Source organism: Tachypleus tridentatus, chromosome 6 (assembly GCF_004210375.1).
Source record: "Tachypleus tridentatus isolate NWPU-2018 chromosome 6, ASM421037v1, whole genome shotgun sequence".
NCBI lineage: Eukaryota > Metazoa > Arthropoda > Merostomata > Xiphosura > Limulidae > Tachypleus > Tachypleus tridentatus.
Genome location: NC_134830.1, coordinates 65,832,709 through 66,096,175, shown reverse-complemented (window position 1 = coordinate 66,096,175; position 263,467 = coordinate 65,832,709). Strand labels below are relative to the sequence as shown.

Sequence of the window (263,467 nt, the reverse complement as noted above, 5' to 3'; positions counted from 1 at the left end):
CTAGGAAAACAAAAGAAAGAAAACTTTTTGAATGATAACCTGGATATTTAATTACGATTGATGGCATAAAAGGTGATTCAACATACATCTTTACAAATAGCGTCAGTTTTTCTTCCACGTACCAAAACAAACAAAAATGGACCAAAAAATATGTTTATGGGGTGTTTTCTTATAGCAAAGCCACATCGAGCAATCTGCCGAGTCCACCGAGGACTATTTTTATGAAGGTGAAACTATTCGTTATTCTCAGAATGCTTCTCTCATTGAGATAAATGTTTCGAAATCTCAAATTGTATCACAAAAAATATCCTTCCAAAGTGTTAAACAAAACTTGATATCTTAAACTGAAATATTTACAAAAATATATTCTATATCTGTTATGTGAAGTTATATTATTTCGGGCAGCGAACACATACTGTTCACGTTCAGTACTTTACTAGGAAGAAATTGAAAATTTTAAAATTCCTGACATATTATAGCTCGATTAACATAAAAGTAATTTAGGATTTTGAGAAAAATTAGGAAATAAACGAAAAAAATTGGAAGCGGAAAATTCGTTTAATTTTTATTTGTAGTTAACAAAAATAAACTAGGGTCATAATTACAAATTATTATTAAAAGTATGATTCAGTACCTTAATTTAAATTTTCAATTAAATGAAATACAGGAATAAGTAATTACCTATTTTATCTCCGCCCCCCTTATTACGAAACAAAAATTTCTCGGTAATTGCGTATTTTGGTTTTTAAACTTATCACCAAGAAAGAAATGTGCCTCAAAGTGATAATAAAATATCAAATACTTACAAGCATGTTCCAGTCAGCTACGTGTCATATGGTACGACAAAACTCCATCATCGAGTATACACGGGCTAGGGCAACGCTAACATTATGAGAAAATCCTTCTTTACGAAACCAATAGTAGTTAATCGTTTTTTGTTGTTTTACACACAAAGTAAAAAAGTAAATTTCAGAAGAAATTACGAAATAAAGAAGGTCACTGAACATTTTTTCTCTTCAGAAAACACTTTTCTCGTTGAAAATTGATTCACCACGCGAATACTCGAACTTGCATTTAATTTTCGACCATGCCACCTTTTGTGCACTATAATAGTAACAAAATATTACTACACTGTACATGAAACGTTCGGAAATTGCTGAATATATCTAATTGATTGTCAATCACACGTGGTGGACAGAACACAGTACCTCCCAGTTGCACAGCTTATGTATGCGGACATACAACGCTAGAAACCACGATTCGATATCTCTGGTGGGCAAAGTACAAATAGCCCATTGCGTAGCTCCGTGCTTAACTTCAAACAAACAAAAAGACAGGCATTCAAACTTCGTACTATTTCAAACTTGTTACCACCAGAGGGCGCTGGGGATAAGTCTTTATACCCCTGTTATTTAAATGAGCTAGTCCGAAACATTAATTTCGTCACTTCATACTATTTAATCAAAATAGGAATGTTTTACGGTTGTGTTTTTTACGGAGTGTCGTGACAGGGGACTTTATCTGAACTATAAACGGAGAAACATAACTATAAGCTTGTGACCAAGCATTTTACATTCTAAATTAGACATTGAACCTCATGCTGTACAAAAGAACAGTAAAATACACTTAAAAGACACCATTCGAAATTTTCTACATTTACCAATTCTATTATGGGAGTTTCTCGCTGGTACAGCAGTAAGTCTACGGATTTGCCACATTAAAATCAGCGGTTTGATTCCCTCGGTGGACTCGGCAGATAGTCCAATGCGGCTTTGCTACATAAAAATACACAGCCGTTCTGGCAGTATGGTAGCTTGTTCACGTTTCTCAACGATTTATTTGAGATGTAAATTCTATTTACACTAACAACTAGTGTATCCTCAAACATAAAAAACTCATAGATGTATTTAGATCTTATTTTACATTTATAACAAAATTGGAACCAAAGCAAAGATAGCTACGTAAATAAACTTAGCCATTAACTTGATTCAGCAAGGAGACTCTACAATACAAAATTGATCAGTACAACTTTTCAATACGTAATACACGTAGCTATTTTGTTATAATAAACACCTTTTACTTTTAGTTATGGCTCGTTCAATCAGGATCAAAAGAGAAGTCACCATTGAATATCTTCACCTTCTTCAACTGTTAGAAGTTGATACAATAGTTTACATTAGGTTAGCTACCTCAGGAAACTAGTTTGCTGCTAATTTTCCCTCTGCGCACAAACAAAATGTTACGTTATAATTTTCCTTTTGCGCAGTGAGATATAATTTTGTTTTCATTCGTTTTGTTCACAATATTTCAGAAGTGAAGATCTTGTAATAACATAAAAACAAAATATTTCTTATAAAATTCGATACTTATAGTTAATTGTAAGAAACGTTAACCAAGTCATTTTTAAACTGCATCATAACTTTTGTTTGTTTGCTTCAAAATTTGATCACAAAGAATACAAAGGACGTTTTATTCATAGCTGTCCTTACTTGCGTACTGATATATCAGAAGGAATGCAGCTACGGAATAACACTCATCAAAAGAGTGGGATTTGACTGTCACCCTTATAGCGCATCAGCGGCCCAGAAGCTTTGAAGTGTGTTTTTATGGCATCTTATAGTTAATATTTTATACACTCTATTTTGCTGGGGAAAAAAAACAGCTTTATGCTTCCATATAAGTTCTAAAGTAAATAATATTGTCAACGCCTGTTATGCCACGCATTGTACCCCAATGGAACAGTGATAAATATATGGACAAAACTAAATTCCGGCATTCGGTTCTCCAAAGTTGACACAGAAAATAGTTCAGTATGGCTTTGCTCGAAAACATACAGACAATACTAGGGCTTATCTCTCTATATATAAACTACTAGACTTAAAACAATTTCAAGAATATAATGCATAACACAACAGAAACTGACATTTCTCAACATTTTAGGAACTTTTCTTTATAATATATCAACTACAGTATATAGAATTTCAGAAGAGTTTATTGAAATCAAATTTGCTAAATATAAATACCTAACAACTCTATTTTAATTTACTGATTCTATTTACAATATCCTTATCGTTTAGAAGTAAGATTAAAAGATTGTATAATCGTCAAGAGAGTACAATAATTTGTATACTATCGAATTATTCAAGTATTAACATAGGATGCTATAACTCAACTATCTATTCGATTAATACTCGAAAGATACTACAAGATAAGCTCCATATAGTTTTGAACACATGTACACGTAAAGAAGATTCTCTAAAAACACGTGAGTTAAAGAACAGCGCATTCATTGAACACACGTATTAGAACTACAAAGTATTCAGCCTAATTTCTAGCATCGTCACAAGGTATTCCAGACATTCTACTTCTAATTGTTGGTCTTTGTTTTGGTTTTTAAATAAATTAAACAGACGTGAATATATAGCTACCGAGAATACTACTCTAATAAAGAGCATTCCTGTAAAATATCTCTTTGGAAGCGTCTATCAAATTAATGTTCCTACAGTAAACCCGAGAAACAGAAGAAAGAAAATGTTTTTAACTATGTCGATAAAGATTGACACAAACCACATTTCTTAAGTCTTAGAAATGTTACCCATGACCAAAAATACCAAACAAAAGTTTTTCTTTATCCATCTTTACCAAAGCAACTTCTTGTTAACATTAAATAAACAATAATATGTTCATGCAGTCGTAACATTTACAAATGTTCAGGTTTTTAAGTCGGGTTTAAAAATTTAATTGCATAAACAGTATTTGAAAAAATGAGCAAAACAATCACTCAATTCTGGTGAACTTAGTTTGAAGAAAATTTATTACATTTTTTAAACACTGAAATTCTTGGTTTTCAAAGATAAATGTTTTCCATAAAAACTTAGTGTTAGACTGATTATAGTTATGGGTTATATTAAAAAGAGCCGTCGCTATGTATAAGGCTATACAGAACAAGCTAATATACATGATGTTCTATTTCAGTGCAAGCAAAACAAATATTGCCCTTAACATGATAATACTTCCTTACCTTTAATTCTGTTTGTTTGTTTTGGAATTTCGCACAAAGCTACTCGAGGGCTATCTGTGCTAGCCGTCCCTAATTTAGCAGTGTAAGACTAGAGGGAAGGCAGCTAGTCATCACCACCCACCACCAACTCTTGGGCTACTCTTTTACCAACGAATAGTGGGATTGACTGTCACATTATATCGCCCCCACGGCTGGGAGGGCGAGCATGTTTCAGCGCGACGCGGGCGCGAACCCGCGACCCTCGGATTACGAGTCGCACGCCTTACGCGCTTGGCCATGCCAGGCCTCCTTTTATTATAAACTTCTTTTTTGTTGTTGTTGTTGGCAGAGCTTTCTGAAAAAAACGAACATCGCCTCAGTTTCTATCTATGAAACTCTTCTAATTCTATGCATTATTTTATATTTATAAATGTATGTGAAGTAATGTATATATTTAATTTGAGGGATTGTACCATTTACTTAAATTCATGTTGCAATAATACTTGTTTTTGTTTGTTTTTTTCAAAGGTAAGGAAATGTTTAGTTTCAACAAATTTCATTGCTACGAAAAAAAGTGAATCACATGAACGTTTATGAGTAAAATGTATGTTAGTCCTAAGATAATATAAGTACATCAGAAAAACGTAGTATAGCATTGTTATAAAGAAAAATCAATGTTTAAAATGATTATATATTTAAAAACTATATTTTCTGTTATGGGAAACAAAATTTTGGCAGAGGCGCGAGGAGGATCATGAGAATTATTATGTAATGTTTGAAGTTGTTAAATGATATTTTAACAGTGTTAAATCTGCTTTTCATAATTTCAATCAGAATATGAAGCTTATCCCTAAATGACGGCTGACTTTCTATTGATTCATCTGTGTTCACTTCGATTTTCTCTCTATAAAAATTGTATATTGATTTGCTTTTATTTTGTTGCCAAGTGACGTAATACCGCTCTTAATATCATCATGGTTTTGTTTCGTTATTAGATTTTTAGATTGCATCCACCTGACGATGTTAGGTAAACTCAGCGAAACGTAGTCTTTAAAACAACAACAACAACAAAAACAGCATCATGTTGTTTTATTTGTCAATAAACTAATTTTCATGTAATGAGTTCTTCCTTTAACTTGATTATCTCAATGGAACTGTGTTCTAAAGAAAATTATGTTTTCGTCGTACTTGAGGCTTCTTTTTTATTTCACAATCTTCATATGTTGTACTTTAGGCTTTTTAATTTGTCTAAAACCATGTAAACTTAAATTACTTTTATTGAAACTTATGTATTATTTATCTCAGCCAAATGCATATTCAAAATTTTCAAAGATCCATATTACAGCTTTCATAACGTAATGTTTAGAGACAACAAAGTACCTGCTGGTCCATTTCGGTTATCCCATCCTTTAAGTCAAACTAAAACTATTAAATAGATAAATAAGAAATCTTAAAGCCAGCTCTTACTATTCACATATATATATCAAGCTTTCTTTTAAACTCATTATACAACATATAAAAAGTGTCGACTAGAAATATTCTATAGCTTCAATTGTCCTGATAAACATACCGCAGAAATTGCATATTTATTAGGTCTATTAAAGCTCTAGAACTTATGACTCTATAATTTAGCACTCAATTCCTGCGAAGGACAAACCTCTGGTAGCTTAAAGCTGTAGCTTTGTGTTAAAAAAGTTAACAAAAATTACTCCAGTGTCTTAAAAATACTCCACGTTTAGAACTTTTCTATTGTTCATACACTTACAATCAAGTTCTCCTCTAAATGTAATGCTTAAATGAAACTTACTCGGTGATGACTAATTCCTACCACACCCTGCAACTAACGAGGTAACTCATGGGTGATCATGCTTGCAACCTTATAAAATAGTGAAACTTAGCTCGAGAATAATGTGTAGGCTTAACAAGAAGAAAATGTGCTATTTAAAAACATCTTAAAATAAAGATTTCATTCAAATGAAAACAAAGAGGGATATGTTTAAGAAATAAACTAAATAATACGATGAAACCAGAAAAATAAAACCAGTCAGCGCACACGTAATAATGATCGTTATAATTGATATACATGAGCTCTTAGATATTACCTTGGAATGGACCATCACGTAACTTTTTTCTTAACGTCCATTATTTCTGAATTTTAGAAAAACCCTTATAGCAAACATTTCAATGTAATTCTCGTCAATAAAACTTGCTGACAATTAATTATTAATGGCATAATGTTAAATTAACGTTGTCAAGAGAAAATATAACTAATGTTTTAGAATAATACATAATTAATAAATGAAAACCGCACTTTCCTAACGTTTCTTAATATAAAAATAATTGTAACAAAACTATTTGTTCACGTACATGTTCGTTGGAACGTTAGTTAAACAACTTATATACCCCTGTAACAAAAACCGATATACTGATAACACAACTATAATATTTATATCTGAATAATTCTCCGTTATTGCAGGTGTTGTAGATTCACTTTGTCAAACTACTTCCAATATAGACTACCTCCATGAACATTTCACCAATAAATGTTCACTTTCTTTGTTTTTATTTTAATTCTTTACTTTATTCGCTGCATGGATGTTTGTTTTGTTTATTACAACCTGTCTTTCACAGAAATTCTACCTGCACAAGTTATATCACACCCTCTTTGTATGTCGTGTCATAGTTACCAGTTTTTGTTTTATTTCAATTGTTACAAGAAAGATATGTTATTGTCCTGAACTCGTGGTTTCTGATAAGCTATCGTAAATTCGCACTATATCGAATAGACAACATGCAAAACACGTTAAGAAGAAAAACTGTTGGAAGTCGTTTCAGTGCAACCAGCGGATCAATTTCCACTAACTTATACATTTATTCCCCATTGTATTTGTATATATATATATATCTCATATTTGTAAAACGGTAAAAAAAAATTCAAATGTATATCTTGCATTTAAAATAGCTTCATGTGTTATAGTTTGCGTTCCATTCTCTCAAAAATTAAAATATTATTTTAGGAAAACACTCCAAAATCATTTGATTTTCCTACTAACCCTTCAAAGCTTCGATTCCAATTTCTAATCCTAGTTAGCGTAGAATATATTCCGTACTATTTGCGCTTAAGATGAATTAATCTTTTTTTCTTAATAAATCAGTTGGAGACGTCAGAAACCTCAGTTACTCTACTAAGTTAATTAACTAATTTGTTGTATCAAAAAGTATGCATAAGTACATAGATAGAAAGATAGACGGAAAGATAAACAGGTAGATAGATAGTCGTTCCATTAGTGCTATTCTACACGTGTATCTGACTAAAAATGAATTGACATTGAAATACATACTCTATTATTCGCATTCTTGTTTCACAGGGCTAGGGCGGTAAATGTCCTGCCTCTTCGTGCGGGTTGTATATCGTGTATCATTCACTGGCTGCCACGACCGATTGTGATTCCTAGTCGCATGGGCCCGACATGGCCAGTTGGTTAGGGCGCTTGATTCGCAATATGAGAGTCGCGGGTTCGAATCCCCGCCACACCAAACATGCTCGCCATTTCAACCGTGGAGGCGTTATAATGTTACAGTCAATATCACTATTCGTTGGTAAAAGAGTAACCCCAGAGTTGGCGGTGGGTGGTTATGACTAGCTGCCTCCCCTTTAGCCTTACACTGCTAAACTTGTTTTTGTTTCCACATCATTAAGGAACGGCATATAAAGAGAGGTTATTATTGGGATCTGTATATTCACATTATATGGATATAATAATGATGTAACTAGAATTTTAAATCAACAGCAGGGTTGTTAAGAGGGACCAGGGGCGAAGTTCTCAGAAGGGGTGTAGAGGCAGAGCGTCAGGTGGAACAAACTCTTTGCATATTATGTACATTATTTTATGCCTATTACTTTCTATGAAAATAGAAATAGGTGAAAATAGTGGCGACAAATTGAAAGCCACCTGATCAGAAGTCATAAAAAATGTTAGTTAGGTGCAATCGAAAACTAAGTGAATAATTAAACAATACGTGTGGCATTAAACAATATCTGATTTAGTGTAACACAAGATAATTTTTCAAAATATAATAATTTTTTAAAACATTTCAATATGAAACCAGTAAAAAAAGTGTCTATTTAAAGAAAAATGTCTTTAATAAATCATAACTCCAAAACTTTAACCTGATCGGTCGACTTTGTCTGTCCACGCCAATGACATGTTCCAAACTGCTAAGCCTATTTCTGTATTAAAACAAAACAAACTAACAGAGACAGACAGGTTTTTACCTGTTTATCTGTTGTTAAAACGCAAAACAACACAAAAGCTATCTCTGTTGTGCCTACAACGGGTAATCAAAACTTAATTTGTATTTAGCTTTATAAGTTCTCATATATTCCACTGAGCTACTGGGGGAACCAGAAAGGGACAGGGATGCAAATGAATTTGCAGTAGAACTCTGTTGCATTACAGTAAACCTCATTATTTTAAGTTCGTTAACGAAATCGGATTAAGATAACGTTTTTATTATAAATAACTTTTAAACATGGCATTTCGTAATGGTTTGCTTGTTCGAACTTAAGCACAAAGCTGCACAATGGGTTATCTGTCCTGTGTCCACCATTGGTATCAAAACTTGGTTTCTAGCGTTACGGAGAGACTCATACTAAACCACAACAATATAAAAACATCATTTGCAGTTTCACATAAGAAGAAACAGGTTAAGTTTTTATTTTACTAGTAAGTTTCCGGTCCTATCCTCAGAATTGCCTTCAGAACAACCAAGTTCTGTACATAATAAATAATTTTAAAAAATGTAACATTTGAGAACATTATGTATAACACCTTTATTAAAAAAATGCTCAGTTAGCCTGAGTCCTAACGATAACACAGAAATCGTTTGAATAAAAGTACTTTTTACGAGGTGTAAAACCGTTTTATGTATCTCATAGTATTGTACATCCAAATGCTCAAGGATGACATTTAACGATTAAATTGAAAGCATAATACTCTCCGAAAATAAATATATATGAAATAAAAGCTGTGGAATAGCAATTATTTGACTACTTTTAATTCTTCAGCAGGTAAGCTACTTAATATAAATGCATATTGTAAGCATGGAGATATATTTATATCAAATATGTAGGATGTGCTGTTGTACAGTGGTATAAGATGAATGTCAAACAGTCAGCCATTACTAACTTCTGAGTACAAACTTTGATACTGACTTTCAGTCACAGACATTGTTTATCCTTCTCTGTTACCATCTTTGTTTTTCGGATATCCTGTTTTTCCAAGCCTATTTATTACTAAGTTGCTTATTTATTTAACAACCATATAAAATAAATAATTTTTACGTTATATATTCAATAACGTAAAGTGTTTCATCATCGAGATAAAATTGTACCAAATAGGTGAAACAGACAACACATTTTTTTTTCCATTGTAAATAAGATTTCTTGCACTACAATACATAATCATCCGTAAGACTAATTTTTCTTAGTTTGATAATTTATTAAAGCAACTGAAGTTACTAGCCTTTACGAGACAGACAACAGTGAGAAATTGCGTTGAGCCCTTGAAACTTTACAGGAAAGTGAAGTGGAAGAAAAAAGGTGCTTATTGCATAGTGTAAACTAATACAGAATTTTTACATTTATATTATTTGTTTGTTTGTTTTTGAGTTTCGCGCAAAGTTACATGATTGTTATCTGCACTAGCCGTTCCTAATTTAGCAGTGGAAGAATAAAAGGAAGGCAACTAGTCATCGCCATCCACCGCCAACTCTTGGGATACTCTTTTATCAACGAATAGTGGGATTCCCCCACGGGCAAACACGTTTGGTTGGACGGAGATTTGAACCCGTGATCCTCACACTGTGAGTCCAGCGCCCTAATCACCTGGCGTTGATGGGCAAATTTAGCTTTGTAAATCACATTGCAGTTTACCACGTCTTCTGTATCATCTTATATGTATATACACAGAGGTCTAAGAATAATATAACTCATTCTTTAGGCTTTATAATGTTTATTTTAACTGGAAAACTTTATTTGTTCCAACAATTGGCTCAAACTGTTATTTTTGTGTTTTTCTCATATTTTCGCCTTAGTTCCAACAGAAATTCACGCATCATACTGATGAAAATCGATCTTCGTGATCTACTGATGATAATCAAAATTAACGAGTATTAAACCAGGAACTAATTCGTTTCTTTCTTCTTTAACTTAGAGAGAGATAGAAAAGGCTCGTTGTAGTTAATTTAATGGAACCACAGATCTGCGACTGGTTCTTCTCTGTGAAACTCTTTATTTAATTTTAAGAAATGTTTCATCCAACTACTTCTCACGGGCAAAATTTAAATATTTCATTTTTCTACAAAGTACTTAGTTTAACAGTATGTACTAATCAGTTTTTACGCTCTGTAACTGAACGAAATAACGAATTAAAATAAAAACAGTTGAAAACTTCATCGTATTCCACAGTTACATAATTAGGCTCATTTACCTTGTTTAATAACTGTAACCTTAATGATAACAGTATGGCTTCCTGTTTAAAAAGAGCTACACGCAGTATGAGTGTATATATATTAAAGATGTGATACAGCGATAACGGTTATTGTACGTGAAGTCGTGATACGATCGTATCGATATATCGTTCGATACAATATGATTTACGTATCTTCACGAAATTTGACAAGTTTTCAGTAAACATCACAAGCCTTTTTAAAAGCAAAATCAGAGGTTCTAATAAAGTGTTTTTGCTAAACATTAATGATTTAATAAAGAAAGATGAATATCGAGTGATACATGTTGACTTTATTTCTTTAATCAGAAACATTAAACGTAAACTAATAAAACAAAGTAATAGTAACAAAATAGATAAACAGATATTAATTTGATTTTACTTCTTTTGCCAGATGTCATTTATTTGATCAAATTTGAAAATCTGAAAATGCACTTTCAATGTAAAGTACTTAAATAAGACAATGTTAGCAAACACTGAAACAAATCTTTGGTGAAACTTGATACATCTGGATACACATCGTATCGTCTACTATGATAAGATACGTACTTCTAAAAAATATATATATATATATATGTATATTGATGTGTATATGAGTGCATATATATTACAAATATATCGCTCGTTCAATAGAGTACTCTAGTTTTGAAATATAAGTTTGAGGGATGCGGTAAACACTCAGGTCTCTCTATATAAATATAATAGAATTATAAGTTATGGTTTCTTCACTTTCTGACGAATGTGTGATCATCAAAGAAATTGTGATTTAACTGAAGCTCAAAGATCTGGATCATCACTACTGAATTTAATAACATTCTTGTTAGAAATTTTTGGAAACAAGAGAAAAGACAGACATAAGAAGAAAAATTCGAAAAAAATGCAATTTAGGATTAAGATTGAGCCACCCTGTTTTGTCTTGGAAGTTTATGCAGTCTACATTTAGTTCAAATTGATTATAACAACGAATGCAATGACATCTCCCAGAAGAACAAGATATTATTATTCAATAAATCATGTACTTATATTTTGAATGACTTATTTAACATACATATATTTTATACACAGGTATAGATACGCCAGAACGTTCGAGCATAAAAAAATGTGTTAGTCTCTTCACATAGAACAATCTACTTGTATTTAATTAATTAACCATTTGGATTGTATATATACCTTACGACGAGAGATTTTAGTAACTACTTTTAGCGATATCAAAACATTTTGTGGTTCAATTCAATGCGTTGTAAAACTGACGTAAAAATCGTAAACGATATAATAAGAGATGACAATAAATAATAATAATTTAATTTCATTTATAATAAAGTAATGACAGTTCTGTAGTAAAGAGTACATTTTGAATTTGTGTCATGGTTCCGAAGACAAAAGTACTTAGCACTGACACTGTGTCTAATCTGGGACGTTTTTGTGGACAGTTACGTTTCGAAGATACTGTTTTAAAGTTGAGTTTCGTAACTGTAAATCGATAACATCTAATCTCTTAAAGTACATATTTATATCACCAAATTTCATAGATAAAAATTGTGTGAAAAAGAGTTTCGCTCAATATCTTTGACATAAATTTTCTATTCTGCTATTTAAAGTTATTTGCTTTTTACGTACACAGAATAAGCTAACTGATTTAGAAAGTTTTGCTTTCCAAACACAAGAGTGTTTTTGGGAATTCCAAGAAAGAAACACATTGGATAACTAAAAATTAACTTGTTAACGAAGATGTATTTTTAGTCATCGAATGTCGTAATAAATATCAACATAAACAAGATTTCTGTTTGTTTTTTTTAGCATTTAACGCCTCGCAAAACACTCCGCAGTTTGAAATTTCTTCTAAACTTTTGCATTAAGCTTAAACTATGGTGAGTAAATTTGAGATAGATATTTTTAAGTGCACTTTTAACACGAGTTCAACAAAAGCTTAAGAGTTAAAGCTAATTCTAACTAATCACGGATATTTTGTTTTTATTTAACCGGTTAACTAAGCATTTTGGACCAACGGTCATTTTCTTACTCATTATTCACTGAACCAGCGAAATGAATCATTTATACCACAGAGCAGTAGAATGAATCAGTTGTACACCAAAGCAGTGAAATGAATCTGTTATAACTGGAGTTTGAAATAAGCTATTTATACACTAAAGAAGTGAAATGAATAATTTATATCCCAGAGCAGTAGAATGAATCGATTGTATACAGGTCGGGTGTTTAAGGCGTTCGACTCGTAATCCGAGGGTCGCGAGTTGGAATCCCCGTCACAACAAACATATTCTTTCTTTCAGCCTTGGGGGCGTTATAATGTAATTGCTAATCCCACTATTCATTGGTAAAAGAGTAGCCCAAGAGTTGGAGCTGTGTGGTGATGACTAGTTCTAGTCGTACACTGCCAACTTAGGGACGACTAGTTCAGGTAGCCCTCGTGTAGCTTTGCGCGAAATTTAAAAACAAACAAACAAACATATCGTTGTAACAAAAACGTATTACCAGACCACTTACTTACAGATAGTCTCTGTTATTCATACACACACAAGAACATACAGTTACAATTTTTATTTAATTCACTATTATTATCGTTATTTAAATTAACGTGTTAACTTGATATTATAGGAAGCAAAGTTTTAGCTGCTTTTCATTATTACTATTGAATATTACCACAGTCCATGTAAGTGGATCTTTCGTGCTAAGTTCATTTCTTTACCTTTAGCTAAAGGTATACTTTTTCTCGAGAACAGCCAACATATGGTCTCAGAAATGTATAAACCGACCTGTAAAATTTTGTGTTACAATAAAACTTCCAGCATTACGAAAGTAAGTGATTAACACTCGCTGAATCTCTATACATTTCACGTAATCTGAATACATCTGTTACAAAAAAAACAATATTGGATATAGCTTCCTGAGTACAAAGAGGTTATGTTGGTGTCATGTAGTCAGTAAAATAGTAATTTAATAAGAGGCGGCTCTTATCTTGTTTTCTTCATTCTGCTGCAAAAGGCAAAAGTTAATTGAATGTAGGAGTTACCCTGACTTCACGGCTTCAAAAACAACCTTGACATTCAACATTTAAATAAATAAATAAATCAAACCATAAAAAATATTTTTTGGCTCATGTCCAAATTCGTCCCTCTACCTAGATCCTGTCTCGATTTTCTACATATCTAAACCTTTCTCAAAAACAAGCTCGAGTAACTTTAAAGACGGAACCTAACATACACGTGAAACAATTATTCCGCGACGCTTACCAGCCTTTACATTGTCGTATTAGCGGACTTTGATTAGATAATGAAAGAATAACTATGTACGATTTTGTTAATGCTACTAATCCATAGCACAGATGTTATTTATTTGGTACAGGTCCGACTTATTAAATCTTTGCACGTTGTGGCGTTTGAAGAATTTTACGTCCAATTTCGTTCACTCGTGGAGAAGTCACATGTCAAATGTGCTCACCTCATTCCTCTTCTAGTGCGGATAATGTAACAAATGAATAACAGACACTAACTCAAAATCTAATTTGTCAACACTGGTAGTAAGCAACACGACTTTTTTAATTATCCTAGCTATACAAAACCTTCGACCTTTAAAGGAATCTCCAATCAAAAAGATAATTTGATTTAATTTTATACACTAGAATAACAAAATGTTTGGGTAATATTTTAATAATTGAGAGATCATTTATAACATTTATTTCACTGCTTTGGTGTATAATTATTTGTTTCTTTAATTTCGAGCAAAGCTACACGAGGGCTCTCTGCACCAGCCATTCCTAATTTAGGAGTCTAAGAATAGAGGGAAGGCAGTTAGTCATCACCACACACTGCCAACTCTAGGGCTACACTTTTATCAACGAATAGTGGGATTGACCGGAACATTATGAAGCTCCCACGCCTGAAAGGGCGAGCATGTTTGGTGTGACCGCGATTCAAACCCGCGACTCTCATATTGCGAATTAAGCGCCTTAACCAGCTGGCCATGCCGGGTTTCTACACTTTGTCAAGAGATACATGCTTTGTTGTCGGAATGGGTTTCGATGTTTTATGGAAGATATACACTGTAAATAAAATGTATAAACAGGATTGAACTGTGTTTGGTGTCTTTCAAAAATTACAATAATTTGTTATAATATCCCCCCCCCCCGATGCTAGAAATCCGAATTACGATTTTTCTCGTTGTGGATTTGGCAAGTTTAATTTATTTGAAGGATTATTGAAATTTGATAATGAAATCTCTAACTAAACACATCCCTATACATAAATCCATGTTTGAAAATACGCTAAGATGACAGTCAAATGTATTTAAGTTACATATAAATATTAAGCGCATTTTTAGGCTCTGTCTTTAAACCATATCTTTGTATGTTAAATGTTTGATCTGCTTACCTATACCAAATCGAACGTACTTACTTCATAATTCCACGCACCATATCTAAGGTCCATCATTTGAAAAAAATACTCCCTGTAGACCAAGTTTGCAGCTAATTATTACAAAGAGCAATCAACAATTATATATATGCAAAAACGGCTCGTTTGGGTTGAGAAAATATTTTACGTAGGAGAGCGAACAACGTTTCGACCTTCTTCGGTCATCGTCAAGTTCACAAAGAAAGAGAGAGGTAACTGACCGGAATTATGTTATAATACAATACACATAAAAAATATAACTATACAATTAAAAAAAAAACTATTAGCTTAGCCGAAAATTTGATGTTTGTGTGTAGGATGGTGTAAAGATCAATGAGGTCTCGTGCATGGTTAACTTTTACTATTTAATCAAATCTCTCCATAAAGTTGAATCCCTTAGAAGAATTTTCACAATCATTGTACTTTATAGTTCTTTTATTTATATGGATCTTATCTTCAGTTCCTAGTTTCTTCAGGTTCGTGGTCCTGATTCCTGGTAAACTAATCTGTACTGATGCTTTGATCTGTTTCTTTGTCCTACTCTTAACTCTTCAAGTTATTTAATTGAATATCTCTCTATGAAGAATATTAAGGCCAGGGTAACTTATTGTTTTACAAGTTTTATTCATGAAAGTTTGAACGTGTTGCAGAGAGTTTCAAAAGTATATTACACTCATACTCAAGTCGATGCAGTATTACTTTAAATCCTGTTTCTTTCAACAATACAAGACTAATGAGCATAACAAACTGGGTGTCTATGTGCAGAATGGTGGAAAGCTAAACAAACGCTGTCCCGGACAGATGTTTGAAAGTAGCTTACTTTATGGGGAAAAGCTAAATAATAGCGATGGAAGATATGTTGATCACGTGCAGTGGCAGTTTTTGAAACACCCTGCATGTATCTTATCCAAACTTTCCTGAACAACTAATTATCATATGATTGTTAATGCGCTACTGGTGAGACAAAATTCTCTTATGTAAAATAAGTAGGTTTTAAGGTATAATAATTTTTATATGGGGTTTGCTCTTTAATCACCTAATTATTTTCATATATGGTATTCTTTGTAGTCACATAATTATTTTCATATAGAGTCTTTTTTGTAATCTTCTAATTACTTTCATTATAGGCTATTATTTGTAATCATCTAATTATTTTCATATAGGGTCTTTTTTGTAATCTTCTAATTATTTTCATATAGGGCATTCTTTGTAATAATCTTTTAATTCTCTTCATATCGGATCTTTTTTGTAATCATTTGGTAATTCTTTGTAATTCTATTGCCCCTAAATGTTGATTTCCCCCACACACATGTACACGATCAACTGTATCATTTTACTATTCTACACGAAGAAGAACAAAAAGTTACTTTTATGGTTTTCTTCATTCTCAAGAATGTTATACTTTAGAAGTCTACTTCAGTTGCATCTGTGATGCACGTATTAGATTTTGACTGCAGTTTTTTGCTCCTTTTTTATCAAACTAGTTCATCTCGGTGTCAAACAGTCTTTATCTGCACTCACTGTCTTTTCTTATATTATACAAATTTGTTCTTCCATATTTACTTGTGATAACCTTGTTATCCACTTCTTTCCGTATTATTTTGGTTCTTACGTTTTGGAGAAAAAATGTGAGCTTAAATACCAATGATCTCAGTAGAATTCTATAAGTTAAGCTAACAACGCAAATTATTCACAGCAGTTTCAACAACTGTTTTGTAAATAGAACTTTGTATCCAAGGTTACTTCTAAAGCTATATTTATATTTATGTAAGTATCCTGTTAAATTCTCGAACTGTCTTAAATAGGTGGTAACGCTCTTTCGAATATCGTGTTTTCCTGTAATACGAAAATTCATCACCTGATATTTGTAATTACATATTCAACTTTAGTGGATTAAAGAGACCCTGCTTTCTTGAACGCAAAAAAAAAAAAAGTTAGTACTGGTACATGTTACACTGAATATTACAATAAATTCGAAAAGAAGAAGCTATATCTTTGCTTGAATGTCGTTAGATAAATTATGATACCTAAAATTCAAAAGGATGGCAGAAAAGTCAAGATAGATATATTGAACCAAGGGCGTCATTTAAGAACTCAGGTCTCAGGTGATGAATAACCTAACGTTCAGTTCTCGTTTAGGCTTAACAGAGTCAAATATAGAGCACATCTCTGGGAAATGATGAGAGCTATTTTTCTTTATAATTTTGAAACGTGCAGCAAGTGAATTATTTTGTTTTGTTTTGTTTTGTTTTGTTAAAATGTTACTTCTAGGATATCATGTTTACCGTACGAGTTGTTATTTTCGTAAAGCAAAGCTACACAATGGACTACTTAGGCTCTATCTACTGCATGGCATCGAACGTTAGATTTAAGTGTTGAAAACCCGTAAACTTACAGCTGACTCATCGGGGGCTATGCTTAAGATTAATAATATTCAATGGTATAGGCTTGGTATAAAATTACACGCTTTCTTACGCTAACGCATGGGGTTGAGAACAGTACCCTATTTTTTGTGCCATTCTGCGATGCATAGCCCCTACCACAACACCAACATATCTATTGTCACTGTGGTTACACAAAATTTAAAAAAAAATAATAACTATAAAAATTAATTAATCACCTGGCACAACGTTAACCTCATAGTTTCCACAACAACGTGATTCCGTTAAGTTGTTCTATTTGTTGTGCAATTGTACCATCGTCTTGAGAACCGTAATTTTTTTAAGTTGAAAGAGATAAGTTTGCAATAGAGTGATTGATTTTTCAATTTCTTTATCCAAGCGAATAATCGAGGTAATGAAAACAAATATTGCAATTTCAAACTTATCTTTCTATACATGGGCAAATTTCTCTTACAAACATGTAGAGGTCTGTTCCATATGTGCACGTTTTATTACTTACAAAATCAGTATTAGAAATTATCACCGAGAACCGGATAAGTTAAATACATATATGTTTAATTAAACCTAGTTATCTATACAGGATGGAATGTTAGCAAGTTTACCGAAGAATTTTTCAACCGATTTATTTTCCATTGTGGGAAATAATCAAAGAACGAGTTTATACACACATGTCTACTGACAGTAATGAGGTTGTGCTCGTAAGTCTACTGACAGTAATGAGGTTGTGCACTCAAGTCTACCGACAGTAATGAGTTTATGCATACATGTCTACTGACAGTAATGAAGTTGTGCACTCAAGTCTATCGACAGTAATGAGCTTGTACACGAATGTTTACTAACAGTAATGAGTTTGTGCACGCAAGTCTACTTATAGTAATAAGTTTTTGTTTGTTTGTTTGGAATTAAACACAAAGCTAAACAATGGGCTATCTGTGCTCTGCCCACCACAGGTATCGAAATCCGGTTTCTAGCGGTGGGAGTCTGCAGACATTCCGCTGTGCCATTGGGGGGTATACGAACGAGTTTGTGCACTGAAGTATACTGACACTAACGAGTTTGTGCACGCACGTCTACTGATAATTATGAAATGCGAACTTACATTCAAATTGCAATCCTGATGAACCACTCAATAAAAAAAAATATGTCACGTTCTCATCGAGAGTTATGATATCTCTGCAAATCAAAAAATCAAACATTCTGAATAAACCATCAGTTCGTTAATTGAATGAACTTGCTTGTGGTCTATGCTGTATACTGAGTTTTCAATAATATATATGTATGTGTGTGTGTGTGTGTAACTAAACAAGTGACGTGTGTGCATGAGTATGGAGCTTTTTAAACTGTATTAAAGTATGCAGACATGAAAGCAAGAGTAGAGATGTACAGATGACATCACCATAAATGTAAGGGGGATGGGAGGGGTGTAGATTGTACTATGTATCGCAATGGGAAAGGCATTGGAGGGAATAAATCTGTTATCCTTGAGAGTCTCATCTCAGACAGCAGTGTTTATGTGTTAAGGTGTAGTGTGTGCGAGTGTCTTCATTTGTTTTTAGACACTTAGAGTATCGGTTGCTCTCACCATGTTGAGTTTTATTTCTTGCTCCCGATAATCGCATGTTGAAAGAGTCGCTAGACCTGATGCTTCTTACTACACACTAGATTTTGATCAGACAATTCGGTTCAAAGGGTCTTTTTGTACTAGAGTTCTTTGGTAGATGTCATGGATGGTGGAATATGTTTAACCCCTTAGTCTTTGAGACGCCCTGCACGGCCATAAGATTTGTACAAAACTCTATGTACTTAACCTCATACGCGAGTAGTGAAGGCAGTCGCCACCTAACTGTTTAACTACTCAAACCACACAGCACTAACTTTACATTTTATAAACTTTTTACATTCAAAAACAACATATCACATTAAAAAAACATGCTCCCACCCAGTGGAACAACAGTTCATCTGCAAATTCATACTGTTACAATCCGGATTTTGATGTCCGTGGTTGGCAGAGTACAGATAGTCCACTGTGTTGCTTTGTACTTAACTTAAAACAAACAAACAAACAAAATAAAAAAACGTTTCCTCAGGCAAATACATACATATATATATATATATAAATAAAAACTGCGAGTCTATGGACATATTTAAAAAACGTCATGGTATATGACGTCAAAGACGACATTTAGTGACATTGCTACTTAACTTTTCTATTTGCTGGATATTATATTAATGTACAGCTGTTGAAAGTCAGTCAAGCAAAGGTAATTACATTTTGTAGCTATCGTACGCTAAGCTGCAAGGATATTTTACTTTTTTTGTTTTTAGTAGCGAATGACGTTTGGCAGTTTTCGCGAAACGTAAGTGAAAACACTCTGAAGGGGAACGTGAATGAAACAATCTATCAAGATAATAGTAGCTGACATCATATCACGACTTATCGGTTGACTTGTAATAAGTAGTCCAAGAAAACAATTCGTGTAATGTAAGATACAAGAGACACACACGTTGTGCATTGCACGTTTTCGTGGTAAACTGAAACGAATCATTAGAAACTATAATCCCATGTTGATGAGTATCCGAGCTGCAATTGCTGACAGAAACGACATGTCATAGAGAACTTACCTTAGAATATATTTCGATCACTTCCCTTACAGCATCTGTCTATATATCATTGTATCCTGTCTTATTGAATATTTTATTTATCTGATATTAACTAGTGTGCTTTCAATTTATTGGTAATAATGAACTTTATCAAGTTTCACAAAAAAAATCTTCTTACAGGTATAGTCAGTAAATATTTAGAGATAAATGGAAGTTTAAAAATAACATTTCCAAATGTTATTTCTGTGGTCTATACATAAAGACCATCATTTGATGCAACCATAACATCATTAAATTGATTACACATTTCAATACCATCCCAAGTTCAATAACCGATTGCGGTACGGAAGCATGTGTTTCTTTATGGTTTTACGATTCTTCAAGATATTATTCAGTATTCTGAACGCATCTTGAACTTCACGTTGCTGTCTAATAACCTTCTCCTTTACAAAATAACGTGAATACTATTCAAGTATATACTAAAAATTTCTACACAGTTTGCATTGAAAATACGTATATTCGTTATTAAAAGTGTACTAAAGACCGTAAAGTTTTTATATTGTTACTCCTTTATGACATTTTCCGCGTATATAACTAAAATATCGTATTTGAAAAAATAACTTGCGACAAAGCGTTCGTTAACACTAAGTGGTATTGATTCTACTTTTCATTCTCATTTTAAGTTTATACCTGATTAAAATATAAAGGGACGGGTGTTGTTTATAAATTGCTCACAGGACAGCTGATATCTTTTACAATACTATGTAGTAGAGACATTTGCTGTAATCGATGCCTGACCAGAAAAACAGGATACTGCATATATTTGCACAAGCAAGACGGCCAGTTCTACTGCATGAGGTTAGTCTTCATAAGATACTCCAGATCTATTTCTTCGACAACACATCTTAAACTTCCCACAGACCCTTACTTTTACGTGGACATTTAAGTACATTAATGATATAAATGTCCATCGTAGCTGCATCTGGAGACTTAATAAGTATATGGCCAAATAGGATTATCATATGATTCCATTTTCTTCGGTCATGAAAACTACCTCTGAATTCAAGGAGTGGTTGAAAGCTTGTAAATTTTCAAATTCTTAGCATTTGTTAATAGTAATTTTTTTTCATCTTGTTAACCTCACAAAGGGATATGTTCAACTTTATCTCAACAGTATTTTGGGAATCATAGGGTTCTCTTTCATAAATACATCCTTTAATTGACGAATAAACGTCTTGCTTCGGTTTCGATTGTCGTATGATTTCCAAGGCTGTTGCTATGATGTGAAATCTTTCCAGGTTTCATGAAAGAAATAAGGGTTCTCATTTTTGACATTTTGTGTTGCTGGACTATGCATAGTTTAACAATTTTGTTATTAATCTTCTTTCTCACAAAAGACTGTGACAATCACTCGTAACTCTAGCCATGGCGATTAACCCTCCGTTCTTGATTACTACCAAATTATTATTACTTAGAGAACTTTCAATTCGATTCTTTTTGGAGCAAGAGATGATATACGAACATGTTGCAAAAACAAATTTAATTGTTATTGAACAATTTTTTAGTATTCTACATATAATTGCACAATAACCCCTGTATCAAATATTACAATATGTAAAGGTTTTATTTCATTAAGAGCTGGTGGTGTAGCTTAAAACAATAATAACCCCAGATAAGTTTGTTTCTCGCGTTAACTAAACAACGTAGCATAAAAATACGCGAAACTGAGATAATGTCTATAATTATAGCTATCTTACAGATTTAGCCTTTTTTCATAGGATATGTAATACGAAACTTTTTAGTATCGTAATATACCATTTACAAGGTTAATTAGATAGTTTAATCATACACGAAATATCTACTTTACGAGAGTTGTTTTTACGAATGCTAATCAATACATTTATTTGCTCTGAAAAAACACAACAGGTTATTAAATTGTTTGTTTGTTTTTTATTTCGCGCAAAGCTACACGAGGGCTATCTGCGCTAGCCGTCCCTAATTTAGCAGTGCAAGACTAGAGGGAAGGCAGATAGTAATCACCGCCCACCGCCAACTATTCGGCTATTCTTTTACCAACGAATAGTGGGATTAATCGTAACGTTATATAACGTCCCCACTGCTAAAAGGGATTGTGTTTTTTTTTTATTTCGCGCAAAGCTTCTCGAGGGTTAACTGCGCAAGCTGTGCCTAATTTAGCAGTGTAAGGCTAGAGGGAAGACAGCTAGTCATTATCACCCATCAACAACTTTTGGGTTACTCTTTTACCAACGAATAGTGGAATCGTGTGTCACATTATAACGTCCCCAGGGCTGAAAGGACAAGCATGTTTGGTGCGATGGGAATTATCTGCGCTAGCCGTCCCTAATTTAACAGTGTAAGACTAGAGGGAAGGCGGCTAGTCATTGCCACCCACCGCCAACTCTTGGGCTACTCTTTTAATCAACGAATAGTGGGATTGACCGTCACATTATATAACGTCCACATGACTAAAAGGGCGAACATTTGGCTATTAAATTGTAAAAAAACAATCATTTTCCCATAAAGATGGTATCATATCTTACACTTTTACTGTGTTTGTGCTGTAAAATTGCTACAGAGTCGAATGCCGAATCACGTTTTATTGTATATTCACATTAAAAATATTAACATTTTCAGTGATTGCATTTCCCGGATTTCGTAAGAATTTGACTCCACAAATAAATCTCAAATGGTGTTGCTGACGATATCTGATAAAAAATTTCACAAAAAAAGAACATTTTGCAAAATAAAGAGAATATTATGAATTATTATTCTTTTTAAACAATAACTGTTGCAAATGAAACCGCAGACCTACATTACATCCAAAACCAAATACAAATTTTCATGCCAATCTATACTACAAATTGTTTCAATATCTGTTAAGTTTCGTTCGTTCTCTTCTTGTAATGAGCTGTAGCGAATCTTGTTTCCAAATGTTATTTTATGTATTTTTTGCTAAAACGATGTTTCAAACGGCTGTTAATCATTTTTAACAATATTAAACATAATGATTTTTTTACAACGCAGGATAAACAGAACCGGTGGTTTCAAGCATTTATTAACACATTTTTCAGTTTCATAACTTACTATCGCATCGTGTAGCTTCATCGATCAGTGTTTAGTCACTGATCAGTTGACGGCCTCACAACCTCCCCTTCTTTTTTATTCAACACCTCCCTTTTCCAGCCCTCCTTTCCCTCCTCCAGTAAAATTAGTGCACTGTTCTATTCTTCGGCACGCAGTTGACAGATAAACGCCTCTTGAACGACGATATATATTTTCCGTGTGCTCCACACATTATTTGGTGTAGGGGGGGGACAGGGGTTGTCCAAACCTATATTAGTTGCAGCGTTGAGAAGCAGGATTGACATTGATGAATGAGCTTTCCCCTCCTTTCCACCCAGCCTCGCTCTCTGGAACATCGTTTTGGAATTCAAACCGTGCTCGAGACTGTGTAATAGCAGCACGCACGTAATATAAGTAATAATAGACTTAATAACAAAAACTCGCTTCTTTGTACACTTTTCTTATACACGCTGTGTCCTTTGTGATAGTTACGACATTATTTGACCACCAGAGAAGATGAGAAACTTGCATGTACAAAGCCCCGTATCTGCAAGTATACGAATAAAGAATATTACTTAATTTTGAAGTTTAAAATACCTGTTTCAGTTTTTTTTACACTCCGTAACATTTTCTTTAAGTATTCAGCTATCATGCTACAAAATCCTCTAACTTCCTTTGGAATAAACACAGTAGTGTGAAATTAACTCTGTTAAAGCGAGATGTATTCAGTTTACACTTGTATTTTATCAAGCATTCAAGGATAATGAAATAATAAATAAAACATTAAAATAATAATTAAATGTAAGCACGCCCCAAAAATTAATAATTGTAAAAAGCTGCTTTTACGTTTTAGGTATTTCTAATTAAATGAATAGAAAGACCTGAAGTCACATAAGCCTGCGATGGTTTTATTGTCTTGAATTTTTTACAAGTTCTACAGTAATTCTTGTACACTGAATCCGAAAATGATATCCATTTTTATCCATCACAAAACGTCATATGTAATTTTACATAAGTGAATCATTTTCACGAAAATCAGGTTTCTCTTTGTTATGCTTAAAATGTTGACAACCATTGGCTGTAGATTTCTCTAGACTAATCGCGACGTGAGAGTTTTATCGATCGTTCCAGAACCCAAACATAATAATAAAAAATGTCCATTATGGTAAACGGAATAATAATTTCATCTAAGCAAAACTTTTTTCCTCCCAATTAGTAAAAAACAATTCTTACGTGATAAAAGAAAACAAATTTTCGAAACCTGCGTAGCTGAATGATGGAAAATCTATTTATAAAACCGAAACAATTTTTATGAAGTTTAAATTCGCAGGCCTGTGTTATACATTACATTATTTAAAGATATCTACAGGGCTTTTATATTTTATTTAAATAACTGGAACATTTGTTAAAAATGATAAATGATACTTCTCATAACACACATATAATGCTAGAATTAATCTGAAGTGTGTCAAAAACACTTTCCATACGTTATCACTGTTAACTCACTTCGTTCAGGCGTTTCGTTAAAGTGAGGACTATAATAATTTGTAAGTACTTACGATAACGTCGCTTCGAATAGACATCAGGCAATTTGTGACTTATACAATCAATTAATTTTAATTATTAATTAGTTACTAACCATTTAATTCTTAAATAATAACTAGTTGTTTTTTATCATATGTTTTGACTGCTAATCTGTCCTATGAGAGGGAGATCCAGTTTTGTGGTGGACAGACTTAGATCCTGGGTTTCCTCGATGGTGAAATTGGTGCGTTATTATTTTGTCTGGAGATTCCACCTTTTACGACTTCAATCGACTAACTCATTTATATAGTACTTCAATGTAAGTAGTCCTTTTGAGGGTTCCCCTAAAGACTGCAGCAGATAAGTAGGATAAAAACTAGTTACTAACTAGTGTCCAGAAAATAAATAATAATAAAGAATTAGTAATTACACTTAGGTAAACGTATAGGGTACTAACGATGCCAAAAAAGTTTTTATTTTGTTATAAAAGCTTTAGGTGGAGATTTTCTTCAGGGAAAACAGCACAAACTCAGTTGACTATAACACGATAATCAAGGTACTCTCTTCAATTTGTCTCCCCCTTCAGTGACGCAGCGGCATGTCTGCTGACTTACAATTCTAGACACCATCACTTGTGTCACTTTGTGCTTGATTAAAGCAAACATAACTTTTTGATTTTCTGCCATAAAGTTACAGACATATTTTTCGAATTGGCAAATGCTGAGATTTTCAGGTTACGGCAATAATAATAAAACAGACCAATAAAGGTCTTGCTGGGTAAGTTATTATTTCGTGGCATAAATAAACTGAATGAAATATGTTCAGCTTCCACATGCACTAGATGATAGACGAATGGCAACTTATGACGTGACGTTGATCTCATGGTGGCTAGACGATACGCTCTTTCAATACACTGCACACCCACAGATGAAAAAAAAAACAAACAATTATCAGTTCCATCTGTGATAGCCGTCCCTAATTTAAAGCCGTTAGACTAGAGTTAAGAAAAGTAGTCACGAACACTCACCGCCAACGCTTGGACTAATGTAGTTGCACAGTGGAATTAGATCGTCACTCTTATAACGTACTCACGTAGGCCAAGAAGGTGAAGTATAGGTTTGTTTTTTGTGGCATCTTCAGATCGACAGTACAGCATGCTAACTTCTACGCTACGTCCAGTCCTTGAATAGAAAAGAGAAAGAAAGCATTACATTTTGCAATAAAAGATAATAAATCTTATTTTCCCAGACTTTGCAACTTATTACTACATTTAAATAAGAAATTCTTTCATATTTTACATCAGAATATATATATATATTATGCATTGTTTCAAACAATCCAGTTCAATAATTTGAAAAATAACAAACGAAAAAGTAAATGACATATCGTATAAATGTTTATTTTTGACATCTTTATTAACATACATAACATGAAATATTCATATTTCAGCTTTGAAGTATGTTTGTACTACAATGTTATTAGTATGATTAATGATAAACGTAACTGTTTTCTAGGATATACTTAATTAAGTAGCGATAATAGTACGATGACTAATATATCCTAGAAAACAGTTACGTTTATCATAAATCATACTAAAAACATTACAGTACAAACATAAGTGTAGCTGCGTAAATTTACACTTACGTGTATAAGAAAATAGTTTAAACAGGCACAGAAACAACTGGCGACAAATAAACATCACATAAATCTATATATATATATATATGAGCATATTTAACGGATGTAAGTTTCTGACTATTACTGATCGATTACTTACATAAAGAAATGCTTACTGATTCAGAATATTTAAATAAAATATACTTAAATCTCAATATGACAATGCTCGTATTTAGTGATGCAATTATTGTTTGGGGTTTCTTGCATTTAATTAGCACTGAAAATATAGATTTAGTTAAAATACATCTTCCACGTGTTAAATGTTAAAACTAGACTAGAAAATAGATTCGAAATCCATTAGTGTTTATTTTTAAATTATGTACCTGGAATTTTGTAACGCTATGCACTATGTATTACAAGTCGAAATGTTATCTTCAAACAGTTCGTTACGACTGAACAGAAGTATTGTGATGAATTTTTTTACGAGTGAAAGTAAAGATCGACTTGTCTTTCGCACTATGTTTATGCTAACCATTGCCGCTGAGACTTTCGTCCAATCACACGTTTCATCATGTCGTCTGGAATACGACAAACATAGAAACGGTCTAGACGCTATTTGCATTATTGGTGCTCATGACAACAACTAATGTTTTAGTGTAAAATTGCACAACTGGCTATTTGCATTGTGCAAACTGTAGGGATTTAAGAGCCAATTTTAGCATTACAAACCCTCAAGCTTACCAACGAATCACTGTGGTGGTGGTGGTTAAGAACTAAAAATTGCAATTAAAAAATTAAAATTAAAAAAGCATTTTTAACACCAATTTACTGAAAATTGCAGAACAAAGCGTTGGGCTTGTAACTGTTTTAACATTGCATGAGTCAAAGTCAGCTTAGTAACGAACGTATTGTATTATCATTAGCGTCTGATCAAAATAAATTACTTACATGAGGAAGATTAGAAATTAATGCAGTAATAAAGACAGTAAATCTAGTGTACTGCTCTCACTTAAAACAGTTGTAATTTATTGGTTCATTAGTTGGTTATCTTTATTGTTAATAACATTTTCGGGCGTAATATCAATAGTATCTAAAGGGATTTCTCCTAGCTTAGGTTCAGGTTAGGTTTAAATCCGTATAAGAAGCTAATATGTAAAACAAAACTCCTCATAATAAATAATTGATAATAGAAAATGATATATATATATAAATTACACAAATTAAGGAAACCGTCATTAAAACGTGATAGAGAAATGGATGAGCGGTTACTAAATGATTATACGTATGCCATTAAACTTGGATGATTTATTTTAATGTGTAAGACTCCAGACTATTTAACTGTCAAAGTAAACATGTTCTTGTAATGAGCTTTAATAATTTAAACATTTATCATACACTAATGGGTGTTGGCATGAAAGATCATGAGAAAACGGGTAGGTAGTGGCTTTTTTTTATCTTTATTCATAAACACAATAGACAGCTAAATAGAAATCAACTAAGGTGTGGACCCAAGACTACACCCGACAAACGACTATGGCCATTGGCTCTGGATTTTCAAGGTGACCTATTTTCCAGAACATATTCAAAATAAATTTACTGTATGAAAAGGTTGAGAGTGAAAAAAGGAGAAAAAAATCTGTCTTTATCCTTTGGTGGATGATTAAACTGCTGACATGACGAAATTCGTACTTAGAGTTTTGTCTTATTTCAGTTTTTGTAGTTTTTAAAGAAAATGAAACCTGTCATGCTTGATACGTTTATGAAAAGTGACACAAAGAAAAGCCAATGAAATCTATTCCCTGAAACCTTACTATGTTAATCTACATCTTATTTCTCCTGCAACTACTACATTGCCACTCACTGCACACGTACTTCGGTTTGAGAACTATCTTTCGTTTTGTTTTGCTTTCTGCACAGCATGGATTCACCTCTCTCTAGAAAAAAGCACTAGATTTCATACTGAGCCTAAGTGAGTGTGATTATTCTTAAACGATAGTTTAAGAATGTCTGAACCTTCAACTATGGAACGTTCTCGTGGAACCAAAGATAATACGAGTTCGTGCATTAACTTGATCTCTAGTTTGTTTGCTTTCTTATAGCAAAGCCACATCGAGCTACCTGCCGAGTTCGGCGAGGGGAATCGAACCCCTGATTTTAGTGCTGTAAATCCGTAGACTTACCGCTGTGCCAGCGGGGGACCTCTAGTTAGTAGAAGCAACAAACATTTGCATGTATCCAACATTTTTAAAAGAGCGATAAAAATCTGTGCTTATTTTATACTATTTTGAATGTTTTGTTTCTCTTCATATTTCTCAATATTTATTGATCTATATAAGAGATGTCTGCGAAAGCAAGAAACCGGGTTCCGATACCAGTGTTTAACTTCAAACAAACAAATTCTGCGGCAAACATAGTGATTATTTGAAAAACACGCGTAAACTTAAGTACTGCAAATTAAAAAAAAAGATCATCTCCACCATTTTGCAACCAGTTACTGAAACCGTTTTAGTCTGTGAAGTTTGATAATTAACAGGTTCCCAAAGAACTGTTATGGATAGAAAGAAAGGCAGAAAAAATATTAGAGGTTTGGCCAAAAGTTAAAAATTCCGGACTCTTAAAAATATTTAACGTAACTCGTCATTTTCTATTTCGCGTTGAACAGAAAAAACACTGAAGTGTTTTGCTGTTTACTATGCAAATGTGTTTTTTTACAAATGCGCTTTGGAGTAAATGTAATATAACTTCGATAAATATTATTAAACGTTACAAGAAATTTGCTTTAAACAGGGAAAATAAGTTAAAGTTTTGAAATTAAATACATTTGGTATCGAACTTTATTTCATGCTTATAAAAGAAACTGAAAACTTAAAAAAAACACGAAGAAAAATCCACGTTTCATGTGTGATGTTCAAAAATTACCGGTTCAGTGGTCAGCATACCGAACCGTGGACATGCGGGTTCCACAGCTCGTGCCCTGTCATCGTCCTCTCAAAATATTACGCTCCACACTTTGAGCCGTGGGTGCATGATAAGAATGGTGTTCAAATTTCATTATTCGGTTGGAGAGGCCTGAAAGATAGTGGTGGTTATTTTTTACTATGGCTATCTATATCTGCAGCTTATCTCTTCAAATTTTAGAACAACTAACGTAGTTAACCCTTAAATAGCTTTTCGAGCGATTGGAATAAAAGTAATTGCCATTTCTTTATAACAGCAGAAATAAAAGTGAATGTGTGGATGGCTAATATCAATGCTTCAAAAACAAGATAGTTTGGATGGCATTTTTATCATACCTACATTTACTTTCTTGTTGGAAGCATTTTTTCTTTACTTGTTTTTCTAATGCAATATTTCAATAAGCACAGGAATGTTGTATCTCTAAACAAGTTCTAAATACAATGAGGCTCCAAGTGTAAAATTTATCATTTCTCTATTATTGGCTGATAATTTATGTTTCTACCTGCACTTGAATTTTTTATATCAAATTTCTGTAAAAAACTAATTTCAAGAAGTAATGATGGCATCGTTTTAGACCAGAACTATGATTTTTTTAAATATATTATTAGTTATTTAAAATAATAAAAGTGGATATTGTGTTTGAAACTATGTCCTGTAAGTGAAATTGGTGACGCCATTGTTTGGGTTTTTTAGTTATCATGTAATAAAAACGAAGCAGAGGAAAAAGGAACAAAGATATTCAAACTTTTTGCGATGATATTTTCCGAACATTCTCAGAACTTGTGACTCAGTCATTACATTGATATTATTTATAAATGGAAGCACAACATGGTGTTGTTAAGTTCTGGTAACCTACTGAGGATATGTTTAAACCAGTATTTTGATGGACAATCCGATCCATGCCACGGACGGCCTGATATTAAGTGTATTTTTTTAAATAAACTATTGATGTGGTATGTGACAAGGTTTGGTTTGGTTTGAATTTTGCGCAAAGCTACTCGAGGGCTATCTGCGCTTAGGTGACAATACATATATGGTTGGGTAGGACAAAACTTTAAAAAATACAATACTTAAACCCTTCAAGCCTTCGGTTTCTTCTTAGGAAAGTCGGTCCAGCAAGGCCATATGGCTAGGCCGCTCGACTCGTCACTGAGGGTCCGGGTTCGAATCTCCGTCACACTGAACATGCTTGGTCCTTCAGCCGTAGGAGGCGTTACTTTGTGACGGTCAATCCAACTATTCGTTGGTAAAAGAGTAACCGAAGAGATGGCGGTAGGTGGTGATGACTAGCTGCCTTCCTTTTGGTCTCACACTGCTAAATTAGGGACGGCTTGTGCACATAGCCCTCGTGTAGCTTTGCGCGAAATTCAAAACAAACAAATCATAGTTAAAGCTGTGTTTACGAAAGAGAAACGTTTGATCCCAAGAAGCCCGGCATGGCCAGGTGGTTAGGACACTCGACTCGTAATCCGAGGATCGCGAGTTCGAATCCCCGTCACACCAAACATGCTTGCCTTTTCAGCCGTGAGGGCGTTATAATGTGACGGCCAATCCCACTGTTCGTTGGCAAAAGAGTAGCCCAAGAGTTGGCCCAGACTAACTGCCTTTCCTCTAGTCTTACATTGCTAAATTAGGGACGTGTAGCGCAGATAGCCCTCGTGTAGCTTTGCTCGAAATTCAAAACAAACAAACATTTACAAGTATTAACATTTCTGGGTTTACTGAAGTAAGTAAGTACTTACACAAATTAAAATAAAAATTATGCAGTTGCTTAGCATATTAACATATAAAATCACGTAGTATTTGTTTATAGCAAACTAGAGGGAAGACATTCGACCAGACGTACTAGTTGCTAACTCTTTATTAACGAATAGTGGGACTTACCATTACATTTCACGTCCCTACGACTGAATGGGTGAAAATATTCGGCGTTAGGTTTTGATATCGTGACTCACAGGTTCAAGTCGAGTGCCCTAACCACTAAGCTACATGTTTGGAATCAGAAACTTACTCTTTCTGTCGAAACTTTCAAAATGCAATTTTTAGATGATATAAACAAATTAAATTAACTTACGTTCATAGCAGACAAACTACCTAGGTAAAAACTAAGAATAAACTGGTAATGAGTACAGTTACGAAAAGGTAATTTTCTTAGTTACAACAATTAGATTGCATGTTTCATCAACTGAATACCATCGATGTTAAAGATGTTTTCGGGCGTAAACACAAGGTTTGACCACATCAAGATATTTAGTTTAGTTCTAAATCAAGCTAGTAAAATAAAAGAAATGGAGCATGATTTGTAAAAAATTAATGCAGCATCTAACAGGAACAATTCTGGTAGTTTGAATATCAACAAAGGGAACTAACCTTTCTTTGCGAATATTTTAATACAAACGCATGGCACTAGTAATATATATAGAATATTAACAATCCCTCTTACTTAAGAGCTTATGTTCACTGAATTTGTCTTTTTATCCAGATGAGATTGGCAAGTCCTGCAAACTTAGCATTATTCCAGCTTCTAAGTATATCGGAATTTTAATTTTCACTAAAGATATGTCTTTTACACCTGGAAGACAACAAACGCACGGCGTGGCTTTGCTGTGTTAAGGCGTAATTAAAAAGCGCTATTAAAGAAAATGCATTACTCAACAGGCTGTAGAAGCTTTGTTATATGTAATTTTTTTAAATCTATCTATGTAAATATATTCATGATTTTACTTATAGGTTCAGCATTGTTAAGCTTTAATTAAACGAAATTTTTTTTTACCTGAAAACTTTTGCAGCTTTCAAAATCATATGCGTTTCTTATTAGGAATGAAAACCTAATACATGAAGACGTTAATGAGAAGTGTGTTACATATTCATGTTTAGAGGCAAAGTTAACTACGATATTTAACAAAAATTTTGTAACTAAGCGCATTTATTTTATACATCAGTCGAAGTGTAAACCTCTCTAATCGTAATGTGTTAAATTATTTCTGATAATGGACTAAAATTAATAACATAAAATAATTTATTCGATCAATGTTTTTTCGTCTCTAGCAGATAGCTAGGAATATTATAACTTGTATAGTGTGTGAACTAAAGTAATTTTAAAAACGTTTAAAACATCATAGATTTTGTTTTGATTTCTTATATTGCTAAATTAGAAACGGCTAGCTCAGATAGCCTTCGTTTAGTTTTGAGCGAAATTCAAAAACAAACACTTGAGCGAGCAGCAGAGACTTACAAAGTACCCCGTAGTACTTCATCCACTTTTATGCACAAGTATGCAAACATAGAGACAGTATCCGATAGACTCTTGCATAATGCACTAAATTATTATAATAAAAATTGGCATAAAAATGATTTATTGTGTGATATACATACATGATGAACATAGTTCTAAGTACCTCTCTCCTATGAATATATATTTAAGAAATAGAAATCAAACTGGTCACCAGGCACTAGACGATTAGAACTGGTATAATAATCATAGTTATTTTTAAATAAATAACTAGATTTAAGGAAAGAAAAAGGATAATAAGAGTAAAAAAAAAAAATAATAATAATAAAAAGGTAACTCAAGACAATATATGGACATTGCCCTGAAAAGGACCTGAGCACTGTGGGTTACTCTGGCCCCAAAACAGTACAACAACAGCATAGTAGTAGCTGAAATGTAAGTTAGGGATGGAGGAAGAGGTCTTGTGCGTCTGGTCATCTTGGTTATTTAAAAATTCAACATACTCAAATACCCACAAAGAAGAAGCGAAGCAGAGACTTTGCCATCCACTTTACCATTCTCTTAATGTCTTTACAAGCATCTTACAGCAAGGTAACAAGATGATATATATAGTAAACTTTTTAAAGAAAAAGAGCACTTTAATTAACATTTTAACTGTAAGATACTTTCATTTACTTCATTTTAACTGTAAGATACTTTCATTTACTTCATTTTACAGGAAACTCTTTAAACGAAAAGAGTACGTTTATCACAATGAAGGCCAAATTCATATACTTTTACTTTCGGCTCAGCGTTTAAAATCTTTTACTTTATTATTTCGCACACAAGAAATTTTCACTGGTAAAAACTGTAAAATATTTTGTTTATTTTCTTTCTTTGTGTGTATGTATTTCAAGTTTGACGCATCTTCATTCTGCTATTCTGAAATCACGATAAGATGAATATCAATATATATGTGTATGTGTGTTGCATTTAAGATAGCTTTGTACCGACATACACTACAATACTGAACGTTTGTCCAGTATCTTAAATAAGCTGAAAATTGGATCATTAATTATAAAAACGACTTTCAACTTTGGTGTCGTTGTAGTAAAAATTGATCGCGAAACCTAAATTAAAAAAAAAAAAAAGGATGGGGATTCTGATACGTTATTATAGTAGTCAGGTTTTCGTTTGATAAGTTCGGGAAGACGAACCAGAAAGATCGAACAGGAGCTGAAATGAAGCTTATCAGTCACACACACGTTAGTTTTAATGCATCAAGAGAATCAGGGAGCCTCGTGCGGTTGTAAAAAAAAAAAGACTACTTTGTAAATTGTTACACGAAATGAATATTGAGGGAGATAAAATTGCTAAAACAAAATGTGTCTAGTAAATAAAATGAATTTTCTACTAAAGCTAAAATGGGATGAAAAGAGAAGAACACAGAAACCGGCGGTGCAAGAAATGAATTGTTTGTGACATCCGAGCGTGTGGCACTGTGATGTAGTTTTTATTCGATTTCGCCGCGAGACGCCAACAAGCAGTGCAGGACTAGGGATTAGACAACCTTAACTTCCATTGGCCTTCTGATGAAACCTAGCATATACCACCCACGCTCACTGGGACTCTGTTCATTAATCAGCCTTAAACCTGGCATAAGGCGATAAGGCAGGAAGTTGGAGGAAGGGCAAATGGTCCTTTCAGAAATTCTTGCATGTAGTTACGAAGAGAAATGGCTCTTAGTATCTACATATATGTATGTATGGGAGTGTGGATGCAGAAATATTAATACAAAGGTAGTAATACTCAAAATAAGACAACAAGATTTGTAAGAACGTATCATAAGTTTGAAAGATGCCTAATCACGAAACAATGCATTATAGTCATTATAACAGAGGACGTGAGGAAAGCATATTTAATTAGTTATATTTATTATACATTTTTTATTTCGCTCAAACTTGGTAGCGCTGGCTCTGATTGGAAGGTAATGTTAATTCTAGAATGTAAATTATCACTAAATATACATATATGTGTTTTGATTATAAGAGAAAAATAAAGAAAAACAATAACGTATTTGAATGGTAAATAGAAAAGGCCCAAATTGGTGCACTTAATATGTATCCAGTTGTTAAAAAAGGAGAAATGATATCAAAAAGAGGTGTGTGTGAAATAGAACGAACAACGTGTAATTACATTGGTGTGTTTTTAGTAGTGATTCAGAGTAATCGAATCATAATTTTTATTTATTTACTTACATTTCTGTGTAGTAAGGCATGTCACGATCACAACCTGTCTCCAACGAATTTATAATTAGTAATATTTTAACCCGTAATACAGCACTAAACTACCTGCGTTATTTTGGTGTTCTTAAAAAGTACTATTGAACTAACTAATTTAATTCATTTTGTTATTATCAGAGTATTTGATTAATTTACACACACACACACACACATATATATATATATATATTTGCAGGCAGAATTATACATTTAAACATATGTAAATTTTAATATAATGGAATTTTCTATAGGTAGATAAATAAATAGTGTTATGAAGCATAAATTATAAAATAAAAGATTACTGAAGACATATATAGTTGATTCTACCGATAGTTGTTTTACATTCCAGCACCAGTCGAAGAAAGAAACTACAAAAAATGTATAAAAGCTATCCCAAATTTATTTACACGGAAGACATGTGCCATTTTTCCTATGTCACTGGAGTAAGTTATACCACTACTGAACTATTTAGTCATTATCCTTTCAGTCTGGCCTGATAGTCCCCGTCGCACCAAAACATGCTCGCCCTTTCAACCATTGGGGGTGTTATAAGTGACGGTCAATCGCACTGTTCGTTAGTAAAAGAGTAGCTCAAGAGTTGGCCGTAGGTGGTGATGACTAACTGCCTTTCCTCTTGTCTTACATTGCCAAATTAGGGACGGGCAGCGCTGATAGCCCTCATGTAGCTTTGCGCAAAATTCCAAACAAAGAAACAAACTGACCTGATAGCACAGAAACAACGTTGCCTAAAGGGTGATGTCGTATCCTCTTTGGTGGAACAGAAAGTAGTAGCATTAAAAAATCTGATTGGCTACTAGATTATTCGTAGAACTAATAATACATTTAATTATTGAGTTGTATTACTTTTTCTAAATGCGATATCAGCAGATAATGATACTAAATGACTGTAACGTATGGTGAAAAAGTAAAACTTTCGAACCCACGTAAAACTGTTTTGTTAATATAAAAGTCATCAAAGGTTTCAACAAGCATGCTGTATTTGCTTGAACACGATCGGTAAGCCATTATCGTCATATTATTATGATATATTTGTGCGAAAGCTACATAGTGCTTAGACGTGTATGATACTATCCACTAGCTGTAATAGGACGTATTACATGCTGGGAACGATTTTATGAATGCTTTATAACCATAAATCTAAATGAATTGTCTCGATCAAGGAAAATCCCCCATTACATATATATGTGTTATTTTTAAACGATTAAAAACGTTTAACTGAGTGTTGAAGTAAAATTGTCTTTGTTGTTTCTTAGAAACTCATCCTTTACTAGTACTTAGTGAAATACATAAATTGCAGCGGGTTTACACTGTCGTTAATAAGTAAATGTATATTATTTAAGTACTCAGTGTTTATTAACTTTAGTTCTAAAAATAGTAAGTTTTATCTCCATGACCAACACTAAAATAATTTGTGGTTTGCAATTCATAACGAAAAGAAGAGAAGCGGTGATTCACCCTAGTGGCTCAGTGGTGAGTTTGAAGGTTTGAACCTCTAAAAACCAGGTTTTGATACCTGTGGTGAGAATAGCATCGCACAAATACCCCATTGTGTAACTTTGCGCTTACCAACAAAGCAAGCCAAAGAGAAGTGTTGTGTAATCACTGACACCTCTTCACAAACTGACATTTTTCATCAATATATAATAATGAACCTGTTTTACGATATGTCCACCTCTTAATTTGAAGTCACACACAAATTGCTTTCACAGTTTGGTTACCATCTAGATCAGTTTTAAAATAGCAGTCATAAGTTTTGCAACCCAGATTACGTGGAACTCAGAACTCACAGGAAGTTAAAATCAGAAAGTGCAGAAAAATGTGAATCTAAATATTGTATATACATATTAATGTTCTTACAAGATACGGTGTCTACTAAATTCCTTTGTTTTCAAAGCATTAATTTAAGTCTAAGGTATTTATAATAATTAAAATAACTACTTTACATGTACTTCTTGGATTACCGATTTAAATCCATGGGTTATTATGAAACTCTTTTTCTTTAAAAATAAGAAATAAGGAACAAAAACTAATCATTTTTTACTTATTTTAGGCGAATTAAGTGATACATTTGTTCTAATATGAGGAATATAATTTAATAATGAAGTTTCAATAGGCATGAAAAGTCACGATAATAAAGTTTGTTTGTTTATATACAAGCACAAAGCTACACAATGGGTTGTCTTTGTTGTGCCACCAGTTATAAATAGGCAGACTTACTGTTGCCACTGGCATGTGTTTGACAATAAGGATTGCATAAGAGCAAAAATGGTTAATAAATCATAGTAAGAAAGAAAGCTATAGAAACCATACAGCGTTTTGAAAAGTTGCATCCGTCTTCTTAATCCATAACTATTGTCCGAATGTTATGTCATACTTTAATCAATTAAGAAGTCTCATGAAATGTTGCGTTAATTCAGAGAGAGAAAAAAAATTTAAGTAACTTGGTAATATTATGCGAAAAATTTGTTAGTTTGAAGTTAGACACAAAGCTACACAATTGGCTATCTGTGCTCTGACAATTACGGGTATAGAAAGTCGGTTGTTGTAAATCTGCACTGAGGGACTATTTGTATGACAACAGACTAAAATATATCAAGAGATTAGTTTACAATCCTTTGCAAATTTTATTATGAGAATAATAATAATTTACAAACTTAAATTATAATTTATTTAGAAATAACTAATGACATAGGAAATAGAAAAGGAAAATTGATTTTTATATTACACAGCTGTTCAACTGTGAGTGTTCATATGTTTATGCGTCCAGTTTGTAAAGATTTTATATCCATAAACTGAAAGTCTCATATAAAGACTATATCTTCAAAAACCATATTAACAGCTTCCTTAATATGTTCTAAGAATTACTAAAAATCTATCGAAAAATGCTTTATATAACCCTTTATTTCCTTTTTAGAAATGCAAAACCAGTTTAGGGACATTTTATTAGAATTTAGAAAAAATTATAACTTAAAATTTGGGTTTTAGGTCTTAACTTTAGTTAATTCATATATTTAGTTAAATTATGAGTTGTCTTTATTTCTCTGTATATTAATTTTAATTGCATAAAATTCACATAAATTATTTATTTCAAGTTGGTTAATTTGTTTTCTTTACAGTCTGTGTTAGTCGATGCTAAACTTTAACAGTGTGAAAGCGCTGCCGACTGAAATTGTTAACTTACATACACATTTCAGTAGGTTTTAAGAGAGAGTTCAGATATATATTTCTGGACATCAATTCAGTTAGTTTGGATCTTTTTTCTTCTTTTAATGTTATTGGACCGCTTGTGACTGGTTTTACAACAGAAATATCAAATTACTAACATAATGTCGTTTAGTAAACTTGTTTTAATTGGCATTTTAAACTGTAAACAATTCTGAGTGATAAGAAAGACATACACGTGTCCGAAATATAAAATTCTGGCAGATGAAGTATCATCAGAATACTAAACTGATTAGATAGAAATGCTTCATATTATCGCCTTGTATAAATTCCAACAGTTCCTGTCAGTTATAATTCAAGTAAATAAACAACTTAGAACATATTGTTATTTTACACCAGTTCATATTTTTAAAACTGGATTTTCCTAATGATTTGTTTGTTTGTTTTTGAGTTTTGCACAAAGCCACACGAGAGCTATCTGCATTAGCCGTCCCTAATTTAGCAGTGTATGGCGAGAAGGAAGGCAGCTAGTCATTACCAGCAACAGCCTACTCTTGGAATAGAGATATTGAACGAAACATTATAAACACCAACGACTAAAAGGATGAGCATCTTTGGTATGACAGGGATTCGAACCCACGACCCTCTGATTACAAATCGAGCACCCTAACCATCTGGCCATGCCCGGTCTTTCTCAACAAAATCATGAAAGTACAACTGTGGGTAAAACTCTGTTCTTTAGATAATTTTTGTTTTAAAAGTGTGAAATAAAGATTTTGAAAAATTACTAATAATTATCTATTACTAATAATTAGGCAGAAATGGATTTTAATAATTTTAAATGGGATTGTGAAAAATGATTGATGGTGGAACAGGTCTTTGGATATTTAATTTTACACGAAATTATGATTGCTTTATAATACTAGTCAACAACGATTTTGTTTCCCTGTTAAAAAAAAGCTACATTTATTGGGCATGAGAAAGCTATGAAGAACATATGTCTGTTTTCTTTGTGTTGCATGTATTTTTTTAAGAAACATGTAAACTGTTGTAGGGGTTTATATCTTACACGATGGCGCAAAAGTCACGATCCATAAGGAAGCAAAATAACAATATAAAAAAACTTAATATTTTTTTTGTTTATTAACGTAATTTGCCAGTATCTTGCTTATTTAGTATACCTGATTCATATATAATAATGACATTAAGGCCAATAAAGAAATGAAAATAAAATATCGTATACATTTGTAAAACAGTGAAATTTTTGTTTTAATTTGTACATTTACGAAGTTCGTTCGATTTAAATCACCGTAGACCATAAAAGTAATCAAACTGCTTCGTTTGTATGTTGCTTTTAACATATTCAATAAATTGCCTGTAAAGAAAGTTTTTTAGTTGTAATTTTGTTTCTGTGTAATCATGATAGCCCAACCAAATGACTTTCTACATAGACAAAACTAAATGTTTGGTCTCTGGGGACTTAAATGTGAGAAAAATTTCAAATAAGTTTTTAGATCCAGGTTGGTAGATGCAATAAACTTCATGATATCTTTTGTAAAACATAGAACAATTTTTTTTTTAAATTGTTACTCACTGTAATTTTATCACGTACATTTCGAAACGTTTAGACAGTTTTTACTTTTCTTAGGAATAAATGTTTCAAATTAACTATTCGATTTTTTTGTTGTTATATTTTCGACTTATAGATACTGTTTATACAGGTATATTGGTGGCAAATTTTTCTTTCTAGTTTAAGAAATTCCTAAAAAAAGTCAGAAAGTGATTAGCACTTACTACCAAATATCCAGTAGCCTTAAAAAACAAAACAATTAACGAGCATTTTTCCTCTCTCTCTCTTATCGTTGAAGCTTGTTTATAGTTCAGCAAACACAATGGGCTATATTTGCTTTGCCCAATCACTGAAGTAAGCAACAAGAAGTGAAAAAGCAGCTCTTATTCCAAAATTAAAAATCAACAGATGACAGATTGATTTGTTTGTCTGTGTTTAAGTACAAAGCTGCACTCTGAGCTATATATGATCTGTCCATCAAGGATATTAAGTCCCTGTTTTTAACATCATTAGTTTACTGCTAAGACACCGAAAAGCTGCTATCTCTTACCTTTGCGAAATTACCTTAAACGGTAATAATTTATCAATTCCATTAAAGTATATTACATTTTTATGGTAACCGTTGTAAGGTATTATATGTATTTCACAGAGATCTTTGATAAAACATTGGAAAATAAATGATGAATGAGCCACGAGTCTTACAATTGTTTTTAACGATCATTTAGTATTATGTTTTATAAATAGGCGTCTGAGCCCCTGGGGTGCTTAAACAAGGTGTTTCATTCAAGGACATATAGTAACGAATCATCCAATCTCTGAAATTAAAGGTGATTTGGAAATAAAACTTTTTTATATATATACTTTTGTTTGTGTGTATTAGGAGTAGTAATGTTAATATGTTTCTTATTTCGATTATATCGCTTCAGGTAGATTTATTAAGTAGCTTACTCGTAAGTATACAAATCATGTGCTTAACCTTACATTTGGAATTGGAATTCGAAAGACGTGTAGAGAGAAAAATCATGTCATGTTACTGCTGTAGTTTTGAATGTTGACATATTTCAACACACCTGACTTTTATGACATTCTGTTTACAAACTACAAAACAAGGAAACAATTAACCAAAGTGGGTTTTACTACTTCTAGGTCGACTCTGTGCACAACCGACCACTCATACAATTAATAATCACCGGCTCTAATAAAGTAGGTTTTTATAGATGTAGCCGCAAGCCATACATATTAGCCTTTTAAAGTGGATTTGGTATAGATAGACGAAAGCTTTGCAGGCCTAATACCTGTAATTTGTAGCAGGTTAGTTCTGTGCCTTAAAAAAGAAACACGTGTCCGTGGAGCTAATGAATCTTATTTTCAACAGGAATTTTTAATTCTGTGCAGACGTAAGACTTATCTAACACACAGTATCGGTTATAACAGCAGATCCATTCTATACGCATTGTTATATGTGATCAATATTATCTTGAGTCTATATATAAAACACTGTCTGGAACACTAGAAGAGCGATTCTGTCTACAGCTTCATGTACAACATTTCACATCTGTATTTAGACAAGATCGATTACTTGTCTCTATTCAGAATTAACTTGTGAGTATTGAAAATGTGAAACTAAAGTGTTGTACAAAAAGAAATCATTCATAAACAGTTAAAAATTCCAGAGGGGTAAAGAGTTTTATACAAAAAATTGTAGGAATGAAAATTGAGTCTTTCAAGAGTAAACGTGTTTAAAATAGACGACCAGCATTTTTCAAAGAATGTGCAACTTGCAGCTAAAGTACGCTTCTGCTAATTTAAAAATGTGCTTCGGATGACTTTCAAATATTCTACGTTTAATAAATACAGAAACAAAAGCATCAGTGTTAGATCTAGGTAGGTTGCTAAAATAGCTTCGAAGTAAAAATAATTCGAAAGGTACGATAGTTTCAACGAAAAATTAGTATAGTTGAGGTTTAAGTTCCTCACACAGCATTAACTGTTTTGTTTTCCATTTAGATTCGTTTCCTAAGCACGGCTTGATCTAATGGCCGCGTGCGTGACAGGAGACATTGTTCGCTTCTGCCGTCTCAAAAATGTTTTCAGTATAATGATGGCGTGAACGCGCTATAAAAGTAACAGTCATATCGTACTGTTCAATTAAATAGATTTGGTTTGTTTTCAATTTTGCCCAAAGCTACACGAGGGCTATCTGCGTTAGACGTCCTTAATTTAGCAGTGTAAGACTAGAGGGAAGGCAACTAGTCATGGCTGAAAGAGCGGGCATGTTTGGTGTGACGGAGATGGATTCGAACCCGCGACCCTGAGATTACGAGTCTAGTTTAGGAACAGACCGTGTTTAGAATTAGGACACTTATGTGCGAAAAGCTCTCGTTAAATTCTAAAGCAAACAAACAAACCCTACCCTTCTCTTCAAATTCATAATATACATGTGATGTACATTTTGTAGATGTTTATGAATTTTTTTTATCAAACGCACAACTCATCATTTTTCCTCCTTATTCGCTTGATTTACTGACGTAACAAAAAACAATAATGTAGCTCAACAAACTTATTTGACAAAAAGCACGTGAAACAAAAATAAAAAGAATCCATAATTGATTTCTAACATTAAGAAAAAAGGGTGACAATTAAACGCGTTCTAATAACCAGAAAATTACTCTACAGTAAAAAGTAATAAGCATGTTCACAATTCAACCATAACTACAAAAACTACACATTAGAAGGAATCTAAATATAGTTTTTGATATCAAGATTCAATAATATATACAAAAAGAAAACGAATACGTGACTTGCAGAAGTACTTGATAATATCTCATATCACATAAATTAAACATATAACTCTTGCTTTTAATAGCTAGTTAATGATTACTATTGCGATTTTATTATCGTAAGCATTTGTCCATTGAATATCTTAACGTTACTACATACTAAAGATAAGTGATTCCTTCTGGATTGTACGTTAGTTTAACATAATCAGAAAACCTTTTGAAACTTGCATTTTAGCAATCAAATTATTCAAAAAGCACTCGTTTCCGTTTTATTGCTGAAACCATTTAGATTTTTAGATATGTGTTTGAATACACGTTTGTTTGTTTAATGTTTTATGATTATCAACATAAAAGAAATTATCTATTAATCTCGTTCATGCCGAAATCAATAGTTTATTACTAAAGGTAAAAACTAAATTATTGATCGTCTTTCAAGTGCATACCTGCAGTATTTACACATTTTGATAATAAAGAGAGAGAAAAAAACGACTTTTACTCTACAGAGAATTATAACAGAAAGTTTATTTTAACCAACGTTTCCCTTCTGCTCCTTCTTCAAGGCTAGTTTTATGTACTAGCCCCGAAGCCGCCCACAAAGGCAAAACGTCTGTTAAAATAAAAGTTATCTTATAATTATTTCGAGTGCAAAAGTCATTTTTTGTCTAATTTTATTTCAAAAATTTCCGTATTAATATATGGAAATAAAAAATAAATAAATAAATAAAATAGGACCAAGACAAGAGCAAATATGAGAGAGCATTCAGAGTGAAATTTATGGACCCAGAGGTATCCTTAGATGTAAACACTTTAAGAATAGTTTAAATTCGCTTTTTAGATCATATTCACATCACTATATTGTTTCGCCTTATTAAACTGACATGCGTTTCTTAACTTTTTATCTTGTATTTCAACTTTGTTTTAACTTGTATTGCTTATATTTTTTAAACGTTTTAAGTTTCTGTATAAAGCTGTGTTTTTGTTTAAAACTAGTTTCAACACTCAAACTGCGGGTTTGACGTCATCTTAGAAGAATAAAAAGGTCTGACACTTGTTTTACTTTTTATTACCAATAGGTTTCATTTCTTGTTTTTTATCAAACTGGTACCGTAGAAAATGAAAATATTTAAGCAGAATCATAATTTACACGAATTTTTGTTACAGATAGTGATCAGATATAAAAATGAATTTTTATAATAATCTTATTTATATATGCAAAAATATGTTTTCTATACAACCATCTCTAAACAAAATGTATATGCCAGCCATTTTGTTTCAGCTGACCCCGTTGACCTGAATGAAATTGGTGTAAAAAAAGACCATTTTTCTCTGCATTGCAGAGATACACTACTTGATATTAACTTTATGTCACAGTTTTCTTTAAAATAACTCAAAGCGTTTTTTTAAATTTTATCCAGTAAGCCTGAACTTTTTTTTACTGCTCCTGAACTAATTTTTATTTAAAACATTAATACCATATCAATTTCTGTTCTAAAGTCTTTTCTTCACTACGTATTCCAATGAAGGCCAGCCAGTTGCACGACTTTAATACTTTATATTACTACGAGTAGATAAACTAATTGCTCAAATCCATATATGGTAACATAACAACGTACGATTAACATTGTAATCACACTTTACAGACTTTTGGATCGAATATCTTTTCCACGTATTATTACAATATTAGTAATATGTGAATTTTCTTCAGATTAATAACATTTTGAAATTATTTACCTGTTTACATAAATTCTGAACATTCATTGTTACCTATACATTTAATAGCTGATATAGAATCTAATCCCTACAAAATATATGTTGCAACAATATAGACAAGCCTATTTTATTGTAAAGTGTCCGTGTTGAAACATTATAAACAAGCCAACTGTTCTTTTAATGTTTAAAAAAGAGCGAACCGTCTTATGAAATATGCTATAGCCCATTTAGGTTTATAGTTAGATAAAGTGATGAAACTAGAAAAATAAATGGAAAGCTTTTGAACAGTAAAATGTATCATAAGGTTAACCATAGATAAATTTGTTTATAATAAAGCTCATTCCGTTTGGGCAATAACTGTTCCTGGCGGCTGGAATGAAAATACATTCATAACTTTCATTCGTACTTGTTATTTTAAATATTATCTGGGTTTAAAATCTATATAGGACAACGTGAAGTACGACACACCCTAAAACTGGAATATCAAATATAAATCTCATGTACAGTGTTCACAATAAATAAAATAATAGTTTAACTATAGATTTATCTAGGAAAAAAAAGTTGTCGAATTCAGTTTTTTATATCCCTCTTTCGAAGTAAGGTTACACGAGTAAATCCATTTCCTGATTATGCTTGCTTAAATCGAATAGGGTTACACATATATATATATATCTGATTTATAAATTTGTATTCTTATATGTTTTTTATACGTGCTCTCTTTCCTTTTTGGATATTGTTTTCATTTTTATAGATTTGTATTTGGTTTAAATTATTGATATATATTACACAATTACTAAAATATTGAAAATATCAGAATCATTTATTCGTTGTTATATTTATAGTACTGTAATTTTATTATAAACATTTAATGTTATCGTTCAAGTTTTTCCTACACAAGTACAATGTGTTCTCCTGAAATACAAACGATATTAAATGATTAATTGCGTATTATTTCAATTTGTTATTATTTAATTTTCAGTGTTCACCAATTCTTGTCATTTTATCTATCAAATAATTTTAGTATACACACAGATTGTACGTCCCTGGGCATACACTGTTTCACCAATCAACTTGCGAAACATTAGCTTTGTAACTGCATGTCTCATAGTTCACATTAATAAATAATTGCACATCACGTAAATTATATTTTCTCATATAACATTGTCTCGAAAAGGTCTAGGTGTGGTAGCACATGTAAGGGTATTTGAAATACTTTTTTTTTTCTAAGACCAGGTACATTAAACGTATGCACATTAAGCACATTTTCCAATAATTACTTTAATGTGAAGTTGGAAAAAAAGATGTATTATAATACAAATTTCCAAAATGCTAAGGTATATCATGTTATCCACTCCGTAAAGAAGGCGTTTCCTTTAAATTTTGTCTCCAAGGCTTGAAAGAACAGCACGAACCTGTCGGCATTATAACGTAAAGGTATTCTATACCTATACATAGATAAGAGTTATTTTGTAAGTAGATAAATATCCCTTGTTAGAATGTTTTAACCTGTTTTTCAGGTCCTTTATTTTTTACTTAGTGACGCATAAAATGTAAAAGTATATTTTTAAATATACGCAATTATGAAAAAAATGTAAATATTTTAATATGATATTTGTTTTAATATTGTTCATCCAGTTCATAATCGTATTCTGCTGACAAACGTAATAAACGATTTTTTCATGCAATTATAGCATATTAAACTGCAAAACCTAAGATATAAAGAAACACAAAGGAAAACCGTATTTTCTACCTGCAAAATCTTTAATATGCAATTTATTTGTTATGAAAAATTATTAACTTAACCTTTTCAAGCTCAACTAAAAACTATCCTTGAACATTTGAGATCTATGGGTTTCACCTCAAATGATTTATTCCTGCCAAAAAACCCAAGTAGAGGTGATTTTTTTTCAAGCTTCTCAGACGTAGCATTCGCGCTCAAAATACATGCACTAATAAAACTCAAGATAACTTATATGATTAAACAATTCATAGGCATATGAACGTGAGGAGTCTTTATAGATAATGCATTTCAGACTATACCCTTAATGTATTGACATTAATGTTGATGGGTTCTAAAAGTTCCTAACAATAAAATGTTAATATCACGTCGATAAAAACTGCTCGCCTGGGGACTCACGGAACAGTTCATTACGCGGTCACTAGGACGTTACCCATCGCTTACCCTACAAATCCGCGGTCCGCAATCACGTGACGGCATCATTCCCTCCTGCATTGCCCTGGGCAGCAGCACGCTTTCATTCAATCTGCCAAAAGAGATGACGAGACTTGACCTTCTTTGCTTGCCGCATGGCTACATATTTATTACAAGTGTTTAAAGCTCCATCTTTTGATACAAATATTTCACTGAGATATCTGTACCATCCAATACTTTTGAATTTTCAATACCCTTTAATCACAGAGAAAACGGATTGTTCGATTTAGTCAGTCTAAAGACGGCTGGTATGAGAATTAAAACTTTACTTAAAATAAAGTAATTTTAAATTAAAGTATTAATACCCATGCCAGTCGTCTCTAGAATACATTTTTGCTTAAAGTGAGTTTTTCGTCAACATGATTTATATATATATATACTGGAAAACCTGAACAAGCCATCTCAAAATGTTTTATATTAGACATTATACTAACTTATTTCGGATAAATATACTAAATGTATCTTTATTAATTTTTTTTAGAAAAAAATTAACAAAAATGAAATAAAATGCTTGAAAAAAGCTATGTGGAATTTTGTTATCAGAAGAAATACTTGAAATACCTTTTTATTTTCATCACATTTGCGCTGCCCTCCAAAAATATAATTATTATCGTCATCAAAATATAAACAAAAGTAAGATATCCACATAGATCAGACCTACAAATCGAACGACTAAATAATACAGTTAATTTAATACATAATTGCTACATAATTATAATTAAAATGCAATGATTCTTCACTGAAGTTCACTTTTTCATGGCCAGATGGTTAGAGCGCTCGACTCGCAATCTGAGGGTGGCGGGTTCTAATCCTCCTTATACCAAAGACGCTCGCTCTTTCAGTCGTTGGGAACATTTTAATGTCACTATCAAACCCACTATTCGTTTGTAAAAACGTAGGCCAAGAACTGACGGTGGGTGGTGTTGACTAGACACCTTCCCTCTAGTCTTATACTGTTAAATTACAGACGACTAGCGCAGAGAGCCCTCGTGGAGTTCTGCGCGATATTCGAAAACAGACAAACAAAACCCTTGTTCTTAACGATATTTTTGGCCGATATCTCAATATTTAACAAGTTTCAGCCACGTTAGGAGATTTATTTTAGTCCGAAATCCATGTACTAAGGGAGCAATGCAAAGTAATCCTTATAGTAAAAACATTTAAAATTAAGCAGATGACACCCCAGTGGCACAGTGGTATGTTTGCGGACTTACCATGCTAAAGCCCGAGTCTCCATACCCTTAATGAGCAGATCGCAGTTAGCCCATTGCGTAGTTTTGTGTTTAATTCAAAACAACAAAATTAAACAGATGATACAATATTTTGACAGGCAACTGCATACCCGGTTTTGCCCTTGATGAAAGCCCGACAGATTCTGTGACAGTTTTCAAGCAGAAGCAAACTCTTTGCCTAAATTGGATTTTGTTTCTCTGAAACTCTTGTTATGCATTTTGAATGTTTTACCTTTAAAAGTTTTCAGATTATTTATTGTACGGAGACCTTTTTCTATTGAAACCGTGGAAAACACGAACAAATCGGAAGTGAGAAGGTGTAACAGTCGGGTAAAGAGACTTGGCAGAAATAACAAAGAAGTTACGTTGCTTCTTGTTCAAAGCAGCCCAATTTACAGTGGAAATGTGATTAAGATTTCTACTATCTGAATGTGGTAAATTTAATGAATTAAATTTAATAATAATCATTAATTTTGCTTCTACGAAAATTACATATTACGGCCATAAGTAAAAATATATCTTAGATATTCTCTAACATTATGACATTTCCTAAAATATTTTAATTACAGGGTCGTATGCAAAAATGTTTAAACGATGATTTCTAATTTGTTGGATCAAAGCCCAAATAGTATTGTGTGAAGCACAATCAACATACTAATGCTTCTGGTATTTGGAGACAAGTCCTTCAAAAACTTTGTACAAAAAAAGTGTTATAAGATTATGTGATGAAATTTGGAATCTAATTTGCAAGAAATATAGCTTAAACAATTGGTTGGCTGTTCACGTAAAACGTGTAGTTCTTAAATAAACACGACTGTTGAAACTTAATTTTAATCATAACATTATGATTTGGAGTGTTTATTTAGCGCTGATATCATATTTAGTTATTTTTAGAAGTAAATGCTTATGGAAAATGCGTTTACGTAATTATTTACGAACCATAGTTACATTGCATTTATTGTTATGAGTTAGCGATTGTTATATTGTTGCGTAATGTTACTGGAACTTTCTGATTTTTTCTCGTTATTTCATTTGAGTATTATTTCATTAGAATATCTAGTATTGCGTATTATGTTCTAAACTTCTTTGGTGGTATAAATACGCGTCGAAAAATTATTATTTAAATCAAGTTTGTTTGTTTGTTTGTTTGTTTTGGAATTTCGCACAAAGCTACTCGAGGGCTATCTGTGCTAGCCGTCCCTAATTTAGCAGTGTAAGACTAGAGGGAAGGCAGCTAGTCATCACCACCCACCGCCAACTCTTGGGCTACTCTTTTACCAACGAATAGTGGGATTGACCATCACATTATACACCCCCACGGCTGGAAGGTCGAGCATGTTTAGCGCGATGCGGGCGCGAACCCGCGACCCTCGGATTACGAGTCGCACGCCTTACGCGCTTGGGCATGCAAGCCCTTGAAATCAAGACTGCGAGATTGTGAATTTAGCAACAAAAAGCATATAGTGGCAATTTTTAGAGTGAAATTGTCAACTGCATTGTAATAACAGAGCAGAGAATAATAGTTCGTCTTTTCGAATGTGTTATAATTTAAATAAACCATACTGTGTAGACTTTGGCGGAAAAAGAGACAATTATTTAAAATTTTGTATAGAACTGTGATAACCAACAGTGTAACGAGTATTTGAACATACGTTTGACTTGTTTTTTTTAAAAACAAGTGAACTGTGTTGCTGTTTGTTTATTGTTGAAACGTATCGCCAACAAATCAGAGACACCTTCTGTAAAGAATCCGGACGACAAAACCGAACAATGACAATAAAGCTTCGGCTTCCAATTACAAAGTATCAACAGAAGCCATTGCATGAAACTGTTTCAAACAGCACAAATAACTGCGCTATAACTTTATAAGCATAATTGTTTTACATCACAAAAATAAGAAATTCAGTCTAAACCCCTCGAATTATGAAATACTTCGTTAATATAGGCTTAAGCGCTTATTCTAACCCCAGTATAAACCAGAAGATAAATTATGTGAATTAGAAAAGCGCGGGAAACTTAAACAGTAGCGACATCTTTATTCTCCGCATTGTAGAGCCAGTGAATAAGCCAGAAAGCAACAGACCAATCAGACAAAGAAGCTCTATAAGCAAAATTTTAGAAAAAAGAATTAATAATAGAATTTCAACATTTTTAGAGATAACATCAAGATTACGTGAAGTGCAAAACGGTTTCAAAAATTTCGGCAAACAAAAGACTATATAGTAAAACTGACTGAAACCATAATAGAGAGTTGTAACCAAAACAACTACTATGTCACCTGCTTTCTTTCTCGATATAAAAACATTAGATATTGTACAGCATAACAGAGTATGGTAAAGAATGAAACAAATGAAATTACCAATAAATGTTATTCGGTGACTATCTAACTTTTTTAGGTAATAGAAAATGTACATTGTCACATTTGGCGTGAAGTTTTCAAATGCCATCAACACATATGTCAGTATTGTGAGTAATATTTAATATTTTCAGTCTGAACGAGATGCACAAACTAAACGGCCAAGTTATAGATTCCTTGGGTTCATATATAGCCGTCCATAATTTAGAAGTGATGAGAGTGACGTTCTTAATTTAGAAATAGCAAAGCCATATCGGGCTGTCTGCTGTATCCATCGAGGGGAATCGAACTCCTCATTTTAGCATTTCAAATCCGTAGGCTTATCGCTGTCCCAGCGGGGAACTGAAAATAAGTAAAAGTCCGAAGTCATCATTATATGCTATACATTAGAGTATAATATAATCTTTAATGTTTAAGGCCGTCATATGGGATGAATAAAAATATTAGTCAAATTATATATATAGATATATATATAATGTAATATCTTGCTGATTTTTTTAATATAATAACAATAATAATGAAGATTTAAATATGCTAAATAACTTGTTAGTTTGATCTTAAATGATCAATTTTAAAAATAAAACTAAACAAAATAATACCTACAATACTTAGAAAGTGAAATACAAAATAAAATTATTCATTAAATCAGAAGTAGTCACGAAAATTTAAAATTATATCTTCCCAGAAATTTGTTCTTTCTCACATCACATGAAGGTTGACCAATAAGATTATATATCATAGTATATACTTCTGTACAAGTTGATATTTAAATTTTGATAACACACGTACTATGATCTGTATGTAGCTGTATGTGCCAAATAGAAATAACGAATAGATTTACTGAATTCTAAATAAAGATTTGACATAATCGAGTATGTCATAATTAAAGAGTTGTTAACCTTACTTTGTCTTACAATTCATTAACTTTCTGCCCAAGTAAATCAGCGTGTGTCAAAACTCTTCGACTCTTCGACCTAAATAAATCATTCTCTATAAGTGGGTGTAGCTAAACAAAGCAAAAAACAAAATCAGTTGTTTCAAAATGTTTTATATTCTCAGTATATACTCTAGAAGTGATTTTTGTGATTCAGTTCACGAAACTCGTGTACGGTCTAGAAGTGGTTTTGTGATTCAGTTCATGAAACTAGTGTATAGCCTGGAGATGGTTTTGTGATACAGTTCATGAAACTAGTATATAGCATATAGATGGTTTTGTGATTCAGTTTATGAAACTAGTGTATAGTCTAGAAACAGTTTTGTGATTTAGTTCATGAAACTAGTGTATAGCATAGAGATAGCTCTGTGATTCAGTTTAAGAAACTAGTGTATGGTCAAGACATAGTTTTGTGATGCAGTTCATGAATCTAGTGTATATTCTGGAGATAGTTTTGTGATGCAGTTCATGAATCTAGTGTATATTCTGGAGATAGTTTTGTGATTCAGTTCATAAAACTAGTGTATAGTCTAAACATAGTTTTGTGATTCATTTCATGAAACTTAACCTATTTCCAAATTTAAGTTTTCATTAATTTAGACAGGGTAACACATTATGTATATTATTAACTGTTATTAATTACAGTACGGTTCACAGTGTCGCGTAAGTTAAACAATACTATTTACATTTAACATGTGTTCACATGCATATATATACATTTCTACACCTAATGTTTGGCGTGTTATTTTCTGGTTGCTGTTTGAAAATAAATTTGCATTGAAACACATGAAGCAGAAGAACAAATCTATAATCATCCATCCGTATACATACCTATCCATCAATACTTGTACCTTTCTATGTATTTGTTCACTTACCCATCCATCTACATACGTATCAATAAACATAGTTTCCTCTGAATCAACGCATCAATCTATATATATGTATCTCGTAATATATCTTTCTATATATTTTTCCAACTACCCATCCATCTACATATCTATCTATCTTTCAATTAGAATTAATAATGAACTGTTATTTTGAATCAAGTTCGTAACAAGTTGGATTTAAAATATCTTTAAAATCACATTAGTTTTAATTCTAAGTTTTTGGAAGCATGTTGATACGGTTCTCACGGCCGAACATGAATTCATCCTTTTCATTAACATACTGTTCGCACATTGTTAACTTGTTGAATTTTCGGATTATGTGATTTCTCATATAGTAATGACGTCTGTGTTCAGATTTGATTTGTGAAAATGAACGACTCAATTTTGACAGGCTAATAAAGTACTTTAACACTTCGTCGGAAATCACTGAACATTCTATGTAAAAAATATCTTTGAGTCGTCATTCAGTTCTTGTAATAGCAGCTATATTTATAAAAAAATGTCTTCTGATCATGATTTAGGAGTTATTTCAAGCACAGAAATTGAAACGTTGTAGAACGCATGTTAATAATTTTTTTTTATAATAGCAAACTATTAATCAAAATTCGTATGATGACCCGAAACTTTCAATATTAACTGCAAAACTTGGCCAGTATGTTAGACTTGTAAAAATAAACTATTTTGTTTTCTCACGTAAGATTCTCTGTAAATAGAGACAATGATGTTTCTGTTCCGGCGTATAAGCACTTAGGTCCATATAGAGACTGGATTAGACATGTACTCACTTTTCAGTAATCGTAATAAAAATCAATATTTTATTCATATAAATTTAACCATAAAGCTAAATACAGATAGAAGCACTAAAACTGAATGAAACAGTGAAAAGATTACATGATTGAGTTTCGATAATTTCCAAAAAGTTGTATGTTGTTGGTCGACTTCTGACATCGCTTTGTTGTAGACCGCTTTAGACACCATTTTATTAAGACTGTTTCACCACCACTTTGCTGTAGACCGCTTCAGGCACCATTTTGTTAAGATTGTTTCACCACCACTTTGCTGTAGACCGCTTCAGGCAATATTTTGTTAAGATTGTGTCTTGTTTGTTGTTTTTTGAAATTTTGCACAAAGCTACTCGAGGACTATCTGTGCTAGCCGTCCCTAATTTAGCAGTGTAAGACTAGAGGGAAGGCAGCTAGTCATCACCACCCACCGCCAACTCTTGGGCTACTCTTTTACCAACGAATAGTGGGATTGACCGTCACATTATAACGCCCCCACGACTGGGAGGGCGAACATGTTTGGCGCGACGGGGATGCGAACCCGCGACACTCAGATTACGTGTCGCACGCCTTAACACGCTTGGCCATGCCGGGGCCCAAGATTGTGTCACCACCACTTTGTTGTAGAACGCTTCAGGAACCATTTTGTTAAGACTGTTTCATCACCACTTTGTTGTAGAACACTTCAGGAACCATTTTGTTAAGATTGTGTCACCACCACATTGTTGTAGAACGCTTCAGGCACCATTTTGTTAAGATTGTGTCACCACCACTTTGTTGTAGAACGCTTCAGACACCATTTTGTTATTTTTTTTCACCACCACTTTGTTGTATATCGTGTTAGTTAGACATCACTTTCTCTTTAACATTACTAAGTGCGTTTGCGTGTTAATTCGTACAGCAAAGCCTCATCGGGCTATCCGGTATGTCTATCGATGTGAATTGAATTCTTAATTTTAAGTTTGTAAGTCACGAGACTTACCACTGTCTCAACAGGGGACTAAATTTTACTAATGTTGTATTTTAATATAAACTTAATTGCACCAAATTTATACATTACAAATAATACATAAGAAAATTAGGTATAGAACAAGTTGTGGTTGTTACTGGCACCGTATCTTTCTTCGCCTATCTCTCTCCGTTTATTCCCCAGTTCTTACATCTTCAGGCTTATCTTGTTTTTGTCGGCCCGGCATGGCCAAATGGTTAAGGCGTTCGACTCGCAATCTGAAGGTCGTAAGTTTGAATTCCCGTTACACCAAACATGCTTGGTCTTTCAAGGTGGGTTGTTTTAACGTTACTATCAATCCCACTATTCGCTAGCGAAAAAGTAGCTCAAGAATTGGGTGGTGATTACTAGTTGCCTTCTCGCTTGTCTTACACTGCTAAATTAAGGACGGCTAGTGCAGGTAGCCCTCGTGTAGCTTTGTGCGAAATTCAAAAACAATAACAAACAAATCTTCTTTTTTACTTTCGTTAATCGCATTGTCTTTTATATATCCATCTTCAAACTACGTTCATTTCTTCTGTTTTCTTTACGTCCGATTAAAATGTTGCATAATCATATAGGCTCTCGTATCTTCAAAATCTTCCGAACGTTGAAGGGCTGCCGTTCTATCAGTAGGGCCCGGCATGGCCAAGTGTGTTAAGGCGTTCGACTCGTAATCTGAGGGTCGCAGGTTCAAATCCCTGTCGCACCAAACATGCTCGCCCTTTCAGACGTGGAAGTGTTATAATGTGATGATCAATCCCACTAGTCGTTGGTACAAGAGTAGTCCAAGAGTTGGCGGTGGGTGGTGATAACTAGCTGCTTTCCCCCTAGTCTCACACTGCTAAATTAGGGACGGCTAGCGCAGATATCCCTCGGGTAGCTTTGAGCGAAATTCAAAAACAAAACAAACAAACAGCTTTAATATATATGTTAAAGTTGTCAAGCTTTACTTCAAATTGATATTCATTAGTGTAATTTGTTTTATGCAGGTCTTCAATGTTTTTTTGTGTTTTTAAGAAGAAAAATGAATAATTTTATACTATACTGAATGTTTGTTCTTTCAATTTAAAATATAAACGAAGTTGCCGTGAACGATATGATCTAAGACTGTTTATGACTTTTCAGTAACGTAAGTCTAATGGCATTCTATTTATTTAGAACAGCTGTGGCAGTGCCTCAGACTTAGCCAAAAGTTCGATCTTGTACACAGAGAGTCATGGCACGTCACTCCATCCTTTTAGCCTGGCTGGGATGAACACCACATTTCTAGATAAGTAATAATTAATATGAAATTCTGTAGTGTAGTAAAATTATAATAAGCAGCTGCCGTGTGTTCCTTCCTCTTATTAGTTAGTTTATAATGAGAAGCTGTCGTGTGTTCCTTCCTCTTATTAGTCAGTTTATAATGAGAAGCTGCCGTTTGTTGCTTCCTCTTATTAGTTAGTTTATAATAAGAAACTGCTGTGTGTTCCTTCCTCTTGTTAGTTAATTTATAATGAGAAGGTGACGTGTGTTCCTTCCTCTTGTTAGTTAGTTTATAATGAGAAACTGCCGTGTGTTCTATTTTCTTGTTAGTTTATAATAAGAAGCTGCCGTGTTTTCCTTCTTGTTGTTAATTAGTTTATAATGAGAAGCTGGCGTGTGTTTCTTCCTCTTGGTAGTTAGTTTATAATGAGGAGCTGCCGTGTGTTCCTTCCTCTTGTTAGTTAATTTATAATGAGGAGCTGCCGTGTGTTCCTTCCTCTTGTTAGTTAATTTATAATGAGAAGCTGCCGTGTGTTGCTTCCTCTTGCGAATTAGTTTATAATGATAAGCTATCGTGTTTTCTTTCCCCTTGCCCTTTCAGCCTAGGGGGCGTTATTATGTGACAGTCAATCCCATTATTCGTTGGTAACAGAGTAGCTCAAGAGTTGGCGGTGGGTGGTGATGACTAGCTGCCTTCCCTCTAGTCTTACACTGCTAAATTAGGGACGGCTAGCACAGATAGACCTCGAGTAGCTTTGTGCGAAATTCAAAAAGAAAAGAAACTATTTCCCCTTGTTAGTTAGATTGTAATGAGAAGCTGTCGTGTGTTCCTTCCTCTTATTAGTTAGTTTATAATGAGAAGCAATCGTGTGTTTTTTCCTCTTGTGAGGTAGTTCATAATGAGAAGCTGTCGTGTGTTTTTCCTCTTGTTAGTTTATAACGAAAAGTAGCCGTGTGTTGCTTCCTTCTCTAGCTTGTTTGTATTAGTCAACTCTTTATTTAACGGTTCTTCCTTTAGTTATATGTGGCTTCTTTTTATGGTAAGAAAACAGTATTGGCTACAACATCAGCCTGAAACGTAAATATGTTGTTCGTTCAGAGAATACATTGTTTTAAAACTAACTAACTAATCTTATTAGGGCGGAGAGTACACATCTTCGCTGAATGATATATTTCTATTAGTTTAATATCCTGTTTCATGATATGATTTATTCTTGTAGCATCGTAACATGTAATAAATCAAAGTGATAGATCAATCCATTCTAATCACTATACGTTTTTACGTTATGACACTGAGCTCTTCTAATCATACCTGTATCTATATATTAAGTTAACTAAATTATTCACTAAATTAATTTTCAATTTGATATATGTAGTAGTTTTCATCGATCTTAACTTATTGATAATTAGATAATGACAAACTTCTGTTTTCTATAAATTAGTTAAATTATACACGTAAAATATATTAGCTATTCAGACGTTTTCTGTACATGTAGGTATTGTTTGATAAAACATAAATTTTACTTGATGTTAATGTATCATTTACTGAGGCGTAGTTTCTTCTTACTAAGATAGTTTTAGATAAATTTGACCATGTGTATTTTTTTGTTACCACCTGTTTATTATCTAATTAGGTACAGTTTCTGGTTACTCGTGGTATATCATCTTATCTGACGTAGTTTCTGTAATTACTACCTGTGTGTCATCTGTTTAGGTTTGATTTCTATAGTTATTAGTTACGTATCATCTACTCAGATCTAGTTTCTGTACTTAGTAGCTATGTACCATTTGATCAGGAATAGTTATATAGCTACTACCTGCGCGTCATCTGATCATATCTGGTTTCTATAGTTACTAGCTGCATATCATCTAATCAGGTCTAGTTTATACTTAGTAATGCCGAGAAATTGATAGAAAACATTGTATTTAGAGGTTGAAGAAAAATATACTTCATTGTTATAAATAAAATGAATGTGATTTAGTTTAAATTAATAAAAAATAATTATATTTGGAAAAATCGGGATTTTATTGTTGATCTTGTGAAGCGTAAAACTTAAAACAGTAATTACTTGTTAACGAAACTCTTTCCAGCACTGCTGATTTTAGAAATTCAAACATTATACAGTTTATTTTAACAAGTTATGTATACAGTAAACTAATGAATGATACAGCAAGAATTATTTAAAATAAAAACAGCCAAAAACATTGTTTGTGATGAAGCTATTTAACTTGCAGTAAAACATTGTTTGTGACGAAGCTATTTAACTTGTAGTTATAAACATTGTTTGTGACGAAGCTATTCAATTTGCAGTTATAAACATTGTTTGTGACGAAACTATTTAACTTGTAGTTATAAACATTGTTTGTGACGAAACTATTTAACTTGTAGTTATAAACATTGTTTGCGACGTTTGCGAATGTACTCCACTGATGATGAAATTCTTATAGTTTATCAAATACGACTTTCTCAATTTCACTCCTTGAAGATTCTACAGCTAAGGTTTATACATATATTTTAAATGTAATATAAAAGCAGGATTTACAAGGCTTTTGAATTCACATCACTACTAAAGCCTTTTGATTTTTTTATTATACATTGCTGAAAACAATTTGGTGAGTTTTGATTATCATAATAACAATTAAATACTACAATCTTTATTACTCTTTAAATCTTGCCGCAAGGACGGGGTTCAAAGAACACACGCTACGACCATTCATAAAGTGACCTTCAACACGGTATTATCTATTTGATACCAGAGTTAACGAACTACTCATTTGACCCTACATTGATTATTTAGTGACAGTTCGTGATAGGTGCGGGTGATTACCAGATATGATATGCAAACTATATGATGGACAAAAGTATGTTTATTCTTTGCATGAACAATATCTTGCATGCCTGTTTGTCAGTGTCCGAGTCACATTGGCGTCAGCAACTCGCGAATATGTCTTGAGTACAAATATGTTAGTAACACTTCTGATTTCTTGTGTACAACAGACTAGAGCATTTGACTGAAAGCTTCCCATACTTCAACACCAAATTGGAATTACAGTCAGTAGGGGATCGGTTTGAATTAAGCTCATGCAACGCAATCTTGAAAACAAGAACTGACGTCGTTTGTTGGAAAACAAGAACTGACGTCATTTGTTATCACATTCTTATACATAAGCGAACGCACCAGTTCAATATGCTGGTTGTCCATTTCAATAACAACTTTTAAGTGTTATCTTTTGTAGTTAAAAAACGTTCAAGCGCAAAAGGAAATGCAAGTTATGACTTCTTTATATAATTTACTACTTTACTAATTTACTACTACTATACTACTATACTACTAATTATACTACTATATAATTAACCACGTATAAAGTAGTTTGTTGTTGTTTGTTTCAAAACTGAGTCCCATATGTAAATTAAATAATTAATGTGGGTAGTCTGGAATAATGGACTTCATAGTAAGAAATTCACACTTTTTCGAACTATTCCTATTATTTAAATTACAATGACAAAAAGCTTTTCATCGATTGAAAGAATAATAAAGAATATTGTAATATATTTGAATACTTACAAAACTAGTCTCTTGTGATCTTGACGTGAAACACCCATTGATGCTCTTAATTATATTTTAGAAACATAAAATATGAAAGATTTTAAAAACTTAAAACTGGGTTTAACTCCAACATCTGTCTTATCAACCTGCTCCAGTATTCGTGAATTATCTTCACGTTATTTGAAGTATAATAGAAGCATACACCTAATTAAGTAAATAAATAAGAAAGTATCTTGAGGGAAATTTTAATGAGGTCGACGACGACGCCCGAACATTATTTTCGTGACCCGAATGACGTCATTAGTTAACGATGATTACATAGATGACGTTCATGAGGCCGCTTTGACGAAAACGCCCTCTCTTCTGTAACCTATCATTTATTTGTTGAAGATTTCATGTTCTTGTCTTTATATGTACTTTGTATGAAAGAACGTTTTTTCTCGATGTCTGTCTATAAGCGTAAAAATAATATGTACAGCAAGGTCTTAAAGCTAGAACACAAATTTGTAAACACGAAACTACGATGTATTATTATACGAAAATGCAAAAATAGTGCTAGAACATATAAAAAAGAGAAATGTTATTACTGTAACCTCTTTACCCCCCTCCTTTATAGGAAAATAGGAGATGTGAGAAACAGTTTTTGAAGTGTAAAATTTTTGTATTTTCTTAAAATTCATGTTTCTCTAAGTAATATTTGAAATAGGATTTCAGAATTTTATATGCAAAAACGGCTCGTTTGGGCTGAGAAAACACTTTACATAGAAGAGCGAACAACGTTTCGACCTTCTTCGATGACCGAAGCCTCAAGATGGCCGAAGCCCAAACGAGCCGTTTTTGCATATAAATTTCTCAACAAGTGGGTTTCTCGTCATCACTGATGAGGATTTCAGAATGGAGTACACAAACCTGTAGAGTGCTTTTTAAGTCTGACCAGATCCGTGAATCTAAAAACAAACCTAATAGAATATAACGTGAAAATACAAGACTCATTAAGTTACATCTTGCTGATTCATATGTTGTTTTCTTACCTCTCAAAACTGTTTGGAAGCGGCTTAAACGAAATATAGGTTATTGCATTAAACGCTCCTATTAGTGAAACAATTAGTATATATAACTCAGTGCAACCTTTGCACAAGCAAAATGTTCTTGGAATAAATAATTTAAAAATGATAATTAATGTTAGTAATAAAAATAGGACTAAAAGCACACTGGTATTTAGACTAAACATAATAATAATAATCGAGTTTGATGTCTTTTAAATATAAAGGTACACAGAAAGACTTCATGTTTTCTCTAGGTTCTAGGTCAAACTTCTGAGCTTTAAGCTTTATGTAAATATTTTTTTTTTTTTGTAAATCCTTGATAGATGTAGACAGCAAATACTTTACTAATCTAGATTAAAACGACATCCTATTGCAAAATGTGAAAATATAAACTATGTCATATGCACTTAATGAACATGTCATTAACTTCTAAATACAGGTTCATGTTTCATATGCTCTAGAAAAGTTCGTGAATAAGATATTATATCACATTTCCATTTTGAATATAAGCTTACGCTTTCGTAAAATGCGCTAAAATTCTGACAAGCAGTTAAGAATTGCTGAATACGTGAAAATGTTTAAAGTTATCACTACAAATACACAATGACAATTGGCGTTATTTTAAGGTAATACAGAGAAGTTTCATTTGATGTCTTGTGTGTCACTGTACCTACACATTAATAATAAATGTTACCGTCAAGTAATACACAGAGGTTTTACTTAATGTTTTGTGTGTCATTGTACCTACACAACAATAATATCTGTAACCGTCAAGTGTCACGGTGCCTTAGTTATCTTCATTTGTCACACAGAGGCTTCATTTATTGTCTTTTGTATAACTATACCTGTACACTAATAACTTCCATACATCAGTAGCCTTTCTTGTCTTCACGTGAATTATATTTACTGTCTTTTGCATCATTCCATCTGCACATCAATAACTCCTGATGTTTCTAATAAAATTAAATCTGTGCGTTTATTTGCTTGGTGCTGAGCCAATAATATAACAACCTTGCGACGATTCTTTACCCTTAAATAAATGTATACACGTTTGGGGTTCGGATTATCGACTAATGAAAAAACACACATCTTTTTAACGTCATTAAAATCATCAGATATACACATGAAGGAATTCAAGTACATTTTTAATGTTCTTCTTGTTTATTTATTGACGAAATATAATTTTAAGTTGGAACGTGTTTATCAGTAGTCCGTTATGTATAACTAACATGTATGACTATATACTTATATGAAAAACATCTTTAATAGATTTGTAAACCATTTTTAGACGAACCTCATATTTTTGCGATAATTAACTACGCATTTATCCGTGTAACTATATGTCTGTATATCTGTCAGTTTCTTTATTTGGGTTACCCGATGGAAAAGCGGTAAGTTTACGGAATTACAATACAAAAATCCGGGGTTCGATTCTCAGCGGTGAACATAAATGATGGCTCAATGTGGCTCTGCTCTAAAACAAACATGGGGAGTATCTAATTATAAATCCATCTAGTTATACATATATATAGCTTGTTATCGATCGAACTTGTACGCAGTATTTAACTAAATTTCAAGGAGTAACTGTTACCTGGTACATTGGCTAAATGTATGATTTTGGATGACAAATGGTTACGCTGAACACAATATATTCCTACAATATCTTTACCTTATAGTTTGAACTCCATTATACCATAGAAAACAACAAAAGGTAATATACTGATTTCTGTACGCCCAACGATACATTTTCTTTGAATTGTTGCTTGTCAGTATACATTACCTATACGCTTTTCATTCAGTTCGTCAGTAAAGAAATTAAAATAAACAGTGTTTTATGTAACACATCTGGAAGCATTTTCAACATCTGAAAAAAAATATATTTGAAGTCAGAGCTGATAGTTTTATAGTCTGTACGTAGTTTTGAATCGATATCTTTAAAAAATTCACTGACATGTTTGGCAAAGAGGTTTCGTTTTTTGCTGTTAAGTACAAAGATACAGTGACATTGAAATGAATTGGCTTGGATGAACTTGGTCACAGTGAATATTTTGCCAGTGTATTTAGTTTCAACGTCTATACTGTATAAAATATAACTTGTAGGCCAGATATAAACTTAGCTATTGATGATATTTTACAGAACACTACATGATTTAATGGTTTTATATTTTCAATCGCTGTTCCTCTGTATCCTTTCCATCCGAATTTTCGAGACGCCCCCGTCGTCGTGTGCTTTACTCCAAGCTAATTCTGCAGCCTATATGGAAGCAGACCATCAGTAAAACTGATTATCGGGATCTGATTATTGGGTGGGCGAGGAGATTCATCACTCTCTCGTGCACTCGAGCTCCCGTCTCCATGACAACACCATTGATTTCTGAAAATCGTTAGAATATCATCGGGAAGCAATCGATAGTGTCTAACACAGTAGTGGTGCTTGTGTCCTTCCTATAAGACTGAGTTACTAACAGGTATGTAGACTAACATCACAGAGACAAAGAAGTTACAGTTTTAATAAAATAAGAAAATAAATATCTGTTAAAACGTCGGTAAGTTCTAGTGCCGCTTGAGGCTTAAAGGAGTTCAAAAGAAAAGAACTAACGTTTTTGTGTCATATCTTACATTTCAAAATTTGAACATGCATTCTAAATTAAAAGTTACTTATGTCTGAAAATCTGCCTTTATCTATCGCAAAAATCTGCTTTCATCTATCGCAACAACGGTTTTGTACCTTTATTACAATGAAGTATTTTTACTCTTTGTAAAATAAATGTAAATTCATCGTTTGTTTTTTTCCATAATATTATTCCTCAAATAGAATGTTTTACAGTATGTTGACTACATTGTTTTTGTAGCAACTGTTTTGTTGATAACACTCAAACCCATAGCAAGTCTTGAAAGAAAGGGAATTAGCACAGAGTTTTAAAGTGAAATATGTTAGACTTCTGAATCAGGTTGATTTTGTGCTATAGAATGTCTGAGCTTGTACAGAAAACTTTAATATCGACACTACATATTAATCATTTCAGTTTTTTTCGTGTGTTTTTTTTTTTACTTTAGAATATGCGCTTACAGCTACACAAAAGTCTGTCTGCTCGTAGCCACCCCTACTTTTGTACTGATAAACCCCAACTTGTATTACTCTTGTTTTACCGAATAGTGTGATTTTTATTTGTTTGTTTGTTTTTAATATCGCGCAAAGCTACACGAGGACTATCTGCGCTAGCTATTCCTAATTTAGCAGTGTAAGACTAGAGGGAAGGCAACTAGCCATCACCATCCACGGCCACCTCTTGGGCTACTCTTTTACCAACGAATAGTGGGATTGACCGTCACATTATAACGCCCCATGGCTGAAAGGACGAGCATGTTTGGTGCGACCGGGATTCGAACCCGCGATCTTCGAATTACGAGTCGAACGCCTTAACCCACCTGGCCATGCCAGTCCTTGTGTGAATTTTTACCACTAGTTTTATGGCATACTCGAGACCACAAAGCGCATACTATGTTTTTGAAACAAATAGAAGCGAACCATTAATTCTCTGTTTAACAGTCTAGGATTTTGTTTTTATTATGCAACTACCAACTTGTTCAATTGCTTTGTACGTTGCTGTGTCTTTTTTAAAATAATTATTTATGTTGTTTGTGTTTTCTGGAGTGGTGTTGACATCTCTATACATTTACACATTTGGTTTACTGAACATTCCTGCAGCGCTTCAAATGTTCAAAACAAAAACATGTGGTCATGTTAAAACAGTCTTTATTTGATCTCATTTACAATATTATATATGAAATGTGTCAGAGCTGTTAACATTAATAATACAACAGTAATTACTCTTATAATTCATCGCAAAATACCTGTTTTTCTTACTCAGTTCCACGCAAAATATTATTGTAAAAATGGGGCGGATGTGAAGTAGCAATATCATTGAAGTTCCAGAAAATAGTATATTCTTGCGCACTAACGCCACCTTTAAAGAATGATTAAAACAAGTTGAAAACTTTGATTTATTATAACGCACACTTGACTTGTTGATTTTGTCTTGTTAACAGTTTTTCTGTTATATTGTATTAGCTTCGTCAAATATTGATCAATACAATAAACACGAACGGCAATATAAAACATACAGCAGACAAATAAACAGTGTAACAGATACTGGCAATAAAAGTCTCCTAGACATGAGCAGCATTTATTTCGGTGGCTTCACGAAGATGGCGGGATGGTGTGAGTGAGGGCCTTTCACATGTAGTCATATTGGGATTACCATTTCTAGAAATTCATGTGTATTAGGTGTCGTGGAAATATGGGTCATGCTCAAGAATCCCAGAAAAGGTAATAGTGACTAGGGATATAAAAGTAGTAATCAAGGCAGTAGCAAGGGGAAAAATTAAAATGGCTATCAAACTCGTAAAAATAGAAAGCGAATATAAATTAAGACGTTTCAGAGTTCCTATGGGGCATAACAAAAAAAAACTCATGAAAGCTTATTGGTTGTCAAAGGTCGGGAATTGAACTATAAGTTTAAAATTAAGGACGACTTTGCGAAACTATCCCTGTGTAGCCTTGCGTGAAAATTCTAAAACAAACAAATTATCTTCAACTTGGGTAAAACTCATTGGGACGTTTCACTGCTGCCGTTATAAAGAAGAATAAAGTTGATAATTTATGTTAAAAACCAAAGTTAGGACGAGATATAGGTTAATTGGGGATCACGAATTGAAATTTAGCCATGTGTAGAATCAGTTAATCGATATATTGTAACTACTGTAACTAATAATAGTATTGTACCTATTTCAATACATTTTATTAACAGCAATCTCCGTTACTATAGCTAAATACGGTAGCATTATAACGTTTTACTAACTTGTGCACTTTGTAAGACATATGTGCATTGGCAATACTATTACAAAAACATTACTATGTGTATATAATTGTCATTGTTTATCATATCTCTTGTTTTGTTGACTGAAGTAAATGACTATGAAACACTTGTTAGACGTTTTTTTTAAAGTTCTACTGTTTCTTTGATAGATTACAATCTTGTCAATGAAGTTTTATGAATGACGAAACGAAACGCATATATGTACTTCATCTTTGCTAAAGATAAGATGGAAATGTTTATCATTAGTTTCAACTGCTAAATATTTTCTACGACAAACAAAGCAGATCATGCACACAGAAATTGACGTCAGTGTTAGCGTAATCATAATGAATGTTACAAAATAAATACTTGTTTATTTGTTGAAAGCTTTGAGTTCTGATTAAATTCAAGCGCATCGGCAAGAAGTTGTTCGATGAAGCAAAATAAGTTTCTGTAACCTCTTTACTGTAATATTGTGTTAATTTCTCCTGAACCGTTGTGTTGTAGAGTATAAATGTATCCTTACTATAACCTTGTACTCTTTTTTCTTTTCTTTTTTTGAAGCGCTCGGTTCCCTTTCAGAGAAACTGACTGACTGACAGACATTATACACTAAAATGACGTCACATAAGAACGTTTAATAATTATCAATGACAAGAATGGCTCGAAGTAAGCTCTGGAGTTAAACAGGGATGTATAGTCCTGCCCCCAGTTACACAAAGGAAAATATAAAGGTTTATAACGCAAGAAAACTGGTTTTGAACCCGTGGTGGGCATAGTACAGATAGCTCATTTTGTAACTTTGCGCTTAACTAGAAGCAAATAAGTTCTCCCAGTGACTTATCTGCGGACTCACACCACTAGAAACCTGGTTTCGATACCAGTGATAGGCAGAGTGCAAATATCCCATGCTTTGTGGTTAATTCCAAACAAACAAAAAGATGCAATCAAACAAAAAATAATGTGTGGTGTTCAGTTTCCTATTTCTGTTAGTAACAGGCTACAAAATAATGAAAACAACAGAAAAATACAATACCGGGATAAAGCTGAAGTTCACAACTGAGAATTTCCAACATACAAACGACATAATTACAAGTTCAGTTGAATATTCACCTGACGTTGGTTTGAAAGTAAATGACAATAAGATTAAAAGACGAATAATCAAGAGAAGAAAGATCATTTTAAAGTTAGGGAAGAGGAAATTGACTAGGCAGAGCCATTTGTAAATCTTTAAGAAATAATTGGCAAACAGGGGGTAATAGAAGAAGACATCTAAGTGAGGATATATAAAGCAGAGACAGAATTCACAAAATTATAGGAAACTAAGAGCAGTAGCATTTGTACACTGAAAACAAAATGAATGTTTTCAGTAGTAATGTAAAACTCACCTCAAAATCATGAAGAATGATTGTAAAGAACAATCATAAATTGGACCGATTTCAACATGGATGTCGGAGAAGAATATTGAAAGTACAATAGCTTACGAACACTTACGAAGGGGAAATTCGGAAAGATAAATGAGCGTGATTAGTAGATAGAAATGGATAATAAACATTGTAAGGATGAGCTCAAAATAACATCTTAATATAAACAATTGAAGGAAAAATAAAAATTGCTAAACATTAAAGCACTTGGAAGATCGCTGTTGAAAAAGAGAGAACCCAATTTGATAGTCTTCATGGAAAATAGCCGAGGTGTATTATCATCAAGGTTAAAGACCCAAACTGGTCCTAAAAGAATAGACACAAACCGTTTTCGAATAACTATTAGTAAAAGATGTGAATCAAGTCTTTGAAACCGGTCGTGACTCAATGAGTACCGGTTGAGAACCATGGTTAATGGGACGCTATCTTCCTAGATAGCATTGCTTATGTAACCGTTGAACTCTGGTGAACTTTGGGGCAGACGTGTACCAGAATAAGTGAACAGTAACAGAGACTTAAAGAATATGAAGACATAATATTATTTTGGTAAATGAAGGTAAAATACAAAACTATGAATGTTATGATTTGGAAAAGTTAGCGCGATATTTTGGGAGTCAGAATTTACGAAGTGTTAAATAACTAATCATAAAATAAAGTAAAAAAAAAAACTTTAGCTTTATGTATAGTATTTAAAATTTAGACACTCTGCAGTTAAGAATTATTAATTAAGAAACATGAATTATAACAAATTTGTTCAATAATGGTATTCACTCTCGTGTTATGGTTGATTGCATCGTACTTAAATTGTATAAAGAGAAAGTATTTGAACTTTTAGTGACTCAAAAGGAAACACCTCTTTTAAAGGCTTAAGATTACAGTAAAATAGTGATAAATCACCTGTAGATATAAATATTATATACAAAATGGGTAAATAAACTTTTATCAATTTCCTACGTATAATTAACTTGATAATATAAATAGGTAAAATACTTGTGTATGTTTTATCAATTATCAGACTTCCTTATGCATTATTGATAAATACATGTTGCTACAAACTAAAACTTGTAATTAAGAATGTTTAGTAGGAGGCTGTGTTGCTGTTATATGGAGTAAAAGTTGTGTTTTAGATCATCACTAGCAAGCATGTGGTAAACGTATGAAAACCATAAATGAAAGCTTACCACTGGAAATCCAATTTAAATGAATGGTTATTATAAATAGTTGTTTTAATTTTAAAATTACTAATAGGGTGTGAACCCTAAACTGTTTTTTAAACACATTTTCGCAACTTATATTTATGAATCAAACTGCTTGTGTGACCATTACCTTTGTATTGCAGGAACTTCTATTAACACATAAATCATCCAAACGCATGCAAACAAAATTATCCTTAATATTTACTTAATTCCACTAATTGGTGCTCGAGTTTTCTGTGTATTGTACCTAGAACATGCCTAATTTCACACTATTTGTGTTTGTAAAAGGCAGAAACATAAAAACTACTTAACAGGATCCAATTTGTAGACCCCCTCGTCACATATCATGTGTATCCGTGGAGAAATATTTCAGTAAGAGTAGTTAATATTGCTTTAATATATACAAAAGTTAATCAAGGAGGGCGAACTTAAATGCTCTCTACAGTGCTACGAAAGTCGCAGGTTTTATCACCCAGTTTCCGCTTCAAGTGAAAATATCGAATTAGTTAAAGGTTTGTCCTTCTTTGAGATAACCATTGCAAACGACTTCTTAGAATGTGTATGTGTTTTCTTATAGCAAAGCCACATCGGGCTATTTGTTGAGTCCACCGAGGGGAATCGATCCCCTGATTGTAGCGTTGTAACAGCGGGAGAACGAGTTCTTAGAAATAGAGAGCTGTATAATACAAACTATTATACAGCTATGTTCGAACTGTTATTTTATCAACACCAGAACTGAAATTTCAGAGTATTTGATTTTCAACATTTTTGTACGTCATTATTTCTTTTAAAGTAAAGGTACTTTGGTTTGTTTGCTGTGTCCACCCTGTATTTTAGCATTATAAGTTCAAAGAATTACCGCTGTTCCATCGAAGGGACCCGGCATGGCCAGGTGGCTAAGGTATTCGACTAGTAATCCGACGGTCGTGGATTCGAATCTTCGTCACACCAAACATGCTCGCCCATTCAGCTGTGGTACGTTATAATGTGACGGTTAATTCCACTATTCGTTGGTAAAAGAGTAGCCCAGCAGTTGGCTGTGAGTGGTGATGATTGGTTGCCTTCCTCCTAGTCCTACACTGCTAAATTAGAGACGGCTAGCTCAGATAGCCCTCGTGTAGCTTTACGCGAAATTCAAAAGTGCCTTTTCTGAAATGTAGCGTTTTGATATCTATTCTTGATGACGAGAAACCCACATGAAATAAAAATGTATCTCAGAACGATTGGTGTGGGTATTAACACTTTTATTGATAAGCAGAGAACAACGTTTCGACATTCCTAGGTGAAGCTGAAGATGACCTAGGAAGGTCGAAAAGCTGTTCTCTGCTTATTAGTAAAAGTGTTAATACCCACACCAGACGTTCTGAGATACGGTTTGGTATCTAGTTATCTGTAGATACTCCTGTGTATCCTGTAAGGCATTTTAGAGTTCTAAACCACGAATTTAACAAACCTGTAGTGTCTACGTCGAATGCAAGTAACTCAAAGTGAAACGTTTTTAGCATAGTATGTAATGTCACAATGTTAAACGGGGTTCAAAATGTTCTGTGTTAAATTATTATCAGCAGCTAGAGGTTGTGAAAGCCTGGTATTTAAAGAGAGCCATTCCACTGTTTGCTAGAAAAAAACAACCGAAAAAACCAGAGTAGGACTCTATGTATATGGTTACGACTTCATTTTGTTCATAGTCACTTTGAGTGCAGTGTATTAAATTTAATTTTCTCTCATCTTTGCTAAAGATTCGCTGACTAGATACCGCTTACATCCCACCTGGCTGGAAAGGACATCAGTCAACAGTTTATGTCAGTCAACGTTTGACCCCCCTCTGCTCTGCTTATGGTGCGCTTGCTACGCTTAGGGCGAGGCACAGTTTAGGCGACGCCGTCTGTTTACCGCCCCCTGTCGAGTATGTTCGGAAATGCCCCTTCATGTCTTTCTTGTGCATTTTCACTTCGGTTTTATTTTTGCATCATGTATTCTTATTTCATGCTAGTGAGGAATAGTGAATCAGTTGAGCATCCATGAATTTTGTAAGTTAAACTCTTCTCTCTTATTAGCAATTATCACCAACATTGTTTGGAGGAACTTTTTTATAAGAATGCTAACCGCGCAATGCGTCCAATCACCGTAGCAGTTGAACTGTATAGGAAATTAACATTATTGTGTTAAATGTCTTTCTTTTGTTTTAGTTTAGCACAAATTTTCACAATGGGCTGTCTGTGTTGTGTCCACCGCAGTTACCAAAATCCGGTTTTTAGCATTATGTGTCTTCAGACTTACCACGGACCTATTGAAAGACTTGATGCATCGGGAAATAAACGGTTTTTAAACATTTCGAAGAAAAAGTGTTATTGGATAAAACATCACTGGAGTGCTTATAACAACTGATTTAAATGTTTTGGTGAACTGGCTAAAGAATGAACAAGGTCTTTATAGAAAATAACAATATAGCAATTTTTTTTATAACCTCAACTTTAACTGCAACGCCTCCTGGACTTGTGTGTAAGTATATATGTGTGTGTGTGTGTGTGTACTCGTGATGTTAGAAAAATACGTAGTTTCAAAAATCAGTTCAATACAAAAATATAAGTTCCAATTACCCGAGAGTTTTCGAAAGGTAAACTTTCTTTATTATAGGTAAATAGTTATATATACATATATTTATTACTAAAGGTTAACCATGCGTTACAAGAAGACTGTTTATGGTCTCATGTTGCTCTTGAAATTATAATTATTCTGGTGTTGAACATGTTCAATATGATATGCCATTATTACGCACTATTACCCGACAAATGGCAAGATAAGTATTAGAGTACACAAAATTTGATAAACTTTCCACAGATAACCAGCATACGCAAATGTCGGCTTCTGAAGCTAAGTTAAGATATTAAAAAAGGCGCAAAAGTCCAATGTACCTGGTTCAGGAGACTTGGCAAATCTTTGGTCGAATGAGGTTACTGTCATTCCAGTTCCTTCAGCCATCTTTATGAAAACAGCCATTGATTTTGAGATGTTAGTGAAATTTTGTTAATGGAGCGAGAAGGTGCTCCCATCCTCACTATAATGGTTTTTTTAAAATCGGAAGGTTTTCTTTCGTAACCATAACATTTATTTTTAGGTCAAAAATGTTGTTCTGAATTGGTTTCTGGCTTCGGAGCCAACTCTGTCATAGGAGCTTCCCCAGTCGAGATGTTTGTCGTTTGGTTCCACGTTGTTTACTGGTGTCGCTATATAAACGTATTTTCTCCACACGCACTGCGACCCCCACTAGTACAGCGGTAAGTCTACGAATTTACAAGGTTAAAATCAGCGGTTCGATTCCCCTCGGTGGGCTCAGCAGATAACCTGATGTGGCTTTACTATAAGACAAACACACACTCACAAGGACTGTAGCACTATCGAAAGACTGAAAATTTGTAGAGTACCAAAAAATAAGATGCTATATGTTAGGTCAGTGACGTCAGAGGTTACAGACTGTTTCTATAAAGTGTGATAAACTGTTTGTAAAAATTTGTGTGTAGTTTAATAGATAGGGATTTTCACAAACTATGCAAAAATGAAATATAACATGAATTTTCTAATGTAAAAAATATTAATTCTAAGCTCCATTACCAAATATGTAGTAACATCTACAACATACAGAAAAATGTTTGGTGAAACACGAATAAAATGTACAAAGGCTTTAAAAAAACCTTAATATATAAATGTAATTTGCAGTAAAAATGCTCTGCTGTCTTATTCACACGTGTTTGGTCTCGTCGTATCTTCTGGATGTCCCCGTGATATACGTAATACATAGTGTTTTCTTTTTCCCCATCCTCAAATATTAGATTACGTTTAGGCACATACTATGAAAACGCCATATTTCATAGTTAATTACACTTACTGTTTTTTGTTAGTACTTTAATTATGATAATTAAGTTTGATGAAAACACTGTGTTTATAGCTAAAGCTTTTATTTCCTACTCGTGCATGTGTTTTAATTTACTGGTCATTTTTTTAAAAAATATACAATATTCTTAATTGATATTTTACATCAAATTGTTCTTTTGTTTAACTTAATTTTTACAAACCGCATTTTTATTTTATAAACCTAAATATTTTTCTTGGTGTATAATTTTTTTAACCACTTTATGATTTCCCATTAGAAATTATTACAGTTTCACTGAAAACTAATTGAATAATAATTTATTATAGCTCAACCAAAGTAGAACGTTGAGTAAACTGGGCGGTATGGCGCCATATTAGCTTAGAGTAAAAATAAAATACAAAAATCACCTACTTTAAGATATTGCCCCCAAAAATAAAAATTAAATTATTGAGATATAAATATTTTGCTTAAATTCTTTGTTACATGATTTAGATTTTCAGTGAGAATGTATACAACTTTTATTTTTCTATTTTATTAACTATCATAAGTACAGTAGTAATTATAGAAGGAACGAAGCAGATACACAATACATGCAATACAAATTAGTAACTGATATACGCCTTTAACAACCAATCAACAAATCGCCAAAAGTATTTGAGAGACACTCTTAGGTGACAAGCAATCACATACAAAACTTCAAGTCATAGAACCATTTGATAAAGCGAGCAAAGCAAATACAAAAATTCACAAAATCACAAATTTTTCAATAACACTGATTGTTTGACATTGTTAAATGATTCTAGCTGTGCAACAAACAGACTTATCATAGTTATAAGTAAACCAATTAGAGTAGTAGCACATGGATCACATGTTAGTGCTGGCGTGAAGTAATTAAGTACATTAATTAACTTACTTACCAACCGCTGTTATATGAACACAACTATAACTCACACTATGTCACCCAAATGACACTGCATACTATAGTATGTGTTATTAGATGTACAGCACACATGCACACTACCAAAGCGTACACACACCATAAGTAAAGAGAATGCACACAACACACATACACCATTACTTACACATACCTTAATATCATGGTACACGTCCACACTGATGATATATTTAGAGGATATCAACACAAATTAATTACTGATATATAAAATCACGTTACAGTACAGTAAAGTAAATGAGGATCTATTTGCTGACTTTTTAACTCTCCAAACAAGAGCCGGGCAAGATCAGCAGAAGAAGTGTAAAACTATTTGCTTATTAATATTAGATGAAGTGGCCATAAAGAAACACATTGAGTTTATTAATAACAGGTATTAGAGTTTTGTAGATGTTGGCAGTGGACAATGTGATAATGATTCTCCAGTTGCCAAATATGTTTTTGCAATCATGACTGTTTCAACTGACGATTGTTAGAAATACCTATGGAATGTTTCGTGGTAGATGGATTTGCTGGTAAAAGTGTTTAGCATGTGTCTTATGACCTTGTGGGAGGTTCAATTGCACGTACAGCTATTTATTGAACTCCAAAATGAATAAGAATCACACTGAGTTGTTCTTTTCAGCTATCTATACTAAAAGTGATTTCAATAACAAACCACACTGCTAATCATTTCATGGATGTGTATAAAAGGTTATTTGTGCATCACATAATAGTAACAGACACAGACAGTTGTATCCCAGACAACACAAAGATTCTTACTATACTACCAGATGTTGATGCTGTATCTGAATGTTCAGATATCTTCTAATGAGAAAATATGACCTCTTATATTTTATATCAAAAGTCAGCCCTAAATAGACATGATTATGCTGAGGTACCAAACTTAATTAGTTTGTTTCTTAGAGGGAAGCAGCAATGTCCTGAATTGCAAGGTATGTAGTTCAAATGGCTAGCAGAAATACTAGATATCTTGTGTCGTGTGGAGGTATTATCTGACAAAGAAGGAAAAGCTCATGGTTTCATGATTTGGAAGGACAAAGGAGGCTTAGAAAAGCCATCTTCAAGTGTTTTAAAATATCTGAAGAGACTGAAAAATGTTTACAGCATTTGTTAAGTCTACATCGGTAACTTCTACATTCAGATTGTATTTTGTTTTTGATTTCATCAGACGTTCTCTGCAATCTCTCAAATATATCACGTGTGAATTTACTTCTAACACTTAATGATCGGATGTTTGATACAAATGTTATCATTAAACATTTGTATCTACTGGTTAAAGCTACTTTCTGAATTCTTTGCTAAGATAAGACTACACAATCTAGATAAACAGTTCAATGAGAAATAACAGGACAAAAGATGAGGAGAGAATAGTCCAAACCGATTCTTTTCATACATCAGTAGCAACAAAGTTAATCTATAGATATACTGTAAGTGTTAGAAATTAATAACGTTTATCTTGAGACATGCTGTGGGTGTTTAAAATAAATAAAGTTAACCTTGAGATACATGTCCAAATCATATAAAGTTAATCTTGACACATACAGTGACAGTCAATCCCACTAATGCAGGTAGTCCTCGTGAAGCTTTTCGCGAAATTCAAAACAAACAATAGTTCAGGTTTAGACAAGATAGAATCAAAATTGTTTCCATACAGAATAAAACTGCGTTCTTGTAAAAAATAAAAATAGTATTTTGTATTATTCTACGGCTTTTTGCTTTATGAGGGGGCAAAATGGTAGCACTTTTTCTTCATTCAATGGTACTAAGCAGCCAATTCGTTTATAGAGAGATTAGTGTCCAACATCCGGTCTATGCATACATGTTTTTCTATGTTAATGAATAATACAACTCATGGGTGCATACAAAAAATGTGTCTATAATTCTTCTACATTTGTATAGACAGTATATGAATACATGACGTCGATACACAGAAACCTCTCAGAATGTTTTATCTTTGTATTTTAATCCACTTATACAACTAATGTGCGAGATCCTGTTGCCTTCTCATACAGTTGAGAAAGGAAGGATAAGTTGTAAATAATAAAACATACAAGTTATGGGTCCACAGGAATATTTGATTCTTCTGGTACTGCAGAAACATATTACAATAGAAGTATTGCCACTAATAATTCGTTCCACAGAAACATCTAGTTATTGTATGATAAGCATAAGTTTGATAACTTGAGTTAATCTGGTTTATTCTATAAACTATAGAAACAAATAAACGAAGTAAGTATGAAGAGGTTTTGGACATGTTCCATTGTGAGGTTGTACAGTGGAAGTTTTATCACACCATGCTCATTCCTACCTTGTTTCCTCGCTTTTTTGGTGCACCCGTTCTTACACTTCAATTTTAAAAAAAAAACAACTATTTTCCCACTTGCATATTTTAAGGATATTACAATATAGAAATTCATATATACTATCACGAAACTAAAATAATTGGCATTATAAGCATTAACCAGAGAGCTTTCAAACTTCAGACTTTTATAGATAAAAATATTTTCGCCAGAGATATTAACAAATCTTGATGTTTTTACTTAAAATACTTAATTAAGATCTAATATCTGTATTACAACTTTAAAATATAATGTTTCAAAACAATAACATAAGTAGTTAACCTAATCCCAAAGGATGCAGGTGCCTGAAGGCTTAAAAAAAGAAAAAGATCAAAGGTTACCTCCCAGTGGAAGTTGTCATCGCCCGAAGAGATTACCTGAGCCAAAGTTCCAGAAAGTGATCCTAGAGAGTTCAAAGGTCCAAAGTCTGCCACTAGGGTATGTGTGTGTATGTGTATTTGTGTGTTTTTCTCACAGCAAAGCCACTTCGGGCTATCTGCTGTGTCCACCGAGGGGAATGGAACCCCTGATTTTAGCTTTGTAAATCCGAAGACTTAGCGCTGTCCCAGCGGGGGACCTGCCATTAGGGTAGGTAATTCCAAGTTGTATTAGAAAGGGTAAATATTTCCAAAATCTACTACTAGGAGAGATGAGATAATTTACAGAACTTGAGCATATATATCATGTGGTTCCCTCATGATCCACCAGATGGCACTGTCAAACTTGTATGAACATGAATATCATTCTTTTATTGTGCAGAACGACACGAGATAACATGTCCCCCAACCAGCTTTGTTTTGACTGTGATTTCAAAATTCTCAGGCTCAAAGGAACACGATCGTTGGTACGATGACCAACTAAAGTTATAAACTTGTAACAAATGACGCTTTTTTCAACTATAACTACCTTGCTTCGATCCTCACTATTCAGCATAATCATCATTCTGATGCTGTCATATTACATTATGAATCTGCATGCAAAAGGTAAGTATATCATATTACTTTTTACTTATAAATTCATGTATTTTTCTGTCTTCTTTCATATAGTACAATAAAGTTGGTTTTTGTTACTGCTGTTACCTTCCGTTGTCATAGTGCTATAACTTTCTCTTGTTATATCTATCAATTTTATTTAGATTGTACTTATTCCTATAATTAATGTGCTCATACAAGTGAACCATAATAATAAAAAAAGTAATAAAATAAATAATATAAAATTATATATTCAAACATCTAAGCACGCCCTCTACATTCCGACACTCAGTTACACAACCCCTTTCAAACATGTGTTCAACTTCGGGTCAGTTACCTCTTTCTTTCTTTGTGAACATGACGATGACCAAAGAAGGTCGAAACGTTCTTCGCTCCTGTACGTAAAAAATTTTCTCAACCCAAACGAGCCGTTTTTACATAGATAATACGTTTTGTTTTTCACTGGCGGCACATTACTTTCTTCTTTTGCTTCTATCTGTTTATTTGTTCCCTTTCACATCTTCCGTTCTTCCTCTCTTTAGGCCCGGCATGGCCAGATGGTTAAGGCATTCGTCTTGTAATCCGAGGATCGCGGGTTCGAATCTCCGTCACACCAAACATGCAGGCTCTTTCAGCCGTAGAGGCGTTATATTGTGATGGTCAATCCCACTATTTATTGGTAAAAGAGTAGCCCAAGAGTTGGCGGTGGGTGGTGATGACTAGTTGCCTTCCTTCTAGTCTTACACTGCTAAATTAGGGACAGTTAGCACAAATAGCCCTTGTGTAGCTTTGCGCGAAATTCAAAACAAAACAAACCAAATTCTTCTCTTTCTTTTCGTTAAACTCCTGACTTTTATATTCCTTTCTCACACTCACGCTAAATCAGCCCTTTTCTTTTGGCCTTGCACGTGTTTTCCGTAAATCGTGTTATAAGGTTTCATAACCACAACAGAGTCCCAGGATCTCAACACCGGCTGATTGTAGAAAGGCGACCGCTACACCCGCTCACTCCAGTCATTTTCTAATGAATTAGAGTTCTGTAGTCTCCAAATTCCTTAGATACTGACTGCCCCTTTCCCACACTATCAACTTCATAGAGTGTTGCTTTACACTTAATAACATCTTCATAAATAATGCTGTTGCTTTTTTACTAATTACTATACACGTTAAAATTCTATTTTACTTCCGCTGAAAAGAAAAAAAAATGTCGCTGTAAATCATATGACGAAACAAGACCAAAACTAGTAGTCAACCTCAAATAGCAAAAATAGAAGCAACGACAACCAAGTTCGCCGACCATTATATGAATATTTATCTCATGCTATCCTGTTGGAAATGGTCGTTATATCTATGAGAATTGGTTCAGTATTCATATTTATTAGTTCAAGGACAAGGAAAACGATACTACTCCAATGAAGGCAACGTTTTATCTTTAAATTTCAGTAAAAGAATGGCAGGAATTTAAACAGTGGACTGTAACCACAATGTAGCTGTACAGTGTCAAACTGAACACGATTTTCTCCTAAAATCGGATCAATAGTGCTGTTTAAAAATGTATATCATAACGGCTGGCATGAATATTAACACTTTTATTAATAAAGCAGAGAACAACGTTTCGACCTTCCTAGGTCATCTTCATGTTAACCTTTATTGGTAAACGTGTTAATACCCATACCAGCCGTTCTGAGATATATTTTTAGTTCAAGTGGGTTTCTCGCCATCAAGAATTATTGCTGTTTGTGTTAGTAAAATCACTTCCATTTTGTTTGCTTATAATTTTAGACATATCGATTAATTTTCTAATTGTTTTTATATCAACATCCGAGTAAAAGAACAAACAGTGTGAAGAATGTGACATCAATGATACTAGTCTAGTTATGTCGTGTTAAACCAGAAGGTTTACCGTGGAGGTTTGTTGCATTTTTCTTAAACCTTGCTTCTCGTTTTCATTTACGGAATCTTTTAAAGAAACCGATTCTCACTAAATAGACGGAAATGCAATTACCTAAATGGATGTCTTCCTTTTAGTACAATGTTCTCAGAATGCATATGATTTTGATCTTCAAAATGCAAGTAGCTGAAAAATGTATTAGCATGAATCATATTTAAAAACAACTCAGTATACTTTTTCTGAAAATTCAACTGAAGTTATGTAACTAAGATTCGCACCGACACAGCATTGTAAAAAGTGTGAAGGTGAGATGTGACTCCGATTTTTCTTGAACCTTCATTAACACAATTAAATAATTATTTAAGTGCAGTCTACTACTTGTAATTTCTATTATCTGTAATTACAGAGCGACTTCATTTAGACTAATTTAAACTCGAATTAAGAAAAACACTTTGCAATTAGTTGCTCTTATTATGTCTGATTTACAACGCTAAAATCTTCGATTCCCCTCGGTGGGCTGAGCTAGCCTTCCGTTCCTGCCTTCCGTTCCGGTGGACTCAGCAGATAGCTCAATGTGGCTTTACTATAAGAAAACCAGACGTACAAACCAATGCCTTCCGTTCAAAGCAGGTTTATTTCTTATGGCAAATTCTTTGATTACTTAGTTGTCTGATTTCTCGTAATCTCGTATTAACTGGAGTAGAAGTTTAAACATTATAAATATTTCTCAGTCAAATTTGCATTAAAAGCGAGAGGCAAATATATCTTTCTGATATTTATCTTTTTATGTCTCAAAATGTGAATGAATAATACATTAAAAAATCACATTAGGTTTCGTCTGTTACTAATAGAACCGTATATCGAAAAGTTACTGAAAATTTAACTGAATCACTAGTAATGTATTTGTTACGGATATTTAAGGATTAGTACCGTTTTTGTACATTGTGTGCTTTATCTTACTTTTGGTACATTTCTATATATGATAGTTCGATAAATATCGGAGATTCAAATTCGCGACACGTAACTGGATGAAAACAAACAATTGTCGCTATAAGTAGAGGAAAAGTGATAGAATTTCGTTTAAAATGTTCACTAAAGTTATCTTAGTTACACAAACGAATGTGTCTTTAGCACAGCCACATAGGGGAATTACGCAAACGAATATCACTTTGTTGCTTTAATATTTCGTCTTATTATTTGGAGTTTTTTTTAAATTTCTGTCTAAGCTTGGTTATCTTGAATAAACTTGGTACAATATTACTGACAACATTTGTTAATTTATGTATGAGACATACAATAAGGTTACCGTATATCATAGTTAATTATGTGGTCGATACGTTTATTTTTTGCTGAGCACAAAATTGCACAATGGACAATAAATGCTCTGCCCACCATAGGTATCGAAACCCGATTTTTAGCGTTATGAGTCGTTGTAACTCCGCTAAACCACGGTAGAATTACTTTTTATGAAATAGCAACTTCGTCGATGTTCATAATAGTTATCTGTTTGTGATAACACAATCTAATAAACAGTTTCTTTCTCTAGCAAACAAATCAACATAAAATTTCTTAAATTAATTATCTCATAATAAAAACTTATAATGCTCAAGAAAAAATTTGGAGGAAAATGTGTTTTACAATATTATTGAAAACTATTTTGGTGTAGAAAAGCTATGCTTATTTATAAAAGAAAAGGGAATATCAAACTACTGAAAATTCATAATTTTAAAATTCTGTCAGTTAGACGTTTGCGAAACTACCAGATGTCAGTCTATGATTAAAAAAAGATTTAAAAAACCAGCTGTGAGTGTGTCAATCACCGCCAGAGTTCGTTCTGCTTGTTACTAGAGAAACTGAATTAATGTTAGATTTCTCCTAATATCTTGAAGATGTAAATAACCATGCTAATCAAAAACTTTAATTTTATTTTATACTTTGGTTAGTAAAATTTAATGAAAAGTTATATTAATTTGCCAAAATATACAATAAATATTAGTTGATATTACAGTAGAAGCCATTGTTAATAGCTTGAATGTGCGACTATTAATCTGTTGCAGTTTAATCGCTATCAGTCTATCACTGCTCTTACAACCATGACCAAGTGGTTAAACCACCTAACTTGCAATCTGAGGGTCGCGAGTTCGAATCCCCTTCCCACTAAACATACTCGCCTTTCCACTCCAGGAGTTCCATTTGAACAGTAATTACCAATGCTTAAGAATAAGTTTTGTTGATATTATTAAAAATTATACTTGCTGTGACGTGTATTTCAACATTGTTTGATAACAGTGTTTGACTTAACTGTACTCAGAAGTTTATTATAGTTGCATAGCACGGGGACAACTATTTTGGATCACACGTAAGTACTAAAATCTACTTAAATACCCCCACGTTTTGTCCTAGGAAATTACATTTATAAATAAAAAAGGTCGAATTATTCTTTGTAGCTCGTTTTACGTGAATTATTTTAAAATTCAATCGTGAAAAAGAGACAAAACTTGTAAAGACAATAAAGTAAAATTCTCACAATGAAGAAGCTTGCAAAATAAATTATTGGTTGTAACATTGTGCGCAAGATCTACAATACGTATATTTTACCTTAATAATTTTAATTTGAGTTGATATAAGAGAGAAAAGACAGTTAATCAACAATAAACTAACCGAGACTGCCAGCTCTCTGTCTACTCTGATAGAATAACGTGACTTGACTGACACTGTTATAATAAGACATAATGCCAAAGTTCTCAGGATGACCTTGCAACAATGGGATATGAACGTGGATTCTTTAGATTCATAGTCCAACACGCTAACCAAGAGTCCAATGGATTAATGCTGCTGTTTTTTAATTTATTCAATTTAGATTTTATAAAGCTCTCGATATGTTTGTAATATTTTAACAGATTGAATGTTTATATATGCAAAAACGGCTCGTTTGGGTTGAGAAAATATTTTACATAGCCGTTTTTGCATATATATTTCTCTACAAGTGGGTTTTCTCGACATCACTGAGATTGAATGTTAGTTTCATATATATCATGATTTCCGGAACTGGTTGAACTTGTTGAGGTCGCTTGCTAATTGAATGATGTTTCGTTGGAAACACATAAAAAAAGTTAAGTTATTCATATATTTAGGTATTTTGACAGAAAGAAACATTTATTTCATCAGATGACACCACAGCAAAACAAGTGTTGAGAAATTTGGAAACATTCCATGTTTATCAACGTATCGTTCCCATGTTCAATGATGTTCTAATATTTAAACTTGACAGACTGAGCCTTTACTAGTCTTTTACATACAGTGTACTTTAGTCTCGATTGTGATGTTAGAAATATATATATACAATTATTAAGCAGCCATCACATGGTGTAGGGCTAAAGAAAATATTTTATTAAAAGTCGCTTTTTTTTTAAATAAATATTTTTGGTTTTGTTTCTTCGCAACTCGTATGTAACCAATACTGTCAAACACGAGTAATGTGATATTGTAATTTCGTACATCCAATGCTCAAGATGAGAAAGCATTTTTCCTTTTCAATGAGTGTTTCAAAACTTTTTTTTTTGAGGGAGTGGACATATACTTTACATTGCTATGGTACTTGTAGCATTATATATATTAAACAATAAAGACCCACAGTGGCTCAGCGATGAGTCTTGAAAGCTTATAAGTCTGCAAAACAAATTTTGGTACTCATAATGGGCACAACACAGATAGCATATGTGTAGCTTTGCGCCTAACAGCAAACAAACAATAAACAACCGGTTACTTCTTTCTTTTAGGATTGAGGGTAAAGCTTAAATAATACAAAATTTCCGCATTATATCTTTAGTTGAATTTTTATCCCCAGATAATGAAGGTTCAATGCGTTTACTAACATTTACATTTAGCTCTATTATAAATACGCCGAAGTAACTTCGAAGTATTGTGAAAATTTTGAGAAGTTTGCTACCTTTCCTTCAGTATGTAACATCATGAAAATCTGACACATCATATATTATATAAGTATTAACCGCCGTTTCTTTCATATTTCGTACTTAGAAGGTGTGTACATGATTAAACGTAATGAAATGTAAGGAAACCTATTTGTTTCTATTTGAACAGAAACAAGATTTACCTGCATCTGTTTGTGTTATAAATCATAGTTAATTTTATGTAAAGAAATTTGTGTAACGCACTTATAATTAATGTTTTCCCTACATAAGATTTGGACGAAGTAATATAGACTGATAGGGACATATTCGACTGCAAAATTAGTTCTAGAAAATCATGATACAAACTAACGAGTTTTATTCCAAGTAAATTTGTTGTTACACTGTCAAGTACAACTTGTCGTAATATTTCGTCTTTTGTGTTAATATACAAAAAACCAAAAAAGACTTGAATTTACTCACATTACAGCTCTCACAATGATTTATGATAGTTGAACTCAAAATCACTAATTACGGTGATGGACGATATTTGCTATCGAACAGATATTAAAATTATAACTTAGTTTATTTGCTCCAGAATTTCAAGCAAAGCTACTTAAGGGACTATTTGCACATAACTTTCCATACTTGTGGACTGACAGACCAAATAATTAATAGCTAGTCAACAGCATTCGCCGTCAATTCTCAAGTTGCTCTTGTTTGAGCGAATAGTGTAATTTGACACCCTTATATGTATAATGCAACTACAAATCCATCTGATTCACAATCAGTGTTCGTTAACTACTTGGCCACACCCAGTCCTGAAAACGCATGTGGTTAGTCCTGTTATATCTTACACTTACACTTTAATTATTGTTTCAACGTCATTTTACACAATGTAGACAAAGTAGGAATTTGGTTTAAATGTGAAATAAAACATAGAGATAACACTAAGTCAAAGACGCATCAAAAGGTCGCGTGTGCGTCTCTGTGTGATATTTTTTCTTGCGTAGCTGGAACAACTTCTCCAGAATAAAGAGGTATAGACTATTGTTTATAAATTAATTAAAAGGAGCTGAAAATAGTAAAGGTAGTTTCGATATGTGAGGAAAACTGTCTACGTTGTTTAAGGATATGCAGTATAAACACAACACGTAAATTAAACAAGTATTGGGAACCAGATGTACAGATTGAAAGCTCAGTGAAAATACGAAATACTGTTTAAAAATGTAGTTCAAACATGACATACAAACGAACACAGTTGGAAGGGAAGTGAAAATACGAAATGTAGTTTGAAGGTCTAGCGGAAACATGATATACAGTGCTCTATCGCATTCATATTGATCAATATATATATTACACGTACAAAAGGCATTATGCATATATAAATACTACGTATTTTGTTTCAAATTATACAGTTTTACCTCTTTTTATTCATACAAGTCTTTTGTCCTTACGTTGAAAATAATTTGATACTTACGACGTTAGATTGTAGTACAAACGTAAAAGGTGTGATATTCTGATTTAATTAATGGACACCCTGCAATACGAACAGGCCCTCAGGTTTCAAATGACGAGCAATGTACTGAATTGTAGGACCTGAGTGAAACACAACACAAAATAAAAACTTTACTTTTGTTCGTATGAATCACTGTGGTAGAAGATCCATGTGCAATATTTCAACCAGAATGTTCACTTTATCATAAGCTTAATAAAGAAACGACAGAGCTACACATTGATGTTGGAACTAAAATGTTCTCTACTAAAAGCGGTACGAGGCTGAATCCTTTGGGGCTCTAATTGCTCATGCTTAACCATGACAACCTGAAAATCAAGACGAAGACGCAAATATAGCCACAGAAAGAAAACAACACGCTCTTAACTTCCTCCAGCAGATAGCCCGATGTGGCTTTGCTATAAGAAAACGCATACTTAACTTCCTTAAATGACGTTACATAGTAGTCACTCTCTATTATCGTGAGAGTATCGTGCTAAAAATCCAACTTTTGGCTTAGTTCCTCTGAACAAGAAAAACTAATAAGAACTGAGAAGTAGTTTAAAATTGGTGGTGACCAGAGAAGTGAGATGTTTTTTTAATTATTGGTTTAAAACTGTCAATGGTGCAGACAGCTCGAGCTTTAAACTTTGGATGTTATAGAATTAAAATTATATAAGGGAAAGTTTGAAATTTAAGAGCACTAAAATACTGGAAGAAAAAGATTATTTATGCTAAGAGGTTAAATACCACGAATTCAATAATTCACACAAATCTATGTGTCGATGAAAAACTTTCTTGGTTTAGTGTGTTTGTGTTTTTTCTTCTAGCAAGGACACATCGGGCTATCTGCTGCGCCCGCCGAGGGGAATCGAACCCCCTGATTTTAGCGTTGTAAATCCGTAGACATACCGCTGTACTAGCGGGGGGCTGCTTGGTTTAGAGAATAAGTGTTTAGGAGTCTTCTAGTGCAAAGTAGCTAATGGCGTTGGCATATTAAAATTTTAAAAAAAGGGAAAATTCAAGTGCATTTCAAAAGACAATTTCTGTATACAAACATTGCTTTTCAAAACTTCAGGATTATAAACATTAAAATATTAATTAACATGAATAAAGAAAATATAAGAAACTCGAAAATTATATCAGAAGTTAGATAAAAGAAGTGCAAATATAGGATATATTGTCCTACTCTGTCTGCTGTGGCCCGTCATGGCCAAGTATGTTAAGGCGTGCGACTCGTAATCTGAGGGTCGGGGTTCGCATCCCCGTCGGGCTGAACATGCTCGCCCATTCAGCTGTGGGTACGTTATAATGTTACTGTCAATCCCACTATTCGTTGGTAAAAGAGCAGCCCAAGAGTTGGCGGAGGGTGGTAATGACTAGCTGCCTTCCCTCTAGTCTGACACTGCTAAATTTTGAATGGTTAGCGCAGATAGCCCTCGTGTAGCTTTGCGCAAAATAAAATAAATAACAGAAAGTAAAGTTGAGTTTTACCCGAATAGAATAGATACCTGATAATGTATATTATCGTGTACAGCTACACAAGGGTTATCTGCACCGAGTGTTCCTAACTTTTAATTGATAGACTGGAGGGAAGCTGGTAGTCAACAGCACCTTGTGCCTACTCTTGGGCTCCTTTAATTGAGCAGTGGGATTGACCGTTATTCTTTTAATTAAAGCAGCAACGTCCCCAGAGTGCGACTGTGTGACAACAGTACGCGAACTACATGCTTGATCTAGCCACAGAAATCTAGAAAATAAAGTAGAAGGGAAACATTCCAGTAAAGTAGCAACAATTTATTTTACTGTAGCTATTAAAAATAACAATCTATATATATTAAAATTTCATTTCAAAGCATTCGTGAAATTATTTATTGTATGATTAAATTTTAAAATTCAAAATTATATCAAAATACCAATTTTTTCTATTATTACAGACATAGTAGGCCCGGCATGGCCAAGTGGTTAAGGCACTCGACTCTGAATCTGAGGGTCGCGGTTTCGAATCTCTTCCCCACAAAACATGCTCGCCCTTTCAGCTGTCGGGCGTTACAATTGACGGTCAGTTTACTCGTTGGTAAAAGAGTAGCCCAAGAGTTAGCGGTGGATGGTGATGACTAGATGCATTCCCTCTAGTCTCACACTGCAAAATTAGGGACGGCTAGTGCAGATAACCCTCTTGTAGCTTTGCGCGAAACTCTAAAACAAACAAACAAACAAACAGAGATAGTGCCGACGATAAATGTTCATGCTTAGATACAAATATTTGTCATGTATCATTATTATAATAACTTCGTAATTTATATGACTGCACTTCGCAAGTTTTAAACGTAGTTCATGTGGTCATTGAAACTCTCAATAGGACAAATTAAAGTATGAGGACTTATAATACTAAAAATTGCGTTTCGATAATTGTAGTGGGTACAACACACATAGCCCATTATGTAGTTTGCGCTTGGTAATAGAAATAACAGCAGACAGTTTGTCTTGTTTGTTTGTTTTTAAATTTCGCACAAAGCTGCTCGAGAGCTATCTGTGCTAGCCGTCCCTAATTTAGCAGTGTAAGACTAGAGGGAAGGTAGCTAGTCAACACCACCCACCGCAAACTCTTGAGCTAATATTTTACCAACGAATAGTGAGACTGACCGCCACATTATAACGTCCCATGGCTGAAAGGGTGAGCACAGTTAGCGTAACGCGGATGGGAACCCACGACCCTCTTATTACAAGTCGCGTGCTCTAACCACCTACCAATGCCAGGCTTTCTGATACTCTTCTGCATTCTACATGTTAGAAAAAGTACACTAAATATAAAGAAACTTATTTTGAATTTCTTATTAGATCATTTTATTGAACAGAAATGGTGAATTACTAACTTAGTTTATATTCAATCAAGTAAGAAAACGATTTCAGATATAATCGTTATCCAAGTTGTGTTTTCTATTTTCTCGTTAATTATATTCGTCTTATAGCTTTTGTCCAAACGTGTAATACAGTGTTTGCCCAGAATGTACTGTGTGCAGTTTATTGTTGCGAAACGTACTTTGTTTCATTGTGAGAAATTTCCTGACATTATGCATTTCTAGAAGTTGACAATTACGTTTTAAACTCAATAAATATCTACAGGAATGATACTAGAGGAGATTATTTGTAAGCTGCAGGAGAAATTTGCTCACAAAGTTTATCGCATTCAAAAGATGTTTTTTTTTTTTCACGGTGTAGTTGTAATTTCATAACACTGTGAATTTGTGCTTAAAGAGAGTCTCTACATTTTCCACCCTAACAGCTTTACCTCAATCAGTTGTCATCCTGTTCGTCCATTTCTTCGTCTCTTACTGCTCAAACTGTCTAATCAAATCATTTAGATCAAGAGTGACTTCATTTAAAAGTAACTTTTCAATGAATACATATAAGTAGTTGTATAGGTTGTTTTAGTCTCTTGTGAATTCAACCATTCTGTTACGTTCAACCAGCTCCATCTGGGAGATTAAATTTAATCCTATAGCCACTGAGTCAACGATCCCATCGGCTCATAGAACTTAAATTCGAAAGCTTGTAGCTGGAATGTGAAAATCAATATATGCTCAGGATAATGGCAGGGTATATTGCCGGTCATTTAGGAAGCGAGTAAATATAAAATAGAATTATTTCCGCTGTTTCTTTTACTATATACAGAAAAGGATTGTGCTTAGCTATTAGAACCTCTTCACTTGAGATAAAGCAGTAAGAGCCATCAAGTAATAGTGCTTACGTGTTGTGTTCAAATGTGTTCATGTGATAGCTGAAGAGGACTTCAATGTTTATCTTACCACTCGCAAATAACAGAGTGGTTGTCTGAAAGTAATGTGCAGATTAACAACGGGACCATTCTGAAAATGATTGAAGGCAATTTGACATTGTCAAAACGGTTCTAATATCGTACATAATTGACACGAACACTTATATAAGCTCGTAAACGTCTTAGAATCGATCATTTTTGAAGATCCAGATGCTATTGTGGGATGTTATGTCATTCTTCCGGCAGGACCTCTTCCAACCAATCACGAGGTTGTAGGCGGACCATCAACAAGTCTTAGTAGGACGTTCCATACATGTTCAGTTGGATTTGAGTCCGGAGATATCGTAAACTTGAATCACAGCATTGGCAACATATGCACGGCGTGGACGGATGTTGTCATCTACAAACATAAAGTTGAAACTTGGCTGTTGGACTAAATGGATGGCTACAGCTATAATGATCCAATCCCTACATCGACACTCGTCATTATTCTAATGACGATAAGATTATTTCTTCAGGTGAACTTGAATACCGGGTGTCTCAACAAAGTGATGATGTTGACTAATTGTGCAATTCGCCAATCATTCCCCACCCCGTCTTCAGATTCCAGTTGAAATTCTAGAGGGTGAATCGTTGGCGTCACTTTATTTTCACCGGCGTTTTGAGATTTCTCATTGCAACATATCTCACTATCACAGTAACGTCGACAGCTGCAATGATCCTATGGACAGCATACCACTGGCCTGAAACCTGTTGTGAGAAGCCTGGGTTGAACTCAATGGCTTGTTGTTTTAAGGGTGTCATTCTGCAAAGATCATGCTGTTGAAAAGCAGTTCTTCTAGCAAGGACGACAAGATAACAATCATCGCGATAGTTTGTAACCTTTGGACGGTCTTAACGGGACCTCTTGTGGCATGGGTAACAATAATAGGTTTTTAAATAATGTCTATCCATTCTATTACTGGATGTTAAGTTTATAAAGGTAATTGAAATGGGTTATGTGAAAAGATACGTGTAGAGTAAAACGAAAAATCAATTTGAACCTATCTTTTCAAGGCCTCTCTTCACTCTAAAAGATTACTATAACATTGTATGTTCTACGTTCACTTTTATGTTCGTTTTCCTTTACTGATTAACCATGGTTTTCACACATACACTAATAAGATTTTTATGATCCCATGACCTACGTGTCAATACTTCGATTTTACATTTTCGATGCTGATTTTTGTGTGTGTGTTTGTATGATATCTGAATGGATATCATTTAAGAACTGGACCACTCAAAATCGTTGACGTTACACTAATGAAATGGCAAAAACCGATTCTGTGGAAAATCTTTCACCATATATGTATTCGATTTTTCTAAATGAAACTAAACATTTCCTTCATTAATAAACACTGAATGAGTTAGGTAAGTGTACATACACTAATCACAGTTTTGAAACCTCATTTTCCTGTAAAGAGACAATTTGTGTGAGATACTAAATATGGGCAGAATCATTGTAAATATGATATTTGGAATGAATTCACAAAGTCCTATACTTTAATAAGGGTGTTAAACAAACTGCATCACAGTAGTTCACAACTACACCGACTAATGATCTTAGCTTCAACTATATATACTGTTCATAGAACTCTGATCTCCAAAGGAACAGAATGCCAGTTTTATTTATCACTTCCAAGTTGTCTGTTACTTTCTCGCAGTATTTTAAGTCCAAGCTCTAAGATCATTTCACGTGGGAAACTTGTAAATAAAGGATCCACACAATACACAGTATATCTCTACCTTTGTGTGTGTTTATTAAGTTAATAGGTGTAGATAAAATGCATTTAGAATTATATATCAGTGTCTTATTCATGTAAAAATATTATAAAGTATACATTCCAACCAGTCCAAAAACACTTGTATATTTGTCAAGGTAACTGTAGTCTTGTTTTCTTCTTTTGTCCTATATGTACGATGCCCTATTTATTGTTTGAAGCATAGAACAGTTTCTTTGTGAAATTTACACAGCTTTTTTAGATTTTGTTATGGTATCTTTTACACTTTCTTTAAATACTAAATATTAACATAGCAGTTTTCTCCTTCTAAAAAAAAAAACAAGACGTCCACCAAAAGAAAGAACTTGTTTTGAATTTCGTGCAAAGCTACACAAGGGCTATCTGCGCTAGGCGTCCCTAATTTAGCAGTGTAAGACTAGAGGAAAGACAGCTAGTCATTGCCACCCACCGTAAATTCTTGACTATTCTTTCACCAACGTATAGTGAAATTGACAGTCACATTATAACGCCCCTTCGACTGAAATGGCAAATATGATTTTGTGACACGGGATGTAAACCCGCGACCGGCAGATTACGAGTCGAACGCCCTAACCATCTGGCCATGCCAGGCCTGCTAAAGAGAGAAATTATAGAGAGAATGAGACACTTCCAATCTTATTTTACCACGAACGTACTTTGCTAGCCGCTCACTGTTTGTAATTAGGCATAATTTTCTAAATAAATAGGTCTCTCGTTTTACGAAAATTAGAATTAAAATACTTAGTGAATGAAGAAGCAGTTATGCTAGCTTTTCACAAACTTGCCGAGTTAAACATTATCATAATTCCCCAGTATTTCACGTAAATCAACTAATAATTTCTTATGCCCTCGAAAATCCTTCTCTTGATCACTAGCTGTATTATGTACCCCTGAATCTTTTCTCCCTTTTTATACACCTCTGAAAATATGCGAGAATCTTCCAGAATATGAGAGATACTACATGTGATGATATTAGATACCTAATGTATATAAAGTGAATAAAACGTAATATACTGTAAGTAGGGCCAATTAGAGGGCGGAGGTGGGACATGTGGGCGATTTGACTAGAGCCTCGTGCTCAAAGGCAGCCTCATATTTAGGCTTTTTTTAACATTTGTTAAGCTTCGCGACTTGTTTTTATACAAAGAAAAATGCTAGGAAAGCATTATTTAATGTTAAATAATGCTAATAAATATATAAGAAATAAAAAATACCAAAATCACGTTTCACTTTTCTTATGGGCCAATGAAATTTTTATTTCGTTTTCATGTGGCACCATTCTTTTATTATAACCAGGGGCCTTAAAAGATTAGAAGTGACGTGGGCTTCTCTGAACCTCTGAAAGGACCCTGGTTATAACATGTGTGATAATAATAGTATGTTTTATTACGTGTATTAAAAATTGTTTTAATTTGAAAAACAGTTTTCAACATTAATGCCAGGAATTCAAGGAAAATAACTAACCCTTCGTTTGTTTGTTTTTGAATTTCGCGCAAAGCTACACGAGGGCTATCTGCGCTAGGTGTTCCTAATTTAGCGGTGTAAGACTAGAGGGAAGGCAGCTGGTCATTTCCACCCACCACCAACTCTTGGGCTACTCTTTTGCTAATGAATAGTGGAATTGACTGTAACATTATAATACCTCTACAACTTAAAGGGGAACATGTTTGGTGATACATGAATTCGAAACCGCGACCCTCAGATTACGAGTCGAACGCCTTAATCCACCCGGCCGTGCCGGGCCTGCTCTTTCGTACCTTACGAATTAATTCCCTCGTATATATATGTATATATAAATAATTTATCAACAAGCGTAACCTCTGGTTTCTGTTATGATATATCTAATTATTTTCGGCGTGTCTCGAACTGTCAGTAGTAGGAAGTCTCGCCAGATCTCATAATTCAAGCGACGACTAAAAAGTATTTATGTAATTAAAGCTGGTTTTCTGGAATGCCTCGGCATATAACATTTTTTTTTTTATATCATTCAAATCGACTAATGAATTTACCTAACGACGTACTTAAATGTCAGCTTACAACTGCATATGGATAGTTGACACAGTATGATTATCTTAGAAATGGTCTTCTATGATTTTTTCTTTCGTTTTATATCCTTATTACTATTACTCAGTCATCCTTTCTTTCTGCCATATTGAACAGCTACTTGAAGGACACAACGACCATACATCAACTTACTGACACACAAATAATTTATGTTTTTCTCTGTCCGTTTTATTGACGAACCACACTTGGCAACAGCACATCTCTCAAGACGAAGCACCGCGGAGAATAACTTCCGGCATAAAGCTGGGTGGTAATGGAGACAGCAGTTCCGTGAGCTGCAGCGATGTTTCAACACTCCATGGCTTTCATCAGGCAGGCCCGCCCAGAAAAGGGAACAAAGTTTCTCGTTTTTTTTTTGCTGCTGTTTTTGTGAATGTTTCTTCAGGCATGCGCTAAACTGGTATAAAGCGTGACAGATGATGTAGCTATTATGATAAATAGAAAGGAAAATATAAGTCATTGATTTTTTATGTGTATATAGAATTTTAATTGTTATAAATCTTACAAAATCTATTAATCAGTTTACGTGATTTAAAAGTATTGTTTGTTTTGTTTGTTTTTTGAATTTTGCACAAAGCTACTCGAGGGCTATCTGTGCTAGCCGTCCCTAATTTATTAGGTTGAGAAATAATTCGTGAGCGTTTTTAAATAATTTCATTCAAGCATTACATGCAAGACTATACAATACTTCAATGCATGAACACATTACACCCAAAACATTTATTATGATACTATATTTCATATAATACCTAGGTATATAGTATGCATTGTTGTAAACGAAATTGCAAGAAACTAAATGCGAAAAGCAGATGGTGTCAAAAATGCTCGATTTTGTCCACTTGACATTCCATTTAATGAGCTGAAAATGAAAGCAAAAATTAAAGACATATGAAAATCAAACACACCATCTATTAGAGCAAAAAATTATCTACCAAATGACATGAAATATTTTGCGAAAGCGTTTCATTTATGAATATATTTTGTTAACTTGAAAAAACGCTCACGAATTATTCCTCAACCTAATAGTAGTGTAAGACTAGAGGGAAGGCAGCTAGTCATCACCACCCACCGCCAACTCTTGGGCTACTCTTTTACCAACGAATAGTGGGATTGAACGTAACATTATAACGCCCCTACGGCTGAAAGGGCGAGCATGTTTGGCGCGACGGGGATGCGAACCCGCGATCCTCAGATTACGAGTCGCACGCCATGCCGGGCCGCCAATTTAAAAGTAATTGGTGACTTCTAAAATTTATATGAGAAAGATGTACATATAGATGTATGTGATTACTTGTTGAAAGTATGATAAAACACAAGCATTAATAAACTCAGTTCACCAAAGTGGTGAACTTACTATAATAACATCTCCTCATAATGAATAGGCGGCAAAGTCTGAGGGCTTTTAAGAATAAAAATTCACTTTCGATACCCACGGTGGGCACAGCACAGATAGCCCTAATAATAAATAAACAAATCATTTTAATTCTAATATAAAATGATTGATAAAAATTATGAACCTTAGAAATAAGTGTTGGAGCACAAATCTTAACCACTGGAATGTTTAAAATAAAATCAGTGTTCAAGTCGAAATTTCTGGAGTGTTTACATTTAAAAAAAAAAAGTTACTTTAACTGTGAATAAAATAATCCATTGATCTTACCGGTCTATTGAATTGCAGAATGTATGACGTGTAAACATACTGCAATGACAACGTGGTAATACAGCATACGTAAAAATAATTAACAGTAGATATATGCGCACGATAATGAACACAACGATCATATTTAGAAGAAAAAATAACAAATTAAGAAAGTTAATCCAGTCCAGATTACGTACAAATCCTTGAAAATTACTGATATCTTTAAACGTACTTTGGGAAAATATATTAAATCACCTACGATGTTGTAGTTGATATTTAAAAATAGAGTTTGGAATCTAATCACATGTGCACGTAAAAATGTTTGTTCTCAAAATCTCGTGGGTATATTTTAAAAAGTACGCAGCGTTAAATAAGTTTGTTCTTAAGGGCACTGTTTTTTTCTTCCAAGGTGTTTACTTAATAAAGTGCCTTTTTCAAAGAGTTGCAGGAATACTTTTATCATTTCATAGATATACAGAATAATAAGTTACGTTCTTGTTAACGCTGGAAGGTCAAAGTGGCACTACTTATATTTTCCTCAAACATTTTAAAAAGATTTACACAGTATAAAAAAATATGATTTACCGTGTAACTTGCCCGAAGAGCAGATTACGGGAAAATATCACCAGGACAGTAGGTATATAAATCCCTGGATCAAAGATTTTGTAAATGACCGAGTAGTAAACCACTTGTATAAGTTGTCGAAATAGACATATATTTTAAACTGTTGTATGTACCCAGCAGCAAGTTACCATAGTAATATGTCATAAAGTACAATAAACAAATTGTTGAAAAAATGTGACTAGCTCGCTAGCTGTATACACCGCAGCAGTAAGTCACCATGATAATATGTGATAATGCAAAATAAACAAATTGTTGAAAAAAATGTGACTAGCTCGCTAGCTGTATACACCGCAGCAGTAAGTCACCATGATAATATGTGATAATGTACAATAAACAAATTGTTGAAAAAAAGGTGATTAGCAAGCTAGCTGTATACTTCTCAGCAGTAAGTCATCATGGTAATATGTGATAATGTGCAATAAACAAATTGTTGAAAACTAGGGATTAGCTAGCTAGTTGTATACACCGCAGCAGTAAGTTACCAGATAATTAGATATGTAAGTTGTCGGCAGACATTTTCTACAAGTTTCCAAAGTTATAAGTGACAAATAAGTAACATAAATAACATTAGTCAAATGGAGCAATCCATCGACAGCCCCTTATATTAGGGACCCTCAAAGTAATGCAAAGAAAATACAAATATTTATACCTGTAGCTGATCAGTACGGACGAGCCACTAAGAAAATTGCACAGAATAGTTTGTAGTGTTAAAAACGTTTCTGATTTACTGAATTCGCCAGCGTCTAAATTCTAGTCACATTCAGGTCTCCCGAAACAAATGTAATTATATACAGGATGAAGCAAAAGTTACAGTCCAATAGGTTTTGTAATAAAGAACGTTTACGGATACAACTGAAACCAATTTAATTACTGTTTGTTTCAGAGTAATAGTTATAGATTAAATTATGTTCCAAATGAAACAACTAAACGGTCACTTTTTCTCCATTTTGGGTATTTCGGACATACTACGTACTGTAAAAAAAACTATATATTTTCCACACACATTTACTATGCTATACTTGTTAAAAAACCACTAGGGTTTGAAAAAGAATCTGCGGTCAGTAGATAATCAATGTGTACTTGATATAAAGTAACAGTTTCTACATAGTAAAGTGTTCGAAGGGGTTTCGAAACTGTGAATGAATGTTATATCTTTCTACAAGAATATCAAACATAAATGTTGATTGAAAATGTATATAATAAGCATTGCTTATCTCCGACTTGAATAACTCTTAAATTTTTAATTTTGTAGTTATAGACTAGAGGGAAGGCAGCTAACGAACTCTACCGATGACCAGCTCTTGTCAGACCGAATAGTGAGATGTTACCATCACTTTCATAACGCACTCAGGGTCCAAAACCGTGGAGTATTATTATTATTATAATTGTGTGTGTGTATGGTAGTAGGACATGAGCTACAGAACCTCAGCTCCACAATCCAGCAAGTTAATTATTGATCCGAGCTAGGTCGTTCATTGTGAGAAAGGCCCCTAAATGTATAAGGCTGAGTTTTGATTGGATCACGTACGCCACCAAAATTTGTGAAAAACGTACTCACGTATGAAGTTGTGAGACACCAAGATATGACATTAAGCCCTGCTAGAAAACGTCCAATTAGTTCGTAAACTAAATGTTTGTTGATATTATTCAACAAAGTAGCAACTGTTCAGCTCTTGAAAACTAGTGAGGATCGCGAGGAGGTGCAAAGTTAAAAAACAAAATATACTTGAAGAACAGCAAACTCTGGGTATTGATAGGAAGCTCACGCTGTCATATCAACAATTTTTGAACGACATCTAGTGCAGTTACCAAAATGAAACTGTGTCCTTCTTGTTGAGAAACTTTTATATCGTGTGTTCGTTTGAAATTCAAGTCAATAAAACGTTTACAACACTTATTGTACGTGTTGGACTCCGTTCATGTCGTCTTTAATCTGGTAATATTGTAAAATATCACAATAACTAAACTGTCTTTGAAGCTATAGTATGCCTGACAATGACAACCTAGTGCGTGCTGACTAGGGTTTTATCACTTACAGTTCATGTAACAAGTGCTTCTTGTTAAGATACTTTTAACCAGATTAAGCAAATTAAAATTGAAATTCTCAGACGAAGTTTCGGAAAAACAGCACCGTCATAAGAAAATAATAATAATAAGGGTATATTTTCGAATATTACCATGATGGCATAGCTAAACTAACGCAGTTTGCAATTTATATTTTGTGTTACGAAACTATGTTATTTAGGCAAATTGCTGCAAATAAACTATTATAAAGAGTATTTCATTGTTTGGCTTCACCTTTAAATAAACTTTCTATAGTTTCTGTTTCTTTGTTGTAGAAGTTTTACTTTGTTTCATCATGACTAATCTCATTCTATACGTTCGGATCAATATATCTAAATAAAACAAAAATCAATTCTATTAGTACTTGAGGTTTGATTTTGAATGTTCGATTCATGCTGTCTCTCTAATAATTCTTTTTATCAGCCTGATATGGCCGAGCTGTGACCCTGCTGGGCTACTATTCCAAGGGTTTTACAGTTTCTGTCCCGTTGCGACAAAATCGTATACCGCAATTTGGAACCGTTGTGTGTAAGAAGAGTGGCTGTCAAATACCTCAAATCGATTAGAGTAACCCAAGAGTTGGAGGGGTTGCTGTTCACTATGGACTACTAAGTCCAGATATCTATGCCTAACTTTTTGTGTCCAAAACAACATATCCGTTCTATCTGTTTATCAAAATTCTGATATAAAAGAAAGTTTTGCCTTCAGTTTCGTAACACGACTTTTAATCCTCTGTTTCCAATTTTGACATTGATTTATAAACGCAGACATAATATTTGAATTAACGAAAGCACAAATTACGTGAAAAACTTGTGTAATTCGTCCAAACCCATTGGGCTTTTTTCATTATTTTTGAACTGGTAAAGCAAATTTTGAAGTATTCTGATCATAGAAACAGGTTTGTTGTTTGTTTTTTCTTTCTAGTTTACATCATTTAAGCTGTTTTCACAGGAAAACACAAAATATTATGTGAATTTTGATAACTATGTGGCAAGTGGTGAGTGACAAAATATAACGAGAATAATTAATTTAAATGTGCAGAACGTTACTCTGATGTTGTTTTTGATTTCGTGATATTTTGTAAAATATATAAAACTATTATCGAAATTACTTTTTAAATAATTTCTTATATTGGCAATTTAACATTACATATGGCTATAATAGAATCCAAGTTATTAACTTGTTTCAGTACAAAAAAAAAAAAAAAGACGTTTAGGACATAAAATATTGCATTCGTGATGTCCTGATGTATGATTTATCGTAAGGAATAACCCCTAATAACCTGCAGATTACAACAAAGGTCCGTTAAAAATGAAAATAAATGATGCAACGCAATGCAGTAACCTTTATTTGTTTAAGAGTATACGCTTAGGAAGGAAAGGATAAAATTCATATTAAATCCCTGACAATAAGAAAGTGAATATGTTGTATTCAGAAACTCATCAAACGAATAACGAAACACAGCTTGTGATGCTCACAGCTCCATCATCCAAGTTGTAGCATATCCATTAGCTGCAACGAAACACAGGCTACTTACTCCATGAGTAACATGTAAGTACAACAGATTTTTATGACGTATATTGTTACGTTGTAAAGAAATTCCGTTTTCAATTGCGTGAGCTCTAAGTTCGAATCTAACATCACAGTCGCTAAAATATTTATTTAATGGAACATGCATTAAACAGCTTCTACGTTAACGCATACGATATAACTTGTAAAAACCGTTAAAAATTCATGTTCCGAGCCGAATATTTTCTGTCATTTACTAGCAGCCAGCTTTAAATTTAGCGTATAAAAATGTACTTGGATACTACCAGCAAGATTTGAAATGGCTAAAGTCAGTTTTAATTTGTTTAAAATTAAGCACAAAGCTACACAATGGGCTATCTGTGCTTTGCTCACCGCGGGTATCGAAACCTGGTTTCTAGCATTGTTAGTCCGTAGATGCCGCTGTGATACTGGAGGACTTCAGCTTGCATGGATAAAAGTGTAGTCAGCTTGAGTGGATAAAAGTATACAAGCAATATTAGCAGACAATAAGTTAAGTAAATAAAGGTGTGTGTGCGGTATTTTTAGCTGACGAAAAGATGTAAAAAGATGTACGTGTGATACTATAAACCAGTTTTGAAATAATGCTGGCTAGAGGTTGTCACAAACACATCTTTATCAACTTAAACGGGTTAACAATATTTCACGTGTACCTATACTTAAGTAACTATAGATTTACGTAACAAGTGCACGAGCATATTATATATTCTTGGTATGTAAAGGTAACGCTTCATTCAAGCAATCGTTTCGTAAACCAATAAAACTAAATTACTTTTCCACATAAACATTACCGAATGTATTTTTATGTATAGAACTTATATTGAAAGTTATTTAGATATAAAAATTATTATTTTTGTTAATTAGCCAAACATCAGACTGGGGGTATGAACAGAGAAACGATTAAAGCGAATTCAAAATGAAATCAAAGATCGTTCAGTACATATCTTGTCCTTCCAAACAACGGTTTTTTCTTAATACAAGCCCGCTGACGAATGCTTAAATTTTTACACAACTCAAGATAGTAAATATCTATATAATTAACTATCTGTATGAGAATGTGTATCTAAGAAAATTAACCAACTTGAATTATAAGATAAAGGTTAATTATGGCCAAATAGAATGCGAGAAGACTAATCACTTCAGTCTCGAGCTCACGATTAAAATAATGTTAATTATTATCATTATTAATTTTCACAATTAGGAGAATTAGTTTACACTATTAACATGTGGATGTAACACAGAATTAAACCTTAACTGATCGAACCTTGTAAGATATGATAAATGAACAAATTTTATTTAATACTGATTTTAATTATATCTGAATTATTACATTTTAGTCCTTTTGAAATTCTGATGTATAGTGTTTGCTTGGTCTTAACCAGAAATTATCAGTAAGCTATTAGCATGTTTTATGGTTTAATCTGTAGATAAATTCTACAAAAACAACAACAAACAAACGAACAACATACAAAAAAACACTAAATTTAAAACATTAAACAGACTGTGTGTCCATATTTCAATTTTTTTTATTAATAGATAAATATAAATAGCACTTCAGATATACTCTGGGAAAATGTAGAATTCACCTCTCGAACACAAATGATATATATAACAAGATTCTACTGAGTTGCATAAATAGCGGTCGCACTTCACATTCTTCGTAATCTCGATGACAGCTCACACTTTAATAGTTTGTTTATTTATCACAAAGCTACACAGTGAGCCAGTTATACGTGCTGAGCTCACTGCGAGTATCGAATCTCATTTCTTGAACGGTAAAAGCCTGCAGGCTTATCGCTTAGCACAATAACTAAGTTCTTTTTGTAGCTATAATATGCCTAACAATGACAATCTAGTGCGTGCTGACTAGAATTTCATCACTTACAGTTAATGTTTCGAAACCCATGGCGGGCACAGCGCAGTTTTGATAGCCCATTGTTTGGCTTTGGGCAAAAATACGAGTATCGAATCTCGTTTTTTGAACGATAAAAGCCCCTAGGCTTGTCGCTTAGCTAAGAGGGAAGGGATCACTCTTTAACAAGTTAAACCATATAAACTCAGTTTTATATAAAAGTAATTTATATTTTCGGTAAACTTATTCGCACTTTTTAAACTTTTTAAAAAGAAACATTTGCAATCTAATGTGGTTTTAATTACAAATCTTAGATTCTTCACTACTTTTGTCCTTTGTCAATGAACAAGTAGATAAATGTGTTTAAAACACCTTAAAAAAACCGCCATTAACCAGGCTTACCCAGCACCAACAGTTCTTATGTAAACCTAACAAAAGGTTCAGCGGTAGGTTTACAGACTTGTAGGGTAAAAAGCCAAGCTTCGATATTCGCAGTGAATAGAACACAGATAACGAATTTTGTGGCTTTGCGTTAAAACGACGTAGTATTTCAAAAGGTGTTTTTAACATACTTCTTTTTCCATAAATAAAGATATTTTCTGACAGGCACGTTCTTTTCAGAGTTATCTATATGTCTTTTCATTATCTACTTAATGCTCTGAAATGCATCAAGCAGCCTTCGTCATGATTTATTGTTCTCTTGCCCATCAAACGCTTACCAAGAAACATAGATAAAGTGTTTGGATAAGAATGGGTGTGTTTATGTTTTTAACTTTCTTTGCATTATATCTAAACTTGTTAATCTGCTACTGTTGTAGAAGGTTGAACCTTATGATAGATAACGAACAGACAGGCTTTGTTGTGCAGTATCTTCTCAAATCTTAGAAGACAATTAGAACAGTAGAAAATGCAGAATGAATATTAAATGATTTATTACCATGTATACACAGGTTTTTAAATACTTTTTTATTTTGTGCAACTTCAGAATAGTATGATAAATCATATTTCTTTTCCCGACAAAATAAAATTTCCAGAAATATAATTTGGTGCACATAGTGATTGATTTCTGATTATTTCAAAGTTTTGCCCAAAGTTACACAAAAACTTTCTACGTTTCTCGAACTTAACATTGAGTTGATAAAGTAGAGGGAAGGCAGACAGTCAAAAACACCCACCATCAACCCTTATGCTACTCTAATGGAACAAGGAAATTTAATTTGGCTGGCACTCATATAATGTGCATATGGTGCAGAGCACATTTTGTGTGTAAATGAGACAGGAGTCGTGAATTCTGGGATTCATAGTCCAACACTAACACAACCTACGTACTGATTGAAATCTCAGTAACAAAAAAAACTAAACTAACTAAATCGCAATAAAAACATCACAATTGCAGAATTCTAAGTTTAAACTATATACTGTAGTCGTAGAATAGTTTATTGGAATTCTTAAAAATATAACCTTTACATGCAGAACTAAAAACAATGAACGTATACTCCGAAAGTTTGACAAAATAATAAAAGTTAATTGTTTAAAGTACTTGATAGTTAAACAATAATATAAGCTGTCGCATGAACAACTATAGTTACTTAAACCCAGTATGATATAAAGCAAACTTAATTATTACGATAAAACATTTTACACATCCTATTTGTCTGGCTCCCAGGGGCACAGAGAGGAGTTAGAACACTAAAAACTGATGGTGGGCTCGATTATCCCCAGTTGTCAGAACAAGCAGTCCATAGTGTAGCTTGGCGCTAGAAAATAACCAAAAAACACTTCGTGTAAGGTAATTTGGGTTTAGCTAATGTTAGAGTCATTAGTTTTCTATAGCATATGAAACATATTCCCGAAACATTTATATTCTGATTAATGAGTTACTTGTATATATTTATATAAAAAGCCAAACAGTCTAAAAATGTATATTTAAATAATCATTTATCTCTCTACCTAAATAAATAATTTTATTTTTTTTTGTCTAGTAAATCTATCTAAAGCATGAAAACAACGTTATACTGCACGAATTAAAATATTATTTTTAATATAACTACCTTACACGTTTCGGAAATTCATGGTTACCTTCTTAAAAAGTACATACATAGTCTGTAAGAGTATTTTTCTGCAGTCATATCCATCCTCAGTTTTTAACTGATTTTACAACAACCATTTCCTATCCACCAACATTATTTTAACAAATGTTCAGCATTTATTTATTTATTGTTGTTAGTAACCACGTTTTAATTTAATAACACTTGTAGATCTTAATTAGACGTCAAACTAAATTCTTTGTTAGATAATGTAACTTCGAAACTAAAGACACTTTTAGTCTTAACGGACATCAAACTAAATTCATTGGTTAATAATGTACGTTTTAATTTAATAACACTTTTAAACTGAAACTTACATTAAACTAGGTTCTATGTTTGATAATGTAATTTTTAATTAATAATATGCTTATACCTCCGTAACGTCATACTAACATTTTTTGTTGTGTATCTTCTAGGCTAAATTAGAGATGCTCTAATTTATACTGTCAAAGTGAATTTTGTAATTTTGAGATGAGTTGATGAACGTATCATCTTAAGTCGCAACGAAATATTTTTAGCGCTAATAGGTCTGGTTTGTTTTTTTGTTTGTTTTTGAATTTCTCGTAAAGCTAAACGAAGGCTATCTGCGCCCCTAATTTAGTAGTGTAAAACTAGAGGAAAGACAGCTAATCATCACCACCACCGCCAACTCTTGGGCTATTCTTTTACCAACGAATAGTGGGATTGATAGGAATTTTATTAGGCCCTCCGCAGTTGAAAGGTCGAGCACATTTTGTGAGACAAGGACTCGAACTCACACCTTTAGATTGCGAGTCAAACGCCCTAACCATCTGGCCATGCCGAGCGTCTAGCTCTAATAAACGACGTAGGTTAAGCAACACAGATATTTTATACAACAAATATGTCGAAAGGGTTCAATTCCTTATTTTTATCTATTAAAGACATTGAATGACTAAAACATACACGACCTCCCACAGTGACACAGCGGAATGTCTGCAAAGTAACACCACTAGAAACCGGGTTTCGATACCCGTGGTGGACAGAGCACAGAGAGCCAGTTGTATAGGTTTGTGCTTAATTCGTAACAAACAAAAACGTGCAAAAATGTTTAACAACTCAAAAAAAATCTAACAATAATATTTTTCTTTTCTTCTTACCAAGCGTTGCACCTAATTAAAGAAAAATATGCACTTTTATATATTATTATGGCATATAATATAACCTAGCTTCATCTGTGTGTACAATTTTTTGTTGTATTTATACAGCGCAACGAATTCTACTCCACTTATTCGCTTCCTGCTCTTTCACTGCAGAGGTAGCAGTCGTCAGCTTGGCGGTGACCTTCATTTATTCTTGGAATGTGCGCACTTTACTGAATCAATACATACAAGCACTACTCTTGTTGCTCGTGCTGCCACCCCTTGATAAAATGTCTAACTATTCTTACAGTCATTTTAAACAATATTATGATGGATTTGAAATCTGTGACACAAATCCATTTCTAGTTTCATTTCTTAAGATTTCTTTCTCACAAAATACAAACCATGAATTGATAATATAAAATGATCAAAAATCCAAAGATATATTGAGAAAGTTTACCGCTTTTGAAATTCTTTTCAATTGTAGTTCAGAGTTTTTTCAAAATAGCCTTAAAATAATATACAATGTAATTATACAGTTTACTTTCACGTAATTGATACAATCACTATATGAAAGGAGTTAATTAGATAAACACACCAGAGCAATGGTTGTATTCAAAACTTTCAGCAATAACAATAAAAAACAAGATGTTTCATAGAACATTGTATTCTAGTAGATGTTTTGATGTTAAATTGCAATAAAACACTAAAGAGAATAGTTTAAACTACAGTTTCTTCGTAGGTGATACAGAGTTTCTAACACGTTTTCCAAAAAGTGCTACTTCTCTGATATTTCAATGATTTCCTGCGAATAACTTTTAGAGATATACGTTTCTTGTAGCTTAAACGTTCTTTTCAAAATACCTATAATAGATTTAATATCTTACGAAAGTAATGATAATCTTTAACAAGAAGAGGATTGTGTTGAAACAATACTCCAAACCTAGATTGTAGATAGTACATAGAATTTCAGTGAAATCGAAGAATGAATGATAGCTATACACGTAGTTGCTTTTTGTGTAACAGTTCTACTGAATTCATTTTTCATCCAGTAGCCAAATATATTCAATACAACTAAATAAACAATCAATAATAGTTTTATAAAAAATCATAAAAAGGCTAACCCTACACAATATCAAATGTTTACTGAAGAACTCCATAGAGTTAATCGTACTTTACGAGAATGATTTGCGTGTTGTAACGCAGTAGAACGTCGAGCTCAGGTGCTTCAGTGCTGCCACGGTCGAGATATTTAGCACGTATATATTTGGTTTACGGCGAATTCCTCACTATTCAACAGCGGGTGGTCTTATGACTTGAGAATATGTCAAAGCCCTTTCCGATGAAATATTATTCTTATAAGGACAGAGTAAAGAGGTGTAAGGCCCAAGGCACAACACAGTGAATAGTATTGACAACGGAGGCTCAGTGCACCAATATGATGGTGTAAAAACAGCATTCCACCACTGGCAAGACTACCACTGCTACTATCGTAATTCTAAAATTAGATGCTCATAAAGTGACTGTGTTATTCCAGTCAACTGTGCATAAAGTAATTTGGGACAAATCACGAGAGCCAAGCAGCTCTCCTCACATTGGTAAGATGAAGACTAATTACAGAAGAAAAACCCTTAGAAAAATACTCTGCACGTGAGAGACGAAAGATATATAATCAGCGATTCAGGAAGCAGTTCCACGAGACCTGAAACATCGTTCTTATAAGGCGCAATTAACCCACGATAAAAGTATTAAAGTGTCTAGACCCTCAGAATAACTTCAAAAAATATTACGTAGAAACTGACAACTTCAAGAGCCCCATGACGCATACTGTGACGTTTTATTATTCTACTTTCAGAACCCAAACAAACCCAAATCGAAAAATTACAATTCAGTTCAGATCAACTACATAAAAACTCTGTTTCTGCAACAGTTATACAACCTTAAAGTTGGTTGTTGTTTTTCTTTTATGTATGTGTTACATATTAAAGCAATTAATTTTCACATGTATATCTGTAGTAGGAAAAACCTGTAAGTTCGGTACGTGTAAATAATATATATTTATATACTTTTATTGTTATTTTTTTTTTTTTAAACTACAAATAACGTCAAGTTATAGAAAGGAAACATGGTCGCGTTTTGACTTTAATAACCTGTTAAAGGTGCATGATTTATGAGGTTAGAGAAGGCGGGGGTGGGTAAGCCAGTTTTTTTTAATTAGCCACAAAATGGGAATTTATTTGTTTGTTATCAAACTTAATGCTACACAAGAAGTTAGCTGGGCTGTGACAGCGGGTATCGAAACTCGATTTTTGGCGTTATGAATCTTCATTTTTAATGTGAATAAAAGCTGTAGATATCTTAAATAGATTCACACATTGTTTTAAAATCTCTAAATGCATGACTTATATTATATTTAGTACTTCAGCGTTACACGTACTTATAGTTTAATTGTGTTTTTGTACATGTTAAACATGCATATTTTAGCTAAGAATAAGCAAATCTAAGCTGTTTACAATATGAATACAAATACACCTTTATTTACTGTTATATATAAATCTATCATGTATGTGACTTGAAAGTTTGGTCAAGCGTTTTGTACAAGTTGTTTTGATTTGATAAGTGGATTTGATTTGTGCATTACGATATAGATAATGTTTTTAATGTATATATATATATATATATCTGCAAGGTGAAGGTATTCACGTGCATCTCTTTTTAATGTTGTGATTAAATCATTTCTGTAAATCACATGTAGCTCGACTAATTTTTCATAGAATACGTGAACGACATATATTACCTAACCTAATATCGTTGATTGGCATAACTCAATATTAGATGAGTATAGTAAATTAGGTATGTATAACAATACACATAATTTATATATATATATATATAGGAAGCAGTTGTTTCAAAAACTAAATATTTAATATAATTGGAAACTAAATTATCTAAATCTATTTTAACCCCAATAAATTTTATGCCGTAAAAATTTTAAGGCAGAACTAACAATTTAGAAAAAAAAATGTGTCGGTCATTTTCGTGTTGTTATCGTAGTCGACAATTTTTCGTCTCGTTAACCTGATTTCTGATAAAAATACAAAGTCTTAAAGAGGAGACCTCACCAGTTTGAGGGGTACACAGGTAGGTAAGGATAATAACGTAATGAGCTACGAAATACAATATCGTAAACATAAAAAATCAAACTGTAACAAACCCGTGAAAAAACATGCGTGTGGTCTTTCTACAACAGGCAGCACCGCCCATTTCATTGTACTCATTATGAATTCCCTGCGTAAATAATCTATCAGAGGATTCGTATTTTCTATTATAATGTCCCTAGATATACTTTGTCATATTTTATATTATTATCTGGTTTTCAAATATCTTTAAATTGACGACTATTATCTAAATTTCTTCAGTTTTTCTAATTACCAGGTCACAACATTATTTTCACACAGTGGCTCAGCGGTGAGACTGCAGACTTACAACACTAAAATTCGGTGTAAACTGCCCGCTGGGCAGAGCGCAGATAGCCCATTATGAAACTTTGTGCTCAGCAAAATCAAACTTAGATCCCTATTCATAATTTTACTTCTAATCCTCTGCCTTTCTAAGTTTGATATTGATCTGTTTTTCTTTTTTTTATATACACTCCACTATATCAGACATTTCCATATCTTGTTCTACTAATCTCCAGTAATCCAAATTTTCTCTCTGCAGATACATTTATTGAACGCGACTCAATGTACTGAGAGACGAATATGTATTTGTTTGTTTATCGTCGTTATCACTTTACTATTTGAAATACCTTATTATCTAGTTATTAATACTAATTACTAACACTTACACAACCGAATTAAAAATGTAAAAAATAATTGTTCTTACGGTAATGTCATAATTACGTATTATCTTAAGAATAATTATGTATTACATTTTTTATTCGATTGTGTAAGTGTTAATAATTAGTATTAGTAACTAGATAAGGTATTTAAAACAATAAAATTTGATAAACATTACAAGAACAAATTCCTGAAATGCATGAAAAAAGCGTTAATTGATAAAACATATATTTTAAAAATGAAAGAAAATCAGAATTCTAAACTGAGAGAAAAAATCATTAATCTTCTATTCTTTGTTTGTCAAGCGTGATTTCCTCTAAATACGCGCAGATAGCCCTTGAGTAGCTTTGCGCAAAATTCAAAAACTTAAAAGACTTAAACAAAGGAGAACCAATATTACAAACTTAGTAGAACTGAATAAAAGTTAGTCGATAATGCACCATCAGTAAAGATAAGGAAGGTAAAATCCAATACTACACGATTTCTTGAGCAAACGCAAGTTAATAGATAATACCTATTCACTCTAATTAAACATATTTCGGTAAATAATACACGAATTCGGGCTCAAGAAAGATCAAACAGTAAAGTACATAATTGTTTATATATTAATGAAGGTTAATAAATTATACATAATAACTTGACAAGGCCGAAAACTGGCTAAACAATATACGCTTGTTGAAGTTAAACATGAGTCCGTTACTAACACACAATTAGTTGAAAAATATAAAGATGGATCAATTATAGTCAATCAGTATACATTATCATCCAACCTGTATTACACATTTGTTGCAAAATTAATCAATAAGTAATACATAATAAATTGACTTGAATACAGGTTGAATAATAATTTCTCATTTAGGACGGCCAAACAATAATAAAAAAAAGTTGACAGGATATAAATGTTTAATTAATAAAGATGTGCAGATGGAAATTTTGTATTTGGGTCACCTTTTAGAAAACCGCCTTTAGCCAGAACTGCGGAACAAATTAATGAGAATATTCCAACTCATACAGTCGCTTTCTAAGGGCCCGGCATGGCCAAGCGTGTTAAGGCGTTCGACTCTCGGTCGCACCAAACATGCTTGCCCTTTCAGCCGTGGAGGCATTATAATGTGACGATCAATCCCACTATTCGTTGGTAAAAGAGTAGCCCAAGAGTTGTCGGTGGGTGGTGATGACTAGCTGCCTTCCCTCTAGTCTTACACTGCTAAATTAGAGACGGCTAACGCAGATAGCCCTCGAGTAGCTTTGCGCGAAATTCAAAACAAACAAACTCACGATTTCTAAGACAACTAACATTCGCAACATTCTTTTTACACACTTGGAATATTCTTGAGAAACTGTTTGGCATCAGAATGATTTCAACTTAATAAACGAATCACTGAATTTACATTTAAAAATGTAAATATGTAAATGTGTGTGTGTGTTTTCTTATAGCAAAGCCACATCGGGCTATCTGCTGAGCCCACCGAGAGAATCGAACCCCTGATTTTAGCGTTTTAAATCCGTAGACTTACCGCTGTATCAGGTGATATGTGAGCAATCAAAATGCAGCTGGTATTGAAAGATAAATGGATTAGCATGAACTTCAACGGTTTCAGTACCACATCACACATAACGTGATGCCTGTATTAGCATCTTTGCTAATCGCTCTTTTAACAGAGGGTTTCTCTTTCTTTGAAACAAATCTACAAAATAAGAACCTAACATATGTCAAAACATGAAGTAAAACAGAATATTAAGTTATAATCCACTGTATCATATCATCATACTAGCTTCAAGCGATTTCCCCCGTTAAAATCTGGCATAGGCTACACATTATTGTATAGTCTCGTTAGAAAATGCGTGGGTCACGGATTGAGCCTGTGGTAGACCTTCTGATTTCAAAACTGTGCGATATCATAAAATATTTCCCGCACTTTAAGCTGTGGTTACGTTATAACAGTAGCAATCAGTTCCTTTCGTTGGTGGAGAGTTGTGGAGAAATGCCGGCTGCTTGGTTGCCTTCAATATAGTCAGTAGTTCAAAATTATGAAAGGTTACAACCATGCTTTGCCATTGACACAGAATCATAAAATAAGTAAATATTTGCTGTGATTCACAGAGCAATTATTTCTTAACAGATTAAAAAATTAATTATATTGTTAATTGATTTTTAAACCAAATATAGTATATTTTCAAGCTGATATGTTGTAATACAAAGCTTTTGCTACTTCAAGCTTGATAGCTATTCTTTTCTCATTCATGAAAATCAATCCATCGTTTGAAACACCCGTTTTCTAGAATACATGGTGTCTACAAATTGTCGTTCTAAGTCGCTTTTAGAGAAAGGCGGATACAGAAATGTGATATACATACACGGTAGTTTATGTACTCTCATGTTTTACGCCACCTTGGCGTGACCTTCGTGGACCTCAAAGCTTTTCTGCAGGCGTTTCCGCCATTCGTGAAACACAGTGACAAGCGTACTTTATAGAATGACAACTACTGTTTTCCTGCTACGACTCTAAATATGTTAGAAGTTATAGCTACAATCATATTTTCTACCATCTTTCTACGATCCTTGAATTGATAAGTATAGCTGGACGTGGGGTGTAACCTAAAGAACTGATGTGCCACACAACAAAAGGTTAAGCAGTGGTACAGGTCTTTAGTCAAGAGTCCTACAGGCTAATCCACCGTTTCGGTAGGACATTGTTCATTCGTTAAGAACACAAACTTAAATTGAATAGTGTTACGTGTTTCTGCGAAAAACAAAGCCAACAACGCTATCAGCTTCCAACTAAACGAAGAAAAGCTCTCTACTATGGTCAATTATGTGAAACTTTTGATCTTTGAAAAATAAAATAAAAGGACAGTAGATCTTTCGTCACTAAACAACATATGAAACGTGTTTTGAGGCGAGTCTCACATGCACTATTGAGTGAAATGTTGCTTATAATCTCACCAAATTAAACAGTTACTTCGGCTTACTGTTCCACAAAGATGGAAAGTTGTCTTGGAGAATATGAGAAGACAGCTTTAAAAAAAATCAACGTGATTCACCCACCTTAATAGCACAGTACTGGTTAACAGTCAAGGTTCTTAGTTCTTCGAGCAGCTTTACATGTTTGATTGTTGTACACTCAAATATCTTGAACTCTGTGTCTCTCGATATTTCAAGTCTTGTCACCGACATTCTTGTGCTTTACTTAGGCTGATCAATGTAATGTTCTTCTTAGAACTGACGGATCCTGCAACATTAAATTATTTATCATATTACTTAGCTTTTAATACTGTTTGCAGATTACTTTTGCTGAAACTGATAATGATCGAGGCTAAAAATATTGAGTATACGGTAACTTCATATTTCATTGCTGCCAAATTTAAAGGAAGTTGAGTTGCGTGTTTGTAATCAGTGATATATATATATATATATAATTTAGTAACAATGTAAAGAGTCTCAAATAATTAGTGCGGCATATGCTTTCTTTACTTAAAATGGACACACAAGAATGGAAATTAGTCATTTCGCTTAAAGATGACGTCATGCGTTTGACAAATGTTGGCAAAGATGTGATAATCTGGTATAAAGCAATACAATACTACTTAATGACACTGTTTGATGACATTAATGCATGATAAATTTGCTTGGATTGGTGTTGTACAAGAATTCGGTGCACCACAGAATGGTTTATGTTTTTGTTGAACAACTACCATTTTACCACAAATAATTTTTCGATAAAATCTCGCAGCTTGATTTAGACCAAAAATGTCAAGATGGAGTACAACTTGAAGGCCTTTAGATTTATTTGTAACAGCCGAATACCCGTGGCGCTAGTGCTCACTGGGGTTTCCAGCAGTTGATAGCGATGACATGGTGTCTATGAGCGATTTGCAACCCCTGTTGAATTATTTTGTTTTCTCTTGTCCCAAAACAAATACATGCCAAAGACAAAGTCATTTATTTAGCTACTGGTGAGCAACGTGCTAATTAGTGATAATGACGCTATTATTCGCTTTGCAACTCTGTAATTCATGACGTCATATCTGCACCCTGCCTGTTTGTAAACAAATAGCACCGTTTCGAGAACATTTTTTTTTCAATTTCTGGCCACAAATAAATACTCTTGAATACTCTGTAGATACTTGAAGAACTGATAAAACAGAACTGTTTTTGACGCTATTCATAAACTTTATAACTCCGTAAATGTGGAATCTGCAGGTAACATCTTCGCTTTCGTTTTGTTCCACTACGCGCAACAAATTCAGCTGCCCAGTTTTTCTGCATATTCAATTGAAGAAAAATAAAGTTCTCCGTGACGGGAAACGGAGACGAAATGTCCCCTATTGCAAATCTACATACTCACAGAATAACAATTTCGCAAAGTTGTGGGTTGCACATTATGTAATAAAAAAAGTGTTTCCATATTATATAAGCAAGTGTTTCATTATTGTATGATGATTAAATCCAATGTCTTATGTCATTAGGATGTAAAAAACTATTTGTAGACATCCTCTATATTGTAGATTTTAGTTAGTTAGTTGTCACCATTAGATTCCATCTAGGAACATAGGGCCGCAATCGCTTGCGGATTCTTCAACACGTATTTAAGTGAGCAGGTTATTAGCCCACTGCACCGAGCCGTCCCTAATTTAGCAGTGTAAGACGAGAGGGAAGACAGTTAATCATCACCACCCACCGCCAACTCTTGGGCTACTCTTGTATCAACGAATAGTGGGATTGATCGTAACATTATAACGCCCCCACGGCTGGGAGGGCGAGCATGTTTGGCGCGACGCGGGCGCGAACCCGCGACCCTCGGATTACGAGTCGCACGCCTTATGCGCTTGGCCATCCCAGGCTCATTGTAGATTTTAGACCACTCTAATCATTTTGTAAGCTTGTTTGATTCTTGATGCTTCCTGGGTTAAGAATACTTATTTTTCATATTTTAAGTTACATCAGAAAAGCACTTTAGTTTCCATTCACTTGTATTTAGCACATCTCAATTATGTATCAAAAATGTCTGGATAATGAAACCTGCATATCTTAGAATCAAATGCAAATATCACGAGCTAACTTTGCAGCCACGTTGGACGTTTTTCATTTGTGTTTGTTATATTTAGTCTGGGGGCAAATGGATGGCGGTATGGTAGTGGGATCCAGGGGTCATATTTCCCCTTAAATTTTTGGAAATCAGGTATCTCCTTGGTGCGTTTTTATTTATATTTTGACTAGTTTATGTTACGTTTCTTTTTTTAATCCGATTTTACATTGTTTTCGAAGTTAAAAATAAGTAACGTTTCAATTAATTTCACAACCGTTTCAGCTCAGGATTCATCGTAAAAATATGTTGGCTTGGCTTTTGAATTTCGCGCAAAGCTACACGAGGACTACCTGCGCTAGCCATTCTTAATTTATCAGTGTAGTCATCATCACCCACCGCCAACTCTTGGGCTACTCTTTTACCAACAAATAGTGAGATTGACCGTCACATTATAACGAGCATGTTTGGTGTGACGTGGATTCTAACCCGCGAAGAATGCTTTAACCACCTGGCTATGCTCGGCCTGAAAATATGTTGACTCAACCTATTTATAATGTTAATGATTGTACTTATAAAGTAAAAATATAACTACACTATTGGATGTATTCCCCCTTCCTATAAATGTCGTGGATTACAACAGATGTGTACAAGAGATTTGTTTTTATTTAAAAGCGAAAGTGGCCAAGCGATATCCAAATGTTTTATCTCTAATAAAAAAAAAATTTTTTATTAAATTATTTTTAATATAGGTATAAAGGTGTTCCTTTACCAATACAATAATAATAATAGAATAAATAATATAAAGTTATATATTCAAACATCTAAGCACGCCCTCTACATTCCGACACTCAGTTACACAACCCCTTTCAAACATGTGGTCAGCTTCCGGTCAGCTTCCTCTTTCTTTCTTTGTGAACCTGACGATGACCGAAGAAGGTTGAAACGTTGTTTGCTCCTCTACGTAGAAAACCTTCTCAACCCAAACGAGCCGTTTTAGCATATATATTATTCCCTATATCACAGATTTTCTAAATTAAGTTGGTCAAGTCTTTCATCATAAACACTCCAAAAATTCAAAAGTAGCTTTTGGTGTATGGTAGTTTTAAACACGTTTTTACTTTCTTCGGCGTAGAAAACTGTCTTATCACTGGTAAATTTTTGGCAACAAAACTAAACCTGCCAGTGTTACAAAATCTGAAACAAGTTGATTTTGTACCGTGGACAATGCTCTGAATCTGTCAATAAAATGTGCACTTGTAGGTGTGGTGTTGACAGGAAAACTGAGGGTTTCTTTAAATGTTGAGACTAGTGAGTTACATCCCTAACATTGATATCAGCTGAGCCTTCTCTTCCCTGCATATTCTAACTGAGGAAGCCATGTTGGTGGATTTGCGGTTTGTTCTTTTATACTGCTGCTTACAAAATTATATTTATCTGGAAGTGCAACTAGATCTTTCTGACTGATCATTCTGTTAAATTCAATTCCATATAGTTTCCCGACCTACTGAATTTATTTCGTAGTCTTGTTTCATTGCGTCTTTGATCAGCAAGTTTTCCAGGTTCGTGTATATCATATAACATGGCTGCACAAACCTGCCTTTGACAAAAACCATAACATTGTCATAGACTACACAGAATCTTTACCAGTAATTGTCTTCAACTGTGAATGGGTCCAAGTGAATCGCCCACTTCAAGCTATCTTTTCACTCTACTTTTTTTTTTTTTTTTAAATTGTGGTTTACCAATGTTGCAAATCTTAACTTTCTTTTTGGCTCCTTCTTACAGATCATTAAACTAATATCTCATCTAGAGGAGTTTTTGCACAATGAACTTTGCAAGATCCTGACCAACAGTTGCAAAGCCTTGTTAAAAATGTCACACGGTCTCATGAACTAACCTGTGACGTAAACAACATACAAAACATACAAGAAGTCAAATTCCTGCACGTGATCCTCAGCTATTTGAGCTCTCATTTTAATTTCCGTGTCTATAAAACTTATTGATGGATAATGCGACCAATGCAACCATCTCTTTCAGTCCATCTTGTGGGACGTATAATCCTGATGCCAGATCCACCTTTTTTTATCTCTTTGAAGTGGCTGTATTTTACCAATTTTTTTATTTCATATGCTGTGTCCAGAGCATTTCTCATGATGTGAACTTGTTTAAAGTTATCATGGCACGTAAGATTTATAACGTGGCCATAGAAATTTGTGTATGTGGAATTTATCCAATCTTCAATACTTCCGTTTCCTGATCATCTAAACAACACGATCGTAGCAATGGCCTCACAAAGAAAAGATCTCATAGAATAAAATGAGACGAATTGATGAAGATCATGCGTAAACGTAGAAAAGCTTCTTGGGCCTGAAACGTTCGATCTACATACCGTACAGTGATGACATTTGTTCCATACTGGGTTTGTCATGTTTGTTTTTGAATTTCTCGCAAAGCTACATGAGGGCTACCTCTGCTAGCCGTCTCTAATTTAACAGTGTAAGACTAGAGGGAAGGAAGCTAGTCATAACTACCAACGAGTAGTGGGATTAATCGTAACATTATAACGCCCCCATGGCTGAAAGGGCGAGCATATTTGATGCGACGGGGATTCGAACCCGCGACTCTCGGATTACGACAAGAGCACCTTAACCACTTGGCCATGCCGGGCCGTCATCTATCAAGCCTGATACTCTAATATTATAAATAAAAAAACCTTAAAATGCCAAATTTTATTGTTATTTCTTTAGCGGACAATTAATAGTTCGCTTTACAGTTTCTTCAAAAACGTTTCACTAAAATACGTATTATAATAGCAACAGGTTTTGGTGTTTTGAGGTCATTTATTTCTAGTATTAAAATGTCTTTTGTGCTTTATTGTGCACTACAGAAATTAAACAATGATTTATACTCTACCAGGTGAATGTTTCATGTCCGTCGAAGAGTAAGTCACGAAGAACTTGATGATCCAAGGTTTGTAGGAATTCCTTCTGAATGTCTGAACTTGTATTTTTCTTCTTTTTTTTCAAGTTGTACGTCCTGATGCCCAATAATTTATTTGAAGCACTAATGATTTTTTTCATGTTCTTCGACAACCGGCATCTCGCTCACTGCACTACAATCAAGCAAAGTGATAGCGAATTCGTATAAGATACTCTCCTAATGGCTTTTTAAGTAAACCCTTTGATGCTTTTAATAACTGAAGCCAGTGCTAGTTCAGTTGTTGAGGTTTTCAGAAACTTGTTCTTTTCAGACGCACCGTAGCAGAGATGGTAGAGTATGGTATCATTACAAGACACATAGTGCAACCAGCGACTGTTTGCAAAGAACTTCTTTTGCAAGCACTATTTTTGTTTCTTCTTAACAATTTTACTTTGTGGTGAATTTATGTGTGGTGGTCTTACACAGCGCTCATTAATTAAACATTGGCTCAGGCTACCCTCTGTTACAGCTGATGGATTCTTGACTCTTGTGGGTGATGACTCCTGCATCTTTTCTCGTGACTCTTCCGTTTGTCTGTTCTGCACTGGAGTGTCATAACTTTCTTCAACTGACCTATCATCAATAAAAAGTTTTAATGTGTTTAAAGTTTCTATGAAAAGTTTTAATAATGTTTGCATAATTTATGTACTCTTCTAGACTAATATGTTCATTAAATGATTTGAGTAGGCCTATTTATCAATACTATCGTGTGGTCAAAGATTAAACAAAATATGGCAGACAGTGACAGTGAATTTATCGATAGTGTTTGTGTTTCTGTACACAGTATTTGCTGTCACTACGATCTGGAGTATAGGTATTTTACTAACTTACCCCATGTTAAAATAAATACGGTAATATAAGAACCTATAATGATAAATGTTAAGAAAAAATTATCTTTACACTCCAGATAAATATAAAATAATATTTTTTTATTCAAAACAACGTTTTACCTTGTGGATCTTCAGGGTTAATATAATATATCATGCCTATTAACCCTGAAGAAGAAGCAAAGGTGAAACGAAACATTGGTTCATATAAAAATATATTATTTTACATTTATCTGGAGTAAAAAGGTCGCTTTTTCATATCTTTTATCACAATGTGTAAATCCCTTCAGTGTGCGCTACAAGTTTTGAAAGGAACTATAATAATTAAATACGAATTATTATCAATTAACCATACTCTTCATTTAGTAGTAATTAATGAATCATTAACACTTGAAGTAATTTGATTATTATGATTATTTGCCTAGCTATGCTACATAAAGTACCTTTTTTAATTACCTTGTTTTTACTTCTCACTTTGAATTTTCCCATATTATTGATCAACTATCAGTTAATAGCAAAAAATACCCTGAACAATACACATTCGTCTTCAGAAGAACCTGTACAATAATAGCGCAATATACACACGAATCCAAGAGCTTCGCAGCTACAATAATTACATTTTACGTCTTCGTTTTTGAAATAATAAAATTCCAAATACTTACACGCTTTAAGTGTGAAGAAACTTGTCAGACTAGTCTGAGTTCATTTCGGTCTGATTGATCTTTCCCCATCCCTTCAATCCACTCCTGAATTACAAGTGCGAGATAAGTTATTTCACGACGATTCGCACAGACACTGTAAGCATCAGTACCGAATAGGTTCATTATTTCAGTTCTTAATCTTTGAAAAAAATAGCTCCAGATGATAAGAAGAAACGAAGGAAATATATAGTTGTTGTTTTTATAACAAAGCTTCACAGTGGGTATCTTGGCTGTCTACTACTGTCAATTGAGTCCTGGATTTTAGCGTTGTAAGTCCGTAAAGCTACTGTCGACTCACCGGAAGGCCCCCAGTGGCTAAAAACCGGATTTCGATACCCGTGGAGGGCAGAGCACAGACAGCCCATTGTGTGGCTTTGTGCTTAATTACGAACAAACAAACAAACAGAAGACAAAAATATTTAACAGTCACTTCTGTTTTAAAAAAAATAAAAGTCGAAGTTGTAGTCCTACGTGTCATAAAAGTTTACTTTTTTTTAAGCTGGAAAAATATTTGCATCAATTAATTTCTAATGTTGCGTTATTCAAGTATAACAACACAAACGTCTTCTAACAAAGAAACAAAGAGGACATAATACGTTATATAATATTTTACAAAGAGTGAAGGCTTCTTTACACTATTGTCTCCTTGAGATATAAAATGTATTTTTGTTAAACTTTGGTAAAATAAATAATATATTATCCAAATTCAGAATAATATTATATGTTTCTTGGCAACTGATTTTAAAACTATGAATGTATTATGACTTAGCTACATTCATATTTCTCATAATTTCTGCATAATTTATGAAATAGTTTTCTCTGCCAGTTTTGCTTCAGCTTTTTATGAAGAATGTGATTTCCATGACATATTTAAGTTTGATAAGTAGTGTAAGTTATTCAGCAGTGAATCATTTCGATGATATTTCTTGGGTATTGAGTTCGTTCTAATTTACCATATGGTAACCTAAATTAATATAGGTATGTAGATAATATTATTTCGCCGGATTCATTATTTGATATTATACAGCGGATAAATTATTTAAGAAAAACCGAAAAGAAAACTTATGACGAAAAAGCCCAATACATTCTCTGATTGGTCATACCATCTGTTATGGATTATCGCTGTTAAAATTTAATTGTTTACTCTACACATGGCTTTGATACTTGTTGCATTACGTGAGTTCGGTTTTCTCAGCCTGACTGCCAAGATGCCTTATCTTTGATATCGTATATAGTTGTGCATATTTACAGAAAAAAATCAGTATCGACGATCTCATAAACACATGTAAAACTATTTTATTTTAACTACCCGTTATCTACTTCAGAGCGATATCACATTTGTTTTGGTCAATTTCATTCTTCAGCGTTTCAGTAACACTTTCAATAGCACGAGGGTTATGTGTAGCTGGATGTAATGGATTATGGGAGTAATGGTTCTCGGTAGCAACACGTGGTAAAACAAATCTTTTGGTGAATGATGCTAGGACTTACCATCTCGTGCTTTGACAGTTAGCATATACATAAATATACTGTTTGCGTAATATATGCATACATATATCATTTTAAGAATTCCTAAATGTGTTTTTCTTTTACGTCATATTTTATTTCACGCTTATAAATGATTCGAAGGAAGTATTATGATTTACGTGATATATATACATTTTTTTTTTATTTTGAGATATCAGAGCAGCTAAAGGGGTTACAATAACTCACGATATTTAACTTTGATAGCCGATTTAAGTGTACTGCACATTTCTTTCCATTTATCATACGTGTACTTCTTTTCAGAAAATTCGACCATTATAATGATGGCAGATTGGTATAACAATCACAAATACGAGAGGTGTCCAACAAGTTCGTAAACCTATCTATAAAGAAAAGAAACACTGGTTCAGCCATGATTTATTTTTCATCATAACTTCTTGTTGGGTCTACACACCTACATCATCGGTGCTCTAAGGTGATTATGCTCTTCTTAAAGAACTCTTCTTCTTGGTTCTCAATCTACAACCAGACGGTATGTACGATATAATTATCACCACTCCGAATTCTTGACCTTTCAGAAAGATTTTAAGGTTAGGAAAAAAAAATCGCTTGGAGCTAAATCCTAGAGTAAAGGTGTAATTGCGTAATTCGAAGCCGGCATCAAAGACAGGAAGCATTCAACGATACACACGGTTTGCGAAACGGACATTGTCCTGATGAAAGAACACACGTTTCTTCAAGAATTCTCTTCTGTTTTCTTTGATTTCTTGACCAAAACTGTTGATTAAGGATACATAGTAATCTCTTGTAACGATATGAACCCTTTCCAAATAGTCAAATAGTAAAACTCCCTTGGCATATAAAAGCATTTATACCTCGACTTTCCCAGCAGATGATTCTGACTTGGACGTTTTTTAAGTGAGTGAATTTGGGTGTTTCCATTGCCATTTTGGGTTTTATCTCTGAGTCGAAGTGGTGATTGAACCCACGTCTCATTCATACTTACGAATCCATTTACCACTTTGGAGTAGGTATTGACTTTCTGCAACTCAAATCCGTTTCTGCTCAGGTGACAACATTTTTGGAACCCACCTGGTTTTAATCTTACTCATGGTCAAACTATCACTCAAAATTCTTGCTACTGTGGTTTTACCGATTCACACTAACTTTGCAAACTTTCAAGGGGTAATTTTATTATATCTAACCAGCTCACGAACTTGATCTACATTTTCTTTCGTGGTCAATGTCGATAGCTGACCTGACCCTCACATGATTGTCTAGCGCTTAAACTCACCTTACCACTGTTGAATATGCCGGAATGCCTTCTCCTAATGTTGCTTCTATGTCCTGGCGGATTTCTTGCGGTATCGTTTTTTTTTTGTAACCTAGGTCTGGCATAGTCAGGTGGGTTAAGGCGTTCGACTCGTAAGCTGAGGGTCGCGGGTTTGAATCCCGGTCGCACCAAAAATGTTCGCCCTTTCAGCCGCGGGAGCATTATAAAGTTACGGTCAATCCCCCTATTCGTTGGTAAAAGTGTAGCCCAAGAGTTGGCGGCGGGTGGTGATGACTAGCTGCCTTCCCTCTAGTCTTACACTGCTAAATTAGGGACGGCTAGTGCAGATAGCTCTCAAGTAGATCTGAGCGAAATTCATAAAACAGACAAACAAAACATCTTTTTAACCAAATATTTTATCATGACACGAAGTGTCTCCTCCATAACTTTAAACACTTCTCACTTCTTTCCTTCCAAATTCAGCAAAACACAAACTAAGCTCGTTAAGTTAAATGTATTATTAAATTTAATATTTATCATAAAAAATCAAACTTTCCCGTTTTATTTTCAGGTACGGCTGCGAAATAATCGGACAACCCTCGTTTAATTCAGTGTTGTTTCTTTGAAATTTTTAATGACCTTTTTTCAAAAACAAGTTAAATGTTATTCCTATTCCTTGTTTAAGATTTAAGATTGACATTAATTTAATGTCTTACAGTCAATAAACATGATTTTTGTAGAAAATCAAAACTCCTCTCTTTCTCAATAAACTGTTTCCCTTTGGTACAGCGGTAAGTTTATGGATTTAAGATAGTAAAATGAGGGGTTCGATTCGGTGAACTCAACAGATAGCCCGATGTGGCTTTGCTATAAAAATACACGCTCATTAAACCATCTTTGTTCTCGCGCCTGAGTCGCGCCAAACATGCTCGCCCTCCCAGCCGTGTGGGCGTTATAATGTGATGGTCAATCCCACTATTAGTTGGTAAAAGAGTAGCCCAAGCGTTGACGGTGAGTGGTGATGACTAGCTGCCTTCCCTCTAGTCTTACACTGCTAAATTAGGGACGGGTAGCACAGATAGCCCTCGAGTAGCTTTGTGCGAAATTCCAAAACAAACAAACAAACAAACCATCTTTGTTCAAAGATGGTAAGGAGCGGCTTTGGATCTTTTGTAGAACGTCATCTATAGATAATTATAATTATGATCGCTCGCTTCCATCCAGTAAGTGCATTTATATTTATATTAGTTTCACACTTATATATATAAGAAGTTTCATCTTGTAGAACATGAAACTTATTGATACTGAAGTACACAAGTACAGATTACTTAATACAAAGCTGCTCAAACAAATGACCGAAATACTGTACAATTAAAATATTTTGTTTCCTTCGTTTTAATATACTTTTTATTTCAAAATTAATATACTGAACGCTAATATTTACGAATTATTTAACCACAGTTCTGCTGAAATTACCCTCCCTAGTGGTTCAGCTGTAAGTCAGAAGGCTTACAACGCCTAAAACCGGGTTTTGATACGTGTGGCAGAAGTAGCATAGATAGCCAATTCACGTAATTTTGTACCAAACGGATGAAGCTCGAATTACAAACTTCAGTTGTTCAGCCGAAGAGAGCGTAATAAACAAATCATTTATGAGTAATTTTTCGTATAAAATAGTAGAGAGAACTTTGTGTGCTTTTGGATATTCCAGAGCTACTAAAATGCTATTTGCAGTAACCGTTCATAATTTATAACTGACAGATTAAAGGTAAAACAGCTGGTCAACAGCACCCATCGCCAACTTTTGTTACAACATTCACGATACCAAAGCGCGGAGTAGGAGTTATTGTTTTTTTGTGTGTGTGTGATAACAGGACACGTGCTTCCCCTTCCGTGGCTTAGCAATAACTTTGAGGATTTATAGAGCATTAATTCTGGTTTCGAGATCCGCAGAGGCCACAGCACAAACACTTATTCCCCTTAACAACAATCAAATTCTCAAGCATTGGCAACAAAGATTTTAGCTGCGGCAAAACGGTTCACAGAATGGCTCTGAGTTGTGTTTTTTTTTTTTCTCAATTATGGCATTTTAGCTCATAGCTCCGTCATATTTTGACATATTTGAGATCTATTGCAGTTTTTGACTCAAAGAAGTTCAAATTCCTTCAACTGATATATTTGACCACGCCCAAATTATCATAGAGTATTTTATTCTAATCCTGCCAAAAATAATTTCAATTTGAGAGTAAGTTGGTAGAGATACTGATGACTAATAAAATCGAATCGGGTATACACAAAAATATGGTTAATAGAAAATGTTTGTTTGATTTTTAATTTCGCACGAAGCTACACAAGGGCTTTCTGCGCTAGCCGTCCCTAATTTAGCAGGGTAAGACTGGAGGGAAAGCAGCTAGTCATCACCACCCACCGCCAACTCTTGGGCTACTCTTTTACCAACGAAAAGTGGGATTGACCGTCACATTATAACGCCCCACGGCTGGGAGGGCGAGCATGTTTTGGTGCGACTCGGGCGCAAACCCGCGACCCTCGGATTACGAAGTGCACGCCTTAACGCGCTAGGCCATGCCAGGCCCAGTTTCATCGAACACAGATAAATTAAAATACTGTTTAAAATGGGTAAGATAAAATATCAGTTTATATGGAATAATGAGGTGTAATTAATTTCAACGTACAAAGATAGGATTTAAGTATTATTTTATATACACGCTATTCAAATATATTTCACTAGTAGGTAAGTTATAACTTGCAAACTATTAACAAAAATGTAATTTATTATCTTACTGAGGCAAAAGCCTAACACCGCAAACTATGAATACTAAACGGCTCCACAACAGACACTTAAAATACCAACAGTAGTCAAATAAATAAAGTCATTTAAGATACCAGTAGAGTCAAACAGGTATGTTTGAAGTAGCACCTTGTCTTAATTGCACTAAATATTTATGTTTTTCACAACAATTATGCAACCTTTATAGGAAACGACGCACGTAGCATTGCAACGTCGATTGCGAATACGTGCACGAGACCCTGACTAAAGCTGTGGGAAATGTTTGACGTTTCTCTGTTGATCCACGTATCAGGCTGGCTTGAAACCTAGAGCCAAAGCTGGTTAAATATATTCTGTAAGGTTACAGTACGGTGAAATTATTGACTATACCATTTTCTTACCTAATGTGGATACTGATACACGCACTGAGGGAAGGGCATCGTAATATCTTAAAATTAAATCAAGTTCATTGACACCATCAAAAGACCAAGACCCCTAAAAACTAGAGCATTCACGTCACTATTACCTAATGACACTCCAAACCTTCAACGTGTTAAGTTCGGCTGCTGACTAGAACTAATACTCTCTGGACTGTCTCCACGTGCTTCAATGGTGATCATAAACTCATTCAGTGTTGTAACAGACAAATCATAAAATCACTCAATAACATGCATCATTTGGGATTCCCCTCTTCCTTCGTTGTCGAAACGGATCCAGAACGAAAGAAAAGTGTTTGTTATCTAAGATTTGACAGACATTGCCGGACTCGTGGAAGTTGTTGACGTGGTAATTATTCTGGTCGTAATAACGTCCTAGATTAAATCTATTTCTAGCCATACAAACTACAGTGTAACAGTTTCAGAAAATGTCTTCTTCGGGTCATATTATTGAGATATCGGTTCTGTCTTTGCGGTGAGAGGCATGGCCTGATACTTCTTGAGTAATCTCTATAAATATTGGTAATCCAGCGTCTTGTTCACGACTTGGATATCCAAAACTATACCGCCAAGCACACTACAGCTCTGTTGACTACGGTTGGCCGTAAATGACGTCAATGACCCACTTCCTTAATGAACGAATAATTTAGGATCCTAACTGAACACAAATACACACATTGCAACTGTTTACGAAAAATTTACCAAATTTACAATTATTTGTGTCAGTTTGAAATTCTAACAAGATTTTTTTCCTGACACACTGACATATAGATTTAAACATATAAACAGTACTGCAGTTGAAAATTGTCAGTGTACTTTTTGCTTCAAACAAATTGCTGTTACTTTTTTAAATAAAAAAAAAGAGATTTCTAATACAGCACAATTATAACACTCGATTATTCCGTGAATAATCTAATATTTTGCTAGAAAAGAAAGAGGCTTCCTTGAAATGTTTGATCGCATGTATTTTACATATTATAGTGTTGATATTCGGTATCAGACGTTAGAACAAACACATATAGTAGCGGTTTTACAGAACTGTTTCGCACTTGTTTTGATAAAATAATCCTGGATTAAAGAGCTAGGTTAAATATGGCTATCAAGCTACAGGTTAAATTCAAAAACATGCCACAGACTAGATTCTCCAGGTCAGGGATTCCGAAACTTTCTCAGCTCAATGTCCCCCAAAATATAAAGTATCCTAACGAATTTATAAATACTGAGTAGCTGTAAGTACTCTATATCTTGTATTTTTGCTACGGCCTTCATGTGATAGTCATGTAATCACCTAGTCAACGAATATAGAAGTTGTTTTTTTTTTTAATTTAGTTACGTTTTACAAGAGGATAACAAGGATTGAACAGACGGTTAGAATATACTTTTAGTGAATCATAAAAGAATAAACATAAGCGATATTTGATATAAACTTTCACACTGTCACCTCGTTTTCATATTATTTACCACGAGGGAAGAGAGGGCTTCTAAATGATGCACGTTATTGAGTTATTTTATGATTTGTCTGTTACAACACTGGGCGTAAAGAACTGAATTAGCTCACTCCTTTAAAAAGTAAAACACGAAGCTTATCAGAGCAGAAGTTACCAGGATTAATTATAGTATCGGTGAAACTTCTGTTTACTTTTCTTGTAACACGTTATTAGAAAGTCTTCAACAAACAATTCCATGACTTCACAAGTAACTTGCTGCATAGTTTACAAACACGTTCAAAACTCTGAAGTGATTCAGATTCTAATGGTAATTCTACAGTTAAGCACCAAAATATCAAATACCAAAAATATTGCTTATCAAAAGAGAGGGAGCGATTCTGAAAGTACAGCCTCAAAAAAATATGTTTTGGGAGAGGAGCAAATTTATCTTATTTGGGGGTACCAAAGTTGGGAACAGTTGCAAGAAAAAGGCCGAAAGAGAGTTATTTTCGTTGTTGAAAACACATGTACACAGTGCGGGGAACATAACCAAATTAGGTAAAATTTCTAAACATTAAGTATAAAAAGAATAAGTCAGGCAGAAAATATTGATGTCGTAGAAAATGTGTTTCGTGTTTACTGCCATATATACTCATGCTACACCGTGGGGTGAGGGCTCTTGAAAGTTAACAAACCATTTATACCATTCATTTATTGATTTTATAGCAATTGTAGAATTACTGTTTTACCAGTTATGAATCTAAACAGTCTTACTACATATGCTGGTAATTATTAAAAGTACATAGACTGTATGCATTCTAAAGGTTTAGCGATACAGCAATATGTTTTTCAGGATAAAGCCACATTTAGCTCTCTGTTGTATCTACTGTGTGGAATTGAACCCCATATTTTGGCGTTGTCTGTAAAGATATCGTTGTCCCAGCGGGAGATACAGTGATACGATTTATGAATCTTCACGAAATTCAGCAAACTTTCAGTAAAACATTATAAGTTTTTGTACAAAAAAATCAGAATTTCTAACAAAGTGTTTCTACCAACAATTAATCATTCAATAAAGGAAGACAAGTACTAAGTAGTACTTGTCTTTATGTCTTTATCAAAATCATTAAATTCCAAATAATATAACAAAATAGATACATATTAACTTTATTTGATTTTTCTTGCCACTTGTTATTTAGTTGATCAAATCCGAGAACTTGGAAACCACTGTAAACTATGAAGTACTTAAATACGAAAATATTAGTAAAATAAATAATAAATTATAGACAAAACTGCCAAACGTAGAAACTAACCGTTGGTAAAACTTCTGTATCTAGATGCTTATCACATTGATTACCATGATAAGACACGCCCCTAACGTACATCATGTGATGAAAGAGGAACGTGACGAAATCCTAACGCGACCTATAGTGGTTATTGAATTATCTATATTTAGAGCTAGGAAATTATGCATTTTAAGAGAAAAAAGAACTATTCCTAGATGATTAAACCATGCCTGATAGATCTGAATTCAAAATCACGGAAGAAGATCGAGGACTAACAAACACATCTACTTTAAATTATTGAATAATGCATTATCACTTCCAAGTGATAATTCTGAACTTTTAACTTATTTTGCCAGTCTTCGTAGAGTTAAAATAAAAAAATACATCTTTCTTTACCCTAGTTATGAATTACGATTCCACCACTCTTAGAATACTTTTTTCCCCAAATATAAACACATAACACAATCACAACAGAGTACACGGGAATCCATGACCAATGGTTTTCTTGAGATAAACCCTTTCGTATCTACACATTTAAGTTTGATGTGAACAAATAACACAATATATAAATTTTAACATCGACAAACAACAAATGTGCATCACATTAGGTACAGTTTGTTTGTTTGTTTTTTAATTTCGCGCAAAGGTACTCGAGGGCTATCTGCGCTAGCCGTCCCTAATTTTGCAGTGTAAGACTAGAGGGAAGGCAGCTAGTCATCACCACCCACCTCCAACTTTTGGGCTACTCTTTTACTAACGAATAGTGGGATTGACCGTCACTTTATAACACCCCCACGGCTGAAAGGGCGAGCATGTTTGGCGCGATAGGGACATGAACCTGCGACCCTCAGATTACGAGTCGCACGCCTTAACCCACCTGGCCATGCTGGGCCTTACATCAGGTACAGTTTAAAACGTCAGTTGACCTTTCTTATGTGACATGGATTCCATTCTTCCCTTAAAAGACGAAACAGAAACATATTTCGTAACATACTACTGATAATTCAAATGTAATTTATCAATGTTTTCCTGCCTTGAATGTAATGATATACTGTTGTTTTTCTCTTTTTCAGAACAAATAAACATCATTCCAATGTTCCCTCAAAATATTCGTGTATTAATTGTTTTCACCCGCGAAGCGATACAAGTCTTTACCGAATCATTATTAGAAATAGCATATTTCATCAGTGTATTAGATGCTATTAAGCACGAGATATTTTTACCATTATTTTTCAACTAGTTCACATGTTGAATCCATTGAATATTTCAGAAAGGGAGGGTTCGTTAGGAATACAACACTTTGCTCTTCCCCCGGGGTTTCGTTTGTTTTGTAAAAAAACCAAAAACCCATATATAATAAGATGTATAAAATCCGCATGTGCAGAGAAAACTGCCTTGTTTAATCATGTTACTTTAACTACTTCCAAAGTTCAATAATTGTACACTAATATTTTCCTAATAGCGGGATAATAGTTGACAATCTAGTGGTATATATATATATACACACACACACACACACACACTAAATTGGAGTTTTAAGTTTTCTTTTTATTTAGTTAAAGATTACCAGTTACATCTGAGTAATATATATTGATTTGATGCAACAGAGTTGAGAAATGCATATTCAATAATCCTAATCAGCAATTATTGGGTTAACTGAATTAAATAATGGGATTTTATCATCACTTTTATGATCCATCTACCGTCCCAATGTACAGATATTTTTTTGCCACTAATAAATGCGGTTTGGTTTGAATTTTGCAAAGCTACTCGAGGGCTATCTGTCCCTAATTCAGCAGTGAAAGACTAGACCGAAGAAAGCTAGTCCTCACCACCCACCACGAACTCTTAAGCTACTCTTTTACCAAAGAACAATCGGATTGAACATAATATTATAACGCTCGCATGGTAGAAAAAGAGAGCATCTTTGGTGTAACGAGGCCCTAGAATTGCAGGTGAAGCGCTCTTACCACTTGGCCATACCGGGCCTAATAGATGTGGATCATTCTACGAACATGTACACAACAAACTCTTGAAAATCTCTGGAAATCAGTAATGAAAATCATCAACTGATAAAACAAACTTAAAAATCAGAAAAACTTGTACAGCATTATAGCCGTACACTGTTTAATTACACAGCAAGCAAATAGTAATGTAGGTGTCAAAGTTCGTAATCGTAGCTTGTCTACATACAACTAAAAGGTGAAGTATGGTTTTGTCTTAAAGGCTGAATTAATGAATACTGATAATAGCATTTAGATATTGAAAAATTATGTTAGGCCATAGGACGGTCTGTGAATTAAAAAAAATACACTGGTATACCATGTGACAGCTTGGGAATTAAAAACAAAACAGTGATGTAACACTTGTTAGTCAGTGAGTTAAAAATACCCCGAGGTACCATGTGATAGTTTGTTCATTCATTTGCTTGTAATATTAAGTTCTAAGCTGTACAATGGGTCTATCTGTGCTGTGCCCACCACAGGTATCAAAACCTGGTTTCTAGCGTTGTAAAACTCTAAACTTACTGTTGTGCCACTGCAGGATGCGAGTTAAAAATACACTAGTGTCCCATATGATGGTCAGTGAATCAAAAAATATATTGTTCCACGTAATAATCAGTGAATTAAAAAGCACAATGTGTTGTGATGAGCGAACCAAAAAAAATAACGTGATATTCAATGAATAAAAAAAAACGTGCATATTTTTAAAAACTATTTAGTTAATCATCAATTTATCATTTTCCTTGTTCCAGACCAATAAAATATTGAATATATGAAATAACGTACTACCTTTCGTTTCTCAGTTTTTGTTTTTTATATGGTAATAAATTCCTTTATTTATGCTCATCAGTTCACAACAAACATTTCCTTCGTTGTTCCATACACTGAAGTCATTTAAACACCTTTCATAACTTAAAAAAAAGTAACTGAATCACACCACAACTCAATTTTTATATATAAATATATCATTAATTGCTAAACGTGATACACTATAATACAACAAAGACACATAACTTCAACTTTGATTTTACACTCAAAATTTGAGCATCCACGTTTTATCCTGAAAGTATCTCGCATAACATAACAGTAATCCACACAACTTGAAACTAAATACAAAAAAGTCACTACAGATATATACCAAAATTAAAACCATCTTAAAGCAATACCAGAAGAAACATCTCTCAACAAATGTTTATTTTGCATTTGCACTGTTTCATGGTAGTTACAGTTACATCATTTTCTGTTTACTTCAACATCACAGACATTTCTAAACTGAAACTTTAGATCTTGAACTTATGTTTCACCTTCACACTTTAACCTTGTGATAATTCACAATGAACTCACTGCACATAATAATACCTGCACATACACCCTGATTGTTTTTGTAAGTCCACACATTTCGCTTACCAAGGTTATCCTGAAAGCCTTGCTAAGACCACTTTCTGATCATTACTATGCTTGATTAAGCTGCAATACATATACAGTAGGTGTTTATAAACATAACTTTTAATAATCCTTAAACTTGGTCAGTTTATTGTTTTAAATTATTCTGATCAATCCCGACACATCACTAACATACTTTTTTTAAACATAATACACAGATGTATTTTTAATTTTGTTCTAAAAGTGAATGTTGAACTACTTTATATTTCTTTAATATAGTGATCTGGCAAGCCTAGTTTTGTACTGATTAACAAAAAAGGGTTTTAGTTTCTTCAAAATCAGTTTATCATCACTTCAGATTGTTTGTAAATTCAAGAATGAATTATGCCACAATTCCTAATATCATAAGTCTAACGTATGATTTCATCCACAGTTTTAAATGTATTTGTACTTTTAACATTAATTTTTTACACATATTCCAAGTTTCAAAAGCTTTAATAGAAAATAATAAAAGTACGATAAGTTACAGTATTACACTTGCCACCCAGGACTTTTTGTTCCATTTTAACAGGTTTTATTTGAGTATTGTTCATTCCAGTTCACATGCCAAATGAGTAAGGTAAAAAGAAAATCATACAAAAACTCATGAGTTATATATGCTTGATTGCATACACTGAGAATTAAAAAAATTACACATTATTAAACTATTGCAGTGTTTTTTATTTCCATTGTATGGAGCTTGCACTGCAACTTAAGCAAGCATATGGAAGTTCAATGAATCTATCGCTAAGTAAAGCAGTTTCATATTAATAACAATATATCAGTTCTATCATTTATGTTGCTCATTTGTCACACAATGGTTAAAGTTAGGAAAAGTACTTACAGTAATAGAAAACAAGAGAAATTAAAATATGCTTGTCCACAAAGCTTACTGAGTCTTCCAGATTCAACAAATATGTTTTCATTCATTTTAATTCTATCAGTTATAGCTGAGTTTTAGTTTTCTGTCTTATTAAACACAATAAAACATTAAAAATTTAATAACATAAAATTTGATACTATCCTTACTACAATAATTTTTCTTTCAAATAAGTGAAACATACAACAAAAACAATTACTTTTCTGCAACATTTTTGCTTCTTTAAAAAATGTGTGCAAAGTTACATGAAAGCTATATATATTATGTATCCCTAATTTTAAACTGACAGACTAAAGAAAAGGCAGTTAGTAAATAGCAAACATTACCTACTCTTAGGCTACTCTAGTAAAAAAAAGTTGGAATTGACTGTCGCTTTTGTAATGCACCCAAGATGTCAAAGTGTAGAGCTCGATAGAATGAAAACCATTAACCTTTAGACTAAGAGTCTGGCATGTTTATCACTAGGCCACACCCTGCCCACCACAACCTCAAGAAGATAGGAAACACGCAAAGGAATTACATGGTGTATTTCTTGCCCATGTGCCACTCCCCTATCCATGGAAGAGTTTAGGAAAAATAATTATTTAGTAACTGTTAGTCAGCCTATTAGAAAAACTGATTACACTATAAATTTGGTAAATATACTAACTGTAATATTACAGAATTATATATTATACATATAATCCACAGTTGTATAGACAGAAGAAAACTGAACGTTATTGCTCATTAACTTGAATATTTCATACTATGTGTACAACTTTACTTGTTTTTTTTCTCAGATGCCATGACAATGCAAGCTTTTACTCACTCACATATTTAATAAGATACATACATAAGAACAATGGGGGTTTTCAAGTTCCTAACAAGCTCACTCTAGAGAATACTAGCATGCCACATTACCTTTCTTAACAATTTATAATACTTTTTTAGTGCTTAACCATGGTATGCTATGACTTCAAGGATGTAGTGAGTACTTTTTTAAATGTTTGTGCCTGTAACCTTGGAACAAACTAATCAAAATAATTGTGAACAACCAACGATGTATCAATCTCCAATTAGTCTTAAAAGCAATTCTAATTTCAGCCTGTAAACTCAGCAAAATGATAGTTACCACAGATTCTGCTTTTAAATAGCGTTTTTATTTATATTAATCTTGTACAAAGAAGACACAACTGGAAATTATTTTTTATAACGAATAAAGGAGACTGTTTGCCTTTTACATAACTGATTAGTATGTGTTAGTTATCCACAAAAGGTACTTTGAATCATGAGATTTTAATAAAATGTTGCTTGAAAACTTTTAAAATGTCCACTTAAGTTATTTACTGTCTCCTTGCATAGGGTGTTCGTAAAGTCAATGCACACTTAGATTTGTATATGATTACAAAACTGCACAGTGACTTTCCAAACACCCTGTATAATATAATCATTGAGAATATAACTGTAATAAGGTATTAGAAACCCAGAAAAATGTATCAGACTATTATAATTATTGCTGTACCCAATATTTTCAGAAATTTTCATTGTTTTTACTTTATTTGATAACATTTTTGATCTTTAACAACTGTTTAACAGAATATTACCAATTTCCATTTTGAAGAAAATGCTTTCATTAAATGTACACAAAGAACAGTTCAAAAAAATTTTACAAATACAAAGAATGTACAAATTTCTGTTCACAGAAAAATTACAATGAATTTTTCTCCTTAAATTACTTTGAATTATTATTATATCCATATGCAATGGAAAAAACAAATTCTCATCCTTTAACTTAAAAATTTATATCTTAACCAAAATTAAGTTAGAATGTTGTAACAGCAACTATGATAGTTATTACATCAAATAGACTAACTGTTATTGTTTAACCACACTTCTATATACCATAAGCATCTTTAGTTTAAATGGCATACTTTAAATAGTGTATGAAAAAATAAAGGTTTATTTACATTAAATCATCCAGGGATTGAATGAATTAAAATAGCTGTTACATAAAAAAAATCTTGCATATTGCCAAAGGTAACTTTCATCTTTCAAGATTTCATATTAACACATCAAGGTTTTTCAGAAGACTTTGCCACCTAAGATTTTCTGTAATTAAAGTTTCTAAACCTAAGTCATGAAAATGCACATGCTTATGAACAGCGTAGTTGGAAAGAACTTATTTTCAAATGCTTTAATTCAGCTCTTATAAAACATATAAACGTTCATCCTAAAAGTCTGTCCATTTCAGTGTATAACAGATGAAGTAAACTAAAGGATTGTACAACAGTTACACAACTGATCAGAAGTCCTGTGGAAAAGCAACTGGAACAATGTACATATATATATATATGTACCTATATATATGTTTATATATAATACTTCTTTATATATATATATATTCTGTGCCTTATTGTAGGACTAGACCAATCTGGAAGAAAAAAAAACAATTAAAAAGTGTTAAAAATCAGAATTTAATTCTGTCTTAATAAATACATGTGCTTAGAAAAAAATTACTTGCATTATTTATATAACAATTACACTTTAATACACACAAGAACAGGATGAATGTGTAAAAATTGTGCATTTTACAAACTAATAAAATAAAAGGCACCCACACTGGACCTGGCACAACCTGCTGTGCACCTTTCATTTTCATGCAGAAAACTAATCAGTTAAGCATTAAATTTGACTTCTTTTCAACTCTGAAAGAAAAACACTCCAAAAAACATAAACATGTTTAATATTGGTCTTGTCCCCTATTTCATAAAGACCTAATAAAAATACATTACAAACTTACTGTTTTTACAACTGAAATACAGACATAAGTGAATCTTGTATTAAACAATGACAAAAATTATACCGTTCAAATTGAGAAATAGTAGCATAATAGGTTTCATGAAAAAAAAAAAAAAAGTAGAAAATGATAGATCCCAAGAGTGAACATTTAATAGGCCCATTGTCTGTCAATTAATTTGTTTGATTTTGGATATTCAAGCAAAAACACTCAAAGGCTTTTGAAGTGAGAGACCATAGGAAAGGCAATAGTCATGAGCACCTTCTACCAAATCAAAGGTTATTCTCGCCTGAATGAACAGTGCAATTTCATTGTCACTCTTATAATGCCCTTGCAATCCCATGGTATGGCACATTGACCACTGGTACATGCTTGCCCACTGCCTTTAGGATGCATATAATATGGTCTCTGAATGCTTTATGTTTTCTCTTTAATCATTTTTGCTAGCAATGTGATTATGAACAATTATTTGAATAATTTAAACCCACTAGTCTATATTTAGTATTATAACACTGTGTAAATGATAAATCACACTATTAAACTTTATATCTGGTAAATAACTTGGTATCATAAATATCGTTATCTTTAGCTCCACTCTTGTTACAAACTAGATCTGTAAGTAAAAACAGGAACTAATGTTATAATCTTTTATAAAGTTATATTTCACAATACATATTGTTCCAAATTGCCAGGACTAACACTTTTCTCCCCTTAACACTTGTTACAATAAAGCCAAAATACAATAACTTCTGTATCATATTTTACACTACAAATATGTTTTATATGTCATTTCAGCAGAGAAATGTAACTTCTGTAGGCTTCGCAAAACACATTTCTGTTAAAATTTGTGAGAGACGGTACATTAAGTAACACTTCATTCATTGTAAATACTGAATTGGCAAATTGAATTGTATTTTTGTTGATTAAAATACCAGAATGCCTCATTAAAGGCTTCATGCAGTTATTTCACATTCTTGTTTAACATTAGATTTAAGCAGAGGAAGACACACAAGAATGAAAATGTCTATGGCTACACCTGCCTATTAACTTCATAATATTTTGAACTGATGAAAGTTTGCACAGAAGTTCAAAATGTTGTCCTAGCTTAACAGGTAAATACAGTCTATAAAAGTTTCCAGTCCAATAATTTCATACTGAAACAACCAGATTTTTCACCACCACACTTCTAACTAGAGAAAAAAAATTAAGTGAACAGTTTAAAAAATATTATAAAGTGTAAAAAAAAATTTAAATTAAAAATGTTTGTAATTGGCATTATTACTTGAGAGAAGTTTATAACAAAAATAAAGTATGTTCAAAGACCCATCTGTTTTTTATGATGCTTTGAGCTGATAGATTCATGAAGACCTGCGCTGGCAACTTATAATGTTGTTCAAAAGATATTTTCCAGAAAGATGCAGTCCAATAACAACCACCTCCCAATTATTAGCATTATATACACACAAAACAAAATACTATTTTAAACAATGCATCTACAAGATTAAAATTAATTATGTACTAGAAAAGGCAAAACTATCAAATAAACATTTTCCCTTCAATTTTGCCTTGCTATATCTATGAAGTTCAAACTAAAGTAATCATATCTTTAGTTCAATTTAATATTAAGAAACAGTATATTAAGATCTGATGAAGTTTATTTAAACCTAATTAAGTTTTGTTAGTTTGTTCTAAATGAAATTATTAAAACTAACCTAAATGTTGAACCTTAAAGATTTTAAATAAAATACCTTTTCTGGAGACATGGGTTGACAGCGCCAGTTATACAAGTAATATTGTAAGTTTCCATCTCCAATTCCAAACTTAAGTTTTTCAAGAAATACTTTATTGTCCATGAGATCTAAGGCATTAAAAACATCAAATCCTGCCTAAAAAAATTAAAAATAGATATTAAACATGAAAATATAACCCATCTGTACATCTTGAATTAACATAAAAAATAGCTTCATTTTTCAAACACACTACAAACATTACAAATATATGTGTTTATTTTGGAAATAAAGTATTATTGGCATAATTTTTTAAAAAATGAATTCAATTCTTAACATTCTAAGTTTTCATCATGCATTAGGCAGTCAAACATTTTTCCACTAATAATATGAAGTATTACCCTAAACAAGGTAAACAAGTGACAATATTTTGAAGTTTAATTCTACTTTATGACAGTATGAACTTATTTTTCATGCCATGTGTATCAGAGAAACTAGTTAACCATTTCATATGTTTAAGAGCACATATGAAACATCTTTATAAAGTCCATATAGTGAAGAATGTATTTGCAGGTCACTGTGTGTCACAACATTTATGTCAACTTTGAATAATCCAAGAAACCTAGTCTTGCAAACACTGGTACCTTTCTAAACAGAAAATATGAGAAATGTTTACTCATCAAATATCACAACAAAAACAAATAAAAGAATAAAAAAATTAACTAGCCTGTAATTAATTACACTATAACAGTGCTTGCAACAATATAATTCCATGTTTAACTTCTGTTTCTTGAAAATTTGTATATTTTTTATTAAAAATTACATCTTCAACATGTCCTTTTTCAATGCTTGTTTTTTTATATGCATAAAGCTACACACTTCCTAGTTACATTGTTTAACAATAAAAGTACTTCTTTTTAAGAGATATAATGTAGGTAAATTAATATTTAGAATTATACATGAACTGTTCTCTACATTAAAATTCTTTTATTTTGTTTGCAAAACTTTGGCCTTATTACTGAAGCCTTCATCAGGTAACATCTGTATTTTTGGAAGCAAACACTGGATGCACATTTTTTGAAGACAAAGATAAAAAACTATGATGCAAAGATTTCTTCAAAATAATGAAGGCTAAGTATTAAGTTATATCACTGCCTAATGAAGGTTCCAGTGAGATGGCCAAAAGCTTGCAAATAAACAAAAATGATTTTATTGTAGAGGGCAGTCTGAGCATAATACATCAATAAAAATTAATAACTCATAAATGTAACCATACATGAAGCACATACACTTTAAACACATGGCATGATACTTATAGAACATTTTAAAAGATAAATTTGATGCAGTTAACCAAGATATGATTTATAATGCAGAAAATCACAACAGAGTAATATAGCTATTTACTTTGCCATTACACATAACCCAAATACAGTCAACATGAAAAACCAATTTTTGTACATAATGCTACACTTGCTATAAAGACACAATGGGATAGGCCACTTCACTGAAGATATTCCAATAAAAGTCACTGAGATCCTTAAAAATATTACAAATATAATATTTATCTCACTCTAACACTAAAAATACAATTTATTTCTATTATCCTACTAATTTATGTACATGTTCAAAACAAACCTCACAATATTTAGCACTGCTTAAGGGCAAAAATAATGAAGCTTGCATTCACAAAGACCTCAAACCATAAAAATCTTGATTGTTTACAAACTGTAAATTAACTACCAATGAATAAATGAGAAAATAATCAAATTATTACTTTTTAATGGCATAAAAATAGCAGAAAATAATTACTAAATTGCAAAAAACAAATTTGGATTGTCCTGCAGGCGCTTCAAGATATTGCAAAGAAATTTTTCAATTTTACAAATTGTGTAACTGTGCAAGGAAGAAAAGTAACTGTGCCAAGAAGGATTAAAAAAATAATAATAATAATTGCAGATTTTAGACAACATACTTCTGACTTTGTTAACCTCAGAAACTTGAAAATTGTAAATTAAAACATAAAAGATAGTTGAATTACAAATTACCAACTTTAAAAATTCTTCACTTTGAACTATTTGAGCTAAAAAATAAGTGAATGTGGAATTATCAGATTTGTGGTTTAGTTTTATCTACTGATATGTTGTATCTGAATAGATGGAAGATTTAATTACTTCCACTATCTTCAAAATAATTACACAAAAGGGGGAAAAAATAAATAATTAGGGCTAGCAGCTTCAAAAAATTAAAATCTCAAAACATTAACTTATAATTTTATTCTAGAGATAATTTGAGAGGATAAATCACACCTAATTTATCAAAACATGATGTCATTATATTGCCCCTGTGATAAAACACTTACATGCCTGGTAGGAAGGAGTTATGGAACAATATAAAGAGATACTTTCCAAGCCCACTCACATAAACTTATTCTAATTTAAAACTAAATAATGCACAAAATGTTATAATTATAGAGGACATTTCATTATTCAAGTTATTTTATCAGTTTATGTAAAATTATGCCTCAGTGTTTATAGAAAGTGCAGTTTAGTAGGTTCCACAATAACAAAAACTGCTTTCTGTTCTGCTAGCCTATTCTCCTCGATTACCAACATTCTGTAACATTAGTTACTGACAAAATAAAATCCTTTGTAACTATAGGTTACTGTCCTGATAACACTTACATTTTTGGCTACCACCAAAACATCATGAAGAAGCTCACAAATGCCAGTTTGGCTAACATTATAGAAAGAATAAGCAGCTTTCAGACTCTTATGAATAGGATGATGCATCACTGTGGAAGGGAGGCAGTAGAAACTGGCAAATTCAATTACTTTCCCATTTTTCTGAAATAAAATAAGAATACAAATTACTATTTCTATTATTTAGTTTCTTACTCATAAAAAATTTTAATGTCAACATTATGCTCTCAAATACAAACAATGTAAAATGTATCATAGCCATACATAAGATTCTGACTAATAATGCATTGGTAATATGTCATTTGAAAGAAATAACATTAAAGAATCAAAATATTCTATCAAGTAATATTGCTGGGAATTACATTTTCTGTAAAAAAGTACAATTTCTAAAAACATAGGATTTAAATTAGAAATATGCTGGCAAATATTTGACAATATAAGAGATTCAGATAACTAGCAGGAGTGAGCTTTCCAACAGAAACAGGGCAATGTTGGGATGACAAGTCAGCTCACAGACAAGATTCATAAAACTTACTTTTTACACCACATAATCAATGGTTTGCATTCCTCTAACCCATCATCATAAAATAACCTGTCTTCAGTGGTGTCTAAAAGAAATGTATGTATTGGTCAAATAACATGTGGGCAAATGTTTTGTTACAGATGAATCATGCTTCACAATGAAGTCAGATACACGTTTATTTGGAGAATTGCTGGGACTAGAATCAATCAATCTTTTATGAAAGAAAGACACTCATGTAGCAAGTATGGTAAAAATGGCCTATGCAGAATCAGTACCAATTACCACAGTGAACTTTAACTGCTGCAGCATGGCATTATGAAAGCCATAGAATGTAAGAATACAGCCTCACAACCATAAGTGTTGTCATATGCAAGTGTAGTTGGTCAAAAACGACAATACACATCCTTACCATGCTCAACCAGTTAGAAACTTCTTGGAAGAAAATAATTTTAAGAGAATGGACTAAACAGCATGCTCACTGGATATGAATCTGACTGCATATGTAGGGGATGCTATAAACACACACTGACAGAACAAAATTCACCTCTAAGCAGTGATAAATTGGAAGCATTTATGAGGGCTATTTTACTCTCAGCAGCTCATTCATTTAAATAAACAGCATAATGGACAACTTCCATTAGAGTCCACAATGGACGTTTGCTATATTAACAAAGTTTTGTGATCACTGATTGCAAAATCCATAGTATCAAGTATCAAGTGATGTTTTATGAATAGGGATTCCAATAATAGCATTTGGATATCAGATTACATGACTGTTCAGCTGAAACTTATTTTGCATAAAATATAAATTCAAGGATGAAACTAACCTTATTAAATAACAATAACTGTAACTTGAAAAAAAAACTAGAATACAGAAAAGTCCAATTCTCCTTGATTGTTTTTGACAATGTAATACAGGTTTATCTGAAGAAATAACTTGAAACTGATGTTACATTTGTTTTGCTAACTAAAATACAAGAAACAAACCTCAACTACATAACTGTCTACAATACCAGGTCGTGGAATGAACCAGTGATGGAATTCTTCTTCTGTAAATACTGGACATAACTCAAACTTCTTGAGATACTAGAAATAAGAAGTATTTTACAAAACTTCTAATAAACTGCAAATTTAAATATAATTATTACATATTCATAAAAATTATATTTAACTATTTTTTGTGTCTAACCTATTAAGAGACTACCAAATCAGTAGACTTATTCAGTTATTTATAGATACAAAGACAGTTGTATGTTGAACTATTATTTTACAAAAACAATGTATATTCTAACTATTATCACTTACAAAATTTGTAAAAGAGCTACTATTTTCTATAAATCATGATGAAACATATAATGCATGTGAATTCATTACTTCATGTAGTAGCTTACTTCAACTAGTATTTACAATAATTATGTTACTTGTTGGTTTTATTCATTTAGGTTTGTTGAAAGGTATAGCAGCAAATCAAATGTTAAAAAGTTTTGTGAGCATAATTATTAAGAAACAAAAAAGTAAATAAAGCATTTGATAGGTACTCCTACTGTAACAAGTAAAAATGAACACAACAAATGACATTAAAATTCCTTTTCTTACTTTTACATGACAAATTTTTCTCATACAGAAAATTTTAGTTGCAAGATAATATTAAGACGATGCATAGGTTTGCTCCTGGTGAATGAGTCTCATACAGATATTTGGTATGTGTCCAAGAATGTTATGAGTCAACAATGAAGAACCTTATATAGAGATTTGTCTAATAATGTTATGTGAGTCAACAATGATAAACTTTATAGAGATTTAGTAGGTGTCTGTCCAATATTGTAAAACAAGTCAACAAAGAACAACCTCATACAGAGATTTGGTGAGTGTCCAACAGCGTTATGCGAGTTAACAATGAACAACCTCATACAGAGATTTGGTGAGTGTCCAACAATGTTATGTGAGTCAACAATGAACAATCTTATACACAAATATGGTAAGTATCCAGTGTTATGTAAGTCAACAACGAACAACCTCATAGAAATTTGGTAAGTGTCCAACAGTGTTATGTGAGTCAATAGTGATCAATTTTAAGTTTATTAATGCTAGTGCACAACAATACTCTATAATGATTCTGGAAAGCAACCTCCATTACACAAAGTTGCATAGAATTTTATTTACACAATTTTAAACATCTTTTACAGAGATATGAATGTCATTCAGGAACAAAAATCTGGAAGCTTCTAATAGATGCCAAGTTACTATACAACATGGTTTACTTTTGCCAAGTTAATGCACAATAGATCAGTTAAGAGCTAAACTCTCAAGTCCATGAGTGCTGTGACAGAATACAAAACTTCAGACAACTATATACCAACTAAACTAAACATGTAAAACAAAGAATTCCTGATGAACTCTACAGTAAATTTGAAACTTTGTTAATAAATCTACATGAAAAAGAACATGAAAAAATAACATACTATACAACTTCAACAACAAGGAAATCAGATCAGCATTGAATAAATGGGTTACAAACCTTTTTATAACCATTTTAAATAAACCTAAAACCCAACTTTTAGCTTTTCAAATGCCTCAAGATAAACTAATGCATCAATCTCAGAATCAAAAACTGTACATATTGCTATTACCAATGGCCTCCATTTTTTAAATTTAACTAAAGATCGTCAAGCTATCAGTAAACTGAAAAAACAACAAAGACATGTAAATATTGTACATGAAAAGTAACAGTAATTAGGCAAAAATACATTATGATATTAAATGAGCTATAAAGTGCTACCCCTATTTACAAAAATTACTAAGAATCCAACATTGTATTGTTGGACTTAAAATGAAAAAAAATATTTTCAACTAATCCATATTTCCATCTGGGACCAATAAATTATTTCTCTCTCCATCTATGTGCTGTTTTGTAAATCAGCAAAAAGAACATATGCTTTAATATGGCCAACCATTAGTTTTATCTCTTAACCCAAATTTGACTATAAACATCTGATTAATTATGCTTCTTTGTGGTTAACAGTTAGTACCAAACAAAAAAACATAATTTCAAATTGAATATATTAAGTAAAAGGAAAAAAATACCCAACAACAGAGATACTAACATGAAGTTATGTAACAAACTGACAACTGTGTATTTGATGACTTATTTAAAACTGATACATGCTTCCAGATGTATTTTACTGATTTATGAATAATACCACAACACTTTTTTTTGTACAACCATACAGTCTTATGTCTTCCAAACTACTCAAAAATAAAACTCTTGAAGTCAAGTGTGATGAGCTCATAATGCCATTTGTACTTAAAAGAAACATCAAAAGATTTGTCAATTAAAAAAAAACAAATTAATAGAAGCATTTTTGTAACTTCAGAGGTACACTTTAGTTTCAGTTACTGGATGATAGAAATAAAAAGTAAAAGGGGGGGGAACCTAAAATAAATGCACGTCATAAGAAAAAATGTAGAAACAGAAGACAGCAATTACTTTGTTTAATGCAATTTTACTTTCTATTTTCCAAAATGAAAACTAAACAACAGGCATTTAGTTAACTTTACTTTCTACTTGTACAGGTATTGAAACATTTAGAAATAATGTTTATTTTTAATTTTGAATGTAGTAGTGCAAGTGTTATGATATTTCACATCATTTCAATTATTTATTGATAAAAGCCCTGGAAAATTTATTTAAAATTCTTAATAGTAATTTCACAATGCTGTAAAATTAGCAATGAGAATAAATGTTCTTGCTCATTTAATTAAAGTGTCAATACTGATTTTTCAAAAAAAATACTCATTATTGAACTATTAAAAAAAATACTTCATTCAAAAGTTTCTTTGCTTGATGGGTATCATTTGGAGCAAGCTGGCGAAATCCTTCTATCTTTGGGTTCTGAGAAAGAAAAGATATACATTATATTGAATATGTTTGAGATGTTTTATGACACACAATTTATATAAAATGTAGTAACCATTTATATGACACCTTATGTGAACATTAAATTTTCCTATGACTGTAGGAGAAGATTATTTCCTTGCATTCTTATTTACTTACATAAAATATTATAATATTGCAATTCTATTTACTTTGTGATGTATTGATTGGAAAACAACATATAAGCAATCTATTTCACAAAAACTGTCAGCTAAAACTTTCTTTGATGGAACCCAGCTAGCCTGTAAAGATGTGGTATTGAGTTAAAAGTCTCAGCGAAGAAATAGCAAACTGTACATGAAATACCACTACAGATTCTTCTTAAAAAAACACGTACTGGATTATTTATGAATACAATTGTTTTCAATGTTATTATGATACTTTATTGTACTACTCACTTAAAAATATATTATGCTTACACAATTCAAAATATTACACTTATGGTGTCATTGTATATGTACTTATGTAATTTTGAGCATAAAATTAGTAACAAAACCACATGTATCGATTCACTTCTACTGAAGAAAAACTAATCCATGATGATGAGAAACCCATTTGAAGTAAACATGTATTTCAAGACAGTTTATTAAAATAAAGTTTTAATACCCATACCAGCAGTCATCTTGAGACACAAAAACTCATCATTATCAGGTATAAATTTAATCTGGATTTTTACAAACCGTTATCATGCAATTAAAGTATTCGTATATTATTCTTAGGTTACAACAATAAAGGAAGAATATAGAAAAATATAAGGTATTAAATTATTAGATACTATGCACTTACATATACAGATTCCTTGACAATAATGTTTTATGGAATATAAAAATACATACTGTACACCACAACTAATTACAATGTACATGTATTTCTATACAGAAAGCCAGAAATAAGCTGTTTATTTAATGAAAATAATTTTTTTAGGAGCCTTTTTCAACACTAAGAGAAATATCAGTTTTAAAAATACCTCAGGAAGCTTGTACAATTTCAATGTCCTCTGCATAGTCATATTTCTACTCAAGTGGGAAAATTTAACATCAATAAGTTTTCGAGGATTTAAGGAGCGATGCCAATACCTATGTTATAAACAAGATTATAAGGCAACTCCAACAATTAAATAAATGTAAAATGAAATTCTTTATAAAAAAATAGCAATTCTCTGACAGAAAACTACAACATTCATATAAAAGAAAAATTATTTATCATTAATATTTGTTACAACTTAAAAACAAAAAAAAATCATGACAAATTTTTTAACATTACTTACCTACATGTTCCTACAGGTTTTGGTAATACCACCCCAGCAGTATAAACTGCTTGAAATATTCCCTGTAAATTCACTCTTCTTGTGATCTCTCGAATAAGCACTGGAGCCATCCGTTTAGACCGAAGCTTTTTGTGAACACATAAGAAGTTTATTTCAACCATTTTCTGAACACTAAAATAAAATAAAATAAGCAGACTTACAATGTATTTTATGAACATTTAATACATCAGATTACGACTTTCATATTTCTTAAAATTTTGAGCTCAATAAATTAAAAAGATCATATTTTGTTTTAGTAAAATTAATTGCAGTTTTCATTTTTATTTCTCATGCTCTATAAACTAGAAAAAAGAAAGAAAACATACTGATCATAAACACGAATTGTGGCAGGAACAGCACAGATGAAACCCACAAGTTTGTTGCTCTTCACAACCCGAACACCACAATGCCAGTCTTGCAGCCAACCTGGTGGCTTGAGTGCCCTGGAAAGTAAAAAAAATTTAGTTTTACCAAATCCACCTTATGAACTTACTCTAAAAAAATAATGGTAAAATCACAGTTACCAATAATAACTTTGATAAAAAGTCTATCCTCAGTATACTGGTGAGGCTGAAATAAAATTTCCAATGCAAGTTATCTGTCCTTTATAACTTTAAAGTAGTTTCAAAAATGCAATCTCCTGTAGCTTACACAAAAGAAAATGGCATGTGTCTTCTCACAAGAGAGGGAAATTGGTTATTTTCTACAAAAACCTGCAATTTTAAAATTAATTCAAACCAGAACCATTAATCTACCACTTCAAACCAAAGCACTGAATTAATAATATGACAAAAATTCCTGTAAAAGAAACTAAATCATCACCTCTGTAACATATGTCCCAAAATTTTGTAAACTGATTAACCCTAGAAATATGGTTCAGGATCAAAATATGCATGTCATGACCTTTTAGGGCTACATTCAAAATTTACTGAAGCAACTTTTTTATTAATGTTAGTCAATACACGTACTTCATAATTCAAATATTTGTACTAACTAAGTTCAGATTTCTTAATTTCACGTGGAAAAGTTTAAAAATGATTAATCTTCACTTGAATGTGTCATATGATTTGTCAGCACTCTGAAATTTTACATTTAAATTTCATAACACTTAATAATAAACTTCTATAGGTTCCAACCAATTAAAAACACAAAATACAACATCCTTAAGCAAGAATATAAAATTTAAACCTCCTACCTACTTGATTTGCTGATATATCAATAAATTTATCAAATCCACCATTTCTATCTTTTGAGATTGATTCTTGGTCACCTTTCCCAAGCCAATGAACATGTTTATAACCGACAAAAAGAGAATATTTTCTTCTACATAAATCTCACTTCTTTCATTCTCCTTGCTAAAGCCACAATCAACAGAATTCACTGCTTGTGGATGATCCTATTCTAGTACTCAAGTAATTAAGGACTTCTTTCAATGTATTTATAGCTTACTTAAAAAGCTGGATAAATTATAGCAGTTTTGGGACATTCTACCCTAATGACTGATATTTTATGTGTTCTAAAATACACATTTGAATATATATATACATACTCTTCAAAAAAAGAAACGCAAAAGGCAAAATTTGAGACATATTGTTAACAAGTTTATTCCAGGTAGTTCTGTATGACATGTGTGAAACTTTGCACATTCACTGCTGAACATCCAAAGTCTGGAAAAGCAAAGTCCACGCTCACTAGTTGAAGTTTAACGTCACTCAATGTCAATAACAAGTATGCCCCCCATGAGCATCAATAACTGCTTGGCATCTCCTGCCCATGGAAGCGATGAGATGACGAATCACATCCTGTGGAATGACTGTCCACTCAGCCTGCAAAGCTGCTGCAAGCTGAGGTAGAGTCTGCAGTTGAGGTTGTCGCCGTCACAAACGTCAGTCCAACTCGTCCCAAAGTTGTTCGATGGGGTTTAAATCTGGTAATCTGGAGGGCCAGAGAAGAACGTGGTGTGGTGTCTCAAGAAGACAGTGGTGAGTCGGGCTGTGTGAGGACGGGCATTGTCATGTTGAAAAACGTCGTTGACATTCATCATGATGGGTTGCACATGGGGCCTAAGAATCTCGTCGACGGTTGCATACGGTCTGATCAGAAATCCTACGCAGCCCTGGTATGGTTGAGGCAGTAGACATCGCAGTGGTGGTCCTTTCTTGAAGGTGACGTAACCAGATGTTGCGATCTTGTGCGGGCGTGGTCACACAAGGTCTGCCAGATCGTGGACGGTCACAAGTTGATCCATGTTGTTGGTAACGATTCCATAGCCTTGTGATGGTGCTTGGGTGGACATTCACAGCTCTGGCAACATCTGATCGAGATTCGCCTGCTTCCAAGCAACCAATGGCGTTGTTGCGTCGTGCTTCAGTCAGTCTTGGCGTAACTATTGCATGTCGGTGGCTTAACACTGAGCTATGGAAACCGAGAACCCATCACTTTTATAAGGATTTTGCACATGTTGCACTTGCAGAACATGCAGATCTCTCAAACAAATTTATTAGACACGAATGCGTTTTGGCGAAAAATCCGATGTTTTCCTCCAATTTCAAAGTGCACAACTTTTATTGTCATTTTGGTCTGACAATCAGTGCCTTAACACGTGTAACATCACATACTCTGAGCTTGTAACGTTATTACATATATTTTTTTAAAATAACAAAAATATCCCTTTTGCGTTTCTTTTTTTGAAGAGTATATAAATTATTTTTATACACCAGTTTGATCATCTCAGTTAAGTTTACCAATAACATTTAATAGAGTATTGAAACTGACCTGATTTTCTGTGTGTGTTTCTCACATGTTTTCCTTTACTGTTATTTTGTTTTATTTACTAAGGTTAGGTATCTAAAATAATAAAAGGTTTCAAAATTTGATGTCTCAATTGATAGGGAAGGTGAACTCATTACATAAACATGACTGTAACCTAATCATTTGCTTACCTTCAGCTTTGCCAGAAATATAGTATGTATAATCTCATAGTTACAAAGTTGTGACAAGGTCAGACAAACTGACAAAACCCATATACCCAGTTAAGGAAAGAAATCATATAAATGTAAAAGAAGGTAATTTGTGTAAAAAGCTGTAATTAAAATTTTAAAAATTTGTATATTCCCAACTCAAAATCAAGTAAATAAACATAAGAAAGATACTTCATATATTAACAGTAATAAGCACAAACGTTCCATGGTGAAAAAAAGTAATACAAAAGAATTACTGCAGAGCTTTTGGTTTACACATTAAGGATATGTCACTTTCCTGTTGATGATAAACTATAGTCTAATGCTGATTACATAAAGACTGGCACAGTACACATTATTATGTGTATGGGTGGAAATTTCATTCAAACTTTTCAACAGTGAAGTAACAGCATTGTCTGTGGAGAGGTAAAATTTATTAACAATGAGCACTAAGTTTAATATATTACTTCACTTCCGTCAGTAGCTGTTTTATCCTACTTACAATAAGAGTTATCTGCACTTTTGAATTACACAGGATATCTTAAGCAACAAAACAATTTATAATTTGTACTCAATGGCCATTCCACCAATTACAATTTGTACAGAATGAACATACCACCAATTTCAGTTGTTAAGCATCTACACGCATAACAGATTTGAACTTAACAGAGTATGCACACAAATGGATAAGAGCAGAAAATAAACTTTTTTTACATTTAATCATTAGAGGAGACTCAGAAAAAACAGAGAGAAAAACATAAATCATGGCTGTACCCTAGCCCCTACATGTGAAGCCTGAATGCAATTGCATCTCATGCATCTCTTCTTTTGCACTTGCATTGATTATCAAAATGCTAACCATGTGCAAGTTGTAGCCATGTCCACTGAATATTAGAGTCAAAGATAAATCTGAAAAAGGGTGAAAATATCACACCAGGCAGTGCATTCTTTACAGCAGAAATACAAACCAAGAATGCAAACTATCTGAAAGGAAGAGGAAGAAAATGAATCACCACAGGTTAACAGATTCTTCAATTACTGATGTAGAAATAGTTGAAGATTATGTCATTAAAGTATCAGCTCAAACAGTAAGAAACAAAATAACATGGAAGAGATTTAATGGTTAGAGTCTGCTAGAAAAAAGCACTTTATCAATCAACAAGAGATTACCATTTGTCAAAACATACCTAAAAAAACAAACAAAAGTTTTCTTTCAACAAGGTCATTTCATCAGATGAGTGGATATTTAAATTAATCAGCTCAGATGACTGAGTGTTTGTATGAATAAAAAAGCCATTTGAAAAATTTAACACCCTGCATTTGCTGCATTGACCTCAATTTTGTGAAGAAAAACAGTAATGTTTACTATAACTTTAAATTAATTAAATGTATCTTCATGAAATTTGGTAAGGTTTTAGTAAACATCATAAGCCACAGTGTTAGACAAAAAGCACACTTTTAATAAAATATTTATACTATTACTTTACCCAAACATTAAAGTTTAATAACTTTTCTCTAAAGTTTCTTTTGAAATAAAGGAATTAAAACTCAGATGATATAAAACTTTGAGGCATAATGTACATTTTAATTATAATTTCACTGATAAACATTCATTATAAATTACTTAACTAAATTTTTAATATTTCTATGTGAAAATCTTGTGACATGTGCAGGAAAGGGTACTTGTTTTCACAAGGTTAAGATGCATTTTGCCCAAACATTCTATAAGGGTTTTGTGCAATTCCTTACACTCCATATTATGAATCACTATCATGGTTTAAAATGGAACTTTAGAATAGATCACAATTTTTTAAAACTGAAATTTTAAAATGGAGAGGAATATTTTTAATGTCATTTTTGTGAAAACAGTGTCTAATGAGTACATGCTATTGTAATATATTTGTTTTAAATTTCATACAATATGGTTGAGTGTTTATACTGTGAAGATGAAAACATCAATGGATGTCACATAATTTCCCCCACCCAGTCCACAAAGAGTTAATTGTGGTAATACCTGCCAGGAACATGGAACAGCACTGAATTAGTTTTGGAAAAAAAAAATTGATGAGAAAATAGGTTGCAAGCTGCTTTTAAAGCAAAAAAGATATCTCACTAAATATTGAAAATACAAACAATTCACAAAATAAGTTACCAATGAATGTTTACTTGCTCTAATACTAGAATTGTCTGAATAACTGTTCGACTGTATCTGGTACAGAAATCTTTGTATAAGAAAAATGTATGAGAAGTTTCTGAAGTTTATTTTCAAGTTGCCTGAAAATGTACTAGATGCAATAAGCAGTATTAGTTCTCTTTCTGTGCAACATTTAAACTCCATATAAAAGATTTGAATAAAAACACAAAGAAACATGATACATCCTGTGTAGTTGTTGTACACTTGTCTTTTAGAAATTTACCCTTCAACATATTCAGAAAGAAATAATGTTTACAGCATTTAACAAAATAAACTGATTAGGTGTAGCATAACAAAGGTTATGAAAAATTTTTTCTTCTCTGTGTTGGAATTTCTTTCTTGTCTGAAAGAAAAACCTTTTGAAGTCCAACTTTAAAATTAATCCAGATTACTTTATACTGTCACATGACTATTTATAGATAAAATACTTAAACATCACTTGAGTTACTTACCATTCAAGAAAATCAGGAGAGTAGTCAAATCGAAATAAATTATCATCATCCTCAACATAATTTTCATTGAGAAGGAGGTAGAGCTCTTTCAACTACAAATATACAGAGTAAGTTTAAATCTCTATTGCACTTTCTTAGTAAATAGTTAAAATGACAGCAACCAAGTAAAAGCTCTGTATCTAGTACACAATACTAGTGTATACAAATTAATATTTTCCTAAACTGAAACTGTATTTCCAATAATAGTTACCTCTACAGTCAATTTAGATGTTTGTCAATCCTTGATTTTGCCCTTCTAAGAATTAATCTCGCTTGCTCCGGTCTTTTACATCCAACATAAATGCCTTTAGCATTATGACACTCTCTGCCAAGCCAATGTACCCTCTCTCCTGGTACTGTACATAAGCACCTCACCCAGGTACTATAATCACTTTGTTTTAAGACTTACACCATCCTTATCATTAACACTGGTTTGTAATAGGGAAGAAAGGTAGGAGAGTGTTGGTGGAAGTATTATTGGAAATATATTTTCAATTCAAGAAAATGTTAACTTACAAAACACACCATCCAATGACACTTTATCTATGATCTCACACTGAGAAAGTGGATGTGCTGGTGAGGGCATGGTTCATACATAAAGCATCTGCACAGATCAGGGATATACCAAGATAAGAGTGGTACACAAATGAAGGAACTGCACAATATTCAGAACAGGTATGCTCTTCACTCAGAACCTAGCTCCTGTATTAAGGGTGGAATAGTACAAGAGTAAATACAATTATCTCACTATCACTTCTGTAAATAATTCTCTTATAGCCTTGGAACGAAAATCGATACTTCATGTATCAGTTGGAGATGCAAATACCACGAAAATCAAATGTCCATCATTTGTAACCACACTCCTACAGATCCCACCCACCTAGTGGAGACACTGAAGCCACTGGTGACAGTTGATTAGAGTGGAGAAGTCATGAGACTAAGAATGGAATCTATTCTGTGTATCCATAGAATGAGAAACAAGAGCTGGTGGTCAAAGAAATACAAGAAAGACTAATATCTTCAAGATAAACACAGGATCCAGTCTAAAACTCCACACATCCTGAAGTGGATATAGTCCAAGGAAACAAAATATACGTCCAACTGGTAATGGTAAGCCAAAGCATGCAAACAGGGAAACAAAGTTACAGGGTACATCTATCCTTCCACAAAATAAAGCAATAAATCCATCAGCATGAACCAGCAATATCAAGGGAAGAATGAAAATCTAAGCAGTTCCCCCAACCTTTCTGCCATCAAGGAAAAACTAGACTCAAAAGTCACAAAATCTCACAAACCCAAGTGACTAACTGAAGGAGCAGGAGATGGTTGATCCAAATTGACCTTGTGAGAAGCTGACTTAGTGAAGAGAAACCAAGTCTAAATTCATTCCAGAATCTCCTAGATCATCAAGAAAAGAAGTCTCAGAACCCTCTTGAGAAACACCCTCACCAAATCATGGTTGCCCCCAACTGATAATGACCCCCTTCAACCTCAGAGAGACACAAGATTATAGAAGAGGAATAAGAGAGGTCTCATCAGCTTTTGTACTGAAAACAGTCAGGCCCAAAAACAGCATGTTGAAAGTTATTAATTTTTTTTAAAAGAAATTGTAGCAGCAAGGAAATCTACAAAGCAACACAGAGAAAACCATGGCCAATACTTTGTCGAGAAAAAGTGATTACACTATTTAAATGAGGGGGCTTATATACAGTACCAGGATAGTGTGCAATGATATGGGTGGAGAGAGTCACAAGACCAGAGGCATTTGAGGGAAAAGTATAAAAAACTGGAGCACGAAAGACCAATACTTAGATGAGAAAAGTCAAAATTGAGAAATAGCTAAAGTCTCAGAAGATGGAAAGTACATTTTTAAACTGTAACCTGAAGGTAACAATAACATGTAGAAAGGCTTAGTTCACAATGTTACTAATCTTTTGTGCTGCTTGTGTAAGTAAACTATACACTTAAGTGAGAGAAACTAAACTATTATGGGCAATTATTATTTTGATCCCTTCGTAAGAATAACCAATGGTCTTTATAGTTGTATTCAACTGACACTGATCATAGATGAATCCTGTTAAGAAAAAATTAAGAAAGAAAAGAATTATGTTACTGATTTATTGTAAATGTTTAATATTTTGTATGATGGGTCATGTATATACATTAATTATAAATAAAATGCATAATTTCATTTTATGGCAATTTTATTATAATTTGAACAGTTAGATGCTTTCACAAATTACTCTTAATTAATTTTTAATTCAATTATCATGATGTCATTAATGTTTGAGTTACTTTTGAAGTTATCCTGATAAGTTCATCAAGTTAAAAAAGCAATTTTGCAATTAGTGTACTTATTACATCACTAATGTACAATTTTGTTTTTCAGTGTGTGACACTGTTGTTGGTTTATTAAAGAAAACAGATTTATTGAAAATGAATACTGGCAGAAATTTTTTGAGTATTCCTCTCCCCAGTTCAAATCTTAGATCCATCAGTGCTACTATATAAAAATAATAAAACAAGAGCCTATTAGATCATACAAATAAAGCCTACATATATTGCATGGTTCACTTACAAAATCAACCCTATTCATGTTTTTGACACAACAATGATTAAAGGTGTCTGTGTGTATGTCCACATGTACATAAGGCACGTAATTTATGTCTCAAATTTAACCATGGTCACTAAAGTACTTTATTCTACTGATATTAATTATAATCCTTTTAAAGTTTCTGAAATGAAAAGATGTCAGTCACACCTGTTGATTTTTTCTTCTCAAAGTGGACATACTTAACAATATTGCATGAAACTCAGAAAACTGATTAAATAGTATCTAGTTTCAGTTTAAAAATAAAACATAAAACTTCTTGCCTTAGAATTTCATTGATTTTATTGTTGTTAAGAAGTTTCATTTTACATATCCAGTACATCTGAACTTGACTGATTTTCTTTAATACATTTTTTTAATATTGCATTTTACTGAATACAACAGTAACCTTTTCTTTGTAATAACACATTAAAACTACCCTGAAAACTAATAACATATGTGTTATTATTAATAAAAACAACATCAGGTTAGGTTAGATAATTACATTTTTTGCTAATAATATTCATGGTCAAATTCCAGCAATTTTTTTGTGAATCCATAACAAGATTTTTAAATTTATTTATATGCGTTGTCTGAAAAACGACAATGTTTATTGAACAAGAGTTTGAGTTACTTGAATATCATGCTGTCACTTATTGTATTCACTAAATCTAACTAAGCATACATGATGTCAGAAGAAAATTTACACAGTCTTGAATCAAATACAATTTAATAAGAAAAACATTCTGGAATGACAAGAACATATAAAGAAACTATAAACAATTTCAAGGTCCTTTGTTTGCTCCTAAGTTTTCTGATATGTTAGGTTCCATTATTTTTCTCAGCATATGCTATGAGTTGTTCCACAAGACCATAATTTACTTTTCTCATCACTTTATTCATAAATATTTTATAATCTGGTCAACCCAATGGTATTCAAATCTTGCTTGTACTAATTTTGAAAGTTGAGCTGCATTAATAGTTGTTTAGATCACATGATGTGACATTATAAGGAACATAAATGGTGCATGTAGTAATAAAAGCACAGAAACAGAAAAAACATGACAAATGGATAACTATTTTCAAAGAATGACATTTGCTTAGCAACAATAAATCTATGCTTTGGCATGACATAAAAATTCTAAAAAAATTTCTATAAGTGCATTAATTTCAGATTAGACTTTTTGAAGCTGTGCAGAAAAATAAATTTAATATTTTTTAACATTTTTGTTTGGGTATTTAATACATTAAATATATGGTATAAAATGACAAAATATCACTTATAAAACCTTTTTTAATTAATAAGTATTGAAATAAAGTCAGGATTAATATTTCTACTTATATTTTGATTGTTAATTTTTTTAAAGTATGCATTTATATTTATGTAAAAGTTGAAACGTGAATCTCATGAGTGAAAAATACTTTACAGAACAAAAAATCTCAACCTACATACCACCCCTTTTTAAAGATATAACTGTAACCAAATATTTTTTCTTAGGCTTCAGATTTACTTAAGACTATAACTACTTCTGAATAAGTATAACATTTATTCCTCTTAGCTTGAATTCCAAGAAATAGAATGTAATTGTGTCAGAACAACTAGACCTTTCTTATGCAAAATAAAAACAAATTTTAAGTTTCCTCTGAAAAAAAAAAATTATATCTAATCTGGGTGAACTAGTATAATCATATGAAAAAATATTTTAATACTCACAATCAAAGGGTCAGTGATATCAAGAGTATCCCACTTAAACCCCTGAGGAAGTGAATAAGGCGTTTTTCTGATATCATCTTCATTTTTGGGGGATTCAATAGGCCCAAAATCTACAACCTTTTCATCTGAAACAGAAATTAGGCTGCAATGTCAAACACTTTTTCTTGGAAACAAGTATACTCTTATGTGAAGCACCACAAAGTACAATGTAATAAAAGCAGATATAAAAGGGAAAAATTCATATAAGAAACAAAAGATAGAGAATTCTATCCTCTAGGTACAGTTACATCAGAAAGTGTTCATACCCCTGCCTCCCGAGTGGTTTTTTGCTCATAACTTAAAAAGTATCACAAGTAGGCTAATAGAAGTATAATATATTATAAATATTATACTAACACATATACATAATTTTTTTTGTAAATTAAACGACAAATAAACTGTTTATAAACAAATAACCAAAAAAAAGGAGGAACAAAAAGTGTTCCTACCTTTCAGAATGTGTGAAAAAACTACATTATACCATTCCAGAACTAGACACTGGGTTCATAATTATTGGAATTTAGCCAGCAAAAAATATACTTCCAGCAATTTAGCGCTGTCTCCGTCATTATCTGCTTGGTCATCATGGTGAACAGGAAACAACTGTCCAGTGATTTAAAAAACTAAATTATTATAAAATACAAGTCTCGTGTGTCTCTTTCTGGTATTGCTACACAACTTAATGTGCTGAAATCTACTGTTCAAAGTATAATTGTCAAGTTCAAGCTTACAGGATCAACTGCTAACCTCCCTCGTTCCGGACGCCCCAACAAAATTCCAGAGAGAAACAAGAGAAAGGTTCTCAGTGAAGTTAGTAGAAACCCTAGTTTAACATGTAATGACATACAGAAACTAGTAAGGGAAACTGGGGTTGAAGTTAGCACCTCTACAGTTATGAACACGTTACACTCTTCTGGGTTCAAAGCATGCTGTCCTTGTAGAACTCCATATTTAAAGCTTGTTCATTTAGAAGCACGATTGAGATATGCAAGAAAGCATGTAGATAAACCCTTTACCTATTGGAAGAGAATTCTTTGGTCAGACAAGACTAAACTCGAGCTTTTCGGCCACAATGATGTTCGCTATATCTTCCGTAAGAATGGGGAACGAAATCTTCCAAAGAACACCATCCCTACAGTTAAATACGAAGATGACTCGATCATGCTATGGGGTTCCTTCAGCTCTTCTGGCATAAACAGCCTTCACCGCATCAACAGAATCATGAAAAAAGAAGAGTACGTTGAAATATTAGATACTTATATCAAGAATGATGCTCGGAACTTGCGGCTTGGGTGTCATTGAATCTTCCAGCACAACGACCCTAAGCACACATCGAAATATGTGCAATCCTGGTTGCAGAGGAACCATATAAGCGTTCTGGAGTGGCCATCGCAGTCATCCGATCTCAACCCAATTGAAAAAACGTATGGCATGAGTTGAAGACCAGGGTTCATCAGCATCATCCAAAAAACTTGCAAGAGTTGGAGGCCTTCTGTAAAGTAAAATGGAAGAAAATACCAGTCGAGTACTGTCAAACGATCATGGAGGGCTATGAGGAGAGATTGCACCAAGTAATTCACCTGAGAGGCTACACAACTGATCATTAAAGTAGATGCACGAACACTTTCTGCCCTTTCTATGTTTGGTTATTTGTTTATAAACAGTTTATTTGTCATTCAATATTCATAAATATTTATGTAGATGTGTGTTAGTATAATATTTATAATATACTTTACTTTCATTATCCTAATCATGATACTTTTTATTTTATGAGAAAACTACTCATGACACAGGGGTACGAACACTTTCTGTCGTAACTGTATATATTTTCTTAGCAAATATAAACCTGTGCTTTGATATCCCATAAATATTCAAAATATATCTACAATTGCATTGTTTATAGGTGAAACTCTTTATAGCTGTGCAGAAATGTAAGTTTAAACATTTTCCTTTGGGAATTTCATACATTAAATATATATTTTTTAAAATAATAAAATTCTAATCAATTTTTCGAAGTAACAACTTTTTAAAATTCTAAAATCTAAGTACGTTGCAAATACTGTACAAACATTTTAACATCTTGAGAAATGATTGGAAAAAAAAAAGAGCCACACATATGTAATATTATACTGGCAATACTGAAATATAATAGTAATAAAGGACTTAGAACATTATTTAGCTGACTTTCAATAATATTAATTCATGTAATAAATAGCTGTCTATGGTTTTTGCTAACATAAGTTTTTCACAACACTTTCATTTCATTTCAAATTTTATGCACTTCTAAAGAAGACTAGAATTGATAGTTTATCATAACTGTTATTAACTACTTTGAAAATAGCATAAAAGATAAGAGACCATGACTTTAACTCTTCCAATAAAACTGTACTTAAAAACACAAATCTGAGCAAAAATCATATAATTTTTTTAGATATTTTTCTATGATAGTAATGTGACTGGTTAGTTTTTAAACTTATTCAATTTTTTTTTTTTACGTTCCACTACATAAATCATTACATGAGCAATAAACATATTCAAAAGTGCACATCACTCAGGAATAGTTAAAAACAAATGTGATGTCTGGCTTTGAAGTAGCTGATGTGAGTGCCAATTTCAGCATCAGATATGATGTGAATACACTATCAATAGCATATACACTTTGACTTGTTTAAATGTATTTTATGGCCAACAGGTTGAAGCTCGTCTTATAGGACAACTTTAAAACAGCAGTCCATGTCCTGATATCTATCCACCTGTTCTACAAAAATGATAGATTATCTCAGAAATGTCAACAGAATAAGATGGATATATAATAAGCAAATTCCTCTTTCTAAACTTCTGAAAAACTTGCAAAGCATAACTATGAACATGGAAATCTTTTTCAATGAGATGAGGTCTGGAAAAGACAGAGCAAAAGTTTATAGAATTTCAATTAGTTTTTTATATATTTCTACTTCACAATACTTTTGGACAAATCAAAAGTCTCCTTGTTGTTTCAACATGATGACTTCATTATGCCCATTGCCATGGGTAAACTGAAAAGACCAAAAACTAACTTCTTTGCATCCAGATTGAAAAAAGCCACATGCAAAGTTAGTTCCAGTCTAGATATCAAAATAAAAATTGAATGGGTACTCACTAAACATAATATAAACTAAAGTAGATCTAACAGAAGACAAAATACAGACTGTTGTTACCCCTCAATGATGCATGAAACAAATACTTTGAGAAGAAATTAAATTGAAATTAAATGTGATTAGTACTAGTGTTTTATGAAGATTGCTATCAACAGGAAAGTAAAATGCTGTCAACACATGGTGGTTATTTGGTTAATGATTCAGCAGACCAGATTTTGTCCTCACAGGAAATAAACATTTTATGAGAGATGTAATGAATTTGAAAGATATAAAAATGTACACAGTTTGCAACATTTGTTCTAAAGTAAATGGTAATGATGTTCAAGTAATAGATGCATTTCTTTCTCTGTCATTAATTTTTAAAGTCGATGATAAACATTTGCCACTGACCAAAAAAAAGATTTAGTTCCTGATGCATTTTTTTTTAAATCCTACATCTCATGGGTTCAAAATGATTTTACTGTTTTATCAGGTTGAGGAAAAAAACCACAATAACCCTGTTTTTAATGGTCTATAAAAATTACAAGTACAAAGTAAAAAAGATACAAGTTCATGTTACTTCTCACCTTACAAGGCTCAAATCTTGTTTTTGTGTTTGATCAGTATAAGTTGTCAGTCACGTTCAATGTCGACCAGCAAGTTTGAAAAATGACCAGTAAACGTTTGATTGAGTACAAATGACCTTGAAACTTGCTCATACCTCTTCTTACATATGTATTTTGTTTAGCAATGTTATCTTTAGAGAATAAGCAACAACACTAACACTTAGGTAAAAAACAAACAAACAACACTATATACTTTTAAACAAATGAAGTTTCTCTTTTTTCAACAAGATGACAACAACATTAAAAAATGGCCAGACCAAGTTGATCTTTCTCTTCCATCATTTTCATTTACCAATGACTCATTGTATCAAAATGGATATTAATAAAACAAGCTTCATTTTAAGTTTTAATTTTCATCGTTACATATTTGCAGAAAAGAACTTGGAGAAATTGTAATGGAAAAACATCACCAGTGCTAAATCACATTCTCAGAATAGATAACTGCAATAAGAGGTGTGTAATCAAGTAAACTCCTCAAAAAAAACCAAATGAATAGAGAATGACCAAGTAGAACTAACAGATTATCATGTATAAGGACCTTAAAATCTCCAGTATCACATAGCACAATGTATATCAGACAGTCACAAATCAATTTGTATGAAGGTACTAACCTATTGAAGTATCAAAATGTCTAAGGAGTCTTATGGGCTAATCCTACCTTTTGTAAATAATGGTTAAACTTTCTACCGGTAAACAGATGAACCACAGATCAAAGGAGCATCTATTATACATTAACTATGACAACCAAGTGTCAAAGTGTAAAACTTTAAAAATACATTGTAGCACCATAGTAATTTCAATACCATATTACCAATAGTACAACTTCCAACTACACACCAAGATAGTATATCAAATTTATATGGGATCTTTTCTCTGGCAGATATGCACAGAGAACACAAAAGAACAGACACATCAAATTGTTACTTTTTCTTGAGTCAGCTGTATATTTGAAACCACTGAATCTGTATTTTTTCAGACTCCTTGAACTTTATCAGTGCACACTTTTTGTGGAAAGGATATTTGATCTGGTTGATTATCAATATTTTTTCCAAATTATGAATTTATTTGGATATCACCATTTAACCCTAATGCTACAGGTATCCTTTTATTGATTATGACACAAAGTTTAGTGTCTTACATTCAAAATTTTATTTAACTACTTTTTCTTTATGTTATACCAACTAAGACAGTATGAAATTTGAGCTAATAATTCACATTTTAATTGTATATAAATTTCAAATTCTTAATTCTATAAGGAAATGTTTTAAAAAATCCTGAATTTCCCCTAGTGTGACATATATTACAAATTTTCTTTAAGCAAATTCTATTCTCTATTTCATCCATCCCTCCTTCAAAAACTATGAAATTAAATGTAAATTACTTAATATAAAATCATTATTACTCAGATAAACCATCATTTTCATAGCCTTCAATTCTGTTGGTTACTGAGATATCAAATAAAAAATCAGACCCCTCCCAATATACCCACTTGTCACATCCTCTCCTTCAAAATTTATTAATAGTTCTCTCTTATATTTAATTATACATTATCTATAACTAATTCCTTGTCTCCCATCAAAATTTATGGGATTTATGTAATCTCAGTTTTGGAGTTTTATGGTTATTTGGCAGTGAAGAAGTAGCATGTAACACATATTAAGCGATTTCAAATTTACTGGATTTTAAAAAGAGGTAGAACAATTGGCAAGTAAAGGAAAAATACTACTAGGATGTAGCATCAGTCTTTTGTGACAATGCAGTGCACAAGCAGTATGTTTACACACAAAAACCATATTTTATATTTTGTATATGACACTTTTCCTCCACAGTTATTAATAGCAAATACGAATTAATATATGTTTGCCAAGACATATTTTAATTACTTCTGGCAATCCATGGCTCACAAATTACAGCTCTAAGAACACTAGTTCACAAGAAGCTACATTCAGCTTCAAAGTGTGTAACTGCTAAAATTGGAAAATTAGCCATTGCAAGTTATATTCTAATTCTAACAATTAAACCAAACAAGTGATAAAGAATTGTACAATATTAAGCATGTTCACTTACATATATCCTTGGAAACATTAGTTGGGCTTTTATAAAAAATTCACCAAAAATATCAATGAAGGTGAATAAAAACAAAATTTTTTGGAAGAGAATTACTATTAACACAAACGTAACAGTGTTATAATAACCCAAGAGCCACCTCAAAGAAAACTCTTACCAGTTGCACTGAAGATCTTTAAAAAAAAAATGAAGGGTAAGTAATCAAACAAGTATGTCAAGGAAATATAACTATTTTCAACACAGATACTAAATATGAAATGCTACATAAAATCTTTAATGTGCATCTTGACCTTTGGTCTAACGAGCTATGAAAATAATCAAAAAATATTTCACATAAAATAAAAAAATTATATTCTTACCAATTTTGGGAACAGGCTGAGTTTCCCAAAATTCATAACGTTTGTGCAAAGCTTCTTCTGCAGTTTTTGCAGGCCCTTCCTGCCCAACATTAAGAGTTAGTACTTCCATAGCTTTTTTCAAATCTTGAAGTTTGGCAAGTGGCATTCTCTAACAAAGAAGAAATATTCAATGGATATAAAAAGTATATACTTATACACAGCCAAGTATTAAATATCCACTCAAAAGAAGATGTAATTTTAGTAAATAAATAAATAAGTGGAAAAAAAATAGAGGTACAAGATTGCCATTACTATTTTGTTAATCTGCCATTTGCAACATTTAATCAATTGCAATTATATGCTTTGAAACACGAGCCTATAAGATGGCACCCACTTTAGCAAAGAACTTAGATAAGGTTATCTCTAGAATCTGATTGTTTTGGATTACATGTAGGGAACTATCAAGAACAGACCACGCATATTTAGTAGATAAGTGGACTGTTCACAGAAAAACATCAAGCTATCATTTTGTGATTTAAGCTATGTAAACAGAGCTCTTGCATAAAAAACTTGCCTTTTCTGGTAAGTTGGTCACTGATGCAGACAGGTAGAAGACCTTGTTAAAAAACTGTGATGCACTGATAGCAGTGAAATATTCCTTTACATAACATTAGTTGTGATTGTCCAGCTGCCCAAATTGCATAACATAAGTTATTGTAGTATTTTGTTCTAGCTTTCAGAGGTTTCCTTACAAATGTTCTTAAGATGAGCTTTGCTAACGTAATGTGTATACACTATTTGAAAAGTATACAAATTTACACTTTAGAAAAAAAACACTGTCTCAACAGGCAGTACAGTGTGGTAGTAATTTTCATGCCCCACTACTGCCTAGTGGAGAGTGGCTTTAATTTACTTGCTCTGCCATTGTAGCCCAGACTATAAAGCTAACTTGTATTGAAGCACACTTGCAACTGTATAGCAACAACAGTGGAGCAAACTTTTAATACAAGTCATCTACTATCACACTTTCACCATCCAGCTAAGTAACCTTCTGAAAAAACTGATTGTTTCTTTCATAGTGTGGTGATACTTGTACATGACATCAAGAAAATAGGCAAGTTGTGTTCACTGGTGGTATCAGTTTAGAATTGTAATTTCACAAACTAATTGTTTTATTTGTTTTGCAGTGATTTATGGATAACTTGACAAAGGAAACAGCACTATCATTATGAATAAGACTGATTACATCAACAAATAATGACATTTTAAAGGACATAAAAAGAACTTTTCATCCAATCTATGCACGCATAGAGAAACTACCCATGCATTCTCTTTGAATGTTTCTTGGTTCATTTATATACTTGTTTTTTACTCTGATGAAAATGCATCCTTTTTGTAGCCTGACATGTGTGTGATTTTTACTAAGATGAGTTTGGAAGCTAAACACATAACATTAGTGTATATATAGTATATACACTAGGGATGTCGATGTGTGAAACACACAAATGTCAAAATATGATCCTGATCATGGCTGACCTTGGGCATATTAGCACTAATCTGATATTTCACTCAGGTTACAAGTTTACATACTTCACAACTTCTAGCTACAAGTGATACAAAATTTGGTAAAAAATTAACAAAGATTTCTTGGTAACTGAATATTCTGATGCCAAAAATTGCATCACTAAACCTGACTAAGCTTACTTACATTTTGTCATAGAAAAGAACTTTAGTAGCTTTCAAACAGGTACAGTTCTACACAAAATCATTTCAGGAGTGAAATAAAAAAAAAAAAAAAAAAAAAAAAACTATGAAAAAGTTTCCAGATTTGTGATTTGTTCCTACGTCTTCTAACCTACCCATTATATTCCACTATTCATTTTTAAGTTAGTAATTAATCAGAACACATGCTGGAACATCATAAAACTAATGAAACTACTAAAAGAAAATGAAAAAGAATATTCTTATGGAATATTAATGTTTTAGAAAATATAAATTATTAAATGCATTGTTCACAAACAAGACTCAATAGAACTGTGCAAAAATGAATGTTGGACAATTTTCTTCTTGTAAAATACCTATATAAATCTAAAAAAATTACAAACTGCTAGTTTTAAATATTTTCAATTAAAATAATGACCCAATTATTATATACAGTTAAAATTTGAAATTTACTATACAGGTGTGAACTCCACATCAGAAAGGTGCACTGTGGTTCTGATATGGTTAATGTAATTACTTTTAAACAAATTATGAGGCATTAAAGCCCACACATTTCTTTTAATATATAGTCTTCCTAAATCCCATAAAGAAATTACTGTAACAGATCTACACTTTCAAACAGAGAAATATGTGATTTAAAATTTGGAAAGATTTTACACACTTTTGTGACTTGCTTCATTTCCTCAGAGCACACTTTTAATGACAGCTTAGCATTCTCTTAGCTAGTTCTAATGTTACCTCAATGTACACTAACATATCATCAATTAAAAACAGACCTAGCCATGGATTTAGTTTTCCAAAAGTAAAAAATGTTCAGTCTTACCAGATTAGCTTTTATAAAGCTTCTAGATTTTGCAACAAAGTCTTACATTTTTGCTTTACTATAGAAACCTACAACCAAAGTCATAGTCTAGGTAAAAGCAGTTTTCTTGTACCCTCTTTCTCAAATATATTGACGACATATTTTTGATGTTATAAAATCATGCACAGGTACATCTATTTTCTTTCTTGAATTCAGAACATCCAAACACTAAATTCACATGTGAATTTGAAAAACCAAAACACCCTTTCCTTCCTAATTACAATATTTGATATTGAGTTATACCATTAATTACTTATTTATTTAGATTACAGTTACTAGCTTATAGTTTTATTATCAGAGTTTGGTTCCTGAAATATTCAAAGAAAATTTGATAACCAACATAATTAAGAGCTTTTTAATGCAATTTCTGCTTTTAGTATTCCATGCAAGCCTAGTATTAGCAGCAACCAGCATCTCTTCCATTGTATTTTCATTACAAATTACAATTAGTCATCAAACATTTTGACGTGTTTTTACATACATTCAGTCAGATTCATCTGCCGAATACTAAAACTGCTTTGTTAAAACCACTTACTTTCTCCAATAACTTACTAGAAACTTTCAATATTTGTGAGACCAAATCAAAACAACAAAATGCAAAAGGACAAGGCAAGGCATATGACACACTTATCACTTTTAAAATGAACAGGAGTAACATTAGTAACTCTTCAATCCTCTAAACATGCCTACAACCTAATGAATCATCAAAAATGAGAGAGAGAAAGGTTCATACATCTGATCTTTAACCTCTTTTAAAACCACATGGAAAACACTGTCTGACCCTGCTACATTATATATTCTTATTTTTTTCTTCTTACCACTATGGTTTTGATATTTACATAATTCCATTATTACCCACAGCATGTCCATTACCTTCATGTCATCTTTAGAATCATGTTCCTCTAGGTCTTTATGTCTTTTCTTTTTTGGCTTTTTTCTTGTTTCACCTTCATCTTTTCTGCATATAAAAAGGAAAAAATAAAACCCAATATATAAGCACATATGTAACTGCTACTTCAAACAACTTTTTGACTAAGTTACACTTACAAGTTAGCTTTAAGTTTAATCTAATACGAAAACAGTACACATAAATAATAGGCCAGTAAATACTTAAATTATGTCTTAAGCAATAATTTTCACAGGAAAAATTGTTTATTGTCATGGCAACAAAAAAAAAGTCATATTTCGTAAAATTTTCAGTTACAAAGATGTCAACATTTTATGCTATGTTGTTACACTTGTGGAAAGCAAGACTCATCTTCTTCTAAATAACGACAAGAACTGGAATATGTTTATCATCTGAAAGCGTCACTTTTCACGTTTATCACCTAGATAGCGAGTAAGTACTGTGCGGCAGTATTGCTATTAGTATTACTACTACAGTTCTGAACAATAAAATAAATGTGTGTAGCACCTACTTTTCCGGAGACTTGTTTTCCCCATTTTGGTTCTTCTGCAATTCTGAGTTCTCATTTGTTTCGAGAGTTTGATCTTTGTTTTCAAGTTCCTCAAAAGTTTGCCGATTATCAGCTTTCATCTCATTTCTTACCAATTCCTGCTCTTCCGCCATTATACAGATGTTACAAGCCGGGTTCATAGCGTCACGTAGTGTTGAAAGATATAATTTATTTCGAAAAATGTATTGTAAAAAATATTCATTATTGTTGTTAATATTGTTTGTTTTGTTTTTGAAATTTCGCACAAAGCTACTCGAGAGCTATCTGTGCTAGCCGTCCCTAATTTAGCAGTGTAAGACTAGAGGGAAGGCAGCTAGTCATCACCACCCACCGCCAACTCTTGGGCTACTCTTTTACCAACGAAAAGTGGGATTGACCGTAACATTATATGCCCCCACGGCTGGGAGGGCGAGCATGTTTATCGCGACGCGGGCGCGAAACCGCGACCCTCGAATTACGAGTCGCACGCCTTACGCGCTTGGCCATGCCAGGCCTGTTGTTAATAACTATATGTAAATCTCGAAATAGGCATAGTTTAAATTGATGAATAGCACATCTAATTGAAAAATGAGTATTGAAATAAATTAAAAAGCCATTCTTTTTGTTTATAATTTCCGTGTAGTGTAAGTAACATTATCGAAGGATAAATTATTTGTTTTTCAAAACATTATGCATTTGAACAGACTTCATGATTAATTGAAAATAAAAACAAACAAAAAAATAGCAATGATATTCAAGACTGGGACTTTGTTGTTGGACCACTTGGCTTACAGTCTGTGGGTTGTGGGAGCGAAATTTGTCACCTTAAATGTTCACCCTTTCAGCAGTGAGGACGTTATAAACTATCACTCAATCACACTTCGATGGAAAAGAGCAGCCTATGAGTTGGTGGTAGATGGGGTCGACGAGGTAGTAACTTCCCTCTAGTCAGTCATTTGAAAGTTAGGGGCAATTAGCATGTATAACCCTTTAGCATCCTAGTGCGAAATTTAACAATAGTACATTCAAGATTAAAATAGATTGATAACATGGTATAAGTACTAACATTTTTAAAGGAAGTAAAGTTGGCGTACAATAGGGGAAGGTATTAAAGTAAATCGAAAACAGTAGGATTGTAGGTAAGTACAGTTTTGGTTATTTGTATTTTTGGGTGTAGGGCTACTTAATTATTATTGTTTCTCTGCGTTGTAAATTTACTTTTCTGATGGTTTTTTTTCTCCGTTATTCTCCCAAATGCTACATTTATTATGATAAAGGAATTAATAAAATTGGTAAGAGAACACTATATTAATTTTATAGTATATAGTAATTAGCATATTGTCTTATGTCTTAAATGATTACTCTATAAAATATTTACAGAGCAAAAGCATTTATCCATTGCTTTTATCGTTTCAAAAATTCGTGTTATATTGAATAGTTTATGTTAATAATACTATCTATCATTGTGTACAAATAGATGGCAACATAAGGTGGTGAATAACCAGATTGATAGTCTGGCAGTGAAAATACTTAACATTTTAACTGCTCTCTTATTCTACTTAAATCTCCTGCTAAACCAAATGTGTGTATGTATTGCACACTGGTAAGAACATGATGCTAAGGTTAACCTTCAGAAAATCACATTAGTTAAAATGCACAAGTTAAATGAAGCACTTACATGCAAGAGAATAAAAAACTTGAAACTTAAAAGAAAATATTATGATATAATAGTTGAATAATTCAATGAAAAAATGTGTAACTTGTATGACTATTTTGCCTATATGATAGGAAGTCAGCCTGAAATACTCGAATTTAGTGGTTGCAGTGTACAAAAGAGAAGATAGGCAAAGTTGAATTGTAATGTTTCAATTTTAAACGAAGTTTAAAAAGTTGAGAATATGTTCAAATGAAAAACATATTATTGTGCAATACACTGTCTGACAAAAAGAAGCAGCGTTTATATTAGTTCAATATTCCATCTTTCTTTTCTTATTGCAAACACATAGAGATGTGAAACCATCAGAGTCAACTTGAGCTTTGATCATTGCCGTGACTCCAAGGAACAGAAGGGAATTTGTATCTTTTATCGTTTCATACAGGCTAAATAACAGTATAGCTAGTAATCTAATCCATATACAGTATGAGCCTTGTAGGAAACTGTTATATTTAGTTATACAGTGATAATTTAGTAAAATTTCAGTTTATGGATAGGATATAAATTTCTCTACTCATTACCTTTTCTTGAGACGTAATCTCTTGATCTATAGCTGGAGAGATTATCTAGTACTAAAATCACTGCTTTTATAAATTCTGATTTGACACAGAACAGCAGTTAGAATATCATTCTTGCTCTAACTGTTGATCTTTACAGGCATTTTAAGATTGTTTGTTTTAAACTTCAATTATCATACCAAAAGGTGGTGTTAAAATTAATTCTTCTTACTGTCAAGGTTGTTGATGTTAATACTTTTTTTAGTTTTCATGCCAATGGACATAAATTGTGTCTTCTCTGTCACTGTCTTCCAAATTATACTGCAAACAGAGGAAGAAGGTGAGAATGAGATGTTAGAAGAGGTTATTTGCCAATTGCATCCTGACTTCCAAAGGCATATTGATATCAACCTTCAGTGGTTAATGTGTATCATTTTCTACTGTTATTCAACACTTAATACTGTTCATGCTATACCTTCATGCTATAAAGTAGATTTACAGGATAAAAATTGTGAAAATATATCTTCTACTCATTGGAGAGATGTCAGGAGATAAGAAATCACTGAAAGGAAATTTGGTTTCACTCCAATTAGATAGAGATAAAACAATTTAAAAAGACTTTGATAAGCTACTGAGTTTGAATATGACCTTTTAAGTTCACTGAAAAATTAATTTAAGACACTTAGTCCAACAATTAATGTTATTGCTGGAAATATTTTGATTTGAAACCATGTCATGGTATCAATCAAATGGCATCTGGTAGCTACTGCAGCCACTACAGTATCATTAATGGAATGGAGAAGTTGGTGTTGAAATTTTTAAACCACATTCCAGAAGGCTATGACTCATGAGTGGTAATGCAATGAAGAAACTATTTCTAAGCCCAGGCAACACATTGGAAGACCATTATAGGTTTCATGTTCCACAAGGAGGTCCATTGATATTATGAACAGAGCATAAGGGCGACTAAGTGCAAGCTAGCCAAAAGGATGAAACCACTTGCAAGCTATTTATGAGAAAATCACCAGTCAACAGCTACCATGGAGGATCATTTATTACCTTAAGTAGACCCACTTATTTATACTGAATTAATCTTTTCTTGCTTTGATTACTTCATTTTTATTTCAAATTATTTTGTAAACTTGTATTTCTAAACTTTTGGTATAAATACAGTTTTTTAGTGACTCCTAGGAGGTATGTTCTAACACATCTATTGTAAATCAGTTGCACATGAAGAGTTTTATTTATGTGCAGATGTACTTTTAATATCTCATGTAAACATTTTACTCAGTGATTTGTGGGTTTTTTGCATTACCAATGCTTATCTTTAAAATTTAGGTTCCAGTTTCATATTATTGATTCATTTTAAATCTATACATTGTGTTTTTCTCAAACTGCAAGATAAACACATCAATATTTATCCATTTTTTGTTTCCTTTGTTGTATATTTCCTATCATTTTCTATTCTCAAATTTTGGTATTATGTTTTTTCATGTAGGTATTTAATAAATAGTTTTAGTTTTGGTAGTTGAAAGTTTTTTTAATTTTTTGGAAGTGTAGTTCTGTGTATGTATGTATGTCTAGACACACATGCATACATATATCTGTGTATTGTATTTTTTCTCTTTTGCCTCTCATTCACAGGTTTATTTTTATTGATTTGCATTTTGATATATATGTGTATATATTAGTTTGTTATAACCAAAAACCAGCCAAAACAAAAATAAAATATAAAATGCTGCACTAATTAAACATATCCCAGGGTACAATCTATAATGTGAGACATAAAATGTACCCCAGGTTTTGAAGGTGGCTAAGAAAATAGAACCCACATTGCAGCAGAGATACACCATCTATCAGTATTGATCTTCATTCACTAGTCTCATATAAAGAAATAAAATATAGGAATAGCAATAAAAATTACAATAATAGATATAGAAACAGAAATTAGGAGAGTGAGGTGTGGGTTTCCAAGCCCACATCTAATCATCCTTCACTACTTTCAGACAATCATGGGAACATGACTGCTCTCCAAAGTAAATAAAAATATATATACATATGTATAAAGAGATTTATTGTATGTAACTTAGTTAGCAGTATGGGTTGTTTTACCTGTAAGTCTGCTGTATCCATAGATTCTTTTGTGCATTCTATGCCATTCTGTCTCATTTGCATTCAATTTAACTGAAGATTATGATTGTCTTGCAATTTCACAGAATCATGTGATAAAAATTAAATGAGTATTACTTCTTTGAAATTAGCTAGAGGATAAAGCCTTATATAAGAGATATAGGGGCTGTAATATACAAATAATACATATCTCACTTTCTTATGTATAAAATTTTCAAGTTTCTCCAAGTTCTTATTTGAGCATACTAAATATGTTCCTGGTTGTGCACTAAATTAAGCCTGAGGTGCTACTTCCTGTAGTATGATCTCATTACAGAAGTTATCTTCTGTTTCATGAAATAGTTGCATTGTATCATCTTATCTTGGACATAAGACTGATCTGCGAGTGTTAAATAGAGCAGAAATTCTAACTTGTTAGTTACAGGCAACCACTATATTTGGTAAAATTTATTTTGTGTGTCATTAAATGCAGTTTTCCATATTGTTTTACTTAAAAGCTGATTTGTTTGTTGCTCTCTCACTTCATTAGAATGTAATAATATACCACTTCAATGATTATTTATTAACATACTGTTAATAAAGTGTTTTTTTTTACTTCAGCTAAGTCTTTGATATCTAGTTGTTGCAGAGGACCTGACAATTATGACAGTGGAAAGAAAATAAACATATGGACTGCTGGTTAGTTTTACAGGGACACTAAATAAAGCAATGATCACCAAACCTTTTTTTTTTTTTAAATGGTGAGTGTTTTAATATTTATGATGTATGAAACACTAGTGTGTACATAATCAAGGAGTAACAACATTCTGAAGATGCTGATGTTGAATTTATGACTACGAGATACCTGTAAGACCACCAATCAGTGGTTTTCTTTAGCTTTTTTCTGCATTGTTTCAAATGTTTCTAATTTCAGCCATGAGTTGGTGCCTTGATACTTTACTATTATCAAGTTCACAAGTTATGAAAATGGATGACAACAACTTTCTTGGTAAAAGAAGGAAACATTTGCAGTTACACTGAAGTATTTTCTCATATCAGAAATTTAGGTAAAATTTATGAACATGGTTAAAATTATTTGTTTTATTTTTCTTTGAACATGAACTTCATTGCAGCTGAAAACACGATGTGAGGTATTAGAGGCGTTTCTTTTTTTATTTTTGTTAGAACAGTAAAAGGTGCTTCATTTTGAACTGAAAGAAGTGACAACTTGAAAACTAATGAAACAGTCATAGTACCAGAAAATAACAACTAAATTTTCATGAACTATCGTAACATATCTGATACAATATTTTCATTGTTAAGTCTTCAGCACAGTTCTACTGTGATTTTGTTGACAAGTTTTGTAATGATTACTAATTGCAAGCCTTAAAAGTTCTTTGAAATTACTCAGGAATTCAGTTCTCAGATTTATATGATTTTTAGAAAAATTACAGGTAAGAGTGATGTACAGTTTTCTACACATTACAAGGTAGTTTTTTGTAATACAAATATTCTCCTCTCTTTGTTTTTAAACCTTATATTTTAATCATCAGTTGCTTTTTCTCTATTCTTTCTCTCCCTGTTATTTTCTTCTATTCCACTTCAACACAGAAGGTGGTAGGCAGCAGGGTCATATTGTGGGTAGTGCAAGTAGTGCATTTGTACAAACACCAATTTAAAGAGAGGCACTGATTGCCAGTTGACTAACAAAGCAAAATAATAAGTTTGGAGGCACCAAATGTATATGTCACACAGGATGCCAACAACCATCAGTACAGCAATGGTAAGTAGTTAAAAATAAATAACATTTGCTTTGTCTTTTAATTAAAACACAACAAATGTATAACTACAAAATAATTTGGAATGTTTGAATAGTGGATAAATGTTCATAGCTGTTACATTAAAACTGTAACATTTTTCTCTTTAGGTCCAATATTTCTTATTGGTGTTGTTTTCCAACAGATTGTTGGTACATAACATATAGTTTAAAAAGTCTGCATTTGATAGGGTTTCTTAAAGATAGAAAGACACAGAAAAAGATAGAAATAACTTGGGATAAGTGTGTGGGAATATACTACCTCTCAAACTCCAAATGTTTCTTACGTAATTAAATCTTTCAAGTAGACTCTAACATATTTTTTTCCCCTTTCTGTCAAGTAATCCACATGAATACGTTTTCTTTTAAATTTCCCCCAAATGTTAAATGTACAGGAAAAAAAAGAAAGTAAAACTCTAGGTGTAACAACTTACAATATATTAGGTAAAAAAAAAGCATTTGGATAACCAACTAAAGACTACAGTTTAAATACAAATTACAAAAACAGAGTAATTTGTTGTTTCAATTAATATTAGAAAATAAGCAAACAAGTTCCATTCAGTCATTATGAACAAAGTGATAGAGAAGCAAACTGATTATGTGATCTTGCTCTTCAAAATTATGTTTAATTAAGATTCTTTTAAGTTGGCAAGAGTAACTTTACCATAAGGAAAAATCCAGGAGGAGAATGAACATTCCTATATTTATTATATTTCACAGAAACAAATAAAAATTATTAGACAGTAAATAAACTAGTTCGATAATTTAGTTAATTGTGCTAGTTTTGATCTAGCCTCTTTTTATGCTGTCTTTAAGGGAAGTGACTAAGTAGCTGAGTTTTGATTTAGTTAATTATTATGATACAAATTATATTTGGGTTTTTCTGAAAACCTATGTGTTATAAAAATAACTTGTGAACCTTATCATCAAAGAATAAAATCATACTGGTGAAACAGTAGTCCATAGGACTTTGAAATCCACCCTACTACTGAAAATAAGTTTTTAGTTAAAACACACATCAAGGAAAGAAAACTGGTTATTCTATTTAGCTATGACATTCTACACAAATGCTGTTGACCAGGTTTGATATAAGAATGAATGACTTTTGTATGATTACAGATCCTTTCATCCCATGACTTGAAATGTTTATCCCTAAAGGCCATTTTTTTTTTTTTTTTCACTTTTAGATGTTTGTGCTCTAAGGATTAAGATTTGTAACTGAAGTTATTCAGTTAATGCTACTGATGCATCAGAGATTTCATATACAGATTCTTTAAAATTCTCCTCTAAGCCTATAACAAACAGAATTCCTTTTATTTTTACCTTACCATTTTCACAGCATACATATCAGAATTATACAGAATAACTTCACACTTATCATCTCCTTCCATCAGTTTAAGAAAAAAAACTACTTGATACACTCAAAAATACAAACAACTGACATATGGCTACCACCTATACAAAGTACTCCAACATACAAAAATGTAAGACTGATATCAACTTGTTCCTTGATGTCCCCTAATAAAATTTTGCATTATTATCTCAGGTTATGTGATAAATCTATCTCAAATTGGCTGTATCATCTTGGCATCTCTTGTACTTAGTAAAACAAATAGTATTTAAATACTTTTATGATTGGACCTCAACTTGCTTTCTAAATGTACTAAACACAAATTTCTGTTTTTCATTTTAATGACAAAATTGTACCCTTTATGCTAGTTGAATACAATACTTTACATAGAAAATTTAGAGTTGTCCCTTTGAAAACTTTAGTGCCACTTCAGAGCATTGTGGTACCACTATTATTGTGTTTATGTTAAAGAATGTTACCCTTCCACTAATTGATGTTGCTTGTTGGTTTCATAGAATGCATTTATCCCCCAACACCAAAAATGTGATGACAGAAGCCAACAACTTGCAAATTCTAAGGGTTCAGAGCACCATCAGATAAAGATACCAATTCCACTTTTGCAGAAATTTGTGCCACTCTTAGCTAAAAAACAATACTTATTTAATTTCTGTGTAAACATATTTATAAACATATATTAAGTGCAGAAGCTTGTTAATCATTCAGAGTGCAAGATCTATCTTGCAGGTGTGTACACAAGGGGGAAATAAACGTTTGTGTGTCTGCACAAGGCACAGAACCTATCTTATAACTATTCCCATCACATGAGAAGTCAGATACAAGAATGATATTCCATGTTGTGCAAGTAGACGTGCACTTTAAAGTACAAAATGTTGGGGAGACAGTAACAGTAAAGTCATTAGACACAAATGTGTTTGTGTTACTCATACACTACTTCCCATATATTATGAGTACAAATAGGAAAAGTGACAGCAACAGTTGACCTTGGGTGTGTATGTTTTCTTATAGTAAAGCTACATTGAGCTATCTTCTGAGTCCACCAAGGGGAATTAAACACCTGATTTTGACATTGTAAATCCATAGACTTACTAATGTACCAGTAGGGGATCTTGACTTTAGGAGGCATGTTCCTGTACATGGCATTTGTCTTTAAATGATGATTTGTCAGTGCTACTTCCCACAATTCATGCCTTAATGGACTTAATACAGTATTTGCCTCATAATGGTGTGGATGGCCAAAGTAGTACAGACTTTGAAAAGTGAATGTTCCTTACATGCACTCAATATCCTAGCCATTGAAGATACTGCAAATGTTGTAAAAGCATAAGTACAACTTATTGTGTCCTTTTATGATCCACAGAGAAACTACAAATGTGGGCACATGGATATCTGAATGAGCTGTGAATGCAACTAATAGAAAATATTATGACAAAAACTACTTCCATAAGAACTCAGCTTTTGTCAATATGAAAAGTGTGCATGTTATCAAATCAAAATTTGGATGTCTGCACACAAAGGCAAAACTAGACATTTGATTAACAAAGGGTAATGGATGGTATAATAATAACTATAAATGGGAGCCCAAGTTCTTTTGAAATAAAGAAATTGCTGAAATGCTTGGAAGATCTATTTTCATGCCATGGCTGTTTTTATGTAAAACTAACTGTACCTGTGTTGAAAATGAACTCACTCAGGCTAGGCAGTAAGCATTAAGCAGGATCATGATAAAAAATGTCCATAGCTGTGTTAAAATCACTGTTGTTCAACAAACATTGAACTTTTAAAAGTTTGTATTGTATGTGTATTTCTTTTTTATACTATGTATGTTTAAGTAACATACATTTAAACTTATGGACTATAAAAGTTAGGAAAAAGTAATTTTATTTATATTACAATATGTACAGAAAACATAACAGAAACTAATGGGTGAAAGTAATGCCATAAGTTGTGCATTGTTACTAGAAAATTTTTTCTGGCACATGGTAGTTTCAATAAGATACACAAACAAACAAAAACAGCCAAAGGAAGGAAGGGAATAATTACATATACATATTTTTACACATTTAACAATATTTATTTAGAATTGAGATTGCTATTTCTATTTAACAAAGTAAACCAAATATGCTCACTTGAGTTTTTAATGTCACAATTATTTGCATTTTGATTTTTATAAAATGACATCCCTGTAAAGTCTAGGATAGTACAATGGGTTATTTTAAATAATACAAGGGAGTTTACCAACAAAATATACAAAAGTCTTAAAACAAAGGTTTATCAACAAGTGAGGAAATTCAGGCAAAATATGATGAAGGAATGCTGAATTTAGAACAGGTTCAACATTTTTGTATGGTGGGTGGGTCATGTAATTCATCTCCAAAATGAAAATACTTTTTTAGATTTGCTACTTGTCTATTAGGTTTTACACTTTACTGAAATATTTTCACATGCAAAGAAGTCATTAATTTGTCATACAATATAAAAAACACAAATTCAAATATTAAAATTAAAGTTTTATTTCTGAAAACATCATATCAAAATAGGCATTCTATCCCTTACCCAGATTTCTCTCAAAAACTATTCTGAACTGGTTTAAAGAAACTTATGAAATCACAAGATACTGAAGTTGTAAAACCTTCTATTTAAAAGTAAACAGAATAAGTTTGTGTTCCAATACTTTTTATAAAATGATATATTTTAGCTGCATTAACTTTTTATAAGCAGAAATTCCTTAAACACCAAAATTTCTGTAAAACATCTTGCAAAATTACACATTTATTAAACTATCTTAATTTTTTTAAAAAAGGAACATCTACTCAATTCGCTTACTAATTAACATTTTTTTATTCTGAAAATGTGATTTTGTGTTACAGCAAATAAATCTCAAATAGATAACAGTTCATTATTTACAAAATCTCAAAACTCTTTTCCACAACATTTAAAACTTTACCTTTGTATAAATATGAAATATGTAGAACAAAAAATTGAGACACAACTTGAAATCTGTTCAACTCTCACAACATAGTTATGTCTTGGGAAAAACTGTGTTCATTTTCTCATTTATCAAAAACATAATCAGTTAATATACTACATTAATATGGAATTCAACAGTGTGAAGCTGAAGAGGTGCTGCCAGCATCTGGCCAAAAATCCCAATTTACGCATTAGTCAGTGAGAGTGTCCAATAACATTTATGTCTCTTTGGCTGAAAACTAATCCAAAATAAATTTTATAAGGTATGGTGATAATTATTAGGAAGTCAGAAAATAATTCCTGGCATAACATGCATAAAATTTCAAGCTTAAAATTCATGTTCATAGAATACCACTATAATTACACATACACATTTGTTTTTATTTAAAACAATTTTCAGTTCAATATAACAAACAAGAAAAATAATTTCAATTCAAAGTTTTCAGTAAACTTTAATGATTAGCAATTCTTATGTACAGAAGTAGAAGTTGGTTAACTACTAAGCTATACAACAGGCTATTTCTGCTGTGCCCACAATGAGTATAAAAACCAAATTTTTAGTATAATAAGCCCATAAATTTACCATTGAACAATCAGGGCCAAAAATGTTAGAACTGGAAAACTGAAAGTTCCCAATTGTTTTCTCACCCTCATAATTATAATGAATTATGTGCATTAAATATTGACATGGAAGTCTTTTTGAAGGAACTTGTTAATTACAGAACAGCTGTTTTCTTATTTCTTCACTTTATTGTAACACATTACAAATCTTGTATTTATGAAAAACCTTCATGTTAGAACCCAGGTGTATTTTAGTTATTATACTTCTGTTCAAGTATTGAAAGATGCATTTATACACTTTTCACACAATTCGTTTTATGGCTAATTAATAGTCAACTAAACCACTGATGTGCCCTATAGTGCACAAGTAATATATTTAAAATTTCTTAAATTACTTCAACTGTAGTCTGAGGAGGGAGATAAAAAATTATATAGCCCACATTTAACTTATACAAGGAAGAAAACCAAACCAGATTGGAACTTCACTCAGCTAACTGCACCCATGAAGTTCTCATTAATACAAAAACAACCAAATAAACTGTGATTAATTTCAATGGAATACATACAACTGTGGACAGAAAGAGCTAATATTTAATAGTCCAACAGTCTGGGTTAGTGAACACAGTTTTGTTTTTAACAATCAATAACTTTATGAATTTCTGTGTTAGGAATTACAAACCCTTTTTTTGTTAAGGCACACCACATGAATAAGTTTTATTTCTTATATAGACGTTTTTCACACTCATTTTTTATAAACAGATACAAGAATGAGTACATTATTACAACAGCAACACTAAGTTCACTGTAAATAAAACCTGATGAAGTTACTACACTTTAAAAAAATATATATTTTATCACATTCTATATTCGATCTTTTGTCACTGTCGATTTTTCAAGTTCAGTATGATAACTATTACACAGACAAAAATCAAATTAATTTATAATAGTCTTAAGGAAATGCTATTTTTATCTGCTGAACAAGTAGTTTTAACATTGGTGGACTGAGTGCAAACCAGCATCATATTAAGTATCACACATTACAAGTACAGACATAATAATTTACTAACTCAATAACAAAAGAATTTGATGAACACTAAATTGGAGGATGATATTAGATGCAAATTTAATAGGACCTACTAATAATCTGAAGCTCATTTTACGTAAAGGCTTTTCTGGCCAATTAAAACTTTAATAGGCTTTTATATAATTTATAAAAATTATATGTACTTCTGTAGGGTCCCCAAAAGTGTTATGCTTCAAGAGTAAATGAAACCAAAATTAAGAGTAATAAATACTTTTTATTTCTTGCTTATGAAATTCATATGTCTTACTGTGTTGTAGCCTATAGAGTGCATAATTCTTCTTGTGATTCATGACATGCGCATGTCTTACTGATATAATCATAGTGAAAATTGCAACGTTAAGTATCCTTTAAGTGAAACCAGTTTAGTGTTTACTTACTGAGAACAGACAGACAGACTGTTACAACAAGTTGCCTTCAGCTCCCTTTTGTGGAAATTAAACTTGATGAAAACTGTCAAAACAGTGACTATTATAAACTGTGGCCAATATAGTACACAAGATTTTGAAAATTAAGAGAAAAGAAATGAATCTTTTAAATTGTTAACAACATTTAAAATATATTCCTTTAAAATTTTAATAAGTCCTGATAAAACACTGTGTTAAGTATTAGTATAACACAATACAAGTGACAGTATAATTAATACTTAATACACTATGAGCTTATTAAGAAGGGCAGAATTATTCAAGATTTTAAGTGACAATTAAAAAAAATTCATTCATCCAATAGCATAAACCTTTGACATTATGGACTCGACATTTATCTCACGTTATCTAACATGTAAATGGGATATGCTGGATGTTTTATTGTAGTATTAATAAATTGTATACATTGTGCAATATTTTTTAATGTTTTAAAAGTAACATGGGTATAGATACACAGTATCATAGTAATACTACTGTATATGTATATTCAAATCTTATAATTCATAATGTGCAATATCCTTCTGAGCACATTTAATTCATATACAATTTTCTCACTATAAGTTATTTTTACCACACTAATAAGATACAGGTAAACAGACTAGGTTATAAATACATACATTTTTGAGCAATAGCAAAAATTTTGCTCTAATATGGAAATGTACAAAATCCTTTTCTAAAAGTAAACATACATAAAATTAATTGCCAATATTCTGCTATTAGCCAGTTTGTGTATTATATATATATATTCTTTACCACATATCAAAATTTATGTAACACAGTGTAAACTAAAAAAGAAAGCAAATACATAAAGCATTAACTGTCTATGTCACAGTAAACTGAAACCACACAAAATCTTGCTTCCATGTTTTTGAATAAAATACAATAAATATAAATCATGAAAAACAATGTTAAAACTACAATTTCACATTGTTTAGCAGTAAAATAATCATTCAGTTTTCAGGCTTTTTAAGTTTGCAAAACAATACTGTTAGAGTGAAAATTAGAAAAAATGTCTTTGAAATATTTAGACACACATGAATATCAATGAACAATCTCATGTCAAGTTATTTTTCAAGATACAGCTACAAACATTTATTAAAGATATTTCAAAAACAATGGATCAATTATGTATTGCAAATTGACAATATAAAATGAAGTTGTTAAGACTACTACACACTGATATACCATGGTGTTGCATTTAATAATTGATGTCTCAATGGCATCATTATTGCATCAAATATTAAGTTCAAAACCTAACTGTTGAAGTTTTCCACATAAAAAGAGCAAGTACTAAAGTTCATGGGGTATAAACTGTAATATATTAAAAATATAGTAACTGTTCATAATTTTCTTTTTTATTTTAACAATGTGCTGTAATGGTGCATTTTGTAGCATTGTACAATGTAGTACATTTGATAACACTCAAAACCAAGATCATTCACATGATTTAGCTTGCATGCTGTTATAAGTCAAGTATTTTTATTGAACAAAAAGTTGAAAACACATATAGCTGCCAATCTTTGTGGGTTTTATAGAAATGACTGTTACTGTATGCAGCTCTTGTTTATGGATATTTGGAAGAAAACTCAAATGCAGACACATCACTTCTGTGCTTTGACTAACTTGCTCTGGGCTGTGCAATACTTGATACAATTTAAAATCTGTGATGCATTTATTGAGCATGCTAACATTTACCCAATCAATAACCATTACTCAACAACAACAACAACAAAAATTTAACTACTAGTTTAATGAAGGCTTTATTAAGTTTAGATGTTATTTATTTCACTTAACATCAACTGATTGTAAACATAAAAAATATTTAATAATTAGGCCTAACAGTTAGGCTGCCTAAGTATATACAGTACTGTATATATCAATTTCAGTTAACAGGTTTATTGAATTTTTTTCTTCAATAAACATTAGAAAAATTACAGTCCTATTACTTTTACAGAGCTACCTCTATAAAATGACACTGCTTATGGTTAGACAATAATTCTATTGTTTGCAAGCATGGCTTAAGAACTTAAATATATATACCTCACAGAATATATTCAAGAAGAAACATATTTAAATACTGAAAGATATGGTAAAGTACATAAAAATACTGTCTTACATGTTTTCAGCTAAATTGCCAAAATATTGTCTTTTTTTTATGTGAAGACACTCTAAAGCTACAAGTACGATAGATTATTATTTTTCTGCTATATTACAACCTAAATGACATGTATATAAAACTTTTTTGAGCTTTTTCAACCAGTGTTAGTTTTATATCTTATTTACACAAGTTAACATTTTTCTTTTCTCATCCATTTCACCTACATTTGAAGTAAGAATTTCCATTGAAATATTTAAATTTTAACAAGACACCATTTTTCAGTATACAATTAAATTGTACTTTAAATATTGTGGATGAGCCTTTTAAAGAAAGAACATTTGCATTTAACAGCACACTCCATTAATATTCACTTCACTTCAAGAATATCCAATAATAAGATATTTGTTAAAAAGATAACCATTATAATGCTGAACAGGTGAACAGAATCAGTTCTCCTTGAAATCCTGGATATCAAGTGACACATACTAAAGTATAATAATGCTAATTCTTTTTATACATACAAGAATAAAAAATATCTTCTACCATAACAACGACATTTTTTAAATACATTATTTTCAAAATGTTTAAAAATCTTTCAGCACTTTTAGTGCAAATTTTTATGAAAATTATTGCAGTTTTACATGTGTATGTAATACATCCAGAATTTAGACACTATTGTGTATACATATATACACAATGTGTTAAACTTTACTGGGTACTATAAGAGCAAAGGTCACAAATACACAAAAGTACAATTTCTTTTCATTCCTGCATCATCTCAATGATTTTTTAATTGTTTACAATGTGCATAAAACATTTCTTTCATCCATTACCAACAATACTGTAAAAGTGCTTACCTGAAAATTATTTACTGAACTTCAATTGCATTTATTTGTATAAACTAGAGATAAGAAAAAACAATTCTCAGTATACTTTCTGTCACATTAATGATATCAGTATACGTTGGAATAAAATCAACACAAAAAATGGTTACTTTTGATAACTGATTAGCCAAAAGCTAAATCAAATGAATTATTTTATTCTCAAATATAGTAAACTTTTGTGGTTAGTCTAGCTTAATACAGAATTTATGGCTTTAAAAGAGAAAACTTGTAAACTGTATGAAAACATGTGTTCCAATTTGACATTTATGTTTTTTCTTGTAAAAACATAGAACAAAAGAATGCTGAAAAGCTAAATGCCAATATTCTGTAATTTATCTGATGTACAAGTTTTCTAATTGGAATAAGATGCAGCTGTAAAAATTAACAAGTATTGTATTCACTTAAAACATTTTTCAATAGAAGGTACTTAAACTTCAGCTGCCTTCTTAAGAATTTCATCCAAGATTATTATTTGCAACATTTCTAGTATATAAATATATATTTATATGAAAAAAAAGCATTAATAATTCTTCACAAAAAATACTTCTTAGTGATGTAATAGGTGAATTAAGGTAAGTAAGCTGAAATGTGAGAAATTTGAAAATTTATTTGACTTTAATTTCATGAACAGAAACAGTATATATTCTGTTAAATGTAAATGGAGAATCTTAGGCACAGCTGGAAAATGTCTAATATTAGAACTAATAGTTAGGTTGAAAATTTGTTGTTCACTTTTATTTTTAAAACCTATAAGGCATATTTTTGTACCAATAACAACCATAATAAATATACATGCAATATATAATAAAATTAATTATTCAAATAATGCATTTGATATGATGTGCAAGTCAATGGTAATAAACAGTAGTTTTGCTTGGTTGAACAAATCTGAAATAACTTTTCCAATATGCATTAAATACATTGTATACATGTATGTACATGTATGCATATCTCACTGGGGCCCCAAAGTAATTGGGCTATTAAATAATGTACAAAAAACAAAGTTTTCTCCTCATAATAGTTTTTGTCCAAATAGTACACTGTAACTATAAATGAAAATATACAAGCTCAATTTGATTTATTTCACTGTGAGATTACTGTATTGATTAACAAAAAACAAAAAACAACATTTATCTTATCCTTTCTGGTGGTACCCTGTGTTATCTTCAATATCAAAATATGTGATATAAATGATATTTTAACAAAATACTTTGATTATAAAGTTATTCATTAGCTTGCTCTTTGGAGTTTTTAAAATGACAAAATATTTTAATTGATACTATTTCATCCAGTCTGATTAGTAATTATTAAATACTTTTTTAACTTAATACTGTAGTTAAATATATTTCTAAAAAGACAGTATTAAAGTTTCAACAGAGTAATACGCTTATGATAAATATCACTAAAACATAGGCCAAATAGCAGCAGCTACTTCAGGTACAAGAAGAGCCGTGATCAGTGTGGAAACAAGGTTGACAGAATGGTTATCTAGAATCCCAATTCCACTGATGTGTTTAATTTCTGCTCCTTTGGTTTCCACAATTTTTCCACTTTTCTGATTTATACCTAACAAAAAAAATATTTTTCCTTCAAAAAAACCTCAGACATGCATTTAAATTCAAATTTATAAAACAACAAAGTACAGAATGAAACTGTTACTTGTTTGGCAGTAACAAAAATTATTGTAAACATGCAAGATTATGAAAAGTTGTTATAGCTAGAGTTAGAACCAATGTCATTGGGCAGTTAAAATTTAAAAAAAAACAAAATGTTTTAAACACGACCTGACTACCTCCCATTTCATGTTACAATAGAAATTTCTTTATTTAAATCACATTTGTTAAGCTTGTACACATACTTGTAAATGTAAATATAAGGGTAAATTTATCAACAATGATTTAAAGGTAGAATGAAAATTATATTTTCATAGAAAACATACTACACTTTTCAATGGAGGATGATCTCTCTTTTTCAAATACATGAATACAGATAGAGCAATTTTCTGTTGAAATACATAGTGTGTTCTTTATGTAAAAACATAAACTTAAATTTACATGTTGCTCATCTACCCTCAACATAAATGTATATCCATTTGAAGCCAAAAAAGATTATCTCAAAAATGAACACAAATATTATCTAAAGCAATAACCAAACCAAAAGCACAGTGAATACATGGAATTCTACACACTTATCATGCATATTTAAAAATTCTTCATGAATAAAAGAGGAAGGTTTTAAAATGTTTACTACTATATAAATATAAACATTAGAACTATGATATAAGGAACAGAAGGGCATGTTAACAAACCTGAATACTGAATAGTGGCACCCAACAATGAGTCCACCAATGATCCAAAAAAGCCAGCAAAAGTAGCTATAATGATAACTGGCCACTGTGGTGAACTTACAAGAAGATGTTCTTGCTTGATGAAAAACAGATGTGATATGTAATAAGATATTCCAATTAATGTTCCACCTAAGGCACTGAAGAGAAGACCAGGTAATGACACACCACCATTTGTTCCTGAACATTTGAAAAACCATTCATGTAGTTCAGTAATTAGTACAAAAACCTTGTACAACATTGAAAACTATGATTAAAAATCAAGGCCATTATATAAATTTAGTTAATAAGCAACAGAGGGGATCTTGTGAATCTTAAGTTAACACCTTAAAGTCATTGATGGTTATAAACTTGTTAAACATAACATTATTTGACACACCAGTGAGGCTATGTGAAAAAAAAACAAAAAAAAACAACAAGTTATTTATACAGTTGAAAAATGGCGAGTGATGAAAATAGCTATATGAAAAATAAATCAAAAATGGAATTCTATGAACAGAAGAAATGGACTCAACAAGTAGTATTATAATATCCAGACTGACACAATTTTTTTTAATAATCTTGCTTAATTAAAAAAAAGTTGAAGAATACTAGAAATATAATAATCAATGTATACTGAGAAAAAGATTTAGTACAATTATATTCCAATGAAAGATGACCTGATAAATGAGAACTGGAAAACCACCACTTGAAGTAAAAATATACTCAAATGATGTCTGGTATGGGTATTAAAACTTTAATTAAAGTACAGAGCAATAATAGAAACCAGATTCAAAGAATAGAAAAAAGAAAAACACCTTCAGATGTTTTTGAATACTACAAATCAAGTAATCATAACCACAGAAAACACTAACATACTAAGTAGGGAAACAAAAACAAACACAAAAGTAATAAAAGTCCTACTTATATAGGAACTGAAAACAAAATTAAACTGATATAAATAAACATCTTTATACCTATATTAATTAATAATCTGACATCTAACTGCAACACCCCCTACAATCACTTATCCATTCACACACTCATCCCTAAGACATAACCAACAACAGCCAGTCGCAAACTCTGTTTACCTAAAGATGACCACAGAAGGTTGAAATATTGTTCTGTACTCTATTTCCATTAAAGTTTTAATACCCATACCAGATGTCTTTTGATATATTTTAACTACTAGTTATTAGTATAAGGGAAATATTTTATAGCAATAACTCTCCTGCGAGTCCCATTTAATTGCTAAAACAATCATTGCAACAGTTCTATTGTTGGCTTGCATCTTTTGGATTATTTGGTAACAAGAAAAAAAAAGAAATCAATGGTCGGTCCACTTAATGAATGACAATAGAAGCATTTTATTTCTTACACTTTTAAGTTCTGCAGGGTGTTTGGAAAGTCACTGTGCACTTATTTATTTATTAACAGACAAAACTACTGTGCAGTTGCACAGTGACTTTCCAAACACCCTGTATACGTAAGCCATACCTAATGTTTATTAAGAGGCACTAGTACTACAATTTCACTTCCTTGCTAAATTTATTGCACTCTCCACAGCATACTGCACTACTTCATCAAAAAAAATAACTTAAATAATTAAATGACCAATAAACTAAATCAAATAATAACTCACGATAAACTCAGTGTAAGTTACTAACCAGCTCAAAAATATTCAACCATTCTAGCCTTACTCTAATTTTATACTGATCAAACTGTGCTATTACTATAAAAGAATAAAGCATTAAACCAAACTTATCACACTACGCATCATACCTACTTCTGTTACAAACCTTTAAAAACGTTTAGCTTAAAAATAGCCAGTGAAGTCCCTTAAATCACCTGATTACACAAAAAAAACTACACAAACAAAACATTTGACAAACAATATTAATATTCATAAATCCAAACACTATAGTCATTAAATCACCACTGAAATTTGAAACAATTTTGTACAATTTTAAGTAGCAAAAATCGTTTTTCTTTCTCATTTACTGTTCCTAAATTGCCATGTCACCAAATATTTTGGGTGAATGTTTTCAATGGCTTATGGGACAAAGACATGAGAAACTTCTTTTCCTTTATAATCACTTGCCATCCTGTAACAGTGAAGTTCTTTTCAGACAAATATTTAAGGAAATCCACTGGGACACTATCTTTGGTGATAATCTGGGAAGTGGTCTATAGAAGAGCCTTGAGCTCTACAGTTGGTTGACTTTTTTCTAAGGAAATATTTTCTGAAGCTCATCAGTTGGCCCTTTTCTTGTTGATACAACTCCAAAGATGATCAAGATGACCTTCTCCAGTTTGGATCACCTGTCTTTCTGGATTCTGCTCGCTGCACTTTAAGATCATTGTCTTCATTATCTTGTGCTTTTATCCTTTAAGTTAAATCCTCCATACGTCCTTACTTGTTTATCTATGACTTCACTTTATTCAAGTTCTATTGCTAACTAAAGAGCTTCCCACCAAAATGTACATCTAATTTGCTCTGGTCTATTTTGCATATCCTCATCTATTATGGTATCCATGCATTAATCTCGCATCAATGAATCAGTCATTTCACATGGAGAATCTAGAAAAGATAACTGGGCAAGTCTTTACACATCTTCAGCAAGTTTAGCAGATATATCTTCCCTCCTTTTCACTATGTTCCTGAACTTTAGTTTAAAATCTTTCTTAAAATCTAACTGATAACACTGCTAATGTCTGGTAGCTTTCATGGATCTCTATAGAAATATTGCATAACACTGTTAATGCTGCACTTTTTAATGTGCAGCAAGATGAATGACTTGTTTAGTTACTCAAAGTTATACTGTAAATTATTTCAAAATGTGTCTGACATGCTTCCCATGGTACCAACTTCTCAACTGGGCAATGTTGTTGTACTGGCTTACTAAATTATGTAATTTGATGAAGAAACAGTGTAGCTATAACATATTAGTTAAGGTCCTGCATTCACATCTAGCAAAACAATGGTATTAACAGATATGGAGAAGATAGGTTCTCCTAGTCCATATGGCACATTTAATGATGCTTGAGATTGAAAGTTTGTGCAAAATCATGTAGAGAGAAGTGTAACTGACTTATTCCTTGCATTTGTCAATTGAGTTTCTTCACATTTTAACTTGGTGTCAATATCCTTTTGTACTTCTTGCAATTTGTTGTTATAATTTTTCTCTATTTCACTGGTCCATTTGTATTTCATTTTTTTACTTTGTTGATGTGGTTTTGTACTTTATATTATAAATCACTCACACCCTCCATTGTACTTTTTTATTTTTATGATCATTTTCTACATTTTTATGGCTTCCTCACATTTGCTTTCAATCAAACTGATTTCTTTTTCAGAATTCTTATGCAAATCTCATGTCCTGTTCATGTAATTCCTTCTTTAAAATTCTCCCTTTCTATTCCTGATCCTTTAATTTTTGTTGTTGTTTCATTATTTTCGTTAAATTTTCAATGTTGTTTGAAGCACATCATAATTTGAAAGTGAGTTTTAATTTATTTTATATCAAAATAATACAACTCCTGATATCCCTGTTGTAAAGGTTGCTACTATTTGATGCATTTTTTGGATTATTTACTAAAACGAAAAATACAAAGAACAGTCCAATTGTTAGATTTTTCTATACATAAGGGCAGATTTATTTACAGTGGGTGTCTATGATTTATTGGCAATAAATTTCAACAAAAAACAAATATCAAACAATCTCCGTATTTTAAAATAACATATTAAAACAAGTCAAAGATATATAAATATACATGTTTATTAAATTGTTGATTCTCAATAGTATCTAGAGTTTTAAATAACTGTCTCTTTTTTGTCAAAGTCCACACATGCTAATTCAGTTATTACTTTAAAACACACTTTGACAAGACAAATTACCAGCGTTTCCTATTCCATTATTATAATAAAGTCTGTGATAATTTCACTTTAGAAACTGTCACTATATTCTTTTTATGGCTAAACTCACAATTATGCATTCTAAACCCGTCTTTCTATCTAACCAAATATGTCTCACTCAACCTACATTTCAGACACATTTTTATAATCTGACTAAAGTCTAGAATGTTCCACACATTACAAGATATTATGATGTAACAATACTCAGTTAAAACACATAGAAATATTGGAAGGTTCTAGTAACATGACACAATAATATAACAATTACCAATTAACAACAACTGAACTACACAACGTATGACTCATACATAGTTATATAAACAAACCTGTGATAAACTACTGCTTATAAAAATAACTAAATTTAACACTTGTGCTATACTTAAACCATCTAAATAACAACACATCAAATTAAACAGTCACATATATCTAATACCAATTAATGAAAGTGATTTCTTTCTTTGAGTTTAAGTTCTACAAGTTAGCTTAACTAATATTCACTGATAAGCCTACATTCAGTAGAAGCTAGTAAAATAATTTAACTTTTAATTTCTCTCACTCAGTATATGATGTATATTTAATTACCTCATCAAGAACACAAACTATATCACAAAACTGAAATAAATCAGTAAAAGAATTAAATAAAAACACAGTCCAATGGTCCATAAATCATTTTGCACAAGTACATATTTCTGTAGAAGACCTAAGCATTCCAAATTTCTTTGTAGACTAAATATTTTAGGTATAATGCATACTCTATCTTTGTTATTATTTCCTGAAAAATTCAAAAGAGTAAAACCAAATAAACAAGCAACTTTTCTAAGATAATATTATTGCACTCTAAAGCTCTTGTATCAAAACATATGTTTACCTCAGACTAATATATAGTTTCAGAGACATCATTTGACTGACCTTTATATCATGGCATTATGCAAGACAACAAATGCTCCTCATATACTTAAACATCCTATGTTAGCACATTTTTGACATTTAACATCTGTTTCACAACAGCAGGGAAAATTATGGCTTTTAACTCATCCTGTATACATATATGTAAAAATGATATCCTTGAGCATACTTAATATATAACAATGAAAATATTCAAAGTTCAAATTTCCAAAATATTTTGGTTATTTGGTAGCACTTCTATTGCTTTACCATTGCTTTTTAAAAGATAGCTCTTCTTATAGCATTAGATGTACAGGAAATAACCAAAGTCTTGCACTCTTTAATATTAACTTGTTGCTATACACCAAACATAATTGAGAATAGTAATAAAAACAAATGACATTTTGAACTTGGTTATGTTTTAAATACTAACATATGCACATATATCTAAATACATATATACACACAAGTACTTACCTTTTGGCACTCTTCTCAAATTTGTGATCAGTACTGGATCACCTTTTGCAAAAACTGGGCCCAATTCAGAAGCCCATGTATCACCATTTGCTCCACAAAGAGCAGAAACAACAGAAACAGCAAACCATGAGCAATTGTAGTCTTTTATAAAGTCAACTGGCCTCTCACCCACACCACATTCTATCATACACAATAGGGCAAGTTCAGATGGAATTCCTCCATTGCTAATTACTTGGATCCAGTTTCTTTCTCCTCCTATGTAATGTTAAATAAATAAATAAAATGTCAGTTTCCTAAATTGTCAGTTAAGTTTTTATACGTCACCTGGCAATAGCTTGCCAGAGGTGACTAGAATATTGCAAGTCACTTCATAACATTTCTTTAAGCATACTTTTATAAAGATGGAGGAAGTCTATCAGGTTTGCAAACTATGTATTAATGTATATATTAATAGCATGTATTATAAAAACACAGTATTTATATCAAAAACTCAAAGGTAGGATAAAAAATATTTTTACCTTCTTTGAAGTCATTTTCATATTTCTTTTTTTTCCAGGAACGAAATTTTGTTGCTTTGGAAGAAGATACAAAGAAAACCAGCAAACACACAAGGAACTGATAGCTGCTAACTGTCAAGAGAAAACCAACTACAAATCCTAATGGAAGAAAGACAGAATTACTGTTAACTGCAACCTGGTAGTAAAATACTGTACTTTGATGAAAAATATAAGATATAAAAATTAAAATGTCATTTAAGAATAAATATTACAACTATAACCTGGTATAAGCAACAAAAATATTTTATATTGAAAAGAAATATAATTTATAATTTTATATTTGATTTGTTGATAGTTTGTAACATACATTTATAATTGTTTAATATGAAAATACATGCAGTGCAAACAATGCCATGCTTTAAACCATCATTATTCATAACATAAAAACATTACTATATTATACACAGGACATAAAATGAATGGTTGGTTAGTTGGTAAAAAGAAAGCAAGTACTTGTGTTTAGCCAGTGACCATAAAGAATACCAATATTTTTTTCCAATTGATAATTTAAATGAATGGATAAAAAGCAAGTGAGTAATTATGTTTAGCCAGTGACCATAAAAAAACACAAATATTTTTCTCTAATTGATAATTTCAAACAATTGTTGAAACTATTTATTATACATATATATATATATATATACACACACATGAACAACACTTATTCCAGCTAAATAGTTATATCTACTAAAAACACAAAATTCATGTTATTTTTTTCCACTCTTGGCATTTCTGTGAGATTAATAAATTTATAAATAAAAAAATTCTCACTCTATAGTCCCCAGTAGCTCAGTAGTATGCCTAAACATTTACAGTGTTAAAACCAGGTTTCAATATTCATAGTGTGCAGAATACATATCATCCATCCACTGTGCAGCTCTTGCTCAACAGCAACAATTAACCAAATGACTCATTCTGAAAACTGGTTTGAAGCAACATATAACTGAAAGAAACTAACTTTTCTACAAACATATTTTGACAGTTGTCCAATGTATATTAAATATTTACTGTTCAAATACTATTAGAGTTCATTAATGTGCATTTTTCTTGACAACAAAAAAATGTGTCATCAAAATAGACATTTATACAGTGTTTCTAATAACTATTAAATACCAGCCAGAGACACTTTCAAAAGCTAGTTGAATGGCAGGGATGGAAACCATCTATCAATCTGACTGGTGCCAAACCTCTGTGTGAAAGAGCTATCTTCCAATATGTATATTAAGGCAAGCTCCATGGTTTTCTTATCTTCACAATAAAAAAACTACACAAAATTATAGCCACTAATGTAAAATTTGGACCTCCTACCTTCTCAATTTGCTGTAACATCAATAAATACATCAAATCTATATATCCAAAAATCCCATTTCCTCTCCTCTTTCAAAATTATTTCATAATGAACTCAATATTGATGGCAGACATTTTTATAACCAAAAGTAAGAGTAAGTTCTCTTTTACATAAATCTTACAAGTTGTTTACTTTATGCAGCATAAATTGCTAGTCAGTGGAATAGCTTGTAGCTTGGTATATGGTAATCATAATTTGTTGCTCCAAATGCTGGATATTTTGTAACTTATGTATAACTTACTTTAGAAAGCCAGTAAATTACATTAGTGGAATAATCAGAGCATAAAATTAAAAGGAAACAAATGTGAAAAGTTGAAACTGTTAAGATAAGTAACTTGAATTTTTTTGACTGAATCTACAGTCAGTGCAGAGAAATAAATGGTATTGTTCATTTCACTGTGCAATGATGATTTTGCCACAGTTAGTCTTAAGGCAGAAAAAGTAATAAATAAATACAGTTTTACAAAAAACAAACTATAATATGTAATATACTTTTCTGAATTGCCCTATCCCATGTTAACTTTACATTCTACAGTTAAGTCATATTTTATAATTCCTGTTTATATATTTTTTATATCAGTGCAACAAAATTCCAAAAACTTAATTACATATAAAATCTATAAGTTTAACATACAAACATTTTACCATGTTTCAAGCTCAATCTTCACTTCAAATTCATATATATTTGATATTGATAAAAACATATAAACTTTTGTTCAATTTTTGAAATGTTCACACCATACCAAGAAGCCACAAATGTGCAAACTATAACTAGATTTTAGATCATTCAAAGTAATCACTCATTAAAAAAAATTATTTTCCCATACATTAATTTTGAGTCTTACCTGTAACAGCCCCTGATACTGACACACTTCTTCCTTTTAAACCCCATATAGCAACTGCAATAGGTATCAACACAGCCAAGAGCCATCTAGCTGGGGATGGAAGTTCATCTTCATAAGCTAAAAATAAAAGTACAAGCACTGTTAATGAGAACTTGAAATGTAAGTAAAGAGATCTTTTGCTTAATATCACATGCTTTCTCAGACTGGCTGGAATACAACAGATATAAAAATGATTGAGATGCTATTTATATCAGTCTGATAAGTAATGTTATAATGTGAATTGGAGTAAATTGATGAAATGTAATTTTTAATAAGTTTTATTTATATCACATCAGAATTAGGATAAGACTTTTTAACACTATATCATTATTTTAACTTAATTTCATATATAAATAATAAATAATAATAACCATAAAACCAGTAATCCAATCTTCTCGATTCTAGAGTTAGTCAAGTGTTCAGAGTCAACAGGAGAACACTACATTACTATTATGAATAATTAGAATGAACTTGGAATGATATTAAGATAAGTATGCAATTTTAACCACACTATATCTGTTATACCTACTGCCCACAAGCTTTTATGCCCAATATGAGGGTTATTTAGGATGGCTGGGATATTAAAGGTATAGTAGTTGTTGAGACACTATATTATTAGCAAATTGCAAGTAAAATTATTTCCAAATATGGTCTCTTTTTTTAAACCAACCATTTCCACAATGAAAAGGTGACCCTCATACAAACGAGTTGTGTGTTTTGTTAATATTCTTGTAAATACAGAATGTATATCATCAAAATATGCACACTGATATTTGCACCTGCAAATGCATAAACTGATTTGAAAAGTATGAAATAGCACAGAAAATATACTGTATTAGTTGCAGTTATGCACATGCCAAGCAAAGAAAATATTTGAAATAAAAATGTAAAATAAATGAAACAAATTTACACTGACAGTGGAACTACAAATAAGTTTCTACTTTTGATTAACAGATAGCATAAAAAAATATATAACAAATGAATATCAAGAGACTAATTTCATACTTCAAGAATGTATTCTGTCCTTTAATTTTCAGGAAATCATTTCCCCTCTAAAACTCATAACAATCCCTCATCACCATCAAAAGTAACTCTATCCATAATCTAATCAATCCTTTAGAGAAATAAAACATTTAAATGGAGCATAGTCTGTCCTATCTAAATATTAAATGTACCCTCTCATTATTTTGTCTTCAGAATACAGAACAAAGAAATCAAGAGGCCGTTATCCAATCAATCTTCTGCATAAACTTCTGGCATTTTTCTTCTAAAACTACAAAACTTTCAGGGTAACTCTCCTCACCCCATTTAAAAATAAGAGTAACATTAGTAACTTTCCCATTTTCATGCATTTTTCCAGTTTCTATTGACCTCTCAAAAATGAAAGAAATTAGCTTGCATATCTGATCGTGATTTCCTTTAGTAACCTGGGGAAACCATCACTGCTCCTGATGATTTACTAATATCTTAGTATTTTTAGTTACCATCAAGAGATTAATATTTACATGAATCGAGTAAATTCTCATATTCTTTATTGGATGTTCAGGGTCAAAAATATTGCTAATGTTTTCTTGTAAAAACAGAATAGAACATTTAAAAGCTGAGCCACCTTAAAGTCTCTAACAAAAAACAGTAGCATCAACTTGCAAATAAAATCCATTAAAAACCCAGTTCCTTTTTTAACATTTTATTTAACATTAAGATATTTAAACTTCTTGCATTTATCTCTAATGTTTTTCCTTTATGGCCTTAGTAACCTAAAGATTTGACATTTCTTTTTTTATTTAACATGTTTATTGCATTTAAAACAATTTTCTTTTTAAAAATTCCTAAAATAATCTAACTAAAATATAATATAACAGTTATAAAATACCAAATATTAAAAAGGAAAATGCATTGGATAAAAGTACAAAATAACATCATCTAGCATATATTTTCCACATAAATAAGTTCTCATTAATATAAATATCCAATAACTTTTAATTAAGTAAACTATAACCAAAGTACTCATTACATCTACACATTTATCTAACAAAATTATGATTTGTTAATGCTTGCACTTCTGAAAAAGGATAAGCTTCATGTCCTATTGTTGAGACAAGTTATGAAGAAATTATACATTGTAGAGTCAAAAATACTGTCCAATTAATAAATAAAAGTACAAGCATCTTATAACAGCTAATAGCTTTGTGTAACCATTAAAATGGATAACTTAAAGTATGAGCCTCATCCAACCACTGTCAGAAATCATCCACAATATAGGGTTATAGGATCATCCAAGAAATCCTGAGCAAAGTTCAATTGATCATGAAGGATCCACTGAAGGGATCACACATAAGCTGGCTAAGGGGTATGAGAGGAATCATAGAAGACTACATCCCCAAAAAGAGATAGAACCTTTTGAGCAGAAAGTGAAGGAACAGACAGGGCATTCTCAATGGCCATTTCCATATAACAGAGCCAGAGAGAAGATTGGGCCTAACTGAGATGGATGTTGAAGAAAGTACTCAGATGAATGAGGTACTTGGTACAATAGAGGAATAATTTCCCCAATTTCATTAACCAGTGCACCAAGCATCTTCGAGGAGAAGGTGTCAAGTATGACAAGTCAATGCCCATTTGGAATGATTGAGAAACCAGTGATCCATCTAAAAGTGAAAGTGCAATTCCAGGGCATGAAAATGTAGAGTGAGGTTTCACAGCACCCAACAGGATACTTATGGTGCCAAAGCCAGCCCAAATGGTAGGGTGCAAAATTGGTACATCACCACATAATGAAGAAACTGAAGATAAGAATGAGGAAGCTCCAATATGGGAATATGCAGATAAGCATTTGAGATGTCCATCTTGGTCATTCAAAGACTCAGAGTAATGTAAAATTCCACAGTGATGCATGGGGTGTGAACATACTGAAACAGAGTAGGTCATTGATTGGTCATCAGTCCCTAAAAAAGGCAGAAGTAAAATGCCCTTGAAGATTGTGGAGCAGATTCAATAGCCTGTTGTGTGATAAAGTCTTTCACTGAATCACAGATGCTAGTATATCAAGGGATCCTGAGGAGGAAAAGAAACAGGTACAAAGGAGAAAGGGTAAGAAACAGGATGATGAATGAATATGACAAAACTTGGTAAACATGTGTTGTTTAAAAAAATAAAAAAAGAGAACAAACTGTGGCACAAAAGGAAGGAGTGAGCGGTAAGAGCTGGGGAGGGGAGAGAGACTGGAATCAGTATCAAGCTTGGCTTCAACAGGGACAAAAGGGCCATCAGATGAGAAAGGGTTGATTGTTGTTGGCCTGAAACTAACCTTGACTAGGCTCCAGGATCATTTTAAACACAAAATGACTCAAAAAGACAGGGCCATTCAAAAGTCTTATAGATAAGGAGCCTGGTGACAGATCTATGAAAATTTAGAATCATGAACCGAAAGGTCCAAACAACAACAAAAAAAACAAACAGATTTGCACTGAAGATGACAGGCAGACCAACATGTAAGTGAAGAGGGAGAAGTCATCCCCAGAAAACTCCTCTTGATTCCTGTGAAGAGCCTTAGAATGTAAGACAAAGATAAGAATATTGAGCACTTGTAAGCTTAACAGATATAAACAGTTCACCTTATGATAACAGAAAATAGACTGATCAGAAGCCCATGGTGGACACTAAATACAAATGATGTCACCTAAGTGGGAGATGAAATGCTCAGTGTTTACCCAAATATTATGAGATGGGTGGGGACTAAATAAGATTGGGATACAGGATCATGTAATAGGAAAAAACTTGGGTCCTGAAAAATAGAAACAACAAACATTAAATACCTGAGAAATGAAATCTGAAAAAGCCAAGGAGGGTCTAATAGAATCCTCAGGTAGGGTTTAAGAATGCAAGGCAAACTCCAGGGGGGAGAATGATCATAATCCTTGGTAGTCTTGCTAGGCTCAAAACATTCAAGAAGAAGAGGGGCAACAGCAGGAGGCAAAGAATATTCCATATAATGCTCAGTCTCCCTGTGAATAAAGGGTGATAAATCCCCTGATGGGTTGCCTGCACCCGTGGCCTGAATTATGGTTTTAAACGAGTGAAATGTACCTAAGTTGGTTGGTTGATTTTGTGTTTTCTGGCACAAAGCAGCTAGGCTATCCACACCAAATGTCCGTTAAAAAGGTAAAAATAAATTAAATGTAGTAAAATACATAAAAGGAAATGAAGGTAAAACAAAGCAGCATTGAAAAACAGAAAAAGCATAAAACCAATGTTGACACCTAGTCTACAGTGTTAAGAGAGAAAGTAGAGTAAGAGACGTTGTAAAGGACTTTCTCTAGCATAATAGTAATGATCTTAACCCATCGGGAAGACTAACAGGTAAATATGAGAACCACCATCAGTCACCTGAAGTTGGCCTTTCCAGTCCTTGTTCCAGTAAAGTAATAAAAGTTTTAAAAGACATGTAGCAAAATCATAAGAATAATTAGCCAAATGTCCAGTAAAAAGGTAAAAGTAAAGTAAATGAAGTAAAATACATAAAAGGAAATGAAGGTAAAAACAAAACAGCAATTAAAAACATAAAATGGCATAAAACAAATGTTGACATCCAGTCTACAAAGTTGTAAAGGACTTTCTGTAGCATAATGGTAATGATCATAACCCGGCAGAAAGATTAATAGGTAAATAAGTACAAGAACCACCATTAGTCACCTGAAGTTGGTCTTTCCAGTCCTGGTTATGTGTCATTATGGCCAGTACCAAAAGGTAAAGTAATAAAAGTGTTAAAAGACATGCAGTAAAATTGTAATAACAACTTGCAAGAACAACTAATGGGTAGTTCAAACAGCAGCGTCAGTCACCTGAAGTTGGCCTTTCCAGTCCTGGTGTCAAGTTATTCAATGTTCTGGCCATTTTCCAATTTCAAATTGAACTAAAGAGATTGAGACTCTTAAAAGGGAACCACAATTAAAAAGGTGTAATGAATAAATATCAAACACTTAAATGAGATTAAAATGATTAATGGCCATTAAAAAACTAAAAACTTTATCAAGGTGGACAGTGTCACTGTCACCAATAACACTACCAAATGTTATGGACAAACCTTGGGACAGAACATGTTTAAAATAGTGCCGTCATTGAGAGTTGTAACGATGGCAAGAAAGTAAAATTTGGCTTACACTGATTTGAGTGTTACACAAACTACACACTGGTGCAACAGTTCCAGATAAAAGAAAACGATGAGTTAAAAAACTGTGACCAATGTGTAGTCTAGTTAGAACAACTTCCTCCTTCCGAACCTTACAGAAGCTAGACGGCCAAAGCCCAATATAGGGTTTTATGTGGAAAAGCTTGTTGTGGCATTGTTCACTCCAAGTGGACTGCCAGCTGGCATGGAGCCGAGCCTTGAATACAGGACCATAGTCCATGTACGGAATAGACACAGTGGTGAAAGTGCCAGAGTAGACAGATTTAGCTGCTGTGTCTGCAAGCTCATTCCCTCGAATACCAATGTGGCCTGGTAGCCAGGAAAACTGGATAGAAGTAGATGTTAATAAGAAATGGGCCAGTCGATTTTGAATATCAGTGAGAACAGGGTGTGAGCCAACATGAAGCAATTCCAGGGCCAGTAGAGAACTAAGCGAGTCAGTATAAATAGTGCAGTTGGAGTACTGCTTAGCTTTAATATGATCCAGGGTAGGAGATATTGCATACAGTTCAGCAGTGAACACAGAAACTGTAGAGGGAATTCTGCGTGCAACCACTGAACCACAACAAACCATGGCAGAGTCCAAAGAGTTACCTGATTTGGAACCATCCATATAAATTGGAATGGAAAGATTGTTTGAAAGATGTTCAGTAAATAAAAGGTGGTACTTCCAATCAGGAGTATCTGCCTTTCTCAGATGACTTAAAGAAAGGTCACATTTGGGGACTGTAATAAGCCATGGTGGAATGGGTTGATCAGTGGATTCTGCAATGTTATCCAAGGACAGACCCAATTGCACCAGGATGCGAAGGCCAAAAAGAGCAATGGCAGATCATCTGTTCCAAAAAAGTATGTATAACTGAGAAGGAAAACATATCCCCAGGTGGGATGCTTTGGTAAGGAACAAAGTTTCGAAGAATATAGTAAAGACAGTTGCAAACGGCGAAGGTGCAGAGAAAGTTCACAAGATTCTACGTATAAGCTTTGAACAAGTGAGGTGTGGAAAGCCGCAGTGCAGAGTTGAAGTCCTTGATGACGAATGGGGTCCAGCATCTTTAAGGCTGAGGGTTTAGCAGAGCCATAGACTATTGATCCATAGTCGAGTTTCGATCGAATAAGAGCACAATATATCTTTAACATAGAACATCGATCCGCTCCCCAACTGGTGGCAAAGAGGACACGAAGGATGTTCAGTGCTCTTGTGCATTTGTCCCATAGCTGCTTTAAGTGTGGTATAAAGAACAGCTTATGGTTAAAGATCAGCCCCAAGAACTTGGTCTCAGGGACTACTGGCAGTGAAATTTCACCAATATGGATTTCAGGATCAGGGTGAATACCCCATTGGTGGCAAAAGTGCATGCAAACGGTTTTAGAGAGAGAAATTAAAGTCGTTCGCCGTGGTCCACTTCAGTACACGATTGAGGGCAGTTTGTAGTTGCCGCTCAATATATCTTATGTTCGACGACTGACACAAGATGTGAAAGTTGTCGACATAGAGTCAGTTTGCAACAGTGAGAGGGAGTCATTCAGTGATGGCATTTATTTTTATACTGAAAAGTATGACACTCAAAACACAACCCTGAGGATCCCCAAGAAGAACGGGAAAGTGTTGAACCCACATGAACCTGAAATCTCCTGTCCATTAAAATTTTTTAATAAACATGGGTAAATGGCCACGTAACCCATATATATGGAGGTCTTGCAAAATGCCATACCTCCATGTTCTGTCATAAGCCTTCTCAATGTCAAAGAATATTGTTACAAGATGTTGTCATTTGAGAAAGGCTTCTCTGATTGATGTTTCAAGTCGAATTAGATGGTCCGTGGTGGAGTACTGTCGTTTGAACCCACACTGGGTGGGCGAGAGGAACCAAACAAGATGAGCATTAACCATCCTCTCTGAGGTCTTACAAAGACAGCTCATCAAAGCAATTGGATGGTAGATTGAAGGAATCTTGGGATTTTTCCCAGGTTTAGAGAAAGGTAAGATAATAGCCTGGCACCAGGCATTAGGAAAAACATTCTCCTGCCAGATCAGGTTAAAAACAATTAGAAGAATATCAAGAGAAGCAGGAGAGAGATAGTGCAGCATGTCACAGTGTACATCATCAGACTCAACAGATGTATTGCCAGACTGATGAAGGGCCATTTTCAGTTCCACCAGTGTAAAAAAATGATTATAGTCAAAGAGACAGTCAGTTTGAAAGGAAAGAGGTAAACGCTCTGCCTGAGTCTTGATGGCCAAGAAGGTGGTGGAACAAGCAGAAGTGCTAGATACTCAGCAAAAGCTTTCACCTAGAGTATCGGTGATGGTCTGGACATCAGCTACCTCTTGGCCATCAGAGAGTAAGATCAAGAGGGGGACAGAATTGTAGTGCCCACTGACCTTTCGAAGCCCGTCCCATATGACTTTGGAACTGGTGGAAGAAGATATGCTAGCTGTGAACTTAATCCAAGATTCCTTCTGGCTTTGACGTCTTACCCACCTAGCATGTGCATGGGCCCGTTGGAAAGCGATGCGGTTCGAAAGTGTGGGATATCTATGAAAAGTATCCCAGGCCTGTTTTTGAGCCTTCCATGCCATGTGGCAGGCAGGATTCCACCACGGATGAGGATATCGTGGAAAACGTGTCAAGGGTTTAGGAATACACTGAGCAGCTACTTGTATAATACAGTCAGTTACTGCTGCCATACAGTCATCTATTGATGGCTGACAGTGAAAGTGGACCAGTCTGCCTGATCCATGCAGGTAGAGTGGCATTGACCATGGCCAGTCTCTTTCAAAAGTATAGGAAAATGATCACTGCCTAGTGGTTTATTGTCAACCCTCCATGAAAAATGGAAGAATAATGAAGGGGAGCAAACCGAGAGATCAACACCGGTAAAGGACTGACTAGGTGCATGAAAATAGGTGGAAGAGCCAGTATTGAAAAGAGAAAGATTGTGATCAGAGAGCATACGCTCTACAGAGTGAGCCCTCCTATCAATAACAGCACTTCCTCAGAAGGGATGATGTCCATTAAAGTCCCCAAGATACGAAAGTGAGACAGAAAGTGTTCAACGAGAGCATCAAGTGCTGATTGATCATATGTCTCTCTAGGGTACAGGTAGAGAGAACAAACAGTGATGGTACGACCCAAGGAAACACTGATGGATATGGTCTCCAAGAATGTGTTGAGTGGCAAAGACAGAGTGGGCACATGCTGATCAACCAACAGTGCCACCCCTCCATGTACTCGTCCATCACACAGCCTGTCATTTCTGTACAGAGAAAACTGCCGAAAGGTGATTGTATTAGTGGGTTTCAGAAATGTTTCTTGTAAGGAAAGACATACAGGATGGTAGGAAGCAATAAGTATTTTGATGTCATCCAGATTAGAACGTAAACCCCGACAGTTCCATTGTATCAAGGTGGCCATTTTTAATGGCGAGTAGGCAAGGTGGCTGGAGAACCCTTCTGTTTACAACCATGTCTTTTTTCCTTACTGTCCTTATTCGGAGGAGGTCTATCGACCTCCATGGATCCTGCCCTGGGTCGATTGGGCAGGTCTTTGTTGTTGGAAGGGGATTCCAATGACTAAGGGCCCAAACGAATGATTGTTTTGCATCTTGGGGTGGGAGAAAAAGATGTATCTGTAAAAATGCCTGTATTTGGAACCAAAGGATGTGGATCTTGGGGTTTGTTGGAATGTATGGGAGGAACAGGGATGGGTGTAGAAGTTGATTTGTCAACTTTTTTAACCATGGAGATCAAAAGGCTTTTCATTTGTTTTGAGAACGATTCTCTTGAAGGCACAGAGAGATCTGTCTGCACTCCCACTGTAGTTGTGAAACGAAGTGCAGCAGCATATGTCCGAGATGAAGTGGCAGACAGCAATTTCTGAGCCTCAGGATAACTAATGTTATGAGTCATTTCAAATGCTGCACCTCTTTTTCCTTCAACCATTTTGAGCAAGAATGAAAGTAGGAAGGGTGAGAACCATTGTAGTTGACACAATGTGGGTCCATGTCACACTCACAGGCATCGTGGTCCTTGCCACCACAACGAGCACATCAGGGAACCACAACATGACATCTTTGAGTGGCCAAACCTCAAACACTGGAAACATTGCTGAGGGTTTGGAATGTATGGCCATACCCTGCAATTTAGATAATCTGCCTTGATGGTGGCAGGTGCATGTGGTGATGTAAATGTCAAAATGAGGATATTTGTTGGCAGTGTAACTCCATCTTTGCGAGCAGAGATGCGCCTCACTGCAGAAACTCCTTGAGTGGAGAAACCAGCGAGAATCTCTGACTCGGGGATGTTCTTCAAATCTCTCTCAACAATAACTCTTCATGATGAATTCAATGTAGCATGAGGGGTAACCTCAACAGGTACGTCCCCAATTGTTTTTAAATTCAAGAGGAGTTCATTGTGTTGGGATGTGGATGTTTCAACCAATATGTCTCCAGATCGAAGCTTCTTTACTGACTTTGGAGAACCAACAAGTCCCTCTAGTCCCTTCTGAATAAAAAAGGGGGATATTTGCCCTAAAGTTTTTTCTGAAAAAGAATGTAATATAAGAAAATGAGGTACGTGTGTTACAGATGTTAAAGATTGCTGCTCAGAGTCTTCAAGAAGTGGTTGTTTACCTAGTGACTATTTTTTCACTATTTTATTTAAATTATTTGTAGGAGGATCCACAAAAAAAAAGGAAAACTTTAGTACCCACTGACCCCACCCACCATGGAGCCCTACAAGGGAATGCACTACAATGTCATGCAAGGACATTGCAGCAATGCCAGGGTTTTGTGAGCACTATACCCAAACAACAGCATCAGGCACAATGTCCACAACACCCACTGAGAACTTCCAACACTGGTACTTGGTTGACTCTAGCCCAAGTGGATCAGCCAAATGACCCAAGGGGAGCCACCCAAAGGCCGCCTGTCTACAGGAATTCAAGGCCAAAGTGGTGTGTTGGGGTTGGATCCCTCAACCACCAGGATCCTCTCCTCCCCTTCACTGGTCGCCATGCATGGCAAACACGTGGGTGGATATTTAGATCCCAGAGGAGGTAACCAGAAAGAACAGAACCTTCCCTGGGAGATCCCCTCACCACATACAGGAATCCACACCCAGGGGAAATGTGCCTAAAGTGGCAATGTTTAATTCAAAATTTGTGCTTGCTGCCAAACAAACAAGCGAAGTTTTTTGCAGCAAAACACGGGTAAATCAAACACTTTTGTGAATGAAATGACAAAAAGTTCATGAAATAAAGTAAATTAAAACAAGTTTAACCATTTTGAGAAGTAAGGAACAAATAAAGATGTCTGAACTCAAATACTTCCAAACGAGAAGGGATGGTTCAGTAGTGTTGCAGAGAGTAAGCCACATGTATCTTGTAGTAGTTGTACTCTCCTACTGATGGAAAGATGATTCATGACGATTTGTGTGAGAAACATGTTGGAATCTTTCATCCCAATGGGGGTTGGTACAGAAGGCTTTTGGCATACATTACAAACAAGTTTACATAAAGAAAGCAGCACAAAATGAGAAAAAAACTAATCTTGTGAGTAAAGTACCATATCAGAATAAATGTATGGTTTAGTCATAGGATTCATTCTAGGCAAGTAGTAAATACTTGATTTTGTGAAAACCATGCTTGTTTATGCAAATTAAATAATAATTCAAAATGTTTGGAAGATTATACCTAGTTGCAAAGATAGTTTTCTTGATTGATTTATAGATGTTGATGTTAATTTTAAACAGGAGAGAAAATGGTCAAAATGGGGTGTTATCTGTTCCAAAGTTAATCCTTACTACAAGTAATAAAGCATTTACTTTGAAGTCTACTGAGAACCAGGTTTCAGGTTCAAGGTTTGGTCATAGAAGATTTCATAACATATTGTTCTGTTATCTGAAGTTTCACTTTAAGTAACAACTTGAAGCTATACTCACTTCCACTTGCATCAGAATATTTCATCACCTTTAGAATAAGATAACAAAATGTAACTTTAAAAAATTTGGAGATGTTATACCTCAGTCTTAAATTGTTCAAAACTGTGAGAATTTTGTTGTGAAGCAACATATGACATACAGACTGATAATACTGATGATTTCATATTACTAAATTTATTAGCAAGTGAAGTTCAAATGGAATATAGCATTAAACTTGTAATAATAGTGTTTTGTCAGTGGAAGTAATACTAATAAGAGTAAAATAAAAGACAACAGAAAAAAAGTTAAAATTACACAAACAGGTAAAGAGTAAGACAAATTATAAGAAAGAATAAACACAACAGTAGCATTTATTAGCAAATACTGAACAATAATGAAAAGCTTATAAGAGGAAGTCATTCATTAGGAAACTGTATCAATAACAGCTTAAATATTAAATCAGTTGGTTCATATGATTTTAATAACTAACTTAGCTGACTTGTTATTCATACTGTTTTCCAAAATATTTTTGGATTTTTTTACCTATTTGTACAATTTTCTTTATTTTTTTCCAACTGATTTTCATTCTTTTCTTTCCATTGTCATTATTTTACCCTTGTCTTTATTACCTACATTTATGTCTTGTGCAGAGGATATCACAGTTATAAAAAATTTAATGACAATTAACAAAAAAGCATTAAAATTACAGAAAATTAGAGTGTTAAAGGTCAACAAAATGTCAGAATGGGAACTAGACCTTTAGAAAATGAAGGTTTCCATTAAGGTTTTCTGAGATGACCAAGAAAGCATCATATGTGTATTCTTTCTTGCATTTGTAATAGGAAATATGCAGTCTGGATTCCACAGTATATCCTTCCAAAAATGTATTATATCACACTGAAATTTAATTTATATCCAGAACAGAAAGTAAACATTTTTAAATTCATAATTTCTTGGAAGAAGGTAAACATACAATATTATAAGGAACTTTGATTTTTGTTTGTTAAATTTTGCACAAAGCTATTTGTAGGCCATTTTCACTAGTTAGCCCTAATTTTGAGATGATTAAATTAGAGAGAAGGCAACTAATTACCACCTACTCCTCTTGGGCTTCTCTTTACTAACAAATAGTGGGATTAATCATAACATTATAAAACCTGTATAGCTAAAAATACAAGTATGCTTGGTGATGGGTTTCAGTTCTTCAACCAATAAATTACAGGTCAAGCACCCTGACCACTTGGGCCATGCTTAATGAATTTTCCTAAAATGTAGGACCCACAGATCCTATAAAATAGTTACGTGTAAAAAAGTACCACATTGAAGAAACAAGCTGTAATCAAATGTGAACTAACTTAAGACCAATAACTCTCCTCATTAGTGTTTTACCTTTACCATTTGCAATCCACTCATTTTGTCCTTAAATGGCCTTGTTTATATTTAAAAACTATTATATTGACCAAATACTTTGTGACTGACTTCAAACAACTAAACTGACCAGCTTCATTTTCTAAATGTGCACTATACAATACACTGTGATAGTAAAAAAAAACAAACTGTAAATATTTCAGTATGTACCTTTCAGGAGATCATGACACAGACCTTTTCCTTGATGTTATTTAAATAAATTAGCTACGATGGATATCAAGAAACTGATAAAATTTCAAATTTGTTTATATGGAAGACCTCTATACAGTGGCTTTGAACTGGAAAGGAGGAAAAAAAGACTTAAAGAAGGGGAGCTAAACAAGTTACTGGCCTGCAGTTAATTACAACTTGTTTTGGCAATATGACAGTGTTTTGGGATATAAATGATGGCATATTTATTTATTCCAAGTTTCTCACTGGAAAGGGATGTGATACTAAAAAAACAAAATTATTGGTTTTTATTTGACTTCTGGTGATTATGTCTTGTATTTTCTTCAGCATAGCACTTTGTTTATTCTACATGTATGCTTAGTTTTACCTATAAACTACAAATTTTACTTTTTGATTTATGAATATGCTGCAATTCAACTTTCAAGTCATCAAAACCCATTCAACATTCACTTACTTTTGGACGATTAATTAAACAATGGTATACGTTAACCTTTAAAGTAAATCCTCGTGATCTAATTAACAAAAATTTGTGTAAATATTGTGGATCATTTGTAAATTTATGTCGTTTTGAAACTGTTTTAGTAGTACTACTACCAGCAGTGCTATGTAACAGTACGACAGAAACATATACAGTAATACTAATAGTAATACAGTATAACACTAGCTCTACGACTCAGTACGACTACGAGTATTACTCATTCGATTTCTTGAATTCACTTTATCACTATAAACAGTATCCAACGAACTGAGTAAAATCAATATTTTCTAAAACAAAAGAAATCTCTTACATGCGCTATGGAGACCCACTACACTATACACAAACCAAAACACTAAAGAAATCGGAAGTAAACTAGCAAGAAGGAACGCTATTATCATGATGCTGAAAACTATTCCACATATATTCACTATACTGCCATCTAAATATTTAACCATTTTAAATTAAGATTGTGCCTAATCACCAAATCTTACAATACAAACATTTAAAAATATATATATTTTATGAAAATATTTGAGTGAAACCACTATTTACAAAACCATTACATCTTCTTAAAGTTACATCTAAATATAAATAATCATTAATCGAAACCTAATTTTCGTCTCTGGAACGATAATAGTGAAAAACTTTTAAAATGAAATTTATTGTAACTTAAAAGAATAAAAAGATAAAAGTACTATTTAAATTTATCGTAAATCAATGCTTTGCTTTCGTTAGTTTAATATTTTCTTTTTTGCTATCGCAATTATTTTTATTCTAACAGTGACAGATGACAAAGAAAAGATATCTAAAACTTTTCCACACATCTTGGTCAAAATCAGTAGTGTTTAACTAAGAGTTTTGTGAGAAACTAATACTTCATCACAATTTTTAGGCTTATATGTTCTAAATTCTTCTGTAAACTTTTACTATGTTTTTCTTAAGGATGTTTTTTACTTATTAACTAATTTTGCAATTGATGCTTAAAGGAAAATCCAAGTATTGTTTTTGTAAGATTCTGATTGATGGCGTAGTAGAATAGCATAGAAACATATATAGCACTCTAACACTACTGTGTTTGTAGTTTACATAACTCATACACAAGAGTCCCATGCTGGTACAGCGGTAAGTCTACGGATTTACAACGCTAAAATCAGGAGTGCGATTCTTCTCGGCGGACTCAGCAGATAGCCCGATGTGGCGTTGCTATAAGAAAAACACACATACACAAGTATCGTCTTTTATAATATTTATGAAATATTCTCTGACAGCAATGACACCTTTAGAGCTTTTTCAAACATTTTTCTCTCTCTTTTAATTTACGACCAAGAGATTGGAGCACACCAATGTGCGAAAATATATATTTAATAGTAAGTGTTCCCTTAGCGCAGATAACCCTCGTATAGCTTTGCGCGAAATTAACAAAAAACAAACCCTTAGTGTGTCAGAGGGAAGATTATTCTCACCCCATGGTCAGTTTATCTTTTCATATATGGCAAGTTAACACTTTCTCATTTTATTTATTCAGAAAACACGTGTCTCTATTGATTTGAATCCCTTTAAATTTTTGGAACTTAATTCTGGAATGATTTCACCGATATTATAAATAACTGGATTTGTTTTTAGGTAAAGAAAACATTATATGTTTATTTTTTTTTAATTTCGCGCAAAGCTACTCGAGGGCTATCTGCGCTAGCCGTCCCTAATTTAGCAGTGTAAAATTAGAGAGAAGGCAGGTAGTCATCACCGCCCACCGCCAACTTTTGGGATACTCTTTTACCAACGAATAGTGGGATTGACCACACATTATAACGCTCCCACGGATAAAAGGGGCGAGCATATTTAATGCGACCGGGATTCGAGCCCGCGACCCTCGGATTACGAGTCGAACACTTTAACACGCTTGGCCATGCTGGGCCCGCCACTGATTATGATATGTATAGATATACTATTCGAAACTTAAATACGTATATGAATTACGGGTTGAACATCGCAAACTAAGATGAGATAAATCGTGCTTTTATAAAATGGTCAGTGGGATAAACAAATAGGTTCTAAGTTCTGAAAGATGATGCCTGACGAGCATGGTATCGACCCAATCAAAACTTACCAATCAAAGAACGTCCACCATGTTATGTTAGTGGATTTAGAGCCTAATACAATGTACAGAGTTAGATGTAGACGTTTTGGACAGCTGTCTCGACCTGATAATTTTGCTACCTTCATTGGAAATAGCACTGCTATCCAGGAAATATATTTTCTTTGGTGCAATGACGAAAAAATGGACGAAATGGAGTTTACTGAGGCAAAATCGAACATGCATGAACTGATGTCTGAATATTATCAGTGCCAGAAAGCAACTGCTGAGGACGAGGAAGAAGCTTAAATTCCACTTTTTAAAATAATTTTTTTCGTGAAACCTTAACAAGCAAATTTTCAAGCATCTTAACTTCTTAAAAATTAGTTTTGTTTATATTTCATTCAGATTTCTTGCTTTTTGCTTTTAAATATTGTTGTTTACTGACAGACGGAAGAAACAAGATCAGTTAACATCTGCTATCAAGCTCTTGTAGGTAAATGATAAACTGTAAAGAAGATTCGTTTAGCTGAAATACCTGTATGAAGTTACTATCTTGAAGATGAGCTAAAGTCAAACGTAAATGATTCAGATATTTTTAAGAGTACTGTGTTTGATTTATTTTATTATTATTTTACTTATGGATAATACTAATAAACACTTTTATTATTTTATTTATTATTCTAACATTAGTTTTTACTTAGATACTTGAAAAGAAATTATCTAAAATAAATTAGTTTAAATAATTTATGTGCGAGTGCATTTCTAACTAATACTGACAATAACTTTGTGATTTTTATTTTAATTTGATTTATTTCTGGTAAACGCACTTGTTAACTTTATAATTTTGAACTGATAAATTAAATAGAACGTAGCTAGTCAAGAACATCCATCACGAGCTCTTGGACACTTCTTGTCTGATCAAATAGTGGGATTGGACTGTCACTTTTATCACGCATCTACGGACCGACCCACCCAAAGTGTGGGGCCCGGCATGGTCAAGTGGTTAATGCACTCGACTTGTAATCCGAGGGTCGCGGGCTCAAATTCTCGTCACACCAAACATGCTCGCCCTTTTAGTCGTAGGGATGTTATGATGTGATGGTCAATCCCACTATTCCTTGGTAAAAGAGTAACCCAAGAGTTGGCAGTGGGTAGTGATAACTAGCTGCGTTCCCTCTAGTCTTACACTGCTAAATTAAGGACGGCTAGCGCAGATAGCCCTCAAGTAGCTTTGCGTGAAATTCAAAACAAATCAATTCCAAAGTGTGAAGCACGATACGGCAACAGGACAGAAATTGTAAACCACAGTCTAGTACGCTGAATTATAGGCCACGTTAAGCCTTTTCATTCTAGTAAACTAAACCTCTCTGGAATGTCATATCCTTTTTATTTTCATTAGTGTGATAAAATGATCAAGTTTATTTTTTAGATGAAAATGGGCGATAAAAAGAAGAAAGAAACCTACATCACCAAAATTAAAATTAATTTAATATCATTTAATATTTTGGATTTTGAGTTAGCTTGACGTCACTGTTTGCACGTTTTTCGTTTGAAATCATCGCACAAAATTATCCAAAGACTACCGGCAAATAACCAACTTAATTTAGACTGACAGATTAGAAACTAGGCAAATGATTAGCAGCACCAGTTAGTAATTTTGGGGCTACTCTTGTATGACAAAATAACTGAGATTTTATCATTCTTTTACAGCACCCAAAGCATCAAAGTGCGTAATGCGCTTTCTTCAGGAATGAGACACAAATGATTAATCCAAGGATTCACGGTCAGGTTATGTTAACCGCAACTTCATGCCTAACCTGTTTATCATTTTAATTGTTTGTTCTGAATTTCGCGTAAAGCTACACGAGGGTTATCTCCGCTAAACGCCTTTAATTTAGCAGTGTAAGATTAGAGGGAAGGCAACTAGTCATCACCAGCCACCGCCAGCTCTTTGGCTACTCTTTTTACCATGGAATAGTAAGATTGACCGTCACATTATAACGCCCATACGGCTGAAAGAACAAACATGTTTGGTGTGACGGGGATTTGAGAATACATATTATGAGCCGAGCGTCCTAAACACATGGGCATGACGGACGCTGTTAAATCGTATATAGTTATTTATTGAATATTTATATTACTTATTTACTAGACTGAGTATCCGTCCCCTGGAAGAAATTTAGATAATTTCATGATTAATGAAAGGTTATCTTAAGACATGAACAATTGCTTTCCTTATATGTAACTGCGAAAAACGCCCATAAAAACTTGAAAAATAAACTGTGAAGTCAAAAATGCGTGTATATTTTTCTATGGATCCAATGAATTTCCATACCAGATTTGGTGAAGGTTCATTGACAGGGGCGAACAAAGTAGTGGTAGAAAACGCCCATAAAGTCCACAAAACTGAAAATGTGTGCATATATGCCCTCCGCATAGACCTAAAGAACCTCGATACCAGATTTGATAAAGATCTATCCACATCCTGCGAAGCAGTTACATGAACATACAACAGACTGTATTATTAATATTTGTAGAGATCATTTTAATAAACTACTGACGCTTCATAATCTAAGCTCAAATATCATGAATAATAATAATACGAGGTCTGTTAAAAAAATACGCGGACTGACGTCATGAAACAAAATGTACTTTATTTAGAAGTTACAGGTCTGGGACCTCTTCAAAGTACTCTCCTCCCCAACGCACACACTTATCCCAACAGTGTTTCCACTCGTTGAAACAGTCCTGGTACGCTTCTTTTGTAATATCCTCCAGCTCCTTCGTCGCATTTGCCTTAATCTCGGGAATCGTCTCAAATCTTCTTTTTTTCAAGGGTCTTTTGAGTTTGGAGAACAAGAAAAAATCGCAAGGAGCAAAGTCAGGTGAGTAGGGGGGTGGGGAAGAACAGTGATCGAATGTTTGGCCAAAAACTTACGAGTTCTGAGGGCTAAATTTCGCAGCAACGCGGTGCATCTTCAATTTTTCGGTCAAAATCTCGTAACAAGATCCAACTGATATCCCACACTCTTCAGCAAGCTCCCTGACAGTTAGACGTCGATTTGCCCACATCAGGGTGTTGATTTTGTCGACGTGTGGGTCGTCAGTTGACGTGGAAGGACGTCCAGGATGCTCATCATCTTCAATGGACTGTCGACCATCCTTAAAACGTTCATGCCACTTGAAACATGCTGTATGCTTCATAGCAACATCACCGTAAGCCGTTTTAAGCATAGCAAAAGTTTCAGTCGCAGATTTTCCAAGTTTAACACAAAATTTCACAGCAAGTCGTTGCTCCTTCAGGTCATTCATTCTGAAATCCGCCAAACGAAAAAATCGCACTTCACTTAAAACCGCGTAGCTAATACACAAATGAAGATATCTGCAATCGGAAAATGGCGTCGTAATCAGCTGATCTGTGCGAACCTAGCGTACCAAGCGGATTCCCTTTGAACCAATTGGAGCCGCGCAATTAAAACAGTCAGCGGATTTTTTGAACAGCCCCCGTAGATACAGAAAATGCTTGATAAAAGTTTACTCTTGGTTAGTGATTGCTTATTTTTCTGTTGTAATTGTCCTGCTCGATAGTATTACACACATAAAAACAAAACGAAAACAACATAACATATAGAATTTAGTTTATTGATTTGAGCCCAGATATTAACCACCAGAATTTGGTGGTTAATACGATTTAGTTTACAGTTTGACGTCACAAGTGTAATGCGACTGCATTGTTAAGTTATAAAACAGGCTGAATAAATTTTATACTTGTCATAATTCTTGAAAATCCATTAGGGACTGATTATAAAAAACTATAGATAATGTATAATTTAAAAGTGCAATGGGCCTTATAGTAGTAATATCAATGCCGTATAACCACTGATAGTTAGATATAATCATTCTTCTACGACTTGAAAAAGTGTGTTTTTTTTTACAGCAAAGCCACATAGGACTGTCTGCTGAGTCCGCCGCGGGAAATCGAACTCCTGATTGTAGCGTTGGAAATCCGTAGACTTACCGCTCTACTAGCAGGGGACACTTACAAAACTATTATAACATAATGTACCATAAAGACTAACTATTTGTCACTTTTTATATTAAATACATATACTTAATTTTTTTAACAATAAGAAAGAGTAGTAATAAAACTACGTAATTTATTTAACTCTTATGTTAGGGTTAATGGTGTTGGCTACTTGTGTTTCGTTATACTTGTCTTAAGACCTTAGTATTAGGCCTTTTACCTTTTTCAGCAGTTATTAATTTGTGACAAATATAAATGTGACATTTCTTCGTCAGTTTATAAAAGGCGTACACACTATAGCAATTTTACTTTTACTTAATGTTGATCATTTATCTATAGAGGTACTAAAATGGTTTAAAGTAGCATTAACATTAATTATTGCTGAAATACATATTTAAGAAAGCTAGTAGTGAAGCTGTAAAATTTTTGTTTAGTTCGTCGGTTGGAGGAGAAATTGGAGACTTATAAACAGGTTGGCGACTATGGATAAACAGAAGGGTAAATTGCGGAAAATGGCAACAGAATTTGAAAAGAAAATTAAGCTTTTGCATACGAAGGATACAGTAGCTAATAATGAATTAATAGTAATAGAGCTAGCAATAGTGAATTTAATTATAACGATAAGATTTTATTAAGCAACAAATTTCAGCATCAGTTTGTGCCTGAAGGAGGGAAGGATAACAAAAGGGACAAATAGAGATGGAAATGAAAAACATAAAGGAGTTGTTGTTGTAGGAGATCCTTTAGGATAGTATGTGAGGTAAATAGGGAGAAAATAAATAGATTATGTTATTCAGGGGCAGAGGTGGAGATATAAATAATAGGGTAAGTGGTATAGTAAAGAATGCTAGCAGTGATACTATTTTTATAGTGCACACAAGAGCTAATGATCAAGCGAAAGGTAGATCAAAGGAGCTTATCGTTAAGGACTTGGCATTAAAAAAAAAGAGTCATAATAACTTATTTGTGTTTAGGATACTTTAAAACTTAATCGTTGGAACGAAGATATAAGTAGGTCATTAGTGTTAAATAGTAGACTTACTTTAGTATGTGAGGAAGAGTTGGTTGGCTGGTGGATTTTTGGGATTATATTATTGGTAAAATGGGAAATTTTTATCGTTGTGAATTAAGCACAAAGCTAAACAATAGGTTATTTGTGCTCTGCCCATCAAGGGTATCGAAATACGTTTTATAGCACTGTAAGTTCGAAGATATACCGTTGTGCCATTGGGGGACTGGGAGCTTTTTGAAATGGATTATTTACATTTAAATTAGACAAGGGTTGGCTTTTGCAAAGGCTACTCAGTGAACTGTAAAGGCAACTTAATTCTTGTCTGGCTTAACGCAATTTACAAGCTCACTTTTTTATCCAGGAAGATATCCACTATCCTCGTAGAAATACTAATGTCCAAAGTTAATTCACTGAAGTTAAACGTTTATAATGTTCGAAATCTATAAACGTTCCTGGTTAAATATTTGTAGTTTTCCGATTAATAACCATTAATCACAATTATAACTATCAAGGATAAGAGTATATTGATCGTAGTGATCAAACTGTATATTCTTCCATCTCTTGGCACGCGGTCCCGGCATGACCAAGTATGTTAAGGCGTTTGACTCGTAATGGAAGGTTGCGGGTTCGAATCCCGGTCGCACTAAACATGCTCGCCCTTTCAGCCGTGAGGGCGTTATAATGTGACGGTCAATCCCACTGTTCGTTGGTAAAATAGTAGCCCCAGAGTTGGCGGTGGGTGGTGATGACTAGCTGCCTTCCCTCTAGTCTTATACTGCTAAATTAGGGACGGCTAGCGCAGATAGCCTTCGAGTAGCTTTGCGCGAAATTCAAAACAAACAAACAAACAAACAAACTCTTGGCACCCCGATTTATATAGTTTAAGGCGAGGTTCTCGAATGCTCAATAATGTTCGAAAACGCGCTAGCGTTTTTATAAAACAAATATTGTTAATTCTTACCTTTAAGAATCTTCTACAAAGTTAGAGAACAGACCAGACTTGCGCAAACACATTCAACAATATACGTCACATATATCAAACTGAAACAAACGTTGGTATCAAAATAAACGTATAATGGCAAATCCGTTACAAGATCCAGTACAAGAATAAGGCAAAAATGTAGTTTTAACGGTGAGCTCAAATATTAGTATTGTAATGCTAAAAATATCTATACTACCAAAACAGTCTGTGTGTTAGCTAGTCAGCGCCATAGCACCAAACGGAAAGAACCTAGAGAGCCAAATGTTTTTCTCATACTCAGCGAATTCTGAGGGTGTGCACCTGGGTGTTATTTTTTCTCACAATCATTTTGGCATATAATTTTGTTCTAGAGCTTTTAAGCCATAAATAAAGGAGAATGTACAGTTTTGTAGTAACAGATTTAAAAAACAATAACAAAAAACAAGTATAAGGGTTATGATTCGTAGTATTGGTGAAAAGGGTTTTAGTTAAATATTTGTTCTTTTGTATTTCTGATTTTCAAATTGATAAAAATTCGTTTTTAATATTTTTCTTTTGCCCATGCAACGCAAAATAATCAGGAATAAGGTCATTGTTTGTTTGTTTTGGAATTTCGCACAAAGCTACTCGAGGGCTATCTGTGCTAGCCGTCCCTAATTTAGCAGTGTAAGACTAGAGGGAAGGCAGCTAGTCATCACCACCCACCGCCAACTCTTGGGATACTCTTTTATCAACGAATAATGAGATTGACCGTAACATTATAACGCCCCCACGGCTGGGAGGGCGAGCATGTTTGGCGCGACTCGGGCGCGAACCCGCGACCCTCAGATTACGAAGCGCACACCTTAACGCGCTAGGCCATGCCGGGCCCGGGATGAGGTCAAATTTCTTTTATTGCTGCACGGGTAATAACGACTTTTATTCAAAAAAACTAAACAAATAAAGCAAAGATGAATGATGTAAATCTTTCTTCGATCATTTTACAAAAATTATTTCTAAACGAACAGTGCAGGTGTGAGTTTCATCCAGAAAGTGAGAGGAGAGGACGTTTTCACAAAGGAAAAGCGATATTATCCACTATGCTTAAATAGCCTCTGATAAATGTTTAATTTGGTAAATTAATATGTATATTTATAAACTGACTTTTATCAACGTTAAAATAGGTGTAGTTGGGTGCTGGCCCGCCATGCCCAAGTAGTTAAGGCTCTCGACTCGTAATTTGAGGGTCGCGGGTTCGAGTCCCCGTCCCACCAAACATGCTCGCCTTTTCAGCCGTGGGGGCGTTATAATGTGGCGGTCAATCCCACTATTTGTTGGTAAAAAAGTGGCCCAAGAGTTGGCGGTGGGTGGTGATGTCTAGCTGCTTTCCCTCAAGTTTTACATTGCTAAATTATGGACGGCTAGCGCTACTTTTTTAAAAGCAAATAATTAAATTGACTGTCGCATTATAACCGATACGGCTGAAAGGTCTAGCCCGTTTGGTACGACGGAGATTCGAACCCGCGATTCTTAGATTACGAGACCAGTAAGAAGTAAAAGAAAATATATATCTTATAGAGCACCAGTCGGAACAGAGAATTTTGGTAAAATTGGAATAACTGAAACATAACTAAATAGAGACAGTTTAATGACAGGAATTTCTTTGAAGTACAAAGTTACAGGTTGTTTAATAGGGATAGAGTACAAAAAAGAAAAAAAGAAAGAGGGAAGAAGTGGCTTTATTCGTAAAAATGTGAGTTGTAACCTGCTCAAGTAGAGACTGTGAAAGCCAACAGTAATGAGGTTGAATCTATTTGGACTTCTGTTAGTGGTGACAATGGAAAAGGCTTTTAATTGCTAACATGAAGAACTAGAAAAAAGCAACCGTCGTTATACATTAGGTAAGTAGTATTGTTTGTTTGTTTGTTTTTGAATTTCGTGCAAAGCTACTCGAGGGCTGTCTGTGCGAGCCGTCCCTAATTTAGCAGTGTAAGACTAGAGGGAAGGCAGCTAGTCATCACCATTCACCGCCAACTTTTGGGCTACTCTTTTACCAACGAATAGTGGGATTGACCGTGACATTATAATGCCCCCACGGCTGAAAGGACGAGCACGTTTGGTGTGACGGGGATTCTAATCCATGATCCTCAGATTATGAGTGGAGTGCCTTAACCACTTGGCCATGCCGGGCCTAGGTAAATAGTGAGCCTTTTAAAAATGTGTAAGTTTAATTTCTTTCATTTACCCTTGTAAATATCAAGAGTTTGTTTGTTTGCTTGTATACGACATAGCTGATTAGTCTATCTGCCGCCGTCCAAAGTTTTGAACTGTTGACAATAGAAATTAAACAACACTGACGAACAGTATTTATCAATGCCTATAATGTTCTTTACCAACGAATAGTGGGTGTGAACGCCATATTATGACACTCCCTACAGTGGCACAGCGGTATGTCAGCGGATTTACACTGCTAGAAACCGAGTTTCAATACCCATTGTTGGCAAAGCTCAGATAGTCCATTGTGTAACTTTGTTGTTAATTTAAACAAAGATATTATGACGCTGTCACAGTTGAAAGGGCGAGCATGTTTGGCGACAGTTGTTTGGTTGTGAATCAAGCACTTTAATCATCAGGCTATGCCAGACCCCAATATTTAAGAGAGATCGATGCACAATCAGTTCAAACGTATCCAATCTTTAAGAAAATTTCGAGTACGTCATTGAACAATGACGTGCCTTTTTTAGGTATTTTTCAAAACAGTTTTATGAAAATCAATAAAACTTATATGTATGTCTTAGGAATATTTGTATATGTATATTGTTTTAAACGATATAAGAAATATGAAGGCGAATTTTATGACTGTTAAAAGTGGACTATACATATATATTATGCTAATCATCATAATAAAAGCCAAGTGTTGGTCGATCATGCTCTATTTCTCTGAATTTCCTGAGTTATACGAGTCAAACTCCATTTTTTTCTGCTATGATACTTCCTCCTTTGATTGCTCATTTCTGTTTTGGTTGAATTCAATCGCTAACATAATCGCAAATAGCTTTTAAACTTTAGCACTTTTTCTGCTATATAAAAGCCTTTGAAGAAGTTCTCAGGACCAATTCAACAATGGCGTTATGTGTGTGACACACATCATCATTCACATCATTATGACATCAAGGTGGGAAGAATTCGGATAGGAAACTCGGAAGACTTCCACGATTAAATACACGGAAATATCTTCGAAGCCTGTCGACCCATGTGAAAAATAAATAAAAAAATAGAGCAAATGTATTCTCTTGTATTGTTATGAAAAAGCCTTTGTTAAAACAGATTGTAGATATCAATTATCTGTAGGGAAGAGGACGATTTTGCCTCAAAAGAAGAACGAATGTGTATACAATCACATGGTCATCAAGTATTTTAATCTTTTATCCAATGGCACCAGCATGTAGTACATTTGCACAGTTATATGTAATGGATTCAGAAGCAATATGTATCATGTTCGTGGGAAAAGAAATTTGATATTCCTTCTTGTGCATTACCAGTTTTATACGGAATACTCTTGTTTTCCAGTGGTTTCCTGTCATTATGCGTTGGCTTTTACGCTAGTATAATAATATGACAGACCTATGTTCTGTCAAAATATCTAGTATATTTCACCATAATTAATTATTTAATTATGTTTATAAATCGTTGTTTGCTCCCTTACTATTATATTATAGCTTTTCCACGGTTTTTACACGTTCAGAATAGTTGTATTTACTGAAAGGAACGTAAGAATAATAAACATAAATTCACACAATTTTTGTTATCGGTTGTACATAATAAAACTTTATTTTATTCACAACGTTTCACTAGGTTTAACTGGCATCATCAGATGGGGTACAAGAAATGAGGCCAACAGAATTTAATTTTAAAAAATCACTAGAGAACCTTTAACAATAGTAAACTACAAGTATATGAATAACCAATTGCAAACAATAAAATAATTTATCAACGAATCCAAGTTTAAGTACAATAAATAACACATTTAGGCCTGAGTCTAAATATTGAAATTTATATCTAAGAATGAAGGGGATTTAAAACGACATAAATGAACAACTTTGTATTTTATAAAAATCGTGCCAGTCTTTTATTTTTTACCTACCTGAGAATAATCAAAACAATTATTTTTTACTCTGTACAACCGGTAAAAACCTGTATGAATTTTAAAACAGTTCTTGCTAAACAGTCTTATCACTAGAATTGACACATTTGTTAAAAGTTTTATTTTAACTGAGATGGTTGAAGTGAACTCACAGACAAGTAACAGTAGCTAAACTACTTTGAAAGAAAATTAAAAATCAGCCCATATAGATCTAGTTTGTATTATGTAGGAACGAACTGTAGGATAGATTATTATATTTTTCACGTTGTTCTTTCCCTTTGGAACTGAAGAACGATGTTTTTCATATGTTGATATTAAAGTGGAAATTTTGATATTTTTTTTCATCAAACACAACAAATGACGACATTTTTATAGGTGTAGAGACAAGGTTTAAATTATTTGGAAAGGTGTTTTTTACTACGCGAAATGCTATAATTTGAAAAATATAAAAAAAACCAACAAAAACAATCAAATGACATATTGTAACACCACACACATTTTTAACAAATGTTATTTAATAAATTTTTATCAGATGAGGTGGCCGAATGGTTAAGGCGATGGACTGCTACTCCATTGGGCTCTACCCGCGTGGTTTTGAATCCCATCCTCGTCGGTAGTATTCTAATTTTTGTACAATTTAAAACTTTCTTTTGATGTTACTTCAACTGAAAAAATAAAAAATTACACATTACGTATCTTTTAGACTAACTTGAATTTAAATACTAAATAGTTTTCTTGAGGATTATAACCTGATAAGTATAAATGCTATATTTCTTCATGAAAATAATAAAATAAATCATATCACAGCTTTTTTCCTTGTTTTTAATATACTTAATTTATCATTTATTTTCTTCTTCTATTTAGTCTTTAAAAATAACAAATTGAGTTTGATTACCTTTAAATAACTGATTTCTATGTAGTTATGCCACTGATCTTACATTTCCTCTATATTTCACAAAAACGTGAGTGCTTTCTCTTGATTAGAAATAAAATAAAAATATTTGAAATCAGTTTAGTAAACTATAAATCAACTGAAATAAGTCTGCCGCTATTTTTCATTCTTTTTTGCTCTTAAATTTTAAATCTCTGTGAAATATAATAGATAGGTAATTGCTTATTTCAGAAATAGGTGTCACTGTAAGATAAATATTTCATTTTGTTTGATCTTTGGCTCATCTTGTCAAACGGATTGTAGTAAAATTTATGTCGTTCTTATAACTCATCCAAAGCACCAATGTGCGAAGTGCCACTTTTTTACACCAGTATTATGTTTAGCTACACATGTTCAATGAAGGACTAGATACACAGATAAATAAAAAAAGATGATTTACCTAGATTCTATTTTTATGATTTCTAGTAAAAACGACTCAACAGTGTAAATCGGTTAAGAAGCAAAGCACCGAAACATTTTAAAGCCTAAGAAAATTGATAAAATTACGCTTTAGGCACATAGGTTTTTTCTTCATATTACTCTTATTAGTCTTTTATGGCTTTTCTCGCTTACAACAAGTTTATAACGATTTTTCATTATCAGAATCTTTGTCAGTGGATATTTCCTACAATAGAAAAGATAAGATGCTTTTGCTAGGTATAAATATTAGATTTGGGAATTTTTGTTATGTTTACAAGTATTGAAATGTATAGGTGTACTTATAAGCTTATTTATGCATGTGACAAGTTTATTCTATTTTATATGTGCTCAAAATATACAAACATTTACCATTCTCTCTTCTTAAAATACTGCTATATATACAAATTCTAGAATTAAGAATGTAAACTGCTCGGCATGGCCTGGTGGTTAAGGCGCTCAACTCGTAATCTGAGGGTCGATGGTTCGAATCCCCCTCACAGCAACCATGCTCGCCCTTTCAGCCGTGGGGGCGTTAGTATGTGACGGTGAGTCCCACTATTCGTTGATAAAAAGAGTAGCCCAACAGTTGGGGGTGGGTGGTGATGACTAGCTACCTTCCCTCTAGTGTTATACTACTAAATTACAGACGGTTAGCGCAGGTTGCCCTCATGTAACTATGCGCGAAATTAAAAAATCAAAAATATAAACTTACTGAAAAGGGGATTGTAAGAAAATATGATTAACGAATCAACATATACTTGGAAGCATGAAAATAGAATACTTCTTATTATACAATACCTTCAAAAACGTTACTGTTGAATAATAATAGTGCATAAATGTAAATAAGCCCATCGTTTCTACCATTCTACCCTGCCAGTAATAGTCTTGTCCATACTCATACCTGAACCTATTTCACCTGTCGCCGTTGTATCTAAACGATGATTGGTTAATGGACAACTACTACCATTGAGTCACAACGTCAACTTAAGAGAGAGGGTTTTCACTGCTAATTCACTATACAATTTAATATTTTCTTCCGGGAAAGGGCGCTGTACCGGGACAATAGCACTAAATGACTTACCAACTTTTATAGTCATTTACGAGATTGTGGAAAACAGACTTTTCTATAACGTTCAAGTTTGTTAAACTCTTCAGATAATCAAAGTGGTGGGAAAGAAATAATGGCTGCGAAGTGGGTGTTGTTTTATTTTCTTGGCTTATTATATGTGAATACAGGTAAGGTTTAGTTAGTTAAGTTTAGTTAGTAAGCCTAACAACACAATACCGAATAGAAGTGTTTAATTCAAAAATATGATGCTGTATATTACACTGAAAAGAATATTTTTTATTAGAGTTAATTGTAAAATGAACCGGGAAATTAGAGGACAAATAATTAGAAAGAAGCCTATTTTTGCTGAAAATGAAATATCTAAGACTAAAGTCTTTAGTAAAGATATCCTTTACTCGTTTCGTATATAGCTGAAATTGTCGCTGTTTTGTGACATTATGAATAACTTTTTATTGTGTTGTTTGTATAACTTACAAGCTTGTCTGTTTTGTTTTGCTCTGGTGCTTTAAAGACGTGTTTTAATTTACTGTGTTTTCTATCCTCAACACGCATGTATATATATATATATATTTACTATTAATGTTATTGTATGTATATAAATACTATGTTATAATACACATACATGTATTATTTGTAAATATGCATAATTCGTAAATTGTTCGTGTTTGCACACGTATTCTTGTTTGTCGTTTTACATGTCGGTAACTATGCCTGTAGGATAAGACAGACTTTTTATGCGTTAGTTCGAACAATATTATTGAATTATCCGCTATTAATTAAAGATGATTAAGATTTCAGATATCTTTTTTTTTCACTAATTGACTTAATATGATGTGAGTTGGTTAGTTTGTAATGTACATTTTTTCTAATATTCATTAAATACGAATGATATATTACGGTTTCAACGTCGAAAATTAGCGCAACCTTAGAAACCAATAGACCTCGGTGGACTCGGCAGATAGCCGATGTGGCTTTACTCTAAGACACACACATACACATGCAGAAACCAATAGGAATAAACTTGCATGCCTCTGATTTTGAACCATAAATGGAAAAATTAAAGGGAATATGGAGAAAACTTCTGCAGTGCAAATGACTTTATCACAAATTTTACGTCTATTGGACATTAATTATATTGTTTAACAGTGACTGAATTTTATGATAAAAATAAAAATTTATAAAAAGTAATGAAATGGTAATAAATATATAATATGGTGTCAACGTGTTTTTGTCCTGCATTCATGTTACAATGAAATAAAACCAGAAACGTGCTTGTGTAAACAAGCAAAGAAAACTCCTCCAAGCAGAAGAAACCTATTTTTTACGTGTGAAGGCCCGGCATGGCCAGGTGGTTAAGGCACTTGACTCGTAATCTGAGGGTCGTAGGTTTGAATCCCAGTCAGAACAAACATGCTCGCCCTTTCAGCCGTGGAGGCGTTTATAATGTAACATGCAATCTTACTATTCGTTGGTAAAAGAGTAGCCCAAGAGTTGGCTGTGGATGGTGATGACTTGCTGCCTTCCCTCTAATCTTACACTGATAAATTAGGGACTGCTATCACAGATAACCCTCATGTAGCTTTGCGCGAAATTAAAAAACAAAACAATTCTACGTGTGTATTTTTCTTATTAATATTCTTTTACCAATAAATAGAGGAATTTATCGTACCATTAAAACACCTCCACTGGCGAAATGGGGAGCATGGTTTGTTGGATGGGGATTCGAACCCGCGATACTCAGATTTTGAGTCTAGCGCCCTAAACACCTGGCCATGCCAGGACCATTATAAAGATGTAGAACACAGGTAGACTGTAAATACATAATAAGGCTTCAAAAAAGTTTTACTCCAACGTATTCAGGCCGTGTATAATTCTACATAAATAGTTTGGAAATGAACGTTAAAGTATAGTGTTTTATTCTAAGTAGCATATAATTTGAGATTTCAGATTAGTTCTTTGTTTCTCATTTATTTATTGCTTTTATTGAATCTTTGTGAAAAATGTTTACTGTTTCAGCTATAATGTTTAAATTATTGTGACTGCAGTAAAAATTATTTATACCTGATAGACCTTAAGCACTTCAACTTCCATGAAAACATAATCAAAATTAAACATAAGATGAAGAAAATACTTTTGTGAGCAATATTTTAGTGTGTTATTAAGACAGTGTTTGTTGTTTATTAGAAGTTTTAGCATGACGCAAAGACGAGGTGTGACGCCTAGAAATTTTCTGAGTATGTAGATATTACATGACATTAGGAATTCTCTGTAAGTACTTAAAAGTTTGTAGCAACATAAAAACACTATTGTTAGTTAGTTAGGAGATAGTTTGTAAGTTAGCTCATTGTTATACATTTTTTGCCGTAGATACTTATAACATTACTGACTGTTTAATGTTATTCATAAGTTAATTGTATTGCATAGTGAGTTTGTAAAACTCGTGATGGAAGGAATAAAATGCCTTCGTTTTCAGTAAGTGTAGTGGATTTTCTATTATTTTTATTGAATAAAACTACTCAGAGATAGAAACCGTTAAACCAATGCTCTTGTTTTTATTTTGTTAGCGCAAAGTTACACGATGGATTATCTGTGTTGTGCCTATTTTGCTCGTGTTGTTTGAATTTTAGAATTATGAGCATACCATCAAGGAGACAGAGTTCTAAATAACGAAATCATAAGATTGTTGGTGTTTAAAATGATTTATTGTGCATGTCTCGTGTCTTCTGATGTTGAAGTGATTTCAACGTACTCCAGGAACAAGCTATGAAAACGCTGTTTTCAGTGTGAAAGTGTTACTTTGTACAAGATGTATTTCCACAGGGTTACCGAAAGTGTTCTGTTTCAAGATTAAGTAAAACGAAAATTAAGAATAAAAAAATATTTTTATTTTTTCCTTTTGAAGTTCATATGCCATACTGTGTCGTCATATGCCATACAAATCAATTTGATTTGCTTTCGAAAGCAGACACAAGCGTCACATTGAAAACATATGTAACAATAAAAGGTTTTTTAATTTTTCTGCTATACCACAAAATCGTTATAAAGCCTTAGAACGACACTCACGGCCAAAGTAAACGATAGTATTGTCAATGTGCAGATGACATTAATATCGCTTGCTTTGGCCGTGATTTTCGTTCTAAGGCTTTTAACGCTTGCCGTATAATGTGTACCTAAAAAAAAAAAATCGTTAAGGCTTTCCAGGTGTGCCGCGAAAATTTTCAGATTGTTGTAGTGTGCAGCAAGTCAGAAAAGGTTGAGAACCACTGATTTATATTCATGTGTCAAAACATTAGTTTTACAACTTCATTTCATTTTCAAATGTCATCAGTCATTTGATGGATTTCGTTTTCACACATTGTTTATACTTTCAAGATAAACACTTATATTGGAGTGAGATGGTTTTTAAGTTGTCCTACTTTGTGCTTTTCCATAAAAAAAAACAACAAACTAAAATGGATTTGTTTGTTTGTTTTGGAATTTCGCACAAAGCTACTCGAGGGCTATCTGTGCTAGCCGTCCCTAATTTTGCAGTGCAAGACTAGAGGGAAGGCAGCTAGTCATCACGACCCACCGCCAAGTCTTGGGCTACTCTTTACCAACAAATAGTGGGATTGACCGTCACATTATACGCCCACACGGCTAGGAGGGCGAGCATGTTTAGCGCGACGCGGGCGCGAACCTGCGACCCTTAGATTACGAGTCGCACGCCTTACGCGCTTGGCCATGCCAGGCCAACTAAAATGGAAAATCAAATGATATTAAATAATCAAGCCCAGTGAACATGAATAATCTTATTTGTATGTACTTTCAATCTTTATATTGCCACTGGTGTATTTTGTATAAACAAAAGAAAAATCTTTCATAAACCTCTCGCAGTGTATCTGCTTGTATCTCTAAATCAGTTAACAATGTAATATTGAATTCTTAACGCCATTGTTTAGATATCACGAGAACGGTTTAATACTACCGTATACCTTCTTTAGTTTCATTCCTACATTTTTAAAAATCTGCAAAATCTCTAAGTGGTAATCGTGGAGGGTAATGGAGTAGTATGTGGAAGTTTTGTTTGAAGTTGAGTACAAAGCAACACAATGGACTATGTGTATCGAAAGCCGGTTGGAAGCCTGCAGACATACAGTTGTGCCGCTGAGGGACTTGAGAATCTTACGTGATATTTATCTAGATTAACTCGTAATTTTAAACTTTTTTTTTGTCTTCAGTGATATAAAGGTTATTACAAATTATAGAAGATAAAAGTAACAAGTGCTATTTTTAGCCACGGCGTAGTGGCGCATAGAACGACTCAGGTTTTTTTTTTTTTTTCATAGATATAAACTTTTAGCACATTGTTCTGTCATCTTTTTGCTGATTTGAGATCTGTTGCAGTTTTGACCTCAGGAATTCAAATTCTTTCTCCTGATGTATTTGACCCCGTCCAAGGTCTCACATATTGGTTTATTTTAATCCTGCCTTAAAGAATTTCGGTTTGGGAGTAGACTGGTAGAGGTTCTGATGAATATTAAAATCGAATGTGGTATACGCACGCCCCGCGCTTGGTTTTGCTGGAGTACAAAAATGTAACTAATAGGAAGGGAAACAAAGGCCTCATAAATTAAGTTAGCCCCCCGCTAGTACAGCGGTAAGTCTACAGATTTACAATGCTAAAATCAGGGGTTCGATTCCTTTCGGTAAGCTCAGCAGATAGCCCGATGTGGCTTTGCTGTAAGGAAACACACACAGATTAAGTTACTCTAATCCTGCTTAAAATGATTTCGAGTGCCACGGCTGTTGAGGATTCTCTATTGTTCTTGCTACTTAACTGGATTTAGAATTGATGTATAATGCGATGATGTATAACAGAGCCAAAATATATATATATTTATTGTTATGTTTTTCAAATGTCAGTTTATACCAGTATTCCAGTTACTTTTGGTTCGAAGTAATATATAAATTATTTTGATCGATGTATTGGTCCAGTAATTTTTCAGTCAGCAAAGACCTATAAAGTACCTATAAACGTTTAAAGTTTTCCTTAACACGGAAGTTAACATACTTTAAAGGTAAATGATTTGTAATTAAAAGTATAATATTTCCTGCATCTTCGTTGTGATAAAAGGATTTGTCATATATTGGTCTGGCTGTGCCCGGATCGCAGTTTTATTGGAATGTCGGAGGGTAGACCTCTTCTGACCTCCTGAACTGTTGTTATTTAATGTTCTGTGTTTGGGGTTTTAAAGTAAGCTGGTTCGGTTGTCTGCCAGTTTCTACTACAACTTTTCAGGGCAGTGTCCATTTTATGTTCTAAGGTTATGTATCTTTCTGAAAAGTATGTTTGCTGTGCAGTTGTATTCTGTAATGTTTGTGGAAGTACGAGTAATTGTATGATCTGTGGTAGTAATGATGTTAGTGTTCTATAACTATTTTAATGCTTAGTGTGATGCTGTCATCTTGATTTCGCGGGTTTCTATATTGTGCTAGGAATTGATGAAACGTATTTTGGCTGTTTCTGTTATTTTGGTTATTGTTTCATTTTGTTGTGTGTTCAGCGTTTGTTTATGTGCTAGTAACAGTGTTTCTGTGTGTATGTTTGCTGCCTGTGCGAACGTGTGTTTAGTAGATTGTTGATTTGTGTTTGTGATTCCTTTGAGTATTGGACAATAAAGTTGTTCTCTTTGTTTCTTGATTTTCTCCTTGTACGTTTGTGTTATGTAGTATGTTTATTATGCGTGCTTTGGCGTTCTTGTATTTTTGGCATCCTTTGTGGTTTGCCACATATTGCGCTTGGCAGTAACAGCAATATGGTTGTGTTTTTGTGTCCCACCCTCGCATATCCTAAGCAGCGTGGAAGAGCTGTACATGCATCTGCCACATATCTGACGTTGGTAGTTGTAACACTGGGTTACATTTATCGTGGTATTTTATTGGGTTCTGCTATGCATTTTTGATATCAGAGGATGATATGCTTTGGATATCTTATGCTCCGTGTACGCGTATTTTAACTAAATTAGTGAGTTTTTGTGTCCTGTTAGAGAATATGCGTTCCACCTTGATGCTTTATGTGTCTCTACGTAAGTTCTACTTTTATATCTTCATTTGTAATGGTGGAGCGTAAATCCTTTATAATAAAAGCTTTAGGGTTTGATTTAGTGCCTGGTATGTGTATAGTGATAGTTCCGGGTTTGACTACGTCTTGCGACCATTATGTCAACAGTCTATTGAAGTAGGGGCCTCTACTCTTATAACGAGGGCGAATCCCTTGGTTAGACGCTTAATAGCTGTAATGTTGACTTCCGGCTTACATGATTTGGTTTCAGCCGGGAGCTGAGGGTCTGTGTCCGGGGCTGTGACTTCTGTATAATGGTAGAATACTGCGATGGTTTCTTGTGCTGTATTTGAGTGATAATATTAGGTTTGTGTGGTTCAGTTTCCATTGTTTCATACGTGTAATCCGAATGAAGTCAAATTCTCTTTTAGTTTTGTCCTGAATTAAACGAACTATTCCAGGGCATTCTGCGCTAGTCGTACCTAATATGGTAGTGATAGAGTAGAGGGAAGAAAGCTAGTCAACACCACCAACCGACAACTCATAGGCTACTTTTTTACCAACAAATAGTGGGCTTGAGCGTCACATACTAACACCCCTATGGCTGAAAGGGCAAGCATGTTCAGTGACGGGGATATCACACAGATAGCAAGTCCAGTGCCTTAATCATCAGACCATGCCAGGCCCAATATTTACAGCATTACATGCATAAGTTAATTAAACAACTTTATTACCAGTGTATATGAGTAAATTTGGCAACAAAACATTAATAATAAATCAGTTGTTTATATTACTTAAGCTTTACGAAAGGAAATGTTAAAGTAACTTTTCAGTTTCCCTTTGTTTGTGTAACATGACATTTCTTCACCTTGAGCAATGCGTTTACTGTGTGATTTAAGCATTGCAGGATTATTAGTTAGGCATGGTTCAAAGAGCAATAAAACGTGTTTTACGTGGTTAACTATTAGACGGTTATTGTCCACAGAAGTGTCTTACAGGTCGAAGTTGAAAGATCACTGGTCAAGGTAGGTATAACTCAAGATACTGCTCTTCATATCACCCTTACTGTGGCTGTTGGAGTAGAAACTTTAGCTGAATTTATATATTATTGCAACAGTGACGGTGTTTTTTTTTTTCATCGCATTCATCAATAAGAATGTTAGCGCATTGTCTGAGATATAAAAGACGTTTGTGTGGCCCCGCGCTATGGTATTCTACTCCATCATGCCAAGTCTGTCAATCAGAATACTCCTCGTTCAGTAAGCTTTTGTACTCCATTGGTGCCTATTATCTCTGCTGTCAGAAACATATCCACACTCAACTTTAAGAAGAAAGACAAGGATACTCTGACCGAGTTTGACAGTAATATTCAATAGCGACCTATTTCCGAAGAAGACAGCTTCAAGCCAGACTCAACCCATGCAAATTAAGACTGCATACGCGTCAATTGCAACAGACATCAACGTCACGTTCAGTAAGACGACACAAACCAAATTAGCGAGAAGACTCAAGTCGTCCCAGACAGAAATAGAAGAACTCATCGAACTCAAACCGGATAGAATCGAGTATTGACGTTCATGTCCAGGAACGGCCTCCCTATATCCTCCTTCTGGCGCCCTAAGCTGGTCTGATGACCCATCGTTTTTCTAATTCATGATAGCGACCTCTTATCAAATGACAGAAAAAATCGTTGCCGCGCACCATTTATCTCAAACCATGCCTCAAGAACTGGGTTATCTTCAGGAACCTTAAAGTCGGTTGAATTATCAGGCTTTCCTTTCTTTTCACGTTGCCCGGCTTGACCAGGTGGTTAAGGCACTTGACTCGTAATCCGAGGGTCACGGGTTCGAATCCCCGTCACACCAAACATGGTCGCCCTTTCATCCGTGGGGGCATTACTATGTGATGATCAACTCCACTATTCGTTGGTAATAGAGTAGCCCAAGAATTGGCGGAAGGTTGTTTTCACTGTCTTCCCTCTAGTCTTACGTTGCCAAATTAGGGACGGATAGCGCAGATAACCCTCGTATACGTTTGCGCGAAATCAAAACAACACCAAATCCACACTAGTCTCATAGGCACTATGTGGCTTCATTGGTGCCAGCTAGTGAAAGTGGGTTTTCCCGAGGTTCTCCCGTTTCCCCCACATCAAATATTGGTATAGGATCTACGGATCCCCGCCGTTCTGATGGACCTTAAGCTCCATATCGGCCGTTGATCTTGCAATGCTCACACTCATCGCTTGGTTCCTGTCGTCGGCTCTTTCCCGCTTATATTTGTTTGCTTCTGTGTATGTGATTTTTTTTTCGGGGGATAGCAAAATTAAAAAGTATCATGTGCGGGGTGAAGAGAAAGAATTTTTTTAGTATCACCGGGTTTATCTGTTCCTAAGTTCCTTAAACCTTCGCACCGTGTGTATGTTATGTTATAGAAAACTTAATTTTATTTGTTTTGATGTAAGGGAGTGACACGTTCTATGAATCTTGTTAACGTTAACTTACGTCAACAATAATGTTCAATAACAGCAATAATAGGGGGACGGGTAGAAGAGATTGAGAACCCCTCATTAACATATCCCTTGTTGCAAACTATCATCCCACATAGGTTGGTTGAGATCGCCCAACAACAGACAGACACACAGATGATTGTGCTTTATACATAGCTTAAAATGTAAGTTCTTGCCAAATGCAAAATCATATTTTTCTTTGAAATTAAATGTTCGATATTTACAATTTAAAAATACAAGTTGTTTTTTGAATTATCTCATTGGACAGTTTGATGCTAAATTTTGCTTTAATATAAACGTTATTTTTTATTTTTATATGTTTAATAAAATTTCTTTTCTAATATTCGTCTTTTATCTCCCAAGTTTCAAAGTGAAAGCGAGTAATGCTTAATGTTTAAAATGTAAATCTGCCTGTTGGTACATCTAAGAAAAGCTGTATATAGTTCCACAAAATTTAGTTAAAATGTAAACATTATGTTTGACAACATCATTCTATCAGAGGTATTGTGTCAAATATTGTGATAATAGAGTTTATAGTTTGTACTATTATGTTACCAGAACCCGTGCCCCTTAAAGAGCATCTAATTCTGGTAAATGAAATCTTAATAACAGTAGTTTGTGTTAGTCAGAACATAAATATAAAATTTGCATTTAGAGTTCACAAAATGAAGTCCAAGTGTTGGATAGTGTAAACTGTGTACCATGTTTCACTCAGAAATGTGTGGAAATTAACACTTGTTTGTACCAAAAACTAGTATTAAAATTGTAACTGGAAGAAGTTTCCCCCAAGAAGAGACAATGTGGATATTACTGTAATTAAGGTTTGTGTTGTTAGTATTTAAGAAGCCACAAGGAGGAAGGTTTAGCTGAAATAAAAAGTTTTCGTAGTACTATCAGGTGAGAAATGTTAGTTTTCTTTACGTTTATTGACAGAATAATAACAAAGGTTCTGTAAATATCGTTAAGGCTTTAACCAGTTTAATTTTATAAATTTTCAAAAACATTTGTTTAACAAAAATAGTTTATAAGGATTTCTGTTTGAAGAAGGGATCACATGAAAACCTCGTCTTTTCTGTATTTTGTAGATGTTTTCTACTTAGATAATTTTTTTCGAAAAAAACGTTGTAACAATGTTCCAACGTTTATCTGTTCATAGGATTAATATTTCAAATCCTGTGTATTTTAAGAAATTATTATTTCAATACAACTTTCTTTTGTATTATTATTAGCATTTATTTTGCAGCTGAAAATAAATTCTTTGCGTTTCCATCGTGGCGTATTCTGAGGATACAAATATATTAAAATACTATAATTATATTTGTCTTACAATGTAGTGATGTGGGTGAATCGAATTAAAGGTTAAATCTGTTTATTAATAGAAGTGCGTGAGCAGCTACATCATTTACTTCTCATTGTTTGAACATATTTTCAAAAATGTTTGTGTCTTACATTAAAAATGTGACATTTATTAGATGTTCGTGGGGTATATAGGTTCTTTATTTTTTGTTTGTTTTTGTTATAGTTTGGGCTATCGAGTGTTATAGATGTGAGTCTAATATTGACATGCATTGTGTAGAAGAATTCAGAAAAGACAATTCTGTGCTGAAACCAGAATCTTGTGACGACATTTTTGAAGCTACCTTTTGTATAAAGACCACAGGAATGTATGAAGGTATGAATTATACTGACAAATAGTAATAGCAGCGATTACGTTTTAATTTTGGGTATCAGTAAAGTAGGCAACTTAACAGTAGAACTTAATATTTTCTCAAAATAGCTTATTTTTTAAAGTTTAGTCAAGACCTGATATTTTTAAATTAGACTGTTTGTTCAAGATATTCATAAGTTTTACTCTTATTAATCAAATAGATAATTATTAGTAAAGCATGCATATTTCTAGGTGACACTGAAATTTAAATTACAGCAACTATTTGCCACATAGTATTTGAAAACATTTGTCCACAGATGCTTATGACTAGTAAGGAGCAGGAAAAATACTGGTTAATTATAGGTTTATAATCTAACCGGTTTGTTTTCTGATACACATACACACGCACTCTTTTACGATAATTACTACACTTGTTTCTCAAATGTGGACTGCACTGTTTATGGTGTTTATGGTACAGCCCACATTAACAGCAACCATATGAGATTTTTGTTTGGAATTAAGCACAAAGCAGCACATTAGGCTATCTGTGATCTGCCCGCCGCGAGTATCGAAATCTGGTTTCTGGCGGTGTGAGTCCGCAGATATACCGCTGTTCCGCTGGGGGCGCAACCATGTGAGATTATTATAGTACAAACCATAAAATAAACTAGAGATAAAATATTCTGTTTCCTGGTTACTGTTATATGTTTTATTAAATGTAAATTCTAAACCTGGTATTATTTCCAACTGATTTCTGCCTTAGGCTAGAATATGTTATTCATTTTTTCTCCAGGTGAGATAGGAACCAAGCGATTTTGCTCGTCTCGTGACCATGGCAACAACTGTGAATATATTCGTCGCCCAGGTGATGATCGTGAATATCGTTCGTGCGTGTACACGTGCACGGGAGATGGTTGCAACAGTGCCCCCTCGTGGATAACATGGAGTTTCAAACAAATACTGTTGCTTTTGTTTACGATTTTCTCACACTTACTCTTACCTTGATAGTCAAGGAGACTGTTAAACCTGTTTCAAAACTGGAGTTTTAGTTGATGTTCTGGCTTCTTTTTGAAGCGTTTCTGAAGTTATCAAGCTTGAAGTTTCCAGGATTGGTCCCCAATATACAGAGCTGGAGTCGTATGCAAAGAAGTGTGCATAGTAAATAGATATTTAATTTTTATTTTACATTTCTCTTGCCTGAATTCAGTTGTAGGTATACGTTTTGCGGAGTATTAAATGTGTTTCGAAATCATGTAATGTGACATTTCACGAATTGTCTTATTTTATATATTTTTAAATTATTATTTGTAAGATTTTTTCAACCTAACATTAGACTATTGTAAATTATTAAAATCACATTAGCTGTGATAATTGATATAAATTCAAATATTTTCTTTCATTTGGTGGACATTTCCAATCTACGAATTAAAAAGGGGTAAACTGGAAGAAGAGTGAAAAGATATGACTACTTGAGTTTTATTCGCAACATTTTGTCGACAGTGTTGTTCAACGTCTTTAAATGCATATAACAATAAATTAATAATGACAAAGAACTATGCGTAAATAAATCATACCGAATCTTCAGATAGATATTCTTTTTTAGAGTTTTTAGTCTACAATTTAGATTTATAATAGATTTTAAGGATGATTTTCTAATAAACTAAGTTATACTAATATCGTTACAAAGTATGTATTTTTTTCTGCTTTTTTACATACAAGAACTACATATATATAAATAACAATTATATAACCTTTAAAAATATCTTTTAAGAAGTTTGAGTACATAACAGAATAGAAAGAGTAAAATTTGTAGGTGTTTTAACATGAAACACAACTAAATAGTAAGAAACCTTACATTCAGTGTTTCGTAAACTGAAATAATAACTTAACGAATTAATAGAGTAATAAGATTCTACTTGCACGTTTTATTCTCTAAGATAATTTTTTCAATGAAGCTTTTTAATCTCTATATATGTAACGTATTTTAATGTCCGTTATAATCAACCAGAGTCTGTTTACAGATTTAATTTCAGTTTACGTGTACACAGATATGTGATCATGAGGTATTGTTGTGTACAAATATGTGGTAGGTGTTCTTTGAACAATGTTACTATTATTCGAAACAGATATACAATGGTATTCCATGCAAAAAAGAAGGAAATATTGTAATAATAGTTTCCATTTGTTGTATTTCAAAGGTCTGCATTTATACGTTATTATGACGTTTTGTTTTCCGTAAATTGCTTTCAGGTCAAACAGAATTCGTGCATTTACAACGAGGAATGTTATTGCAATATTTTATTGCTGGGCATTACGTTTATTTCTGGAAAATAGAAATCACTAATTTTCTCTTGCTTTTATTGACGTTCCATTTGTTCAGTTAATTGAACTAAAATCTACTTAGTTTATATATTTCTGACTAATAGGTGTTTATAAATTTTTCTTTTCATGCTCTGATACATTATTACACTTGTACAACATATGTTAAAGTTGTGTAAAAAGTAAACAAAATATATGAAAATAGCACACTTCTCAACATGTGTTTAGACTTATGTATGTTTATTTATGCTCAGGTTAAAGTGTCATTAAACAAAATGTTTTTGACTATCGGTGTAAATAAATTTTACCATTTAGTTAATGTTTTGGAACACTTAAATAATTAACTACTCAACAATCCATCGTCGAAAAAATCGAATTGATGAAATAGAATATTGTTGTTTTACATAAACAAATAACATGATATAAGTAACAATTACGAAAGTAACTTTGCTGTGTTGTGTTTTCTTATAGCAAAGCCACGTCGGGCTATCTGTTAAGCCCACCGCGGGGAATCGAACCCCTGATTGTGCGTTGTAAATCCGAAAACATACCGCTGTATTAGCGGAGGGCGAGTAACTTTGCATAATGTGTCGTGAATCGAAGTGATTTGTGGTAATATTGAGATGTGTGACAGGACCACTTTATAATTAGAAACACGCATTTTTATGATAGTGTAACACGAATTCTGCACGTGAAAAGATTAGGTCAAATATGGTTAATAGATCCAGTTCGTAATATGTGAGCAATAACACTTTTTATGCTAATTTTGTTGAAAATGTACACAACGGAAAGTTGAAAACTGTTATCGTTAGTTACTTGCTGAAATTTTAACAAAGCTTTAAAACACATTAAAAGAATAACTTTCTACAGATGTTCCAATTGATTGATTTTAAAGGATATTTTAATTAATTTACATTACCTTTGAAAATGATAGAATTTTCTGAACCTTTCATGGTTGTAAATATTTCAAATAATGTAATTAGTTTGAGATATTCCATGGATGGATATTTTAATATCATAGTTCCAGCAAATGGTGAAATTGGCCTTCTAAACATACAATTAGTGTATCAGTTATTGTATATAAGGCTTAATCGTAATGTTGTAGCGAAAAACGAAAAGGTTAAACCTAAAATAAGATTTCAAACTATATACCTGCGTATATACATATAGCGTATATACTGTAATTTACAATTACTTTATCATAAATGTGGCAACGTATTTGATACATAACGTTTGCAATGAAAATACTCTTAACATATATTATTAAACAAACTTATTTTTCAAATCATATCAAGACAATAATTAACCACTGTTGAATCCAAATACTAATCGTTTCAGGCTTCTATATTTTGAATTATCTTTCCTTACTCGGCGTTGTTCAGATATTATTTGAACAGAAGGCCGACGTTTGGCCATTTTTGAACAGAAAGGATCAAAATTTCACGTTTCATGTAACATGTAAAGCGCATAAATATACTAATACTGAAAAGAAAGACATACTGTTTTCTAACATCCTGTAAATATGAAATAAGTTCGAAGATATAAACAATAATTTCCACCAATAATATGAATTCTAATACTCTTATGTGTGATATTTTAAAAATCTGTTGGTAAAAATGTTTTTTTTACGTTATTGGTGAAAATAATAATATGAATTTTAAAACTTTTATGCGTGGTTTCTTTTAAAAAATAATAATAAAACAATAACAGTACAGAATAAAACCTAAACTCTAGCTCAGTCTCTGTTTGATTAATATAACTAACTAATAACTCTCTTAGTAGCCAAATTATTCAACCCATTTTGCAATTTATAATCAAAGGCGATATTTAGAAATAGAAACAAACACAATATCTTTATGGTTTTGACGTAAAATTAAAACTAATTTTGCAATGTATTATTTCAAGTATGTAAAATTCCTTTATTTGGTTTTCTCTATGTAATACATATAACTGTATTTTCTTTATATTTATTATATCGAAGTATTTGATTTATGTGCTATGATAACTAGAGTACCCGTTTCATGAAAGGAATTTATGAAATTTCATGATTAATGAAAGGTTACTTGGGACATTAAGTCGCTTCCATTATATATAACTGTAAAAAAAATGCCCATAAAAACCGCAAAATACAAAATGTGAAATTACAAATTTGCATGTATATTCGCGTGGAACAAGTGAACTGCCTTATCGATTTTGGTGACATATATAATATAGGGGGCGAAGCATTGATAAAAAAACGCCCATAAAACTGTAAAACTGAAAAATTCATATGTACCCATACATGGACCTAAAGAACCTGCATACCAATTTTGATGAAGGTCAGACTACACCATGTGAAGTAATTACATGAGCATACAAGAAACAGTACTATAACATTATTATAGATCAGTGGTTCCCAACCAGGGGTGCTCGCACCGCTTGGGGGTACGAGGTAGCGTTCCAGGGGATGCAAGATAACATTTGTTTTGACCACCTTCACCTTTATTAAATAAATAATTACTGTGAGGGGTGCGAGAACATATTAAAATTTTTTAGGAGTGCGGGGCATAAAAAGGTTGGGAACCACTGTTATAGATTTCATCATAATTCTATGTAGCTAATAACTTTGATACCAGGTGTCACTTGCCTCAATACTATTTTTAAACGAAGTTCTACAGTTAAACTGTCCGACGAAGGCCTCGGTAAGAGGGACGAATTCTGGTAACTAAAAGTAGTTTTTAACGTTGATAAGAATCAGTGTATAATTTTACATATTAATTTACCAACGTTACGAGTCTGTGATGGAAAATACCGATTATATTTTGTGATACTGTTATTAAATATTTCCTCTCCTCTCTAGTGAAACTCACAGATGCATAGTTCGTTTAGAAATGATTTTTATAAAATAATTAAATAAAGTTTTGCATTAATTATATTGTTTAATGTAGTTTTTTAAATTTTTGAATAAAAGTCGTTATTTATTACCCGTTAGCGAAAAACCATATTTGGCCTTGTTTCAAATTTGTTTTTTCTCTGCACGGATAATAAAGACTTTAAACAAAATGCTAGCATTCCGAAACTGAGAAATACAAACAAACAAATAGTTGAATGTAAACAGTTCTGCCAGTAAAATAAATTCGAATATTTTTATGCTTGTCTTACGTATAAAAGGAAAACCAGTTGTTACAAAATTGTTCTTGTTATTAAATTCTTATTTGTTAATAATTTGTTGTACTAAACGACAGATGGCAGCATATTCTCTTATTTTACTGCTTAAGTGTTGAAGAGCAAAATCAAAGAACAAAATATTTTTGAGATTTTTTTTTTTTTTTTTGGAATTTCGCACAAAGCTACTCGAGGGCTATCTGTGCTAGCCGTCCCTAATTTAGCAGTGTAAGACTAGAGGGAAGGCAGCTAGTCATAACCACCCATCGCAAACTCTTGGGCTGCTCTTTTAACCAACGAAGAATGGGATTGACCGTTACATTATAACGCCCCCACGGCTGGGAGGGCGAGCATGTTTGGCGCGACGCGGGTGCGAACCCGCGACCCTCGGATTACGAGTCGCACGCCTTACGCGCTAGGGCATGCCAGGCCCTATTTTTCAGAAAACAAAATACCGAGGTATATGTATATATTCATAATTCGTTTAGCATGCGCTGTTTTCTCTTGCAGCTATGTTGCTAACTGACTACCACAAATACACACCGGATATTTTATTAGTATAAATGGACACAAAGGTGAAGCTTTTAAAACTCTAATTTTGAACTTTCTAAATCTGGCCTATTTTATATGGTAACATCAGCCTAGTATCTGCGACAGTGTCTCATCACTACAAAAGGACTATAGATGATAATCGTCCAGGTCAGTATCAGATGTAATATATTGTAAATCACAACGATAACGGATACGTTAATTTATGCTTAAAGAAGTTTCATAAATATTTTTCGTTTACATAAAATAAATGTTCGTAGTGATACAGCGGTATGTATGTCTGCGGCTGCGGACGCACATCACTAAAAATCAGGTCAATACACGTGCGGGAGGGCAAAGTATGGCAAGCCAATTGTGTAGCTTTTTGCTTAATTAAAATCAATCAATCAAATCAATATAAAAGAAAAACATAATTGCAATCAAAACATCCGCACTGGTCATGTATTTAAAATATTTTATGTTAGAGTTTATTTAACCATAAATAAGACGTTATTCAACCGGACCCATTATTTAATTTAATGTATTTTTCTTTGTTTTAACGGAAAAAGCAGTAATCTGAATAGATACAAGAGAAAAGAGTTAAAAAGAAACGCAATACAAAATACGAGTATTACATATTTGTTTGAAATAGTTTTTTACTTGTACAATCATATTGTTGTTCTCATTCAAAGTACCAACGTATATCTTTCTATACTTCACTTCTTATTTAAATATTCACTGTTATCCTTAAGGTGTTGTGGAATGCTATGATGACTTTTTCTCTCTCTCTCTCTCTCTGAGTTCAAGAAAAACACGAACAAGAATTATGAACCACGAGCTGCAAGCATAAATTAATTCATCGTCAGAAGAAATATTAAAAACACAAAGTACTTATAAACAGCAGTACCACTGAGATAGTAATACTTTTACTAAACTATGAGTAGTATATATACATAATCGAGCGCTCCTGAAAGCTCAGGGTTAATTTATTGCGATATGAGCAATTTTAATAACATTTAAAAACTGGAAACTTAACTCTAGTATCTAATTGAAAGGTATCGTCGGCAGGGTATAAAGAAATATACGTTTCAATGATATGCTGTTTTTCTTCTCCACTAGTTACAAACTTAACATAGCTGTGAAAGAAGAAACTGTGAAAGATGTATTTTAGTCTTCTTTTCTTTTTCCATTTTTTTACAAATGTAGAACAGACCATTCAAGTTCAGTCAATTGAAGATAATCAAATATGGTATAAAATAGCTCAATACATCCTATTTGTGAGCAGTCGTAATTTTATCAGGTCACATGTGTTCAAATGATGCTGGAAATTTTAAACATGATCATACCTACACGCACGTTGGAGAAAAGAACAAATCAATTACCTTAAAGGTTCAGATACAGTTGGTTCTAATTTAGATCTATTGAACAAAAAAGGTAGTCATTAGAAACATTCGCTCCCCCCTTCACAGCGACTATGTTCTGCTCTTTTAACAGAATTATAAGATTTACTGTCATTTTTATAACTCACATATAGGTGCAAATGCGGATCATATTCAACCCTACACGACTATCTTCCCGCTCCATTGATTCACATTCTATCACGAATACAAATAGGCGAAACCCATCGCTGTAACGGATTTAATATTTAATGTTAAATCTATCGAATTTAGTAATCTACGTTTGTTTCAGTTTAATGTACATTTATAAATGCTTGTGATTATATTGTTAAATGAGAATTGCGAAAGTACCGACTATTCTCTAAATGTGCAGAAGATTTTGGAGCGTAAGAATCAACAATGTACGGTATGTGTATGTAAAGTATCACTAATGTTTCAAAATCAGCTTTCAAAAACCTCTCTTTAATGTTTATAAATCGCAACACAAGGAGAGACGGTTTAATATTGCTGGTTTACTACAGTCACTTTTATTGTAAACCTCGAAGCTATAATTGTGATAACCGCTTACTAATCGGTAAACTACAGATATTTGACCATGAACGTTTATAGATTTCTAACATTATGAACTGTTCAACTTTAGAAAAATAACTTTGGTGAAAACGACCCTTTCATTTTATTACATTAGCTCATATAATTTTAGTGATATTTTACCGGAATATTATGCATTCCAAGTCATTGTTGTCATTGTTTCATAGTTATCTTTCCCTTCAAGACCACAGTTGGTGGAAGTTTGAGATCGATATCTTCCTGGAATATCGAATTATGTTCTGTATGTACTTGTGATAAGTCAGCGTGATATCATTTCTGTGTACATAAGTGACACCACTGGATGATTGTTTGTTTGTTTGGTTTTGAATTTCGCCCAAACTACTGGAGGGCTATCTGTGCTAGCCGTCCCTAATTTAGCAGTGTAAGACTAGAGGGAAGGCAGCTAGTCATCACCATCCACCGCCAACTCTTGGGCTACTCTTTTACCAACGAATAGTGGGATTCACCGTCACATTATAACGCCCCCATGGCTGAAAGGGCGAGCATGTTTGGCGCGAGGGGGATGTGAACTCGCGACCCTCAGATTATGAGTCGCACGCCTTAACACGCTTGGCCATCATCCATGCCACTGGATGAGAATGTCTCCTAGTATATACATTATACAATATACATACATTAAACGTGAAGACCAAATAATGCATGACAGATAGACTGGTCCTTACACCTAACTGCACGCAGTTTTAAAGACATTTAGCAGCACGAAATATCAACTTCAGACATATTGCTAAAAACAGAATTTCTGCTTTTCGCTGCTGCTATGGAAAAAGAACGATTTTTAGGAAAATTCGATAGAGTTTTGTGTATTGTTGGCACATGAAGATACGTGATTATTGCAAAATCTTGTAAAGTTGAAGTCTGATAAAAAAACGAAAAGATAAATATTGATCCCATTTAAAAGTAAATGATGATTTTTAATTGTAAAGTTAATGTTAAAAAAGAGTTAAATATATTAGCCATTGTAGAAAATAATAGCTTTAATATGATAATAATTTTCTAATACGCACTACTCTGTATTACAAGTAATTAGAATTTATAACACAATGTTCTTAGATACCGGATAATTATCGAAATCATTATTTAAATCACATCACTAAATAAATGAGCGTGTTATACGAATATCGTTCATTAAAACATAAACATATTGTTATATTTAGTTACTTTAGTACAACTCATGATATAATAATAAACATTTACTTTAATTTTTATTTATATTTTTTTGAAATAGTTTTAGAAAAGTACTTACAGTCTTGTGAAAAAGTTGGGACACCCTATGAAAGCCTGTGTATTTTTGTAACATTTTTGGATATACAGATATTTAATCTCAATTTAAACAATACTGAGAGATTAGAGGAATATAACTAAACAATTGAAACTGAAGAAAAGACTTTTAAAGATCTTCTGTAAATGTAATTCTTCAGAAATGCATTTTTAACTGAGGAAAAAGTTAGGACACCCTACCCCAAATAGCTAGTGTTACCCCCTTTGGCTGAAATACCTGCAGTGAGACGCTTCTTATAGTCATCTACCAGTCTCTGACATCGATCTGAAGAAAGTTTTCCCCATTCCTCAAAACAGAATTCCGTCAGCTCTGAGATGTTTGAGGAGTTTCTTGCATGTACAGCCCGTTTCAAGTCACCTCACAGCATCTCAATGGGATTAAGATCTGGGCTTTGACTCGGCCATTCCAGGATTCTCCATTTCTTAGTTTTCAGCCAGTCCTTGGTGGATTTACTGGTATGTTTTGGGTCATTGTCGTGTTGCAGGGTCCAGTTCCGCTTCAGCTTTAATTTTCGTACAGATGGTCTCACATGATCCTCAAGCACCCTCTGATACACAGTAGAATTCATGGTGGATTCTATGATTGTGAGCTGTCCAGGTTCTGCTGCAGCAAAGCAGCCACAAACCATGACACTTCCACCTTCATGCTTCACAGTTGGTATGAGGTTCTTTTCCTGGGATGCTGTATTTGGTTTACGCCAAACGTGTTCTTTTTTATGGTGTCCAAATAATTCAGTTTTGGACTCATCTGTCCAAAGAACATTATTCCAGAAGTCCTTGTCTTTGTCTCCATTCTCTCTGGCAAACTTTAATCCAGCCTTGATGTTTCTATTAGAGAACAAAGGTTTCATCCTTGCACACCTCCCATGCAAGTTAAACTTGTGCAGTCTGTTTGTGATTGTAGAGGCATGCACTTTCACATCAACAGTAGCCAGAGCCTGCTGTAGGTCCCGTGATGACGTGTTAGGGTGTTTGGAGACTTCTTTTAGTATCTTTCGGTCTGCTCTCGGGGTGAACTTGCTTGGACGACCAGATCTGGGCATGTTGGCAGTTGTTTTGAAAGCCCTCCACTTGTTGACTATTTTTCGGATAGTGGAATGGCTGATTTCAAAATCTCTTGGGATCTTTTTAAATCCCTTATCAGACTTATAAGCTGCTACAATTTTCTTTCTGAGGGCCTGAGACAGGTTTTTTGCTCTCACCATGGTGCTCACTCTCACTTTAATAGTCAGGAGCACACCAAATTAAATGTCTAAGGTTTAAATAGGTTTCTTATCATGTGCACTTGGTGTGATACACCTATATGTGAGTTGAGCCATTTTAAGTGGCAGTAAATGTGGGGGTGTCCTAACTTTTTCCTCATGTATAATATGCATTTTTGTACAATTACATTTACAGAAAATCTTGAAAAGTCTTTTCTTCAGTTTTACGTGTTTAGTTATATTTCTATAATCTCTCAGTATTGTTGAAATAGAGATTAAATATCTATATATCCAAGAATGTTACAAAAATACACAAGCTTTCATAGGGTGTCCTAACTTTTTCACATGACTATACATATGTACATGAAATGTTAATTTTATTAGTTTTCTAAAGTAGAACTAAGTGTAGTACACATTGAGCGATATGTGAGTTATATATTTGATCACAACCGAAACGTTACTTGATATACTGGTATGATCCTGAAGAACATGAGCTAATGCAGGTTGATCAGAATTATGAAAATACTCACTCATTGCTCCCTTATAGAAAAAACCTCTCTCAAAACATTTATTCGTGTCCTAAGGTTAATTGCACTTCTTTGAATAAGTTCACTATTTTTTTAAATTTGAAAATCACTAAAACCGCCTTTTTATTGTTAGACGTTCATTCCTTACATTTGAAGATTCCTTTTTGAAACCACTTCGGTTTATCTTTGTTTATTTAGTAATAGATAATTAGAAACTACAGTGTGCTGTATTTTCTTTCCTTACCGTGGGTGTTTAAACCCAATTTCTTGTACGGCAGACTTATCACTGTCTCACTGAAGGCTATTGAAGGTAGCATGTTTAAGTGGAGTTTTTCTTAGTTTGGATGGACAATGTTTAGTTATATGCCACAAGGAACCTTGCTTACAATATGATAAAGTGTTCAATTAGGTGTTGTATAAAAACACACAACGGTGCTAATCGACATCAATTTGCAACTTATATATTTATTTTATTTTCTTAGTTAGAACAACAAAAATAAATAAACTATATATATATATATATAAGTAAATTAGAATAGTATTATTAAATGAAAAGAAATACTGTAAGAAAAAGTGAAATTATTATAAAACAATCAAACATCACTTGGATAAACTTATATTTAATGTGATTACATCCAACAGTTTAGAGATCAATAATACGATTCCTGTTTGACGTCACGTGTCACAATAGTGACACTGAACTTATACTCAGTTTAGTTCAGTATCGAAATAAATGATCCTGAAAACATAGGAATCGTTATATCATTTACGTAGTATAACAATATTACAAACATTGGAATGACAATTATTTATTATTAGTGAAGGAAATGGTTATAAAGTTACCAGAAAAAAAGCATAAAAAGGAAGAGTGTCAAGGTAATCTTACATATTTTGTAGAAAAGAATTTCATATGTAAACATTATGAAAACAGCTGACATAGTGAAGAAATATCTTACCAAGTATGTCAACTAAAGAAAATTAATTATGGCTTAACTGTGAAAGTGTGGTGAAGTTCCTTGTTTTACTTCTTTAATAAAATGTTTAAAGAGAAAGTAAAATATCAGAAGGCCAAAGGCATTTACACATTATTATAAAATTAATATTATATTTACACATTTCAGTTCCATTGCTTTATATACGTAAAGTATGATCCAAGGGGAGGCCTGAACATAGATAATATTCTAAAATTCATCTTACTATGTTTTCAGATATCATACATTATTAGTGTAATATATTTTCGAGAGTTACGTACTTATTAATTCACTTTAGTTTCAGTGATTTCCTATGCTAAAACGTTAAATATCTTAATTTAAGAAATTTGGTAAATTGTTTTCTGCATTTTAATTGTTCGTCTTAACGTACAGTTAGTATATAAGATTTAATATACAATAATCTATATCTGCAATATTTTATAGAAAATTAATATAGAAAAAAACATATACATTTGAAACAAGCATTGCTGGGTATCCAGATTATGTTTTAAGTATTAGGATATTATAAAATGTTTAATGAATAAAAAATAAAATTTAAGGCTCAAATTGGTTTATTGGAATGTTGGAATTTTCAAAGATACTCTTACAACAATTACCTTCCTACAACAATGGAATATGGTATCAAACAGTAATTCACCGCCACTTCAGTGTCTCATTATCCTATATTATACATATTTCGTATATTTAAAAATATTCAAGTCTTTCTTGATTTTAACTTCAAACATAGTAATCTTAGTGGAGAGCATGTGCTAATTTTACTCCGCAATATTTTATTTTGTGTTAATGTCCCATCACAAGAGCTACCTATTGCTTAATAGGAAATACGTATTTTGTTAGATGCTTTTTTTTTTCTATGAAGGAAAAATTTGCCCTCAATATGAATAGAAAAACGTGTAATCAATTACTATATGTAATAGTTCCCAATCTGACGGATTCGAACCTTAAATTTAAGTAAGGTCAGTATTTAGTTGTTTTTTTAACATAGCACAATCTAATAAAGACCTTTCCAGTAGTGGATCAACCATTCCTTTTTCTCTCCTTATTTTTCACCTTTCATTCTTTCACTATAACATCTGCTACGTACAAAGTTCTCTAATCTCTAATTGTTGGTGACTTCTATTATTACCATGATAAAAAACACTGTTAAGTGTAGATATTAATTAGTTTTTATGGTGATGGATATTTTACGATTGTTTATTTGTTGTTGTTGATTTAATCGTAAGAGAGTTAAAAGCAGAAGATTAGTGAAAGTCGTGTTTGTAAGTCACAGATGTCGACAACATAGCTGAGAGACGATTAAGTAATAAATATATAAATAGCATGATATGAGGGCAAAGCAGCAGACAAAAAAAGTCAATAGCAGAGTGGGTAAAGTTACTGCCAAGGAAACGTTCAACGTGAAGTAAACTACGATAGATTGGACCTGAGGAATATCATAAAATTAACGTTTAATATGTTACAGTAATACCAACAGAAGGAAAGGAAGAAAATTTCTTCCCGTCAAAGCGTGGTTTCAATGTTTTTTAATCATAATAAGTCTACCTTAGCAAAAAGAACAAATGCCATTTTGAAGAAAGGAAACCAAAGGTTGCCTAAAGACCATTGTACTACTTTGGTAACTCGCATTGCAATTGTAACTCAATTATGAAGAAAATACTAGTGTCGCAGAAATGAGGAAAGGTAGTGAGGCTTATCAACAGAAATTTTAAAGAATTGAATAAGTTTAAAAGCACCTGTGAGAAGAAGATAATCATATATTGTTTATAATATCTTTATTATCTCTATAGTGTAATGAATTTGTTGTACATTCGTTAAACTTGTTCCGAATATATATATTAATTTGTTAGCAAGTGGAGTGCATCTTTTCCATTTATCGTTGAATTTATCGCAAAAGAGTCACAGGCACCGACTCTAGAAGAATCTCAAGCCCAACAAAAACACAGTGTATATTTATATTATTGAAAAGTGTAAGTAAAAAGCCTTTAATTGAAATGTCATTACGACAGTGTACCTGTATTAAAGAGTGTATTACTTCATAACAGAATATGAAGAACTGCTATCTCAGTACATTGTAGACATGAAATTGAACGTTTGAGAAGACTTAAAGCTACATTTTAGCATTAAACAGCATGATAATACAAGTTAAACATTGGGATCTTACATATAGAAAATCGTACCACCGAAGAACCATCTCACGTTACAATTCTTGCGTTTCTTTAAGAACTCTGACAAGTTTTTTCCACAGTACATGTAGGACAGTTATCGCCATCTAAACAATATTAGAAAATGATGGAAACTATTATAAACTTCTTACTTGTTACATATACAAAATACATAAACAGTTATTTAGTTTCTAACAAATTATTCTATGAATCGGAGTTTTCAGAAATTCAATAATGAATATATAATTCTAGGAATTAAGTTCTTTTATTGTTCTTTGTGAAAGTATATACAACATACAGCGTTTTCCAAGTTTGCTATATACGCTTTAAAGTAGCATATAAAAATTGACTTATTTCTTGCTGAAAGAAACAAATAATCTTACCACTGTCAATTCAAACCCCAAGAGAACCATTGTTCCATTTTCATAACCCATTTGCTCCAAAAGCGCCCCTCCAAGAGATGGTCCAATAAAACACCTATGTGAAGAAAAGTATATATTACATTAAACTTTAATACATTAAATTCGAATAAAAACTGGTGCATTGAATTAGAAATTCTTTGTTATATATATTATTTCTATAAACACTCACCCAAAAGAAGCTGCACTGTTAAAGAGACCCGAAACAATCGTTAAGGTAGTGACGTTATTTGGGAACCCACGAGATCTGAAAAGAGAAGTAAATTACGTATTTTTTTACTATTTATTATCTGTGTTTGGCAGCACTTGTTAAATATAATAATATGAACGTATTCTGGTCCATAAATGAGTTCTTCTCTCTCTCTCCTGTTTCTTCATCAAAGTATAGTCTTAAAAGAAATTGATGGACTATAGACCGTAATTATTCAGGCCAAAATACAATATAAAACTTTAGAAATTTGAATAAAACAAAAAACTTAGTTTACCTGATAAAATTTCACAAACATTTATAGAATAAATAAAATGAAAAGTATTACAACAAGGAAAAACACACTCACTTTTGTGATAAAAGAGCACTCTAGTTTGTTGTGAAGGCCGTAAAATTATAAGTACTTTTTACTTACACTTTGTTTTGCGATTTATTTAACAGTCAGTAGCGTGAATATACAACGAGAACTGTTCCAAAAACAAAGAAGCAAGATTCTTACTACCTGTTACATATTTAAATATATTATTTGTACTTGGTATTTGTTATACTTAACATTTTATGTATATAAGTCTTACATAGTTGATCTCAAGGCATAGTTGAATCCTATAATTACTTTTCCTCCAGTTCCGATTCCGAGAAGAACTTGGGCAAATATTACCAACCAGAAGGTACTGTAAGTATTAAATGATTCATTGTTAGAATGAATAATTTTATAAAAATTACTAAGAGACAGTGGCACAAAAAGATGGTTGTACTTTATACTAGACCTTATTTTCGATCTATAATAGAATTACTGTTAAACTTTCATTTTAATAACACGTTTGTTTCAGTTTATTGCATGTAACATATATTGTTAAATGTGTATTGAAGAAGTACTGCCTGTTTTCTCAATATGTAGAAGATTCTTGAGAGTAAGAATCAACAATATATTTACAAAAACACTAGCATATCTTTTACTGTTGTTGAGCTTTCGAAAACGTCACCTTAAATTTTGCAATTTGATGCGTCGTGAGATAGTAATAGAATACTTTTTGGTGGCGTAAACCAGTATACTATAAGCCTTGGAAGTTATAATTGTGACAAAATCTTATTAATTGGAATGCTACAGATATTTGACCAGGAACGTTTATAGATTTCGAACCATAAAATATTTAGGAAATTCAGTTCGGACGTTAGTTTTTCTACGATGACATTAGATACTATCATTGGAAAAATCTCATGTGTGAAGAACAGAGCTAACTAGTATTCCCGTCAAGTGAAGTGTATCACAAAATTAATTTTCTTGTCCTGGACCTCGAACATTGATGAAATATTCAGTTCTATACCAGAAAAAAAGCAGAATATTGTTATGAGTTTATAGAAAATTTTTATATAAATAACTATTTCTAGTTACTGTTATTATAAACTGTAATGCTGTTGCATGTATTAAAATATATTTTTGTTAATAAGGAAAACTGTACATATGAATTTTGTGGAAAAGCATCACAAATTTGATATACATTGACATTTAATTAATTTGTAAATTAAATATAAAATTTCCGGCTATTTGAAATCTTGAAACGTAGTGTACGTATTATAATAAACTGGAGAGTCGACCGAGATAAATTATAATACATGACTGATGTTTCATTAAAAGTAATGAACGTATATACCTTCAGTAAAAAAAAAGAAATATGCAGGTTTTTTTGTTTTTTTTTACTGGAGAGTATGTTACTGAAAATCCTCTTTAAATATTAAGGAATATAACAACAATTAAGTATTTAGAGAGAACCCAAAAATGTTATGTACTTGTAAGTGAGTTGTGTTCCCAGAATATTAGATGAGTGAATCTGATATATCTAAACCTTTTTTCTACAATCCCATAAATTATAGAAGCCCACATTTTCTGTATCGTTTCTTTTTTGAGCCAATATCTAATGTTGTTTTTATTTAATTTGAAAATGTAATTTAAATGTGTCTTTTTATGACTAAAATATAATTATTAATTACATATTTAGTTCACTTTGTTAGTCTAAACACTTAAGTTTAATGTGATATACATATCTAACATCATAACGTAATGCTTAAAAGATTCGGGAAAACTGATTCCCTAAAATAATTATGTATTTCAACATTTTACAAAACACAAAATAAAATAATGTAGAAATCATGTGATGAACTATGCGAATTTAAATACTCACATACTTAAAGTGAATTTACATACGGAAAGCAAACTAATAATTCTATTGACAGCCGCCAAACATCTTTCCGCTGTGTTCCAGAACTTTTGAGTATTTTCATCGATCTAAGATATTATCTGGGATTTTCAGTTCTGATTTTGATGAATTAGGGGCATTGTGAAATACAATCTGGGCACTGATCACTTGTGCCAGCTCCTTGTGACATTTCTGTTAACCCGAAGTTAATTTTTCCGAATTACGAAATTTCGTATCACTATAATACCTGATAGGCATGGCTTGACTGTTTCGAAAGCAGATTCCATGGTTAACACTCCATATATAACTGTATTTCTTTCAATGTAAACTACAGACATATACATTTCTCGTACCGTATTTTTTTAAGTTAACATCTAAGGAATGAAAAAAATCATTTTTGGAATTTATTCAAAGTGTTTGAATGATTTAGTGGAACTCATCTATGCACAGAAGGAATTCATTTCGTTGTATATTTCTTTCCATATCATAGTATTTTTCAACGTCAAGGCTTAAACTATTTGTTGTCATCGGTTCAAAGGTGAATAATATAACTATATTTAGTGTTCAAAATCATTCTACTAAGCTATCTTATTGCCATCAAAATAACTTCATATGATATTATAACGTCAGTGTTGTCGATTATTATAAAAGGGTGTGGCTCGGTGTATGTGACCACCATTGATTCAAAAGGAGAAAAAAACCTACTAAATTGAAATTTTGCACTCTTGGTAAGTGAGTCCTGAGGATGTGCACCATGTATTATTATTTATGTTATCCACGTACTTGAAGTGTAAAATGAAATACATAAAAACAAAACTGGAAAAATGTTTTCCTTTTGAGTTCACTTTCCTATAAAGTACATTTTATTACCCTTTACAACTTTTACAGTAATAGCTGTAAACTGTAATGCAAAAACAAAATACAATATTGATTGTTTAATTTAGAGTCTATATTTATGAAGTAGGATTTTATTTTATTGATAACATTGGTCATATAACAGAAAACCTAAATTCTGAAATGATTTAAGTTTGAAATTAGATCGATTTTTTTACGTTCTTGATTATTATCATGTTGGTCAAGCGTATAAAGGCGTGCGATTCGTAATCTGAGGGTCGCGGGTTCGCATCCCGGTCGCGCCAAACATGCTCACCCTTTCAGTCAATCCCACTATTCGTTGGTAAAAGAGTAACCCAAGATTTGGCGGTGGGTGGTGATAACTAGCTGCCTTCCCTCTAGTCTTACACTGCTAAATTAGGGACGGCTAGCGCAGATAGCCCTCGAATAGCTTTGTGCGAAATTCCAAAACAAACATTCTTATGTACTTGTTAAAATATATCACCCTAAAAATATGTCAAAGTAATAACCAGTGACAAACCAGCTCTTTAAATAGGAATAGGAATATATTTGAGAGACCATTTTTCATTCGATTTATCGCTTGCGACATTGTGTTATAATTGTATCAGGAAATTCAACCTTCCCGATATCCTAGACAGAGAAAATCGAAAGAATAAAATACGCCATATATAATAAAGAAATGTAGATGTATGATGATTTGAAATAGTTTTTATTCACACAATAAGGTTTCATTTATTCAGAGATATCATTCGTGTTATTATCTAATGGTATATTTAAGGAACTTCGAAAACATAGTAAATTTTGGTGTTTAATGTGAATAATAGCAATATTAGTAGTCGTACTTTTAAAACATTAAAAATTAAAAATTATTATCAATTAGTAACTTTCGAAGAATAATTGATTAAAAAAGGAGAATCAATTATAACTTATTTTTTGTTATAGAGTATTTAATTATCAAAGTAAACTAATGATATTTGACATAGATATGTACGTTAGTGTTTCACAGATTAACGTACTGCTCGTCTCCTGTTATTTTTTACTTTCTTAATATACCTTAAGCCTAACGTTAGAGTTTAATCTACGACAGTGATGAAGTTGCTATCATAGATATAATAGTAACACGCAGTTAGTTTGTTTGTTTTCAATTTCGCGCAAAGCTACTCGAGGGCTATCTGCGCTAGCCGTCACTAATTTAGCAGTGTGAGACTATAGGGAAGGCACTGGTCATCACCACCCACCGCCAACTCTTGGGCTACTTTTTACCAACGAATAGTGTAATTTATAGTCACATAATGATGCCCCCACGGTTGAAAGGGCGAGCATGTTTGGTGGGACCGGGATTCGAACCCGCGACCATCAGATTACGAGTTGAACGCCCTAACCCACCTGGTCATATTTTAGAAGATAGAAGTAACGAATGAATATGGCATATTCGGTGATTTAGGCTAGCGGTATACGCTATGACCTTTTGGCATAATATATACTATCTCTGTAATTCTTGACATAAGTTAAATATAGTCAAAATATCTTGTGTAAAGGCACAGTATACACATCAACTTCTCATAAAAATCAAAGCCAATCAGCATTTGAAAGCTATAAAAAATGGCATATTTTGGAATATTGATAAGTTTGCAATATCATTGTGTTATCTTAGTTTGAATTGTACGTTTCGTTGAAAACTTTTACATTTACATTAGAGAAGACGTGTTGACGATAAATATAATAGTAGCGACATCCCGTAACTACTGCGCTAGTTTACAGTAAATCGAATGTTTATTTTTGATGCTGCTAAATGTTCTAAAATAGCATGTAGTTAAGCACAAGGACACATTATTTGGTATTAACGTATAATGTAAGTATATTTACCGTATCTTTCATAAATCAACCTCCTAAAGTAAGTTATTATAGAGAGAGACAAATTACAAACAGTAATATAAGTAGAGATGGAGACACGTACTCTTTGAAGTTAAAAGGAAAGTTCAAATTGTACACAAACAACAGTTTAGATGGCCGTGAAGCATTAGTTGAAGATCAATATATTTTCGGGGATATTCGCACCCAATAGTGCCAGTGATACAATATAAACATGACGTCATACTGCCGATAAAAATATACAGAGTATGATCCGTTATTACAGGAAGATTGAAATAGTAGTTGTGGTGAAATGATATCATGGCACGTAATATTCCTATGGAACAATTACAGTAATGTATAATATTCCGTTACGAATATTACTGAGATTATATGAGTTAATATAATAAACTGAAAGGTCAAAAGATGGCCTAAAAACTTGATTGTTTTTGGTGAGTCATGAAACAAGAGATTTCTAACAATATTTCTCAGATGTTTATGAATAAACTGTAAGGCAGCATATTCATATCTGCAAATACCTGATAAGTCTTTGAAATTGATAACACCTGTCACCAAGTTTTGTGATTGTTGCCAATCACAATTGGCAAAATTGCTAGACCAATTTGAATCACAAATTCAGCCAAAATTTGTTGGCTGAATCACAGCCAACGTTTCTTGTATTTAATCCCAAATAAAGTTAAAATAAAACATCTCTAAAATTTTTAAACGTTATTTTTCAGTTGAGGAATAATTAGTTTTTGCAAAGGAAGTTATAAGAAGTGTATTTGTGTTTTCAGATTTAAAAAGAGTTGATTAAGAATAGTGTATTATTTGTACCCTCACCCTTTAACCCCAGAATTTCTAGGAATTACAACTCTACCAGTGGATGGAAGACCACAGATAGACCTTGTTTACCTTCTGTAGATTGTGTAGCTTTGTGCTCAACTACAAACAAATTTCTGTGTTATTACTACATTATTTTTTAAATTACTCTCTATTTATTCATTTATATTATTTCTCAATAGATTTCTTAAGGATAAGTTCAGATGTATTCTAAAAGAAGTCTTTAGATACATCTCCCACTTTAAAGTTGATGAATGTGTAACATAAACAATAAAGATCATGCTTTAAAGACAGAATATGAGTTAAGAGGACATAGAACTTGAGATATATCTAAACTCCGAAATGTATTTTTTGGGCTACATAGAGAAACTATAAGTTTGGAAAATAAATAATCTGAGATATGAAAACACGTGGCAGAAATAATGTATAACATAAGAATAAACTTACATTTTCAGAGGAAGAAAAGGTGCTGGTCCAATTAATAATAAACTCATTATGGAGACACTGTTGGTTATATATAATGGAAGGAAAGAATCAGGCTGAAAAACAACAACATAAGTTCAGGATAAGTCTGTTTAATTTAGTAGAGATTTGTTGCCAATTGTACTTTCATTTTGGTTGGCGTGTCAGTAGGTTTATTTATTTTATGAGAACTAAATATAAACATTTATCGAAATTGAAATGCTCTTGTCTTTTTATTCAAACATAGTGGTCACTTTTTAATTTGAGTACAATAATCCATCTTTATAAAACATATTTATGTGTATAAGTGTAATAATTAGGTTAATCTGATATACTCACAGCTTTGTCATGAATATATCCCCAGACAAGAGATCCAACTGAATACATTCCACCAGAAACAATAAATATTAGTCCAACAACCGATGGTGCTAGACCAAACTACACGAAATAAACACGCAATGCTTCAGAGAATGATAAAACTTGTTTTCGATAATATACTATTTGATTTCTTGAAACACGGAACTTTACGTATATTTTAATATCTATTTATTTTCCATATCTATTTAGTTATAAATATTAAATGTTTATATTTTACTTTGATATTACACTGGTGGGCGCTCAATGGTATTAAGGTTCTGATATATGTTTGAAATGTAATATCTATACATCGATATAAATCCTTTATAACATTTGTCATCAAAATATATTTTGTGAATAGTCATATCCCCTTTTTTATCAATTAATGTTGAAAACAAGTTTACAAATTCCAACTAGATCGAGAGTTGAAATTAAATAGACTGGACCATTTTGTTTTTACTTTTATATTTAAATACAAAATAGTAAAGAAATATTCCAGACTCGAATATCTGCGGTAGACTATCGCAAGTAGCTTAATGTGTAACTTTTTGCAAGAAAAACAAACAAACGAGCAGTTAGTATACAGCTATTTTGACTTAGTTCAAATAATCATTAATTTACTTGCTACATACATGGAAAATTTAAAATTGCGATAGAAAAAATAAAATCTAACTGATGATAATGTAAACCAATTTTGTAATACGACTTAACTCTTTGATGTTTTCAGTGTGATGTCTCCACTACGGTAAAAAAGAATTCATGGAACACAAAAGAACAAATGAATTTAACGTACCTGTCTGATGTGAGGCTCCAAGGTCGCCTCATTAAATCCCACGATAATGAAGCCGGTTAAGATATTTATCATTGCCACAATAAAAGAAGGGTTCAGAATAATCTTCAAAACTTCACCCTTGTTGTCTTGGGTAGCATATTCTAATTGAACATAAGTGGCAAAAAAAAGAGAAAATCAAGTGTAACTGACTATGTTACAAATAAAATATTATGAAATAACGTATTGACAACTGAAAATTTTAAAAATCTTTTCAATAAAACGAAAGTGGTTCTAAGCAACCAATAAATACGATTACATTTATTTTAAAAAACAAATTATGTATTAACTTTGTCAAACAAGCATCAATTAGAATATCATAACACAGAATTTTAACACAGGTTGAATTAATTATAATAAATTTAAGTAGATAGCGGAGCTTAATTTATGTCACCTGTTTCTGGTAACAAGAAGAACATGATTGCAGATAAACACAAGTGAATCCCTCCAATGAGGAAAAATGGTAGCATATAACCTCCAACCTGAAAAACAGAATAACTGGTTCTAATATTGTAAACAACTTTACTAGTTTATTTGTATATGTTCTGTAATATTATTATCATTAATTTCCAAGATAATGACACGAAAGGATCTAATGGGAATAATTCCTTTATTAGTGTTTAATTTTTCAGACTTAAATACTATAAATATTTCTATAAAAAGTGTCTTTTAATGTATTTTGACTTTTTATCATTTATATTATTATTAATTTTATTAATTATTCAGCTGCAACTCAAGAACATGGTGTTTAATATGTATCCATTCGATTTTTTCTGTACCTCAGCTGTCAACAGTAAACATTCCTTAAGCACGAAATAGTGTGCATTATATTAATGGAAACTAAAGAAGATTGATGTGAAAGTGTGTGAAGATTTGGACACTTTTCTCTACCAGGATTTGACGTTTTATCATTAATAGAATTGATAACTTTATTAATTAACAGGAAATAATGATTTTCCATTTCTAATTGAAACTTGTTAAGTAATAGTATCGGTTGAAAACAAAGTTGGGATGGCATAAAGCTTATTTAATGGAATGGTCTAAGTTTCATTTTAATTCTTGACTAGTGATAATTTAGATAAACAGGGGGAAAATGTCTGTGTTTAAGCGTAGAACTACATTTTATAACTCGAACAAAGAAGTAATGTGCAAATTTGTCTTAAAAGTTGTATTATCCAAGTTTGCGATTTAAAACAGTCACAAAGGCAAGGTAATTTAACTTGTTTTACACATAATACTAGAAACATATGTACCTCATAGAGGGCGCCTCCAACAGCAGGTCCAATTGTGACACCAAAACCGTAAAACATTTCACTGGAGGCCTTTAAAAGTGAAAGCAACATTATTGAAGTTCAAATTTTCAGGTTTAGACATTATAATGAGCTTCCGTTTTAATATTGTATATCTTAAGACATGCAAATATAATACATAATTTGGTTTCACTTTTTTGAATCTTGACTGCTAAGTAACAGAAATATAGCTTACCGGGAAATGTTAAGTTTTCGAAACAGTTTTAAACTTTGTAAAGAAAAAATCACTTATATATTTCATATTCCAATGTTGTTTGCATTAGCTCTAGCTACGTATTTCTTTTTAACTTCACTCAAGATTACTTTTACTTTCACGCGTGTGTCCAATATCCAGAATTTTCATGTGGGAGGAAGACGTGAATGTCCCTAGTGAACCCCAATTTAATTAGTTAAACCCTGAATATTCTATTCAGATAGTGTCTACATGTTCGTGATTACAGATATAATACGGAGCCAGGTGTTTCTGCTAATGTTGGAAGTTGCTGCATCAGTGTGTTTCTTCAACTGGCTATGGTATTTATTTGGTTTGTGAATTTTTCGTTTTTATTTTTTAAAACAGCGAAAGAATTTAATGGCTTGGGTTTTGATTCGATTTAATGCTACACGTCACTTGTTACTCCAGATCTTTAGTTAGTTAGGAGAAGTTTAAACTTTGTTTGTAGCAACAAATGGATCTAGTGACGTGCTCCAAAGAGTCGCTTCATCTGCTTGTAAACTGTCTTGATAACGTTTTGTTAAATCGCATTCCAGACTGCTTTTTGTGAAGGAATATTATTTCTTTTACTCTAAGTGATCAGCGCTCTGTTGTCAATGGTGTGTTACGTTTTGTATGTCAGTGATTTCTTGATATGTTTAGAAATAGAATAGAAGTCTGTTATTTTATCCAACAGTTTACTTATTTTTATAAATTGGAGGTTTTGATTTTTTTAAGTCTTTGATGACAGTGGTTTTCCTGTACGTGGTAAGGTATCCAGTTTTAAGTGATAGATTACATAACTCAGTTAAGTATGATACATATTTGTCTGGAAGGTTTGCATTTATTAAATTCGTTATTGAGTCTTTACCCGATGCTTTTGTTTATCATAATGAGATACGCATTGATATGTATATCACATCCCTGCCAGGCAAACCTATCATAAAATACCTTGGTCGATTCAAGTCATAGGTCCGATGGTTAGGGCGTTGAGCTGGTAATGTACGAGTCGCGTGATGGGGGCGATTTTGATTAATTTCCTTCCCTCTAATCTATCACTACTAAAGGTTAGAAAAAATGAGAAAAAAATTATAATTGCCTCAGAAAGATTTACTGAATTGTTTTCTGAGGTGTAACGTTTAAAAGAGGTTATCTTGTTATAGCAGAAAAAAATAGCAAAATATTCTCTATCAAACCACCTTCCAGAATCTTATACAACTCTAAAACTCATTTGAATAGTAGACGTATCGCTATTTCATCGTTACTACAACAGACAGTGTGTTATTAAAACTGGTTGGTAATTTTCAGTTTCATTTGTTTGAAATATTTTAAAGAATGAATTCAGACTATCGTTTTCAGTTTTATTACTTTTAAGAATCTTTACTTTGTATATTTTCTCTCATTCTTATTGCGGATTTGTATAGTATATAAAATGGGGAATAGTTTTTGGTATCCATAGAAGACCCACACCTTAGAGAGTGGTAGAACTAAATTATGACAACTTTATCTGTACTTTTTCAGACATGTTACAGAGGTGTCAGTTCCAGAATACAGAGGATATAAATATACAGTTTTGTGTACAAAAAGTCGGGTGCAGTTGAGATTAAATTTATATAATGATGTGTATTTTTGAAGGTTTTTGTTAAATCATGTTACACAGATATTATCAAGTATACGTCTTCAAGAAGCTATTCATTTTTTACTGAGAAACTTTTTACTTCTCTTATTTTACACCATAAATCTAACATAAGCTGTCGAATAGTAAAATCTACTGCAAAAATAGTGTATTGATTTGAAGAGTTATTGTTTTGATGTTGAGTACAAAGCAACACAATAGGGTGTGGGTACCTTCTAACAACAGGTATCGAATTACGGATTATAGAGTTATAAGTATGCAGACATAACTGTACCTCTGTGGCCGTGCTAAAGTTAATGGAAACATTAATGTTATTAAACTAAAAAATAAGTCTAAAATGTGTTAAACATTAGAAATTAAAATAATTTAGTTTGTGAGCAGAAGTGTAACTTCGAAGCTATCACTTATCATTAACCAACATCATCTTGATAGTTTTTACATCAGTTTTCTCAAAAATCAATTTAATCAGAAGTTAAGTTAAAAAGATCTCAGATCTTGAGTTTTCATGATACTTTTGGGGCTATATTTTTCAAAATAACAGTTAGTCATAAATTATATACTGTTATACTATATTATATACTTTATTGTAGAGTGGAGATTCTAAAAAGAAATTCATCTCACCAGAGCTGTTGAACGATATTCAGTAATTTCGTTAGCAATGAAGACATAGCCCAGAGTGAACAGTGATGCTGATCCGATAGCCTGAACTATCCTTCCAACAAAGGATAATGTAAGGAATGTGACATCAGATGGAGACTTTATGAGAGTACTGAAATGCAAGACTACATTATAGATTAAAATAATAAATTTTGTAAGTAACCCTAACAAGAAACAGTACGAGCTTTCCTCGTAGAACTAAGGTCAACTCATCCAGATATTACCAGTATTATACGGTTTGATGTGTACATAATGCTCATGTATTGCCGAGTTATTATTGTATATTTAATTTCCATTCTTTACAAAATTTTCTTACAATAGTTTTTTACTCAAACATTTGATCGAAAATTAACATTTTTATTGCTCAATCACTAACATTTTTCAAATGGCTGAATTTAACAAAGTAAAGTAACTAACATGATGATGTGTATTCGAAAATAATATGCTTTATTATGTTTGTTTGTTTCTTGTTTTAAAGCTATCTTATCTGATACCTTTGAATGTTTTTGATAAAACATTGATGGTTATTTACCGTAACTGCCAGAAACAAAAAGTCATACCCTAAGAAGTATTTCTAATTGATTATTAAATCTCTTTTACATTCAAGAGGAATAAGGCGTTATGATAGAAATAAACACAATGTGATACATAGCGCTTAATGTACGGTAGTTGAGAATCTGAAAACTAAAGAACATTTAAGTGTTGGCATCATATTCTGGTGTTTCAACGTGTACATGAAAGGTGATTTCTGAAAAGGCAGGACTTGTAGCACGAAACGTATAACGTAGGCGATCCCTTGCTGTTTTGGGTGGGCTTTCTGTGTCATTAATTTTCAATTGTTAGAGTAGACTGAAAGCGGTTAATCAACAATAACCACTTCTAACGTTTGAGCTCCGATCCTATGATTGGTAAAACTAATCATAATAGCTGGGTGTAATTGTAACGAGAGCTCCAACCATATCTTCAAAGAATAATAGTCCCTTGTTCTTTAACTTGGGTGTTGAACCAAAGAATATCGCTATCTTAGAAATTCTGAATACGAATTTATCAGCTCAGTTTGATGATATATTGCATGTACTTTAGTCTCTTTATTAAAGCAACAGAAAGTTGGTGTCATCACCCTACGTATGAAAAGCTAAATAATATCAAAATATAATTGTGATATATTCCATCCATGGTGTTTCATAATGACCAGGGTGGTACGTGAACTGTTCATTTGCATTTTCATAATCGTATATAATACAATTTAGATAACCATTATATTGATAATTGCAGAAATGAATTATGCTAAAATTGTACCATTTTGAAAAGCTCGCAAAACTTTATGTTCTTGATGTATATTACTATGTTAATATGAGGTTTCTTTGAGTGTTGGTCTGAACTGGTGATTAGTGTCTTACTTCGCAATCCAGAGATAAGGACTGAACTGCGTAACCAAATATGCTCGTTGTTTTGGGTGATGGAGGAGGTGCTGTAATGTAAAAGTCAGTCCAACTATTAATTGGAATACTGAATTGGCGGAGAGTATTATTGAGTAGTAGCTATTTCTTTGGTTTGCTACTTATAACCCTTGAGCAGCTTTGTGCGAAATTCAACGAATGAAATCATGCGTTTTGTAGATAAACGTCGTTCATCTTTTTGTATTTATCTTCATTGTTATTATGATAAAAGAAAAAGTGAAAGATAAACTTACCCAATAAATATCGTAGCACCACCGCCTAAACATATCCCCGAGATTAATAAACATTTTGGTGATATTTTTGGAATCTGTAAATTAATAAAAGTTTCTTTTAGTTAAAAGACACATTTAAATAGAGGGCGATTAAACATTTGATAAAAATGCTCTGTGAAGAAAGGATGTTTTAGATGTGAAGATAATTAGCCATTCAACCAATCAAATAATGAAGGTAATAAAATCGTGATATAAAAAAATATCTCAAAGGTACCGAATCGTCTGGAATAGATAGTTTAGAATAAAAGCTATGCATCTTCTCAGCGCCAGAGTGCACCTGGGTAAGCGCAATAAGCATATAATTCGAAACAAAATGTGTTGTTAGAAAATATCAGAAATGAATCATAAAGGTAAACATCTATCATCGGAAAGTCTACTGAAAAAGTTTGAGAACCACCAGTTTATGTACATGTTTCCACAATAAATAGCTGGGTCAAGATCTATTTATGAGAAAATAATCCACAACGGGTTGTCTGCTGAATCTACACAGGGGAATCGAACCACTGATTTTGCGTTGTAATTCCGTAGAATTACTGCTAAACTGTTATAAACTAAACAACAAAAAATACAGTCATTTTATCTGAAAAAAGAAATGTACATATTGTTACGTAGGCGAAAATAAAAAAACAAGATAAATGATATCTAACAAATTAATTACGTGACTTAAAAGTACGTAAAAATAATTCAAAATAAAGGGAAAGAAATATAATAAAGTTACTTTTTACTCTAACTAAACTAGTTCTTAGTAAATGAGGAAAGTGAATCGATGGAACGTAGGGGGTAGGTGAAAAGATGTTGTCCTAATAAACGACTGTTGAATAGTAATAGAAGGATATGAAGAAATATTTCTCGTTAAATCGCGGTGGGAAGATAGTTTACTTGCCTAAAAATGTGTTACTTTCTATTGATAATGGTCAATTAGAGCAGACCTTCAGAAAAACTGTTTGTTTGTTTGTTTTTGAATTTCGCACAAAGCTGCTCGAGGGCTATCTGTGCTAGCCGTCCCTAATTTAGCAGTGTAAGACTAGAGTGAAGGCAGCTAGTCATCACTACCCACCGCCAACTCTTGGGCTACTCTTTTACCAACGAATAGTGGGATTGATTGTCACATTATAACGCCCCCACGGCTGAAAGGGCGAGCATGTTTGACGCGACGGGGATGCGAACCCGCAACCCTCAGATTACAAGTCGCACGCCTTAACACGCTTGGCCATGCCAGGCCTTCAGAAAAACTAGTTATACGTTTATTTTAATATTTACGCTTGTTTCCGTATAGTTTACTTTTTTGGATATGATGTATATTGGTGAGTGTGTATTGTGCAAGTTACGCATGTTCTCGAAATTCGTAGAAGATTCTTGAGAGTAAGAATCAATAATATTTGCTTTACGAAATCCAGGAACGTTTATAGATTTCGAACTTACAAACTGTTCAACTTTCGTAAATTACTTCTGACTTTATTAATTCTACGAGGACATTAAATGTATCGTCGGTAAAAGTCAACTTATCAGCGGCGTTAGGCCATTCATGTTGGTTGGCTTTAGCGAAGTGTGACTGTATCAACTCAGAATTAATTTGGTCATCGTGAAACAGGATGATTGATAAAGTATTCAGTTCTATACAGGATATAAGAATAATATTGTCTGTAAGTTTTTAAAATTCTTGGACGTAAACAATCATCTGTATTAGCTGTTAGTAATCACCGTTATTATAAATTGTATTGTCTATTTTGTGTTTGTATATTAAAATATATTTGTGTTGAAAAAGAAAATATTGTTACAAGTACCATAAATCTGATACATATTAACAGTTAATTAACTTCTAAATTGAAATTCACATTTTCGGTTATTTGAAATGAAAGCATGTTAACAAACGTGATACAATAAATCGGACACTCATCCGAAATAAATAATAGTACAAAACACATCATGATGGCTTTGGCTATTGTGTAATTTGCTGATTTGCATGTTTGAGATTGTTTTGTTAAGATGTACTAAACTTTGTAGAACTAAAAGAATTGAATATTTACTTTAATAATATTTTTCTTTCCTGTTAAAAGTTTGATATCATTTTGCATGATGTTTCTGAGAAATTATGTTTATTGCGTCTATTATTAGTGATAGTTTACAATTGGTAATTCTGGTAACTATAAAAATTGGCCTACGATCGAACTCCTTTCCCTTTACAGTAAAGAAATAATAATAATTTTAAATAATTAATTTACTCTTTAGTTCATAATTGGTACTCACGATTTTGAAAATAACTGGAGAGAGTAAAAATGTTGTCAAGGAAAACACTCCATAAAGAAATCCATACTGTGTTGTAGTCATTTGTTTTCTCTCTGCCTGAAAAGGGAAAGTTTTTTGGTTATTGACAAAACTCAGATATCAGAAACTACCGAACTCGGTAGTAGTTTTATAACTAGGTTGTAATTTTATAGTTGAACAATAAATGAAACAATTGAAATTTCCACATAATTTATGTGTTTCAAGTTTCACCAACAAAAATTTCAAACAGAAGGAATAAGTTTAAAATATAAAACAGACGTTCCTGTATTTACACAACAATATTGTTAATTTGTTAAAAGAACGAAAACAGCACCATATTCTGATATGGGATTATGTTTAAATGTTTATTCAAACAACAAGGCAAGATGACGGCTGTTGGATATAACCTTCGTGTCGAATCGAGCGAATATCCGAACCCAATAGGGAACAGGTGCACATTATAAAAGTAAGGTAAATAGAATTAAGTTATAACTGTTTCTAAGAAAATTTTAATGATAAATATAATTTATCTTACAGTATTAATTAATGACAAGGACATTTTAGGTTTTGATATTATCTTTGTACAAGTACTTGACTGTTATTGTATTTAATGACATCGTATTATTTTAAGCATTCTAGCTGTGGCCATCTCTTTTTTTCTTGAATCGTTCAGTTATCTTTTCTCCATTTTCTCTCATTGGCCTGGCATGACCAAGTGATTAGTCAATCCCACCAATCGTTGGGAAAAAGAGTAGCTCAAGAGTTGGATGTGGGTGGTGATGATCAGCTGCCTTCCCTCTAGTCTTACATTGCTAAATTTCGGACGGCTAGCTCAGATAGCTCTCGTTTAGCTTTGAGCGAAATTAAAAAAACAACAACTCAACGTCAATCCAACAAACCGTTTTGTTTTACGGTGGGTCAGTACCAAGTTTACGGACTTATAACGCTAAAATACAAGGTTTGTTATGCAAGACTTCGTGTTTTTTAACACACTTACTTAAATCTACTATTCTAATTTGTATTTATCTTCAGTTATAATTTTACTCTACACTGTTGTTTACTGTTAGACGTTAAATATAATTGATAGTTTGTCATTATTGCTGTGTAGAATATATTTCTCCACAATCTTCCCTTTTTCTCTTATATTTCACCTTATTTCTAAGCTGTATCCTAGTTTATGTTTTAATCATGTGAGACATTTTCGTTTTTGGTTTTTTGTCTGAAACGTTTACTTTACCTTTATCAATTTAAATAGAAATAAAAAAAACATAAGTACCTCTTTAGAGAAGAAGGAGAAAACAAGAGCGTAACAACTAGCTTGACAGGTGAAAGCGAAATTGATTTGGAATAAAATTAGAGCCTGACGTTTCGTAATACAGCTCTTGTTTTTGTTTTCAAGATCATGGCTTATCAAAGGAGATGAATATGATTGATCATCTGGATCATACAAACTTTCTGAATTTTCATAATTAGTATAAGAGTAAAGTTTCAATAGGTCAGTTGTTTGGACATTTCTTTGTGAAGTATTGGATTCCAACAGGTTAGGAATGTTCTCACAAGTTGCTGAAGGAATAGTTTTTATTTTTTCTGTTTCGGAGGATGAGGAGAAACTTTTTGAAAGTTCCGACACAGTTTCATATGTTGTTGACATGGGAAAAGACGGCATTATTTCAAAGTAATATAGAGTAGAAGCCTTTGGAAAAACGAAAAAGACCAAATATTCATTCCAGTCAAAATAAAAACGTAACTTCAAATTAATCTCAATATCTTATCAACTTGTTAACGTTTGTAGGAAATAATTGCTTCGGTTTAAATGTAGTCTTATACCACATGATGGTTTGTGATACAAGCAATCATTTTGTTTTAAGGGAAATACTGTTATGCTATTAATTACTAGATAATTAACGGAGTGAGGATGTCACTTGAGCTGTAGTAAGAAACATAGATATACTTTATATACATCGCTAGAGTAGACACGGAGAATTCAAAGAATAGCGAAAAAATTCACACATTTTCACTAGCTGTAAAGAAGAATTGAACATTCAAAACACAATAACTAAAGACTTGTATCAATACATACTTGCAGCACCAGCTTCCCAGCTTAGCAGTAGATGTATAACGAATAGGGAAACATGTGAGTTGTGTTTCTTCCATTCTACAGTTATACGATTCTTAATATTACGTGGTATGAATATGATAACAATGACGTACACGTGTAACTTTATTATACAGTTCCCAGCGACTAGAGAATTAACAGCTGTGCTTTAAATATATAATGGACCTACCCAAAATACACTTTGAGGGAGCGTGTATTCTCAGGAACTCGTACATATATCGCTTAGAAATATAATTATAACGTAACGTCATAAATAGTTGAGAGGTAGTGAAATTTGTCAAAATATGAGCGCAATATTCTAAGGAATCTTATTTTGTTTGTAAAATGTACGTTACAGAGAAAACTGAAATTGACGCTTGCTTTTCTGGCAGTGACGGTCCCTGACCGAAGTTAATTGTACAGTCAGAATAGAGAATAGGACTGAACTTCCCTTTTCTACAAATAAAAACTGATCTTATTTAAGTTGTCGGTTACCTTACCAGTACGTAGTTACTTGCGTAAGCAAAGTCCACTGATTATTAATTAGTAGTATCGATCCATTCATTGAAATTCAGTTTCATTCAATCTGCTAGTAGATATGATGACAAACTATAAAAATGATCGTTGTGTTGGGTATGTTTAATATCACAAAGTACAGTTTCTAAACAGACAAGTAAACCAAATATCACAACTGATAGATTTTTAGGAGACGTACGTGAAGTAAAGAAAACTAAGTTCGACCAGAAGAAAATAGATTGATGATGCTGTTTGATTTAAAATTTAAAAATAAAAATTATTGTTTCAACAAGTTAATGAAGTATGTTGGTATTTTTAAGCTGCTGGTTTGCTCTTCTGTATATTTAAAAAACAAATGGGAATTTACCACTTCTATTCTTCTGCACACTAAAATCACTGATTCTGGTTCAAGATCGGTCAGAATGCTTTATACTAGAAGTTAGAATACCAGACCTGCAACTGGAAAAAGAAAGAATGGAACTCCCTGTACAGTTCAATAAATAGTGTGGTTATGTAATAATACAACAGACTCAATTCAGTAAGCCACGTGAAGGAGCAGTCACAATTCTTGTCACGTGTGGCAGTCATTCTCAGCTGAGAATAACCTATACTAATATAGAAATAAAGAAAATACTTCAATAAAAGTATATATATATTTTTGTAACTCCATCATACCTTATTTTAGTCTGACATTACTTTTAGTTTCAAAAGGTAAAATATCTCCTGGTGTCACAAGTTTGATTGAACAATAGATATATATTTATTTTTACAGAGTAAACCTAAACTTACCATAGCTGTATACACTCTCTAAGAAAGCAAGCCAACCATTGTACAAATCAATTCCTTAACAAAGTGGATGCCACATATAATCCACATTCTCTGATATTATTATCTAGGGATTTGTATTCATACATGCAAGAATAAATGTGAAGGTTTGATTATTTGTATACATTGGTCATTTGAAATATACGTTTGTGAAGTTATGCATAGGTATGTAATGTCCAATAAAATTAGTTGCCAAATTAATATTTCTGTTTGTGGCAGGGCCATATAAAACCTACTGGAGGAAGCCATCAACTTTGCAGTTATTATAAACAACTTTAACTTCTCTGAACTGTTGGATCCATGCTCTAAACTAACCACCTGAACTTTCAACAATGGCTTTACAGTTTGACAATGTATTCTAGTATTAAAAATTCTTTATATGCTTCTCACGACACACAATATTTTATTCTTATCATACAAATTATGCATAAAATAAAATATAAAAAAATCAACAACGATGTTGCACAATGTGTGTGTGTTTTCTTATAGGAAAGCCACATCGGGCAATCTGCTGGGCCCACAGAGCGAAGTCAAACCCCTGATTTTACAATCGAAAATCTGTAGACTTACCGCTGTACTAGTTGGGGGCGTTGCATCTATGTTGTGTAAAAATACACGAAATAAACAGTGAAGAGCTACGTAGAAAATAAATAAGTGAAGCTTTTCTTGTATATTTACCAACGACAGTGAAAGCTCAAATAGATACTATTTGTTTTGAATTTTGCGCAAAACTGCACGACGAGCTAGTTATCACCACCTACCGCCAACTCTTGAGCTACCCTTTTTACCTACGTATAGTGGGATTGACTATCACATTATAAAGTCACCACTTCTAAACGGAGTGCATGTTTTGTGTGACTGGAATTGAAACCCGCTGCTCTCTGATCACGAATCGTGTGCCTTAACCATTTGACCATGCCGGGCCAAATAGATAAGAAACCAATGAAATATTCAAACATTCATGTAGCATGTTAAAACCTTAACAAATTCTTCAGAGTCTGAGTTCAGGTAGAGCATATATTTAATAAATCTCTTTGAAGTTAGCTTAGATTTACATTTTGTGCTATAGAGCTTTTTCCAATATATGAGCTTCAGCACTTACCCCTATATTTCAGTTACACATACTGAGTGGTTGTCTCCGGGAAGGAGTAGGGCTGATGATATTATAGTTTTATAGAGGCACCAGAAAGTGCATATGTATTATCAAAGTGTAGATCGTTCGCCTCTGAGCCATACAAGGATGAGGTAAATCAATATGTCATCATTTTTATAGCAACAATGTCTTAAAATTAATATTTATCACATTTACATATCTGTATTAAACATTTATTTCTCTTAATGATAAGAATATTACTTAGAGATCCTATACAGATGAAGTTTACATTCAAGCTCTAGAAAAAAGATGTGAAATGTCTACAGAAAGATGAAAAAAATAGTTAAGACTATTTTGTTATAGAACTGGACTGTTTAGTATTTTTAGTATGTGTCTCCATTATGATACTAAGCAGTTCATGCAACACAAATAAATAATATATTTTATCTTATCTGCCTGATGTGAGGCTCCAAGGTAGCCTCATTAAAGCCCACGATAATGAAGCCTGTTAAGGTATTTATCATTGCCACAATGAAAGATGGGTTAAGAATAATCTTCAGAACTTCACCCTTGTTGTCTTGGGTAGCATATTCTGATTGAACATAAGTGGCAAAAAAGGAGAAAAATCAAGTGTAACTGACTATGTTATAAATAAAATATTATGAAATAACGTATTGATAATTAATGACTTTTAAATCTTATCAATCAAAGTAAAGTGGTTCTAAGCAACCTATAAACATGATCAGGTTTATTTTGAAAACCAATTTTTGTATTTACTCAGTCACACAACCACATATTTGAATTCCATAACCCTGAAGTTTAACATAAATGAGTTAATTATAATAAAATTTAACTGAATAACGCAACATAATTTAAATCACCTGTTTATTTTAGCTGAAGAACATGATTACAAATAAACACAAGAGAATCTCTCCAATGAGGAAAAACGGTAACATATAAACTCGTACCTGAAAACCAGAATAATTAATGTTGTGAATATGTTAAGTAGTTGAATTTTATGCATAAATACAATGTTTTTCGTAGTTCTATAATATTGTTATAATTAGTTTTCAAGATTGTGAATTTGCTCATAAACATTTATGGCATGAAAGGAACTAGTTGGAAAAATTCCATTATTAGTCTTTTAATTTTTAGAATAAAACATTACAATTTTTTTCTATAACAAATCTCTTTTAACATCTTTTAACATTCTATCATTTATGTTATTAATAACTTTATTATTTATTCAGTTGGTACTCAAGAAGATGATATTTAGGAAGTATACATGCGATTCCTTCTATGTCTCATCAGTCAGCAATAGACATTCCCGAAGCACGAAATAGTGTTCATTATATTAGTGTTAACTAAAGAATATTGATGTGAAAGTGTTTGAAGATTTAGAAACTCTTCAGTGCAGGATTTGACGTTTTATTATTTATATTATTGATAACTTTGTTAATTAACAGCAAATAATTATTTTCTATTACTGTTTGAAACTTGTAACATACTAGTATCAGTTGATAACGTGCACTTGGAATGGCATAAAGTTTATTTAATGGAATGGATTAAACCCCACCGCTATTACGGCGGTAAGTATACGGATTTACAACGCTAAAATTACGGGTTCGATTCCCCTCGATATGCTTAACAGATAGACCGATGTGGCTTTACTCTAGGTAAACACTCTGTAATGGAATGGGCTAAGTGTTACATTTCAGTTCTTGACAAGTGAAAATTTAAACGTAAAATCACATTTTATAACTCGAACAAAGACCTCCTGTGTAAAAATTTTCTTTCAAGTAGTAATATACAAATTTAAAACTTAAGAGAGTAACAAACGTTTGGTAACTTAACTTCTTTATACGTAATATTAGGTACATATTTACCTCATAGAGGGCGCCTCCAATAGCATGTCCAATACAGCTACACACACCAAAGACGTCTTCAACAGATAACCAACATTATTGCAGTTTAAATTTTGAAGCTTAGACATTATAATAAACTTCCTTTTTAACACTGTATATCTTTAGACACGTAAATAAATACATAATTTTGTTTCATGTTTTGAATCTTGACTATGAGTAAGAGAAATATAGCTTCAAGAAAATGTTATGTTTTCAAAATAATTGAAAATTCTGTCAAGAAAAAATCTTACTTATGCATTTTATATTCCAATGTTGTTTGCGTTACCTCTAGCTACGTATTTCTTTTTGACTTCAGTCGAGGTTTGTTGTACTCTTACTCGTGTTCACTGGTAGGGATCCGTATATCCAATACCTAGAATTTTCATGTGGAAGAAGACGTGAATATCCGTAGTAAACCCAAATTTCATAATTTAAACCCTGAATATTCTATTCAGGTTGTGTCTAAACGAATGAGTCTGAAACGAGAAAGATGAAACAAATAATTAATATAGTATATGTTTGTGATTACAGATGTAATACGGAGCCAGCTGTATGCGCCATGTAGCAAGTGTTTCTTTTAACGTTGGAGAGATGCTTCATCAGTGTGTTTCTTCTACGGGCTATAATATTTATTTGGTTTGTGAAAGTTTTCGTTTTTTGCTTTTGAAAGAGCGATAAAATTTCATGGCTTTAGTTTTTATTTGATTTAATGCGACACGTCACTCTTTACACGAAGTCTAAAATTTGTTTGTAGCAAGAAATGTATCTAGTGACGTGCTCTAAAGAAGCGCTTCATCAAATTGTTGTAACATATGAGTGTATGCGTGTTGTTTTAAAAGAAAGTCGTTACACGTCTGCTTGTAAACTGTCTTTATAACGTTTTTTTAAAAATCGCATTCCATACTGTCTATGGTAGGGGAATATTGTTTCTTTTACTCTAAGTGATCAGCGCTCTGTTGTCTGTGGCGTGTTACATTTTTTATTACGGTGATATCTTGATATGTTTAGAAATAGAATAGAAGTCTGTTATTTTATCCAATAGTTTACTTATTTTTATAAATTGGAGGTTTTGATTTTTTTAAGTCTTTGATGACTGTGGTTTTCCTGTACGTGGTAAAGTATTCAGTTTTAAGTGATAGATTACATAACTCAAATAAATATGACATGTATTTGTCTGGAAGGTTTGCATATATTAAGTTCGTTATTTATTTATCATAATGAGATACGCATTGATATGTATATCACATCCCTGCCAGGCAAACCTATCATACAGTACCTTGGTCGATTCAAGTCATAGGTCCGATGGTTAGGGCGTTGGTCTCGTAATACACGAGTTGCGTAATGGGGGCGGTTTTGATTAATTTCCTTCCCTCTAATCTATCACTACTGAAGGTTAGAACAAATGAGAAAAAAAATTATAATTGCCTCAGAGAGATTTGCTGAATTGTTTTCTGTAGTGTAACATTTGAAAGTGATTGTCTTGTTGTAGCAGAAAAAAATAGCAAAATATTGTCTGTGAAAACAACATTCCAGAATCTTATATAACTCTAAAACTCATTTGAATAGTAGACGTATAGCTATTTTACCGTTACTACAACAAACAATGTGTTATTAGAACTTGTTGGTAATTTTATTTATGTAAAATACTCTAAAGAATAAATTCAGATTATCGTTTTGTATTTTATTAATGTTTATAAGAATCTTTATTTTGCATATTTTCTCTCATTCGTATTACGGATTTGTTTAGTATAAAACAACAGGGGAAAAGTTTTTGATATCCCTATTTTGAAGAGTTGTGTATGTCACTGCTGTTATTTTTAAAGTTGAGCACCAAACTACACAATAAGCTATATGTATGTTTAACAACGGGTATTGAATTACTGATTCTGGCGATATAACTATACAGACTTACCGAAGTACCTCTGGGGGCCATGCTAAAGATAATAGAAACATTAGTTTTAGAAAACTCAAAATGAAGTGTAAGATATATTAAAAATTACAAATTAACTTACTTTAGTTTGTGAACAGAAATGTAACTTCGAAGCTGTCACTTATCATTAACCATCATCATTTTAATAGTTTTTATATTAGTTTTCTCAAAAATGAATTTAATTAGAATTTATATTAATAAGATCTCAAACCATAAGTTTTCATAATACTGTTGAATCTATATTTCAGTTAGCCATAGATTATATTATATTTACAACACTATTGAAGAGTTTAGCAATGAAGACATAACTCAGAGTTAACAGAGATGCTGATCCAATAGTCTGAAAAATCCTTCTCACAGAGAATAATGAAATAAATGTGATTCCAGGTGAAGACTTTATTAGAGTGCTGAAATGTAGAATTACATTACAGATTAAAAAATACATTTTGCATGTAAACTTCACACTAAACAGTTCGAATTATCATCGCAATACTACGAATAAAACATCCAACTATCAGTCGTAATAAAACCATCATAGAGGTAATTACCATATGAAACATGTTAAAATTGTCCCATTTTGAGAAGCTCGCAAAACCTTATTGATATTTATTACTATATTAATATGACATTTGTTTGGGTCTTGGTATCATCGGGTGGTCAGGGTCTTACCTCGCAGTCCACAGGCAAGGATTGAACCGCGCAACCAAATATGTTCGTTTTTTCCAGCGGCGGGGGAGGCATTGTAAAGCAATACAACTATCAGTTGGAGTATATCAAAGGATTGACGGTGAGTATTTTGACTAGTTGCCTTGCCTTTAATTTGTCACCTGTAAACCTCGAGTAGTTTTGCGCAAAATGCAACGAATGAAAAACTGTTTTGTTAATAAATGTCGTTTTTCTTTTCATATTTATGTTCATTATTCTTAAAAAAGAAAAAGTCAAAGATAAAGTTACCCAAGAAAGATCGTGGCACAATCGCTTAAAGATTAATAAAGAGATTAATAAACATTTGTTGAAATTTTTGGTACCCGTAAATTAACAAAAAATACTTTTAGTTAAAAGACATTTAAAGAGATGTCGATTAACCATTTGTAGCCATTTATACACCAGTTATATTATAGAAAATTCTCTATGAAAAAAACATGTTTTAGATAAGACGTCGATAAGCCATTTAACTAATCAAATTA

General features: G+C 32.8%; 5 protein-coding genes, 2 long non-coding RNA genes and 1 other non-coding gene across 17 annotated transcripts; 3 read left to right on the top strand and 5 right to left on the bottom strand.

Annotated features, from left to right (window-relative positions):
- Positions 1 to 49,739: 49,739 nt before the first annotated feature.
- On the bottom strand, positions 49,740 to 58,283 carry LOC143252715 (uncharacterized). Its single transcript, XR_013029116.1, has 2 exons — positions 58,043 to 58,283; positions 49,740 to 49,979 (listed from the first exon to the last, which is right to left on the bottom strand). It is a non-coding gene; the product is annotated as an uncharacterized LOC143252715 (long non-coding RNA).
- A 38,489-nt stretch (positions 58,284 to 96,772) lies between these two features.
- On the bottom strand, positions 96,773 to 102,244 carry LOC143252713 (uncharacterized). Its single transcript, XR_013029114.1, has 2 exons — positions 101,709 to 102,244; positions 96,773 to 99,104 (listed from the first exon to the last, which is right to left on the bottom strand). It is a non-coding gene; the product is annotated as an uncharacterized LOC143252713 (long non-coding RNA).
- Positions 102,245 to 125,786: 23,542 nt separating this feature from the next.
- On the bottom strand, positions 125,787 to 160,221 carry LOC143252714 (glycylpeptide N-tetradecanoyltransferase 2-like). Of its 2 annotated transcripts, none has more exons than XM_076505282.1 (13): positions 160,014 to 160,221; positions 159,469 to 159,553; positions 156,033 to 156,180; positions 149,826 to 149,950; positions 145,483 to 145,574; positions 140,203 to 140,319; positions 139,838 to 140,008; positions 139,538 to 139,646; positions 138,457 to 138,528; positions 135,624 to 135,722; positions 134,096 to 134,257; positions 131,436 to 131,573; positions 125,787 to 129,321 (listed from the first exon to the last, which is right to left on the bottom strand). In XM_076505282.1, exons 1-13 carry the CDS (start codon positions 160,190 to 160,192, stop codon positions 129,301 to 129,303), a joined length of 1,518 nt encoding a protein of 505 aa, XP_076361397.1. In that variant the 5' UTR covers positions 160,193 to 160,221; the 3' UTR covers positions 125,787 to 129,300. The 2 variants fall into 2 exon arrangements, with proteins under 2 accessions (XP_076361397.1, XP_076361396.1); XM_076505281.1 differs by having other exon boundaries at positions 159,451 to 159,553; positions 160,014 to 160,181.
- A 9,179-nt stretch (positions 160,222 to 169,400) lies between these two features.
- LOC143252712 (transmembrane protein 19-like) lies at positions 169,401 to 197,102 on the bottom strand. Its single transcript, XM_076505280.1, has 6 exons — positions 197,078 to 197,102; positions 185,907 to 186,023; positions 183,675 to 183,812; positions 183,157 to 183,411; positions 177,864 to 178,079; positions 169,401 to 177,121 (listed from the first exon to the last, which is right to left on the bottom strand). The coding sequence occupies exons 1-6, from the start codon at positions 197,100 to 197,102 to the stop codon at positions 176,958 to 176,960; spliced, it is 915 nt and encodes a 304-aa protein (XP_076361395.1). The 3' UTR covers positions 169,401 to 176,957.
- A 4,096-nt stretch (positions 197,103 to 201,198) lies between these two features.
- LOC143251634 (tubulin beta chain-like) lies at positions 201,199 to 201,516 on the top strand. The gene has a single exon (XM_076502899.1). The coding sequence runs from the start codon at positions 201,199 to 201,201 to the stop codon at positions 201,514 to 201,516; it is 318 nt and encodes a 105-aa protein (XP_076359014.1).
- A 10,345-nt stretch (positions 201,517 to 211,861) lies between these two features.
- On the top strand, positions 211,862 to 211,943 carry TRNAS-GCU (transfer RNA serine (anticodon GCU)). The gene has a single exon. It is a non-coding gene; the product is annotated as a tRNA-Ser (tRNA).
- A 1,691-nt stretch (positions 211,944 to 213,634) lies between these two features.
- LOC143252711 (UPAR/Ly6 domain-containing protein bou-like) lies at positions 213,635 to 239,424 on the top strand. 3 transcript variants are annotated; one of them, XM_076505278.1, is made up of 4 exons: positions 213,635 to 213,917; positions 215,935 to 216,018; positions 223,822 to 223,971; positions 224,741 to 225,204. In XM_076505278.1, exons 2-4 carry the CDS (start codon positions 216,000 to 216,002, stop codon positions 224,950 to 224,952), a joined length of 381 nt encoding a protein of 126 aa, XP_076361393.1. In that variant the 5' UTR covers positions 213,635 to 213,917; positions 215,935 to 215,999; the 3' UTR covers positions 224,953 to 225,204. The 3 variants fall into 3 exon arrangements, with proteins under 3 accessions (XP_076361393.1, XP_076361394.1, XP_076361392.1); XM_076505279.1 differs by lacking the exons at positions 215,935 to 216,018; positions 224,741 to 225,204 and adding an exon at positions 239,357 to 239,424; XM_076505277.1 differs by lacking the exon at positions 215,935 to 216,018.
- Positions 230,653 to 260,991, bottom strand: LOC143252710 (MFS-type transporter SLC18B1-like). Of its 7 annotated transcripts, XM_076505271.1 has the most exons (15): positions 255,998 to 256,527; positions 255,194 to 255,610; positions 253,900 to 253,995; positions 251,614 to 251,687; positions 249,885 to 250,032; positions 247,378 to 247,446; positions 246,519 to 246,606; positions 246,089 to 246,228; positions 245,278 to 245,376; positions 244,924 to 245,015; positions 239,308 to 239,403; positions 238,697 to 238,771; positions 238,489 to 238,582; positions 238,105 to 238,212; positions 230,653 to 230,776 (listed from the first exon to the last, which is right to left on the bottom strand). In XM_076505271.1, exons 2-14 carry the CDS (start codon positions 255,581 to 255,583, stop codon positions 238,141 to 238,143), a joined length of 1,533 nt encoding a protein of 510 aa, XP_076361386.1. In that variant the 5' UTR covers positions 255,584 to 255,610; positions 255,998 to 256,527; the 3' UTR covers positions 230,653 to 230,776; positions 238,105 to 238,140. The 7 variants fall into 7 exon arrangements, with proteins under 7 accessions (XP_076361386.1, XP_076361385.1, XP_076361384.1 ...); XM_076505270.1 differs by lacking the exons at positions 230,653 to 230,776; positions 255,998 to 256,527 and adding an exon at positions 260,333 to 260,991 and having other exon boundaries at positions 235,519 to 238,212; XM_076505269.1 differs by lacking the exon at positions 230,653 to 230,776 and having other exon boundaries at positions 235,519 to 238,212.
- Positions 260,992 to 263,467: the final 2,476 nt, after the last annotated feature.

Excerpts from the sequence above, each read along its gene's own strand:
- LOC143252714 (XM_076505282.1), bottom strand. The coding sequence starts at position 160,192 with ATGAACCCGGCTTGTAACATCTGTATAATGGCGGAAGAGCAGGAATTG. Across the intron at positions 156,181-159,468 it reads ATTCTAAAGATGACATGAAG|AGAATGCCACTTGCCAAACT; the intron begins GTAATGGACATG and ends CTTCTTTGTTAG. Across the intron at positions 140,009-140,202 it reads ACAATTCGTGTTTATGATCA|TGTTCAGAAAATGGTTGAAA; the intron begins GTATGTTTTCTT and ends ATTTTATTTTAG.
- LOC143252712 (XM_076505280.1), bottom strand. The coding sequence starts at position 197,102 with ATGAAATATTCTGATGCAAGTGGAA. Across the intron at positions 183,412-183,674 it reads TGAAAATGACTTCAAAGAAG|GAGGAGAAAGAAACTGGATC; the intron begins GTAAAAATATTT and ends AACATTACATAG. Across the intron at positions 178,080-183,156 it reads TTTGAGAAGAGTGCCAAAAG|GAACAAATGGTGGTGTGTCA; the intron begins GTAAGTACTTGT and ends TCAAATGTTCAG.
- LOC143251634 (XM_076502899.1), top strand. The coding sequence starts at position 201,199 with ATGATGCCTGACGAGCATGGTATCGACCCAATCAAAACTTACCAATCA.
- LOC143252711 (XM_076505277.1), top strand. The coding sequence starts at position 213,863 with ATGGCTGCGAAGTGGGTGTTGTTTTATTTTCTTGGCTTATTATATGTG. Across the intron at positions 213,918-223,821 it reads CTTATTATATGTGAATACAG|TTTGGGCTATCGAGTGTTAT; the intron begins GTAAGGTTTAGT and ends TTTTTGTTATAG. Across the intron at positions 223,972-224,740 it reads GACCACAGGAATGTATGAAG|GTGAGATAGGAACCAAGCGA; the intron begins GTATGAATTATA and ends TTTTTTCTCCAG.
- LOC143252710 (XM_076505270.1), bottom strand. The coding sequence starts at position 255,583 with ATGCCGTCTTTTCCCATGTCAACAACATATGAAACTGTGTCGGAACTT. Across the intron at positions 246,229-246,518 it reads CTTCTTGTTACCAGAAACAG|AATATGCTACCCAAGACAAC; the intron begins GTGACATAAATT and ends ATGTTCAATTAG. Across the intron at positions 238,583-238,696 it reads AACAGTGCAGCTTCTTTTGG|GTGTTTTATTGGACCATCTC; the intron begins GTGAGTGTTTAT and ends TTCTTCACATAG.